Source organism: Diprion similis, chromosome 9 (assembly GCF_021155765.1).
Source record: "Diprion similis isolate iyDipSimi1 chromosome 9, iyDipSimi1.1, whole genome shotgun sequence".
Lineage (NCBI taxonomy): Eukaryota > Metazoa > Arthropoda > Insecta > Hymenoptera > Diprionidae > Diprion > Diprion similis.
Window position 1 is genome coordinate 7999725 of NC_060113.1, and position 273290 is coordinate 8273014.

Below are 273290 nucleotides of genomic sequence, written 5' to 3' on the forward strand. Positions count from 1 at the left end.
GTATTTGTTTCTTTCCAGAGAAACCTACGCTTTGTTAGTCGTTCTGTCTCTTCCCTTCGTCCCTTCCCTGCTTGGATTGTCATGGTTCGTCATCAAAGATCGGTGATCTGCAAGAAATTAGTACTTATGTTAAAGTTATCTACCGACAATGAGTGTATTCTATGATTCTGGCCTCCACCATAAGTTTGTGACGATAAAAGCTAATTTGAATTGTGCGCGCCATAATATCATGTGATTTCGGTATTACAAATTATGAATTCGACTCGCTATGTCAGAGCAGCCTTAACTCAGGTGCTGAGTAGAAACGAATATGGAGATCACTTTATCCAAAAACGCCATACCTACCGAGTTTCCATTCCTCATAGTTGTCACATAATTTTTACCTTTTACCCAGTTTACGGCATGTAAAACATTCAATTTACAGTAATAATTCATCAGTAAACAATAACGTTTTATCGAATAATAAAAGAAAGTGACGCGATCGACTAAAATTGTGAATCCTACAACCAGTGTCATTGTTAAACAACCCTGTGCACGACACCGAACAACGTGGCTGACCTTCAATCCAGAATCTTCGACAATGATTTCAAAAGCGATCGAATTCATTGCAACGCCAATAACACCTGATTACTGAAATTATAGAACTGCTGCCATATTCCAAACACACGGATCAGTTATTTTTAATTCATTTCCGACCCTTCAATTTTTCCCGATGTCATAATCAACATGTAATATTCCAAAACGTTTACCCATATTCTGAATTTGATTTCCGATTATGTGATATGAGATAAACCTCACTGACATCCTGGCGTATTTTAATGTGTGTATGATTATGTGAAGTATGAACGTATGAATGTATAATTTTTACTATTATTCAAGACTACCGAACGAATTGATGCAATAGTCTATCGTAATATAATGTAATTTTTACCGAATATTCCTAATCGATATTGTCAACCAAGAAGTAATGAAAGAAATATCCCGATAATATTTAAATGACTCATAAAAATAAAAAATGGATATTCAATTGTCTATCAATTGTCTAAGTAGGTTTTTTTTTCCTTCGATGTTTAATTCACTCAATTAATTCCTTGCATTGAACTCATGTATTCATAACTATTTGTGTCTTTTCTAATTCCGCCAACTTCTTTTTTTTAATAACAGGCTCAAATTCGTAATGTTTTCCCTTAAATATTTATAAAGGTTAAATGACAAATAAATATTCACAAGTTCAACGTGTCAAGCAATTAAAGTTACAGAATACTCACGGTATTCGAATCAAAATATTACACATTCCATAGACCACAGCGCAAAGAAATACAAAATGGAAAGATGTTGGGATATACACCTATTTTTTAGTATCTCGAACGACGGAATAAGAAGGATCGAACACTGCAAAACGATGTGTTTTGAAGTGCTCTGGCATCTCGAACTTACGTTCATCATACAATTTTGTATTCATTACAAACATACAACATACATTTCTGCTGTGTGGAACACAAGAAATGATAGTATCAATAAATACTGCGAACCTGACATCTTTTGATCAACAGAATCTCCGTGAGTGGCCGGTATATGCAGACTGTATTTATTGGGTTCAATTGTCTTTTTTAAAAGAAACCCATAAGAATCAGGAAAATTAAATGGAAATAAGCTTGCCTGGATCAGTAGAAACATATGATTCACTTCAGTTCTTTTATCATCAATCTAATCATACATACTCTGCAACTGATATTTTAATAGAGTGTCGATAAAAAAGATTCTATACGTCTTGACAACGGAATCTAATTGACCGATCGAAGATACGTTGTTACCCCATCGAGTTAAGTTGTGACGACTTGTAATTATTATTTTTTACAAATATTAAAAATGTACCAGAGTTTTGTAAACTCTGTATGAATAGATCCTGAAGTATTTTCAATTTTTACTAGTTAATAAGTTATTAGAAATCGTTATGCGGAGACTTATCCTCGGCTGGTACAGAAACGCATTCCACTTACCACATGGCATTATCGTTCAGTCGGTATTTCTTATCGTTCGGAAGAATAACTGCAAACCTTAGCAAAGGACGATCATGTACCAGCTCCTAATGCAGTGCACGATGTAAAATACATAGATGGTTCCACCATTTGCGATGAGTTGTAACAATTTTAATACAATTTCAGAAAAAACAACCAACTAGAGAAAATGTCATCAACAAAGGCGTAGCCTGATTTATCTGCTATTTTGACTTTGTTCATCACAGGAAACGTAATCAGAACTAAGTTTTTGTATCTAGACAATTTTTCGGTAATTCAATTAAGCGAGCGATACTTTCTGGTTTTTGGTGATTGAATTTTCGGACCTAGCAGTTGAACCATCTAGTAATGCTGAAAAAAGGACCAAAATGAAAAAAATAATCACCTGGAAGTGGAGAGAGAATAATGGCGAAGTAAAAGAATTCAATGGTGGCTTCCACGTTATTGTTCCACTTCCAGAAACCTTGGTTCATGTGGTGGGCAGTGGAGGTTCAAATAGGTGAAAAGATTGTCATCTTTCGGGACACTGAACATCAATATATACTTCATCGCAATACTGGTTCTCACTATCACAATTTCCTGCACAGCAAGTTCTTGCCATTTTTAAGCCAGAAAATTAGTAATCAGTTAATCAAATGTGTGGGCAGCACGGTTGGCAGAGACATTACACCCTTGACTAGACGTCATCTAGTGGATGTTCTTAATATTGTCAAATCACATTGGAAAAAACATCCCCTTCACTGAGTTTGGGCTGGATAAAATCATCTTATATTTTATATTGCGATGGAGTGTAGGCTCTTGAGTAAGGAAATAAAGTCAATCAAGTGTATCTGTTCCTCTTGATATCTAGTAATCTAACTTGGGAAAAATGAAAATCTTACGTGGCATGGAATTAATAAATGTTCTGTTTCAACGTAGCAGAGAGTTTTCATCGTAACTTATAACTCTAACGATTTGAACAAAGAAGAGTTTGAGAAACTTCAGACATTCAAAGGAAACAGATGAAAAAAAGGTCTGTTGGATGACAAACAAGTTTTTACCGAACGCATTGAAACTCATAAAGTTCCATTAGCCTTTTACGACGGCCTTAGCAGTCTTAGAGGTGGATTAAAATTGTAAAACGAACCCGCGTGTTTCAATTAGATTGCAAGTTTTTTCAGTTCAAAAAAATTTTTCTTTGCATCAAGGAAAACTTGCTCGAGATACAGAGTCCGAGGTACTTACACAATATCTTCTAACAAAACTTAGTAGAAAGTCTGGCCAAAGAATTTTCACTCTCACGCGGGTCCACTCATATCCTTTTCTGCCTGGAAAGTCCACGGTAATTATACCAAGACCGGAGGATGCTGGACGAAAGTCGGCTTTCCTACAGCACCGCCTTGGCTTATTTATAAGAAGACCTTTAGAAGGAGTAACGAAGAAGCTTTAGAGTCTATAAGTAATTGACATCCGGTTCGTTCCTGAAGATATTACATCTTACGTAAGCTGGCGTACGATCATTGGCTCGTCGCCGAGTCAAGTTCGTCCTGCTCACCTGAACATCGAAGTATTTTTGTAAGTCGTTTGATGCAGTAATTAATGGCAAAGAACAGATGAACTAAGGACAGGTGTTTGAGCACAAACCTAACAGGAAGCCATTTCTTTTGCTAGAAATTAAGGTCTAAGAATTAGTTTCTAGGCAGAATGCCTCGTACGTTTGCCTTTACCAAAAACGTCAGATTGAAAAGAAATTCTACGCTCACTTAAAAATCACTTTTTAGTTTTCAAAAGCTTGTAAGCATTTTTAGAAGTGGAGGTATGTGAGCACGGATTTTTTGTGAACAGAATTTTGGTTGAACTGATTCAAATGAAATTTGCTGACCCATTTTTTATCGTGAAGATGTGCCAGTAAAGTTCTGGACCCAATTATACTTTCCGTTTCGAAACTGCAGTCGCTAACTCTGTCGTTTTTCAAGATGTTCAAAGAATCTTCGGGACACGGTCTTTCGACATCAATAAAATATGTTGAGAATTTTTTGGGATTTCTGCATCTCATGAATCTGGGTGTGGATTTCTTGTGTGTAGGATCCACTGGAAGTATAAGACCGTTTTTAATGAATTTCACACAAGATATTATTATTATCTGCACGAAAATGAGTCTATAAAGTTTTCAATCCAATTACTCTACCGGTTTCAAAAGGGTCGTTGCTAAGTCCATCATTTTTCGAGGTATCTCAATGAAGACACATTTCTTTCCATTATTTCACAAATAAAAAAAATCTCAAATAAACCCATGCAGTGCGAACATGTCTGATGCAAAAAAGCGAAATTTAAAAACAAACTGATTTCAATTTCAACGCAAAATGTTTCGCAATGGATAGAATCCTGTAATAACTATTTATGTGGCATGCCCGTAAACCGCCTGTTTTTTTGGCAAGAATAAAGATTTCAGGACGAGCTGAAGGCGAGCCGGAAGCGACCCGGAAGCGAGTACTGAAATTATCCGAGCCAAAAAACGGTTTACGGGCATGCCACATACAAAATTTTTTACGGTATGGGCATTGAAAAGCAAAACGAAGAGTGAGGTTATGTCGCAATCTGTTCGACGAAGCTACTTTGTTCGGCAGTTTGGGATGCGCACTTCGAACTGCGCATCAAAACTGCGGAATAAAGACTTTATTCCGCAACTTTGTTCGCTGCCGTATAAAGCGTCACTTTACAGAACGAAAACTGCCACAAAAAGTGAACTTTTCAATGCCCATGCCGTAAAAATAATTTTATCATCTTTAAAAATGGTAACAGATTTATTACGTCGGAGCAACCAGTAACCAGATATCAGAAAAATCACAACTTTTTGTACCTTTTGTTCGGAATGGTAGATTGAATCCAAATTTCTAAGGTCGATGAAACTAACATGCCGTCATTCGTATAAAAATCAAGCCAATCCAACGGTCAATGACTACTACGCGAATATTCAGAAAAAATCCGCGAACAAATTGGAATAAGTATATTTTATCACATGCAAAATATTGAAATGGAAAAGAGTTGCAGAGTATGAGGTGCCTCCTGGACTTACGTTGAAAAACTTACATGTTGAGAGGATTTTTATTCCAGAGAATTAATATTTAAATCTCGTTTCAGACAAAATAAAATGTTGCCCTGATCTTCAACAATCTGATACTTATGAAACAGACTTATCTTGATTTTCGGTGGCAGAATCTGAGTATAAAAGATTCGGTGAATAGGTATTTTATCCGAGAAGGAAATGATTACAATATGGAAACAAAAATGGCAATGTATAATTGCCCCGCATGTATGCGTTTCATCGTTTCTTCGAGGAGGAATGGGTGACGAGGTGCTCCGCTAGGCGGGATTATAATATTTCGCTTCACTGCATTCAATTTCAATATACCTACTTCTGTCAGAGGTTCGATATACCAGATGTTGGTAGCCCCACCGAGGCGCTAATACCATGCACAGATCATCTCTTTCAAATCGTGAATTCCAGATAAAAAAGTGTGTGGATCTTTTTATGGCTGTTTAAGGGGGCAAATCCGGGTAAAATATTTTAATAATCGATTTTCTTTTTATTTGCGTTTCTGAAAATTTTAAGTATGAAGAATATTATGTGTAAATTGCATGATGAAATTTGAAGAATTGCAGAAATTTCGGTCTATTCGCCGAGTTTTGAACTCAATTATCTCGAAACTACGTTTCTGACTCCGTATCTAGGATGTTTCGAAAACGACACGACCAGTTTTTATCAAATTTGGACACAATGTTTTTGTACACTTTGTCTCGTTTGCTGCGTATGGGTTCTTTTTGAGTCAATTGTTTTTTTTTTATTGTCCAAAAAGTCGAAATGTTTACCGTTTCATTAAAACAAAAACTTACGCAGTGAACGCCTCAATATATCATATTTCAAGATCCAGTTGAAATTTTTTGTTTTTGATCAACCGACTGTCCAAAATCCTCGACACCGCAAACCGTGTCAGTACGGAACATATTTTACGCCGTCCACTGTAAAAAAGTCACGAGTAGATAAATTTTGATAAAAAATAAAATGTACCTTGATGTATATAATTTGAAATTTTAAAATAACCAAAAACAGATAGAATCGAACAAATAGTTTCTTGGAGAAATATTCTCAAGATTCGCCTACTTTTCTAGCCATCTACTCGGAAGTTTGAAATTGTATTCATTCAGAGAGATGGGGGAGGATAAGGATAACACACGAGCCAAGGGTGTCAAAAGATTGATATTAAAAACAGTAACTTTTGATGATTACCTAAAGTGTGCTTTGCGGCATGAAAATTTGGTCAAACATCAGAGTCTTATTCTGAGTCAAAAGCATTAGGTCTGTACCGTAGAACAGAGGAAGGTGGCACTGAGCTGGAACGAGGATAAGCGGATCGTATTTCCAAACACTACCGATACGCTTCCGTGGGGCTTCAAGATCTGCAGATAAACTGAGCCTTACGGTAATTACAGTGTGAAATAGGATTGTACGTCTATACGTAGGGTATAAAAGAAAGACACATACTTGAAAAATAATTTCGTTTATTCGATGTTATATATTACCAGTTTCATTCATCCAACTGTTGTGTGTATTCACAAACTTTAGTGAAAATTTTTCAGAAGTTGAAAAAAGTTCCACAAAGATTCACGAAAGTCCTACAAAAGTTTTGAAAAAAGTTTTAAATGTTTCAAACTGTTTTCAAGTGGTTAAAAACGCTTCAAAAAGGTTTACGAAAGGTTTAAAAAGTTTTCAGAAGCTCAGAAAAAGTTCCAAAAACATTTCCGAAAGGCATGCAAAAAGCTATGAAAATTTTTCAAAAGTTTCAAACAGTTTCCAGAAGGTTTACGAATGGTGTAACAAGTTTTCAGTAGTTTACGAAAGTTCCAAAAAGATTTGCGAAAGGTTTGCAAAACCTATAAAAAGTTTTTGAAAGTCCACAAAAGTACCAAAAAGGCTTACGAAAGGCTGACAAAAGTTCCAAGAGGGTTAACAAAACGTATAAGAAGTTTGAGGAAGTTTACCAAAGTTCCAAGAAGGTTTACGAAATGCTTACAAAAAGTTTTAAAAAAAGTTTTCAGATTTCAAACTGTTTTCAAGAGGTCGAAAAAGCTTCAAAAAGGCTTACAGAAGGTTTAGAAAAGTTTTCAGAAGCTTACAAAAGTTCCACAAACGTTTCCGAAATGTTTACAAAAGGTATAATAGGTTTCCAAAAGGCTGACAAAAGTTCTAAGTGGCTTACCAAAAGGTATGAAAAGTTTTCATAAGTTTACGAAAGTTACGAAAAGGTTTACAAAAGTTTTCAAAACCTGTCAAACCAAATATCAAAAAACCTAATATTACGTGAAAACGCATTTGGTCTTTACGTTACGGTAAAAGGAAATCTGAATCAAAAACATCTGAAATGAAAAAAAAACCACCAAGTACCATAATTACATGATAATGAAAACCTTATCGTCAATCTTTGCCCTCAAATCAAAAAAAATGTGAAACACCTCCCCGCACGTACACGTCGTGAAGTCGAACCTCGCTGTTTCGTGTAGTGATATCGAAACATTATTTCAAGAGCTACGTACTGGGCGGAAACATTTTTTCTTTTTCACCCATACTCATCCTGTGTGTCCTTGTGCCTTTAACCAAATTACACAAGCAATGATGATATTATTAACTTTGAATTATATGATTAAAATAACGATAAAAATTTGATTTATATATAGTAATGCAATGTTTTCTGTATTTTATAATTACTGCTTACGCAAACAACTTAAATCAATTTTTAAAGGTTTATTCATGAGGTGAGAATTAAATATCAAACTAACACAATTTAGCACAACTTTATTTTAATCAGATAAAATAAAAATTCTTCGTCACCTTCTTAGTGCAGTCTGTAGTGGGTAAATTCACGAACTGCCTGGAAATTGCTGTGTCATCACAAGGATTTGACAATAGCCACAATTAAGAAAGGCTCATCTTCAAATTGAGAATCTTTCCTTTAAAAAAATATTTTTGCGTATTTAGTAGGATATAAGACAAACTACTGATATTGTGACTTTTATTATTTAGGTATACTTTCGGTCAACAGCTGTTTTAAACAGGAAAAATCGCTGCTTTTCCGATTTTCAAGTAACAGGTAGATATTATTCATTGATATTACGTCGCAAATATTAAAGCAAGAAAAATTGACAATCACCTCTGTAATTACATTTGTATATACGCGATTAAGGTTTTTTTTTATAGACAGTGAAGTATTATTCTTGATAGTAGCACAAAACTTTGAGAAAAAAATTATTTGGCCCGTAGTATTTTAGTGACACTGCAGATTAAAAATTAAAACTTATTATCTCCAGAGCGGCAATATTAAAAGGTGTATTTACTGTGTATGAGTATAAGAAATATTACACAATAATATCCAGTCAGTTCTCGAATTTGTCCGATATAGGTTACACTAAGAAGCTACAAAGGATTTTTAATTTCTCTGACTGAACTAAAGTTATGCTAGATTGTGTTACTTCAATATTTAATTTTCACCTCATGAATAAGCCCTCAAACATTGATTTAAGGTGTTCGCATGAGCAGTCATTAGTGGAAGAATAGTCAGATGCCTCAAATCAGACGGTATGTTACATACGTTGATTCTTATAAGTTACGTATATTCACATAACATGTAGACGATAAATAGAACAGCCTAAACCTTTTCATTTCCACCAAATGCATGAATCATTCGTTTATTGATTTGTAGGTTTTCTACCATCATCTAGAACATGTCTCAATTACCAATCCGATAGACTAGACGAACATGGTGGTGCAAATTAATAACAAACGACGCAATCAAAAACGAAGTCTGATTACTGCTTCGAATTACACAGTCGACATTGATGCACTATCTTATTCCATATCTTCTACATTAGCTTGCTTCACGTGAAACACACTTGAAAAATGAGAATATCCTTACATCATATGATACGTACGAACGAAGTGATGAGTCGTCTTCGCATGTTTGTTTCATCCAACTACATACATAATAACGCCATGATTGGCTTTTATTTCATATGTTTCACAGTCACCTGGACTATCCCCATTTGATTATCAATCCGTTGGAACAGACACAGATTACACTTCAACATGATAATGTTCCGACAGAAAAGACGGTCCGCAGCAACTCCGAAGTTGGGACTCTATGTATCTCTCATTGTCCTGAACCAACATTCACTGGCCTACCAACCACTAACTTTATCTGTCTATCTATCAGCACCACTGACTGTGCAACGGCATGGCTGATATAGTATTAGTATTAGTATTAATGTATATTGTTTGCCCTTGGGCCTCTACTCTAGATATGAATGTGCGGAGATGTGGTCAAGAGGTGAGACCTGAAGACGACAAAAGTGAAAATTAAGGTTCATGTTCTAGAGAGTAAGGATTAACTCGTGAATTTGATGGCTGAAGTTATTGGCGTTCGTGGATAATATCGATTCAATTTTCTTTTCAAACGTTCTCTGTGTACGTAAATATATTTGAAGTGATGAACTTAAGGTGCTTATAAAGAAGCGTTGTACACCTCGAAAACGCGGGGAAGCAAAACTCCTATACCACTCAAGCGATCAGAGTGAAACTTGGGCAATTAATGCCTTATTTTGGCAAAAAGTGGAGCGTCTTTTTACTTTTTCAAAATTTTGAAAAAAATTTTACAGATTGGTTAACACCCACAGAAATTTGCCAAATTTTCACAATTGCACTGAATGGATCGAACTATCCGGTATGATGCCACTCGGCGGTGATGAAACACACATTTTGAGCCTAGTCCCATGAGATTTGATGGTGAGATGGCGAAATGGCAGCTGATCTGGTTTTCGATTCCGAAGTACACCGAAATCTCATTTTGGCGACATTTGTTACCGACATTACGTGCATGCCGGTAATGTATGCGTGTAATGTCGGTAAGAAATTACCGGCATGCATGAAAGGTCGGTAACAAATGTCGCCAAAATGAGATTTTGGTGTTCTTCGTAATCGAAAACCAGATCAGCTGCCATTTCGTCATTTCACCATCAAATCTCATGGGACTGGGCTCAAAATGTGTGTTTTATCACCGCCGAGTGGCATCATACCGGATAGGTCGATCCATTCAGTGCAACCGTGAAAATTTGGCCAATTTCTAAAAGTGGTAACCAATCTGTAAAATTTCTTTCCAAATTTTTGAAAAGTCAAAAAACGCTCCACTTTTTGCCAAAATAAGGCATTAACCGCCCAAGTTTCACTCTGATCGCTTGAGCGGTATAGGAGTTTTGCATCCCCGCGTTTTCGAGGTGTACAACGGGTCTTTATAAGCACCTTAATTGTGCTGATTGGCACGGAGGACGGTCAGAATCTTGTCTGCGATAACTCCTAGGGATTAAACGTTCTTGAAACTTCACCTTCGCACACATACCTATAGGAGGACAAACTTGGAAGCCTCTCTAGACTCCTCCTTATCTACTGACGGTCGATTCTCGCTTTACGCTTACAAATTTCGAATCAGGTGGATCACCCTGCAAAATCAAATACCATCAAACCTCATCACAACCTGATTACATCAAACTTAACCGCCGCCCACGCGATCTCATCCGCGCTTTTTCCACTCTCAATGCATACTTTCACCTCGAAAATCCATATTCGGAGATTATGGGGTTGTTTTTCTCATGCCGATCTTATCGGATAATACTGACTAAATAAATCGGGGAGGGCAGGTCTCCTAATATGGTTAATAGGTGGAGAATCAATGATTGAATGCAATTGATCGATCACATAATTGGTAGACATTACAATGTACAATAATTGATGCTCGTGTCCCAGGCCAATTGTCTCAAGATGACAATCGCAGCTGCTGAGTATAGAACTTGAATAACTAGTATGAAACGGTGCCGTTGTCAAACATAATTCGTCACATTTTTTAAAAATGTCTCATGGAAAGATGAAGTTGAGAAAACTGTGGTTCATACTGATCATGCTCTTCGTAGTGATTATTTATTTAGAATAAAGAATTTAAAAAAAAACGAGAATTTGAAAACTAACCTAATATTTTCTGGAAAAAAACACTTAAAATTACGGACAGGTTTGTCTTTAGAAATAACTTTAAAAAACAGTTTTCTTTGATCGTATTGAATAAGGAAACGTCAATTGCATTTTATATTTGTTTCATGGTTAAACATATAAAAACGTCACATAATATTATATATATCAAAAAAACCTTGATTGATCCATTCGATTTTCCGAAAGTATAAAACGTGCGAATCGTAAAGTGTAAATTGTCTTTCCGTTCGTTTTTTTTGTTATTAAAACTTGATTCTCTGTATATCTTTCACATTTTATTAAATTTAAACTTGACTCTTTTGTTTCTCCTGTTTGAATGAACTTTTCTAATCGAGAACTTCAATTCCGAAATTACGTTGTGGAGATCTTTGGCTGATTGTATTGAAATAATGGCGACACTTGTTCGTTTCGAGTCCACGTTACTTTATTCTCGAAAATAAGTCAATCGATTTTCGTCGTAATTTAACGTTCTTTTGTCACACTGATTATTGACTTATAGAATCCTCCCAAGTGCCTATTATTTTCAAATTTATACATCATTATAGGTTGCTGTAATTACTATCAAGAGTTTTAGGAATACATTTTGAATAAAAGAAAATTGGGACGTCGTATTCCGTAGATAATTTGGCCGAGAGAGAGATAGAGAGAGAGAGACTGTCTCTCCGTCCTAGATACGTCGGAAGGACGTCAATACACCTGACCTACCGCAAAGGTCAAATTTTATAAATTATGTTTTGTTTCAACTTTTACTACTTAGTGGGGATATTAAAATCGTTACATTTTCATCATTTTTCCATTCTTGGTGACACATATGATTTAATTATTTTAACTACCAATTCCGTACACCAGACTACCACAGTGACACATCGAGGGATAAAAATAACAGAAAGAGGTGCGTTGGAAGCTGCTAATGGTTGTAAATTTGCATCGTATTCACTTAATTTTCACATATGTTACGAGAAGGAACATAAGGCAACGTGACACTCATGTGCCTATTGGAACTTGCCGCCATGATGTACACTAGCATGAAAGGATCGAAGGGCAGTAGATATGTATGTATATATATGTATATATATATATATATATATATATAGATATATAGGGTTCGAGTTTCCATCTCCTTGTCAGGTAATTACGTTACATGTTGACTTAGTTAGAAGCCACTAGGGGTCGAGGCTTGGGCTGCATATTAATTATCTCGAGTAATTTATAGTTTAATGGTCATATGAGCCCGTCTGCCATTCTCTTACCTTGTCCAAAACTTTTCTGCCTTAAATTTCTAGAAACTAATATGTTATACAGTTGACGTCCGCTCGTTTAAAAATTTTGAGTCATTTTTTTTTTTTGTAGTCATTTAAATTATAATACTGTGAGTAATAATGACAACAATGATGATAATAATAACGATAACGATAATGGCAACGATAAAAATATTAACACCATCCTTGCCACATGTTTTCGGGTACGTCTCTATAAGCGAATAGTTTTTTCATGGTAAGGGAGGTATGGGCAGGTGATGATCATTACGAGTCGTCTGCAACCATCTCAAGATGTTCAATAAAAAGAACAGCATTCGCATACGGGACGATGAAAACTGCAGAAAACCTCGTCTACGTGTGTCCGAATCGAGTTCAAACCTCGGCGAACCGATTTTTGCGAATTGCCACTCAGCTCCTCATTAACACGTTGGGAATTCGAACTTGAGTACTTTTACGAAAATAAAACCGTAATTAACATCAAAAATCAATACACCATTTGAGGGTCAATACTGGAATAGTGTGACTCCATTCCAGTTTAAACGTTTGATTCGAGACCCAATGGAGACTCAACTAAATACTGGTATGGTATAACTTGCAAAAAGACTCTCGGAAAAACGCGCAAAAATATATGTTCGTGTTACATAAAGTATATTTCTGCAATTGTTTATTTAAATAACAGCATTGATTATATAGAATTTATGATTATCGTCGTTTGATCGGCACAGTTATCTTATAGCTCGAACATTTAGTGTTGATAACTCACTTTTGATGGACTCTCACATACCATAAACGCCATCGATTCGGTGGTCGATCGACACTTGCCATTTATGTCTGAATACTAACTGAACGAGCCTGACGACGACACCAAGATTTTTGGGATTCCGAAGCGTGAGAATCGATGTCAATATTATTGTTTAAGTGTTGACGCTGAAAAATTGATGTCGACAGCAAAACTTTTAGGGTCAAACGCAGAGAGCCGTGTTGACACCATCAATTTTGGTTATCGAAATACTTTTATAATATCATTTTATAGAGGTGCTGCACTGCTTCATTATTGAATTCCTCGTTATGAACATCAAAACATGATTTACAAAAATTCATTAGACGTATTAAACGGTTTGCCGGATCGATTTAGTCTTTATGACCTAGATCGATTATTTCTAGGAATAAAATTTAAAAAAAAAAGCGAGAACAATAAGAAAGTTTTGCTTTCGGTATTAAATTCGGAACATAACGCGTCGGCCATTTCTCATCGGCAGAAGGGAATTATTCTGACACTCACGTAATACACAACGTAAATCGCTGTTGCGTTGTATGTATTGGAAAACAAAGTGAGACCACCAAAGCAGTCACTAAGTGCGACCGTTCATTTCCGGAAATCTGTTATGAGTTTTGTTGTCTTCTCTAGACCAAAGTTTCTCCATGGAACTTACCGCTGGTTGACTTTTACCAAAACAATGATACTGAAGCCGGAACTACGTGCCGCTTAAACGTTCCAATGAATGGAACCAGTATCGGATGACCAATCTGACGAAATCGAATTGGCTGTTTGATTTTCTTTTCTTCGAATTCATCTTTTTACTCTCTATTTCAGAGTAGAATTCCATTCGTGTGGCTCTAGAGAGAACTTGACAGCTTTCGGACACCGAAGGAACAGCGTTGACGTTTGCACATGCAACAGTTTGCAGTTCTTCCGGTAATAAACATTTTATCTACATCGGGCATTCTATGTTAAATTGATCTGAGTATAACCCCTGACCTCTTCGATTTAGCTGGTGATTTTTTATACGATTTTTGTAACTCTCGGAAATACCATTGTTTTCGAAATTTTCGAATCGGTTAGAATTAGCTACAACTATTGAAAACGACCATATTGTTCGACTTAATTTCAAAATTGGTAATAATTTTGAATAATCATGTGTTCGATATTACAATACTTGAGTCCTGAACTGGAGTGAGTCAGCATTCCCGTAATATTTTTTAGAATTTTGTTCGAAGGAATCTTTTTAGAAAAATCAAAGGAAGTTTCAACTTACTATGGACGGTTGTTCGAACACTTTTACATTTAATATCGAATTTTGCAGAATTTTTTAAACTGATTAATTGTTTGTCATTTTTAAAACCGTGTTACGAGGTAGATTGTGAAGACTTTAATTACCGACTACCAGAAGCTACTCTACGCTCACAATCAGCCAAGGTATTATTTGGCTATTTTAGGATTCGTACATGTCGATTTTGCACCTACTTGCCACTTATACTAATAAAGGAAATGATAGACGAAGGAAGGGGTCAGTTTTAAGGGAGGGAGACGGTTTAAATGGTACAGTTGCTTTATTATTGAAGATCAAGTAATTGAATAATAACAGTGGTCAATATAATGGAGTCGCCTTGGAAAAGGGCTTGGATTGGCATAGAGAGATATAATTAGAAGTGATTCGTGTGAACGTGAGGATGGAAGTGATGAGTTCGGAAAATGTGCTGACTCAGTACGGGAACCCAAGCAGCTAGGTAAAGATAAGAGAGGATGCAGGTTGTAACGTGAATAAGGATATGAGACTGTAAGAAAGGATCGTGAGGTCTGGAGGACGTAACAAACGAATACATCTATCGAAATAGTTTTGAGATCTGAAAACATCTTGATAATCTGGTGTTACATATAGAAATATTCAAGTAACAGTCCATAGTGAACCGAAACTTCCTTCTGATTGGATATTTGTTATTTTTCTTCAATTTTGAAATCATTAGAAGGAAGAGCTAGTCCGCTATACGTTTTTATTCGAACATTTTTTATGTGCAACATCGAATTTGCACGAATTTTTTTCATATTTTTCTGTGGAAATTACAGATATAAATGTTACTGGATAGAAAGGAGGTATTGACGAGCGGCTGGCAATTAGCAATATGTCTCTACACCCATCTGACAGTGAGATGTTGTTTCGGGGACCTACCTTTAGGTCCGATCTCATCACTGCGCTCAAGTCAAGGAATGGAGTAAGGAGTAAGAATTGATATCAGGAAGGTTTATGATTGAATGTATAAATGGAATAGGAATTTAAATGAGTAGTCGAACGAAATGGATTGTTTGAATATTGGAGTGCGAGTCGATCCTTTGTTATTTGAAGGATGAAACGAAAGCTGATTTGTTGGAAATGGATTACAAGTATTCTTGATTAGAAATGGATTAGACGTGTATTTGATGGAAGATGGAGTAGAAGTTTACTTGATGATTGTTGGAATAAAAGTAGTCTTGGGACAAAAAGTATATGAGTGCACGGAAAGACGCGAGAATTCCTAATAATGGGGAACAGAATTACCAATGTAAGGACGATAACGAGTGGCGTGAGGCTGCATGGAAATAAGAGGACTGGAAGAAAACCATAACGTTACCCTATGGAATGTGGAAGAGTCAGCAAGTAGAGTCAATAGGTGGTCGAAAAAGATGGGGAAGACGTGTGGCAGTACATGGGAAACATGGGAAAATTTTTGAGTAACCAATTATAGTGAACGGACTCTTTTTTCTAATTACTCGAAATGTTTGTTTCTAGAAAGACTCAAAAAAAAAAAAAAAAAATAAAGGGAACACCATCCCCCTTCGACGCAAGAAACAACAATTTTTGTATTTGACACATGATTTTTCAGAATCATTTCAGATTTTTAAATTGCGTTGACGAGTGTAGTCATTTTCGAAAACTTTAACCGATTCATGTGAGTTAGGAAAATTTCGAAAAAAGTAAGTATCTTCGAGACTCAAAACATTTGGACGTGAAATGTCCCATAAATTATTAGTGTATGCACTTGCAGAAATTAAATAGTTCATTTTGATAGTGAAATTTCAGGAAGAATCAAGTACCTACCTACTTTGAATATTACAATCAGTCATAGTTAGAGTTAAAGAAATTGACATCTGCAGAGACCGAACTGTGTTTGTTGATTGTAAATGTTTTGGCACATGATGCTGTTTTTGGGTAAAGTTTGAATTGACGTCAAACGAAAATTATTTTGCTTTTCTCCGTGTCTGAATCCATGAGGTACAAACTTAGACAATTTGAATTATAGATACACGGTTTTACTTTAAAAGACTTGTAAAATACTGTAATAAACGTAAATAATTAGAAAATGCCTTCGAGAAAGGGTTTAAAAATTGTACCTTTTCCAGGTATATAAAACAGACTCTTAAAACTTGGCCAATCTTACCAGGAATTTCTCGAAGCTCTTTGCAACTTATCACTTGAGCTTCCGTGGCTTACTAAGTTCGCCTCCTTACAGGTTACAGCACTGTACTATTCCAGATGAAAATGTGTTAATTCGCTTAATAGATCAATCGCGATGGTATGACTGAAAACCTTCAAAAAATAAAACCTTAATACATGTTACAGTCAGTTATTTCTGTTTTTTTTTACTGTCCAAAAAGCGACGTTTTCCACAAAAAACGTTCGAGACTAAAATAGCACGAATTTGAGTGAATTATTCGTTACATTATCCATGATAAAACAATGTGAGCTAACAGAGCAAAGCATCTGTTGCAGACTCTTCGACACTGGGATAAAACTATTTGTCTATATAATCTTCCACATAATGTGTTCTCTCGGAAACTGCTAGCAATAGAATTATATTATTTTTTACCATCATTAGTCGCTGTTTTACCGACGATAAGATATAGCCTTTCTTTTTTATTTTCAAATTTCTCTGACTTCGGTCTGATTTACTTCGCTTTTTCAGTAGATTCACTTTTATGCGGGAAAAAAGGACGACAAGAAAAACAGCAAAGATGGGGGAATTTTTCTTTCATCCACTTCTGGCACACCCTAATACATGTATCCATCATATAGAACCTACGCTGCGTCTGCAGTGTCACCTAGTTCAGCATAAATCAAACAAGTCGTTGTAATAAATCGTCGCCAACAATGCCGATGAGAATATTACTTTCTATATAATACTTTTATTACATATTTTTATTTTTATGTTACACACTGTATATTCGGACCACTTATTTGGGGTAATAAAAAATCCATGATGGAGCCGCTTTAATCGGTTCAAAATTATGCAAAAATAACTCCTTAATTTTTTCAGATTTTTATTTTCATTCCCTTCGTCTCCCTATTTTAGGGTGAAGTTTTAAATTATTCAAAAACATACGTATATTTACTTTGTTCCAGATAAAATGGTATTTGAACGCTAAAAATGTACAATTTCAAGTATTCCGAAATCGAACATCAGGTACTATAAAAGTTCGTATTTTTCAACAGAAAAAATTATTAGATTTTAGAAAAATTAACTCGGTTTTTGCACTTCGATGATTGATGCTACGTAGCACTGTCATGTGAGTTATTCAATCATGGTGCGAAATAAATCAATGCCAATATTATATTTAAAAAAAAGTTTGGTTTAAACATTTCAATGAAAACTCGAGTATTTTTTCGTCAAAAGTTGAAGTATCTTGGTTTACTTAATATTACTTATTTCTTGGATATTCGTTTTTCCAAACCTGTTGAATTATTTCATTTATTTTTCTTCTAACCTAGTTTCAATTTTTGACGTCAATACAGTGCCGGAGTAATGATATGTTGGGCCCGGCCTTCTTAATTGCCTCCAAGCACACTTTACCGACAATCGAGAATAGTGAACCTGACGTCGAAAATGTACTAAAATCTAACAATTTCTTGTGTTGAAAAATACGAATTATTATACTATATGATATTCGATTTCGGAATACTCGAAATTACAGATTTTTTGCTTAAGCTTGACCTTCAAATACCATTTAATCTGGAATAAAGTAAATATACTCATATTTTTGAATAATTTGAAACTTCACCTTAAAATAGGAAGACGAAGTGAATCATATAAAAATCTGAAAAATTTAGGGAGTTATTTTTTCGTTATTTTGAACCGATTTCGAGGGCTCCAGCATGGATTTTTTTTTTCTTCTAATATGTTTGCAATTTGAATATTTATTTTCGTTCGTCTCTTTAAACCAAAGTAAATCATCCAAATTTTCACTTTGTACATTCATCGATAAATACTGAGAAAATATATTATTCCGCATGTACCTCTGATGAATTAATTCCTGATGTTAGCGATCGAAACGTGCAGTTCGCCACTAGAAAGTAATAAAACAAAGTATTTTGACGCGAGTTTGCATTTACAATTTCTCTGTTAAGTGTACATTTCTACACCGACTGTATACTTCCGTTCTAGAAACAATATCGTGCCTGCTGTATTTCTACGTCAATCTCAATGGTAAGCCTGCAATCCTATTACCACTAAAGCGTCTTGAGCTTGCCATCTGTATCCACCAAGAAAGGGGTATTAATTCCGTTCCTTAGTCCATGTCACATCAAGTAGTACGAGGCATCCATTTAGATTTCTTGATCTTCAAAGAATTCTAGATCGATAGAATAACGCTGTTACGTAATTGTTCGACGGAAATTCCACGGAACAAGATTCAAAAAAGCGGCCCTGAATTCGGCAAAGGAATTTCTATAAATAGTACAATGGACGGAAAAGCAACGCTGAATTTTATCAGACAAAGTGCAGGTCGCAATGCTCGAAATACTTTACCTTAGTTAACGAAATTGTATCGCGGCATTATGTCGATTGTGTGTTGCTGTTTCGGAAGTGTCCTAACTTATTCTAACGTTTAAGGTGCTACAAATCACTGGAAGCAGTTTCCGGACGAGTAATTCTGAAGGTATTCGAATGATATTTCAATATAAAAGCGATATCTGCAGAAATGAACTCCGCAGAAACGATCTCAGTAGAAACGGTCTTCCCCCTTGCGAGTCGTCAGTCAGTTAAAAATGAAAGTTTGCTGAGCCTTCCTGAATCACTGCATTAACTATTCGGGTCTGCTCAACACAAAAAACTCACATCATCTACATAACCTCTATCAGCCGCGTTTGATAGATGAAGCTTGAGGTGCTTATAAAGACGCGTTGTACACCTCGAAAACGCGGAGATGTAAAACTCCTTTACCGCTCAAGTGATCAGAGTGAAACTTAGGCAGTTAATGTCTTATTTTGGCATGAAGTGGAGCGTCTTTTTACTTTTTCAAAATTTCGAAAAAAATTTCACAGATTGGTTACCACGCACAGAAATTGGTCAAGTTTTCACAGTTGCGCTGAATGGATCGAACTATCCGGTATGATGCCACTCGGCGGTGATGAAACACACATTTTGAGCCCAGTTCCATGAGATTTGATGGTAAAATGACGAAATGGCAGCTGATCTGGTTTTCGATTATGAAGAACACCGAAATCTCATTTTGGCGACATTTGTTACCGACCTTTCACGCATGACGGTAATTTTTTACCGACATTACACGCATACATTACCGACATGCACGTAATGTCGGTAACAAGTGTCGCTAAAACGAGATTTCGGTGTACTTCGTAATCGAAAACCAGATCAGCTGCCATTTCGTCATTTCACCATCAAAATGTGTGTTTCATCACCGCCGAGTGGCATCATACGGGAGAGTTTGATCCATTCAGTGCAACTGTGAAAATTCGGCCAATTTCTGTGGGTGGTAGCCAATCTACAAAATTTTTTACCAAATTTCGAAAAAATAAAAAGCCGCTTCACCTTTTGCTAAAATAAGGCATCAACTGCCCAAGTTTCACTCTGATCGCTGAAGCGGTATAGAAGTTTTGCATCCCCGCGTTTTCGTGGTGTACAAAACGTGTTTATAAGCACCTTAAGGTGGCCAGCCTGCACGAAACGATATCAAGGTTGGCGCATTAGCAGTCGAATGCCTAACTTCCTAAGTCTCATCGTTTCCATTCGGTATCTAACTGGAGACTTACGCATCATTACCCCAAGCAGCAAAGTATGCTGTGCTGGTATCAGAAAACTGAACACCGAAGTGCACATGCGCAAAGTTTAAGGCCCCGCTGACCTGGCATGTCATATATATATTTTGTGACGTAAGAAGCGGGGAAATTGGGTGAAAACGCCTATACGAATCCTGCGATAACGAGAGTATGAATCTTACTCGGAAATATTTTAAATCGTAGCTTGAATAATAGTGTACGTGTGAATCTCAGTCACTGCTCAGGCAAATCGCTGATAATGTTTATAATAAAGAATGATGAAGTGAATAAAATCACGCGACAACAAACATGGCCGATCGGAGCTACCGCATGTTGAATATTCACTGATTGCACTGTTCCACAATTTCTTTCACCCTCGCCAGGGAGATTCACACGTACAAAAGCACACACGTTATCCGGGAAAACTTGTACTATCAGTTATTTTTTTGTAAACATGGCTCGATTCGTATAGGCGTTTTTCATGTGACAGCAGCCCGTTTATGGTCCACAAGAAGTATGTTCCGATCTGTAACTGACATCATTGGTTGGATCTAACAGAACAAGCCAATGAAATCAGCGGCCTTAGTTCACCGTTCAACGTTCAGAGGCACTGCACGTATTTATGACGTCAGGATTTGATATTTTCAAGTCACTTCAGCGGCACCTTAACATCCGTAAGACAGGCTGGCCAACTCTGATTGAGCTCTAACGCGAGCTATTAATATGCGCTAGGATTTCAAGAGTGTGGAGTAGACTTAAATAAAGACCCCTCGTATTTTTGCTCTTCCAGATTTTCGACGCAACACAACCCGAAGATGCCTGCGAATATTGAGTTCTCAGTTTCCTGATATTGTAATGATCTTTTTATATGCACTGAAATTTATAATATAAGGGACAAAATATTCCGCCGGGGTAGGATTCCACGTTTGAGGTGGTTCTGGGCTGAGGCTGGATCCCCTCAAAGGGTGAGGGAAGCTACAGGAGCAGTAGCTACGTTCAAGCTATCGCATTATCATAGCCAAGAGGATGGTTGGAGGATTTCACCGTCGCTCGGCTGACTTGGAATATGCTGCAGACGTTTGTTGTTCCAGACTTCCTCCAGCTAACCCGGGGATAAAGGAGGGAATCTGAAATGATCCAATTAATTTTTTGCGCTCGAATTAAGACTCGAATACCTCCTTGGAATATCCGACGCGGCTAAGAGCGACCCGACGGCGCAGGGATGCTATGTAGACAATGACTAGCGCCCCACCAATTCATAAAATAAACGCGTCAGAGCGATTCTCTACAAGAATTCTGAAATGGTCCGACATTACTTGATTTATTTAAGCTTTTCTATCGGGTCTTTATAAAATAAAATGTAGTTATGACCAGAATTTTTTTAGTCACTTTGAGGTATTGCTCAGATAATTTTACACTCTAAGACGTGAATTCAAATACGCGATATTACATTTTGAATACTTTTTGAATACTTCACTTTCCTCAAGGGGTTACATCGGTTTTGAAGGGCCAAAAAACATATTTTTTCTATATATTAAAAATTATTTTATTTAAACGTGAAGCATATAAGAGATCAATATTCGAATAATATTTTATGGAATATTTATATATAAAAATTTTGAAAATTGAACCGTCAAACCATTTCTCAACGATTTGATTTTCGAAATTTTTTTTATGAATATTTCATGAAACATTGTTTAAATATTGTTCTTTTATATGCTTAAAGCTTGAGTAAAATAATTCTGTTATTATGTAAAAAAAAATTAGATGAAATATGTTTTTTTTTTCATCTTCAAGCCCCATTTAACTCCTTAAAGCTACTTAATAGTTGGAAAATTATTTCAAATGTATTTATGTAACTTGCGAATTGCTTTGGAGACCTCAAGTCACGACGTTAAGTACCTTTACAGCACAGTGCCCACTTCAAGTGACACTGCTACCTTCACAAAGTTGCAATAAAATTCACACCTCTTTCGAAGGAGCTTCAAGGACTTGGATTGATTTCAAATGACTCTCGTGACCTTCCTTATCTACGTCTGTATCTGTAGATATTCCATATAGTAATAAGAGAAACCAACGGACCTTTCACCAATTTGAAATTGAATTCAAGTATGTTTAAAATCTTCTAAAAGGTCGATTTGTCTTCCAACTTTGTCTTCGGAAAATTGTACCAACAGTTTATTTCTATTCGGGAAATGTAAATTTGAGTAAATGAATTTATCTCAAAGAATCTTGATGAGGAAAAATTCTGTCCTCACAAGTTCTTTTTTCGATGGATTGTTATCTTAACAGAATAATGATCAAAAAATGAGTTTTCTATAAGTTGAACAAAATTCATAAGAATTACATAATGAATATTCGATTGATCAATTTAATAAAATTTGTATAATGAATTTACGATAAAATACGTCTATACTTCTTTGACACGCCTTCTTGTCGCATCACAATTTTCAAAAACAGCAACAGAAATATTCAAATAATAGCAGTAAGTTCTCGGTCCTTTTAGAAATATGTTGTCACATTAAATTAATCGCAAAATCTGTCGATTCAGTCTATAAATAAAATGTAGAAAAAGAAGTTGTAAATGAATTGTCACACTTCTAACCACAAATAAATTTTTACGTTCGCAAATTAACATCTGTCCGAGAGATATAGACAAGAAACTGATAAGAATAAAATCAAGAACCAGTAGGAAATGGAAAGTAATAAAACTAAAATTCATAAAATTACTCTTTCCCTGCAAAATAATAATCCGTTAACCGCATTTTTAATTTCTTATTACTCCTCTACTTACTAACGATGGTAGCCGTTCATCGGTATTAGCGATATCTGCAAGCAGAATGCATTTGATTCCCACCCATCAGGGTTCCAAAGGCATACTACTGACAATGAAAATATATTCTACTATTTTCGTGTGTATAATACCAAAAAATATCTAGCTTCCTTTCGCACTAGTGCGGGGAAGAGGACAGAAATGAGAAGCTTCCTGCGTGGCGTGCTTGTACAAGCTAAACCTCGACAAAGTTTAACGCCTCACAGTTTCGAAAAGAACAACTCCTGCGTGGTGAAGGATCATGTATCACACAGTGTCTGGACTCCGGAGTCTAGGAGCGTGATTTGAGGCCAAGTCATAGAATGGTCTATGCAAATTCCCGAGCCGCGGTCACAGGCTTGCGCCTTTGTGTGGTAGTTTCGTTTTTAGTTAAATACCTACCCGCACCTCCGTCCCCGGCTGCAGTGTGGATGTACGTACACGTACACTCGGTTTATATCAGAGCAATTCGCACTGCAGAGGTTAGGTCGCCCGCGTCGCGGGAAACGCGACGGTGGCGTGGCAGCGTGTGCCGGGGCTTCCAGGCTCAACTCCGTATAGCAAATGGTGTCGACGTACGTACGGCGCGCGAGAGGAGGGAAAACTGTGAAGCGAGACTAGCATCGTAATTTACTCTTTATGGCCGGACTTTGCTAAATCCCTTCCACGATCCCATCCGCACACACCGGTAGATACGGCGGTGGTGGGTACCGACGCTGCGGTACAGCCGCCGCCGAAACTTCCCGCCGTTATTTACCCGGCGTAACGGTGTCCCACGTCTCAGGGGAAATGATTGCATGCGAGATGCGCATGCGCAGACTTTACTCGGCCAGTGACGCGGAGACGATGCGCTCCGTAAGAGTGCCGACAATTTTGTGAAATATTGATGTCGCCGATTTTTTCATCCGCCTGTACGTCACCGCTTCGTGTTACTCGAATTCACCCACCTTTTGTTAGAAGAAGGAGAGAAAGAGGAAGAGGAAGAGTAAGAGGAAGAGGAGGATACGATACCGCACGGCATAGAGCGGCGTTGGCTTATCGGCAGCGTGACGCCATCCCCGTGTGTGTATGTGCTATGGAGCTCGGATTTTTAGAACGCACCGGAATATGATTGGGTAATGACGCCAGGAGGGTAACGAAATCTCACTATATCGTTTAACTCAAAGTGTAGCTCGAATGTGGGCGAGGGAGAAATCGCTACTTTGAAATTCCGCTCCTATAATGTTTACCTACCGAGTTAGGTGTCTATTAGCTGTGACTAACACATGTGAATAAGCTTGCTCCGGAACTGTGAAGTGAGTTTTTCCGTACGCCTTTTTGACGATTTTTTTATATATAGGTTTCCATACGTCATGCTCCTTTAATTACACGATAAGGGTGAATCGACATCACAGCATGAATCAGAATTTAGAAATAGAGAAGAAATCGTTCAGAATGTTTTTAGCATTGGTATTTGCGACAATAGTGGTGAACATGAATGCAACAACGTCTCATCCATAGAATATGAATCTGAGCAAAATAAAATAACGCAAGCCAAGACACCAAGAATTCAAGAATGAGTTTTAGAATTGGAACATTCAAAATGCCAGAACTCCGGTGTTTTAAATCCAATTCTAAAGTTTTTACACTTATTTTGTTCAGCGTAGAGATCTCTAAAACAATGACGCAAAAAATTACTCAAATTATCTCATCTCTCAGAGTAGATAAAAATAAATTTGTGTAAGCGCGAACAACCTCACGAATCCGTTTAATTTGATCTGTAACGCCTAGATCGTTACAATATCTTAGCTTAAGTTTTCCGAATTTACTTGGATTCGTATCTCATACAAAGTAGGGATATTGTTACATTCATTGTTACTATCATAAACAAAAATAACATTGCTAGAGATTTTTTAACCAGTTTTCTCTTTTTTCCTAGCTCTCGATTCAGACCATACAGCCATCTACTGAGAAACTAATTTTCTGCAAAATACTCTCAAAAAGTGAGTCTGTATCCTCAAATATGTCGAATTCGTAGCAGTAGAATAGTATGTCAAGATACAAGTGCGCAAAGTAGTCCGACCCTGGAATAAGCGCTTCCGAAATAAGTGTTTTTCCTCCGTTTCTTGGTGAATTGCAAGAACAGTATGTCCCCACTCCGACTGAGACTTCGGCTCGAGTTGAACTTCACATAACGACCACTAGAGCAGCCGAGCTTATTGAGAGATCGCGCATCAAAATAAAGAGAGACAAACTGAGCAGCTCGATGTGGGGAATAGGGCGTGGTGGGGGTATAGAAATACTTGTGAAATTTTTTTGCCTTGTTACGTGATACTTGCACGAGTGTAGAGATTGCGAGGGTCATATACGCGCACGCGTATCGTATTATATTTTTTGTAACACCTGGGAAGATCAACCCCGCGCACCAAACAGGGTGAGAGGATTCCCAAACTGTTAGGTAATGTCGTGAAATTGTTAGGTAGAGTCCTTACAAAATATGGTTCGGTCAATCGCCTCCATCTTGGCTAACATATTCCGATTGAAATTATCACTCTTCGACGTGCGAAGTCGAACTTCAAATGTAGGTGTCACAAAATTCTACATTACGCAACGAGTGCGCGAAACAGGTGATTCGAAACTAAAGCATTCACGCTCTTCGCGCAACCTTCCGATCATTTATGATTTTTTATCACGGAAATTATCTTCGTCTTTGTAAATACTGACTTCTTTATTCTTTATCGTGTGCAACACTTTCTAAATATCTCATAACGTGCCTCTCAGCGCGATGTTTTCTGATTATTGTTCTGCCTTTACATAATTATCTACAATCCACTGTTGAAATAATCAGTACCCTAATACAAATAGGTTAAACGGAATTTTACGAGCAGATAATCTGATATTTATGTACGCAAATCTGCTTACGGGTTTCGTAGTTGTGTAGCAGTGATCTTTCTAGCAGCACGAAGGAAATTAGAATGCCAACCTCTGTTTTCGTATGGATGAAATTATGGACGAAGCCACGGTGCCACGTCTGGATCTATCGAAATTATGTTTTGTAACAATTTAGAATTCTATTCTCAATAGTTACATACAGTTCTGGAATTTCTTCATTTGCTGGATTAAAAAAAATACCTACAACTTCATTACATTACAACTTGGAGAGTTGAAATAACTTGAAGTGATATGTTGTTGATCGTTTCTATACCGATTCTGGATTATTCCACAAGCTATGATCCAAGGTTTCTTTGTTTGTCTATGACAAAAGATAACCGTGACTTGGGTTCTCGTTGTCAACTGGATGTAATGGTATATTTATTTAATAATACATCTGCCGCTGTATTTTAAAACAATACCGGCCAAGTCGTTTTCCTCACAAGTTTACTGAATCAGCATTAAAGGCGTGAAAGATAAGGGTTTATTGTATTATTTAATACGTTGGAAAAATCATGGGATTTGGAATGTTTACTACTAACGTGCACGCTCTTACAAATCACTAGACTACGCACTCTGACATGGTTGTCAGATTTATTCGACATAGAGGAACTGTCGCCATCTGTATTGAAATGCGGGAAAATGCAAGTTCACAGAACTGCAAAATATTTTAGCGAAACACAGTCAACTTCGAAAACTTACCTGAAACGTCTGTTTCTCGTTTTCGTCCAAAGAGATTTCACGAGCGGGTTTCAACATTCGTTGTGACAGCCAGGGACTGAGGTTAGGATCAAAATCATGACTGTCTTCAGACAATTGACTAATTCGTACTCCTATAACCTGCGCACTCTTAAGCCGGAATCACGATACACTCAACGGAACGGAACCGAACGGAACGTAATTTGACGTAACGAAATTGAACGTAAGTAGAAACACTAGTAGGGATCGCCCATACGTGGTCGTTCAAGAAAATTGTGCCCGACTCTATACTGGATTGTCTTCTTAAAAATATGACGAATTCTGACAGACCTCAAAATTCTTTTTTTTTTCATTTTTATGTGCAGATACCCACCAAGCAGCAAATTTAATAATAAATTATTATCTCGTACCACCGGCATTTTGATATGACGAGTAAAACAAAACACGACCACTGTCATTTTAAAACACCCGCGTCATCGCTACTTATTGAAAATCCTGCTGTACTACGGCCACACACATGCATTACCGGCATGCGCGAAATGTCGGTAACAAATGTCGCCAAAATGAAATTTTGGTGTTGTTCGTAATCGAAAACCACATCGGCTGCCATTTCGTCATTTCACTATCAAATCTCATAGGACTGGGCTCAAAATGTGTGTTTCATCACCGTCGAGTGGCATCATACGGGAGATATCGATCCATTCAGTGCAACTGTGAAAGTTTGGCCAATTTCTTTGGGTGGTAACTAATCTGTAAATTTTTTTTCCGAATTTTAGAAAATTAAAAAGACACTCCACTTTTTGCCAGAATAAGGCATTAACTGCCCAAGTTTCACTCTAATCGCTTGAGCGGTATAGGAGTTTTGCATTCCCGCGTTTTCGAGGTGTACAACGCGTCTTTATAAGCACCTTAAGGTGCACTAGAGCACTATACCTGTGCAGTACCGACAACCAAGACTTATGGCTTCTAGGTGACAACGAAATCGTCGAGATGGATGATTTTGACCTGAGTTTGTGGTGGCAGTCAAGTCGGAAAAGTTGCTAGCATCCAGGTGGCATCAATAAAGCAGCCTGATATTGCAAACAAGTCGCTTCACAGAAACGTAATAAATATCAGATATTTCTGCTACCTAGCTGCCACCTTAAAACCATGAAGCTTGGCAAGATGGACACCATATAAAAGCTGCGAGTGTTAGCTGTCGTTTCCGAGTACATGCCAGGTTAAAACCGTCGATTAACCACATAACGACTATGTTGGTAGTTGGGTTTGGCCATGTGGTGGCCATATGTTGTTCCTTGATATTGTTATTCGGGAATATATCGAAACTTGTGAGTGGGCAGCGTTAAATGAACAAAAAAATTGGAATCGAAATTTCTGTACTGCCAAGGCATTTGAATACAGTGAACCATCCAAAACCCTGGATGATGAATATATGCTGACGCGTCTTATATTTTGCCGATGGGAGATTCATGTAAAACAGTCGAATTTACTTGTAAAAATCACAATAAAATTCATCCCACGCGAAATTCCAGTTTGAATTTTACAATTATTCAAACGACTTCACGTGCAGAGAAATATGAAAGTGAAACCACTTTCACTGTTTTACGACATTTTTTCTCCTCGACCTTGTTATTTCTTATGTAACTTGTATGACCCAGCGCCAATCATGAGATGAAACTTTCTACTCCGTAAAAAGCAAAGTTTGACGGCTTTGGTACTCTTGTAAATTTACTCGAAAATTATTAGAACTTGTGCTCACTTTTTTCAGTAATCTTACAGTATACCTTTAAAAAAGAATACCATAATGATTCAGTTCGTTTGTACTCGTACGTTTTATTGGGAATTTTGCATTTTGCATGGGCATTTATAAAATTTCAACCACCCTTACATCCCCTGCATAATAAGTCATGTCGTGAGGGCGCAAAATCTTGTATTACACGTTTTCTAGCACGCTAATGAAATCTATATTCAAAATTGAATGGGCTCTGTGAACTAATTACATAATTCAAGTACGTTCGCGTATATTTTGAGGTGTTCGCAAATTGCGCAAACATTTCGAAGAAATTTTCATTTAAATATCACAAATTTCCGTGAACACATTCAAGCAAATTATTGCAATGATATCAAATGCTCAATAAGTTAGGAAAGTTAAGGGGTCCCGAAGTTGAAGTTTTGCTCCTGCTAGAAACAAACAGCCACTTTATACCTGGTGCAGGTCGACTGCGTTCACGTCGGAGAAATAAATATCTTTCACGTGAACGCAAACCAGCAAATATGCATTATACGGAAACACATCTGTACACGTGGATGCTTACATAACATTTAAGCAAACGTTGTATCAAAAGCGGAAATAGGTGTAGCGTGTATGACTTGCATGCTCTGCTGGTGTACAAACTTAACCAGGTGGTCTCTAATTTGTATTGCTAGAAGGGTGGTCGGACTCCGGAGCTTCCATCGCCCAATGATACTCTCGATGGAGTTGAGAGCCTCGTTATTGCTCGGAAGTTGGAAGGCTGGAAGGTTCTACGAGTCGGGTTTAATGCTTGACGGCTTTATACTTGACCTGGGATAACCGAATTAGTGAAATTAAATTATACGCATGTATATGAGAGCCCCGCGTATATACATTTAATTTGGAGACAAAGAGATGTGTTTTTAGTTTGAGAAGTCTCGTAATCAGTTAGTAATTCGCTGTCATTATAATTAGGAATGATCAAATTTCACCAATCACTTGAAATTCGATTCATCATAGTCACTGAAAAATTCTGACCAAATGTAGAATATTGTTACCGTCACGGTTCGCATGTTGTTGGATTTCCAAAAAATGTGGCAATTTATCTATTCAGTGTGATTGTAATTGGGAATATAACCAAAAGTGATCATAAGGGCATTTCATGCACATGAAACGGATGACAAAAAAATGTTAGATTCTGAAATTCGTTTATATTTGGCCTAATTGTATTTCTAGAAGGTATGAATGTGATCAGCCATTTTTTTAACGTTTATTTCTTAAGTTTTAGGCTTCTAAAGGGTTGACGTAATTGAAATACAGACTTTTTCGAAGCAGTTTTTAACATGGTGATTTCCATAGAAAATTTACTGTACTTTTCAATTATGAAATCAAATTCAAAATTTGATTTCTTTTTTTTTTTTTTGAATGAAGCCGTGCAACTTTCTAGCTCCTGGAATGGTGATTGCGGAATCAAACCATATGATGGTTTTGGAGAAAACCTCAAACGTTTAGTGCCATGTGCAAGCTTACGGGTACTTGCAAGTAGAGTAATCATTACACCTATGCGATTGTACGAATGGGCGAAATCAACTTTAACACAAGCAGCCATCTGTTGTTTCTCTAAAAACGGAATTCAACGTCAGAGGATTTTTCTCTAAAGTCTAAGTGAAAAGTTGTACACCTTTATTCCATCGACCGAAGGCCTTCTTGTAAAAAGAACTAAATTGCCTATGAAAACCACCATGTTTAATATTTTGTTGTAAATTTGTTCAGTTCGAAAAATTGCTTTCAAAAAATCTGCCAATTACGTCAATTCTTTAGAAGCCCTTGACTTGACAGACTAAACGTCAAAAAAAAAAAAACAAAAATAAAAAAGGTTGATCACATTCATACCTTCAAGAACAGGGGTCACCAAATGGCGGACCGCCGACCTATTTTATGCGGACCTTAAGTGAACAGTACAATATAATTGAATTGTGTTACTCATCCCGCGTTTTGTCTTCTGCAGGGCGAGGAAGCGTCATTTTTCACATTAATATTTGAAAAAAAACTTTGGTACTTACTTTTGTTGATTCCATTTGTTTACTATTGAATTGAATAATATTCAGGTAATATCCTTTCATTTTGTTTCTTCATTGATATTGTATCTATATTTACATATTTAAGTTTATTATTTCAAATTAAACAAAGTATTATAAATACACGAGACAAGGTGTTAGGGGGGGGGGGGGGGGGGGGGTAGGTGGCTTTAAACCTTACGGCCCGCGACGATCATATTATTTTCATAAACGGACCCCAAATGAAAGTAATTGGTGACCCCTGTTCTAGAAGTACAATTAGGCCGAATATGAACGGATTTCAGAAACTCACATTTTTTGCAGACTGCTTCACGTGAAATGCCCCCATAATCAAAACGCATAGACACACGTACTAAATTTTCTGGTTACTGATACAAAAGTTGTCATCACTTTCTACCTTGAACTATATGTTTCGGTTAATATGAGGAATGAAAAGAGGCTAGAAACGTATAGTAACCACAACTTAAAATTATGATTTACGTACAGAGAAAATTCGTGAAAACGTTTAATGGAAAATTCGAAATCGGGTAAATCCGCCTGCATTAATGCGGGTCAGGGTATGATTTACCGATCGACATTTGTTTCATGGTAAATGATTGAAGAAATTGACAAATCGAACAATCATAAAAAATAAACAAATTCGATTGGTAGAATATTGTACCCAGAATTGCGTAAATGCAGGAGAATTCATCCTATGTTGAATTGTTCATCAAACGTTTCTTCGAATTCTCTCGCGTGTAGACAACTGACATCTGTCACCTCTTTTATAGATCCTTCTTTGATTACAAATTCTGTGCTTAAATTCAACAACTATTCAATTCTTCTGAAACTTTTGAATTGTACGAAAGACGGCACCGGGTGCCTCATGTCCCTGGTTTTGTTTCTCACGAACTTCATACAGTGGTTTTAAAAATTAGCATCTTGCTCTATTTTTATGTTCTCAAGCTCTGTTTCCACCATGGCAAAATACGAAATTTCTACCATGCCGTACATAATAATGTCGTGCGGATATTAATTTGGAATGATGTACACATATAGAATTCAGCTGGGAACCAGCTACTAATGCAAATTAAAATTCAAGACCGAAAATCACTTTCTCCAGGGTCGTCCTAAACTCAAATTCCTGTAATTTGAATAGATTTTCTTGCATAATCTATTTCCTTGATTTTCGACGAGTAACATTCCAATTTTCATTACACGAAAGTTTTTCTTGTTTGAAAAAGTTTCAAGACAGATATACGATTCTTTTAAAAATTTGACAGGCTTCTTCTCCTGTGTAAGTACTTATATTTATATTATTCAATCATTTATTTATTTTTTATTACACGAATATGTGTTCTATACACGAAACATTACGTCCTAGAAATTGAATAACCGCACCGAATCAAGCTTTACGTTTCATGATGTAGACTATTATACGTAAATGTAAGATAACTGAAAGGAATACAATAAAGGACGTAGAGCCTTCGCATGAGATGTAGAATAGGTATTTATGCGGCATGCCCGTAAACCACCTGTTTTTTTGGCAAGGATAAAGATTTCAGGACGAGCTGAAGGCGAGCCGGAAGCGAGTACTGAAATTATCCGAGCCAAAAAACGGCTTACGGGCATGCCACATACAATATTTTTCACGGTACGGGCACTGAAAAGCAAAACGAAGAGTGAGGTTATGTCGCGATCTGTTCGACGAAGCTACTTTATTCGGCAGTTTGGGATGCGCACTTCGAACTGCGCATTAAAACTGCGGCATAAAGACTATATTCCGCAACTTCGTTTGCTGCCGTATAAAGCGTCACTTTACGGAACGAAAACTGCCACAAAAAGTGGACTTTTTCCATGCCCATGCCGTAAAAAACAATTATTTGGACCTGTTGCCGGATAATTATAAAAAGGGTAGAAAGTACCTACCCCAGCAAAAAGGATCAATACCAAATTGCAAACTGATAATCTTACTCCAATCAGGATTTTGGCAATTAAGTTAAATTAATTGTTATTAAAAGGTGAAGCGCGGCCTAAGAAGGAAATGCCTGATTCAGAAAGAGGAGTTGAGAGTGAGGGAGTTGGTAGGGAAGACAGAAATTAAAGTGGTCGATACGAATCAGACCTTCAAATGCGATTTATCTGACAATGAAGTTTGATAGGGCAACGAGAGAAAGTTAAAATATTTCACCGTGAAATGTTAGCTCTGGTAATATCAGGTGACATTTATCACTAAATGTAATCCTGCCTTACTATCTCTCTCTCTCTCTCTCTCTCACACTCATTGCCTTATCTGAATTCATCTCTATTTATCCGCAAGTATAATATCTAGCTGTCTCCCGGGGCCAGGGATTATTCTCTTTCTCTTTCCACAGCTCCGAGTTCCTCCTTTCCGGCCGCAACTTATAAACTTTTCGCTAACTTTTAGATTCGGGTTATTTAAAATAACTCTACCCAACGAAATTTCAACCTGAAATTTACAGCGGTAAAATAGCTGGGATGCGCGGAGAATTTCAGGCAATGGTAGAAACGGGACGCCGCGCGCCGCGACATTAGCTACACAGATCTAAAGAACTATAACGCGCGGAGCGTGGCAATTCTAATTCTAATCTCCTCAGTTAAAGTCCAATTTCCCAAGATCAGAGAATATCACTTGCAGGCGTATAATCTTTCGAAGAATTCACGTAATTGAGTTTATTTTGTATGAATTTTACCAAGAGTGGGTTTTCCCACCCCATAGAATTCAACTCTTCCCGCACAGGATACAGACACTGAATTCCCAGCGTTTAATCCGGAGAAGGATTATTTCCAGAAAATAACAAACGAGAAGAATGTTTATGTTCACCATAAGATTTTTCATATAGGAAGAAGTCTCTTTCTTTCAGAAATCGTATATGTATGACGTGACAAAAATTTGCAATTATTTTTCTGCGTCTTGCTGGCTGCGGACTGACTTTGAATTCACGATGAACATCTACATATACGTGTACACTAGGGTGCGCGTTAAATAGTTTTTTCAGAATTTCAATTTTGGATGGTCATAGATCGGCTCCAAATTTAGAAAAAAAATTTCTCCAACTTTTTCAGAGTTTTATTTGAAGTCCCTACCGTTGTAATTTTTTGTTAACGCGCCCTACTCGCTAAACGCTTGCGTGCCCTCAGTGATCCTATGGTTGCATTTTATTTTTTATTTAAGGATATAGGTTGGACATGTATGAGCTGAAAATTGTATTCCCTCCATCTAAAAAACATTTGCAAATAACGTATGTGAATGAATCTGGTATTATGAAGGAAATTTTTTTTGAATGCTTGATTGTTTATTCTAACCTGCAAAAGAAGTCACGTGTTCGAAAGCCTCAGTAAGGGGACAGAGTTCACTCATAAAACCCTGTAATAAGAATGATTCTGTTTTAATATATCTAGCATTTACTATTTTTTACAACTATTATAAATTTTATTTCCAGTCTTAACCCATAATTACACTATTATTCTATTGTGCAATGGTTACTTCGTTCGCTCATTCACCGTTGATTTTTTTTCATATAGTTCAATGCCAATTTCATAAAATACATATTCACCTTTATTTCCTGTTTCATTTGTATCATCTCTGAAGGATCGTCAGCTGACTTGTTGCTTGACTCAAATACCTCATGCTTTCTCTTTCGCTCTCCTACTGAGTGATATAACAAGTCGTGCTTTCTATTGAGGTGTTGCGTGACAAGTTAATTGCAAATAAAGCATCAAGCTCGTGTTTCAGTCTCTCTTTTATCAGTCAATCATTTGAAAGTAAATCTTGTGACGTCTCTGATGTATAATATAATAATGTATTATTACAATTGACATGAGAAAACTGTTGCGGAATTACGTTTGTTGAATTAGGTTTCGTGGCGAAAAACCACGACAAATTAGGTTTTTGTCTCCTCAAGTTCTTGGACTCTTACGGATAAGAACGTATGTGAATTCAGCACTCTAATTAAACAAAAAATGTAGTAGAATTGATTATACCTTACCTTCACTCTTAGCATTATCCACGATATTTGAATTTTGAACACTTATTCTTTTCTTAGCAATTGTCGCTGTTTCGGTGGAGTTGGAGAAATGGCGACTTGTCCTCTTCGATGTTTTTCGTTGATGCTTGACAAAAAACATCGAACATCGATTAATTAGACCTCAAAAAAATCGACTGAAAATAATCGAATATTAAAAAAAAAGATAATTGATACTTTCGATTAGTCGGCCGACATCGCCTATATTAAAATGTCAGTCTTTGTAAAACTGTTGCACTTTGTCCCTTAGCTCCTCGACTGACAGTCCTTATCCCGAATTGACTCTTGTTTATAATTGAGAATAAATCATTCAATATCCTGAAACAAACGACGACCGTATCATTCAATTATTACCCTTAAGAACATACCAAAATATAACCACCCCTCCGACGTATCTGATTAGGAAAGAACCCAACTGAGATCGATACTCCATAAGGGACGTAACACGAGTTTGTCGTTTGATCGAGATTCAAGATATATGCTCGTACTCGACTAATAGACGTTCCAAAAGTCTTGTGACACGTCTCTACCGAATGCTTGATATGCCACTGAAGTTTCGTGCAAATCGGTCCTGTTGTTCCCCTGTAATTAGGAATATACGAAATATTGATTGAAAAATTAAAGATTTCGCTATGCGTTAGCTGAAAGCGATCCAAGCTCGGAAAGTTTCATGGATCGTGTGCACGCAATACTTTATTAGTTATTCAACTTTCATTCGAATCGACAAAGCCGTTTTCCACATTTTCTGCCTAAGCAGACGCAGCCGCGCACGCATACGCATGGCATGGTGGGAAATATTAGAATCCGGTTGGGTGACGGGTGAGTAATGAAACATATTTCCAAATAAAACGGAATTTTCGTTCCCTACTGGAGTGATGTTTTTCGCGATGAAAAACAGAATAATGGATACTCCGCTTTACCATCGTGCCCAAATCTAACCTAAAGCATCTCTGCTTAACCCTTTCACCCACACATTTTTCCTTAAATGCGATTCACTTGAAATTTTGCATACATGGGCTTTTAGAGTCGCTGATTACGAATCTAAACTCGAAATTTAAAAATTCAAAATGATGGTTCTAATATGGTGGACACTGGACATAAAAAATCACAAAATTATTTCATTTTGATAAAACTTTATTTTGCATAATTTTTGGGGTCATTGATTACGAATTTAAACTCAAAATTCAAAAATTCAAACTCATGCATTCAATATGGCGGACAAATAAATATAACAAGAATAAAAAAAATTTCAGCGTCCCAGCGTCAATTGAAGAACCCAGATACTGCGAGTACGTATAAAATTTCAATCTTCAAACTGAAATTGAAAGAGAAACAGCGTGGTTGAATCTCTGTAGTCGTTGAGGCGTCGAGGGTGCTGCACCTAGTTATGATGTACGCAGGTAGAAATCAACCCTCGTGGCCTCGGTGAGCCGCAGCGATTGCGTAGAAACAGGCTCCCCGGTTCACCGACACTCGCCGATCAGACGTCCTTGTTTACTGTGCCAAACCACACAATAGTGCCGTCCGCCGCAGTCGCTCGTACCGAGGGAAACACACGACCCGACGATAATACTGCATGACAACCGCCTGCCTCGCCGCCTCCGCAGCTCCCACCCGCCGCAATATGCAGCTGGAATTAATCGCACTAATTAAATGATTAATCGAATTTCGGAACCAGGGATGTTGGAGTTCCCGCTCAATCCACTCTCGGACTTCCCTTCTACGAGTACTGATTACGTCATGAATTATGTCCACTCGATCGTCGAGAACGAAATGTAAGATAGTAAATACCGGAAGCACGATCGTTATTATCTGTTCTAGCTCGCTTGTATTTTGTTAAAATTAATTGGACACAATTCTTTGTATATTAGATTTATTTACTTTCAATGTTTACATACATTTCACACTGAACAATAACTAACTGACTTCTTTTGTTTACTTTTTTGTGTATGTACCTTTTCTCTCTCTAGAACATTCTCCTTTCAGAGCTTCCTATCTAGATTATTCTTGCTCCTTTACACCTCTTACCAACCGTCGCTCTACTCTATTCCTACTTTACCCACCGATACAATTGCCTTAGAAAACCATTGCTTTCATTTCAACATATTTTTCTATTTTATTCCCTGTACTCAGAAGAGTGAAAAGTTATTAGATTATCTGGAGCATTTTCTTACCTTTTGACCGATGTCATCTCATCACGTGTACGTACTGCGATATTCTGATTAGATGGCGATACCCAAGACAAATTGAAAAAATTGACTCTGTTTTGACGTAAATTTTTCCAGAATAAGATGTATTTATGAAATCGAAGTTCGTGACGTTAATTTAACGATGCGTTTATTTTTCTCCGGGAAATTTATTATTTCGGAGTTTCCAGATTTTCTGAAGTTCGGAAAACCGTAACGGAGCGAAACCTACTTATTTAGTTACTAACTTTATCGGTACATCATGTGACATATAATAATCAACAGTGTTTTGCATAGAATGTAACTATTATTTTAATTTGCGAAGTGTGAAGTTAAGAAGAGAACGAAAACTGCTATAATTTTAGATTTAGGTTTCGGTAAGGAAATTAGATACACTATTTGATTATCTCTGGCTTGAGCTATTCTATTTGACCTGCTTTCTTTCAACAATAATCTTCAAATGCAGGACTTTGGTTTATTATAATTAACCCTCCACTCGTAATATGAGATTTTGGTACAACGACCGTAATTTGGGTCCTAAAATATCCTGCTAACATTTATTCTTAGACAAAAAAAAACATCAAAAAAATCTGAACAAATTCTGAAATACTTTTACAATATCTTTCTTTACGATTCAATAATTTATTTAGCCATTCGTGGTAAAACAAAAATTCTACAACAATTAATGTAAAAGAAAATGGAGAAAAACTTCATTTTCATTTAAAAAAATCATAATTCCAATAAATTTTTATGTGAAAATAAAATTCTTGCGGGCTTGCATGGCTAAGTATGTGTACTTTTAGGAAAAAAATATTCTATATATTTTTAATATTATTCTAATCGGTATAAGAAATTCCACTCGTAACTGTCGCATCTGCATCATCGCAATCGATTTTGAAAGCAAATGCGATCTCTGTAATATCGATTTTTGATTGGTTCTTCGTATACTCAGGACTGAAATAACTAAATTTTCGTTATATTTCAGTTTTTTTTTTCTTGTAACTCTACTCCGCAGTCCTTTAGTTAGCCTTATCAGGAAATCCTTGCATCTATTTTTAATCAGCTTTAAAGATTCTGGGTCAAAGTTGCGAGCCGATTCATTAAAATTATATCCAAAATTTATACAATCCAACGGCTTGGTTTAATTCTGAAATTCATAATCCAAGAGATCTGAATTCTTTTTCTCTAATTGATTAGGTACAACAATACATAGTAAAGTAAAGAACATGAGGTAATTAAAATCTTTAAAAAGTTTCAGAGATTTGACTGCGTTTTACTGAAATATTTTATTTAAATTTATATCTTTAAGGCGTCACGTAAGAACACTAAGTAGAGTTTATTTTCATTACTTATATACAAAGTGTATACTTAGCTCTTCAGCTATGTAACCAGCACTACATCTGTCTGTTTTTCTTGCCAAATCAAAATGTAATTTCAGTTCGTCCCATTGATCAATAATAGTTGCTATTGTTTCTATATGAGCTAGCCACCGAGTGTCTGATATTTGAGCAATTTTTTTCGGTACACTTTGCGAAATAATTTGGAATAGCTTATTGTATTCAATGTTTCTTTTTGTACTTTTCGAAAATCACGAATAACTCTCTTTGACCAAATAGGCTAAATTTCTTGACAAAATGTCAAAAGATCTTCATACTTTTAAATGTAACGAATGACATAGACATTTGACGACTACACGATGTGGGAGAATTTCTTTCAATGTGGAGCGAACAGAATTTCGTTCACCAACCATACTTTTCGCACCAACGACTCCTATACCAATCAGTTATTCTAATTTAAGGACTTACATACGTCCGAAATTTAAAAAAAATCAATTTTTTCAAACAGATTGTTGTTCTTTATAGTTTTAGGCTTATTTCTGTGAAAGTCGATTGCAAAAATTTCCCGTAGATCCAAAGTTATGGTAGAAAATGTGAACCGGCTAAAACACGCACGAATCAATGCTGCTATAGCAACAAAAGAGGCCAAAACAGCTCGTCGACTGGAAAAAAATCAACAAAAACAATTAACTATTGTCAAGGAAGGCATACAATACGAAGCATTCGTTACTTTACAAAACAGATTAAAAAATTCATAAAGTTCTTGTCTTAGTTGCGTGCGACTTCGAGCAAAACGCAGTTAAAACTTTAAACGCTTTTTTCTCGAAACTACTTTTTCCGACACGGTCGGCATGATAACTCATACAGTTTTTATTATTTTTTAATGAGATTTTCTTTAAATATTCGAAATAGTTTTCTCTATAGTATGTCAAGCCAGATTTTTGATATTTTGATTTAAAAATTTTACAAAAATAATTAAAGTGTAAAATTTATGACGTAAAACTCATACTTTTTTTTAAACTGCCATAAATTGCTCAATTTTTCGAAATTCAAAATTCCGGCTCGACATACTATAACTACAACTTTATTTCAAAAGAATTTTTCTAAATTTTGCAGATCGATCAACATTTACTGGAGATATGATGGCGACCGTGGAGCAACTTTTTTTTCTTAGTGTTGTGGATCACGTGATTTTTTATATAGTAATTTTTGTAAAAATAAAGTAAAATAAATTTTTTTATAAAGTTTAAATACCAACAAACAATGTGTACAATTTATTTTTAATAATTTGTATTGTTATCCTTACTGAAAAAAATTTTTCTTGTCGCGCATTTTTGGCGCATTTTGTGCCAAAAGATCGATTTTGCAATATGTCTTTGAAATCAGCTTCGTTTTCCCAGCCCTTCACACATTTTTCCAAATATTGTTTGAACCCTGTAGATGGCACATTACTTCGTATTCTTTTTACAAAGTACAAGATGAATAAGTCGCTAATACACCGAGATCTCGAGCTATAAGTGACTGAAATCGTAACACATAAAGTATGCAACTTGCTTTAATCACACCTTCGTAATAACTATAGATTTGACCGACACAATACTTTTTGAGTTGAATCAATAAGTCAACTAATTTTTTTTTTCCAATTAATTTATTAATTCGAATTTTCTTTATTATAACTTGAATCATTTCAAGTAATGATTTTTTTCTCGATAATTTTCGATAATTCACTATAATTTAAGTGATTTAAAAAAAAATTCGATTTATTCTTTTGTACTTTTTATTAATTAAACTTAAATTTTTATTATTTTTAATTTTATTTTATTTTCACTACGAAGAAATAATTCTGGCACAAATGAAAATTAATTCAAATTAATTTGACTTGATTTTCGATAATTTACTTATTTATCAGTTAATTCTCATAATTCAAATCGATTTTCAATGCTAAAACAAATACCTGAAAATACCGGGAAGATTGGACAATCCGGTGCACACATTCAGGGTAATAAAACCATTCATAAAGGTGGTACGTAGGATATCACAATAATAGAATAGATTAGGTAGTAAGTATAAACAAGGGACGCGGGGTTCTTACCTGCACCCGTGGGTAGAGCGTTAGTGGGCATAACTGTCCCACTACCCTGGGCCCGGGGCACGCAAAATGTTAACAAATTAGAATTCACTAAACATTTTTTTTCTCCCTGATTGGTCCCACCTTCCGAAAATCGTGGAGAACCAATCAGGGGGTTCTTACGATTAGTTTTAAAATTCTAAGGGAGAATTCAATAGTTCTTCACTTCACTTTAGTTCTTCAATTTGACAAGACTTCACTTCAGTTCTTACCTTCGATAAGACAACAACTTCAGTTCTTTCATCTAACGAAACAACACTTATTTAGTTTTACTCGACTGGTTCACTTTTATAAAATCTCTCGTCCTTGTTTAAATCCTGATTCATACATTATGAAATTCTTACGTTTAACCAAATTCATAAATGTACCTTTTGTCACTTTGCATATATTTATAAAACTTACATTTAACTAAATTCTTCAAACTTATTTTTTGTTATTGTTCATATAATCTAATCATGTACGTTCAATAGTAGGGTGGGTCAAAAAAACCGACTATTTTTTTTCACTTTATACTCTGAAAAATCGGTTGCTATACACCTCCAAAAAATACTCACCAAATATAAGCTCTTAATTTTGATAGGAAGGTTCTCCGCTTTATAGTTTTCCATTTATTCCTCAGTATTAGAAACGAAAATTTATGTTTCTCTATCAAATGTTCGTTAAAAAATATCTCTTTTCATATTCTTGTAGGAAATTGAACGTTCTACAAAAAAGGTCTCTTATAATTTTTTCGTAAACCTCACCATTTAAAAGATATCAATGGTTTAAGTTGTATTTTTTTAAGACAAATTTCTGTTTTGCTTATGAATTTTATAACTCGTTAAAAAAAAAATTTTACGAAATGCGCAGTCCATATTCTTGTAGAAAATTAACTGTTCTACAAAAATGGTCTGCTATGATTTGTCGATTAAATTAAGCGTTTCAAAGATATTCATCGTCAAACTACAAAGGTTGCAAATTTTAACAGTGTCGCCAAAATGAGATTTTGGTGTTCTTCATAATCTAAAAATAGATCAGCTGCCATTTCGTCATTTCACCATCAAATCTCATGAAACTGGGCTCAAAATGTGCGTTTCATCCCCACCGAGTGGCATCATACCGGATAGTTCGATCCATTCCGTGCAACTGTGAAAATTTGGTCAATTTCTGTGGGTGGTAACGAATCTGTAAAATTTTTTTCCAAATTTTGAAAAAGTCGAAAGACGTTCCACTTTTTGCCAAAATAAGGCATTAATTGCCCAAGTTTCATTCTGATCGCTTAAGCGGTATAGAAGTTTTGCATTCCCACGTTTTCGAGGTGTACAACACGTCTTTATAAGCACTTTAAATGTTAATACTTATTGTCTTCTCTTCAATTTTCGAAGAAAGGTTCTCATAGATTCAAGTCTATAAACTGCGAATTTTTGACAACTTGAACTATTCTAAATATAGTGAAGGAGGACTTAATGGATGATACACTACACGTCAGAATTAGCTTCATATGTTTAGCCATGTAGTCATGCCTAAGTGTTCTAGTAGAATTTCGGATCTGGTGGTCTGATACTCTCCTTGGCAGTTGAACCCTGTTTTAGTAAAGAAACGATTTCCTTAATCAGATTATTTCAAATCAGGATAATCAAAATGAATAACAGCCGGAAACTGTAGGTTACTTGGGGAATCACCTTAAAAATATTACATTTTTAAAATGAACCCGAAGTAACTTATATCACAAACTGAAACGTATCTTATGTGTATAATTAATCTTACCCTCGTGAGCATAAAGAATTAAACCGCTATTGCAAATGAAAGTATTGTTTCGTGATGAATTTGAAATACACTATTTCAAGTGCAATCGTGAAGAACGCAAATATTCTACGTACAGTATTCACAAATTACTTCTGCTACAGCTGATCCGACAATCAGTCGCGATGTGGCTGCACATTGAAACGGTCTGGTAATCAACACCCGTGTAAAACCGGGAAAATTGTTTTCTGAGCATCATAAATACGGCCATTTGTAAAAGCGTGAATGGACCGCATTTAATTACAATGAAAATTTTGTTAAAATTCTGTACAGAGTTTTTGCACGACCAAAATTGACGATATCTATTTATGAGTTCAGAATGACCTAATTTTTGGTACATAAATAACTGTTTTTACCCACCATTTCCTTCATACTTTGAGAAATTCAGTGAAATGCACTAGCTTGTATAATTACGTTAATAATCAATCGACTTTAGAAGTCGATCGTCGCAGTGATTTGACTTTTCACTATTTCCAAGATTAACTTATCGCAAGTTGAATTTAAATTTCAAAGTCGATGAATGTACAAATCTTACAACCTTACCTGCGATATTTCAAGGCTCGTCAAGCAGTCTTTTTTAACACTTGAGAAATCTTATTTCTCAATGTTCAATCAAATAGCAGGCACTCCAAAATTAATGTTCGTACGCGATCCCTCAAAGCACCTTATATAGTTTACAATTGAATCATGTAGGAAAAGAAACCAGGTACAATGACAGGAAAAAATGAATCTTCATCAAGAGAAAAGAACTGCCCCAACTATATCATATTTCTTGTCTCATACGTTTGCATTCGTCTTTTGACAAGTTACACGCTCCGAAAGCAGGGGTTCTGAATGAGGAATATCACACTGGTGAAAATCCATTACTATGGAGAGGAGCACTTAAGTCTTAAGACTTATTGTTCGTCTTTTTCTGAAGCTACTGAAAAAGTCGTCCAGCCTTGGATTCTATCCTAAGTTTCTTAAATTTATTATCTGTTAGCTAATGTTAGGTTTTTTTATATCACGACACACTATGATTTGTAGGTGAAGTAAAAATAACAAAAAGGAAAAAAAGAAAGGTTATAGTGCTTGGTCAATGGTTTCTCCGCTCTCGAGGTTTTGCAGGTTCACTGATATCGGATATTCTACCAATATAGTTGACCACTATTTTTGAAATGATATTTTAATCAATTTGTCAGAATTCCTTCCAACCAGATGCTGTGAAGAATAACTATCATAAAAAAGAAGAGATCAGATCATATTGTTACGAATTTTTATTGAACAAATTCGTAATCGAATATTCTAATACTCTTTGGTGACTCTTCCAGAATTAAAATACAATTATTGACAATTCAAAGGAAATTCCAATATTAAAACTACTTTGTCTTTTCAGAAAAATGTTGTAACACTAGATTAGTGATAGATTCCAAAGGATTATTATAGACTACTGAAAACTACTATTATTTACTGAAGATTTAACCTATTAAGTCGGTAAAGAAGAAGACTGCGTGGTGACTATTTAGCAAACTACTATTATCGACCGAAGACTTATCCTATTAAGTCGGTAAAGAAGACAACTACGTGGTGACTGTTTAACCTGCAAAGCATTTCCCTAAGAGATTACTGATAAATAAACGTACAAACAAATCATAAAAATTAAGAAAATTATACTTAAAAATCAAACTGTGAACATCTCAACCCCATACAAGGTAATTGCCAGTTCTGGAAAATCATAACCTCCGTAGATTGTGGTACAGGGTATACGAGGGTCGGCCCTGTCAAATTCAAGACGTAACACAATTTGAGAAAATTTTTGTGTCTGGGGAAACCCATCGAAGTTCTGGAGTGGAGACGGGGAAAAACAGCAGTAAATGACATTGGCCCTAACGACTCTAGCTAAAAACAGTACATTCCGATCCAACAAGTGAGCGAAACCACCGAGTGATTAATGCGGCACTCGAGAAATCCTGGCGTTCTGACCTCCCAAAAGAAGCCTGAGATACGAGCGGTGCTCCACACGTCAATCGGTATACAAATAAGAACTCGACTCTCCCGATTCGGCAGGGAAGCTTCGGTGAAAAAAAAGAAATTGGCGCCAGATCGACGACAACAAAGAATTCTTCACCTTACCACGTGCAGGATGGGTAAGGTTAGGGTCCTTTGGTCATGGGACAAAGGTCTCTAAGCTCGGAAACCACTCACCATAATTCGTCTTCCTTCTGTTGCGTGATATAAAATCCTATAACGTGAGTCCGTAGAGGAGATAGGAAACTTGACTATTATTTTTTTCTTGGTAAAAATATGGTCAAGAATTTTCTGTGAGATTATAAGGATAGGGTGAGAAATGTATTTTTTTTTAAATTTTTTTTCCTAACTTTGGCTGACTTTTTTGAAGCAATAAATATAATGGAAACATTTTTGTAGTTTCGACGGGTTGAAAATGCTGAAAAAATTTTTAGAGGTTTAATTTTTCGTGTCGATTCTTGTATCATGATCTGTCTTAGAATGGAGCATTTTCTCTCTTTTTTTAAATACTTTGAAACTTTAGAATTAACAAAAATTAACTCCTAAGCTTTCAAAAACTTTTGAATTAGTTTCAGATTCTGTTCACTCCACAATGAACTGTATGTCAAAATTAGGTAAAATTCGGAATTAATTTTTTCATTAGTTTTTATAGTAGTTCATAACATTTTTTTAAGAGTCAATTACATTCTTCGCCTAAATGAAATATACTTGAAGTGGAACGGATTCGAGGATTATGTTAATATCACAAGCTTCCATTATTCCATTTCGTTTATCCAAAACTGACGAAGGGCTGACAAAGAATGAAAAAATATGGTGCGTTTATAGGATTAATTTTGAAATGATCGAAACAAGACATTTTTCCTGTAAACTACGAATTAAAAAAAAATGACTGGTTTTAGGTTAACTACTATCACCTGAAAGAGTTTCGACCACATTCAAAATGGCAAGGACAACATCTAGTTAAGTTGCAGGTGTGAAATGCCCGTTTAACACCTTTAGCTCTGGGATGATTCATTTGGTTTTCAAGCAAATCATTATATCAACGATGAAAGTATGCTGGTTTTTTTCTCAAGGATTCAGTTGCTTAACGACTTTTTTCATACACTTACAATTATTTTTGCATTTTGACTGCGAATACTTTTGATCAAGTATTATAAAAACTAATAAAATTATGCAATACGTTGTACCTAATTATAAGATGTGTGAATCAACGTACTTTTTACTACAAAGCTGATCATAAGTCTTGTGAAATTTCACTAATGAAAGTAATTTGAAAACATAAGAAGAAAAAAAAATACAACAGATTTTTGCACTACTTTTCATCTAGAAAAAAATAGCCGTTGTGAGGCTAGTTCAACTAGGAGTTGAATTGATTAGGGTGAATAACTGTGCACTGTTTTTTGAAAATAGTTAATTTTCAGTGCAATTTATCAACGCTCAACGTTATTGAAACAGATCAATTCAGAAATGAAAAATGAACGGAATCATGATAGCTTAGATTGTTCAGATTCTACTTATTAGGTACGCCTGATCGTCAGTTGTAATTGGAAATGTTAAGGTTTAGGAGTTAAATTTCTTGTGTTTCAACCTTCCAAAATTTGCGATATGACTAATTAAAATTATTGAAAACTTCAAGTTGTAGATGTGGGAGTGTGTAAATAGAAAGGTAACGGCCGCTAGAACTTTCAATAGATGAAGCTGTAGTTAAATAAGTGAACAAACTTTGGACGAATAATGGTGACAACTTCTTCAATTCATCGAGTTGCGATTAAACTGCTACACTATTCAAGCGTCCGCAAGTTTCATTGATTAATTAACTTTTTTCAAAAAGTAATTACAAATATTTGAATTACAGCGTCAAAGACAAAAAAAAGGGTAATTTGGCTGCGGTTATAGGATGCTTGAAGACCATAGTTAATAACGCATTAAACTTCGTGGCAGTGTAATCACATTAATCATGTTTTATATAATTAAGGTTAGCTACTGTATGGTGGGAAATAGATAATACAATCTAATTACATTCTGCCAAGCTTAAGTCGTTCTTACGGTCTTCGTGATGTTTTGATATAGAAAAAATAATGTGGAATTGGAAACTTTGAATTACAGATATATGAAGGTGAATCCAAAAGTCGGAGCTTTCGCTCTGGTGGCGTCTTGAAGAAAAAACAAACTCCAAACGTCATCTTAGGAACGTTTATTATTTGATCTATTTTATCAGGAGGTAGAAATTCGCCTGCAGCCCTACCGGTAACATAACAGTAAATATTTCATCGACTTCAGAATAAACTGCTAGGCGAACATTATTCTTTGCACGGATCGTAAAGCCCGAAATTTTTAGTACATGTTTTCATGCTAATCAGCGAGGGATTTGGATTTACGTTAGTCTCTTCTCACTTTATTTTTTTTTTCAGAAAGTTGTCCAATTCGTGGCTGGTTTTCAATCCCCACTACCTATAGAAGTAAGGAATTATTACTTAACTTGTAGTATAAAAATATGTAAACATTATATTGATGTACAAATCACACCAAAATTAGACACCTTATTCAGTATTTAGCTTTCTTTTGATTATTCCGCTTCTGAGATGTCTTTGCTTTGAAAAATTCAATCTCATTCTATGAATCGTATTTGCTGAATCTTTTTGTTATAAAATATAGCGTACCGCAAATAAAAATAAATTTTGCAAGTCATAGCTATAGCTTTTTTAAATCTGTTGTGAGTCTATGAGTATCTCGATTACGTCCTGCCGATACAGACGAAATCCAGCCCATTTCATTATATTATCATGATTTAAAATGAAAATAAGAGAATGGGTAATACTGGTGAAATTGCGAATCGATATCTTGATTCATTCTAAAGTGTTGCGCCGCACGTGCGGCTCACGACGCTGGCTGTGCCGCTTTGCTTTTCTCGACGAGCAAGCTTCAACTGTGCGAACGCGTGTGTCTACAGTTCTGAAAGTAAGTCGATAATGGTCGATTGCTCACTAAAGCGTTTCTACTGTGCGCGGCGATACTTCCTTTGATCACGTCTGCGGTAGAGCGAAACTTCGACCTTTGTTGACCCAGGATCAGTAGACGACTTTGTCCACAACTCTGTTTACTTCTTGACTAAGTGTGCGTGCGGCTTATCCGCGTCGTTTGTTTCATCGTTTGACGTCTCAACTACTGTGCGGGAATCGGTTCGCGGTGTGGATTCAAGCCGGAGTTCAAATAAATCGCACGTTCCTCCATCAGACAATCTGCACTCCACCGAACTGACTTACTGTTTCAAAAAACCTCTTTCGAATTATCGAACCAGCGATTAATTATAATCGTTTTCATGAATATTGAGACTCGGAATACGATGCTGATCTGATTTTGTCACAAGCAAATATTCATTTACAATCAAAACACAATTAGTGAAATGAAAGCTTTTGAATAACTTTAACAAGATTTGATTATTAATTACTTTTCAGGATTTGCAAAACTCGATAATCGCGAAAATTTTCAATTTTTTCACTATAATTTATGACTACGGGCTACTTAATTATCCTCTGAACTTACGAAATTTTAAGCAAAGTGAAATAATTATTCCTCTTCGACAGTACAAACAGAAGCTTGTTTTGCCAAATCAAGCTCGTCGTCTAATTTGATAATTGAATTATATTGACTTCGGATAAAAACATTTATATAATATTGTCTTGCCAGAGATTTTGAAACTATTTGTCGCCTGATCCAAGGCAACTTCATACACTGCATGATTATTGTGTTTCATGCCTTGAAAAATTAAGTTAACAATACTACAAACTAATAATGCGCTTTACTTGTATATACTCCAAATTTGATTATATCTGTACCATGAGGAGAAAAATTTATTTTAATCAGAGATTAAACTGAAAAGTTGAAACACACTGCAGAGAATCGATTAATTGTATTACATTATTTTGTCATGCCAACAACACATGAGTCCACATTGTGACGATACTTATTTTTCTAAAATTTTCGGGTGAATGTGAAAAATAAAATTTGTCCCAGTGCAGCTGGGCCATAGAGCTGTAGTGAGCCACGTCGTCGTGGGTGCACAGAACGTGGAACGTGAGAAATGCTAACGGTCGACCGAAATTTTAAGCTCCTGCAGCGGAAGTAAACTTTTCCCGGCATCCACTTTGGCAATAATTTGTTAAACTTTTCCACCCGGCTGAAGTCCGTCCACGTTTTCTAAGAATTCTCGCAGTGGTCGAGCCACCCGGGTTACCTTTGTCCAGGGCAGTTGAGATCCAAAATGTGTCTATAGATATGGTTTGAAGGAATTTAGCTTTTTTAAATACTTCGAAAATTCTTATTAAGTACAAATTTGGTGTGAATTGAAGGCCGCTTATACGTACCTATTAATCATCGAGGATTTTGATAGTAGGTTAGAACAAATATTGAGCCTCAATTACTGACTTTCCGATATAATCACAGAATGATGGAATACATTTTTGCAGATGATGAAATTTGCAGAAATCAGTTCTGCGGTAGAAAATTCTAGGTTTGTAACGAAAATAATCTTATGTGATGTATTTTACAGGAGAATGTTCACGAGTGTTGTACACAGCAAAGACAATAACACGCGAACCCCTCAGTTTTACGTTTTACTCAAAGGTGAGTAAACATGGCAAAAAAAATTTTTCACCTGATAATAAAATAGGTGTTGAACTCACATGTCAGACTATCTTCCTAACGAGATCGTGGACATGATAATGATCCAAAGTGCATCTGACGGCAACGCAAGAATGGCAGCTCGTTAGTATTTCGAAAAACGAAAATCGAATGTCGTTGATATATAATTATCGGCGCAGGCATGAAATAGCTATTTATGTGGCATGCCCGTAAACCGCCTGTTTTTTTGGCAAGGATAAAGATTTCAGGACGAGCTGAAGGCAAGCCGGAAGCGAGTCGGAAGCGAGTACTGAAATTATCCGAGCCAAAAAACGGTTTACGGACATGCCACATATAATATTTTTGACGGTATGGGCATTGAAAAGCAAAACGAAGAGTAAGGTTATGTCACGATTTGTTCGACGAAGCTACTTTATTGGGCAGTTTGGGATGCGCACTTCAAACTGCGCATCAAAACTGCGGAACAAAGACTTTATTCCGCAACTTTGTTCGCTGCCGTATAAAGCGTCACTTTACGAAACAAAAACTGCCACAAGAAGTGAACTTTTCAATGCCCATGCCGTAAAAAAGTTACATTTTGACGCCTGTTAGCGATCTGTCAACTCGCATTTTTCACCGCTAATCTCAGAACTGCCGTGCAAAGTCTTTACGATGCAGTTTTGATGCACAGTTGGGAATTGCGGATCTTTAACTGTCGAACGTATATCACTCCTTCATAAACTACCCCTGTTTTTACCACCCACAGACTTTGAGTATAGAAAATTGCAAAAATAATGATCTTTAAATCCCGTTCTTGTACTGAGTAATCTCACTTCTGGTAGTGCATAGTGGTTCCATATCCATGGAGTCGAAAAAAAAAACTTTTCAGAGACTTTTAACCGTTGGAATAGTTGTAGTAGTGTATCTAGTATGTATCATGACTGTTCAGGAAGGCCAAGGGCCCTACCTGGCTTAGAAATTCATTTCGTTCGTGAGTGTCGAGCATGTCTTATTGTTAACTTGTAATCAACCGAAAAAATTCATGGATATCAATCCGCATACAATAGTAAAAAGTTGAACGATTTGAATCCTATAAAATGAATTTCGTCGCTAGATAGTAGGTGCAATGCGAATGTGTTACTCGCTTTCATTACTAAAAATATATAGAATAGTAAATTAATAATGAAGGTAGTATGTTTCTTGGTAACGTCCTAAAAAAGTAATGCAATAAAAGCAATATAACAAAAGTTCTATCAAATCCCACTCTGAGACCAAATAGAAGTTATTGATTAAACATTTCTTCAGAACATATTAGAAAACTAGCCGCAAATAGCTGCAGATTTGGTTAATGTTATAATTTTTATGCTGTGTGTGTGGCTATCCTTACCGCGTACAAGCCAAAAAGGTTTCTAGGTACATAGCCTATCGAGCATGGCGGATATTGGCAGTAATTATTATTATCTTCATTATTATTAATTAGTAAAAATAATTCTTTCAAACAAAAATTCACAACATTCATCGGCGAGCGATGAAAATTTTCACAGTCCTGCCTTCAACCAATCGGCATCAACTGAAATTACATAATGTCTGGGGTAAAAAAAAAGAAATCTTGTCCTGAATTCCGGAAGCAAAACTTGCAAAAGAAGCTGCAACATCAAAGCACATAGATCATTGCATGCCTTCCTCAGTCAACCTGGCTGTTCAGCTTTTGATTCAACCATTATAATCGACAAAACTAGTACCATAAATCTTCCTTGAAATACTACACCATTGCCAATATTACCAGCTACTCCTGAATCGAACATTTTGCCAAGTGCCACGACTTCATCCACCACTACCACGATGTTGTTGACTTCAATGTCGAAGATGGTGTCAAATACGAACCATTGGCGAAAAAGTTACGTAATGAATCTGAAACGCTGGAGTCTGAGGGCGCAATAAATCCGCGGGCCATTGAAATGGAAGCTGCAAAGTCTAAATTATCATTCAATTCTTCAGATTCCGCGACTTGGAATAATATCACAGACAAAATGAGACCAATTCTGATCGAACAAAGACCGGCCCAGGTATGTGATTTCAGATTCCCATGTGACACCAAAGGCAGACATTGGGCTGATGTATTCAGTATTGAAAGACTCAGAACTGCAGACTAGCTAAAAGTGGTGTAAGTGGGCTGACCTTTGTGGCTGATGCAGTGGAATGTCGTCTAATCTCTGTCTCTCTCTCTACTTCTAGGTGAACCGATGTTCGGCTCTGCTTTGCGGATTTGGGGTTTATCGTGGCGTGCAAATGGCGATTTAGCTGTTTCACCCACAAGAACATGATATTTTTTAACTAATCCAAGTGAAATAGTTTTCTTATAACCAGAAATGAAAAATGTAATTTTCTCAATTGAAAAAAAAAAACTGGTAAATTTTCGCAATCCGTTCAAAATCGAACTCGAATAAAAGTTTAAAACTAAACTACTTGAGAAAATGTTCTTTTTATTTATTCATTTAAAAATAATACTATTATTCATTGAATCTCATTAAAAGTGTGTGTGTGAGATATTCACAGTACCTTACTGTGATGAATTCCTTTTCAAAATAAGTATAGGCCTTATACTTTGGGCCTATAGTGTAAGGGACATTGAATTGTCATGCAGGTATACCAACTTGGAAGCGTTTTAGGGAGATCGTGTCACGTATGGCAGCTATTCTGGATTCGCTCATACTCGACGAAGCCAGTCCTATTCCGAGAACCACACGGCCTATTTATATCAAAAATGCTGCAAAGTACAAGTAATGTTAATTGAATGATAATTCAATATTTTAGATTAATTTAATGAACCAACAACCAGTCCCAGAGAATATCCTTAAAACAATTTTTTTTGTCGAAACTATCTTTTTGCAACTGTCAAAAAAATATGGCTGAGGTTGTGGTTGTAGGAAAAGTGGGCTGCACTGCACTGGAATTCGTGGTGTGTGCAATGAAAGCCGTTGCCTGAATTCATCACCGATTATTTAAACAAAAGATTTGGATACCGAAGGTGAAATTGATGATAACATTTGCGACTGAAATTTTAATAATAAACTGTAAGTACCGTATAAATTACTTCCTATTCTTTATTTCCTTCACTACTGTCGCACCCAAGTATCCTTTAGCATTTTTCCGCGTTTTATCGCGCTTGTTTTCCGGACTTTAATTGGTCGTTTATACGACGGTCGAAGGAAATCAGTGGTGGGGGGTGTGACGGGTGAAACTGCACAATAATGAGTCCAAGTACAATAAATTTCCTGAAAACGTACCCTGTCTCTAGTACTCTAAACGTGTGATGTGTTGTACTTCCCGTATTAGCGTCCCTTGCTCCAGACGATTTGCGAATTAACAGAGCGAATGACAAAACTGCGCATGACACTAAAGAAGGAAAAACTTCACGTAGATAAGCACAAAAAGATACTTGAGACATTCTAGATCACAGCTCTGTACTTTATGGACCTGACATTGACGACATGGACGACGAATGTAAGTATAAAAGAATTATCGAGTTTCAATTTTGTTTTCAAGTCTACAAAACTTTAAAGCGATTCTCTGAAACTTGTTATTTTTGAAGTCGGTGACCACTGTAACTCAAAATCTAATGCACCGATTCTTTCAAATTTTGTACACTATTTCCGTAGAGTTATTTTTTGTTTATTAATTTTTTTAAATTATTTTTCATTCTACAACAATAAATTCGTCAGTTTTTCAGCAAAAATCGTGTTTTTGATTTCCATGTGCTACCAAAAATGGAAAAAACAATTAAAGAAAATCCAAACTTGACGGTGTCACCTCGACAAACATTTCACCTGATAAATGCGTTTTGATTTTTTTGTTTCAGATGATCCAGTGACGAGCTGTAATGTTCACCGCAAAACAACTTTTTTTCGAGGCGCTTGCAGAGATTTGCTGCCACCGGTTTATTTATCAATATTTCGCAACGAAAATTTAGGAAAATATAGTTTAGATGTTTTATTATTTTATGGGAATTAATTAAATAAATCAGCATTACCTGTATCGTCTAAAACAATTCTTGAAAATATGCTTTTATTTCACCGAATCAATGTCACCCCGCCCCTTAAGAAACTTTCCTTACTTTAAGATCCTTTTGGGATCTGCGTACTCCAAGATGTCAACGATGTATCGTCTATATGCCCATACTAAAATCGCCCCGCACCATGCTTTACTTTGGAGGGTGGTTTCACCCCCTTTAAGCGTTTAATGGCAGATAAAAAAAATACATGTCACTTAGTTTTTAATCTACTACGACATATTATAAAAGTAATCAAATCAGAGAGATCGACCTGGGATACCTTCCTTGGGAGTCCATCATCATCTGTACGGTAACCGTAGAACAGCGTATCAAAATTTTCGCCTCAGCAACGCCTTTTCACGATTACAGGCTTACACGTTTCACTTTCTCTTGATGAACTTCACCTGTTTCTACTGCCCCATGGAAACGGAAACAAGGTATAAACCCAATAATAGCCCAAGCTCATACAAACTAGTAGAGATCGCCTGCATCGGTCGAGGCGTTGGAAAATAAAATTCAGATAAGAGCTGAGCAACATAATGATCCGATGATCGAGGAAGTTAGAGAAGGATGATAACCAACACTTGGATATTCTAGAAGAAGGTTTGTGTCAGTAAACTGTTGGTATAGGAATCTGTATCCAGAACCGGCACTGCTATTCTACTGGTGGTGCTGTGAGCACTGAGGTATTTGATTACTTGCATCCTCTCCTTAAAATCCTAGGAAAACGGAATCGTAGATGGTAAATTTCGAATTGCGTCACCAGAAGCTGAATGGGAATTAAACGGTGTACATTTGCAGAAGAAGAAAACCAATTTGGATAATTTGACATTGCTTATTGTCATTTAATATTCATACTAAATATAATAATTCTGTTTCATGCTATTATCTTTCTATAATGGGAATGCTCCTCAAAGTCCCACACTTCGAAAATCCCAAATAAACTAGCGTCCCGAAAACATCGTTCTGCCCGAATTACGAAAGTAACGACTCTATGCGTTGTCCCGAAAATGTCCCGAAAATGAAAATGTGTTGGTGCATTTTTGTTTAGAATTGCGTATAAAATGGGATGGTTAGGACCTTTCTCGTGTTTAAGATACATGGACTTCGATATTTGGATATGTATACGTTAACGTCGAAATCGACTAGGGCACCCCCCTGAGTACACCAGTCATTCGGGAACAGCTCAAAGTGCGTGTTGCATCTACTCTTCAAAAGTAAATAAAAATCACAGCTTCATTACGAGATAAAGTTGACAATACCTTAATTGTGACACATAAAAAAACCACATAAAATGGCTCATACTCAATTGACGTGAGCGGCGTTAATAAGTGGAGTATCATGAAAGCGCCGGATTGGTCTGATAATAATAATAATATAAGTAATAATAACCACTACCAACACTTGTCATACATGACAGGGGATCTTCTCATGAGCCATTATCTAGGCTTGGGTGGGCCAAGTGGGTGCATTGATGAGTGATCATCATCGTATGTACATCTGCAGCCACCTTGATGTTCAATATAAACATCGCACAAGGGACAAGGAAAACTACAAGAAACCTCAGTCTGGCCATTCACCGCCTGACTGAAGTGACCCGTCTTATAATTTTTGCGAGTTGCCACTCAGGTCCGCATTGATACTCTAGAGATTTGGAGTCAGGTCTCCCATTCTGCAAGTCTCACGCTCGCATAATAAACCTAAGAGTTTCAGTAAGTTTTATAAAAACCAATTAGCAATAATGGAAGTTTTGCAAATGCAATAATAAAAAGTAATTTATGAGTTTTTACTGTCGTTATGGTAACTGACATAAAAAAAGTAATAAACAAAAAGTTCAGTTGAGGAAGTACTTGGAACTCAATTCATGTTGTTTTTATTCCTCGAAAATTATGATTCTCGCACGTAATCAAATCGGTCAAATCATATTCAGCTTTCTAAGTCTCCAATTATGATCTAGAGGACGAGACGACTCAAGAAAATTCAACTATCAGTCGAATTTACCCACAGCAAAGTTTGACTGATTGGAATTATATTAGTCGTCTCGTCCAAATAGCTAAAAATCTTCCTAAGTCTTGAGGCAATCAAAAGTAGAAAGCATCGGATATATTTTCATGTTTAATTTGAAGGGTGCGGTTAAATGATGACGAGCAACATAATCCCAATAGATCGTCACAATCATTATATAATATTATCTAAGCATTTCGAATTCGTCTTTTATTAATACCTAGTTAAAAATTACCCAGAGAAAAACTACAGATCCACCTATCTACTTAAAAACCAAAAAATTCAGTCATACTCGTCTTGATTTACGTTATATTTTCAAGCCTGAGGAACTCGGTAATTGGCCCAAGCTATTCAAAGCTGTAACAATTAATCATGCTCGTTGAATAAACACGATGAAATGACGTAATTAACTACAACTTCCATTAAAAAGTGATCTTTATACGATTATATATTTTTTGAACACGTGCAGCACCTAATGAGTGTACTTTGCAATACTCACCGGTGTACCGTCTTTTGAACGTGATCGTTGAACCGTTCGGAACTTTATACGTCGTCTCTGTGGAAAATAAATCGAAAGGCTTGGTAACTGGTACTCTTTCATTGATCGGGCCAATTATACGTCTCGCGTATTTAAGGTGATGAATCATTGCAAACTCATTGCCAAACGTGCCATAACTTAATCCCGTTCGCGTAATTTACCAACTATATTAACGGACGTTTTCACGTTTTTCCGTCTTCTATCACACTGAGCAAGCGTTGAGATAGAATATTCTTCGCAATCCTCACATTAAAACGTTCCTGCAGACCACGTATTCCCATAATCATGAGATACTCTGTACCGACTGAGCTTTTATGATGAAGCTGCTTAACAAGTACTTCCACACAGATGCACAGAATAAAAAATAATTGGTACACGTATTCGAATACGAGTATGAGCTACAAAATGTATAAAAAATTGATTTGCCAATCAGACGCGATTACGTTTTAACATCTGCTGAGAGCTTTCCAACGCCAACGGTATTCGATTAACCGTTCTCTATAGCAACTGTACAACGAGGCGCAAAGCGAACTGCCAACCATATATCAATTTATCCGTACGTTATACCAAATAATTGGCGACAGAACTTCGGTCGGAGGCTGCAGATTTACGCAAACCAATCCTGTTGTGCTCTCATCCAAATATTGAGAGCACTTTATCTTGCATCCTGATGCTGCGTTTGAGTTTCTGCAGGCTTCGTTTCCATCGAGAGCTTGTCGAGGGGACGCAATGTTCCGCTCTTCGCTTCTCTCCTCGCTGCAGAGATGCCACACAGCCAGACCCTCTCGACTCGAAAGGGTCATTGACCCGAGGATCCATAGATCCAGTGGCTCAGGTCGACGGATAATATATAATATCTGCTGTAATCTCTACGGTATAACTTCTGATGTTACGGTTGAGAAATCGTATTTCGCGTTGAATGATTCCGGAAATACAAAATGCTATGTCAACGTATCCAGCTTGAACCTCAACCATATAACTGTATACCTACACTTGGGGAGATAAATATATATCGATAATTTATCAAAAACATATATATCAAATGAAAGCGACAAGAACCACCTTTCCGATTATCTAATTACGAAACATCCCAAGAAAATGAGAAAAACATGTTTAAACGATCGAAGATAAATACTTAACAGATCCAATTTCAGTTTTTCAAACACTGCGAGGCCGCACCTGATGCAATATTCTCTAATTAACAACATTCATTTGTTTCAGACATTAAACTAGAACTTCAGTCTATAGCGTCGTTCGTTCTGACTGCTAACGGTGGACATATTAGTCTTGTGACAACTAGTACTTGTGACAACGAGGACACCTTTCCCATATTTGCACAGAAGTGCCAGGTACTGTTTGAGGTGTCATGACTATGTGAAAATTATATAACACTTACACGAGACACGATTACATATTAGTAAAATGCTCTCATGTATTGTATTCAATATCTCTTGGTATCAACTTACATTGATGAAGACGTTGGGTTCGTCACTTTCTTCTCTATCAAAAGCACAGATATTCTCTCTTTGACAGAGCGTGTAAGTTAAATCCTGTACGCGTTTATCAATGATCAATAGTACAGAATAGAATTCTGTGAAACGTGTGCCAGTATAGTCCGAAATTTCATCAACACACTAGTTTCGTCTGATGTAACCGCTCTCATTGCACAGAGCCGGAAGTGGTATTGTAGGCAATGGTCAACGGTTGGCAATGACATTTTGTTGATAATATCCAGAAATTTATGACAAAAATTGTCGGCTGTGAGTTCCTGTTAAAAGTGTACCAACTTCCAAAAATGAAAGAAAATTGGGTATTTCAACTGGGCTACAATCGATCGATATGTTTACCGTTACGCAGCCCAAAAGAGAATCCAACTCAGAGCTTGATGATATTACATGGTAATAAAAGCCATCAAGTGAAACTTCTGCAGTTTAAAGCGCCAGGTAAGGCGCCGTGCATCTCACTAACTGATTCCAGCTTTCAAATTACACCAAATCTAATGTAATATGCAGAATGCCTCTAAACAAAGATTATTTAACATTATACAGCCATATAAATGAATCCATCAAACCTTTGTTAATGGTAAACAATCAAACACTTTAAGCATTCGTGAAAAAATTTGTCCAAAAATCACATTCAATAATGTCGTTATTTCAAAGTCACTGTCATCATTACAAGAAACCTTTACATTACTAGATCTACGTTAATATGGAGAGAAAAAAGTTGATTTTTAAAAGCAGTATTTCCTGGACGCTGAGAAAGTGTATTATGAAATCCTAAAGCCCGACTCGAAAGAATTTTTTTTAAAGGACCACATCCTCAGGTTCCTAAATCATCGTTTACTTTTTAGATTTGATGACAATTCCAGCCGTTTATATTGTTTATGAAAGGTTGTATCCAAGAAATATTATACCAGTTACGAATGTGAAAGTTCCTTCTTTCTTTTCACTCTATCCTAATGTACCTACGTATTTTGAATACGAGAATAATTCGAAGAGAGAACGTCTACCTATCCTGACGACAAAAAGCGGTGCGTGATTCGATGACCGATAAGCTAATACTAAAGAGCCCTACTTGCAGGGCTAATGTTCTAAAAGGGGTTCAGGATTCATAGATGATCATGTTTGCGTTGTCAGCTTGTGTTTTTAACCCTAGTTGCGCGACTTGACAGTAAAATCAACCAAAATTGCTAGACCTCTTAAAGGATACTAATAGTGTTAGTTACCGTTCTGCTAGTTGCTTATTCGTCACTGGAATGCGAGTCATTTCTACACTAGGGCGTTCAGTCTCTTTTACAATTACATTATATTTCTTGCTCAATACAGAGGAACTTTTTCGACAGTGTTGAAATAAATTTTGTAATTCTTGATATTGAAATTAGATTCCAGCATTTGTCAGGAATTGTGGAGTCCTTTTCACGTTACAGAGGATAAGTATGCTAGACTGACTATTGTACAATTGCTGTGTAATGTTGTATAAAATGATGGTATCCAAAATCTTATAACTTGATGAAATTGACGTAAGAAATTCAAGGAATAAATATGTGGATATGAAACTCGAGAATCCTATATAGTCATGAAGGTAAAAAAAAAGCTCACTCAGAATCAGTCAAGAATCGGTTTGATAATTGAAAGACTAAACAGCTACTGTGGAGATTTTGTGATGAAGTTCGTTATGTTGATGCATAATTGTGTTCAAATTAATAAAATGTTGCAGAATATTTTTCTTCTTTTCAAGTTTACATGTTTTTTTTCAGGAGATTCACATTTTGTTATCAGAAACGACTGTTCCTATAATGTATCTAACTATAAGAAGAAGCAGTTTCTTTTCATTTAGTTATTTCAAAGATATGTAATCTATCTAGTTTTTATAATTGCAAATAGAGGTTTGAATAGATCCTTTGTGTAGAAAATGAATCGAACAGTCTAGTACTTTTAATATCTTTATTTTACATGACGTTTACTTTTACAATTTTCGCTGAATACTCACTGACTCTTCTCTCCTCTCTTTATATCCTTTGTTTTATTCCAGAACTTTCTTCTTCTGGAGTTTCCTATCTCTTGATTTTTCCTGCTCCTTCTTTCCTTCGTTACCTACTGTTTACTTCTTTATCAACTATACGCTATTCTGTCCTTACTTCTATAGAAAACAGTTGTATCGCTGTACTTTCAACACTTTGCTATCCAGGCATATATATGCGTTGTACAGGATTCGAATGATTATCGAATTTACAATGTATTCATTCAGCTTGGCTGCCAAGTAGGATAGAATCACAGTCATATCAATTGTTTATCTTTGAGAGAAAACATTTTTGCTGTGTGGATCTATCAATTTATATGCTTTATACAATATACGGAAATCCAGCGTTTACGAAATAAAGGAAGACAATAAAATTTTTTGGCAATAAAACTCCCCTCACTGGTGAAATCCAAATATGGTCGACTATCGATCATTCTTATTCCTCGAGACACCGGAAACCGTCACCCGATTCAGCGATTCATCCTGTGGAACAAATTTGCGAGCGTTTGAAGACGAAACTCGAGCATTTCAATTTCATTCTCGTTAATATAAGACCACTGCGAAGCGTGACAGAGGGTTGGGGTAATCCCCCTGGTTTCCTGTGTCTCTTGCGAATATATTCTTACGCGCACATTTACAAATGCCTATACGTTGTGTGGTTCATGGCTACCGAATGGTATATTTGCCGTATATGTGGATCCAATATAAAGGATGCCAGGCGATCAACCGTGCCTGATTCGTCATTGGATTCCGTTGGCGCCCCAATCAGAGATGCAGTCGATCGCAATGTCGGATTGAACCCAGATCGCTGAGCACACCGAGGCAACCCAAAGCTCCAGCTATTGTCACGGGGTCAGGAGTCTCCGTTACGCTGAGATTCACGCAGAACTCTCTGGGGAATCCTGGAGCTCACTGCGATCACGGCATGCGACCGATATTAAAAAAATCCGTACCGACGCTGATGAAACTGACAGCAAAAAAATCTGCATTGGCGAAACTGAGCACAGACGACTTGACCTTCGAAGAGATTGTGAAATGTAATTGGAATCTAATTATTAGAATATTTAGAATAAATGACTTGGAAGTCAATTAATTATATATCAATAGGAAATCTGTTGAATTAATGTAAATCAGTTTTGATTACTGACGGTTCTCGATATATTCTCAAATAAATGGCCTCTCGTCTATAGATTTCTGTTTGTGACTTACGTCATGGACTCATTTGATTCTTCACGATATTACCGCAGTAATTATTCGGTCAACAGTAATTAACAAATTCGTCAATAAACAACCCTGCAAGCCGAAACCACCACGAAAAAAGTTGTCGGCACTGTTGTACCGACCGCCGGTACAGCAGACGCTCGACAAAGACTTACGATGTATACGTTGATCTCTGAAACTGCTCAACCGATTTTGATGAAACTTTGTAAATGTGCATTGCTTGGTCCAACTTGACGGATAGGATAGTTTTTGTCCCGATAAGTAACTCTCAATATTTTTTATTACAAATTTAAGGAGTTTTTATAGGACAAAGGTTTGGAATTCGTTTAAAAGTTTCATAAGTTTTTAATATATGGCGGCGTGAGTTAATCCATTGACATCTGTGTTAGGTATCTAGCTAACTAACTATCTTGTCGAGGTTGTGTAGGTATTAAAAAATGAGGCCGTATTTCAATTCAAACGTTGCATACCGGAGGCTAGATTATGTTCGGCTAAAGGTTAGGTCATTAAATTTGGATGCAGGCGAAGTCGTGAAGAGGCAGCTAGTTTTTGTATATGTATGAATAAAATTAATTCAAATTATAATCAAATTAAAACACAAGAGTTTGCCTTTCAATAAATAAATATTGCAAAAACTATACATATGAATGAATACATAAGTCTCAGAAGTTTTTTTACTTTAAGTGAGTCATATTTTGGAAATAAACTGTCATAAGTTGTCGAGCAGTAATCCTTAGAATTTTTAAATAACTGAATAATCAAAATTGCTGATGACAAAAAACGAAAAAATTAAATAAGCCTTAGTACGAAGTTTATGTTGAAGAAACTAGATCGAAAAAACTTTAAGTTCAATATGATAGTAACAATTATAAAGGATTTCGAAATTACCAGAAATTACTCATATAACAGGCCAACTATTCTAGCAGCTTTTTTTTCTCTTAAACTCCTCAATTTTTTCAAAGCCAAACACTCAGCTCGTTCTCCTCGCCACAAAGATGGTGGGTGAGAAGCACGCTTATATACATCGAAATTATAAAAGTTGTACTACCCCCAGAATAAAGCAGCTAGATTGTTCTGGATCGTTGAAGACTTTGTATTTTTCTTGGTTAAATTGATGGAGGACGCAAGGTTGTTAGCAAAGTGTAATTAATTTTTTTACACCCTCTGAATTCGAATAGGGTCACCAAGAACGCAGATCCTTTCAGGCACGAGTCACTGCAGTCAATGGTTTTCTGCTGATATACCTTTGCTGTATATACCATATATATGTATATATATGTATATAATACGCCATTCGGGAATATAATAAGTAAGAACCGAGCGACGAGGCGACTATTGAAATTACTCACTCTATAAACATGGGGAAGCCCAGCTGGCGCCCTCCCTCTCAGTCACGATCCTGCAACGCCGTTCCCCGCTGTGTAATTAGCTTTCCGTTATCGTAGCAAAGACTCCCTAATTATCGTTTAATAATTCCACCAGCGCAGCACGACAACGAGCAAACGATTCGATAACCGTAGCATGTACATTCTGCGCTACGGCAATTGTCTGCACTTGCGCTAAACTTCTCTGCCAGACCACTTCATATGCTGTTTCGTTGGTCAAAGGTGATCGCTTGTGTAATTGGATTAACAGGTGAAATAGTGCTCGAAATTATTATAACGAAGTAAAGTCTATCAATTAACCAGTATTTAATAAAATATGCTCTTTTTTTGTGATGGGACAACTATGTGAGATCAATTTAGTATCCAACACTTCTTGTCAACAAGTTTTATTAATTTTATGCAATACTTGTTTCAAGAGAAATTGGATAAAAATTTTCCATTAATTGTTACGCGTCATTTTTTCCGAAATATTTACTGTTTCAAATCACTGCCAATTGTTTGACCTTCTTTTTACAGTTTACATTTTCGTACACAGGTACTCAGTTATGAGAAAATTTCATATTCATTGCATGGGCATATATAATATATGTCTTCCAAATGAATAGTCTCTGTAATATACATATACATAGATAGCAATAGTAAATAGCTTTGCCATTAGGATATACAATTTGTGAGTTCACGTAAACAAAGATAGTGTAATGCTTTCCTAAAAGTGAACACATTTAAATTATCTGAGACAGCATTTCTCTATCGGATGTTCCAGTTGGTGGTCAAGTATTCCAAATGCGTTAAGATCATGTAGTATTCCTGCCTTTACCAGCCGAGCAAAGTCATCCTTTTTCCGCCTATAATAAATGAACAACTGAACGGAAAAGGTTCACATTTCGACGGTGAATCGCTCTTTTGTATCGAAATTCAGCAAGTTACTCATACCCTGAAAATTATCGAAAAATGTTTGGTTTTTTGACACATGTCACTATTCCCACATTTCCCGCATTTCAGGAGCTAAAAAGTGCATGGCTGAGATACTTTGCACGATTTCGAAAAGAATGAAGAGTAAAATGAGCCATCGTAAGATTGTTTTCATGCAATATTGAGATCGCTAGACGAGAACTAGAAATTACAATAATTTCGTAAAATAAAGATAATCTCACGATCCTGAAATTTTCGAATTTGGGAATAGTAACATGAGTCAAAAAAGCACTCACTTTTTCGGTGATTTTCGGGATATGAGTAACTTTCAAAAATTCCGCTACAAAACAACGATTTATCGTCGAAATTTGAACCCTTTCCGTTCGTTTGTTTAATTAATATACGAAGAAGAAGGTTGCGTTCACTCGGTTGGTAAGGGTAGGAGTACTACATAAGCTTAAGCACTGCGCGTTGCGCACCTATTTTCAGTCCTCAGAATCTCTCCTAGCGCCTCGAAAATGAGACAGTATACAGCGCTATCTCTTCCTCGCTTACTCCCTTGCTCTCTCGTGCAGGATTTAATATTAGCTCGTCCGTGTTTTCTGAACCGTCCATGTGTGTGGTTCTTCACATATAGCTCAAGCCTATGTGTAAGGCACGCGTTTTATTCTGGCAAAAAGCTGGTTCAGTGGGCCATTTTACATACTCTACGAAGCAGACGCGTGCACTAACCCAAGTGCACAATTTTTACGCAGGGCATGCGGCCTTTTCGTCGCACGTTTTAATCTCTAGGAATACCTCGACGTTCAAGAACCGTTTTAGTTTTTTTTTTTTTTTGTTTGTTTTTATTCTTGATACCGACAGGAACGTTAATTCGGAGACTCGTCAGTTGTATGTACAAAAATTTTACGGTATAATTATTCTTTCGATGTACGGATAAATCTACGCTAGATGCGTGGCAGTTGGTTTCTCAAAATGTGCAAATTATTTATTATTCTGCTTTCATTTTTTGTTCCTAGCCATTTCTTTAATTCTACATGACTTTCGTCTCCATTGACTGAACTTTTATGCTGTTCTTTCTTTTGAAGTATGTAACGGTTCATAGTTCTTCACCTGAAATTATGGTGTTTCTAAATTTAATTTTTTTGTTTAAAGATCGAAAAAAAGGATTTAACTTTTTTGAATCTTGATAATTTGATTTGCTGCTTGGCGATATTAGATATTACGAGGGGGGGAACTCATCCTGAAGTCGGTTCTACACCCGGCTTCGGGACTTCAAAGCTTCGAAAAACTTCAAGTGATTTCAAGTTACTTTATGATTTACACCTGACTTTAAGAGTGATTATTCCCCAGCAAATAGTTGTGTTTTCCACTGCAATGGACCGAGTATTGGACTGTCTTAAAAATGGAGTGAACGAGATTCACAGTCAGTACTAATCAAATACGATATCAGAATTACAATGTGTACTTGGATAGAGGTTGGAGCACTTTTAAAGCTAAAGTGAAGATATATCGATTCTAGTTTTCGTAGCTGTCGAAATAGCTGATATGTTCAGGATGACAATCAAAACACTATTTTTGCACATCGCAGGCAAGAGAGAATCGGATGCCAGGTCACCGCGTGCACTTAGTGGTGGTTGTTTTTTTTTTTTTTTGTCTCAGTGATGGAATTGGATTTATGATAAAAACCGAACCATGAATGAAAAGCTTTTAGCCTTTCATTTGAGTAGAAAAGCATCGGCAGCATTGCATGTCAGTTCTTCGATAAATATATGTAACCGAGCGATGGACCGCAGCTACTGAGCTAGGCTTATGTGGAAAGCGCTTCGACCTGCACGTTGCACTTTTGACCTTCGATAAACTCTGGTTCGAAGCATATGGAACTGTGAAAAGCTGATAGTAATTGATAGTCACACCATGCATTGGAAGTTACCTCGACGAATTTTCTGCCTCTCTTGTACGTAGACTGGATATGGGATGCAGGTGAATATCCTGATATAAAAAATTGAAGACCTTATGGACACATGCATTTGGGGCAGTCCATCTGCGATTTTTTGTATGATTTTTCTCACATTAAAAGCCTCTAACTTTTTGTTTTAGATTTTTCCGACGTGGTTTGAATTTTCTAAAATTTTTTGATGACATGAGACAATTCTGATAAATCGGGCATCACATATAAAAATTTTTAAGCCCAGAAACTAAGTGGGGAGATTTTTCCATTTTACTGTATTCAAGCTTTTTCCCAAAAAAAAAAAAACGTTAAAAAAGTTAGAAGCGGAAGTCATTTTATTATTCGGAAGTTTGGGATGCGCACTTCGAACTGCGCATCAAAACTGCGGAATAAAGACATTATTCCGCAACTTTGTTCGCTGCCGTATAAAGCGTCACTTTACGGAACGAAAACTGCCACAAAAAGTGAACTTTTCAATGCCCATGCCGTAAAAAAGTATTTATTCGGATAGATAGAACTGAATCCTATTTAAAATTGCAATAAGGTACTATTCTTAACGAATAAGCAGCGAAAGGCTGCATTAATACGGATCGGAAATGATAGATAGAAGCGAATAAAAACGAATACATGGATTAAACTAAATAGGTTCTAATTAGAAACACCTATACTCATCTCGATAATCAATTCCCTTCCATTCTTTTTCGTTCGTTGGGATAGACAATCGCAGCACTGCTAATTATCGGTAATCAAATTGTCGCTACTCGCAGCTGGAGTTGTGGACGGCTTACACCTCCACCAAGCTTCTACTAATGTAAAAGGTACAGCAGCGCAGAGTAAGCGTAACAACCTTATTTTAATTAAATAATCTCCATTCGCAAAGAACTTCGTGGACCAGCAAAAAGCTTCGCAAGCTACTTGGTGAAACCTTCAAAAGTCAAGATGTAAGCTTCATACTACAAAGGTTGATCTTCCTTCGCCCAGAAGATATGCTGTGATGTAATAACCTACAAAGAGAAACTACGCTTAACTAAAAAGCATGTGTTACATAAATGAAAAAGATATACCTACCAGAATCAATAAATCAGCGCCATGCTAATTAACCAGTACACCAAAAATCAAGCAGATCCAACTAGATGCTCTAAACACTGCATGTACTTACTTCAAGTAAAGTTCCTGGAAATTTTCCAGTCGTGATGCCTGTTGTACAGGCGGAGTTCACCCATTCAACCATCTCGTCATGATGCAGTAGTAGAAGGGTGCAGACGTATATAGTCGACAGATCTGCCAATACACGAAACGTAATCCACCTTGACGTGAAAACTTCAACATTAGCGTACGTCACTCAGACTTATTAGTTCTTTTCGCAGAAGGTGCGAGTTTATTGGGTGATCCACACCACACTTATCAGGATATTGACCATTATATTAACTGTTCAAAGACGAAATATGGCTGACAAAGCTCTGGTACAGAATTTTGTTTGAATCGGAGAAAAAGGCGTTTAATGTACCCGATCAATTTCATGTTACGTCTACCGCATAACCGTCATCTACTGCTGGCAGTCACGTGATGTCCCTGATGGATATTGTTGACGTACTCATAGAACACGATATACTATTGATAAATTTAACTTCGTGTAAACGTAAGTCAACAACGAATTATGGTATGATCTCTGGAAATTCTCCATTTCTTTTTTGTACCCAAAACAACCTTTTCCTGATTTGATATCGTGTGCATTGAGATACGAGATACGATGCAGGAAGATGTTACTCCCGTCGAAATCCGTTCAGTACTCTTACAGTTAAAAATATCTGCGTGGATTTGAAGGAAAAACGATTTGCCATCTCCAGCTTTGTAAGAGCTTGTTTGAAAATTTTGTACAACAAAACTTGTTCGTAAAGAGTCTTTGAACTTGGGGAATCCCTTTCACGGAGAAGTTAGACTTCAGAAGGATCCCGGAAATGTAAGGAAGAATGACTGTAAGCCAGCTTCTGGTTCTGTGGTTGCATCCGTACTTTCCTTCCATTAAAGTGAAATTCAAAGTAGATAAAAATGTTTATTTTCGTCACGAGATTATCATACATAGACTTTTACGAAACAAGCAATGTAGCGCGCTGCGTCATACAGAAAGTATCTTGACATTTGACTAAAAGTATAATGATATTTTCCATGAATTTCAGCGCTCTACACGTAAAATACTAATTACCACGAATATAAAATACAAATTGACGAGGAAAATATTTATGGGTGACATTAACAACAGGTGTTTCCAATATGGCCTGTAATTACCTTGTACGGTCTTTTGGGAAAATGGCTGCTGCTACTGATGATAGGAAACTGCAGCAGTACTTTATATCCGTCGTATGGTGGGTCCTTTTCCGAGGGCAATTATTGAGTTCGTGATCAACTCTCATTATTGGAGCTTGGAAATTCAATAAGGCTTAGCGTCAGACAGGCCATATGGAGCGCAATTATTTCGAATATGTATATTTGTACATACATATATTGTATTTGTATATAGGTATCTGGTATATATACTGCCAGTTATATTGTCTGATCAGTAACATTTCTTCCCCACTCGCATGAGTTTTTGACAGTAAATGTTTTTCTCCCGTCTTCTCCACTACCAGTGTGTTTGAAAACACTTGTGTTGCACAGATTGTTGGAAAGTATTAAAGTCTGACTCAAAGAGTGTACAACAAATTTTGTAAATGTGTAATACTATAATAAATTGTCCTATTTCCAACCTGAACATAAGCACTTAGTAAAGCTGAAAAATTTCACACCTGAACGTAGTCAATCCCAAGTACTGCAAATTGTCCAAAATACACGTACCTGAAGTGCTCGTAGTTTGGTGATTAATGTATTTCACACTTGTCAGCGTAAGAGGTGAATAAATTTTTGAAGCAATGTAATAAAGTGACTAGTTCGAATCTCGTCATTTGAAAAATTTGTTCAAAACGTTAAGCCTCCATTGTCAACCTTAGAAGAAATACAAAACTTCGTCTAAATCATCTCGGTTATAATAATTGGTAAACTCGATTTCTGATAAACTTAGAATAATGGTGGAGACAAAACTGAAAAATAATGCATTATACACGGTTGTGTATGGAGGAAAGTTTTAATCGATTTTGAATTCAAATTGCAACTCTCCATACAGTTTCAGAAATGCAGAAATGTCTTAAGGGAGGCCCTGTTCGATTTTGACGTTGACATACACATCTCCAAATATCAAAGTCACTGTACACAATTCCGAACAAAAGCACTTCCATTCATTATCTTTTCCAAAAAATAAATTTAAAAAAAAATGTAAGAAAAAAAACCCGCAAAAACGGACAAAACTAGAAGAGTGATAATTTCCGGTAAATAATTGGCAGTCGTTAATAAGCGAACACTGACATACATTGTCGTTTTCAAAACGTCCTGTAGAGCAATTGTATAATCTTAATAACCTTTCATCTGCGAATTAATTCTTGCTACCGGTCTAATCACGGATTTAAGCGTCGGAGATTAAGCAGCAGAAACCTTACCCGTCTGCGATGAACTTGCACTATAGATACTCACACGCTGTCGTGACGCCACCTAAAATCATCCACGTGCGAGACTCCTGCACGTTTCCATGACTACGCAGCAAGTTGACTGCGGTCGACGCCGCGACGGTCCGCGTCGGTCGCTGCCCGTCGACGGACGCCCGACAGAAGTCAGTGCACGCGGTGACGCCTCCACGAGAAGACCTTTGTCGCAATTCGATCCTTGGTCTCCGTCGAGTTTGACCGCCTCTAGGAACGCGATAATACAGTAAAGTAACGAGAGAAAAAATCTTGGTCTCTCAAGTGCCATTTATACTTACAGTCACTTCCGTGAGAAGGATGAAGTAGCGGACAGGGAAGATATCGAGTAACTAGGAAACTGGTCAAAAGGGTTGAAAAAGGTAAGTGTCACGGTGCGTTTATGTGTGTGTTCAGTGCCGGTAGGAACGACCGGTTTTCCACTGATTCGAATTTCCCGCACTTTTTGGAGAGAGTGTTAACGTTTGGGCGGTTTTTTTTCTGTGTCGGAGTGGTGGAATCGTATTTCGGAAACCTGACTCTAGTTGTAGACTTTGAAGTTTTCGAAAAGTGGAAAGAAGGGCGTGGAATCCCGCCTAGTTAGAGAGGGATGAACGCAGGCTTATCCCCCAGGAAAAAGGCTTCCGAACTGCCCTCGCTGAGCGGAAGAAGGGTAAAAAAAAAACGTCCACAGACGCCGGGTCGTCGCGATGAACTCGATTTCGAACGCTAGTAAACTGATACCCGAAACATGAGTATTGATGTCTCCTTCTGTCACATATACGATGTGTATAAGCAGTCCTGTTGGCTTTGTTCGCCGAGTTAAGGTCGTAGCCTCGACCAGTGGTGAAAGTAGCTGCTAAAAAATGTGTAGGCAACCCGTGTACAATACGCGAAAAGTTGATATTGCATGAAATTTTCCTGTAGCTTCGTTTTTTCAACGTTTTCTATATGTACACAAGTCTGATTTTTATGTTGGACTATCAATATAACATTTGAATCGAGAGATTTATATCCTGATTCGTCGACGAACGTCTTCCTCCGGAGATACCGGATCTGTACTCGCGAACAGACATGAGTCTGGATATTTCTTTTTCTTCTTCCTCTTCTTTTTGCTACCGTTTTTCCTCCGTTCACTACATAAATTACTTCTTTCCGGCCAACCGAGTCCGGCTTGCACCCCCAGGTTCAACCCCCGCGTACATTCGTCATATGATATTTCGAACGGAGTATCCTTTATATTAACGTCTTAGGGGTTGGTGGGTATAATAAGTCTCACATTCTCATGATTGTTGGGTTGGGAAAGCTTCAGGCAGCCACTTTCTGAAGGGGGCAAAAAAGTTGGTCTGGTGGGGTTTCCGCAAGAATGACGAGTGTGGAAGGGAGAAGTAAATAAGGAAGAAGCGGACTCCTTCTTTGTACCTGATTTGACTGACAGAAAATCCCGCAACAGATTTTCATGAAATCAGAATCTTATTGTAATTAAGAATTAGGGATTAACGGAGTGCCAATCGACTTCTGAATATGTGCATAAGTATGTCATCGTGACGCCTTCAGTCGGATTCCTCTCTTTTTGGCCGAAAGAACCATTGGCAACGCATAATGGGGAGCAGCGTAATATCGATACCAAAAAAACAAGAATGAAGGATAAGAAAAAGCATCATAAAGTCAAATGGAAAAAAGTAGGAGGAGGAAACAACAAAAAAGGCTTCTGACCGAACAGAAAGTCTTGATAAATGCGACAGTGGCTCGTCGTTGTCGTTAATTATTCGGACTTGGCACCCACATTTACATTGTACGTGTGCAGTGTCCATTAGGATAAATCAGAACCTCTAACGAGGCAGTGTTCTTTGGTACTATAACCCCTAAGCTCAACAATAACTTATGGATGCCATAATATTATGTTCCCGCAGTGATTTACTTGGCAGTCTAGATGTCACACGTGAAAGATGACTCAATCATTCTTCAAAAGATCCTATAACCTATAATTATTGGCACTTGAGAGCTTTATGTAAAGTGTTATATTAAACAAACGCTAGGAAATAAGCAACGCGTGCCAACATCTGGTCTTGCTACGGAATTCACTGTTCTATTTTTTGAGCAAGAAATTTTTTTATTCAGTGGAATAGAATAGCTTGAAGTCGTGTGTGATTAATAAATCACACAGGGTGGTTCATCTAACTCTGCCACCCTGGATAAGTTGGTCATTATTGATTGTACCCAAAAGTATCATACGGAAAAGTTATTGCATTTGAAAGGAGAAAATGAGTTTTGGAAATGAAAGTCATGCGAAGGTCATATGTTATGAGATTTCAGTGGTCACAATGTTTTTTTTTTAATGGGACTATCTATCTTCTTGCTCAATACAAGGAAGCTGACATCGAAACACGTCCAACCATGTATAACAATATGACCTTCGGCTCCAAAATTCATGATTATCGAGTGTTCAAAATGTTCTCCATTAACTTGAATGTACTTGTCAATACGCATAGGGTATCGCGTAGTTTATTCATGGATATCAAGGAACGTATCATCAATGCGTGCGGAAGGATTACTCCGGAAATGATAAGCAGAGCTACGGAATCCTTCATTATGCGTATTGACAAGTGCATTCAGGTTGATGAACAATATTTTGAGCACTTGATAAAATAAATTACGTGAAAAAAATATTGAATGTGCCGATACAATTCATTCTCCTTGAATTCCCGCCTCCATTACTTAATCATAAATTTTGGAACTGAAGGTCATGTTGTTACACATGGTTGAACGCGTTTCGATGTCAGCTTCCTTGTAGTGATCCAAGAAAATAGGTAGTCCATTTAAGAAAACACCGCGACCACCTAAATCTCATAAGATATGACCTTCAGATGACATTCACTTCCAAGACTCATTTTTGCCCCTCAAATACAATGAATTTACCATATGACACTTTTTGGTACTATTAGATGGATAATTAAATGGATCACCTTGTACAGTATTGTTCTAACATCTGTACTAATCTACTGACCTCCTTCTCATCTTCTTTTTTCCTGTGTACGGTCTTTCTGAACTCACTCATTTCGTCTTACTCCAACAATTCCTCAGGATTTTTCCGAAATTTTTCCGAATTCGCAATACATCATAATTCATTTTAACGAAGTAGTATTTTGAACAAGATAAAACAATTTCTAGCCTAGTCTGTGACAGTAATATTTTTTTTATCTATTTTCACTCTCGTTTTACTCAACATTGTAGAAAATCATCCCTTGACTTCCGAAAAGAGTAGATAACATGCTGCTCAACATGGGCAGCTCAATACATTAAGATTTTCATCGATATCGAAGAAAAACGGTTTTCCGGAAGGTGGGCAGCAGGTGCCGTTCTTCAACTGCCAAGCGGTTCTATTTTTGAGAAAAAACTATACCCTTGTCGGCATATCTCGTTTTCACACACTGCAATCTATATATAAAACATCGGTTGTTTTTGCTGGATATGCTTGAGGTCTGTATAATTTATTTTGGGTCGACCCGTCCGACCCACTAATCAAATCTCGGCAGGGATAGTATAATCACAATATGAATCATTAAGATGTAGAACATGGCAACAAGAATAGCTCGCAAATTTGGATGATTTAATTTTGTAAGCAAAGAATATCTTTTTCTCTCACGCTCTTTCGCATATCTTTTAATCTTTTTCTGTTTTCTATTTGCACACTTTGGTTCACCAAAGTTTCGACACCGTACGCTGAACCCTGTTGGCTCCGTATACGTTTTATATCTTATCGTTGATGGTATTAGTATCAATATATACCCGGGCTTAACCAAGTCCCGTTCCTGCTCGCTGCATAGCAAAGAAAAAAAAATGAAAATAGAACGCACCATTTTTTCCCCCGAACCAGGGGTTCGCACATTGTACATATTGCGTAGGGAGGTAGATTCGTATGCATGTTGCGTACGACATGTGTACTTTGTGCCCACGTAGAATGCTTTGAGGATGGGAAGACGTGAAGAACAGTGCAGGGCTCATTGTTAGTCGGCAGAACCCACTTAATTTTTCTCACTCACAAGGTGACAGGCTAAAAAAGTCTCAAATATTACACGTACCATAAAAAAAGAAAAAGAAAAAGAAAAAGAAAAAAAAAACACGAGGGTATAGATGATGGCCTGAGGTATTATTATCACCGTAACGTTCTCGCATTCACTAATCATTAAAGAGAATGATAATTTACCGCCTTAGCTGTATGTGCAGATCTGGCTAGAAAGATTTGTTCACCTCTCGTTAAACCGAATCATGGTTTTAGTCACGATTACATGCCATTTTAGTTTCCAAAATCTTACAAAATCGAGTATTGTCACATCAAAAAGGCAACCCACTGAAACGAATGGCTATTCAACAACTTCAGGATGTATTTGAAAGAGGTGCATGCGGAAAATATGACAATATTTTGTTTTGTAGTGATTGAGTGCAATTCAGACAGTTCTATGAAGTTGCAAAATAATGACTTTTCTGAAAAATTCATGTCTACGATGACGTTATGGACTTAAACTCAACATAAGTTTAAAGAATTTATTATGTGGAAATTCAGATCTGAGACACTGAAAAATCATTGGACTTTACTGAAACATCGAAAAAACAGAAACATTAGTCGATTAGTCGACGTTGGAAGGTTACCATAATATTCATCACGACTCATTGAGCCATTCTATTGTGCTCACAGAAACACTCTAATCTTTGTTAAAAAAAAATTAACGTTCTCGTTTGGAACACCAGTTCTGCAAGAAATTAGCAACTCTTGGATGGATCGATAAAATCAAATTTGAAATGCCTCCTTATGTTAGAATTTTATTCGATCGCATGACTATGAAACTGAATTACTTGAACTATCGAATCGACAAAGAAACGTGAAGAAAATCAATGAAGTTGAATAATAATATATTCAGATGGTTGAGTTTAAATTTTCCAACTATGTATAAAATGAATAATTGAGCGACAATAAAACATGATAATCCCTTGACTGGCAGTGTAAATTTTGTACGAAATCGTTACTTTTTTTTTAAACGTGTTCAAAAATCTGTTATCTGTGCGTAGACAGAGCAATAACTGAATTCTGACTACAGACAAAGCAAACTTCAGATCTGTCTTTCTGGGTGGCTCCGCTTCTATGTGCTGTAATAATAATGGGATTCAATTGAAGACATTCACCCGAATGATGTACGCTAAAGCGACTAACCAGTAGTATTAAATTTGGCAATTAACCCCTTGTAACGAAAACTATAGATAGGTCTTGAGATCAAATTACGAACGAAATAACCGGCTGGCTACAATCAACTGTTGAAAATAGTTCAGGTGGATGCCAAATTTTTGTCATATTGAAATTAATACGTTTTCATTATTTATGCTTACCGTGTTTCGCAATTCTGCTGATACTCGAGAATATGTCTAACGATAAAGTTAACCAAGTGTTAAAAATTTTATTCGTATTTATAGATTGGAAGATGTTCAGTGAACGTATTCAGAACTCCACAAAACAAGCATCGCCAACTCAACACTTCAAAATTACTCAGATTTTCATCTCGCATCTGTTTCTATTTTTTTCTTCAGTGTTAGATCACCAACTACACATGAGTCTTTTTCAACAGATATTTATTTATGTTGAAGGGGAAATGGAAAATCACTTGCGTAAACAAAATTAAGTCAACAAATAGCAGCATCAACGCCTGGGTTGACTGCGTTACAGCTAAAAACATCGCTCGCTTCTTTATCTGAGGCATTAAGTCTTCATGCTAATTATTGCAGCATTACGATCTACATCCACGAATCGGCTCAATGAATCAAAAAAACCCATCACCATATCAACAATATCATAGCTCAGTTATACACGGTGCTCAATGAGTTGAATATACCGTTCTCATCAAAGTTAGAGAGAAGGATGCACGTGCGGCTAATTTAGAATATAATAGATGACCACATCAGTTGACGCATGAAAAAAATAAGGAGATCCAGGGTTTGCCCTATTCGAAAAGCGTCCATGCGTTGCTCTACTCCCAAAGATTTCCATGCAGGGAAATTGTTTGATGCACGATTTGTTTGGAAATTTTACAATTAGTACAGCAATTATTGTCCTATATACTTATTAATGGTAAAAAAGTTAAAATCATGCACGATCGGTCAACCATTGACTTTTGTCAGCTATAAAACCGGTCTTCGAACAGAGAAGAACTGAAATAATACCAACAAGACCAGATCAATCTTCCAAAAACCATCAGTTTGAAAAGACTATTAGGATTCAATGTTATAGAACACGGACTTGACCTGTCTAGTGAATGTAGCGGAAAGTCTTAATATTGAAAAGATAATCGAGGGATCCAAAGACATGGAGCGTGGAAAGAGACGGAAACACACGAGGCCAATATCTGTTTCTTTCTAACCCAAAACGTAACTCATATTAAATACCCTTGGTGTGGGAATTTCTTTCGAAAATAGATGGAAAAAAGACATTAAGTGTCGACTACAGGAAATATATTTTTCTTATTATATTTATCTTATGAAACAACCGTTTCTTTCCTCTGTTCATTATGTTAATTAGTTATTAATTTTGACGTGTTTGAATACGAGAACCTAACCTCACGTCGTGAGGATCTTCGAGGTTTTTCATATCATCGTAAGAAATTCTTATATAAACTTTACAAACTCTGGCGAAATACATTGCATTGATTCTGAAATAATCATCGTCGTATTCACTGAATTCAATTGTCGTGTACGACTACCTACGATCTACAATATCACCGATCGCAGTGGGTTCACCTGACCGTGAAAAATTACTGTTTGTGTGAGCCATTGTCTAACGACCAATCAAATGCTTGAAAAATGACAGCCATTGTCTGCGCGTGTTTTCTTCTCTTTCACTTTTGGCGCAATCGCAGGCAGATATTTACACCACCAATATTTCAATCTGATTAGACTGCAAAAATTTATATTTTTCATTCATTACAAGATCTCTGCATGTGGCTTTTTCCAGCACTTGTTGGCTGGGTAGAAAGCTCCATTCAGGGTCGGTCGCAGGCAGTGATTGCTCTGGTGGGTTGTCCCCCTGGGCCTCTCTTCATAGGGGGGTCCATAGGGCTCCGTTTGGGTCCTCTGCTATGTGTTATCTTTATTAGCGATCTCTGTCACGTACTATCTCACACACAACACTTGCTTTACGTGGACGGCTTTCAGATGTAAATATTGAGTGTGCTGTTAGTGAGGTTTCAGAGACCATTAGGCGGTTGAATATAGATGTTGCGGGGGTGCACGATTAGTCGCGTAACACATCACTCAGCCTGTGACAGACATATAGAGACACCTGTCAGCAATTACAGTGCCAGTATCACAATAAGGAACACCACAGACTGACGAGGTCAGGTAGATTCACAGTTAGCATTAAAATGAATCAAATATAGAATATAACTGTTTCCGAGAGTCAAGCGACTCAGCCTACTTGGGAGTCGCGACCTGGCTAGTGCTATTGTCATGTATCGTTTAAAAATCTTTCAATTATCTCTAAGTGAACTCAGCTTACTTCAATTCAATTAGGGTCAATGAATTGAAAAGATAAAGTCACTTATACGTCCAGATCTGCTTACTCTATATAATGCATATCTCTGAAGTTACGCGATTGGAATAGCTGATCTTTGATTTCATTGATCCGATTACGATCTCGCTATTTTCTTGAACACTTTTAAACAAAGATTTATCAACATGACCCAACTAAACGAGAGGTAAAAAAGGAAGAGAAAGAAATCAACCTAAAAATCCAACTCACGATCAGCCACTTGCTAATCGTACATTAATCATTTATTGTAATTATTAAATAAATAACAGAAAAAAAAACATCTTACGAATGACTTGATCCATAATAAATTGATTGCAAGTCAAACCAGACATTATTTAATAAATCTTATCGATTGGTTGACTTGAATCATCTTTCTTACCTGGTCCAATTTTCTCGCACCTCCACTTATTCGCGAGATTAACTTGTTTTTTTTTCAAACAAAGCATCTAACTTCGAAATTACACTGATTTTCCGTAAATATTTGTAGAACAATTTCTGCACACGAGCAACCGGAGCAACCTAATTTATTGTACTGTTCTTTCCGTTTAACGAAATGCTTCCCACAATCAAATTCTACACGAGCTGTGCTCGATTTTACGTACACTTTTCTTGAGTTCAAACAGAATAAAGCTAGTTTGAACAGGGTGTGGCTGAACATAACCTCACTCGAACGCGCGAGTTTTGGGTTGGTATCCCTAGCGTTTACCATCCACGAAAAGTCACGGTATTTTTTTTCCTTATTGTAAACTGCATCCCAGACATTCTTGAAATTGCGAAACAACGATTCTATTCAAACATGCATGAGTATGATAACGTTACCAACTTGAGCTTCATGCAGGAGCAGCAGCTCAGGGCTGACCTCCCTTGGGATGTTACATTAGGGACGAAACGTTTAGTAATTATTATAATCAATTTTAACCAATTCATTTGTAATCTACTTGATTATTATTTGCAACGATTAGGTACATTGACAATTACATATATTCTCGTCTCTACTTTTATTTCACTCATTTAATTGAATTTTAGTATTTGTTCGTACCTTCGTAAAAGAGAAATTAGAATCAGTTTATAAAAACGACGATCAATTATTGAGAAAAAGCTGTGCACGGGTAAAGGTCAACAAATTTGTTTGACAAATAAAACTTACCACTTGAGCTCTGCATACACGCTGGGTATATGCTCACACCACCTACGAACAACTTTATTTCAATGTGAATTACTGATTTTATTATCTTGAATGATGGTGATAGTGATCATATTGACTAACGATAAGATATGTGGTCACTCCAGGAAAACAATATTGTTAGGAACATAAGAGAAATATTCCTTATATCCTTAATATAAAAGCATGAAGGAAACACATTAGGAACAGCCTTTTTAATCAGAAAATAAAAAAATTAGATCATAGCCAAGAGTAGTGAAAGGTATGAGGGCAATAGAAGTAACACAACCATACTTAGATATAAAACTCTTATACTAGAAACATGAGCGCAACGCCGAAAATGATCTCACAATAAAATGTTGCAAAAAAGGACTCTGTCTGTAAATGTTGAAGTTAATACTCAACACCCGAAGACAGCACAAATATTGATTTTAAGTTTTGCTTCTGTTGTATTAAAATTTTTTTACATTGGTAGTATGCCTTGAAAAGGTAGTTGAATTGTTGTCGCCGATGAGCTGTTTTTTTGGCGAGGCCATGTGACCGACCGGCAACAAGTATTGTTTTTGTTGGTTAACCGTCGATTGACTCTCATTGACAGAAGCGGAAGCTGAAGTCTGAAGACCCCCCTTTCTTTGCCTACGTCACTTCACACTCGTTTTGGATCGCAGTACGACACGATTGACAGTGAATTCGTACTTAAATCTCGAACATATATCACCTTCTTCAACAGGCATTTGTTTGTCTTCCGGTACCAAATTCTTCCGCTTTCATCTTCTCTGTTTTCGTGGATACTATAACTTGGATGTCTGACGTTCTCATATCCCTGAATAATTTCCTGTCATTCGCCATGATATGTATACGACGAGGAACCCAAGTTCAGAATACATTAATTTGTTTTACTATGCCAACAAAAACTTACACTCGCTCTATTTTTCAGCTTTGTTACATGCTATGTTTTTATGACAATAGAAGTCTGCGTCAACGTGATTTTTTTCTCGCAGATGCTGCATCCTGTTGTGTTTTCAGTATTGTCGTCGCCCTTGCAGGATCTCGTAATGTGTTCTTGGCTGTTACATTTGAAACAGCGTACAGCTGACTTATTAGTTTTATTCGCAGTTTTACAATCCTTCGCTACATGCCCGCTAGCGTTGCACTTGTAGTATCTCCTTTTCGTTGCTTTAAAGGCAACTGCTTCTTCCTTGGAATTCGACTTCGTTAGCCTACTTTCCTCAGGGATTAATCTTATAGCACTCTAATTCATTTGCATTTTCTTATCTAAAATTTTTGAGTACCATGCACTTGCAAAGTGGTTGTATTTTGGAAGTAATTCAGCCAGTGTTTCAGAAATAGGAGAGCGTAGGGTAATGAGAAACTGCGGCTAATGAGAGCGGTGTCAAAATGGACTTTTGTAATGCTCGTATTTATGCAAACGGCTCTTGGGTGTCTTGTTGAAAATTCGACAACCAACTATATATACACCGTCTATATCACCATATCTGTCTAATTTAAGATGCCTTTCTTGAAACTGCAATAAAAAATGGGATGAAATTGTTATTTTTCATTTTTCAATTCGATGTAATGTGGGCAATGGGAGCTATACAATTTTGGATCCAATTATTTCTTTCTACTATGCGTTTTGAGACAGATTGAAGCCTGAAATTAGACTTTTGTCAGACTGACTAAAACTAATGGCTCCCATTTAGCATATGGGACACTTAACGATTCCAGTTTCCAGCTGCGTCCAGAAAAATTTGAACGTCGCTAGAGAAGTTAACAATAATGAAACATGGAAAACAATAACACAGAGAACAACTGTGAGTAAATGGTCGAGGAAAATCCTATTATGCCGCCCGAAATTCGGGAAATAAAGTGGTGAGCGTCAAATAATATAAAAATCACGTCGGAAAATATTGTCAAGGCTTATTTCGAGCAATTATCAGAGAAATATAAGCCCCTCTCCTTATGGTTACCCTAGTCACTGCTAAAGAGCACCATAGGACAAAACGAAGGAACTGATTAATTTGATTACCCTAAAACGTCGTCGACGAGACTTTGGAAGAGTAGCACAGCTTCTGAAGGGTATACATATATACAGGATTCAGTCGATAGTAAATAAGAGATAGGACATATGATAATGCCGTCAATATCAATGGCACCATCAACCACAATGGCACCGTCAACATCAACAACGTTGTTAACCTCAAAAGTATCGTCATCAGTAACAGTGTTGACAACCTCAACAACATCGTCAATAGTAACAGAGCCAGAGACACCGTCAATGCAAAAATCAAACAACTAAATGTCACGGCAACAACAACGGATACTATTGACAATATTTTAGATTCAACTGTCAATATTGATAATCAGAGTCCAAACCCTGTTTTTTAATTTCATGACTGGGACGTAAACACACATTATAATAAATAAAATTTGATAAAAAAAACACACCAAAACGTGAAGTCTATCTTACGTCTCTTATAATGAAGATGTTTAGCTTGCTACAATAAAAGCAACTTTTACTCCGAAGAATGTCAAATACTTATTGTGCAATCAGACAATATGCCTAGAATGTATGAAATAAGGCTTGAATAACTGTATTAAGAAATATGTTGTTTGTGATATCAGATAATACTTTTAAAATGTATGAAATAAGAATCAAATGATCGTCCTAATAAATGTATTTCATAAAACGTTTAACCATAGATTTACTGCTTCGTTTTTTCCGTGTATAGCTAAATAACTCAGTTGCACGGATATTTTTTTTCAGTATTTCGCGTTTTGAAAGGAGCCGGACACAAATTATCGTTTGCACCATGGGCGGAATGCGATTTTGACTCGTGTAAAGGCCATCCTTGCGAATATACTACTCAAAACTACCTTAGTTTTCTGGTAGCCGGATAAGTAAAGCTTACATTCGTAATTAATAAAAAAGAAAAATTATATAAATTATGAGTTTTATTAATAGTTTTCCTTAGTAGGTTCCCAGTCCACCATGCTTCCTTGATTAACATGGTATCGTCAATATCTTCACCAAAGGTTTTGAATCTATACACTAGATTTTCTAGTCTGCTTACACGTGTAGCCATAGTTCTCCGTTTTTCGTGCGAAAAATTGAAACCCTCGGAAGTAGGTTTCATTTTTGTTGTCCTGTATATATCTTTCGTACTTAGAGAACACTGTGTCAAATATTTCTCTCGCCGTTTCACATACCCGTATGGATGTAAGTCGTTGGCTGTCGATCGATGTTGTAATTACTTTCTGAGCACGTGCATCTCTACGTTTCCAATCCACTTCTTTTGTTCTAAATCTTGGTCTTCTAAGGCCGAAGTTCCCGTTACACTTTTATCCAACCCGAGGACTTTGAATAGGATCATAATTTTAAATTTCCACATCAAGATATTTTTACTGTCTCTTAGTATTTCCATGTTTTTTCTGTCTTCCTGGTTATTCTGCCACATTTTTACTTGTTTTCATATTATTGTTGTTACTGTTGTTGTTGTTGTCATTATGATTTTCAATTTTCACTGCTCAAATTAGTCAACCGCATATTTCGGCGTCTAGAGTGATGCGTCTCTGCTTACATGAGCACATTTCATCACCACACATCGGCGACAGTTGTTATTCTGTGTTTTTTATTGTTTTGATTTGAGTTTCTGGGCCAGCCATGGCCTGCGGGATTTTACTTTCATTGTCAGGTGAAAAAGAAATTGTAACTAATGGTGCAGCTTTATTTGGTTTCTTTTTGTTGATGTGTACGTTTATTGGGTAACTGTTTATATCCGTTCATACAAGTTATTCCGCCATCGAATCTTCTTTTTTTCTGTTTGCTAGACTCTCTCAGATAAATACGCTTAGGTTTCGTAGAATACGCGCATTCGCTTTAGAAACTTATGTTATTAGTTCGCACTCGAATTCGTGTGAACGAAGTACTTGCATTTGCGGCTCACGCTGCAAACTTCACCGCGCTTGTCGAAGTTGTTTATATTCCGCATTTGTGAAACAATATACTATTCCAATCGCGGACATTTATATGTCACATTCTCAAGTGTACATAACGAATTCATTTAAGTGTACGATCTGATGACAATATTATGTAATATCAAATAAAAATCATGCATCCAGAGAATTACACGTAGATAATAAATTGAAATGAATGAAACGAAAAATTTTGAGGTTCTAAATTCCAAATGGTGTACAAAATTAAAAGCAAAAAATTACAAGTTGCAAATTTTTTCAAGATTATTGGCACTCTTACGCATAAAAATTAAGGGTGATTTTTCGAAGTGTTGAAGATCAATAGAGTTGAAGAGCTAATATTTCATCAATCATTAGCTGCGGTTATGTAAAGTAAGACACGAGAACAGTCGATGAATCAATTTTTATATGCCGAAAACACTTCATACACCTGAATTGATTTTAAATTCGATACCTGTATTTCAAACTTATGTTTGTATGCGCTGTTTTTTGAGTAAAATTGAAAAGTAAAAAATCAGAAGTGCATCGCACACATTGTTGGTAGTGCATGTGAAAATTAGATAGAATGTAAAATCTTGCAGGTTTATAGGATTTTCCTCTTATTGCCGTGATAAGATACTCAAATAAGATCCCTAACATCACCGCATGTGAATTTAATGAAACCAAACTTTCGCCTTAGCCTTGTGAGAAATTTAAAGAAATCAGTTTCTGAAATCAAAAGATTTATTCTGAAAATCTTGGGCATCGCCTATTTAACATATCGAGACACAGTACGGGGTCATATTACGACGTTTCTAAGGAGTTGATACTTTTTAAGATCCGCACTCTTTTCGCTTGGATGGTATGACATTCGAGACTATCCAGGTGTACCCTCTTAACTGAGCTTATTGTTATACCTATTGGACCGATCCATTCTCGATCGTATTACCTTATCCCGACAGAGTGAATGAAGTATGTCTCACCGAACCAAAGTTCTTCTTATGAAAACTATATATCGTGACATCACGAAACCGGTGAAGTTGTCACTTACATCATTATATCCAAACGCAAGGCTGCCATTAACGATCAGATTTGATGCTTTCGAAAATTACCATTTATTTCATATGTATAAGGTGAGTAAGATTACTGTAGTATAAACTATACCTGCAAATTATTATTCTTAAACGTGAACAAAAAAAATCTTCTTGCATATTTCGAGTCATTTTTTTTTTTCTCTTCCAACGCACAGGAATAATATACCTTAAATTACTCAACGTTCTCTCGGGTAGATTCATGATAACAGTTGTGTAATGAGAAGACTTTCTGGGAGAGGGCTTCGTTCTTGCGGACATCGTTTCTTCTGAAGACATCGTTCCTAGAATCCGTTCCTACAAAGTTTATTTCTGTAGAAAGTGAAGCCCAACTTATTCCAGCCTTCGTGGTTTAATAGTCACCTTCCACTTCCTTATCACGGGGTTTTATGTCTGATTTCGGATATAGCCGGCAGATGATCGTTTCTTCAGAGTTTGTTTCTACAGAAAAATTATCCGAAGACGTTTGGAATCATGCATCAGGAAACTATATATATACGTGATTTATGGTTCATTTAAAGTTAGAATATAAGTTGGGTCATATTCAAAACCTCAACACACGATCCCCTGATAAAACCGCAGAACGTGACTGTATAACTCCAAAAGCTTAGCTTAGATAAGTTAGGTTCCATTTTCTGTCAAAACGAATTCTGTGGATACAATTTTTGTAGAAACGGTCATCTCCAGCCAAATTCACATCTGCAGAAATAGATTTTGTAGAATCTGTCTTGACACCCTTTTACTCTCTAGGACTGGTGATTTGTAGAATTATGTTTCTGTAGAAAAGAGCCTGTGAAATATTTTTTGTGAAACACTTACTCTGTGGAACTGGTTTCTGTAGTATTAGACCCCTCTCTTACAGAGTGTATTTCATTGGTCTAATTGCGGTCAGCTTGGTATCCGGACAGAAGTTTTGTGCTGAAATGGTGCCGCGATAGCTGAGTGTCTGTGTGTAAGAGATGAATGCTGAGGGACATCGTATATCCGCTTTTCTATCCCTCCAGCTTCCTTGATGACAAGGGGGAAAGCCGGATGTTCAATTGAAAGGACTGTCGCACGAGGTTACGTTTGACGTATCCTACTTTTACGTCGGATCAAAGCACCACGGTACTGTGTGTACCTATTGTACACGCCAATTCATCACCTAACTCATAACTAGCCAATCGTGGGAGAAAGTTGATTCCGTTCAACAACAGTATTTATATTATCCTGCTTTCGTAACTTTTACTGTTAAGGTGCTTATTAAGACGCGTTGTACAGCTCGAAAACGCGGGGATGCAAAACTCCTATACCGCTCAAGCGATCAGAGTGAGACTTGGGCAGTTAATGCCTTATTTTGGCAAAAAGTGGAGCGTCTTTTTAATTTTTCAAAATTTGGAAAAAAATTCTACAGATCGGTCACCACCCACAGAAATTGGCCAAATTTTCATAGTTGCACTGAATGGATCGAACTTTTCCGTATGATGCCACTCAGCGGTGATGAAACACACATTTTCAGCCCAGTCCCATGAGATTTGATGGTGAAATGACGAAATGGCAGCTGATCTGGTTTTCGATTACGAACAACACGAAAATCTCATTGTGGTGACATTTGTTGCCCCCATTTTACGCATGCCGGTAATTTTTTTACCGACATTACACGCATGCATTACCGGCATGTGCAAAATGTCGGTAATAAATGTCGCCAAAATGAGATTTTGGTGTTGTTCGTAATCGAAAACCAGATCAGCTACCATTTCGTCATTTCACCATCAAATCTTATGGGACTGGGCTCAAAGTGTGTGTTTCATCACCACCGAGTGGCATCATACGGAAAAGTTCGATCCATGCAGTGCAACTGTGAAAATTTGGCCAATTTCTGTGGGTGGTAACCAATCTGTAGAATTTTTTTCCAAATTTTGATAAATTAAAAATACGCTCCACTTTTTGCCAAAATAAGGCATTAACTGCCCAAGTTTTACTCTGATTGCTCAATTGGTATAGGATTTTTGCATCCCCGCGTTTTCGAAGTGTACAACGCGTTTTTATAAGCACCTTAAGATCAATGTGGTGAACAGGTACAATAACTACTGTTACACGAAAGATTATTCAAATTACACATATTAAAAGTTTATAATTATAATTGATCGAGAATTGCTTTATTTTCCAAAATCTATAGCGTACCCATACGTATTCTTGGAATCTAAATTCTGTAAATGTCCATACAGTTGGAAAAATAGTTAATATTATAGTAACATTTCAGATGTCCTTTCCTTCTGAAATAAATGACGCGTTTGTCCTCTTGGTTAGTGACAGGCAATGAAGTAAACACGTTGACTTGTGTTCACAGAATGAACTTGGAATGCTTCCTAAATGTAAAATAACTTTTGTATCTTATTTACTGAAATCTTCTTCTCCGAAACGCTCCAATAAGTTCCTGCCGTTACTTGTTGGTACGAAGATCCCAGCCCCGAAACGATTGCTTGCAGCCAAAGTTCTTAATCTACTCGTTTTTAGTTTCTAGTGGTATGATAATAAAATGTTGAAATTATCGAAATTTAGCACAATGGTGAAATTTGATCTCCTGAATGTTGTTCTGAAGTTTCACAGCGATTCAAAACTTCAGAGCCAAGGAATTGAAAACTAAATTTTCCACTTTATGGATTGGATTAACATGGCTTCTTATGCAGATTTGGTGGCGTTCCAAAGGCTTTTCTCTTCTAACGAGATGATAACAAGTTAGACTCAAGTAAAACTCACTACAGTCCTTGAAAGGTTTAAATTAACAATATGTGTCAAAATTTGGAATAGAGGTACTTATTAAATGGCGTTTGATAATTTTAAATTGAACAAGGCGGAATTTTACGGCCTCAACCAGCAGCTGAGAAATTTGGCGATGTTGGATGGTTTGGCTGATCACGTCGTTTACAAACTTTCGGTTTCTGTTTCTTCAGATAATCCGTACGGCGTTGCCAAATTTCAAGAGATAATATGTGACTCAAGTTAGTCGATCATTGAAATTGTATTCCAGTTGATTCAGCTACCGCACTTCCTGGAAAACCTCCTTAAAAATTATCTGCTGAAGAATGACATGGTTACGTTGAGAGGTAAAGGCATCTTTAATAAATCTATATATCATTTCAGATATATTGCAAACTAAAATAAAGTTCACCTATATAACTTCACAGCTGTGTATTATACTATAATTACTTATGGTGTATCTTGATTCTTATAAAAAAATATTTACCAGTTAGTTGGTACCATTTTTGTGTAAAACGAACCTTATTATAAGTAAATTTTTTTTTATCAGAACGGAAACTTTACGCACAACCGGGATGCGGCTGTTTACCAGTGCGACCAACCGCCGTAGATGTCGGTTCGTTACATACATCGTGGTAAACTATCGTCCATGAAGGTTGGTCGCCTTAGCAAACAGCCACTCTCGTCTTGCAGCGCGCACGCATTATATTTGAGCAGACGACAAAACGTGCAGTCATTGGGAAACCGCTCTGTATACTTTACCGTCAACCGTGGGAATTATAACACAAGACATGCAGTTTTTTGGTTTTGCGCTTCGCCGAATATCAAAACTTGAACCTTAACTTTTTTCAAACGTTTAGGGGTGCTGTAAACTTTCTGCTGTAGGTGTTTGGTAAGTTTTATCGAGACCAAATTTTTTTGGGAGAGTTATGTAGCTCTAAGGGCGTCGCCGAGGGGCGGGAAGGGGGGAAATTTAATCAAATGCCAACTCATTTATTGTCCGATTTATAATTCCTGCGCGATGTGATCTGAAACGTATACCTATGCGTGTGCATGTCGGATGTGAATGTGATTCTATGCATTCCACGCTATTTAAGTAGCGAGTGTTTGTGCTCGTAGGTTTACTCTAGCGCCGTCTAGTGGGGCGAGCGGCTAATGGCGAATCGTCAGGTGATCTAACATTTTTTATTCAACGCATGTCTGATTGTCACATTTTATCACATCCGTGAATATAATATAAATCGCGTGAGTCACCATTGTCATTTTGAATACAAATGGCATGCGTCACTACCGTCAGTTTAAATACAAATCGCATTTGCTACTGCCATCATCTTCGATACAAATCGCATTCATCACCACCGCCATCTTAAATAAAAATCACATGCGTGATCTCCACCATCTTGAATTTTATGATTTGTGCCTCATTAATATACCATAACTTTTCGTGACCAATGGATGTCACCAATTTCTCAGAGTAATGTCATGTAATGCTCACCATAATGTCACGTACTAATTAAACACAGTCTTTAACATCTTCACAGATATGGTCGAAAATGTGCTACTTCGACGAAACTCACAAATATAACTAATCAAAATAGACATTGTTGAAGTAGGGGGAAGAAATATTTAGTTAAGATCAGGAAAAGAAAGATGTTTTTTGTTGTAACTATGAATAGAAGATGTTTTTTTCTATACCAATGATTAGAGATTTGAATTGAATTACGTAGAAGGTATGTGAGAGTAATGGATCCCTTATGGTCAATTGAAGGTTTCCTATATTGGTAACTGGAGTCGGGCCCTACAATCAGGTGGAAATAAAGGTGATATCAGTTTCCAAGCAAAATCGGTACGAGAGAGGATTCCATCAATTTAAAGTTGAATACAAATAGGTGCAGATACACATCACAAGCACCTGGTTCTCTGCGGTGTGGACTTCGAGGTGTTCATGTAACCGCGTAGGGATCCCGGTGCCGACTATGAGAATTTGTATGTTGAAAGAAAAAATTGACTGCTCCTGTGTCTTAAACTTGAGCTTTTTTTATTGAGGCAGGTGTACACGTGTGTGCTGGAGCCCCTGGCGCCAAGATTGATAAGTAAGTGGCAGTGGCGTGGGCTTAAAAATGTCCAAGTGACCGCGTTTGGACTCCGGTGTTGGAGGGCACACTATGTACATGCGTTATATTTTAATTTGTGACTCTTTGATCAAGAATCAAGGCATTTCGATGCATTGCCGTGTATTATGACGACGGTGTGTGACATGTGTGTACACCAGGCTGTTCAGAATTATGAACTACAGAATAAAAGAGTATTCGAACAAGATTGAAAATTGTCTGTGATTGTAACCGCGACTCTCTATACTATGAATCCCTCGAGTCGGTGACGTGATAGGTCCTTGGCGACCTGACTCCGAGTGAAGGTGTCATCGACTGTCGTGTCTCGGCCATAGACTTATTAAGATAGACTGCGTGGTCCGTGCACCGAGCTGAAGCCCTAATTAAAAAGAGAAAGCAACAGCGGGAGTCCGACCTCTCTGTTGCACGGTCGAAGGAGTGGGGAGCAGCCATGGCGGGTGGGAGACATACTCGTATAAGCTAGGTGTTTCCCCCACTAAGTCACCGATTAGAGTGAGAGTACGGACTCCCGCTGCTGCTTTCTCCTTCTAATTACAGCTTCAGCTCGGTGCACGGATCGTGCAGTCTATTTCTATAAGTCTATGGTCCCGATAGTGCCTGGGACACATAACCTTTCGTGACCGGAGACGTCACCGAATTCACCGACTACCTCCGCCTAGACATTTCCAATGTAAAATATCAATTCAGATAAGAAAGTTGAAAAGGTTGAAGTGTCATTTTTTGGAGGTTACATTACCCGTCACAGATTAAATAGATATATATTTGCCACTTCCCGGCATAAAAATGAGAGTGATCTACAAAAATTTGGGTGAACAACACTCGTGTAATAGTGAATAGCAACAATTGGTTTTGAACAATAATTTTGTAAAGTATTAATTTCAATTTTGTTCCAATATAGTCTCTGGGAATTCTGGCCTTATAGTTTTTTGAATTTTATTTAGAAATTACTGAACAAAAGCTTGGGCTTCGCCACGAGTGAATTGTTCACACTTATCATAAACAATTTTTCTTCGAGATTCGTCTCAAGAAGTTACAAGTCAAATTTTTAGCGACATTATCCAACTTCGTGGTCACTTCTACTCGACCCTGATAATTTCTACCGTCGTTTTGACGACATATTTCCACTGGACCGTTTATGCTTTCTATTAGTGACACGTCACGCTACATTTAGGCCAGACGCCAAATGCAAACACGATAACACTCCGATTCAAGAAATCAAAAACATGCGTGTTCCATAATAGCCCCAGGAGGATTCTGATTATCCTAGTCGACGCTAATGGACTAGCGATCGTACGTAAGCGATCTTTCCGAGTGAATCGACGCGTTTTGATGGATACAGTTCACTGAGTTATGGGACCCTCGATGTTCCTGTTCCGCAGGCATGCGTACAATTTAATCCTCCAGCCACGCCGGCCGCGTTGTCGAATTACCAAAATTCATATTCCAGCTCGTGCATGGAAGGGAGGCCAATTTCTTCAAACAACTTTTTCCAGTCCCTCGGCATTTTCCCGGCCGGCACTACAGCCCAACGCACTAGTCCCCGAGGAGGAGGCTGCCGGGTGCCAAAAAAAAAGGACCATTTCGCCAGGCACACTGTGCCGCCGTTTTCTCATTCGCGTTACGCGGCCGAGAGCGGCTGCAGGCGTGAATCGCTATTATTTATGGAGAAACGCCCTTTTTCTTTGCCCTAAGGCGTTTTCCCTGCGGCGAGTGACTCTGGAGGGGTGAGATGTAGAGACTAGGAAGATACGGCGTCGCCCCTAGGAAGACTTAGTTATCCCCAAGGCGACGGAGGCAGCGGGATTCGACGTCGACCTCTCTGAACCTCGATCCTCGTATAGTCGACCTTCCTGACCTTCCGTCCTCTGTTGTTCGTATTCTTTCAGTCCTCGAGGCTTATGCAGCACGTGAAATCTTCTGCGCCCGTTTCCTTCACGGATTGGATTTTCAACTTTTCTCCTTACTCAAATCTCGATCAAAAAGAAATTGTGTGATAAAGCAAAGGAATTAATCTGTAAATATTCAGTCGATTTTACCATTTCCTACTGTAAAATAGTTACTACCAGCTTTTACTTACTCTTCAAAAATTTATCAGTTAAATTCAACATTCGTCACAATCTGAAATTTTAATTAACAATAAGTTTGATTTATCAGGTACATCAAATAAATAACTAAAAACGATTTTGCAATCTAAAATAGTTTTACTTGAAATATAATATCATCTATATACTATACTACACGATGTTTTCAACGCAATATTGATTCAAGCTTAAAGATAAATCTGGAATAAATTTTAATCCCAGTTTAGCTTCTGGATAAACTCGCGATTCTATTACATGTTCTCTAACAGATATAATCTGTGTAATGGTAACATTGATTTGCATTAAAGTTGACCCTTCAAAATTGATTTTCCATTTCGTTTTTCTTTTTTTACAGTTTTCCGAAGTAACTGAACGATGATTCGCAAATTTTAACGTGATTATACTATCATTGAATACTATCAAGCATTGAGTGAGATATTCTATTTTATTAGACGAGACAATACAAAATACTTGTTAAACTACTGATACAACTTACAAACAGTCGTCACCAGATGTTACTGGGCGCTGAATGATCTAAAACAGGTAATATGGAATAAATGGTGCCTGATAAGCCCTAATTAAGTTCATAGTTCAACCCGTATATCAATCAACCAAGTATAAATTGAATTCATAATTATGCACGCTCTTTGATATACTAACAGCTGGATTAACAGTTGATTCTGTTCGAGCAAACTTGAATTCTATTATTAGTATACTAAAGCAAATACTTGAAAAATATGTATTATTACGGTTTTCGCGAACTTTTTCTGTGATTTGAAAAACTGATATTTTACTTGCGCATTTTCTCCAGAAGTGCCCCTTAATAGATTTTATTTATATAAAATGCATACATATCTGAATGTAGCAAATTGGTCTACTGCATCGGTTAGAACGTGATTGTCAATAATTGAATGGATGCAAATGCTTCGTTTAACCGCTGCTCATGAATATTTATCACTGCGAAGTAAGTCTATCCCCCGAATATCTTGGCCTAGCTGTTTCGAAATCGATTTAAGAAACAACTACATGACCACGTAGATGTACTGTACTCATCGCCAGTTCGACAATTCAGGTTCAGTGTTTCGTAGTATATTATATTATATCAGGAAGTTCATACAAGAGACAAAATTTTTTGTTCTTCTCATCAAAAAGTGTTTCTCTCTACAACTTATGAAGTGTTAGAAATCAAATGATGACATAAATGTATATTTCGACACGAATCCAGTGTCAAACATTCGTTAATTTAACTTTGAAACTTAACTTTTTCATTTAACTGAGTTGACGATCTAGAATAAACTATAAAGATTATTTAATGAAATAAATCTTGAAGTCATTTTAGCTGGATGCTATGTTAAAATTATGAATTAACAATGCTGGATCTTGTTTTTATCCAGAGTTAAGTTGGTGGACTGATAACACTTGTCGAAACTGAATAGAATGCCACAAACAAAATTTTATTCTTATAAAACGCTCCTGGATTATCCAATGCTTATTAATTAACAAAATAAGACGTTACTTACGCGGATAAACAGACAAAAAACCACATTATTTATGTCAAGTACATGTTGTATCGAGAAGCCTGATTTCACTCGAAGTTTCAAAAGATTTAAACTGATGGCAAGAGATCGGTTACAAAATTTCTTACGGATTTGTTATAAAAGATTGTGAGAAGTATAGAGGGTTTGAAACTTCAAGGTAACTTAGGAAAAGTTTCTCGGCAAACCTTCACCAAACAAACTATTTATCACCCAATTTTCGTTCGAATAGGTCTCGATCTCTTTCCCTAGAATCCAGGATACAAAATTGTTTCTAAAGTACACACGCAAGACAATTCTTTCAATTACCACGGCTCCAGGAGTCTCGACCAAGGGAATATGAAAGCCGTTTTCCTCGTCCTTACCAACCCCAATTCCACCCTTCATGCTCTCTCAATCTTCCGCCCAACAGTTTTCAGGCCAGCGAAACTCGAGAAGCAGAGAAGAAAAAGAGAAGGGTGGATTAGGATGGAAACATCGACATGGATGAGTCCAAAGTAGCGTCACATTGCGTCTATCAAGAGTTCGTGAAAATTTTATTTAATACTAGGGTAGGACGTCTTGTGAGCACCACTATGCGACACGCACACACACACATACGCATGACCTACAAGGGAGAGACTTATTGTCAGGCAAGTCGTAGGCAAGCGGGATCTATCCATAAACTCAGCTAAGAATTATAAAAATTCGAAAAGAAAAAAAACAATTGAACGAATTGAAACATTGAATTTATAAGAAATAATTTCTGCACAGAATATGACGAACTCTTCCTTCTTCCTTCCTGCCTTTGGTATTTTCTTTCCCCTTCCTTTCTTCTTTCCTTAAGAATTTATTTCAGAGTTCACTTCTTTGGAACCAATTAAGACCTCTCAGTTGATAAATAATTAAAAGCGGTTAAATATTATCTTCCTGTGACTTTTATCGGAACTCTTACAATTCGAAGGATTATCTATAAATGTATTTATTTTGTAGGTATTCGAACAAGTCTTTAGCCGACCAGAATGCGAGGCGAAGTTAATTTGTCACGAACAAAAGCATCCACTGCATGCATTACTGCCGTTCAAGGAATTGCTTCTTAAACTCCGAGTATATAGCTCCGACCCAAGTTATCACGAATTTACAAAGTGGAAACCAGGCGAAAGTGAGTCAGCTATTTGGTTTAGGGTTGATTAATTATTATGACTGAGCAGCCATTTTAAAAATGCTGTTAATATAAATTTTACGAACTCTTCACGACTATGCTGCAACGGTTCTACATGTGAGCGGACCTCCGTAAGGCCCTCGCCTCGGGCCCAATACTATACTAGAGGAGCGAAACAAAATGAAAAATAACGAAGCTCCACTAACAATGAGCAAAACTCATAAAAAATTACTGTAAGGTTGAATTTTCCAACATCGGTGTAACAATGCATTTTCAACAAAACCCATTCTTTCAGTGAACAGTCGTTCACCATCGAACAGTATTTTCAAAATTCAATTCTTCCAGAGTTATGCTGAACTTGAAAAATAATAATTATCTTTTCGCTGTTGCACTACGTCGCCGTAATTAGCATCAGCCAAATAAATTGTAGTATTTCGTGTTTTTGGGAACAGTAAAAATCAAACTGATAGGTAGTCCAAAATCTAAGACCCGGTGAAAGATTTTTTTGTACACTCGACACCATACTTAAAAATAAATGAAGTCGCTGACGGTGAGTGATGGTTTGATATAGAATGCCTCATACATATCACAAGAATATCTTTTCTTTTACATCTTTGCACGCCATGATATATCATTGTAGCATTGTAGCCACCCGATATATTTTTGTTCGTCTCATGCTCGATTAACCGTTTCATGTGTATAGTTTCCCTTACGTGCGATTCACTTGAAATTTTGCATTCGTGGGTTTTTAGGGTCGCTGATTACAAATCTGAACTTGAAACTCGAATATTCAATATGGCGGATCGAATATCGTAGACGAAAGTTCAAAAAAGCTTGAGAATCAGCTAAAAAACTGTAGTTTTCGAGGTCTTTGATCACGAAATCGACGTGAGATTTCCAAAATTAGAAAGTTTAACCCAAGATGGCAGTAAAATATTCGAAAATCGTTGGATTTCGTCAAAGCAAAGCTGGCGTCAAAGTAATTTCTCTCAAAATGGCCTCGACAACAAACTTAAAAGTGGAGGAAAGTATTACAAAACAAACGCGTCGAATTCTAAAATATTCTTTTTTTGACTTTGTTTGTTTAGTACTTTCACAGGGTTAGAAAAAAATGTCGCAGCAGGTCCACTAAAGTTTTTGAGTCGATTCAAGCAATTTTTAATGTATTACTATGTGAAAAAAGTAAGAATTACAAATGAAATATTGATGTGACAACGTTAATGCTAAGATTACAAAAATTCCTATCATATTCATGCTGAGATATTATGTTTAGTTAAATTTTTTCAACAGTAGTGTTTAATCACAGAGATCCATTTTTTCCAAGCTCGTTTTGTCCCCCTTACATTTCTTATATTTTTAGTCAAGACTATATCCTCATCGATGTTCATTTATACCGAATAAATTAGCCTGAGACGTGGTGATTCAGAAATTGAAATTCTCCGCGTACGTGAATTATGCGGTGTAAATTAATCCCCTTAGAAAAGGGAATTCGGACCGGAAATAAAAAAAACGAAGGAAAAAAAATATCGCATCGGCGCATGATGAAATCTGAAGTAATTAACCAACCTGCGGTGAACCAGCCGACTTCGACAAAAGTTAGGTTAGGTTAGCATTCAGGCTCACAAACAGAGAATAAAGGGAACATATTTTTGAAGCCGAATGATATACCAGCTTTGAGCTGTCTCTCATATACTAATTGAAACAGAATCCTGAATTACACCCACAATCGGGCGGTTTAACTTGACAAAATTCAATCCTCAATGAATCACGGGAGCTAATAATATTCGTCACCTGCGCTGCGCAACAAAATCAATCAAACCAACATTGCGCGGCACTCGGGAGAGAACCGTGCACGCTCGTATTAGATCAGAGAAATCTAACCCAATTTATTTGGCGCGGTTCAAAGGTCTCATTTTATCAATCCCACTCTGCAGGTGGCTCATACCGATCGCTCGGTTACCAAAACCTGTGAGATCACCGATTTCGTCGAATTTTACACGCGACATCTGGTAGATTTAAAAATTCAGAGTATTTCAGATACGAGACGTCTTGAATTCTTTGTTGGCCATTTTCCGAATAAGCCCATGATGTTTTATTTAATGATACATATTTTTTCATCGAATCAAATTTCCTCTCCTAGAATAGTTTGGTAACTTTCACACCGATTAAGAGTTCTTGGCTATTTTTTTTCTCTGGTGCAATTCAGCTTCTGAGGTAGTGGACTATGAAGAAATCAAGCTTACAAAACTTTGGACTCGCTGCGGTTCATTCATTTCCCATAATTCACTGAAAAAAATTTTACCTGTCATAGAAAAGACAAGAAAATTTACTAGAAAAGTTACTAGAAAATTCTAGTGTAATGTTGAATGAATATCTTCACAATGATGGCCTGAATATATTCAGAAGTATAAAAAAATATGATACAAGTAATTATACAGTATAATCATAATTGTCAATACTACATATTTTGGTAATTACAAAATTAAATTTGTTTTCTAGTCAATTTCATTTTTACAGTTGAACAATATTTAACCATTAGTTCATTATAGCACCAGCATCAAATTGTTGGAAAATTTAGAAAAAAAACATAGTACGGTGACCATAATAAAAAACTGCCCTTGAACTTCCCGTTCTTCATACTGCAGATTCCAAGTTCACAAAAAAAAAAAATGATCAATATCCATTTCGAAATTCGAACTGCAAATTCAGATTCGTGATTGACGATTTAAAAGCCTTCAGGTATCATATTACATGAAAATATGACGTTTTTTTTACCATGAACCACTATAATCGATTCATCACTACAAGTTTTGAAAGTCTGACCTTGGATTTGTTATCGGTGACACTAATTTCGATCAGAATCCGAGTATTTTTAGATTTTTATACCACCATACTGGATTTGCCATTTTGCATTTCGTAAGTCTGACCTCAGATTCGCGATCAGCCACCCAAAAAAACTCCCAGTACCAATTTTCATAAAAATCCAAACGTTATTTTTTTATAGCTTATTGAATATGACAAACTTAAATCTTGCAGATACGACTTGAGATTCGTGATCAGCAGCCCAAAGACTTTCTGGTAACTGTTGCAAAACTGATTATTAGTTTGTACCCGCAACTGTATTTTTAAAATATGATAATAAATAAAAACAGTCAATTAAGCACAAACACAAATTTGTCAAGGTAACGTTCTCAGTAAATCATCTTTCATTCCCTACCATAACTGGAAAATATGGTTCTGGATACGACAAAAAAAAAACTTCTGTACCTGTAATCGGACAGTCTAGTGTTGCAATTTTTTTTGATACTGGCCACTCATATTATACTTTCTTATCACTATTGTGATAATTTTATGTTCAAAATCAATTGTTGTCATGGCTTCATTTAACTAAAAGAATTCGTTAAAGTGAGAAACAGCCTTAACGTCGTGGTAATAACCTCAAAATGTTGTTTCCACAAATATAATCACACCTGAAATAATAACCTGTACTAGACATTTCCTTGTAATTCTAACAGAGTATTTCAACCATTATTGTAACAATCATAGTCATTCTACGAATATTTTCTGATAATTAAAACAAATGCAATTGTTTTCAGTGTTTCAATTCCACAAAATCAGTGACACAACTCGTTATAGGATCAATGCGCAAAACCAACTGATCAATATCTCTTCATTCTTCTATAATCTTTTCATATCTCACACGACAAGTCTTCGATCCACGAGGAATTTCAACAGAGCTGATATTTGACGAGTGTTTCGTTACTTTTAGAACCCCCACCCTCCCCTGCCCAAAACTCGAGGGAGCGAATTGGTTATAAAAACTTGTCAAATAACGGTGAAGCCAATAAAGTTCTCTATTAAGGTCCTCCAGGGTTGTTACCCTCCTCAAGACAGCCAGTAACCAACCCTCGATCGCCTCACCCGTCCCTTCGACATATCCCACCACCATGGTATCGTTTCTAACCAATTCCTGTCTCTCCACTTTCTCTTTCCGGCTGTTTTTTCTCTTCGTTTTTATTATTATTATTCTTCTTTTTTTTTTCTTTTTTTTTTTATTATTTTTTTACTTTCCTCCCTTTCATTTTCCTCTCCCTCATTCCCTCCGCATCCCTCGCTACACGGGCCAAATCAAAGCCTGATCTCTCTACAGACTCGAACCCGACAACTCCATTATTAAGCTTCAGGCCACGTATATACCTGTAGACCTAACATCGTTACGCGTCACGGAGTTATACGGATGCCTTTATACACAGATAAATACACGCGATGCGAACATTATCCGGTGAAAATATCGCGGAGTTTGGATGCTCTTCTCCATTGATTTGTTTTATTTTATCAGATATACCGTCTCTATATATATGGGCGCTTTACACCTCAATACGACACACCTCCAGACCTCACCGTCTCCGATTTGATCCATTTTTTTAAATATGTTGTTGGATTTTCCCGACCAACCCTTTGTGATCGAATGAAAAAATTCAAGATTTCAACTGATTCATCACTTGAAAATTAATTTTGATGGAAGAATTACTTTTTTCATTTTTTTACCATAAAAACCATTTGATTTGTACAAACTTTTTTCACTGTTATCAACAGCTCATTCTGACAACCTGATAAGTGTAAATCACGAATACATATATGTGTAAAGAAAAAATAGAAATATAAAATAGTTTCTAGTTTCTAGTCACACGGGCGTGTGTATTAGATATTTACTCTTTTTTTTTTGCATGTTTGTATTCGTGATATGTATTGAGTATGCTGTCTAAACGATTCATCGATAACAGTGAAAAAAGTTTATACAAATCAAACAATTTCTGTAGTAGAAGGTGAGAAAAGTGATTCTTTCGTCAAAATAAATTCCCAAGCGATCAACCAGCTGAAATCTTGCAATTTTTCATTCTTTCTTTTCTAAAATATCATCAACCAATAATTGATCCACATTCGCATTCGGTTTATCGAATAAAATTATAGAATAATTAGAAAAAAAAAAAATATATAAGAAAGTTTCAGCCACGTTTTTGGAAGTGAAAGGTTGTTTTCCATCATGGAGAGAATTTTCGTGAAACTTTTCCCAATTTAAAAAATGGTGCGAATGTTCAGCCAGAAAAAAATCATTACTCAGAAAGGATTGGCTCAAAAAATTCGAAAAAATTGAGAAAAATATTTCAGAGCTATAACGTCAACATATCACAAAATGGATAAAATCGATGAAGAAAATGTCTGTCGGTTAGTTATTCATTATTTAAGCACATCGTGCGTCACGAAAGTCAAGTTCTTCATTTTTGCCGTAACCCAAAAACAGTAATAGATTTATTTTTATATGAAAAATGAGACGTGAACTTTGCTTTAGATAACCAATCTTCCGGACCGCCTGGTGCTGATATTCTTAGAAAAACCGCGTGCGTAAAAGCTACGTGCTTCCCACGCCAAACATGTAGATGGCATCTTCGCCTTTCCTGTATGCCCACGCATGAATATCGACCAGTACTAAAGCATGGGTAATTTTTGCCCACTCTCTTTCTCTTATGCTCTATTTGTTGTATCGAAACTCTTCTACCTCACGGAGTTTTCTTCTAGTCAGATAAATCCTTGCCTTATCAGTTTCTAACAACTACCGACAATAATGTGACACCCAAGAAAATGAAAGTTCAACTATATTTTTTAAATAGTGTCCAAAAAATTTGAAAATTTTTAAGACATTTTTTTATACTGGTTCAATATAGTGGTTAGGATAACAAAATACCTACAAATAGGAGTTTTTGATTTTGAGATTTATTTAACATCAACTGTACAAGTTTCTATTGCTTGAAACTGAAATTTACTGTAGAATAAATTTTAGAAAGTTGCATTTTGCACACGGGTACCATTTTTGCACAAAGTATGAAGATAAATCTCAAAAGATAATGATTTCTACATGAGAGTAGGTATATTTTATGCTTTGTTCACAGTCTCACGTGCACGAGAATGAAGAATTTGATCCACCTTCTGTGGTCTGAGGAAACAATATTTTTTTAAACGAGGTTACAGAGGTTTGAATCGAGATTCAAAGTCGTTCCTCGAAAGGTAGGGAAATGGGGATGTTCGTATAAAAGAAGCAAAATTGAATTTTATGAAAATTTAAAAGATGACTGGTTATGAGGTCTACTGAAACAACGTGAAAGAGGTTGAAAAAATCACCTCTGGTTTCAGGGGTAAAAACGGATAAAAGCATATTATAGTAAATAAATGTGTGTGGGAAGCCAAAATGAAATACAAGTGCGTTTACATCAAATTGAAAGTCAAAAAATAGGGAATTAGGGGAAGGTGAGGCACGACGGCCCCCCTTAAAAATTTTGTCAAAACAAATTTTACTTCCCATATTTTAGCGGGATCGTTGTGCTCAGAAAAAAATTTGTTTCTAGAGATATGGCAAAGTTTCGGTGAATTTGTTCAAAGTAAAACAAAAATAAATTATTTCATGGGGTGCGGCTAAACCTTCGCCATAGATCTTTCGTGCAAAACGTTTGCTAAAGTTTTTGTCAAGTTCGAAGCGTATCTCATTTTCAGAAGCGGACCGGGGCTGGACTTGTCGATACTAGTTGGTACGACAGCTTTACCCTCTTGCCGTCCTCTCGTGATTTCCTGTAACTTTCCTCATTGGTTTGAATCGTCTGGAGGAAAGAGAAAGGTGGAAGCAGAAGAGGGATACAAGACGTCACATTGTTAGACCGACCTGCTCGGTGATATGCAAATCTTGATATCTCTTACACCCTCGTGGGGAGCCAACCCACTACCAATTGCTCAACCTATTTTCCCGCCTCAGTCTTATATGAGACTGTAGGGTGATCCCTCCGGTAACCGTTTCACCTCCCGAGGCCATGGGCGTGATAACTTTTATCTACTCTGCTATTTTAAGCAGCTCATTGAATCTGGAAAATATTGTTTACCCTATGCATAACTGAGCTTGGAATCAATTCGAGTATAACCGTTATTTCAAACCCTCCTCGTTTTTATATTCCGACGGTTCGTCGTTCCGTCCTACTGGTATTACATATCAATTTTTGTTCAAAAATTTGTTCAATCAGTTCCGAATTATTTTTAATAATTTTCGGTGCCAAGTATCTGTGTTGTATCAGGAAGCATTTGGCAGCAGATGAATGAATCATCAATCCAAATGAACTATTATAATAAACCGTGAGAATTTATTGAGAGTTTTTATATTTATGAAGTGGAGATACTACTTTCTGTGAATTGCTCAAGTCAACATCAGCTGCTTTCGTTTTACAGCAATTTTTTATGGTCTAAATCGATATTAACCAACGCTACAGTATAGGTTGTACCTCACACTTAACGAACTTGAGCCAAAACATAAGAATTGGCACGTGAAAAAGATCACTGCTCTGAAAATTTTGATCACATAAATTGTTGCGATAACGATGACTATATTTTTACTCTTTTCAAAGTTCATTAAGAAAATATTGAAAATCAAAATATTTACAACTATCTGAAAAATAACTGCCTCTGAAAGTTATGGAGCTGTTCAAAGTCAAGAACCAGATAGATCTCTTACAGAAAATAGTCGAGGTAAAAAAATGTCAACGAATCCAATGGGAACAAGAAATGCTCTTTGAAGCAAAAAAATAAAAGAAAGAGTTAACATTTTCGAAATAGTGGCCTCATACTGTTGCTAAATTTCCATGTTTCAACAGCACCGCCTGATTCAGCAAGGAGTGACTTGATTGTTGTAGTGAAACGTCCAAACACAAAAACTTTCGACAGCTTTTTGCCACGAGGAAATTCTGTCTGTAATGTAAAGCACAACTGAATCTGCAAATGTGGAGTACGGAAAAGTTAAAGAGCTTAAGTTGTGTATGAGATCCAAAATTTAATGTAAACAGGAAAGTAAACATTGTGCAAATAAAATGTGAGGCCGAGTTTACAGAGTTAACAAAAAAAAGTGCAATAAGGTTCTGAAAAGAAAATATATTTCCCAAGTTAGTGGAGTCTGTTGCAAGGTAATGAACACAAGTGAAGTTTCTTATTTTAATCTGATTTAATGAAATTTTATATTCGTTATTTTTCAATATAGAAACAGTGTTGAATTATCATACAAGTTTAGTGCAACTAAACTGTCTTGAACCGTCGCAAGTTCAATGCGTATACGCATAGTCGCTATTCATTTGGCCAGCATAGAATTCTCTTTTGTTAGTTTCTCGTCATAGATACACTAGGTGGTTAAGGTTCTGATAAAGACGCGTTGTACACCTCAAAAACGCGGGGATGCAAAACTCCTATACCGCTCAAGCGATCAGTGTGAAACTTGGGCAATTAATGCCTTATTTTGGCAAAAAGTGGAGCGTCTTTTTAATTTTTCAAAATTTGGAAAAAAATTTTACAGATTGGTTACCATCCACAGACATTCGCCAAATTTTCACAGTTGCACTGAATGGATCGATCTGTCCCGTATGATGCCACTCGGCGGCGATGAAACACACATTTTGAGCCCTGTCCCATGAGATTTGATGGTGAAATGACGAAATGGCAGCTGATCTGGTTTTCGATTACGAAGAACACCAAAATCTCATTTTTGCGATATTTGTTACCGACATTTCGCGCATGCCGGTAATGCATGCGTGTAATGTCGGTAAAAAATTTTTGCGCATACATCATTAAAGTTGACATCCTCTCTTGTAGAATTTCGTAAATTTTCTGGTTTCTAGAAAAAAATACAAAATACTTGTTTGATTTCGTAGGTCTCGCATAACGAGACAAGGTGAGTTAAAAAATGTTGAATGTAATCCTAAAATTCACCTAGATCATATATTCAAAAGATCAAAAACGTCGTCGAATGCAGACCCATCTGCCAAGTACGTAACTTATTTTCGGTGAGTTTTTCTTAAGAGAGAGATGTAACATCTACCGGCAGTTCAAGAATAGTCTTTTATATTTTTTCGTCAATATTCGTAATCTCGCGGAAAATCATTCCTGTAAATTGATATTTTCGTGCGGGATTCGACGAAAAACAATATAATGCTTTTTGAGTTTCAAATTTCCTGAACACTTCTCAGAACTTGCTCTGGTTTTACAATCATCCACATGAAACTATAGCTGTTTATATTCAATTATCGATTTTCGTAGAAATTCAATCAATTCTAGGACAATTTACTGAATTTTATTATCATTTTCATGGGTAAAGGATTTTTTTGGTTTGGTCGAAGTCACTGTTAACCATCGTAGGATTTCATAGTCGTTTGTACAACCGAGAACCCTTGATTCTCCCTTCCTTGATAATCCCTCTAAGTTTAGTTGAACAGAAATTAGGTTTGCATCAGTAGCGTCTAACTATTCGCTTCACGGCGATGACGTTATTTTCTCAATTTCAGAATATCTCCAGTTAATCTTTCCGACTCATTCGAGGTAAAGTTGGTCTAAAAGCCGCGAGTTGAGGCTCGCTTAAACGCCATTTTCAGCTCGGCGCACTATTTTCCCTGCCCCTCTTAATAGTTAGACGCTACTTTTGCTAATCTAATTTCTGATGAACTAAATTTACGAATGTCAGAATCGAGATTACCTGGCTGCATTTTCTCAGGAAAATTAATGGAGTTTTATGTAAATATTTCTGAGCAACTGATTCTTAACCTCGTATTATATTTTAGATATAGTCGTAGGTGTAATTCCAATTTTTCGTAATATTAAATCGTTTTCCACGAACAGTATGTTTGAAAAAACTCGATTTTCCATGACTTTTCATTTTTACGCGTTTCCGTAAAATATTGTGGAAATAATTTTCACCGGGATATTTTTATAATTCTTTTCATTGAAAGGTACGACGTAGATAGAAATCGAGCGCGAGAAGTGCAGAGCAGGTTCTGTGTCGAAGCATTTTATCAGGAATCAGCCGTGTGTGACCCAGTTTTTATATTTTGCAAAAGTCAAGAACCACTGAGCTATTAGGATGCCGGTGACCACGGGGTCTGTCGAGTCATGATACTGCGTATTTCCCCGACGCCCTCTCTCATCATCCTCCGGGTACTCTCAGGCACATTCTCCTTCGCTCCCTTGCTCCCTCGAAGCCAAGCCAACGACCCTTCGTCACCAGTTTCTCCCCTCCAATATAACCGTGTCCCCGTTCCTCTCTAATTTTCTCTGAAAATGTCTACAGTAGAACTACACAGAGAGATCTTTGAATTCCGGACCTTTTTGTTATGGGGCTCGTGACGTCACACCTGGGTCACGTCAACCTACGGAATCCCCAAACCATCTGCTCTGCGTTTCATTAGGCACTGGAACTGTTTACCATTCCATGTCTCCGAAAATTATTGGCACACGTCGTAAAGCGAAACGGGCGCCACCAAGTCTCCACTTATTCATCTTAACTGTTTCTTCTCACTGTCCAGACTCACTGAAAAATTCGAGACGTTAGAGCTACCGTGGAAAAGCTCTGACGTAAAGCTCTTGGGACGATTCATGAATTCTTTTTCATCGTACCAATTTCAAAAATTACGTTATACTTTCTACGCTCAGTGCCATCATACATCGTTGACGTGTAACTTATCTGCGCAAGTGCAGAGTATTCTGTAAATATGATCCAGCGTAGTATTTTCTCTGTAAATCAGGGAGAATATTTCGTGGAATTTTATTTTGCTCACCAAATTCACCGTCATGAAAATCTGAACCGAAAGTGTGTGAACAGGAATATCGAGAATCTTATAGTATCCAAATCACAGCTACTCAGAGTTCAGACCAATTACGATTCTCGGATAACTAGAACGGAGAGTAGCGATCGCGTTCGCTGCCAATCGGTGACGCGCTTGCTCCACTCCGAACGACAAGCTCGTGTCGTAATTGGTTAGCTTGAGGTCTCTCTAACTTGCGAATTAAGTGAGCATCAATATTATTGCGTGATACGTTTCATGCTATAGATTATAATTCGCGTCTTTGCCGCTAAGCGAGAGATTAGTGAACAATAGAGTAACAATAATACTAAAGTGAAAGAGGATGAAATTGTCTTAGAATTTGAATGATAAATAATCTGATTCTGTGAGGGTGAGCTATTCGGAGAAAGCCGAAGCTGCGTGCGTGTAAAATCTCTGCCAAGATGATAAACAATGAAGATGAATACGAGTGGATCAGCGCGTTTCGTCGTCATAATACCTATTTGAAATTTTTACCGATGTGCTTATTACGTATGGAGATTGGGTGGGCATATATGTACGACTGTATGCGCGTAATAAGCCCTCCCTTAAAACGGAAAATTTTACTCGATCGTCGCTACTGTTTATTGACCCGCCCGATTCGCCCGGGTCTTTCACAGAAGCGAAATGCTTTTCAAATTATTAACCATTCACGCAGTCTCCCTGTAGACTGCTGTAACCCACTATGGCTTTTTCTGTACAATATTTTTCTGATGAAATTGATAAATTTTAAAAGCCAGAGTGGATGCCTGCGCGACACTCGTATCAATGTAGAAGCTGATCGATTCCCCTCTCTTGCAAGGTCTTGGTAGATTTTTCCCCCAGCTATTTTCATTTAAAAGTAAATAAAAGTACGATATAACTCAAAAATAAGATAAAAAATCATTGATCATGTTTCAAACCCAATTGTCTTAATGAATCTGCATAAAATAGTATATGGTATTACAAGTATGGAAAATGGGCGATTTCCGATGAATGCGAAGTTTCTAGCGGGTGCTTTAATTAAACGAGTCAGATATCGCTCGGCCGCGTGTGTGGCACACACTATTTTTTCTAGCATTTGTGAAGAAAAGTTTTATTTTAGAGGCAACGAAGGCGCCAATGACAGCATAATAAATATTCTTGATCGTCCGACATTGTTTTAAGTAGGCATCTATCATAAATTCTCATTTGTTTGCATATTAATAAAATATTGCGTGATATTAATAATAATAATAATCACAACCGGTCCCGCCATGCCCATTCGGGTGGACTAGTCTTATAATTTATTCGAGTTGTCGCTGAGGTTCTTATCACATTGGACGCAGGTCCTCCCGTTCCGTAGTCCCGCACGCTATGCGGGAGGCTACTACGGTCAGTAAAAGTAAATTGATGAAACTAAATACAATAACCCACGATTTGTTTTCTCCGCATATACGTGTCAGCAAGGATTAAAATTTTTCCCGATTTCGAACGCAAAACGAAAGGTTCATTCCTGTAATTTCGAGCGAAAAAAAAGTTTTTATGCACGTTTTTAATTGGTTCGGTTTGTTTTGGCCCACCCTGTAGGATTATATCGTTTCAATGTACTATAACGAATGTGATTCGCATTATTGTCTAATTCCATAATAGCCTATGCAAGTAATAAGTTCTATTCGTAATTTAATCACTTTTCTGTCCTATATAACGTCATGTATCACTAAAAATAGACGAACGAATTGATATGTAAACACAACTCATCGTTGGTTGTAACTTTAGCTCAAGCATGGCTATTGAAAACTGACCAATCAAGATGAACGGTTAGTACTTACGTTGAGAAATTTCTAAATATACTGCATTGAAACCATTTCTAACGATTGCACAATATTAGAACCAGTTCCGAACAATTCACGCACTTTTCAACATATTTCGAATACTTGTCATTGAGTATGCCTGTGTAATCGTGAACGTAATAAATTCCATTACTCTGAGCACCAAGAAAAGAAATCCACAAGATCAGAATTTTTTTACTCTATAATTGTTCGAAAGAAATGAATTATTCAGGAATTATGAATTATATCACGAACTTGTGAAGACGTTTGAAAAATGAAGATTCGCACGTTAAATTTGGCTCATTGTATATTCATTCACGCGAATTTTATTTAAAAATTTGTTAGCCAATTCTTGAGTTCAGAAAATTTCACGTTTCATGAAATATTGTACGCACTGCAGATCTAAATAACAGTCGTTACCGTTTTAAAAAAGTAAATTGGGATTGGAAATGTAACTTCATCGTACGAAATACGGATTTTCAAAGTTATTCTTAACCATTGACAACGAAGGTCAAGCTAATCAATGATCCATGCAGCCGCTTTGTCGTGAGCCAATTTCTTTCTGTTTTTTTAATTTCGCTTGGTAGAAAATTTGAAACCGCGTTAGGTTAAAGGTTCAACAATTACGAATCGATTCACTCGTCATTTAAAACTGGCATAACCTCTTGACGAAGACGACGGTCTACACACAGATCTTGCAGCTGTGGGTTTCGACGTGGGCCTCGTAACGTGCCAAGCCGCTGGCGTCGTTGCGATCGAGTGATACCCGGTGCGACAAAGATAACGATAGTCGCGTTTCGCCATTTTTTGAGTCGCTTGCTATTCGATGATACTTAAAAAACCGAACGCTCAACTTTAAGACAACACAGGGCTTCGTCATGTCTCAAATAATAATCACTTTACGGCTTAAATCCATGTAAATTATCCGACACAACTTACAAATAACATTTCATTATCGAAAATGTAAACAAAACCAACATGCTGCAGTACATGAGTTATACGCACGATGTAGGTTATGTTTATGTATCAATCGCAGCGCCACCTGGATTTTTTTTCAACAGTGGAGTCACTGTCTTCTATTCAAATTCTACCTGATTTTCAAGACCTGTGTCTACGACCGTGAAGAAGACACATCTAATTAATGTATACCCACGTCAGTCGGGTACATGCAAGTCAAGTCGGTGCATTAATTCCAACGGAGTCAATAATAAGATGACAAGAAAAAGCTGCACTGCCGAGGCCCTGGCGAAGAGCTGATACAGAGGACAAATAAATTATTGATTGTTGAGACACAAATTGCAATGGTGGCCCCCTTCTGACAGGCTTATCATTCGACTAATTTGATAGGATAACAAGCGGTGCAGAGAGATAAACCCACGGGAAAACGATTCAGCAGTTGCCCAACATGCCGTTATCGTTATACACTGCTGTATCGACAAATCATACAAATCGCTACAACTGCAATTCGTACAGGGCATAACCTAAAAGTCGCAAACAGATAGAGAACGGCCAGTGAGAGATAAAAAGTAGCGTGAACGGAGAGAGAGAGAAGAGGAAATCTCTCCCTGACTCGGAGATGAAGCTGAAGAATTTGCTTAAAATTGTTTCGCCCTAAGTTGAGGACGGTGGGGCAATCGATTGAAAAAAGGGAGGGGAGAAGGTTGGATGATAACTCCAGACAACGAAGGTGAATTTTTATCGACGTGATGTAAGCTTTATTTAATTTGATATAAAAATTTATTCATTCCCCTACTTCCAGTAGCTCGTGATATTTAGCGAAAGTTTCTTCTTCTTTCGTTTCATTTTCCTAATGAGTTTTTCATTTGTTTTTCTTATTTTCAATATCAAAGAGTCTTTTCTTTATTTCTCTGTGGCAGGTACCTTGTACGTTCCTGTCAAAAGTTTTACCGGGAAGTTTTTGAATCCTAATTCTCGATCGTGGAAAATTGATCGAAGTTTCCATTTTTTGCCCTGTAGCAGGTCGCTCGCTTATTCGGCACCACTGCAGTTTCACTTTTTACACACTCGTGCGCCCTCGTCGGATACCATATCATAATTAATTGTGCCTCTAATTCTCTTAATTGACTGTTCGTTACATATTCAACCCACAAGAGCCTCTGAGTCTCGACTGCTTTATCATTTCTACTAGCCCTTCTGAGTGCCCGTCAAATTCAGTCTCTCGCAAACCGTAACCACGTTTATGTAAAAGACACGCGTATACCTTTGTATATTTGCCACATTTCATAAATTCTCGTCAATTACAGGTTTTGCAAATCTCTTGCCGTTGCTGTTGTATTGATTAAAAGAGGTTCGTTGGCCAAGAACTGATACGTGCTATTAATGTTATTATAAAAGGGTCGTACATTAAATACTCATGAAATTACTTTATTCTTAAGCTAAGAAATTTCTTTAAAAATACAAAAATAAGAAGCACTAGAATTATAAACAAAAATGTAGATATCGATGCTTCGTTTCAAAATTGTTAGAAATCTGTATAGATTCATTCGATTTTACTTGACGATGGCTATCGCTTCACTGAAACACCTTTTTTCCCGTTGGTACGGTCAAATATTTAAATTCACAACATTACCACCAATATCAATTGTGATCAAATAACGGAAAATTAAATTGACTGCTGAAAAAAATTCTATGTTAGCAAATTTGCAGAAAATGGTATTTCAAATAAAAATAACAGCCGAAGAAGAAGTACCGAAATCAAAGCTTTTACTTGAAATTCGCACATACTCGTACGTTGTATTTTTATCTGTTTAAAAAGACTCCCGTAGCTCAGGAACATGATAATTTGCTGAATGCTTATTATACAACTATCTGGTGATAAAATTAATAAAAAGTATTGGTTTTTGGCTGACTAGCCTCTGTGAAACGATATTTTTGATCTCCGATATTCAGTTCGTTCGATAGAATTTAAGTTAATACTATTTTCACAACTTCCCGGTCCTCTGATTTCAGAGAAAAAAAGAGTTATTGTAATCACCCTGGAAATGAAAAGTGTAGTTTTCACTAGATCTCAACGTTCAAGATCTAGAGAATCACCTTCGTCCATTTTCGGCTGAACGCCTGTGTACGTATATATGTATGTATATATGTATCAATTGTAACGTGGCATTTCTTCTGCAATTTACAACCGGCTTCCAAACCCTAGGAACCCAAAATTACAGAAATTGCGATTACAACTGTCAGTATGTAGAAAAAGACCGCCAGAATGAGGGTCACACATCCGAGACTCCGATAGAGAATCCTTTACAAGCTAGTGAATAGCTCATATTTCAGGCTTCATGTTTATTTTTGTTTTTGAATTTATGCGAGACCAAACGGGGAATCGGCAACGAATTTAGCGCCATTCATCTCCTTATGGACGCCCACGACGGTGTCTGGAAAGATTCAAAGCGTGAAGCCATCATCGCAAGCGGTGAATGTCATCACGTGGCTATGAAGGGAGCACAAGTGTAGAGCTCTACTTGAGTGAAACCGAGGCAGACGAGACTCCTGTGATTGGCCAGCGAGCTGTACCCCCCCCCCCCCCCCCCCACACTCGCCACACCGCCACCGCGCGCATTGTGAAGTCATCATCACGCCACCGGCGAACTGTAGAGCACCAACGAATTATGCAGCCAATCAGCATTCCGCGCCAACGGAAATCGATGTAGCGATAAGCTAGAGTTGACAATTTCGTAATCTGAAGCCACTAAGAACTGAGTAATCTTGCGAATGATAAAGAAAGATGTTTCGAATTTCCTGCTCCGCGTAGCGTTGTAGATTAATTTTTGGTTGATAGCGATTAGCTCATTGGTTTAAGGTGATTACACAATGGCAGGTAGCGCGTTGTAGATATTTTGTTTCTGGTTAGGTTAGAGCGTTCAAGTATTATTCTTTTGATTCGATTGTCTTTTTCTCTTTATAAATATGCGACTACCGCAAATAGATTGAAGATTTATTTGATATTTTTTCTTTTTTTTGTTTTGTTTCTGAGCTCGTAAAGAGCAAATTGAGTATAATTAAGCAATCACTGTTATTGTAGAATATATTACGTTTGTCTGATTTTGTTAAATTGCGAAGCGTTACGAGTGTCCCTTTTTTCTCTCTGCAAAATGATCCTTCCTCTCTCTTCCTCTGCGGTACTGAGTTACCTGGTGCAGAAGAAAATAGCCGAGGATTAGCGAAGCTGATGTTAATTGAGTTGATCACGCCAGGCTCCCAACAAAATCTCACGATATGTTTTGGAAGGCTTGTTTCAGCTTTATCGTGGGGTGCCAATTCGTTGTAAACACGTTAAGTCCTCGGTCATTTCTCCGGGTGGCTGAGTGCAGTAAAAATCTGGCATCACAGTACGTATGTATAGTATGAATGTATGTATGTGTGTGTGTAATCAGTTGTTTGGTCCGACGAAATTCGGGAACGAGTGACCGAATTTTAGTGATTATCATCTCAATCGAGACGGTTTTTCCAAATTTAGAACTGATTAAATTTTGGATTCGATTGGTTTAGTACTTTTTGAATTACTTAAATAACAAAATTCTGAAAAATTTAACGAAAACGACATCGTAAGAGTGGATGAATGGATTCGAATGAAAATTGGTACTGTGAGATCTTTTGGGTCGCTGATCACAAATATAAAGTCAAATTTGCAAAATTTAAATTTGATGTATTCAATAGACTGAAAAAAATTAACAATATTCAGATTTTGATTAAATTGGCACTCAAAGATTTGTTGGGTGGCTGATCACGAATCTGAGGTGAGATTTGTAAAATCCGAAATAGCGAATTCAGTATGTGTAGAAAAAAAATCTAAACAGATTCGGATTTCAGTAGAAATCAGAAATCAGATAGAGGTTTTTTGGGTCACTGATAACGATTCCAATGCCAGAATTATAACATTTGTAATGGTGAATGCATTATAGTGGTTCAAAATATAAAAATGGTCATATTTTCATGTAATGTAGTACCTGAGGGCTTTGAAGTCGTAAATCACGAATCTGAATTTGTACTTCGAAATCCAAATTGGAGTGTGTGAGGCAGAAGAAGGAGAGAAAGAGGAAGGGAGGAAATCGAAAGTGAGAGAGAGGAGAAAAGAGGAATACGAAGGGATTAGCACGAATGCAGCAAAGCCACCCAACCCAACGCTCACCACTAGTGGTCCAGTCCAATCAAACAGCCGTGAAATTTGTGAAATGAAATATCCATTATGGCTACCCTCCACACCTGATGGATTTGAGGTGAAAACAAGATCTGTGGTGGTGGTGTTACCAGAGAATCAACTACGACTCCTAAGAATACTCTCTCTCTCTCCTCTTTCACCAGCATTCAAGACTCAAATCTTCAGCAAATAAAAGGTGCAGAAGTGTAAATAACCGGTGCAATCGTGTACGAGAAAATTGACAACCTACAATCGGTCAACCAACAATCATATCCGAATTTCATCGTGTCATTAATCTTTATTTTAAATATTTCTATAGACCTTAAATTGAATGACTAATCGTGTAGATGTAAGGTAATAAACTTCATTTGAGTAGTAATAATCTCCAACACTTCGTTCCCCTTCTTTCCGATTAGTTGTAATTGATTTTCATTTCTTTTTCCAGTAGATTTGCGATACAATACTAAATAAAAAATATCCTCAAAGGATATTACTATTTTATTGTTTCTGTAAACTTGGGACCTGCAATATGCAAACGGCTAGTTCGAGAGCTGGCTCATGGCCAGCCTAAAGCCACTTGTTTTCAATTAACTGCCACGCTTCTGTTATACATAATTAAAATTTGAATTTCAAACTTTTTGTCCGGCACTAGCATTTTGTTGTTATTAACAAGTTTCCTTCAGCACAGGCTCAGGTTTTAGGTAATGCGCGTATTTCATCGAAGCTTCATATTTCACCGCCATCAACGCTGACTGGAATTAAATGCGTGGCCACTGAGCTCAAATAATTTTTAAGCGACAGCCAAATCTGTTTTTTCTTATTCACATTTGTCCTGAAATTATCACAGGTCGTATCCCGCTGTACCGTTATCATAATTTCCAACTGCGCTTAATTGCGTGACAAATAAACATATATGTTGTGCAAAACGGCTGCAAGTGTAAGTCAGACCATTTTTTTTTATACCATAAATATGACTTATTTCGAAAATCGTCACTTCCAAACCGAAGGCAATGTGGATATTATGTGTTACGTAATTTTCCGCTCACCATCTGTCGCTTCTCTGAGTATGGAACACCTGCGACAGCCTCAGCATAGAATAATAAATAAATATTTAATAATATCACCTATAGAGCAAAATTTTCGTGTGCAAAATATTAATTTCAGCAAATTAACACTTTCTTTGCTATGAATTTTATTTTTTAACGAACCACAGAGGCAGAGGTTCCATTTAGTAATCGACTAACCTTCTTCCAACAAAACATTTTCCTCCAGAATTAGATTCTGTTAAGTACTTTCGTACGGAATACTTTATCCTAAAGATGTAAAAACTTTTTTGGTAGTAGGACGAATAGCAAATTATTCAGTTTGTTCGGAGCAAAGTATCGGAAAAGAAGAGAAGGATTTTACGTTTTTTTTTGTTTTTTCTAACTCACTTGCCTAATTTATTCTCCAGAAAAATATCGCTCAGATTTCAGAATTTGCAGGCTAGAATCTGTTGTGCTTAGTGAACTATATGAACCTAGTTTATCAGTTAGCTAGGTAATACGAATGAAGAATCCTCACGCTTATTAATATCACGTACACTATTTTTCAGTTTCAGTATAAGTATTGCACAGAATATAAATTCCATGCCTGGAACATTTAAAAAATACATTTATGTTTGTTAACAACATTATATAAATTGGAATACAGTATTAGAAGTGATATTAATTTTACACATAATAAAATTATTGTTGTTTATAGACAGCATTTTATATGAAGCATTTTGAATAATCTGCAGAAACGATTTGATCCCCCGCGAATGAGATTAAATCAAATCTGCCGGAAAGTTAATAATCACAGTGGCATTTCCGTTATTAGAAATGACTTGCTCCGTGTCGAATGCAGTAACGGGCCCTCTATTTTATTTATTTTTTTTTTACAAGAAAGCAAAACTCACCCACCGAATGTAAATTCCAATATCTTGGTCTTGTGTTTCGACAGTCTTCGTATCTTTAATGCATAACGCTTCTATCGCTGAATGCTGGGCGTTGTTGAGTGCCAGGTTCTTATTTTCAGTTCCCCAGTTTGTTGGTCTTTTCACCAGATGCCGGATGTAATTTAAAAATGTAAGCCACTGAATGAATTCCTGCCTCTCTCCGCTGCCTTTATCAGATTCAATAGAGCTGCAGCACCTAATCCCGGATTCCCATTTATGCCGTGTGCAATTATGCAATTATTGCTCTGCCATTTTTCATCCATCGCCCAGTATCAATTATTGATTAGTCTCAATTATTGCTGACACTGAATTCGGGATATAAAATTAAAGACACGGAATTCGGAGAGAAGAATGAAAGGATGTAACCAATTAAAAGAACCCTCCAAAGGTGGATAAAATTATGAAAGTTTATAAAAACAATATGCTAAATGAGCGAATCGGGTATACAATTAGAATTTTAATGGTTGAGATAGTAAGGTTGCTTGTTTTTTAAACACAAGTGTGAATAAGCATATTGGAAAAACGCTACATTTTTGCAAAATACGAATCGAAAAAGCAAAAATACACAGGATGGCACGTTTTTATATTCAGCAGCTCGGTTTTTGCAAAAACCTCGAAGATCCATTTGATTTTCCACATCAATTTTGGGTACATTGACGTCGTTGAAAAAGGACGCTAAATTTCTCTATCCAATAAAAGATGTAAAAGGAAGAGATTACACGTTTCATAAAATTTTTTTCACTTGATTCAGTTTTTTAGCAGCCGTTTGTCTCGCCCATCGCTTTAATCCTCTCAAACTTGTTAGAATCGTGTAACAACTAACAACGAGATCCTTTCTACGTACGACGTACCCAAAAATTAACCGTATTCTTTCGCATCAACTTGAAAATCATGTTATCATCCAGGTCATAAGTATCGCTGATTTGACTTGTCTATGTATCAGTGAACTTGTTCAGCCAAGTACTTGCACAATTGTAAACATAGTTATACTGCGATATCGTGGTTTTGCAGGCATTCAATATCCTATATACGTCATTCACCGTACGCCAGTAGGTGTACAGCCATCGAGAGAGAAATAGGTTCAGTTCTACACGGACTCTACATAGCATGTGTTAATTTGACTCGTATCGAACAATTAAATTCTCATTTACACGAACTGTAGTTCGGTACTGCAGGCACGTGTAGTTTCTATGAGAATCAAATTCCGTGTCAATTAGAAACTTTTAGAGGGATGGCGCACTGTACGCACATTTTCACGTTCACATGGTTATGGTACGATCCAGCGGTTTCCCAGGAGTGGCAAATTCATTTTTACCTCTAAATTTTTACGTACTGTTATTTGACTAACCAGCAATTTTTTTCCTCGTCGTAATTTACTCCAAATTTTTTTCTTATCATCATGAAAAGAAATCGAAACTAGCAGATTCAGTCGAAAGAAGTTTGGGTACTTTTACATTATAAACGGGAAAATTATTGCTGTGCCATTTTTCTAATCCCAAAACTATATTGTTTGTCCAATTTTTATGAATGAGGACTAGTTTTGTTCGTGAATAGATTTTATACGAATTTCAAAATCTGAAAGGTCTTTTTGGTAACGTTGATTTGCTTTTCGAAAAGATCAATTTCAGATTATTTATATAGTATCTATTCATGGTCCGAATAAGCAACGATTCAGCAAAACAGGGCTAAAGGTATGATTTTTGTTTAAAATAAAAAACGTCAAAACAATATGACCGTTTGAAGTTATTAAGGACTAGTCCTCCTCTATTAGATCTCATGATTTCAAATTTATTTCAGTGATGAGACGATATTTTTTTGATGAAATTTGAGTCAAACTGTATTTTCACTCTTGGTCGCAAGATTTAAACATTTTTTTACTGTCAAATTTTTCCAGTAAACTACCGAGACATCCATACATTCCAAAAACCCACAGAGTCGTTCATTGGAAAGATAATTTCAAAAGTTTTCTAAATTCGTAGAATCCGATAATGCTTATATTCTTTCGATATTGAAAATTTTATTTTCTTCGACCCAACAAGTCATTTGCATCCTGATAGAAAATTAGCGATAAAAATTTATGAAAGATCAGTTCAATTTCGAGATTACATGTACGTTATATGAAATGAAATTCATGATTACACTTTCCTCTCTGTTCAAAGGGTGCCGTTTCAGAAAAAAAACACATCAATCGCCATTCACGTAATTAGTTTTTTCAAAGCTTGTATTTACCATTTTCCTCTGGTGTCGAAACTTTTTTCACCATTGCAGCACATCTTATTGCTTAGCCACTGGGTTGGAAAATACTAAATTTGATTCTGATCCCACTACAAAATTTTGCTTAATGTAAAATGCAGAACGATGTTTTTCGGTGGACATCGAGCCGCGCATGCAACGCGTAACTGCATCAATACTGCACGCCTGGCACGATACATGGTTCCAATAAATCCATCCAGTGCTGCAGAATTTTAATGAAAGAAAACAGATTATGTGAGGTGATCCACCAATTTTTGCCCAGCTTTTACTGGCCAAAAGTATTTATCTCGCTGCCTTTAATTGGATATGTTATAATGTACACCAAGATATAAAAGAATCTTCAATCCTTGAAGCCTCACTGTTGACGAGAAGCATGTTGATGGATGTTATCACGTTATCGAATCAAACATCCGTCTTAGAATTTTCAGCACCTCGTTTTTCCGCAATCTTCAATCCTGAATATGCAAAGGGGATAGAAATAAATTGTTTTTTACGGCATGAGCATTGAAAAGTCCACTTTTTGCGGCAGTTTTCGTTGCGTAAAGTGTCGCTTTATACGGCAGCGAACAAACTTGCGAAATAAAGTCTTTATTCCGCAGTTTTGATGCGCAGTTCGAAGTGCGCATCCCAAACTGCCGAATAAAGTAGCTTCGTCGAACAGATGGCGACATAACCGCACTCTTCGTTTTGCTTTTCAATGCCCATACCGTAAAAAATATTGTATGTGATATGCCCGTAAGCCGTTTTTTGGCTCGGATAATTTCAGTACTCACTTCCGGCTCGCTTCCGGCTCGCCTTCAGCTCATCCTGAAATCTTTATCCTTGCCAAAAAAACAGGCGGCTTACGGGCATGCCACATAAGTAGCTATTTATCCCTGTGAGTGGAAAAATAGGCACTATAGAGTGTGGCTTGATATTTGTGAAGTGGGGTGAAAATGAGATCATAATTGAATCGGTGTAAATATTCAAGGAGGGGTCTTTAATTTTCTAAAGTGTTTATACCGATTTTTATCCGACTTTCAAAATTTGGGTCTCTTTAGCATACACAAGACTGAAAACACAAAAAACGTATGTCTCTTTATTTTCTGAATATCTGACATCCTGAAAACGAATGTAATATTCGAAGATATCGGATTTTTTATTCGGATATTTTATTTTTTAATATATAAGATAATATTTTTCCGATGAAAGGAAAGAAAATTGGAAGACGAAAGTGAAATTTGTAAACGTAATAAACTTGGTCAGCGTGCTTTGCGTAAATGGCACGGCGTCAGGGTCCAAAAATTAAAGCATTTTCATACCTCAGCGTAGAGTATAACATAGTAGGTATTGAAGTTGCAACAAAATGGAATCTTGACCCTAAAAAGCTAGCTGACAGTGATGGATCGGCCCATCTTCAGCCATCGATAACCAAAAAGACAAGACGTGAAGGTCGCTTGGGCTGATAATAGAATCAACTAATGTGGACGCTAATCAGTCTATCAGAATATTCGAGCTCTTGAAAATGCAATACAATCAGTTGTCGCACGCACGCCTACGTAGAGTGTTTATTTATTTCTTTTTTTCAACACTTCAGAAGTTATTTTGTGAATGGAAATGGAAGTCGAAATATCAACGACATGAAACTGCTGTTCGTTGCGCCGTTAAATCTGCGAAACCAGGAGCATGAAAATGACGAACCTCGAAAGTACTGCAGGTATTGTTCTTTGTACATTATATTCATCGTCGATAGACGGATGTTTGTACATCGAAAATCAAAATATAAGCAATCCAAAGATTTGAATGTTTAACTCTGTAATGATTGAAATATTACCGCCTCAATAAGCGAGTCAAGTGTCGCAAGGATCAAGTGGCTTAAGGTGTCCGTCACGTGATCTCCGTTTTCGTCTACGGATACCTTTCTTCTTGGAGATTAGCTCTCTCGTTTCACCTTTCTTCTGAGCAAGACGTGCCTAATTTATGTCTCCTTCAGTATCATTTATATTTTGAATAATTTTGAAAGTGATAAAAAGTTTATTGGATTTTTTCTCACAGAAACATTTAAACGAAGAAAGTGATCAATTCCTCGATAGATCAGTCTGAAGCTTTACATTAATAAATTGTGATACATTTTCGAAAAGGAAATATTGTCGCCATTTATATCATCGAATTATCTACGTTGCCGGTAACAAAAGTTGAGTGGTTATTGGTAAAAACATTTAAACATATAAAATGACAAATCTTTATTGAAATTTATTAAATCTAAAAGGAGAGAGCATTCAAAAATTTTCAATTAAAGAGAGATAATGGTTAAAACAATTTAAATTGAACACGACGACTCATACCGATCATTTAACTGCACGTGTCTGAGACAACTTTTAATTATTCTTATACAAATATTCAAACGTAGACAATTTCTAATCACAATTTTACATATACACCGTTTTGTTGATAATAATTTATATTGAATGAAAAAATGAATGGATGGATGAATGAAATATATAACCTGATTTATGGTACATGGCTATGATGTTAATGCAATGAGATAAATGAAGAAATAACATCCAATTACCGAATTTCAAGCCATAAAACATTTGCTTCGTTCTCTAAAATTTATTTTACAAATTTTTTTATTTATATTACAACTCGAACGCTTCGTATTACATAAATTAAAAAAGAGGAAACGTCTGCATCGAGTATCAGTTATCTCTTGATACCGACAATATTCATTCGAGTTGGCTTTCCTTATCTTTTTGTAAATAAGATTCCTGCTTCATACAAACTCAACGATAATTGCGATATTTATCGAAATTATTAAGACTTACGAAATTTTTAGCAGAATTTTCATTTCGATTACACAGTTGAGAATTTCAAAAGAAACCCATCAGGGACATTTTCTATTTTCGTACAGAAAGAACCTCCACAGTACCTTTATAATGAATTGGAATTGCATTCTTGTGAAAATTATGAAATATTTGGCGATAGCTCTGTGCTACTCTTCAACGTGGCCAATAACGAAACTACACTCTGTTAAAACTTTTTGCCAGAAACTCAATTGTAAAATTGTACTTTAACCATAGTAACGTGACCCTGTCTTTTATTTTTTTTTAACTGTTTCTTCCGAAAAAGAACTCGAAAATCATAAGAATCGAAAGCTGGACCATTTTGGGACTGGGATTAAAAATTTTTATTCTTGTCCCAAGATTTTAAAGAATTTTTTCAGATTTTTAAATTGAGACCAAAGACATGTTGGTTTTCAAAATCCATCATTTTAGACCCCACCTAAATATTAACCTATTTTTCATTGATATGCTGCAAACAAGAAATGAAAATTGAATAGGAGGATTTGGCATGTAAAATACAGAGATCTTCATGATGGAATTAAGTTATCTTTATTCTATTCTAAAAATTTTTATTTAAAAAACAGCGTATATCTGTGTTGTTTTAGTTGAAGAATTCTGTGAATACGCCGTTAAACATGCTTGGTTTACATAAAAATTGATGATTAGAAAGAATTTCAATATTCAAAATTTACAAATGTGAGATCGATATTTATAGATAAAGAGTTGCGGGATGATCTAGAATCAACATACGGTGTATTGGGAAAGAAATGAATCGGGTCACTCTATTCGGTGCGTGTCTAAAATAAGAAAAAAACCCATCGATTCAAAGTAGAGTAGAAGAAGAGTGGATGGAAATAAATATTACTATACAGTTAGGTGGAGTGGATCCGACTATTTTAATTAGCTAATTAATTAATTCAAATAAACAACGAGAGAACTCGGGGAGCAATGTTGTTTGTTAATACAAATAAATATCTTTGAATGAACTTTTGTGCATTTGTATAATGTATATAACATTAATTGGGATAGTTCAGACTATTTTTTCCAACAAGTTTGTGCATAAATATCTAAAGGAAGTACATGTGCCTCTCATCGCCGTGCACTGTTTTCACCTTGCGTTGTACCATTATATCATATTATATTATACAGACATCGTGCTGCATAAGGATACAATTATTAAATGTCTTCGGGGCGTGAAGCCAAAACAGACTTTCTTAGAATCCAGGAATCCTCGCTTATTTGAAAAGCTAAGAGAGCAGAATGGAGAAACCGGTCTCAAAAGATATTTATACATTAAAAGAAGGCAAAACAACTAACCGCGATGAAAGATTTCGTCTACAAGACATAAACAATCCGTCTAATATAGTATAAACACTTGGGCAACTAACGCAGAGCAATGATTCAAACTGATGATAATATTTTTCTGTCAACGACATAAACATCGCATGCCACTGGGCAAACGTGTGTAATAAACGTGAAATAATTTGGTCGTATCGTTGAGGATGAAGTAATTTGATATCGTGACAGCCGTGCAGGTAAAGCCCGCAGGTGAAGGAACAGGCAGGACGACGGAAGGGAAAAAAACTGGGGTTTTGTGTAAGTCAAGTTCATGAATGATTGCGAGCGCACGGACTGTACCCTACAAAATAAATTGGCAACATGAAAGACTCGGTTCAGACCCTCAGAAGTAAATTTGAGGGGCACGCTGACGAGGCGACTTCCTGTGAAAACGTCCTGCAAGCGGCGACTCAGACTTCCACTGTAACATAAAAGTAGATGTAATCTGTGAACAAGGCAGGTCAGTCACTCTGTACCGATCGTCAACGTCGAATAGCCAACTCTGTGATTTCGTAACTTTGTAAAAGGACTTCGTAAAGTCAAAACACTTTGTGGGAACATTTCACGGAAGTTCGAGTGATCTCTGTTTGCTTCGAATAAACTGTCGAAAATTTCTACCCGATGGCTTCGGGTCACTTGATCCTACTCAAAATGTAATTAACGACATCATCACGCACTTTAATTTAGGCTTTGAAACCTTTTTGACATAGAGTAAGAGCTGTCTATCACAGTTCACACGATTTCAGCAGATTTCGATCAATTGTCTTATTGACTTAGGATTGGCCTGACGACACTTGAAATGCCGTCTAATCGTGTTAGCAACGTGAATTAACCCGAGTGTTACTGCAGATTTTCATTTTAAGGTGCTTATAAAGACCCGTTGTACACCTCGAAAACGCGGGGATGCAAAACTCCTATACCGCTCAAGCGATCAGAGTGAAACTTGGGCAATTGATGCTTTATTTTGGCAAAAAGGGGAGCAACTTCTTACTTTTTTAAAATTTAGAAAAAATTTTTACAGATTTGTTACCACCCACAGAAATTGGCCAAATTTTCACAGTTGCACTGAATGGATCGAACTATCCGGTATGATGCCACTCGGCGGTGATGAAACACACATTTTGAGCCCAGTCCCATGAGATTTGATAGTGAAGTGACGAATTGGCAGCTGATCTGGTTTTCGATTACGAAGAACACCGAAATCTCATTTTGGGGATATTTGTCGGTAATTTCTTACCGACATTACACGTATACATTACCGGCATGGGCGTAATGTCGGTAAGAAATGTCGCCAAAATGAGATTTCGGTGTACTTCATAAACGAAAACCAGATCAGCTGCCATTTCGTCATTTCACTATCAAATCTCATGGGACTAGGCTCAAAATGTGTATTAAATGGTTGTTACATAGAACAGTAACTTGACATGATATCGCATCACTCCAATTGATCTTACATAACTGTTTTGTGTATGTGTAGACTTCAAGTAAGTCGTGCATATCGAAAATGCTCAGTAGACGTCGTTAATAATTGACTTCTAGTCTGCTTATAGCAGCGCATGTGTATCCGTATCTGTGTGTATCTCTTCCGTCCATATAGTAAGAGCAAACCGGAAAGGGACGTCCAGTATTTGTGTGATGAATACACACGTAGATCTAATTCAGTTGGTATTCATTACCGACAGCTTCGCATTCACCGTCCAACCGTACAGCAAACCAAATTACCAAATGGCAGAATCAACCTCCCCTGATGTAAAGCGATTACGATGAATCACTTTGTACGCATGCAAACTCTCTGTACTTAGATGTCAACGGCACAGATCGTGCTACTTCAAGCTTAACAGTACGCAAACCGCTGTATTGTTTCATACAACATGATATCGATTATCAGAAAAAAGTATAAAAAACAGGCATCAGTACAATGAGCAAAGGAAAAGGCGGTACAGATTGAAATCGCAAGTACGATTGAGGGGTGAATTTTTCGAGCATAAGGGAAGAGTGGCACGTCGATCAAGCGATAAGTTCAACTTTACCAAAGATAAGTGTAGGATTTTACAATTAGTTGCTTTTGCCGAAAATTGCAAACATCAGATAAAATTCCAATTTTCGATATGAAAGAATGTTCAACTGCTTTCATCAGATAGCTGTAAGATATCGCTGAGCTCTTTTCGCTCCAACGATAGACAAAATCCGATGCCATAGTAAGCTTCTCTCAAGGTACCAAATCAAGATCCGTCTAAATTTCATCCTTCATTTTTCTGCCAACAATTTTATAACGATTTTTTCTGAACACCGAAAAACACTCAAATGCACATGCGCCATATGGTGATTCAGCGGACTCGGATAGCTTCAATTTTCTAAGAATGTCAGGGTCTATTTTTGTCCCAAATGAACAAAAATTTTAAAGCCTTTTTGCTCATCGCAGAAAACGATCAGGCACTGCCTTGTCTGATATACAATAAAAGAAAAAGCGAATCGCAGATAACAAACACGTAACGTCGACGAGTGTTTCCTTTGTTTCGACTTTGCGATCTTTCCATTCTCCTTCCTGGACCTCATTGTCTTTTTCCTAACCCCCAGTCACCCCTAAATAACAACGGAAATAACAAGAATGGAAAAATCCTCCATTGTGTCCTCCAAGATCAGGCGGTCCTACCTTCTGCTCCGAAAACATCCAGCCGTCTTGAAACAGTATATAAAGAAGGAAGATACAATATGAACCGTTGGCCAAAGATATAACCCTCATGTTATTCAAATTTGAAGATAAATCATTCCTGCAGTGGTAACGGCAAGCGTTCATCCTCGTTGGGTGGAACCGCCGTTACAATCGCAAAAGTGTGTGCGTTGGATATTTCCACTCGCGTTTGATGCCTGCGCCCTTTTACGTTTCTCCATACGCAATTGCCTCCACATGTGTCTGCGCAGGTATTCGTCGAGCAGACAGCTCTGCATGCCCACTTACGTACCTGGTCCGTAGTGCGGAAACCCTTTTATGCTCTATATGCGAGCTGGAATTGATCGGCGGGGCGAGGCGTAGCACCGCACCTCCTTTTTTTATGCTGATTATTCAATAACAATAAAGTCTCGACCGAGTTCCTCGCGACTATACTGGCGTGCGTTGGCGGAAAAAGCGAATTCCGTCTCGTTTTTTATTGAGAGGGAACGATCGTTCCGAGCCGTATATGCTGACTCCATTTCGGATCTCGTGGTAACGGTGTCACATACACTTACGCAGATCAAGATCCCCAATCCAGAAACTTGCTTTATTCCTCGAATACTTTCGATGAATGTTCGGTGTGATTGTATCATTGCTCAAATTCTATTGCAGTTGATAAATATGTGAGAATTGAGATCTAGGAGATTTCAGTAAATTTCAGTGGGCTATCAGGGATTTCCCAATTTTTTAAGGTTATTAGAAATTGTCACGCTTGCTTCATAAAATCAATTTTCATTTTCAGTGTTGAAAAAAGTTTGATAGTTTGAAATGAAAAAAAATGTATGTCGAATCGCGGGTACTTCTAGACAAGCAGAAATTTACAAAACGAAAAAAATGAGGAATACCTACTATGAAATTCATCATGTAAAGAACAATACGAATAGTGAAATATGCAGTCATATATGGTGTATTCCACGCCAACTCGACCAGTGTTAAACCCCGACAATCTCAAAATCATTTCATGTTTTTTTTTAACATTCTACTCGGTAAAAAATGTGACTTGAATTTTTTTCAAATTTTTTTATCAACTGTTTATTTTTTATGCATATTTGAAATCAACTGCGAATGCCCATTTTAAGCAATCTGAAAAAATTCTCAGAAATCCAGTGAATGACACAAAATACCCCCCGTTGAGGAAAACGTGAGCCGATGTTTTTTTCTATTTTTTTATCACCTAATTCGGGATTTGAAAATTTTTTAACCAAAAATTAACACAGGATTAAATCGTAAGCGTCAAATAAGGGTCAACTTACTTACACCAATTAAAATACTGGGTTAATTTTGGGTTTGAAAATTAAAAAATTCCAAACTAATATCAAAATATTAATCACGTTTTCATATCCCCATATTTCCACGCATCTAGCGTGCGTTTGAGTTTTGACGTGTGGATAGTATTCATTGGATAGCACGATAATCTGCACGCCGTGAAACATCTACACGATGCTCTTTCAAAACACGAGACTAAAGAAATAACTTTTCATACAGAAATTCTCGAGCCGCAGCATGTTATAACGACAAGCGTGCCAGTAGCTGGAGTTGGCAAGCGACGCGAGCTCAACTACACGTCATTAAATCACATGCATTCGGAAAGAATATCCGTCAGACATCAACGCTGCCAGAAGGAACACGTTCTTTGCTTTGCTAGAGTATGGCGACCCTTATATTTAGCCCATAGCCTCCTCCATCCAGCATACCTACATCCATATAAAATGTTCTGTGTTCCCGTTTCCATTTACTTGTAACCCTGACTTCTGCCGCCACATTTTGTCAACTTAGAAAATTTCCATTCATCGGGGTACCAGAGACTGTTCACGTATGAGAAAGTGTTTTACGGTTTCGCCAGTTCAACGGAACGTTCATCGGAGCCACAGTCGACTAGCTCAACTTTTGACACATCTCGACATCGGGGCAAAACTGCGTCAAAAGCCAGGTGCTCACACTGCAGGTCAATGCTTGTGCCAGAAACGTTTGCGTGGCAAAGTGTGGCTGGAGGTACTCGAGCAGTGCACAAGCTCTTATGCAAACGGGAAAAGTTATGTGCAGCTCGACCGAGATTGCCGTTTTTTAGTATTTCCGGGCAACGTGCTGCACCCACAGGCAAAGCTGCTGCATCAAAGCTCGACTCTGACAATCAGCTTAAATATTAACCACCCGATTTCGTAATGCTGTAAATATGTAATGCCCATAGTGAAGTGAATGGGTTTTTTCATGAAAATCGTGCAAGCATCGTCTCATGTGCAAGGAGCCACAAAGCTCTATAAGTAGTTACCTACATCCAATTAGCTAAACAACGCGATGCTCTTTACTCAAGATGAACTGTCACGGCTAGTATTAGGTCTACAGATCAGACTCTATACTTCAAGTCAAGGAAATAAGCGCGGAAGTTTACACGGAATCCATAATCCAGAGGCCTTACATCCTCATTGTGAGTGAGGTTCTAATCTCACGCAGCTTTTCGAGATTTGCGGTCTTAGAAAAATACAATTGAATTCCTTACAATATTATAAAGGTGAAAGTGTATTTGTTGGTTTGTTGGTTTGTGCTTCTTTCACGCAGCAAAAGAGCAACGGATCAACGTAATTTTTTGCATAGACATAGTTTATAGGCCGAAGAGTAACATAAGCTGTACAAGTTATGAAAAATGGGTTTTATTAGTTTAAGAAATTATAAAAATATGATGAACATACTGACTTTTGACACGGAATGTACACTATGCGCTTGGAAACTCTGACCGTCACCGCGACATGGCGGGTGTAACCTTGTCTACCTTACCGTCCGAGCTAAACAGCCAGCTGGTGCTGCCTCGCCTACTTTACCATCTTAGTCGTTTCAGCCTAACTCAGCCAGATGGCGGTGTCAGAGTGGCAACGCAAAAATTTCACCTCCATATAGTTAGCCCCCCATGTGTGTGGATTGGATTAATTCTTTTTGCAATCGTTTGTCGGTCGTTTGTCGGTCAATGATGGACTAATCCGAACGTTTGTCGGTTATTCCTCGATTAGAAAATAATTTTTCAAAATTAGCATAAAAAATTTCTCTAGTTGGCCCCTTGACGGAACTGTTTCCGATTAATTTTGATGGTAATCGATCTAGAATCGTTTGTCGGTGATTGATGGATCATTCTCGCATAGTCAATTTGGACAGTTTCTGTAAAATCGTAGAAACAAAAATCTAATCTGGTTATCTATTGCTAATCGCTGCGTGGAAACCTACCATTATGGCGGCGAACAGAATCAATTTCTTAACGTCGCTCTACGGCCATGCTCTACGGTATCTCTACGGTATTCAAAATGATTCATAAGTGTGAGCTCGGAAAAAAATGTGACTCAAAAATTGAGGTTAAATAACCAACTAGTGGATAATCAACGCTCCGGTGAGATTACGACGGTAGGGTGGGTCAAATAAAATGACTATTTTTTTTCCCCTCGATATAATGAAAAATTGATTGTATGGCATCTCAAAAAGGCTGTAACCGTCGAGGTTAGGAGAGTCTTTCTAGTACATTTCTGTAGAACTTTTGATGCTCTACAAAAAAGCTCTCTTGTATCTAATCGATAGAAGTAACCGTTCAAAAAATAATCGCTTTAAAGTTCTTCAATTATTTATACCATGAATACTAGTTTAAACACTAGATGAAACTCAAACTCTAAGAAACTCAAGTTTTAACAGCGATTATCTTTTGAACGGTTACTTCTATCGATTAGATACAAGAGAGCTTTTTTGTAGAGCATCAAAAGTTCTACAGAAATGTACTAAAAAGACTCTCCTAACCTCGACGGTTACAGCCTTTTTGAGATGCCATACAATCAATTTTTCATTATATCGAGGAGAAAAAATAGTCATTTTATTTGACTCACCCTACCGTCGTAATCTCACCGGAGCGTTGATTATCCACTAGCTGGTTATTTAACCTCAATTTTTGAGTCACATTTTTTTCCGAGCTCACACTTATGAATCATTTTGAATACCGTAGAGATACCGTAGAGCATGGCCGTAGAGCGACGTTAAGAAATTGATTCTGTTCGCCGCCATAATGGTAGGTTTCCACGCAGCGATTAGCAATAGACAACCCAGATTAGATTTTTGTTTCTACGATTTTACAGAAACTATCCAAATTGACTATGCGAGAATGATCCATCAATCACCGACAAACGATTCTAGATCGATTACCATCAAAATTAATCGGAAACAGTTCCGTCAAGGGGCCAACTAGAGAAATTTTTTATGCTAATTTTGAAAAATTATTTTCTAATCGAGGAATAACCGACAAACGTTCGGATTAGTCCATCATTGACCGACAAACGACCGACAAACGATTGCAAAAAGAATTAATCCAATCCACACACATGGGGGGCTAACTATATGGAGGTAAAAATTTCATCTACTTTGCTTTGCAGAACACATTTTTTACATGGGACATTTATTCTACGAGAGCAAATCAATTCTAGCACTAGTCGTTCATCTGGTAAAGAAAAAATTTGTTTCTGTAAAACCGACGTGAATGGTACACGCAAACATATACAAAACAGAAGATTCATCTTATGTAACTTGAAGGGATCCTTTGAAGAATTTAAGCGCTTACATCCAGGCAAAAAAGCTGGATTCTCAAAATTTCGTCAACTACGTTCAAAAATGTGTTCTTGCCGAGGACAGTGGCACATATACCGTTTGTGTCTATATTTATAACCAGAATGAAGACTTTATGATTGATGATACGCTGCGGGCAACGCGAAAGAAGTTACAGCCGAAAAACTGCAGATTTTCCTGCATGGCGTCCAATTAGTGTAAAACGCGTCATACGAATCAATTCCCAGACAAAAGACTTTTCAGCCATAAAAAATCCAAGGCTAACCCCTTTGTATTTTTGGTGTAAATTTCGACGACTTTGAAAAGTGCTGCAATTAATTCTTTAGGGCACTATTCCGACGTGATTTTGCGAGAGAAATCGATCAAATGCAGTCCCAATATTGTATTTATGTTATTATAAGATCGATGACGAAACGTGCCATGAAAGCTTTGCTGGAATCTTAAATGATTTGAATCACAATACCCACGCAGTTCAAGCTTTTCGAAAATTCATAATTCGGCAAATGAAAGAGAAGAATATTAAACTGAAAAAATGATCTGTTTTACAAATAGAGCCAGTCAGCAATTGAAAAACAAATATAACTTTCTCAATCCTCTACGTCACTATAAAGATTCAGACATTCCAGCTGAGTGGTAATTCTTTTCCATGGTACACAGTAAAGGGCCTTGCGTATCAAACGACCAGCAGCACGAGCTATATAGTCTTCAATGTGATCCAGCTCATCGAATATTAATACCCGAAGACTTATACGCATGGACAAAAGGAACTTTGAGAAATACGAAAATTTTGTACAGTTCCAAAGAAAATCGCGAACGCCTGAAAACTTTCCTGAAATCTAGATTTCGATCTGCTACGACCATCCCTGGAACCTCAGGTTATCATTCGTTTCTGCCCGTTAACGGTACGCAACTTTGACTAAAACAGTTCAGTTGGGATACGGAGGAAAGTCTTTTTCCCCCAAAAATATGTCATCTAAGAAAAACAGACATCAGGTTCGGACAGTTTAGGGAAAGTGAAAAAGAAAAGAATTGAAGATTGATTTGAAAGAAAAATTAATATAAATACTGGTATTTGGAGAGCAACGATGAGATTAAATGTTTCTTGAGAAATGCTGGAAAATAAATGCACGCACCGTTGAAGATGAAAATAAATATCATTTTCTGTAATTTTAGAAAAGTACTTGGAGTCTTACACATAATTGAGTAGCAATCACGATAAGATTTCGGAAAATGCCAAACTAGAAACCAGATTTTGTCGTACAACCCATTGGCTACCCAAATGTCCTTTGGAGTGGATAAAATCACGGGTTTAGAGTGATTTTTGAGATTATTTTGGAATTTTTAAGCGCGGCCCAAGTTTGGAAAAAATGTAGTTAAAGACTAGAAAGTGTATTTTACTTAAGGAAACGTGCAGTCCATACGTTTTGTACTTTCGGTATTGTACAGGAAAATTGAGGTAAAATGAACATTGTACAAAAACGTTAAAAATGCAACATGGCTTTAGCTTCGTAAAAATTTTGGCCTTTATCCTTATAAATGTACGAAACTCCTTTATTCTTCCTTAGAACTACGAGAGCAGAACCATGAATAAAAGCTGGTTTACCATATTTTAATAATAGAACAGAGTGCTAGAGGTGACTAGTATATTATATTGTTACAAATAGCTGTAGTATTATAGTACGGATTACCATCATATTATTGTTCAAAGCTACTATATGCGTATAGTAGAAGCAACTGTGTACACCAACCGAAGTGGATTCTACCCGATTTAAGGCCACCCGTGTTTGAGTCAAACGAAAATTTGCAGATAACTACAACATGTAATTATGTTAATATGAACAGAATAGAAAATAGTTCTACAGATAATTGTGACGTGTAGTAGTACTTCATATACGATGTACTGCAGATACACTTGAGTTCATAATGACTTATTCGCAGTAACCAATTGATGGAAAACGCATTTCTTAGTTACATGAAAATGGGACATGAATCGAGGCCACTCACATTACTAGCTGGAGATGCGTTCCAACCACTAGACTAATCCAATTCTTTGAAAATATGATAATTTTGAACGACTTATACGAAGCTTTTCCATCATGTCAGTAATATTACTTACTATTATTTTAAATCAGTGCAGTGTGATGTTATATATGAATAATTGTGAGTACTTGCAATGAATTTATAGTGCAACCATCAAAATATGGTTAATGGAATTGCGTTTATAGTTTCACATACCATGATGGTACAGCTAACTCGACGAAGATAGTTTCGTGTGCAACAATATTAATGATAATATTGATTTTTTTTTAGCGACGATCATCGTAAAAATATCGTAGCGTTAACAATATCGTGATTTAAACAAATATGAATAAGAATAAATTGAATATAAAGTTTCAACGATGCAGAAATCAACCACATGCTATATTGTTTTCTGAGAGTGCGGAATTACACTCAGATCTTTTGCATGCTGTATAAATATCAGTTTTAATGATAAGCCGTTTAGGAATAGCGTTTTACAGAATATGTTCTGTCAACTCGTTATCCTTAACGTTATATTACACGCAGGTACAGAATGGAAATATACTACTTTGGAGTATTACATCCCAACTCCAAAAGATCACAGTATCTGTTCTTATATAGTAAAATTATTCATATAATTATAAAATAATATATATATTGGTGAAAATCATCGAACTTCAAGATAATACAATAATAATACTCTTGAGTATTTTGGAAAATGTCGCGATGAAATTGAATTAAGCACGTTCGTTCACGCACATAATTTCAACGAAAACAAATCAGTTTACCTGAGAATCGTCTCAGACTTGACTCAATAATTCTATACTTCGACAGAATTTTTAATACGGCAACAACTAATATTTATATCTATCTTGAGCAGAAAAGAAAATATTGTCCCAATTTGAGAGGAGCTTGCATACATCTTTCCCAACCCATGTCATTTCAAGCTTGATAAAAAACTTGAAGCTGATCGTGATGTAGTTATGCAAAAAGTTGGAGCATGATGAATCGAATAGCCACTTCACCAGTGGAGGTGACGAAACTTTTTGATGTATCTTCGTTTGCCTCCGCCTCTCAGGATTGGCTTTTTCCGATTCGAAGAGAAAGACTTTTTTCTTAGTATTCGGTCAGGGATTTGAATCGTACATTTTTTCATATGCCAATAGAACATCCCTACTGCGAAGTCGTCTATCTGCATATTGGGATATCGATGCTGTTTTTTATATTCCCAATAATTTAACGGCTCGTTTCAGAATCAGACATAAGTCAGTTTCAGGTCAACCCAAGAAGAGTAAAAAAGCAAGCCAACAAGGGTGAAAACTACGCTACGTTCGCTTTTCATAACAGGATATTGACAGTGATATATAATATGATTGTGTCTTGTTTTCAGAAAAAATCGTAATATTGGTCGATCCCTTTCGAAAATAAAATTCAAATCCACTTTTTGTTGATATTTACTTAATTATAGGAACGTTTTGTATCAAGGATGAATTAAAGAATCTATTCAAAAAAGTATCGAAACCAAAACATTATTAAACTATAAACCTTCAGCGCAACAAAAATATCAACAATCGCAAATGCAAATGACAAAAGTTTAATTATTGACTACTGTGGAGGAGAGATTACTAGTCCAGTCATTATGTCTGACAATGAAATAAATGCAAATAAATGCAAATGAACCTATAAGGCTGATTTGTATGTATTATATAGGGGGGGGCTTAGAAAAGCTTAACTTGAGATTGTTGACCTAGATTTCCCGTGAGCTTTCGCCGCCATCTTGAAAAAGGGGGTCACTTTTGTTTTTTTTTGCAATAACTCGATTCTACGTCATGGTACGAAATGTGATACTGCGATTACATACTTTTTTGTAGCTTATTTTACGTTCTAAAATTTAGGTTATGTGAATTGTTCACTTATCGTTGATCATTGTTGAGATATCGAACAAGGAAGTAAAGAATTAAGAGATTGAAAATAATGTCTATTATCAAATTTGTAAAGTATGCTAATACCTGCAATAACGTTTTTTGTCTCTTTAGATAAAAATTTAGATACAAAAAAATACGTGAACGAGGAAGTAAAAAATTAACCCTTTGGATCACAGACTATTGTGCTAGGTCAATTTTTATAAAAAGATAGTATTCTATGGTTTTTGGAGTCGCTGATTACAAACCTGAAATCAGATTTTGAAAATTCAAGTTGCTGGATCCAATCGGAGACCCCGAAAGTTACGGCATAAAGTTCTTTGACCGTATTCGATCAAATTTGAAATTTTCGTCGACCATATTAGATCCACTATCTCGAATTTTCAAAATCTGATTTAAGATTTTTAATCAGCGATCCCAAAAACCACCAACAGCAAAAATCAAGTTTCAATCTCTTAATTTTTTACTTCCCCGTTCGATAACTCAACAACGATTAACGATAGGTGAAAAATTCATATAACCTAAATTATAGAACGTAACAATAGCACCAAAAAAGTGTATAATCACAATTTTCGTATCATGACGGAGAGCCGAGGTATCGAAGAGAACAAAATTTACCACTTTTCTCGAGATGGCGGGGAAAACTCATAGAAAATCTCGGTCAACAATTTCAAGATAAGCTTTTCAAATGTATATAATGACTAGACTATACATCATTGCACTTTTTTGGATACTCCAAGTGCATCGTTCACCAATTTGATAATTTATTATCAATAATCCTACTCCTAAACAAATATTCTCCACAATTTAACGACGGATCCAGGAATCGAATTCTGCATCTAAGGATGCTTTACCAGATATATACACCATTTCTTATTTCGTGTGATTTGACAATTATTCTAACCTCTTCCGGCCCGAATTTTGCCCATGTCCGTTCCAAATATGATTTTGTCGCTTATATAATAGCACATAAAGACCATGCTATTTGTAGGCAGAGACATTATTGTATTTATAGGTAGAGTACAGCTACAGTACACTACCTTACCTACAGAGCGTGCCCGAACGTCCATGTGACAATGGCATACTTTTGGGTATTTGGATGGATTGAAAACGCTTTCGCTACAACTAAATTTTCATGTCTGTTTAATATTATGTCTTTCGATAGAACAAAAGGTCCCTGTCGTGGCATTAACATGCTGCGCCACCTGCTTGTTTGGACGCCCTATATGTATGTATGCCCATTAGAAGTAGATACCAGAGTAAATACCAGTATGGGAATATATTCATAATGAGGTAGGGCATTATTATACTCCCACGATGTGAATAATACGCTATAACAGCAGTGCTAATGTAGTGTTATGCATCCGTTGCCTGTTGGTATAAGGCTTTAATAGCACTTTAGCGATATCGTGGCATCGTAACGATGTATCGTTACAGGTTATTACAAATGTGTTCGTCTGGTACTGAACAATCCCCGTAAGCAGGTACATGCCACGTATAATATATATAACGACACTATTGCTGTGGCCCTGAAGCTAAGGTAGATTGATGTGTTGTTAAAACATTACACCCCATAAGATCATTTCCATATTTTTGCCAATACTCGGTAGTGTTCATGTCATCGTCATGCTTGCTTGAACATTTTAAAGGTGTGTAGTTTTTGAATCGTTATCGCTTCTCTCTTTCTCTCTGTTTCTGTTCCTCTGCTAGAACAAGGAACGCCTGAACAGTCTCTATACAAGCAAATATCTGGGGGAAACATTAATCGAAGTCCGCGACACAGCAATTCAAATTATCTGGGATTTGAGAAGCTCGAGAAATGGAAGTACGGTGATTTCTCTCATTAGTCTGCAAACTGACTTTACAGTTGTCCTCCCTTTACTGTATACTGTTAACTTTTTACCTCGTTTATGGGTTGCTTTTTATCGTTACCGAGCGGACTTGTTCCAAGGCTATTAAGAATTTATGATCTATCTATCTCTCAACACCCAACTTTGAGGAGAAGTCGAGAAACGTACACTTCCTCACTTAATTTTCAGATGAATGAACTTTCACTCGGAGAAAACTACCTGTAAAATGATGAACGAATAAACTTATTGGAAAATAAAACCGAAAAAATTTTTACATTTCTAAGCCACATGAATAATTTTCAAGCAAGATTATAATTGAAAGACAATCAGTTGGCGCTTTCGAGCTCGAACGCGAAAAAAAGACGAAATACAGATACGTAAATCATATTAGGAGGCATTTTTCGCTAGATTCAGTCCCTGAAAATTTTAAGTAAAACTCCAAAAAAATAATTGGATCGATATATCATTTCCCAATTCAAATAAAATACGGGGAACGATCATGCTTATTTTTATTTATTCCCCATTTCACGCTCAACTTTGCGTTGGCGAATCGGGAGTTGAAAGAAAAAAAATAAGGTCCGTAGGAAAGTAAAGACGAGGGTTGGAATTATCTCTTCAAAATTCATCTTTTTTTTGCTTTCTCTTTCAACACGTTATCAAAATTTCTTTAAAAAAGTCCTCGAGTAAAAGAATCGTTTCACATCAGTATCGTGCAAATTTGACTATAAATTTATTCGAAACATTTAATTCTGCTTTTTATGTCAAACGAATTTCAATGCGAAATATTAAACTTCTGAGTGCAGAGTTCCGTTTAACTTTACCGTACGATTTTTTGCAACAAAGTTACACAGAGTGGAAGAAGGCTCATCGCCTTTCCTTTCACCATCTTTTAAATCAAAAACTAACAACGAGTCTGAAACGACTCTAGAAAATTTTTCGCTGGGGTGCTCAAAACTTGAGTAATTCAATCGTTATAGACTATGTAGAATAAAACCCTGCAAGCTAGGAGTTTCAAGAAGAAAATAAGATGAAACATCGTTTTCTTTCGAGCCCTCGAATATTTGCACTTTCTTCGTATTACATTTCCACCCTTCTCCTAAGAAATATTAGGCTCAACTACCGCCGGATAAAAAAGTGTTGAATAGAGAAACAATTTAAAGTTGCGATGGTTGGAAGATGAATTTATCTTCTACAAAGTCTTGTAGGTTCATTGATTCTCAAAAGTTCCACCAGTAGTCAACTTTTATTTGCGAATTCTGAATTTAAGCAATCGAGAATATCTTGAAGAGACTTAACGAGAAAAGTCCTCAAAAAATATTTTTTCCACGCTTTAATATATCAGTGATTCGGAGATCATCTTATATTGTACTACTCTTATGATGCCGGTTGAATATCGCCATCTAATTTAATCAAATTAAAACTGATTCAATTTGCGGATTCGTAACGATAAATTGTTTTTTTTTTTTTTTCTTTTTTCACCATTGGTTTCTAACCTGGGATAACAATCATGTCAGAGTTAACTTCATATTCGAAATGAACCTTTGTAAAAACTTCAGACGATTTTTCGCACTGTTAGGCTTTCTATATTCAACCCACCATCTTGAATTTTACATTTTGATCTCCGGTTTAGAATAAAAGTTTGATGGATATCGTTAGAAGAAAAACCGTGTACATGAAGAAATACAATATTCTTGTAAAAACTAAGGATATATTTGTAACATGCAATTGAATTTCGTCTGACCTCGGTTGCGAAATAATTTGAGTCTCTATTCCACTTTCTTTACTTTTCTATGGAATTTCCGGTGTTTGCAGACTGTTTTTGAGATGAGATACTGAAAATCCTCGAAATACCCCGCGTCTCCTGCTTGTTCTCGTAGCTGCAACCTACTCGAAACGATACACTGCGATAAATTTTCTCTGCCTTGCCTTTTTCCAGGCAGCACAATGGATGCCGAGGCAGCCCTTCTCGAGGGTTCCCCGACGCTGTCCGTCATCTCGTCGCCGAACTTGACGGAATCTAAATATCCGGATGGTGGGCCGCCCTTTTCGCCGGATGAACGAGAGAGCCTCACTTCCACGAGAGGGTACACAAAAGTCCAGGATGAGAATCTGACCCCTGCACTGAGCCCGAGGCACTCGACACCCCCGAATAAGCCAAAGCTCCGAATACGGTTGCCTTATCTGATGATCTGCGTCAGCATAATCGAGGTAAGATGAAGAGCCTTGGAGAGTAGCATAGGAAATCCCCTGAAAGAATTTCTTGTGCAAAAATTTTGCGCCAAGTATATTAGAGTGGAAACTACCATCTTTTCGATGTGAAAATAGATTGCATAAAAAAAAAAAGTTAAAACATTGTACGTTTTCAATATTTTCTCATCAAAGTTATAACTCGAAAAGTATATCAACCACGAATGTTGTTAATATCATCGTTCACCAAACTTATGGCTTGCATTGTGTAACACAAAAATTTTCAACTCGTATAGTGATAAACCAACGAACAGGAAGTGTAGGAATAACTTCGTTAAGTGTGAAACTTTCTGGTTCCCTAACAGTGAAATGACTCTAAACTTAAACTGACCACAGCATTTTTCCAATGTCAAACCGAAACTATGATTTTATGATCTTGTGGTGATTTTGGTGCTCCAACTCCTCCTGAGATACTCGTATGTGTGGTCAACCTAGGTTTAGGAAAAACTGGACTGACCACGACAATTTTATGGCGAAAGAATTTGGGTATCGCAATGAAACAAATACCGAAATTTGGGGCTAATTTGGTTCTATTTTTGTACTCTAACAGCAATTTTGGTGCTCGAACTTCCGTGGTCTTTTCAACGTAAAATAAACACACTTCGTACCGGTTGAAGCAATAGAAAAAAATGTTGCTGCCGATGCAAGCTTTGTACAATATGTTCGAACAAGAAAATTTAATCAACTCTAAATGAAAAAATCCACCCCTTAGATAGATAAACGACTTTTAGGGTAATGTTTGTCAGCAAAGGGGTAGAACACTCTTAAAAAGAGATCAATGAAAATGTTCACATTATCCTGGCACAAAGCTTGAAAATTTTTACCGTTAGGGTTGGGGGTAGTTTTTTGGGGAAAAGAGTTCCCTAATCTTCTGAAGAATAAATTAGTATGGATTCTCGGATTTCTGTACTTTTAAGATACTTGTGTATCAATTATTAACTGAAAACCTGCGAGGGATGTCCTTGGTCACAAGTGAAGAATCCCTAGGTTTCGAGCAATCCGATTCAAATGATTTTGTGCCATTTCGGTAATTTTTGTGCCCTTACAAAATACCGAATCAATAATTTCTATTCTTAATCCCTCGGAGCTAAGACTCGAGAGAAATGGTTTAGCTAAATAAATCTTTATACTCGATCCAATGTCCGGAAGCTCTGCCAAAGTTGTTTCGCTTTCCTTCACGTTTCGATCCTTGAAGATTTTCAAACTTTTCGTCGTCAATCATGTATTTTACAATTCCGAACAATTTCAAATCTTGGGTGCTTACGAGACTTCTTATAAGTTTCGGAATATGATTCAACTTGGTTTGGCAACCTTTATTTCGATCATTCCATGCTTCAATTGTATCAGAATGACCTTGAAATAATAACCAACATGCTATTGAGATGGCGTGCTGTGTCTCTTCGATAACATTTGGGTGACCGGAAATTGGCTTTTCGTACAATGCATTACCGCTTGGTACAAAAAAATATGCTGCGATTTTGTTTGTTTTAATCTGTCAATTTTTCTTATCATACCTCCCGTCGCATCAATTGAGATCATCGTGTTTTCTTTTCGAACATTGGATGTCCATGAACAATGGATACGTGGAGTTAGCAGTTGGTACAAAGGTACAGAAAGATGGGATGGTAAGCACTTGTGTGAATGATATTTTTATGAATGTGTTGCATCGTTAAATTTAGAGCAATGATAGGATCTTTATGGTATAATTGAGAAACTGCGTATCGTTTTTTGACAACGTTCAATACCGATCGTTTGAATAAAATTGCTGGATCAGGGTTCTCGATGCTTATCAACACACCTGCTTCTTCCGCTCGATGCGCCATGGCTGATTTACAAGGTACATAACGTTTCTGCAATCGTTTGGTGGATGGAACATCCTAAATTCCTATCGTTTCCCACAATCCCTGGTACCATCGTAAAAATTGGAGCAAACTTTGACAAGTTTCTCGTCGTCCAGTACCAAAGTCTCACAAATAATCCAAAAGCTGCATTTACGAGTCACGAGTTATTTCCAGGGACTTGAAATTTAAAGCGCAATTTAGTTTTTTCTGAAACGACAGTGTCTTTGTCAAAGTTCTTTGCCGTAATCCCGGTTTTGATGTCATCTTATAAATTTTTATTTTTTTTTATTTTAACAAGTGCCAAATTTCGTGAGACAATGTTTCAACATTTCAACTGCTTATGACAATTCGCATTTTTTACTCCTTAGTAACTTACATATTTTTAAATGAAACTCACTTCGCTCCACTCCAAAATGTGCGTTCGTTCATTGCAGTACGATGGATGAAACCGGACATATTAATTTGCGAGTCAAATGGTACGCTCACTTTTCGAAAAAATCGATTATTCTATAATTTAAAGATAAAAATCATTAGTTTCTTTCATGTCAAAGAGCATACGAAACAAAAGATTTCTTGCCTGGAAATTTTTTTCTCATATTTTTATTCTAACCGCCAAATGGATAATGATTTTTTGAAGAGAATTTTTGTTTTTCGTGTATCTAATGTAACTTCAGTGGATGATGCAGTCAGTCTTTTCTGGACACGTTAAATTGTAATTATTTCAACTATTATTTTATTACTTTTACATCAGGATTTTTTTAACTGCAAGTAATCTTAAACTAAATTTGAAGATCAGTGATCTTGATAATATATAATCGACAATACGTGCGTAATATGTGAATCGTTGTCACGTACAGAAATCTGATAGATCAAATTGAATATTCCAGTTCCAAATCAGTCTTATTCTACCGTCCGATTACAAATCCCCAAAAAATTTCTGCAAATTTATTTCGGCGACCGCGTATTTCGAGATCACAAGAATTATCGAAGCGCTAACTCCTTTGTATTCAATCGTTGGAAAGCAAGGGGTACTTTATTCATCAGCCAAACCATGCCTTCCGAGTTTCAGCATCGAGGGGTTGAAATTGGAAATCAAAGAATCGAGGATTTGAAAGCACAAACATTGCCGAGGAATTTAAGATATCAAATTATCTTAAATCGATCGTTCAAAGATTAGGGGTGACTTCACTTGTGAGCCAAAACACCCCCGTCAGGTTTTCGCTGTGAGGGAGTGCGGGTGAAACATTTATGATCAAGTATCCTCAAAATACAGAGATCTGTGAATTCGTACTGATTTATTCAGTATTTAGTTTTCGGAAAATGGGGAACTTTTATTACAAACAAACCACCCCTAACGGCATCAAATTTCAAGGTTTGTAACAGGACGATGTGAATGTATTCAGTACTAAGTTATTGGGATTTGATTTGTTAATACGAAAAAAATATTCGGACGCGGTGGATTCCCACGGTGTGGATCGAATCTTAAAATCTATTTTCCCGATTGACTTGAAATTTGAACAGGTCCTTGATTATAACATTTTTTTTATGGAATGACCGAATGATTTTTAGAACGGATTATTCTTTTTTTTGATAACCAACGGATAAAGTTGAACTTTTTTTTATCGGGTCACGAATTCTCCAATTTGAATTTTTTTAACAAGGTATTAGGTCTTTCCATAGAAAATCTTATAATCAAGGACCTGTTCAAAGTTTACGTCAATCGGACGAATAGATTTTGAGATTCTATCAACAATATGGGAACACATCGGAGCTGAATATCTTTTTTTAAATTAACAATAAATCCGTAGTCGATTGATATTGTTTGATAAAAGAAAACTGAACGTCTATGAAACCTGATCTGACTGTGAGTAAAAAATCTGACTTAGCCTTCTAATAACCGCCTTAAAAAAATGTTGAAAGTCGACGTGTTTTTTGGACTAAATCCGAACGTCATTTTTTTTATTTATGTACCTCATTACCATGTTACTATAGCTATATCGATTTACCTCCTTATTTTTGCCTCCATGTAATTGATTTCGTAAGGGTCGAGTGACTTTCTATGTATCTTCATTCACATGCATTTTTCAAGCGAAAGTGGTCTGAAGACTAAGAAAAAAGTGGGTTAATTTTATACGGAGATGAAAATTCTTGAGCAAACTGACCATTTCATTCAACGAGGTTAGAATACAACAAATTATACATCTCAATTTATCGATTGCAATAAAGTCGATCTTAAATTCAAGCCCTTCAAACGCTTATTCTACATAAAATCTCCGAATGTCACGCCTGATCGTGAAAAGTGAGAATTGTGGGTAATATTATGACCGCACATTAGCTTTGCGGTAAAGAGACTGTACCTACGTGGCACAAGACTCTTCTGATTTTCACTTCACGAGATTTTCGTTGTTAAGTAAGGTTTCTACTGTGTTGAGCCAAAAAAAAAGTTTTTGTTTTTTCTGTATGAAAATTTCATACTTGGACCCCAAGCAAAATTAGTGGCCGACAAAAGGGATACTGTGCGCATCAAAAAATCTGCGGCCATAGATACCACTGCATAAAAAAGGCAAGATTGGCCTGGAGACTGGAGCGAGGACGGCGAAAAAAGAACTTTTTGACGAAGAGGAAGGCGTACTCTATAGTCCCGGCATAGCAGATTAGTTATAAGTGTAAAACTTTTCATTTTATTCGCACATAAACTTCAGATTAACTTTAAACACGTTTTTCTCGAAACCGCGTTTTCTCAGTTTGCAGAAGTGCTCCTACATGCTCAAGATGAGCAATCGTCATGAAATTTGGTAAGTACGTGTACAACAAGCGTCTTCATTAGTCGAACTAGAATTTTCCAAAAATATTCAAACGTTTTTATTTTGTTAACAAAAAATTGCAAAAATTTCCGATCACTATTTTATTAATTTTTAATTTTTCTTCTAGATTCTAGTTCATCTTGTACATAATATTGCACAAAGTAAAAATATGTTTGATTTATTGGCTTCAGGTCATTTATCCAGGATTTGGAACTTTCGCAGGGGAAGAATATCATTACAAAATGTCACGTTCAATAAAAACGACTTAATAAATATATCAGGCATCAACATTCTGTATTTAATATTTTTCACGTGAAAAATTTGTGAAAAATCGAACATTTTTTGGCCCAACAAAGTAGAAACCTCCATTGAGTTATCGAATAACTCAACGTTGTTCCTCAGGTCAAATAAATTTTTTGGCGGAGGTGAAACTGAGCAGTACGAGCGTACGTGACTCAGCTGGTCCCCAAATATCAGATATTTTGTGTAAAATGAACCGAAAATTGACAAAACATTGAATTGAATTAAATTAAACTAAAATAAATGAAAATCGTAATTAAAAAAGTAAATTAAATTAAATTTCATTAAATTTCGAATGTGATACTAAGAATCTGTCAAAACTATAATAATCATTAATATTTCAGTTCATTAAATCATTGTCGAATATCGTTATATATTATTGCGCGATTATTTTATTCTAGTACCATTCTTTGTCATCTGTTTACATATTTTGTTAAATATTGTCAATTCATACAAACGTTAATGGTATGATATCAATTAATCAGAACGTTAAATATCATTAAGTCGTCTGATAAAATAGTTTTTTTACATGATATTTCCCATAATTTATGATAAAATTCATGTTTTGCTGTGGAAAAATATTGAAAATTAATAATAAAATCAATGCTTGTGATATTGTTGAAGTCATTTTGTCGCAAGTTCACCTGAAGTATTAACAATAATTTTTGGTCATGGGTTTTATTTGTTACGAGTTTAGGTCTTTGTTACGGTTAATACCAAACTTGGGCGAAAGGATAAACATCTTTTCTCTTTTTCCACGTTTTGCATAATGATCTATGAAAAAATGTATGTGGCCATGAATATTATTGTACATGACTATTCATGACAAACTGCCGCCATCTTCCCACAGATGTTACTACACCCCGAAATAGGCATCGTATGTCAAGGTACACTACGGCCACGTTACAACAGCATCCCATAACCTGTGAGAGGGAAAAGGTAGTCACAACAATAATAATCGTGGGGCCAAGAGTCGTGCAGAAGACATTCGACGATAACAATTAAGACTAGGCGGTAAAAAAGTACGGAGTGGATAAGCCAGGGCTCCACTTAACGGCAGGTTTAACCGTCATTTGCAAGTTAGATTCACCGCCAACCATGAATAACAAGTGAACAACGCCGCGAAAGTACTAAGCGCAAAACGACTACGCCGTCTTTTGTCTCTGGGTATCCCGCGTACTTTGTTGGTTTGTTTCTTCCACTGTTTGTTTTTCTACCCTCGCCTGCCATCGTCGCGTTGGCATGCTTTTGTCTTTTTTGGAAAAAAGTCCACGTATTCTGTAAACAGAAAACTGGGGAAACGAAATTCGTCATGATTAGAGCTGCACGGAAGCTACGATAGAATGTCTCGTAGTTTTTTGATTCTAAATCACCTGTGCATGATCGAATTGGCCACATTTCATATTCATTTTTGCTGCAGGAACATTTCACATGTTTAAAAAATGTACACGAATAATAAGAACAATAAAAAATCAACTTTTTTTTATACCTATGCACGAGGTGTTCATTCACAGGCTCGAATCTATAATTTTGGCGACCCCAGGCTGTGAAAAATTTACCGCCATACGTGACTAAGAATCTTGATCACCGTATAGCCTAGTCGAATTAGAATTTGACCTGGAAAAAATTGTAACGATTTTCATTCGTAAATCATTGGGGGGGGGGGGGGGGGGGTACTAGCCGTCTAAATTTCGTTTTTCGGGATTCGCACCCCATTACTTCAGCTGCCATCTTGAATTTACTGAATAACTCGTTCATTTTCAATTTCACACGAAAAATGATAAATTAAATTTTCTACAATTTTGATCCTCATCAATTTTTCTCTAGGGTCGATATTTTTCGATTAAGGTCCAAAATGAGGAGGTGAAATATCACGTTTATTTTCTATTTTACATGAAAAATGGTCATTATCGAAGTGGTTTGGAATATAAAAATTCATTTGGAAAAAAAAAATTCACCCTTCCTTTATGGGTCTTCATCGAAAAATGTCGATGGGTGAACAGATTCTTCTTCGAAATCTCTGTTCGGGTTTTAAAATCGTCGAATGAAAAAACGCCACTTCTAACTATGCTTTAAAATTCTATTGTAATTTTTTATTCTTTATGGACTCGCAGTATACTTTATTCAGCTAATTCTTATCCCATACGAATCTAGAAACGTGCTGCGCTAATTTTAACCGTGACTTCAGAAGAAGCATCACCATTTTTGACGGAGTACACACCAGTAGACGTTTGAGGAAGTAGATGAATTTTGAAAATTCACATTTCGACAGCCAATGATGAAATTTTATTTGGGTTTATTTTATTCAAAAGTATGTAGATCTGGCTTCATGAATTTTTTTTTTTTGCTATCTAAACTGTCCTAATTCAAATATAATTGGAGAAGCATTTGATATAGATACTTCATGCGTTATCGTTTGTTTTAATTTCTAACTGATTATTATTCCGACTCAACTCCGGCGATATTACTGACTTGAAAGAAACAGAAAAGAAAATTTAAAAAACGCATACAAAAAGTGCATCCTCCCCCATCTCAAAAATGTACTTCTTAAAAATGAAATTAGATTTAAGAAATGCCCGAAAGTACAATACAAATGCTTGTCTGGAATTTATTCCATATTAGCAACATCAACAATTCATATGATAATCAATTGGTATTAATTTTCTTACTGTAACGAAACAGATCACAAAGTGGTTTGCATTTTTTGTATATACGCTTCACAATGATGGATCTTAAGAGACTTGGTGGGTGAAAATCTTATATGGTAGCCGAAGGTTACATCGAAGATTCCATCCACCAAAGAGCAGAACGCTTCGCTCGGACAGTAAACCAACGTTTTATTCCTGTGTTACATATGAGATTTTATTCCCGACTTAGCTCGGGCCAAATTATTGATGCAGAAGTTTTTTCCTTTTATGTATAAGTGTGATCTATAAGTCTGAAAATTATAATATTATTGAAATGTTATAATAACACAGAGAGGTGTAGTTCAAAATGGAAAAGAAAGAGAGAAAAGCAGGAAAACTGAAAAATTAATTTGCGGTAAATATGAATTCACATTTTTCCCTACAGATGAAGGAAAAAAGCAGAGAGGAAATAATATTCCAATTTTGTTCCACTTTTCGGGTCAAAAAAGTCAACATTATGATTAAGCTAATGAAATATAGAAATTATTTTTAGCTCTAATTCTATTTAATTTTATTTGGAACTGGGATAATTTTTCAGCTTTTTGAACCACGCGCAGAATCCAGATGATTCGAATAATCACTATAACTCAACTATAAAGTACAAAATAAAATTCTATTAACTATCTTCTGCAGCATTTCTTCTCTATCTTAGACAAAATAAACGGAAAAATTTTGAGTTTTAACAAGATTCGATTTAGGATTTATTTTTATTGTAGGTAAATTCAAGAAAAATCAGTTATATCTAATCTTCTATTTTCATACGAATAAAATATTATCTGCAGAAATTTATAAATAATTTTTAAGAAGAAACTACCCTTTCGATACAAGTTGCACAAGTACAAATCTCATTAGCCAACTGCATACGTCATATAATATTTAAAAAAAAAAAATTACCTTCGCTCCAGATGTAATGCGGGGAAGCCGCAGGTTAACTAAATACAAATCGGCGATGCGAGGAATTGGAGACGAAAGAATTTCGATACGGTCTGCGGTGATGAAAGAAGCTTTGAGAAAGTTCTCGGGGGAGTTTGGAACAGTGATATTCTCATAATGCGAGATGATCTGTGCGCGATATTATAATGTAATTTGGAGTCGTTCGGAAAGACCGCAGCGCAGGCGGAAAGCTCAGCGAGTTAGCGAAGCAGTTGGCAGTCCTGGAGTCGGACAGTCAAGGGCATAAACTTAAAACTAGGGGACTAAATGCGCTCCTAATTCCCAAATGCACAAACTAGTTGTTCCGCTCGGTGGCTGGCGGGGTTATCTGCTGCCAACCGATGTTTACCAGAACTGGGATACGCTAAAAATAGATACGTTTACCTTATCTTCCATGCAACTACCCCGCGGGCATCCAACCTAATAACACCGAAGCAAACTCAGGAGCCAAGGCAATCCAGAAATCGCGAAACCACTCCAAGATATCTTTCGTTCCAGACGTCCCTCTGGATCCGTATATTTTTCAATCTTTGGCGGCTCAATTCCTACGGGATGGTTGCCCTATCGGTTATAGATTTTCAGAGTGCTATCCTCCTCGCTGTTTAGTTTTATTTACATTTTCTTCTATTTCTTTTATACAGATTCAGGAAGTCTCAGCGATTTTCGATTTCAAAATCAAATGACATTTATTACGTCCTCGCTGAATTAGGAATGGACGAGACGTACAGTCAGTTCAGAAAATTTGCAGACACAAAAACGTGATGAAACAAACGTTCGGATAGTTTCGTTGGAGCTATTTAATGTTACATATGATTAACGAGTCTTCGTAATGCCGCGAAAAAAATTTAAAACGTCGATTTTTAAATCTGACCACGACTCATTTTGTTCACAACTTCATGGAAATAACAATTATTCTGTTAGTTTTCACTTAAAAAATCATGCGGTTTGTCCGAATCCGATGAACACTCGATTATTTCTTATGCGAATGAATTTTCCATAGATCCTCTGAATTATATTTATGGGCATTTATTGCTAGATCATAAGTTTACGTCACCTATAAATTATAACGATTGTACGTATCAGATTCCTTTCATCAAACGACAAGCTCAAAAAAAATCTATCTTATGATTTATAGTAGTGTATTCATTTATAGACAAAAACAAGCTATTGACCATAAAAATCGGACAAACATTTTTCTAACACTGATAAAAATATAGTATTTATAGTTAATAGTGAGTGATTAAAAACATTTTTCTTATAATTAGACCACAGGGACTTTTGTAAATTATATTCTACTTGCTAAAATTCATAATTAGTTACACTTGATCAGTCATGATTTCGTTCCGACACATTTTTGAGCTGAATGTACATCTTATATATCCTTAACTGGCCTTTGCTGTTTAAATTCTTTTCAATTGAGGTAAAATTTCATGTATCAGCACAATTTCATGAAAAAGTATATTCCTTATTAACTAAAAATTGATTTGCTTGAACAAAGTTCCTTGCATTATGCTTTTCTCATTTTTTTTTTTTTTTTTTTATATTTCCACAGCTTTCCTGGGAGCTCGAAGAACAAAAGTTAGCATCCAATTTGCAATCTAATGATTCACCATGCAACTATGCCACTTATACGCAATCGACGTTATCTAGACGTCTGTAAAAATAGAAATCTGTTTCTTGAGATAGATTTGCAACGTCTTCCTCGCTCGATCATGACATTGAATTAATAAAATCAGGGAAATATTACTGTAGGTGTAAAGTACCGTAAGTAATAACCACGATAAATATTTTCGCGTTCTGCTGAAACTCCACTGGAAAATCAATTTCGATTTAAAAACACCAGCTGATATAGATGTTACACATAATATATTTTACCTTATTCGGGTTTATTAGGCTTGAGTCTAGATTCAATTGCCACGGCGCCTCAAGCTCTTCATAAGAGAAGTGTTTCAAAAAAATACATATCTACAGATGAACGATAAACGATCGCCCGAAGTCCTTACTGAAGTCCTTGAAAAATTACCAAAATCTAATAATTCTGCTGGAAAATGGTATTTTTTTTCTTTCTGAACAATCATAATCCAGTTAAATTGAAACAAGTGACAACATGTCTAAACATGAAGTCATGCATGGCACGGATTGTCTTTGACGGTCTAAGAAATAAGCGATGTTTTTAGAAAATAAATGTTCCTACACGAGGAAACTATACTACACACGTCTTGGTTCTTTCATACAATCATGGTTTAACGTTTATGACATGCGCAAAAGAAGCTCCGATATGTGATCAGAAGATTTTTGATCTTTTTGAGACATCGGCGATGTTAAATTTTTCAATGCTCAAGAATATCTGTAATTCATGTGAACATTCAAGAACCTGGTTCTAAACAAATTCACAGTTTTCCTTAATCTGTATAGACCATCCGAAGACTCCAGTGCAAGAAGTAATGTGAAAAAAGAATTCGTCAATATCAAACGTTTCATAAACTAAAATTTGAAAGCACATTAGAAACCACGGATCTCGATACGAATATGTTTCACCGGAAGGTAAGTAACTGGAGTTACATATCAGGTACCTACTGCGTGTTAGACGTAACTTCGGACGCCAATCTACCAGTGAAACATCATTCGAATCGGTTCCCTTCAGCCGAAACTCTCAGCCTGTGATGTGATTTACACAAGAGGAGATATCAGCTCGAGTCAAAAGCATGTCTACTTCAAAATGCTAGCGGGATTTCGAACGCGATTCTGAGCTGTTTGAGTTTCGTATTTGTTGGTTTGAGCATTGATAGTTAAATACCACACACCGATATACCATCAATGGGTAAAATTTTTATTCCCAATAACTGGATGGTAGCCGCAGTTGGCGGGGATCGGATTTATAGGATCCATTTCATCGTGGAGACTGAAGGCAGGAACGGGAAGCTAATATAAGCTCACTTGGACAGTAGAGTGAATCAGACTGATGAGTTTTCTGGGGTGAAACTCACTTGGCATGAGTGACATCCGGTGGCTCTGGCAAATTCAACTTTTGTGGGCGTCATCCGTCACAAAATTCGCTCGAACTGGCTCTTTCGGTGCTTTCACCCGAGAGCTGTCCGCTCTCTAATGCCTCACAGAAAATAGCTTCAAGACAAACAATTGGACCAGTAGAGAACGTTATTTAGTTAGGATAAATTTCGCCCACATCCCACGCACGTTTTACAAATTTCTTTAAGGAATCCAGAAACGAATTTCAGTGTGGCTTTCCCAAAACTCTTATGTAGTAGCATCATTTTTACCTTGGATTCTTCTAGAGGCCATTTTTCTGAATCAGTTGTCAATATAGTCACGAAGAAACTATTGCATCTATTACACTCGATACGAACAGGAACTGACTTTTTCCACACTCTTACATCTTTCGGTAAACTGATTTACAATTTTTAAACATAAAAAAAGGGTCAATAATGCTAATTTCATTCCTTATTTTAGAAAACACATGTATAAGTTGCCACAAACCTTGGACCTCTTTATATATTCATGAATATTGAGCACGAAATACGAGTCAACATAACCTCACTTATTGGCTTCGAAATTCAATCCTTTTTATTACCATTCAGTGTCCTGACATCTTTCTGTACAATTCACTTTTGCACATGGACCGAGATGATCGTCAGTTTCAATATATTTGATTTTCAATACGTTCGATTATTAATGGTTTTGTGACTACGTATTGTCGACCCCTTGCACCGGCAAATTTAACCAGCGCTTTCCACCCGCAGCTCCAAGTAATCGATGCTTTGTTTCCTAACGCTTCAGATATCCGTACACTGCTTGGGAGACGAAGCCACCTTGCGAACATGGCTGGTCTACGACCCTCAACAACGCATTCAGGCCTGGAGGTTCGCCTCCTACATGCTTCTACACTCGAATGCCCTTCATCTGTCTCTCAACGTCGTCATACAGCTGGTGCTCGCCGTCCCGCTGGAGGTAATAACCAAGCAATCTATGAACTACCGCGTCGTTCAAATCCTCGGGGGTAGAAGGCGAGGGAAAAGTGAAAGAGCCTTTCTTCTCGCAGTTCGTTTTTCTCGCCTTCGTTCTTTGATATGCCATTAAACTTCAGCATTAAGAATCTCTCTTATCGGGTTTTTATACCGTTCTTTCTTCAACGAGTTGAAAACGGCTACACTAAACGGACACCGTAATATTATCAGGAAACTGATCCATCCAACTGCTCATGCGCAAGTTCTTCCGGCGATTTCATTTGTAGCTTCAACTAATTTGAACCAAGTTTTTCGAATGCTTTTCTTTTCAGGTTGACCAGCTTCAATTGTGCCGAGACACTATAAGATAGCAATATTCGTCGCGTATCGAGGTCGTATGTTGCAAAGAGAATTTGTGGCAGTTCCGCATTTCAGTCTGTAACGTAATTTCGAAATGCTTTGCGGATTCACAGCTTTCGCTGGGACCCCGCCAAAAGAAATTAGGCAGCACTGTAGCGTGTCAAACAGACGGGCGGGGTAAGAAAATGCAAAAGAACAAAAAGTCGACGGGACAAGATCCCGAAAGTCAAATTACAGAGAGTTAAAAATGTAGAAAGACCATAAATACGAAAAGTTTCCTTGTAAAAAAATAAAAATTTGGAACGTAAAAATGTATAAATAAATATATATCGATTTTTTTTTTCTTTGAAAATGGGCAAGATTACGCAGGGCAAAATGTTGAAATGCGAAAATACTGCACAGTCAAAAAAACCGACGACTTTTCACATTTCAGACACGTACCGTTACGAAAAATTTACGAATCCAAATTCATGAATAACGATTGACCAAATACTCGATAGACTGAATCCCGGAAGCCATTAATTGTAAGACAAAATGGACAAAATGCCGAAAGTGCTAAAACAAACTTGTAGGATCGCCACTTGTAGAAACGATACCGATAATCGATAACAAGCAGTGACGAGATCGGACCCAAAGGTGCTCAAAACAACATCTCGGATGGGTATAGAGACGTATTGACAGCCGCTTTATCAATACCTAACCTCTATCCCATAACGAACCCATTCCAAAAATAATTGGAAAGTCATTTTTTGTCACTTCTTATCACCTCTGAAGCTATTAGAAAAGCATTGGTTTCAGTCCAAAATCACATTTTGTGATTTTAACGAATCTAAATTTTCGAATCTTTAGAATGAAAAAAAAAGGTTTTCAGAAAAATGTCCGTCTGTCGGTCCGACAAACTCCCGCGATAATCTCGGAAACGACTCGCCAAAAAAATCTGAAACTTACAGAATTTCACAATCAAATTATGGCCATGAAAAATTTCATGTCCCGTTTAATTTGAACTTCCGGTTCTATCGGAAACAAATCAATTTCCAATTTTTTTTTGACAAACCTATTTTATCCTCCTTATTACTTTTTTTCAAATAAATGATTTATTTTTCCTAGCGTATATATTCATTTTTTTTTAAATGAATAAATTTTTACATTTTCAAAAATTTTTTCTTCTAATTTTTCTTTCAGAACTTTTTTATTTGGCTGCTAAGTCCTAATATCAGTTGCAGATTTTTTACACCGCCGTTTTCGAGATTATGGATGAAAAGTATCTTCCAAAAACTGTCTTTCCGGTATGTTAACTACGTATTAAACAAGTAATAAGTAATCAGAGTTATTCTGATCACAATTTTCACCGCATCGTATGGAACACGAACATTTTGCATCAGAACGGAAGTGAGAAATAAGTTGCAGATATAAAAGAGAGGCTTCTTTACTTTGCCTAATATAAAAAAATGAATGACATCCAGCTCACTAAAAAAGTTATCGGAACAACAATTCATAATGCTATCGAGTAAAACTATATTTGCACATACCGCCGATGTACGGCTTCAAAGAAAATCGATTTGATATTTCCGGTCTCTGTTAAAGGTGGATGGAGCTCTGTGATCGAGTTTTTAACCAGTCTCCATGATGGCAGGGCAAGAATCTCAATAAAAATGCGTTTTTCTGTCGTCGGCTACGATAGAAATTCGGCTTTTTCGATTTGGACTATAGTGTTGCAAAAAAACTGACTATTTCGAATGATTGTGTGTTGAACATCGGTTGGAATTGACTATAAAGCAAATAGTTTTTAAAATTTTATAAAGTTTTCACGTGAAGAGTCGTTTGCACCTTCATATAGACATACAACAATTTCATCTACCTTGCAGAATCATACGGAGAATCGCAAATCAAAGATGAGAGATTGAGCCTAATTGAAAGTTGCTCAAAGAGACTTTGTGACATTTAGTGGTGGCGTTAGATTCAATAGAACTCAATCTCGGGATCAGATTATCGCGTGGCTGATTGTGAGGGATCAATTCAAGCTGCATAGGTACTGCGAATATATTTCGCGAGAACAACTCGGGCCGCCGGGAATAATCCGGATAATGACACGCGAAGCTGCAATCAAACTTTCGAGCTTTGATTAATCTCAATCAGTATGGATCGTCCTCTGTGGAGTTAAAAAATGATTCTTGACGAGATATGACGTTGTTTCACTTCACGGAAGCGTAGAATCCAATTCTCTTGTCACATTCAGCGGACTTCAGCATTTGGCGTAAAGTTAAAGATCTAAGAATATGCAACGGTTAAATATTTGTACAAAAATTTTCTCTACTGCATCAAAAATTTTGACTAACGATTTTTTAATGCCAAGAGTCCAATTTCAGTGAATAATCGCTCATTTTATTTCCAAATGAGTTCTTCGTAACTAATCTGAAACGAATGTTTTTACAGCAATAACCGTATTCTTAATAAAATATCGGTTTATGGTTTATTTAACCCACAACGAGTAAGGAAAGTGTGAAAACCGTCGTCAAGCGATTCTTAGAAAATATATTTGAAAACGAAGCGATCCGCTCACAGCGGATAAAAAAAAAATGTTACTTTAATAACAATATTAATTTGCCACGACCTCGTAAAGAAAACGCCGCAACTCGACATCCACCCGCCGAGTTTCCCGTAATTTTCAACAGAGTAATATTTTCCAAGATCAAGGGGGGCAATGCGGTGAAAATTTTGACGAAATCCGTGTTTCCAGGTAGAACAAGGCTGGCTTGGGGTGGCAGCCGTGTATCTGGGTGGAGGCATTTGTGGCGCTCTTGGGGCATCGCTTCTTCAGCCAACTCTCTATCTGGTTGGAGCTTCCGCTGGAGTTTACGCGCTTCTTACGAGTCACCTGGCTCACTTATACTTGGTAAGTCTTATTATCCCGCCTTTATTTTCCGATAATTTGTGGCTCCTTTTTCTCGTTACCCCAAATTTAGGCCACATCAAAAGTTAGCAGCCCATGATGACTTAATTGACAGGAAAAACTGTAATCACGCTGTCTGTTCACCTTGAAACAAAGTCACTACACAATATACCTGTATTAGAAATTTCATTTTCTGGAATAATCAGAGTTGAAAATGAATTTTATCGTGAGTCTAATTTAATTTGATTAATTAAATGAAGGCTCCTGATATACGAAAAGTAGTTACAGTTTCATACTCAAATAAAATTGCCTTATTTGAAGCCATGGCGAATGGATAGATTTCTGAATGTTTTCATTGAAATACACAGATTGTGTTTAAAGGGTATTTTTATGGAGCTTTGCGGTCCGAGCCGTATGAAACGACTTTGAAATTTGCCGACGTTTGAACGCTTGAGCTAGAAGAACAAATATGAACGGAAGATAGTGTAAACATGAAATCGTTTGCAGTTTCAACTAATTGCTTTTGCGTTCTGAGAAAGCTTCCAATTTTTGAGGTACCTAGGATTTACTGCCCTTGAGATACACTGCCCAAGGATTTCGCTCACATTCGGAATGCTTTTAGGCGATTGAATTCTATACATCTGTATTCGATATATCTACTCTACGTTCGTGTTTTCGTATCACTTGAATTGTAGTGCTTGAGGAGAAAGAGAGGTAGATGGATGAATAGATAGATAGATGCTTAATGTTATTTCCATGAAAATACTTGAAACAAAGAAAGAGAAAGGGAATAGCGTAACTAATAATAAATAATAATAAAAAAAGAACTAATTGCGTGGATAGCAAGTAAGGTACAAAGGTCAGAGCAGCAAATTAAAGAATGCAGAAAGCGGTCAAAAAGCAAACAAAAACCCATAAAAGACGTAGGAAAGTATAATAACCAGTGAGAAACGGTGAAAAGTAAGAAAATCAAGCTGTCTGAGCCCTCATTAAGAGTGAAGCTGCAGCTGGAGTCAGTCCAGCAGCAAATGGTTGAGGTCTGCAGACGTGCGAATTCATTTCTTCCGTGAGCCTTGAGCCTTCCTGACAAGAATTCCGCTGCCCTGTGCCACACGTATCAAATACAAGCAGTCTGCTGCTGCCTTTGTAGCTAAAAACACCTTGTGCAAGTCTGAAGGTAAATTCGCATTAGGATTAATAATTCAAACAGGAGGTATTGCAGGTGAAGTGAGATTCGTCGAGACTAGCTGCAAGAATACAGATTGAAACGACTCGAGAACTGAGCTTGATTCTTTTCCGTGAGACCAAGAAACGAGAGTCCTCGAGGCCTCCATCAGCCAGATCTCACAATCAGCCTGAGACCAACAAAACCTTACCGAAGAGCAGGGGGCACCAGAGAAGATGACTTCAACCTCACAGCTCACTTTGTTATGATCACTGCAGTTTTCACAACTCAGAAATATCAGACTGAAGACTAAAGAGCAGTTTTTCCATCGCTTTCGTGCGAACCGAGCTTGCATCGATTGAATAGAACCCGTATGGTAGGCCAGCAATCAAGGCGGCTGTCAAAAGCATGAAATCTCAGATTGAGGAGCCGAAGCAACTCTTCGACAGAGACCTCGTCAATAGTCGAGGGTTGAGATGCAAAGTGGCTGAGAGGGCTGAAGAACAGGCATTTCTTTCTGTTGAAAGGATTTAAGCGCCACATCAAGACAGCAGCTACAAGAGCCAGCCTGCGATGCCTTTTCTTAAGGCAACCAAAGTGAAAGTAAGACTTGCTAAGCAGAAAACCGCATTCGTGTCGATCGCTTTGTGGCATATGGAGCAGATACGTGGTGGAATGGTATATTGTGCAACCAAGGGTGGAAAATGAGTTATTTCTACCGAGATAGTAATTGAACTCCTGCTCGACACCGTGTTTTTCCAACAACTGCATATGTGGACCCTTTGTCGTGCATGTAAGGTGAAATAAAATAATTACGTTTTACATTGGATTTCACTTATGTAAATTAACTAAGGGCTCCGTCCCTGCGTGCTTCACGCATCGCGAATGCTTCATTTCAGTGATTATTCAATTTGCTCAAAATTTGTTCCACTGATTTCTATTCTTTTTCATTTTTAGTTAGTTTTTAGTGAGCCTTTGATATGGGTAATAGAGTGAACCAAAGTATAGTTAGACACGAAGTACTGTTTGGCACACTTTGGCCAGTACATTAGAGGCTCGTTCACCCATTTGCATCCCCTTAGGAGCCGAATTTCAAAAAGTGCTTGAAGCCGATTTTGAATATTCAAATGAGTACCCGTTATAAGCAAGAACCAAATCGATATTTCGTCGGGCCAAAGAGATATCGAGAAATCCGCTCAAGGCACGTATCGCCCCTTTTAATCCCCTTAGGAGCGGAATATCTAAAAATCCCTCCTTAGCATTTGCCCCGATGACGAAAGTAAGATATTCACCAAATTTCACGTTCCTAGGTTCAGGTGTTTGGCCTGTGTGTTGATGAATCACTTAGGATTTCTACTTTTATATATTTAGATCATGAGAATGATTATTAATAAACAAAATCATTCAGTTTTATTTTATAGGGAGGTAATGTAGTCCACGTTCGAAATGAGCAATTCTCTATCCATGTCACATGCGAAAAAAATGGCCCATTTCATACACGTAAAAATTGATTACAACTTGACCGACAGCGTCACCAAACACCAGAATATGTAACCATAATCGACTGGCAGGGCAGCTAGCATGCGAATGAGCAGAGGTGCGGGTGCGATAAGTTGAGGTTATGGTTTCTAAGCTGGGTGATTCAAATATCCAGATAAAATACCAAGCCAGAATGCAGTGAAGATGAAGAGAGGAAAAGCGCAAAATAAAAAAAATAAAATTACGGGAAAATTTTCGATCATGAATGTTTTTCAGTCTGAGTAAGTGCTGATGCTTCTGAGTGAAATATGTTTGTTTGACCAGCATCCAAGCAAGCCCGTCTCAAAAGAAAACAATTTCTTCATAAGCAACGTTTCATTAGAAAACTGCAATAAGAATAGTGACAAGGCTTCTCTTTCATGCCTTGGACAATTTCATTGTAAACCATAAAACCACCTCATATCTGAAAGATTTGAACAATCGCAATAACATTCAAAACGAAGGCTGTAGTGAAACTCATATTTGAAATAGTCATGGCAAGTTTCTTTCTCGATTGACCTTATTATTCACTACAAAACGTGAATTTAATCAAAGATTTGTTTCAGTCGAGATGATGAGAACAGAAAATATACATTGAGAAAAAAAATGACTTGACATTCATTAAAATTAAACTGACAATTTTGTATACATTTACGGTAGGACCTTAAAATATTCAGAAACCCACCAAGATGTGTATATGGATTCTCCATAAAACGATATTGATGATAATTTTCGTTATTGTTATTCTGTTGGTATTGTTGATACATGCTTTTATCAAATTCTACTTCAATAACATGAGTAACGTATTTGAAACTTCTGTTCCGGAATACTCATATCTTATTTGTATGAAACAAAGCGATCGATTTTTCAGGCATGAATCATCTAAAAGTACATATATTTTTATGCCAACAATTAGAATGGATCTGCAAAATTGAATTTTAGCAAGCTGTAGCTTCAGGACGGTTGGTCCAAGGGCAAAGTTTTGCAGGACTTTTATTGTTCATCGTTCGATTATCTAGTAGAAATGCATGTATGTGTGTTTTCTTCTTTTGTCAGCTTCTAATGTCGATGCATAAGCTGAAAAACAAATTTTGAGAATGAAGAACGCACAAAAAACTCCAGGAAAACGTGATCCTCAGAATGATTGTTTCGAAGCTTCAACTTGCTACAGATCACTTTTGCAGATACAGAAATCTTGGGGGTCATTTTTTCAGCATTAAATAACCACTTGTTGTGGACCTTTGTAAACGCTCTACAAAGTACCCGCGCGTAAGCCGGAAAGAATTACTCACAGGCCGGAGCTCGCGACACTCTTTTCAATTATATTATTTATGTATTATTCTCTCTTCTCGCACGATGAGAACGCGAGCAATTTAAATTTCATATTAATCATATTCACTGTTTCATATGCAGAATGAATTTCTAACGACCAAATGCTTCAACGCGCATGCGCTCGAGATGCATTCGAGAGCAATAACAATCGTTTTGTCAGGGTGACCAGCATTTATAAATTCAAATGACAGGTCGTCGCGATTTATGTAACCTCAAAAATGTTGGTCACTCTGACAACATGACTGCTCTTGCTCTCGAATTTTATTACTATTTGATTTTGTCAATAAGGAAGTAACTACAAATAATTCAAACTCAGGCATGTTTGTAAAGTGATCATTTTAGTTTAAAATTACAAACTTCGCCTTTGAACTGAGAGTTCATGTTGCAATATGCTACTTATTATTCAGCGGTAGTAGATTCGTTAGATTATACTCTACTATAGCTCCCTATTATCCCGAAATCGATATTCCACAAAGCGGCTGAAACAGATGTTTGACTTAACTAATGTAGCAAATTTGTAAAACTGAGTTACCGTAAATTTTAACCGATTTCAAGCGGTTTTAAAGAAGTACCGATATCCAAGCTTTCGTTTATATGTGTATACTTTCAATATCTTTTCCCAACACCTGCTTGAAAAATTTGATTTTTGAAGTTTGTGGAGCGTGTGTAAAGTGCCACATTTTCAAACAGTGCGGTAAAACGATGTTGGCGCATGCGCACAACTGAAATGCTCCGTTTAACATACTAGAGCTTTCTTTGACGCATGAATAATTCGATTTTATGCATTGTTTAATCGATTGTAAGTTACCCAACGAAAATTTCACATGATCTAAAGTGCCTTCGTTGCTTCTATTGAACTTTTTTTCACAAGTGTTTAGAAAATAGTGTGTGACATTCACAGCTTTGCCCTTGTACTCATGTGAACGCAGCACTCTTGCGTTGCTCATGCTGTAAGCTTCACACTCATTGAAATTCGCCCACTTTCCGCACTCGTAACACAGCATGCTATCAAAATTATATTTTTAAATAGATCCTAGTTACCAAACATAACAAAAATTCGATAAATACTGATTATACAACCATCTCGTGATTAAACTAAAAAGATGTATCCATTTTATCCAACCAACCTCCTTGATGTTCTCATCCCTTGACGGAAGGTATTTTTCAGGAATTCATCTAGACGTCACGTAAATCTTTTGTGAGGTATAATACGCAAAAGTTGGTTATAAAAAGTTGACAAATGCAAAAAACTGTTTGTGCGGCAATTTCTTGTTTTTTGTACCCTACTTTTAATTTATTTTCATACTTTTTTCTTCTGTTTTTATTTTCACTCGCCTTTATTTTGCTCCTCTTTTCGAGTAGCCGGCAACTCTTGCCGCCGCGCCACCACCGCCACTGCTGCTGTTGCAGCGAATAATTAATCACCAATTCACAGTTCGGTGTCCCAGCCCGGCCGTTAACTTGCTTCAAGGGGAGAGACATTTTTCTGACTTTTATGTCACACACTCTGCTCATTGTACCCACGCGAAATGTGGTTGGATGTAAAATAATCCGTTATCCTCGCACAGTTCCTAGCTGAATAACTTATCGTTCGTTTATAAATTAATACTTCTTTCCACTTGCAATTAGTTTATTTCAGTATAATTTTCCCGGTGAGACCTGAGCCCGTTGGAGGACTGAATTCAAGAAAATAAATAAGCTGAGTCTGTATCAGATTCGAGATTGCGTTGCGCCCCGAATTTTTCGCGTTTATAAAAATTATGAAACTTTGTTGAAAATTAGGGTAAACAATCCACGGCCCAGCTAATGGGTTGACATTTGTTCCACGTTATGATAGCGGAAAGAAATTTCACCCTCAACATTAATTCCTCTTCCCGACCCCTTTCCTCGAGATAAACCTTTCATATCGTTTGTTGCGCGCTAATTACGAAGTTTTTCTATAGAAAATGGATAGAAATGAAAGAAAAATGAATCAACAATTCTGATGTCTCATTAATTCTGAAATATCATTACAACACGCGAGGGGAAGAAATTCTGATTAGCAATTCAAATATGTCGACCTTATTCATATGTCCATGACTTTATCGCAAATGCAATGCTCAACGATGGCGAGATTGCGGATGGAATTGCAGTTCTGCAGAGACTCCTCCCTGTATGGTGAAATAACATGATTGGCTAGAATTACCAATCGAATCCATTATTCGCTTCAGCTACGTGTGCACCATGTATGTAATGAAAGATAGACATGGGGGTAGGTATATACATATATTTGGTAACGTTGTAACTGACAACGAGCTAAAAAATATGTTACATGCAGAACTGATAAATGTATGCAATTTACTTACAAATCACAGCACGCTATGGAAATCTGGACAAGCGGGCAATCCAGTGAAATTGTTTAATAATATATGAGGCAGTCCACCCCAAATCGACCAACGTCTGACCCTGACAGCTTCTGATTCGAGTCATCATTTTTTATGTTGTTCCACCTTAAAGAAACACTCTGGATTTTTAAAGACTTTTCGGAAATCATCTAATTTACCTACAATTTTTGAAAATTAGTAAATCGATAGCCCTAATTGAAAAATTTGAATAAATTCTGAAAAATTCTGTTTTATTTATCAACATTTTTAAGCCTTTAGCCAAAGTGGGCGGACGTTTGCTTTTAATATTATTCAACGTTGGTCTCGAAAAAAATTGAAAAAGAATAGAAGCACTTTGGCTAAGTGCTTAAAAATTTTGATAAATGAAGCAGGATTTTTCAGATTTTTCAATTGGGGCAATCGATTTGCTCATTTTCAATAATCGTAAGTAAATAAAATGATTTTCAAAAGATCTGAACAAAATCCGGTGTTTTTTTTTTTTTTTTTTTTAAGGCAGAACAACATAAAAAATCATGAGTTGGTATTTCACACGTTTGTGTATAGTGACGTTTTTGTTTCGTTTATTTTATGAAAACTAAACAAAATTAATATGTAATTTCATCAAAGAGGAAATAACACAAACGCCAAATTATTGAGAAGGTTGTCGACTTGTTCACAAAGAAATACTGATTATCCAATATTTTTCAACAGTATAGGTTATGTATACCTTATTATTTTTAAATAATTCTACCGATATCTATGCGGCCTCTAAAAATTGCAGATGGGTTGAGTTATACGCAATTTGCTCTGTGAATGTGTAGTTTCCCCGATTTCGATTATATCTTCACAATGTCATTCATAAGTATTAATCTCATGGAGAAATTCTGTGTTTGTCGAACTGATCATTTTTAATCATTTACCGACTGAAGGTAAAAAGTTCTCAGTCGATAACACTGTCAACTAAAATTCACTTTTGGTGTGTAACATGAAAACTTTCATTCCGATTATGGATTGGATTATCGATTTCAAAGATCAATCAAGGAGGAACTGGCCACGCCGGCAAAAGAAGTTCTTCATAATCAACAAATATCGCATGCAAAATGTTCGTAACAAACCGTCGGCATTGTGAAGTTGAAAAGTTTAGAAAATTTCGCACAAGAAATATAGGTATACGCCAAAATTATACAATGGCAAAATATATTTCAATCAAATAGATGAACGTGCATCGTTAATATTTATCTGAATATATCAAATCTTGCATAGGCGATAGTAGCATCTCTGTAATGCTCAATTTATTTTTTCAAAGTTCTTATAAAGTCAACTTAGTCAGCTGCTAATATATTGGAAAAAGTTTGAATTACTTCATTTTACAATCGTTTCAAAAATGTTCTTAGGTAGAATTTTTTTTTTCTTGATATGTTGAGCACTTTTTGAATTATGAAATGAAAAATTAAATGTCAACTTTTGAAAATACCCGAAAAAAATGGAAATACTTTTCTCTCTGCTAGAAGCAGGTTGAAGAAATGTAAAAGGCTGAACCTATTTTCTGATTTTTCCCAAAATGTGGAAGCAAGAATTGGGTCATAATTGAGAAAAATTACGCAAGTGCTTCAATAAATATAAAAATGCATAATTCAAATAAATCTACGCAGTTAGTTACGAATTAACTGGAATGGAGAATAAAAAGCTTGTGAATTTATTTTACAAAATGTAAATAATGTACGATGTAATGCAGAACGAAGTACTTATTAAGTAATAATAATGTATTGAAATCTTAATAAATTAATTTTTTTATTCGCTATAATAATATTTTTTATTAATTTAATTTTTCGTTTAATTTTTGGAAAGTCTTCCTTGCTAACAGATAATGTTATTTAGTTAAAAATATGGAATAATCATTTATATAACAGAAAAAATGATACGAGGCAAGAAAATGAATCGTGCAATGAAACCGGCGCGCTGATGTGACGTGCCGCGCTAGATAAATTAATTTTTTTCCAACAGTAATAATAATTTCTTCATCAATTAAAAATGCGTTTTCGATATGACATTTGTTAGTTACACAAAGAACTTGCTACGAGGTGGAGGCAATCGTTACAAATCGATTTGAACATTTTAATTGCTTATAACAAAATAAATTTGTTAATCATTTCCGATGAAACTATTTTTTTTTTTATCAAAATTCACTCCTTTAGCTTGAAAATGAAAAAAGAACCTTCTAGCTCAAATAGAACCGGAGTTATGAATTTTTGAACATGAGTCTACAAAACGAAAATCACCAGATTCACAAATTTTCAATCCCCTCCAAAATATGTGAAAGAAAAAAAAATCTTCAAATACGTGTTTTTTTTCGATATAAAACCCTTAAAAAAATTCAGCCGAATGAAAAATGTGTCGGTCAGAAAGGTGTTCGTTCTATAAAAGAAAGTCCCATACGCCGAATATCTTTAAATGTTCAGGAACAAATTAAAGACTAGTGGAATTCAAACTATTTCTTATTATTCAAAATCACTTGTAAATCGTTGATGATTTCAATGCGAGTGCCCCTTCGACCATCACCGTAGAATCCGTCCATAGATTTCTTTGTACAATTTTAAGCTGTATCAAAAGACCTTTTATAATACTGCTTTAGGAAGTCTTGAAACTTTCACACATTCAGAAATTGATGTTGGGTCTTTCGTCCAATTTAACAACAAGTTTCGTTTGTATTGATTTCCATGTAATTAAACGTTGGTCACTGCGAAGTAAAACTTCACAAGTTTGAAGGTGTTTCTTACATGTTTACTCTTAGTGTAGTGTAACTTTCCACGATCAAGTCTTGCGCTATGTAATGTTTGTCAACCAAATTTTCTATTTCATAGTGCCTGATTCAGAAATGAGATTTACTTGGAGTTCTGATCGATAAACTTTAATCGAAAACTCAATTAGTTGTTGATATCGAGATTCCATGACAAAATGAATCTTAGGTAGCTTGAAACTCTGAAACTGAGCTCAATCGATCATAATTTCAAGTATATAAAGCGATGTACGTAGCACTGTATAAATAATAAATCGAACTAAGAAAGTATATATTGCCGATTGTAATTGGTATTATTTAACCACAAATGATAATTAAGTATGAATAAAAAACAAAATAACTCATACATTGATGAGAACACAGACAAAAAATGAATTAGTAAGTGGTACTTAGTCAAAAATTTAGATGAAAATGTTTTCTGTTCAGTTTTAAGCTCTCAAATTATCATGATTTTTTCATGGAGTTCGATTTGAAAGGAGCAAATATCAGTTTAAAAATTGAAAGACCATTTTTTCTTGATAACTTGTATGACAGCTGCGAATGGAACCTGTTATTTAGACTGAATTAGTGTTTCAGTATGAAGCAACTACACTTGGAATCATCCCTCGTCACGTTTCTTCTGGAAATTTAGACAAAACATAACACAGAGACAGAGGAACTCTGAGAAACTATTTCAAATATAATTTCTTGAATGGTAATTAACTGTAGGTATGGAACATCCGAAATCAACGAACTCTTAAAACTTGCAGACAAAGCACTTACCAATCACCACAAAATTATTACTAGTCTAAAAAAATCCTATATTTTTTAATGAAAATTATTAGGATATTTCAGAAATATTTGGAAAATATTTAATATTTAGTTTTTCATGGATAGTTGTAGAATGAATTGCTTTTTAATCTGAATCGTTGAAATCGATATAGATTTTGATAGGACATCAGAGAATTCTTGGTTTGAAGAAACAACTCGTGATTTTTTTTTTTTTTTTTTTTTTTGCTATGAAATTCGCCTACTCAGTCAAAGTGAGTTCAAAACGATACGACGGATTCTTTAAATCCGCCGAGATCTTACTCAAATATTCAGAAAAGTCTTTGAGTGCAGACAAACCATCTGCTGGCACCGAACGTGCCTTCAGTACCTTTAACCTTTTGAGAGAGGTGCGACATGTAGCGGTGTTCCAAGAATAAGATTTCACAGTTTCTCGTAGATATTGTTTCTTGTAATGAATTATTCAAATTCTTTATATTTCTCTAATTTATACACACAGTGTTATAGCTTCAGGAAACTAAACACTCAAACGCGCATTCGCCAAGTCAAGTGACTCCACTGGTATATTGAACTTGGGGCCGGGTTTAACGTGTAAGAGGCCCAGGGGTACACATATTTTTGGGGCCCTGCATGGGAAAATGTCTTTGCAAATAGAGGAAAATTATTCGGAAACATTTAACAAGCATAGGAATTAAACATAGTATAATAAAAATTCATTTATTGCACATTCTTTATATTATATAATATTATTTACGTGACTAGACATCCGAGATCGGAGATCATAAATAGAATGATAAAATTATCCATCAGTATTAGAACAACGTAAAATTCGCAGCCTAAAAAGTTTTCCTCCGAATTTTGACGCTGACGAAATCTTCAACGATTTGAAAGTGATCAATACTGTCTAGGACAGCACTTTCAATAAAGCAAATAGATAGTTTCTACAGCCTATCATTCTGCACACAAGCTCGGTATTTATTTTTTATACAAGCAAGTTTCAAACAAAAATTTTCCCATTTACAATTTGCAATCGGAAATGACAAATATAATCTTAAACTGATACAAGTATTTGGAAAAAGAGACATCAAATCCTTATTGATTATCAATTTAAACAAATTTTCTTTTTTTTTCAAAGTGCAAGTAGCACTTTTGGGGACCCTTGAGCGTGCGGGGCCCAAGGCTATAGCCCCTGTAGCCCCCCCCCCCCTCCCCTCCCCAAATCTAGGCCTGTTTAAACTAGTCCATGCCGAATTTGACGTCCGTTGATCAAACCAATCAACTCAGTTGCGACCAGACACGAACTGTTCAAAATTCACAGGCGCCGGGAGGTTACTTTGCGTTAAGAAATTGGAACAGCCAAAATGCGACGGGTTTATATACAAGTCAACATAACCTCGAAACACTTCACGTACCGACAATCCGCACGAGGCTCAACCCCAAGCTGACGAAAAACTTGGCGCATGCACACTTGAGTGTTCAATTTCCTAGGACTGTTACGGAATAAGAAAATGAATTTTCCTCTCAAATGCGAAGACCCCATCATTCGTGTTCGACTCACTTCTTCCATAACTTGGTAAATTTTTCTGACGCAGTGCCACGGCGAGCTGCCGTACCCCAGCTGGCGGCTGGGCGCCATTCTTCTCTTGGCTGGTGCTGACATAGTCTCACTTCCGGTTCCGGCATTGCTAGGCTGTGGGCGAGTGGGATGGGCGGCCCACGTTGCAGGGGCCATAGCCGGTCCTCTGCTGGGCCTTGCGCTGTTCCCGCGTCAGAGCAAGAAGGATTCGCGGGGCCGGAAGTTCGTCCGATTCGTCCGTTTCCTGGCGGGACTCGGTGTGCTGCTCTTGGTCTTCGGGGCGATCCTTGGCAACATCTACCTGATCGCTCTTCCCCAGAAGCGGAGGGCCTCCTGACAAAAAACCGAGCTTTTCGTACGGTTCTGCAAACGGTCCTTTCTCATCGTCAAGATCAAGGAGGCTGCGGAAGTGATCTACGAATGAAGCGTCGATCTTCGTGGATACGAATATCCGCTCGAAACAGTTCACCGAAGTAGGGAATTTCGACGATTGAAAAAAATTTAACGACGGTATGTAAGCGGCTGTGTGTACTTTGCGTCGCACTCGAGGTGGACTCAGCGCTGGTTTTAAGGACTCTACCTTTATATAAACCCTCCCTAAATCGCAATGTACCCGTTCTATATACTTATATATATGTCTGCCACATACATTGCTTCTATACAGGGTGTAAATTTAACTCTGGACACACTTATAGGATGTGTATTGAGGTATGTCACCCATGGTCGGAAACTCATCCCAATGGCTGTGGAGCACTTTGAATGATATTTGAATGAATCATTTTGATCAAACGTTTTATTCAGTCGTACAGAACACTACAAAGTTGACGTAAAACTATTACGAATGTTTTGTTGTTATTTTACACACGACAACTTTGTATTGTTGGGTACGACTGAATAAAACTTTGCATCAAAAGTGCAGATCACATCTGATTCATTCAAGTATCGTTCAAAGTCCTCCACAGCCATTGGAATGAGGTTCCGACCATGGGTGCCAACCTCAAAATGCTCGTTTAGGCATCCCCTGGACACCCTATAAGTATGTTCAGAATTAAAATTTACACCGTGTATGTACTTCACCGTGGACTCGGGTTTAATAATTTAATTAAAATCTGATGGTGTGTGGGTAATGTATAAAACAACTAGGTTTTGATTCTTTCATTTTCAATTTCACCGCCGCTGACGAGTTTCACTTTATTATATGCTTATATTATACGTAGTGAAGCTCGACGAATACACTGCCCCACGGTTTCAGAAACCGCGTTTCATTTAACGGGATTACAAAACACCCGCAAGCATCACAAACGCGATAGATATATAACATATAGAATTCAACTTTTTTAATAATCAATGTAATCACACAAATGTATTTCGATTAACGCGATTCCAGTATTACCGTGACAATTAATAGACTCAGATAATTTCTGATACAATTCGTACTTTTGAATCAACGTGCCAACTTCTCGTTACAATTTTGATTATTGTGATTATTATGAATCGCGTTGACGACCATTTGCCATAACCAGTAAGAGGAATCAATCCATGAATTATTTATATGACCATCTATGGATTTCAGACAATTCAGAGTAATCTATTTATTTCACAGATCACTACAGATTTTATTGGTTTTTCAAATATTTGTTTGCTTTTTAAAGATTATTCATGAAATTATATTGATATTATAATACGAAAAATAAATTGCAAGAAATATAAACAATTCAATGAAACGTTGAGCGTCTTAATATAGCATTTCATGAATTTTTCAAAATTTTGCTACATTACGAGAGTTTTATAGAATTTCCGTTGTTGCTTCCTTTACAATTTGATTTTCCCTATGCTGAGGATTTCACGAAATTTCATAAAATTTTCCGGGTACCATAACCCGCTGCCTGAGTTCAAAAGTAAAAAGAAGAAACCTCAAAGAATGCTGTAAGAACTTCAAGATCCAATGAGATTGACGCACACGATTTAACGTAACTTCTTAATTCTGCCATTAAAAATGTGAAACAGGTGTTATTGGTTTGAGAAATTTCCAATTGACAAATTTCACGATATGCCTGAAAACCTATAGAATCGATTACGTTTCCTTAGATTTTACGATTTTCCAATAATTCTCGTCATAGTTTCATTAGAGTTTCTGGATTTTTCGCAAGTTTTCAAGTCTCTGAAAATCCCAAGGTAACGTAAAAAATTCAGTGCCATTTTCATACCGCAATTCACGATTTGACTCCACTATTTAAAAAGCGAATCAAACATTAGGTATCTAGTAAAAATTTGACGAAACTCTCTCGGTCTGAAATTTGAAGAGCTTTGCAAATATGTACATATTATATACATATATACACGTATTAGGTATGTATATGATATATGTATGCATAATATAATTCTAGAGAATGAATGCTAGGTATCAGAATAAGGCTATTGCAATGGTGGGTATCACTAAATTCAGAATCGTCCATTGTTGTATCGTACGTTAAACTCACAAACCAAACCGAAACACGTAATTAATTAGGAAGAACTGGCGTAGAACCTTCGTTAGCGAATTAACCTGCGGAAAATGATCCTTTTCTCATGTATAATAAACCAAGCGCGTGTTTCTTGCGTGCAAACTAACATTATGCTGAAGTTAGTAACGTTATTGTGATGATTCACGTTTCGAAAAAATCGTTATTTCGCAATTTTATGAATGTTTAATATGCAGTAAACAAGGTAAAACATAATCATGTTTTAATAAACTCGACGACCTTAAACTCACTATACAATTTCTGATTGTGTGTGAACTTTACCACGAATGTTTCATTGCGTTAATGTTACTAACTTCAGACTCATAAACTAACGGTGTGCGTCTTATGTATGTTACATCATATACTTATTCACAATATACATACTAAACATAGTTATTAAAATCACCTACATTATAAATAATTATCAAATAAACTGGCTGTGATTATTTAAGTGTTATCTTCAACATATTATACATATTATACATCTTAATATAATCATTGTATATATAATTAATTAACAACTAATTTGCGTATCGTACACGCTACAGCGTTATACAAGCGTGATGATATTATACCTTGTTCATGTGTCAAAACAATCAAAGTCAAAATAGAAATCCAAACCATGTAAATACGTTACAATAGAAGTATTATCCAAATTTGTCAATGGATGACTAAAAAAATAAAGTCAAAAAACAAGAAACCTTTTAGGCTCCCATTGGATTGGTAAGATAAAAAAGTATAAATAAAATATATATGAATTCTTCAAAATAAATACCAAATAACACGAGAAATCAAAAATTTGATGCAACACACCGAATATTTTCACTTTTATCTACAACAAGGCGAAAGACATATTTCTCGTCAAAATTCATTTAGAAGCGGTGAAAAATTTATTCGGATGGAAATATCGCTTTGCACAAGAAGTTGCTTTTTTATCTAAATTAATGTAAAAGATAAATGTCGTTGGCGATGAAATGCTTGATCGAATAATCGAGCCTGAGAGATTGAAAGAGAGATTTTATTCAGTTTTACATATTGTAAAAAAATTCGTCTCATCTATATTTAGTAGCACCGTATTTGTTGAATCCACTTGAAACTAAGATTACATTAATTTTTTACTTTACGGTATTTTCGAAAATGTTGATGGGCTAACGGCTCTGATATCAGTACAAATTACTTCTGTAAAAAGATTATAATAACAGGTATTGTTTCGAAAAATTTGATGATCAGAAAAATATGTGATTCCTTCAAAATTTTTTAATACAGAGATTTGAAGATTTTTGAATGTCAACTTTCGAAGCAATTGTAATTTGATTTTGCCTTCAGAAATATTTAGAGTACAACAATGATATCATCGAACAGAATCTGTCAAGGACTCATTATTTCGAAAGACTGTGCAATCACTAATTATTATGAAACCAACAAGAACTATATTCGACGAATAATTTCACAGTTTTTGTAATCAGCGTTATAAGTATCATCGGTCATCAATATTGGAATAACGTTTTGTATTTTCAATTGAAATATAAACACCAAGGTAAGTGTATGCTTATGTCACGTGGAGGCGTTTTGTAAACAAGGTAAGGTAAAGCTGAAGTCACAGATTTTTCTACGTAAAATCTCAATCACAGTTGATAGCTTATCTATGCAGTAATACTATGTTGAATTGAAAAAGAGAAAAATATACATACATCTAGTATTAAGTATCTTTTTCTAATCAATTAACTGTAATTGGAACATAGAATTGCATTAATTATTTTATGGTAATCACTAACATGGACTTATAAATGCTTAATTTTGATGGAAAAGTAGAAAAACATATCGTGAAATGATGTAGCGAAAGTTGGGTGAAGTTTATGAAGCCTCCCGCAGTAAGGCTTTGTCAGATCTTGTGACCCCCGCCCCAGCCCTTCTCTTCCCTGCCCCTTTCACCGTTTAACAATCCTTACATAATTTGTGGACACCCCCCAACATGACCTTTTGACGAATTTCTCGTTTGACAACCCGCAACTTAATTATTTACTTGTCAATGAACCAATCCACCAACTTACCCAACCAGTTTTTTAAGTAGGAGCAATAAAGTGTGATTGTTGTGATTTTTTTCCACAATAATGAAACGTCCGAAGGCCTGAAAATTCGAGAACTTTCGTATTTTATTGCACACAATACAACGTGTCTAAATAGCGGCGAACTCGAAATTTATTCCCAAGAGAACTTTATCTTTCTAATTTCAAAGTTCCTAGGATGTAAACGGATTTTTGGATCTATTCTGTCAACTTTTTACGGCAAGACAAACTGAAACGTTATGTTTTTTTACCAATAATTTTCAATACTTGTTTAGTCCCCTAGTAAAATATCTTACAAGCTGATGTCGATTCGTCACTTTTTTCTTCACAAAAACGATTTCCGAAACCCCTAAATCTCGTGACACAGCACTCAGTTTTCCTGAGGCTTTTGGCAAAATCTAACATCCAAGCCATATGCCTGAAGGAAATTTGAAATTTTTTCAAAATTTGGAACACTCTAATGTTTCATAGTAGTTATCGGATTATTGAGATTCATACGATTCATTTCTTGTTACTTTATAATTGAAAAAGAATTTTGTAGTATTTTATTTACGCTGACCCTTGAAGTAATTCGCTTGCCGTAAACTTGGTAGTAAAAATCTGCGCATCGAACTGATAAATATGAAAGAACAAGTCAAAAGCTACTTAGTTAGACGTAGTTCTCAAGTGAAAAACATCCTGCATCTCATTGATTTCCCACAGTGATGAGCATAGTTTCCTTGGTTTCATTTTCTTAATTAAGTGCGCGAAGTTACTGTCAAGTGTTCAGTCTTTCATTCAGTGACGAGAAGCGAATTTCTTCGGGATAGCTAGCTTTTTGCTCAATCTCTAATCCCTCAATCGCGATAGCACTTTTGTAGATTTATTTTAACGAAAATAGTTGTCTGGCTAAGAATCGATACATTTTATTCATTTATTATGAAGTAGTCATACATTGAGCATTCATCAAATTATTATTTTTATGAACCGCAAAGGCCTGTTTAAAACTACAAAAACAGACGATCTTGGAAACACAAACAGCTTGGATATCGATTCTTTGTTCCAAATCGTTTCAGAATAATTCAAAGTATAGGAAATTTCTTCCATGTTACTCTACAGTGGCTCATTTCATTTGGAAAACAATTTTCTATAAACTCTTTTACAAAGCTTATTTCTCACATTTGGGCGTCTTTGAACATTAAATTTTGCAACGCTGCAGGTGTATTGATTATGATCAGCAAATTGCAATATTAAATTGTCTAATAAAAAATGAATCTGTTCTAGGGAATTCGAAGAAAATAGTCTGCTGCAAAAAACGAACCATAGTAGGTATAGTAATACTGAATGGACCTACTAATTTTTTTTTTTGTAATATTTTGAAGCGGTTTGAAATAAGACATCAATATCTAAACTATTGTTTAAAATGTTGCTATTTCTTATTTTTTTTTATTTTCAAACAAACTTCCTAATAATACACTTGATACAGAATCGAGGTTGGTGGAATGAGTTCTAAGAGATTCAACGGTAGGCTGTAACATAAAGGAAACTAAGGGTTGAATTTGTGGATAAACCAATGAACAACATTATTTATTTCGAAATGATACTTGTTACATGGAGGACGGGTGACAAAGGTAGTTGGAGGATAGTCGTAAACGTGGGTTGTTAGGAGTTGGGAAGTAACTGCCTAATTCTAGACGATCCAAGGGTCCCATGGAGCTCCTTAACTGTGGTGGAAAAGGCGCCTTACAGTTTATCTAGGAGGTGTGCGTCTTGGGGGGGATTGCTTGGCGCCGCTGTCACGAATTTAGCTTGGTAGTTTGGTCGGGCCATCGGAGGATTGCAAAATTTAGAATCCTGAGTCCCTAAAGTCCGGTCGCTTTCCAGACCACTTGAAAAGCGTTCATCAGGCCCTTAGTTTCGATTTAGTCTATTTGTTTTGAGAAGGGATCTCAGTGAAATTTTGGTCAAAATACGGTTTTCGAATTCTTGACTGATTGCAAAAAGTCGTATGAAAAAATCCTTCCACCAATTTTCAGATTACAGTAGTACAGGCTTTAAGTAGCTATTTATGTGGCATGCCCGTAAACGGCCTGTTTTTTTGGCAAGGATGAAGATTTCAGGACGAGCTGAAGGCGAGTCGGAAGCGAGCCGGAAGTGAGTACTGAAATTATCCGAGCCAAAAAACGGTTTACGGGCATGCCACATACAATATTTTTTACGGTATGGGCATTGAAAAGCAAAACGAAGAGTGAGGTTATGTCGCGATCTGTTCGACGAAGCTACTTTATTCGGCAGTTTGGGATGTGCACTTCGAACTGCGCATCAAAACTGCGGAATAAAGACTTTATTCCGCAACTTTGTTCGTTGCCGCATAAAGCATCACTTTACCGAACGAAAACTGCCACAAAAAGTGGACTTTTCAATGCCTATGCCGTAGAAAAAATTTAACTTCTTCTGATACAAATTTATGCGCAAAAAACCTTTCGAAGGAGATTCTACCACCGCTGCGATAAATTTCTTGTACAGAGTTTCATTACAGGAGGCTGACATTTTTTTCAAAGCCTATACTGTCATAATCTGAAATTTGGTAGAAGGATCATTTTACGCAACAAATTTCAACCAATCGTTGAAATTTCAGTCCATAAAAGCTTCTAGTAAAAATATGTGAATGTACTGTCCTTCTCGACCCTGCACAGATTTTATTAAAAAAATATCAGGTCAAAGGAGTCTGTAAAAGGAATTCGTGCAAATATTCGTGTGTTTATACTACTCTGGTTGTTCATCTTCTCCCCCACACCAACGAAATTAAGGGATAGAATAAAGGATGCCGCTGAGTGGTTAATAAGATCACCCTTTGGCCCACCAATATATATATAGATATGTATGTATATAAGAATAAACAAAAATGCAAGCAAAGGTGCAGCGACTCCCGCGGGGACAAAGATAGGGATGGGAGGATGCGAGAAATATGAGAAAGAAGGCATAACGGAGTAAAGTATAAGCAAGGGTAGGTATACGTACCCATGCGGGAGATATTACAAACGTTTATTGTCGATCGTATATTAGGGCTCTTTTATTCCTTAGCACACCACCAAAAACTCCAGGCTTTTATCCCTTTTCCATTTTAGGTTAGGTACTTTCCTTAAGGTGCTTATAAAGACGCGTTGTACACCTCGAAAACGCGGGGATGCAAAACTCTTATACCGCTTGAGCGATCAGAGTAAAACTTGGGCAGTTAATGCCTTATTTTGGTAAAAACTGGAGCGACTTTTTACTTTTTCAAAATTTGGAAAAAAAATTTACAGATTAGTTACCACACACAGAAATTGGCCAAATTTTTACATTTTTTACCGACTGTACACGCATACATTACCGGCATGCGCGTAATGTCGGTAACAAATGTTGCCAAAATGAGATTTCGGTGTTCTTCATAATCGAAAACCAGATCAGCTGCTATTTCGTCATTTCACAATCAAATCTCATGGGACTGGGCTCAAAATGTGTGTTTCATCACCGCCGAGTGGCATCATACGGGATATTTCAATCCACTCAGTGCAAATGTAAAAATTTGGCCAATTTCTGTGTGTGGTAACTAATCTGTACATTTTTTTTCCGAATTTTGAAAAAGTAAAAAGACGCTCCACTTTTTGCCAAAATAAGGCATTAACTGCCCAAGTTTCATTCTGATCTCTTAAGCGGTATAGGAGTTTTGCATGCCCGCATTTTCGAAGTGTACAACGCGTCTTTATAAGCACCTTGAAGCTCCGGCGTGGCGTTCGCGAGGACTGGATGAACGAAGAATGTGCAGAACGAGTATCAGGAAAATATAACCCTCTATAAAGTTCTTTGTTCTCGGTGTCGGAATCTTTTAAATTTCTCACAAATTTTCATTTTTACAAACAATTTGACGGATGGATTCATAACCGCTCAATGTGCTGTTTCGAAAAATAATACTAACGACGCTGCGACTTCAAACAAGGTTTTAAAAGTTTTATTGGCGAGAAGATTTTCTTTTTGCTGCATGAAAAAATTTTTTCAAACGTTTTTACATTTTTCAATATAAAATGTATGCCCAAAAAATTGTAACTTTCGAAGTTGAAAACAGATATTAAAGTTTGATTCCCATATTTTTTATCTAATTATCGAGTGAATCTCAACATTTCACGATGCAAAAAGAATGTTTAAAAACACAGAGTGTGAAGGGAATCACAGTTATTTTGAAAAAGTCGTAAGCTTGCTGTTTACTCGTTGAAATTCTATGAATGTTTTCGAAAAATCGTATTAGCGGATGCTATGATTTGAGATTCAAAAATTAATTTTAAAAAGATATTTATAAGGTTTTAGTGTTACAATATTATTAATACTGTCAATAATCGTGATAATAGTATTGTATTTTGAAGTAGAACGAACACTATCGAGCTGAACGGATCCCCAGAAGCTTAATGAAAGCAACACTTTACCAAATAATGATTCAGGCAGATCGTTTTAACTGTGAATAACCTCCAAAGAAATTTTTTTATTTCAAGTTCTCGAGTACTTACGACTATCGAAAATCCCTACGAATTTCCCAAAGTTACCGATAGCAGTGAGCAGTCGGGGAAAACCTTATTGCAGTTGGCTTAAAGTTGGGGAAGGAAATTAGGGGGGTCTTCAAACTTGTCTAGCGTCATTGGAAGTCCTTCCGAGTCCGGGAAAGTCACTGGAAGTTGTGGACGGCAATCCAGCTCGTCTCAAGAAGCATTAACCTGTTCGAACGAGTCAAAAATTTGTCGAAAATCAGGGGCAAATGGTTCGTTCTGGGAAAATTTGAAGGCTAAGTACTTCGGTCATGTAAAATAATTGATTTTTTGAATTTACCTCATATTGAAATTCACTTGTGAGACGAAAAACAGTCACTTTAACTAATCAAATTTACAACGACCCTGTTGAAAATGTTCATTCGGGATTTGTTCAAGGACTTAAACATTCTATATGAATATCTTTAAGTGACTCTTGAATTCATTTGGAAACTTTCTAGTGGCAGTATTGCTTACAAAGACTTTGGATATAAACTGGTCAGTCGCGTTTTCTTTCACGAGCTAGCGATTGTTTAAATAAAAGATTGAAATCCTCTGTTTCCATTTCTATAAACTTGCTATCCGTGAGAGACGAACTTCAGGATCAAGGACTTGAGCAAATAGTACATTGTGTTAGAAGTGTGAAAAATGGACGATTTCCAACACGTGTGAAGTTTGCCACGCAATTAGTCCAACTCATAATTAGTGACCATCTAGTTGCACTATTAATAGCTACTGATTCGACTGAATTACATTCCGAAATACTTATAATGAGGTGAAACAGCTACTTTTATCGGTTTGTGAAAAGCTTACCCCTATTTTGTATGAGATTTGACTGAATTTAATATAAAATATTCCAAAGTGAAGCTGAAATTTTCTGAAATAGTCAAGTACAACCTGGAATCCTTGAATATAACGCTTCATTCTATTTTACGTGAAACGTGTAGACTTTACAATAGGTTTCCTGAAACTCGCGAAATAGTTATTCATCTTTATTGTCTAAAATCTAAATCCGTTTAGATAAAGTTTTCGGAACACTTCAGCGAAACTTTCAGGGAATCGCTTGAATCGTTTATAACTCTGGAAGGCATCGTCCAAATTGAGAAAAACTTGGATTAATTGAGAATTATTACAAGCCCGGAATCACCCGAATATGCGAAATTCGAACGGCAAATAGTCCTACAATAGTAGATTAAAAAATTTATTGTTTGAATACATTTTTTTTCTTAAACTAGTACGGAAGCATATCGGATTGTACTTATTGTTAGCTTAATAGAATTCGTTCGTCTTTCACACGAAGCTGATTTGCCTCATTTCACTACATTGAATACTTAACCTTAAATTCATCTTAGATTCAATATTTCTAATGCATATACATAGTGTTAAGAACAATTTCATGCATGAGTTACACGTCACTACATCAAAGACGCGCAAGAACGTCCACACATTTTGTGGATGTCATTTCGGTTTTCCATCTTTCAATCATATTTTTTTAAAGGATACAACAATCACTCGGGGATACTTGTTTTTTGCGTACACGTAAATCGAAACAAATCTCGTTTACATGTCATCTACGTATCGAATTTTTGTGATTAATGCTCCCAGATCACTTGGAGTCAATACGAAGCCACTCTCAACTTTGAGGCCAAATGAGTGTAAGTTGATGTAATTGAGCGACGAGAAAAACAAAGAACTTCCACGATTATCCATTTTTACTTTCCTCCAAAATAGACCTTCTTCAGATCTCATGTCAGAATAAATCGCTATTAGATCCCTCACTATCAAGCTATTCTTTCCTTAAGACTATCACATTTTAAGAGTACCTATCATAAATTTTATCAAGAAATATTTAAAAAATGCGAAAGTTATGAATTTTCCCTGTAAAGAAAGGCATTTCTTACACTTATACGCCTTCCAGATTATTTGCACCTATTTTGAGAAAACGCGCTGAATCCAAAATAACATCTACCTCGTACTGTGGTGTATGAGTGTTACGGTATCTAGGAACCGATAGATGGCGATGGCGTCGGATTGGGTCCAAGGCACGGTTTTTTATACACAGGTCTAGCAACTGTGGGTTTCGACGTCGGCCTTTTAACGTGCCAAGCCGTTAGCGTCGCTGTGATCGAGGGATACATTACATTATCGAAAATGTAAACAAAACCAACATGGAGTATATCAGTCACACGCACGATGTAGGTTATGTTGATGTGTGCCTCGATCGCAGCGCCACCTAGATATTTCTTTAATAGTGGAGTCACTGCCTTCTATTAAGGTGCTTATAAAGACGCGTTGTACATCTCGAAAACGCGGGAGTGCAAAACTCTTATACCGCTCAAGCGATCAGAGTGAAACTTGGGCAGTTGATGCCTTATTTTGGCAAAAAGTGGAGCGTCTTTTTGATTTTTCGAAATTTGGAGAAAAATTTTACAGATTTATTACCACCCACGAAAATTATCGGCATGCGCAAAATGTCGGTAAAAAATGTCGCCAAAATGAGATTTTGGTGTTCTTCGTAATCGAAAACCAGATCAGCTGCCATTTCGTCATTTCACCATCAAATCTCATGGGACTGGACTCAAAAGGTGTGTTTCATCACCGCCGAGTGGCATCATACGGGAGATTTCGATCCATCCAGTGCAACTGTGAAAATTTGGCTAATTTCCGTGGATGGCAACCAATCTGTAAATTTTTTTCCAAATTTTGAAAAATTCAAAAGACGCTCCACTTTTTGCCAAAATAAGGCATTAACTGCCCAAGTTTCACTCTGATCGCTTGCGCGGTATAGGAGTTTTGCATCCCCGCGTTTTCGTGGTGTACAACGTGTCTTTATAAGCACCTTAAAATTCTGCCTGAGTTGCAAGACCTTTGTGTAAGACCGCGGTCTGAGGAGACATGTGCGTTGTGTATGGACATGTTGGGAGAGACACAGGTAAATAAATGTTCAAGAGATAGTTGCGAGACTGAAGACATCGTGTTTTATTTCACATCGCAACCCCACAGGTGCCGGCTGTGATAGTTTTGGAGTAAGAGTATGGAAACTGAAAACAATTAACTATAAAGCTACAAATATATTTTCATTGCTGATGTGCATACAGATCATCTTTTTACTCCAAATCTATACTGGAGCTGTCAATATATATATTTTTCTGTGTGTTTTACAGGGTTTTTCGAAGATTTAGCTGGGTAGAAAAAACGACCAGTGATGCAAACAAAACTGAATAAAGAAGAAATACTTTCCAAGTATATTCATGATCAGAAACAGATAACCAAAATCCCATATACTAATTATATATATATATATATATATTACAGAGTACCCATTCACTCGACACTGCAATTGGTACGTGTAGATGTATACTATCCGTTACACGAATCTAGAACAATTGAAAACTAGTTCTATAATTAAAGTATAGAATTTCCTTGGACGGCAATCATTCGTTACATATATCACATATAACCATATTTGCGCCTTTACATTGCAGAATCTTTGAGAATATAGCACCGATGTTTTAAATTGTGGTTAAAATTCTAGCGAGACGAACAGAACAAGAAGAAGGAAAAATAACTCAGTGCTGGCTACTACAGTTTAAATCACATGTTACAAATGTCTTCCTTGGCACTGAATACTACTGTTTTTTTGTTTTGTTTTATTTCTGCATATCTATAATAGCTAAACAAAGTCATCTCGTGCTATAAGACTGGTCGCTGGACCACGAGGAGATAACACTTCAAAAGATGTGGGATTACACTGCTATACCTAAGGTTGACGACTGTCTTAGTAAAACTCAAGTCAGTCTATGATTGAGATGATTTATATGAAGAAAACCTACAATGAGGTTAACGTAGGATAATTAGCTAGAAGATTTATAACGCGACACAGCTTTACCCAAACTGAAACGCATCATACACATACATCATAAAAAAACACGGTGTCCCAAATAAATAGCATCCTATGGCAAGTCAGCTGGCGATCGAGAAATGAAAGTTTTCAAAGAATTGGCAGGTTGCTTGGATGTGAGATAACTATCGACTCGAGAGTTTCTTGCACTGGACTCCAACCTCCGTGCATCTGCACTGGAGGCAAGGTCCCGACAGTTCCGTAATGATCTTTCCAACGCGATACATTCGTCCGTAAATATTGCAGCCGGCTAATTTAAGCAGACTGCCAACCATTGTAGACAACTCTTCACCATGGACTTGGGCGCTGTTTGATGAATTCAATGCCATTATTGTGGCATGTTTGACAGCAGAAGATTTGGTGGTCTGGACTGGTGACGGTGAAGATGTCGTTGATGGCACAGTCAGCGTTGAAGAAGCCTTGGTAACTGTCTGACTCGTAGTGGTTTTTCCGGTAGAAAACATCGCTTGTTGAACAAGAACCTGCGCCACAGGCTTTTCCGTTGTTGAGTCAGAAAATAACAAGTCAAAAACGCTGCCGAAGGAATACATCGAGTCCTCTTCACCGTCTGCGTCTCCTTGAGATAACTCGGTCAAAGTATCCTTGGTCAGATGAGACTTGAGTGGAATGGATTCCGTGACTACTGGGTTTGAGTTGAATCCTAGATCTTGCACAGAGCCGTTGATATTCAAACTGAAATCCTTGTCACCATGTTTGGAATAGTTGAAACCCGAAGTGCTCTGAGTTACGAATTTATCATTATGTTCCTCATGATGCTTGGCGTCATTGCTCACTTCCTGAAGAGGCTGATTCAAATGCTGAACAAAAGAATTATGGTCTGTTTCATTGGTTGCTGAGATTGGTGAGTCCGAAACTAGAACCTCGTCATCCTTGCGTCGGTTGATCTGGTCACCACGATTGTAAATCGGAGGTTGCATCAGCGAGAGATTTTGGTTGATTCCACCCTTCTCCATGGTAGAACTTAACTTTACGCCATTTGACATCGGTGTCGTCGGTCTCGGGGTGGAGATCCGATGCTCGGCAAAGTACGGTATCATATCTTCGATCAAGGAAGGTAAGTCAGGAGCTGGTTCTGTCTTAATGACGTCTCGAAAAGGGTCTGGTGTGGCCATTCCATCCCCCGACTGAATCGGCTCTCGTTGTGACGGCATCGTCGCATCTGCACGGTCCAACACCAGCGTTGGAGACTCGGGTGTGTCAACTAGTAACAAATCAAACGGATTAAGACCAGGTTAAATAAAGAGAATGGAAATAGGCAACTCAATTGGTGCAACCACTGAGCAAGTAACTCAATCATTGACTGTCGAATTTTATTGCGTTTCGAATTTACGCATGGCATTGCCTGATATATAGCACTACTATAGTCCAAGTTACTAATTTTAAGGTCCTATTTGTCTCGAAAGGTAATTTCAAATAAGTACATCCGTAATTCGTGTCCTGCTACAAACGTATAAACTTGTGAATATTTGTAATAACAAGTTCAGACTTCATTTCAGGGTTTTCAAAGGCGATAATAATTATAAAGAGTTGTGACTACGTCATCGAGATATGGTCATCGTATTAAGGAAGTGATGTTTTCCCTGGGAAGGGAATGCCCTGGGACGAAAATTACCAGCTCCAGATTCTTTCCCCAATATCTCACACTTGGTTTTGGGTTTATGTGTTTGGAATTGCATGTAAAATGACGTTTTTATTATTGTATTACTTCATGCTCTTTTTGGATAAAAAATACCTCGGCTCAGATTTTAACCGACACAAATGACATGAACACATTTTAGTATTCAAACGACGTAAAATTTGGTTAATTGCGATTGATTTTATAATTCCATTGGAAACTATTCTTCGAGAAACATCTAAGGCCGCGCGGGTGAACGATTTGAATGTACTGTTTCGGAGATATTCGAAAAGTCCGCGGAGGGGGGGGGGGGGGGGTAATATTTTACCAGGACACCCCTTAATGACAATTTTGAGTCACCAGCTAAGCCACGCTGAGTGTGTGCAATGTGGATTTACAAAAGCCTCGTCTTTTCTCTACCTTAATCGTTGTCCGATGGGTGTGAAATTTTCCATGCAAGTGAACACGTTGGATTTTTTCGACTAAGCAGAATGTAAATGTTCAATTTTTGTTCATCAATTACAGGTACCAAGATGGTGATGCGTTCTTCCTTTAAACTGATAATCAATTTTCTGCATTTTGTATTCACATTAGTGATACCTAAAGAAGACTATGAGACAGAATTTTTAAACTGTTTTCTGTCGATGTGTGGTCGCAAGAAAAGTAACCCATCAGTAATTGTATTTTCCACAGAACCATGCCTCAAACAACGTCGTAAGGTCGAAGTTTCATAGAAGTCTCCATTCAAAGAGATCAAGAGACATAGCAGCCAGATAGATGGAGCAACGAAAAATTCCTGAGACAAATTCCTGGTCAAAGGAATGTGAGAATATATCGCAGTAGCGACGTACAAAAGTGAAAGAAACATAGGTTAAAGTTTTTAATTTTCCGTTCAATCGTTTTGTAGAAGAATGGACCAGCAAAATACATTTTTACAATAATATTTCGTTTAAGATGCGTTTAGCTCCAATGTGCTTAGACGTCGATGCACGTATGATTATTCGAAGAGAATTGAGTGACATTTTGATTATTTTTAATTCCAGATACATTTGAATTATTGTATCTTGTACAGAGGAAACAAATGTCAACAAGTATTTGGCCATGTCTACGAAGGCAACAGGCAGTATTTAGATCATTCCTGAAAATAGAGAACACACAACAAATGTCGGTTAAAGAAGTTGGATTTGACTCACTGCAAATGATTTCCCCACAGCATCCAAGGTCATTATTGACTCGCCTGCATCCAATTTTCAATGGTGGACATTTTTCGTCAGAGCATACGACCTCACCGTAGTAGCAGATGCATATCACGCACAAACCGCTGTCAGGAATGAATTCTCCGTGTCGATACTGTCTCGTCTCAAAGTGGCAGCTGGACATTGACAGGCCTTCAGAGAGATTGGAAGGGTGAGGCATTAGTTTCGTACATAAAAGCAGGAATTGCAAGTTAGGATCGGTTATGAGCAATCGAAGAGAAGTGGGTAGGCTGATCAAGTATCGGGAGCTTTCTTACCGTCTTCTTTTCTATTCGGATTTGTGATGTCTGCGGGAACTACGGTTACGCCGGTGCCAATTTCCAAGCTCAGATCGGTCGAGTGATAGGATGCTTCGAAATAGGGTGGATCTTTGGGGACGAATCCGCCTGTGAAATGCTTAACGTTAGACCTGGCATTGGATTACCCCATCAAGCTGGAGCTATCGTTTCGGCTTGATCCCGTAACCCTATCTCCCTCCACCCAATTTATACCGACGTATAAACGTTTAATACAGGTATACGTTGGTACTGGTAATGCTGCCTTAGTGTCAGTATCGCGACGCCGAATTGTCAGGTGAATTAAATAGCATTGGATAATTTATCTGATACGGAAAGTATCCGAATTGTGCTTCAGCGATTTCCTTTATTCTGTGACGTTGTGGAGCATGAAAAAACATGAGACATTTTTTATACATTCCGATTCGGCTCTTTGGAGGGTAAGAACCACCTGTAAACTTTGTTTCCAGAAATTGTTTTTTAGGATTTCTTGACAATTACGTCAAATTTTTTAATGAAGCCAATTGGACAATATCCACTATCAACAGACGATAGTACGCCTAGTATTATGGATTCCTTGTGTGTGGGGAATAAACTTGGAAGCTAGTTTTCACCCCTTAAACGGTCGAATTAGCACTTGAAAAAATGCGTGTCAATTTTTTAAATTTATTACAAAATTACGGAATGACGAATATCGATGAGCTTCACCTCGAAAACTTTGCCTTTGGCTAATTCACAACACCTGTGACTAATTTTTAAACTAACCTTATGTCTTTAAACTTTACTTTTCTATGTAAAAAACGTCCTTAATTTCGTTCTTCTACATACATTTTTTACCTTTTCTGCGGACTTTACTCACTGTTTTTTATTTTATTACGCAAAAAAGAACAGATGAATTGTGTTCAGGGGTTTACCCAATTGACCAGCAAACAAAAGGGGTTTTTCAATAAGTTTCGACTGTAAATATTGATACAGCCTTTGTTAGGTTTAATAAATATACTCTTGAACGACATGAAAAAATTTTTTTTATTCATTTTAATCACGTTTTATACACGAAAAACGTAGTTGAAAATCAGTTTGAAAAAAGTAGGTCTGCGGTGTTGATGATTTCTCGAAGATGGTTAACCTGAAACCAAAAAATCGAACGGTTTTAGATTCAGCATGTTAATGGCCTTGGAATGAATCATACGATTTTTGATATTTGCAAGATTAGCAAGATGACTGCCATTTTTCGAAAAAGTTAAAAAAGACCGCGTTTTTTGCCGTTTTTGCAAAAAAATATAGTTAAAAGTAAAATTTAAAAAAACGTATGATTTATTCCAACACTATTAACATGCTGAATCTAAAACCATTAGAATTTTTGGTTTCAGGTTAACCATCTCCGAGAAATCATCAACATTGCAGAATCGGTTATTTTTTTTTTTATGATTTTCAACTACGATTTTCGTATATAAAAAATGATTGAAATAAATAAATAAAAATTTTTTATGTAATTTGAGACTGTATTTATTAAGCCTAACGAAGCCTATATCAATATTTACAGTTAAAACTTATTGAAAAAATTCTTGAGAAAACCCTTTTTTTTTGCTCGTCAGTTGGGTAGACCCCTTAACAACTACTTGAAATTAATAAAAAAAAGTAATGAACATAACGAAATAAAACGTTGTGATTTAAATCAGTCGATCAAAATTTCAAAAGCAAAATACAGACGGGTAAGCATAATTTTTTCTAGCTAATGCTCAAAGGAAATTATGGTTTTTTATGGTTAATTACGGTTCATATAACAATTCTAAGTAACAAAGTGACTGACGAGTGTAGTACTTTTATACTCTACAGTTGGAGACTTGGCTTTTCCTATTCTGCATGAAACATGTAGTTGAGTTTCACCAACTATTTGCTGAAGTGATTCTGAACAAAGAAGGTGATTAACGTTGGTACAACTTTCCTCTATAATAACAAAGTCGTCAATACAATGCACGTAATCGGAGTCACAATGCACAGGGTCGAAAATTATGACTGTTGCGGTACATTTTCCCGTAAAAATAGTAGAAATAACTGCTATTTGATGATTGTTATTGAAACCGCAACATTTCTTTCGTCTCTTTTGAAAGTTTTTAATAAGAGATCAAGCGATGTTATCGATTAATTTCTTCAATCTACGCAGTAAAGTATGTACTCAAACTTCAAAGTTGAACCGGATGAACTTTGAGATTTATGTGACTTAATGTAACTGTTCATTATAAGGAAAAAGAAAATTTATGGAAATGAATTACAGACTATACGTTGTTTATCATAATTTTTCGAAACTTGCAAATAAATTTTTACACTTGGGTACGTAATTTCGCGCAATCCAATTTTGATATTTTGAAATATGTATGACGGTGCCATATTTTCGAGAGAAAAACAAATTTTTCACAAAAAAAAATTGCAATTCTCCTGACAAAGTTTCGAATCCAATATTTAACAGTTAAATAATTGAAATTACAATATCTGAACTATACTTGTCCTGAGCTTCATAAATTTCTAACAAAGACTCACGTTCACTTCTACTAGAAATTTAGTTACGGTAAGGTCAAAATTAACTTTCATTAAAAAAGTAGTTTCGGCCGTATCTAGCGAGTCATCTCAGGCTACAATAAGTACATTATTCCTTATCATTTGCTATTACGTATTATTATTACTAATAATCAACATTTATTACATTATTTTTAATAAATGTTAAATTTCGTCACACACCGACTCAATTCCTTGATTAATAGCCAATAGAACCGAAAATTTGGATTCAGCTATGATTAATTAGCACGGTAGAAAGTCATACAAATCTCAAATTTTCGTCAACTCTACACAGGAACACCAACAATCTGTTTTAGCTAAGGAAATGAAGTCACTAAAATATTAGATTACGAGACATCAGCCCTCGTAAGAAATTTTTTTTTAAAGTAGAACCCCTCGGGCAACTAAGCAGCTTCGAGTAATCGAGCTCTTTGCTTGAAAAGAAAACTTCGAAACAATAATTAATAACAAAACTCCCCGCATAACAAATGAGCTTAGTTTCTGTTACCCTTCTCCGTCCTCTTCATGTCATTTTTTTACACCCATAATTGTTCTGCAATGCATTAAGGAAGCCCAATATTTAGTGAACAAAAACAAATAGTATACCTTCTGTTTCGACAGGTGGACTGAACCTGTTTTCTCTGGTTACAATATCGTAAAAATTGGAGCTCTCTGTGGTGCGTTGGAGTTCACGTATTGCACCAGCCGATCCTAACGGATAAGCGGTGACACCGGAGGTCGTGTCCTTTTCGTTTTTCACCAGAGCGTCAGCAGCCACGAAGGGAATTATCCTGAATAAAAAAATGACTCGTCATTAGATATTCGCGATGGCTTGCGAGAGAGAAAGTAAAAAATTTAATTAAGCACAACGTCGGGACCGCGCAGACCGTCGCCGTTCTCCATTGATTCACCTGACGTTTGGAAGGGACGGAGGCAGCGTTGGTTCGTTGTAATAATCGTAGTCCTCTATCTTTTCCCTCTGAGTTATATTCAAAATGGCCTCAACATCAGGAGCTATTGATCGGACAGGAGTGATGGTCACCCCCTCAGCCTGACCGACGGAAACGTTCGTTTTCAGCGTGACGTTCATCATGAAAATATCGTCACGCATCAGGATCGTCGTGGGAAAAGTTGTGACCGATTCTTCCTGCGTCGAGGTAATCAGCTTCTCCTCGATGGTTTCGGCGTCTCTGTGTCGCTCCCGCGTTCCGAGGATCAACTCGTCCGTCGGTCCCGACGAATTGGATGCCGTTGCAGTGCTGAGAACCATCGCTTCCGTCGTTTTCGCCTCATCGTCAAGTCCCTGCTCCAAGGCATCACTCTCTGGTGCCCCGGACGTGCTCATTTCATCGCTAAGACTCCAACCTTCGGCTGAAGTAGTTTGTTCCGGTGTTGATACGGTGCTAACTGGAGTCTTGATCTCGTACATCGTGGTCTCCTGCACGGTGGTTGACTCTTTTGACAAGGTTGAAGACTCGGAGCTGGTGATCGCCTACATAAAGGTGCGGATAATTGATCCACGTTATTTTAAATAAATTAAGGTTCAAACTCTGTCCTAGCATCAAAAAAAAAAAAAAAAAATCCGCACTAGTTTGAAACAGTTTAAACAAAAGTGTAAATCGAAAAAATTGTAGAGCAAAGAGCAAGAATTTTTCACTTCAGTCAATTAGCTAGCAACTATTATAATTACACAAGTCCACCAAAATAAAAAAGCTGTGTGTGCTTGGGGTCGGATTCTATTTTTCTTGCGAAGTTTTCCCCGCTGAACACGAATCTGAAGTCAGAATTGGGGGTCGATGTAAAAAATCTTGAAAAAAAACCCATAAAAACCATGTTTTAGCAATTTTTATCTATATGATTGTTATATTTTTATAATGAATGTCGTTTCCGGACACGTTTGTCTTCGAATGACCTATATAGTGGATTTGTACCTCGCTTTTTTCCTTTTGTGTTTGTGGACCTGTGTTACCATTTCTTCAGACTAGACAGCTAATATTATCCCAATCAAACTTCACTTCAGGGGAGTTTGTTTAATTGTTGAATTCTGGTAAAAATACGTCACTGTGTTGTTTTTTCATCAATCGAATCTCAATCAATTGTTGCTTATGTCAGTTATGACCAAATCCGCTACTATTCACCGGATATAAATTCTATTTTTACAAAATCCTCGTTAAAATCATTATATGTCGTATTTTACAAACTTATGCTGTATTGAAGAATGATTCGTTATTAAAAATACAAATCAGGTGTCGTACGAAAAAAAACTATTAATACACGAAATGAGCCGCGATGTATGAAATTCAGATGAAAAATACAATTTTGGTAATTGAAAGCACGTATAAACAATTAAGTATGACCTTTCTCAAATTATCGACTCCTGAACTTTTCTCACATGAATTTTATCGCTTTTCCCATTTTATACTTTTATACTTATTTCCATGTATCAAGAAAAAAATTCTTATCGATGTAATTGGACCTATTGAACTTCAATTTTCCTTCATGAACCTTGATTCTGTGATTTTTCGCTACTTTGATCGATTTTTCTGTTCGGTCGTACGTCCAACACATCTTTAGCCGGAAGTAGTTACACTTGCCTCATCGGAAAAAGGAGTCGAAAAAGTGTTGGACATCTGCAACGTCGTAGGTATTTCCGGCTCTCCGGTCGTATGAGGAAATATCTCGTTTCCCATGCTGTCTGTCTCGAAGGTTGGCGTCGTGGAGGATTCACCGTTCGTGTAGGCAGACGACGTAGAATCCTCGGCCTCCACCTCCTCGGAATCAGTCGTGTAAGAGTCCCCCTCGATTATCCTGTGACCTCGACCCTCCACAATTGCATTTGATAGTATAGGACTCATCTGATTATCGACAGGCTGAAATACCCCCGTTTATAATCTCTCTCGAGTATCTATTTCAACTTGTTTCTGCCTGTCTCTCATCTTTTCCATGATCTTTCGGATCTTCCTGCAATTCACCACGTGGTACTCTCCGTCAAATTTAAAAGATATTCTTCGTTATAATTATGCACGCGACATAAAATATCGAGGAGTTACCTGTATAGATACAAGATTTTCTTCCGCAACAATTCATTCAATTGTTAGTTTGAGTTTCAATTTTCATCGTCTCGGCAATCAACAAATTGTTAATAATAGATTAGGTGTTTTTTTTTTACGAAACAAGATCATCACTTTCCGCTTCAGACTCTTTTCTGTACATTACTTGATTATTCTTCGATTTTTACTTTTGATTGTTTGATTTTTGCTAATTCTTCTTAACCATGCCGACGTTTGATTAATCGTTTTTTTTTATTTTTACTTCATTAAAATACGGGAATTGTTTGATCAACCAATTACGTCTAGAATCGCGGATATTATTGGCTGATGAGCGTTTTTAAGTGCGTATTGCTCATCATTATAGACAAAATCTAAAATTCTAGATAATCAAATTATACTCAGGTGCTCAGCATTATTACTGCAGCTTTACCAGCAATCTCATAGAATAATCTAAACTAATATTATAAAAAGGTAAAGTTTGTTTGTGTGTTTCAATGCAGGGTGTAATCCCTGGAACTACTGAACCGATTTTCAAAATTCTGTCACTTGTAAAAAGCTAAACTATGCCTGAGTAACGTAGGCTATAAGCCATTTTCATAAGATTAAGTTTTTAGTTTGAATTCTCAATAATTGTAAATTATATAAAAAAAAAAAAAGTATATCATGTATCTAGAGCGTAAAAGACGGCTTAAAATTATATTTTGACGCACAGTGTTGAAAAAAGTCGTATTTCACAACCCGAATATCGAGGTGCAAAATTGAATTTTACGCACAGTTGTCAAAAAGCACTGCTTCACTGCTTTATCGGCGTGCGTAAACCAAATGGTTGGATATATGTGAAAATAATGTACTAGAAAAGTACTCATCATCGGTAGATCTAAAAAAAGTCATCCGTGCGATGCTCGAACGGGTCGGCTAGTTGAATATACGAGCACAAACACGTATATACACACATACACAGCAAACCTGATTACGACCGGCTATCACTCTACTCTGTTTCGTATTTAAAATGGATGACATCGTCCGATCGCATCACGACAGTCGATAAACAAATCATACTTGGATGCTCCGTATCACCACTGCGACTTCACCAGCGATTTTCAGGGGCTTGAGACCAAGCTATTACATACGCAAATACTCAAAACAATGACCAGCTATCCCATTGCTGTAAATGAGTGGCAATTGATATTGATCGGTCAGGTTTCGTGATCCAAATTTTGTTTAAAATTTCTTACGTACAGGATAATCATATCGTCATTTAAATCACGACTTTTCTCAAAATGTGACTTTTTGAATTTTAACCTTGATTTTTTATGCGATCGAAATGAGAAGCGCCGATTTTCTCAAAAAATATTGAGCCATTCTCAAAGAGGAAATAGATTTTTCTCCATTTTTTTTTGTCTTAATGTAGTCCCTAAGTTCTAGGTTGCAATCTTTACGTTCCATCGTAGAAACTCACATGGTAATAAAGTTTTCCCTTTGAATGATCATTCCGATATACAGTAATATTCGATAATGTCTTGGCCTTTCGGCTAACTTGGTTGCAATCCGAAACAAAATGCGAGTTCGATTTTATACGAATTATGTGACAATGATTTCCAATCTCTCAAGTCGACTGCATCGTCAGTCGTTGTTGTCACATAATTCCTATAGAATCAAATTTCGCATTTTGTTTCGAGCTGAGAAAAAATTAGCCGGAAGGGCAAGGCATTAAAGGATATTACTGTGCGTGGACATTTTTTTTCTTCAATAATTGCTATGTACTTTTTTACGAAATAAGTGTGAAAGTGCATTTTACCTCAGTACCACACCTTTGATTTTGGAAAAACTTGAACCGAATATTCCGAGACTAAAAATAAGAATTTTAAGACCTTGTCGAAATGGCGATTTTAAATGAACCCGAGATATGAGCATTGACACAACGACATACACCGGCGCAGATAAATCATTCTTCGAACAATTTGATAAGGCGATGTCTGTCCTAGGCACCCAAGATTCTCATGGCATCATGTCAGCTGAACTTGGCAAAGTTATCACCACGAAATACTCCACTCCAATGGAGTTGTGAGACATTTCCGGTACTATTAAAATCACCGCATCTAACAAAGCTTCAACATTCGAATCATCAGTTGTAGAATATTCGCTAATTTTTTAAAGCAAAATTGAAGGTAAGCTACTGGAAGTAAACTGTAATTCTATAATTATTATATTTCGTTAACAAAGTGTATTTGCAGCGACTGAAAATTTTTTTTCAGTGTGATGTGAGTTTCTACGATACGATTTAGATTCCAATCTAGAACCCAGAAACAATGAAAGTCGTAAAACTCGTAAAAACGTTTCCACTCAAAAATGGCGTGAAAAATTCTAAAAAAATGCTACTTATTTTTACTGTTTAGTTACAACATAAAAAATTAAGACTGAAAAGCTGAAAGTAACATGATTCCTTGAATAATTTTTCAACTTTACAATCAGAACAATTGAAAGCTCCGAATTACTACAGCAAAAATTCATCTTTACGTCTATGAAGAGAGATGAAAATTGTTTCTGGGGGCATAATTTCACGGTCTCGTTCTAATCGTAAGTACAGTACTACGTCATTATAACAGAACGCAAGGGGGTTAGGGACTTAGGGTTTGAAAAAATTCATCGTCGGTGCATTCCCTCATTACTTTCTGGAGAACTCGGGTGTCGCATGTGTGTGAATGCGTCCATAACCATCACGACTCCTCGATATAAGAGAATCACGGTGATGTATATATGCCTTCGACGTCTAAACACGCATGATTCGACGCAATCGCTCGTTCGCTTATACCGAGAAGTCCGCACCAAAGTTGGGAGACCTCGGTTACACAGGCCCGCCAAGTACCACTTGTTTGATTTTTTTCTGGATTTTCAATTCCATTACGAGTTGCTAATCCTTCACTTGCAATCACGTAATGGTAGCCAAGGTTCGGTAGCATACTCATAGTTGTTAGGCGTCAAAAGCACAGAGAGTGTGCACTGCTTATATCTCGCATGGAAAATGATATTGAATTTCAATCATGCTTTCAACGTAAATTAATAGACATCTACTTGGCAGTAGTATGTGATTTGAATTGTTTTTTTTTTTTTTTTTGTACAGGGAATGAGGATATTTATTTTTGTACAGTGTTCTCGTGAAATGAATTTTCTGTATAAAGTGATTGAATGAAAGAAGGCATTTTTGTAAATAATGACCACATTCAATGTACTTGGTGAAAGGCTTTTACACCAGAGATGCTTTTTGGGTGGATAATACTACTTTTCGTACAAATTTTATGGTATGGTACTCGTTCTTTGGTATAAGCTACTTTTTGTAGACATTGATAAGTTTGAAATGCAGAGAATTGTTTTAGAAGAAAATCATTGTTATTTTAAGATGGTCTTATCGCACATCTAGTTATTTCAAAGATGTTATTGATTGTCAGACCAAGTTTACCCGATCACATGTGCATACATTTAGGTTTCGCAAGACTGATAGCTTTGCGTCTAACCTTATCAAGTGCTCGGCAGTTCATTAAACCAATTCGAACTAGTCGAATAATTATGACTAATTTGTAGATTTACACTTCATTATGAACTTATGACTATGAAACACATGAATATTATTTCCATTAATTATGTTGGACAAATTGAATCAGTGTCCAAAACTGGTTTTGGCACTGTGACTAGACAGTTATGTTGTTAATATTGTGTCGAAACAATTCTTTTACGTCATTTATAAATTTTTGCCAAAAATCGTTTAACTAACTTCACTCGTTCCAAGCTTGATGTGCCTTGTACAGGCCCGGTGGAAGTTGTGTGGACTATGTGGAGCATTCCACACGCCGAGTTTTGGTGAGTATGAAATTCCACATCCTGAATTTGGTTATTTCTTTAGTAATTTAGTTATTCTGCAAACTTCATGTCAAATGTAAATAGGACACTTTTCCGACTTAGTAGTGTTGATAACATGGCGACTAGCCTGCTACGTCGGTAATGTATCAATTTACCACAGCTAGATGGCGTATGCGTTTTAGGTCAACTGTTGTAAGCTGTGGTGTTCTAATGTGTGTATAACCGCACTGTTAGTTACATACACAATTGCACACGTCAATGTAGTTGAACAATCTAGAAAACGTCCACGAACCGATTGTGTACAGAATTCCTCACAAAATTTAGATGCAGATATAAGATAAACTGAGCAGGGTCGTCGAACACGTAACTTCTTCAAACGCAGGCTTAACGCGATATAGCAGTCCTACCTTTACCGACCGAGCGAATACATTCGTTTTCTTCATATATTAAATGAACAAACGATCGGAATGAGTTGAAATTTCGAGGGTGCATAGCTTTTTTGTAGCGGAATCGAAGAAGGTTACTCATATTCCGTAAATCATCAAAAAAATGTGTGGTTTTTTGACGCGTGTCGCTATTCCCACATTTCCCGCACTTCAGGTGCAAAAAAGTGCATATTTGAGGGACCTTCCGCCATTCTCGGAAGAATTAGGAGTAAAATGATCCATCGTGAGACTTTTCATGCAATATTGAGGCCACTAAAAGAAAACTAGTGATTTCAATAATGTCCCTTTAGCGGCCTCAATATTGCATGAAAACAGTTAATTGACTCAATTTTGAATTATAAGGTTCAGTCGAATTATGCTTTACTCGATCGCGATATGAAAGGCTTTTGTTGAATCAAGGAATTCGCTTGACTAATTCATTTTGACCAACTAACTAAATCGAAATTTCGCAATTGAAGTCATCGTATGTGGAACAAATACGGAATGCTAGATTGAACTAAATGGACCCGAACAAAATCTATTTTGTTGGTTCAAGAATTCCTTTCCCTCCGTGCAATGTTGAGGATATCCTGGGCTTGTATTTGCTCTGAAAACCATGCTGACATGGGATTCTGCTATGACTAACGAATTTCGGTATCGACTCATTATTTCAATGTAATCCGTTATAGCCTTCAGGTATTACTTGACGGAAAAATCAATCACGTAAAACAAAGCGTTACACATCTCACGCATGTTTCCACCGAGAGTTATGAATCGAAGAATACAACAAACCATAAATAGTGTAAAAGCAATTATTAGCAGTTTGCATCATGTGGCATAAAAATTTCTAAATCACATGGTCATGAATGAATGAACAGAAATTGTAGGAATAATAGAGCTAGATTTGACACTTGCTTGCCAATCAGTGAGCCAGATCAAAGTACATGTGCATCTGAAAGCTGATTGAAATATTATAAACGATTATACGATCTCTCGTCTACATTAGATAGTGACTTCCACCAAGCAACGCTCTCATGATTAGGTTAGATTTCACACCATGATATACATATTTGATTACGTTATCATGAATATCGTACAAGAGTAGTCATATTCTGAATATTTAAAGGGGTTAGGTACCCTTGAGTGCCATAAAACAGGCCTTTTCTCAAATATTATTTTTGAAGTTATGCATAACGATAGACGCCTGATTTTTTTTAGATGAATCAACATGAATTGCCTATTCATCAGATTCATTCACACTCGAAAAAAAGTCATTTAGCTTCAGTAATCAAAAAGTTATTAGCAATAACGTGCAGAGTTGAACGCGGTGTACCATTGAACGGTGAACATGATTTCGGGTAATCAACTCATCTAAAACAAAATAAAAAAAAAATGATTCTACAATCTAGAAGATGTTCACTACAGCTTGTTGGGAGCAGATTTTGAAAAAACGAACTTAAAATCTATTTTTTCTTGCAGTATTCAATTTGCTCCTCTTGTTCGGGGTAAGATTTTTTTTATTTTTTTTTTCACGCATTTTCTCCGTTTTGCTCCTAATATGCTGTAAGGACTGTAACTATCTACCTTAGTTTAAACTTTCATCTAAATCATTCGAGCGGTTTTCGAAATTTCATGTTCACCGTTCAATGGTGCACCGCGCGCAATGCTGCACGTTATTGTTAATAACATTTTGATTATTGAAGCTGAATGGCTTTTTCTCAAGTGTGAATAAGGAAAACAAATGGATGACTGAATTTAAAACAAATCGAGAGTGTAGAGCTATTCGTGACTTTAGACATAATGTTTGCAAAAGGCCTGTTTTACGGGTCTTTAAGGTACCTAATTCTCTCATTTCTTAAACTTACCTCAATGAGGTTGAACACTTCATCAAAACTACAGTACGAAGAAGCTGTCGAATTTTCCACACTCAACTTGGGTAATTAGAATATTTTTATCACCGGTACCCAAATGTATTTCCAATTAGACATCGAGATTAGGTTTGATGTGATAAGACTCCGTTTAGAATTAGATGGAAACAACTATGCTACACCAAAAGGCTCTGCAGCTTTTATTCTGTTGCGTGTGTCATTACAGCTTTTGTTCGAGTCGTTCATATGTGGAGTAATAATAATTGGTATCTTGATAATCTCTAATCTTGCGTCTCATTTCCGCTGCATTGCATATTGAGTCGTAACTGATGAATAAAAACGTATCTAGCTAAAAATAATCGCCAGGCTGTTGGACTCATTAATAGAATTATTTATTGATGATTACCTGACAAATATCTCTTCTTTTGTGTAAAATATACTTCATAAATTTTTCACCCGTACGTTTCAGAGTATGTTCAAATGCTTTCTTATTCATTCTCCCGATTATTTTAACAACTTGGTTTTCATAACCCTAAAAGTGAGGGCATCATTGTTTGAGAATACGAAGCCATATTGGCTGCGTTTTTACGGCGCAATATTATTATAGATGAAAAAATCGATCTAAATGATATCTACTGATTTATTTCTTATGTTTACAAACTTTTCAACATTGGTTCTGACATTATTTCCGTCCGTTCATTCGCATCATGTGTAACGTAGTCGACTGATTGTTTACGAAATACGTTGTTCAATGAGAGCCAAGCTTTCTGTATATTTCAACCCTTGCTTTTCGATTTTTGTTACTATCAAATGACTTCTGTAGGTGCCAGGTCTGCGCTTCTTCGATGAACCCACATGAGAGAAGCAATAGATGCTTGCATCCACCTTCAAACAATGTACTAAAATGATGGTACTGCACCATATTTCACGTCAAAATGTATTGCTTTGTTCGTACCAGGTCCCACCCGATTGACGTACATTGGGACGTTCAATTAAATATGTGGGGCATTTCACGTCAAATTAGCAGCCCATGTACTTCACTTTCTTCGATTCCGATCATTTTTTAGTTTTTTGTCCTTATCGATCTAAAAGGGTCTCGCGAATTGTTTCAGATTTTCCTTAGTAATTGGTGAAATTTATACAAAATCATAAAACCAATTACGAAGACGCCGTTTTTTGAAATCTTAAAAAATCCAAACTGTTTCTATGATTCATAATGTAATTTTTGAGCACCACACGATAACAGGATCTCAATATTTGTTTTTTGTTTCTTGCAAGTTTCTAGCTTTTTCGTGTCAGAATTATTATTGTTATTTTTTTATTCGTTTCTTTTATATGCCTCGATTTAAATAGATCGCAGCATCACATTATTTTCATGATTTCGTGATCTATTTAGACCGGGGAATAGAAAAATAATAAGAAAACTTCAACTCCGACGAAAAAAATAGTATATGTTGAGATCCAATTATCGTGTAGTACTTAAAAATCACATTTCAAATCATAGAATCTATATGATTCTTATCCGATTACAACGGTATATAAAAAATCGGAAAAAAATTCCAAGACCTTTTTGAGTTGGTATAAACGTCATAATAAAAGTGATGGAAATCGCAGAGGCTGAGGTACATGGGCTACTAATTTGACGTGGAATACCCCATATATACATACCAAATCTTATAAATGATATAAAACATGACTTACTTTACATGACTTACAAACGTGACTCATTTTACGGAAAAACTCTACCATCATACTTACATCAACTTTCAGCAAGCTGTTTCAGGTTGCCTTTTGGGAGTAAATGTCGGTCATAATTTCGCACAAACATTATTTACACAAAGAAAAAATTGGATCGTGGTAAACACCATGGACGATGCGTCTGTATGTCTAGCCTTGGATTATGGATGATTTTCAACCATGAATGGTCGCAGTCGGTCGCTACTGCCAAGCATATGCGATTGGTCGCCTTGTTTTGTAGACTGATTTAGGTTAGGTACAACTGATATATTTCGGCTCTCCGTTCACCGATTGCATTGATGTAAAGCTTAAATGAAAGCTCTTCAAAACTATGTTCTCAATAAAATTGTCAGCAGTCACGGCTGATCTCGAAAGGGGAGAAATATGTTATAATATTTTCGCTGTATAGGCTCATCACCACAGTAAAAAGACCGCGTCTCGCGCGTAATTTTTTTTTTTTCCTATACTTAGCGCGAGACATTTTCGTGTCTCTTGATTTGTTTACCGTTTTGATTATTCAGTAAGCCTGAAATATATATCAGAAAATTACAGATGATTAGCGGTCCAATATACAGGCAACGGTAATAATGGTGATCGTGATGATCTAAATACATTTTCGGGAACCGTTTTTGATTTATATCGTCGAAATTACATGGCAATTGCATTCTATTTGTACATGAAGCATAACGCCTGTTGAAATAGAATTAGATATACCGTTAATTATGAAGCGAAAACATATTTTCACGGAAAAAGCACTAGAAGAGGACAGATAAGCAAAAGATTAAGCGCGTAACATGTAATTTGCATGTAAAAAATCAGGCTTCGACGTCTCTAATACTTTTTCAAATATTCTTGAAAGAATATTAAACAAACTTTTCTATTATCTTCAGATTACGAAAAAAGACTAAGAAAATGAAATGAACAAACCATGAAAAGTGAGGCTTGAAGCACGCAGAGTCGGATCCTCTAGTAAACATATTCTAAGACTTTAGAACATACCCATATTAAGACATTAAAATTGGGTATAAGCTCCACTCCTGAAGTTGAGTGCACGTTCGAATTCAGGACGTCAAGGTTTCAAAAAATTTCACACGATATCAGGTAAGCCTACATAACTTTACGCGACTTCGGGTGATTTGAAGTAACTACACATGATGCCAAGGAACTTCCAGTAACTCTTGATGTAACTTCAAAGGACTCTATCACCTCACGAAACCTCAAGTGACTTCAAATAATTTCAAAAAACCTAACGATGTACACCTGACTTCAAGAGTGATTATTTGCTCGACATGAAATTTTTTTTAAGGCACAAAAAATTAGTTTATTCCTGACTCAACCGAAATGTTCACTTTTTTTTACCTGAAAAGTGGAACGGAGTAGCATATGATTCCCTCTTAAACTTTTTTTAGTAGGGATGACAATAGAAATTAATAAAAATAAATAGTACACATTGTTTATTTGTATTTAAACTTTATAAAAAATCTCATTTCACTTTATTTTTACAAAAATTACTAGATAATGAATCACGTGATTCACAACACTAAGAAAAAAAGTTGCTCCACGGTCGGCATCGTATCTCCAGTAAATGTTGATCGATCTACAAAATTTAAAAAAATACTTGCCAAATAAAGTTGTAGTTATAGTATGTTCAACCGGATTTTTGATATTTGGATTTAAAAATTTTATAAAAATTATTGAAGTGTAAAATTTATGATGTCAAACGAATACTTTTTTTAAACTGCCATAAATTGCTAAATTTTTCGAAATTCAAAGTTCCGGCTCGACATACTACAACTATATTTTATTTCATAAGAATTTTTTTTAATTTTGCAGACCGATCGACATTTATTGGAGATACGATGCCGACCGTGGAGCAGCTTTTTTTCTTAGTGTTGTGGATCATGTGATTTTTAATATAGTAATTTTTGTAAAAATAAAGTGGATAAATTTTTCACAAAGTTTAAGTACTAATAAACAACATGTACATGTTTTATTAATTTCTTTTGTTATCCCTAGTAAAAAGATCATTTTTTTAAGCGCATTTTTGACGCTACTAGACGTATGTGAGGCCTTAACTCTTTTGCAGCTTCCAAGTAATTGAATTGACATTTTTCAACTAGATTTACGTTCAATACCTCCCTGAATAATTTTCAAGTGATGTGACAAGAAAATGTAAACCCAATAAAGTAAAAACAAACAAAAAACCAACTGTGTTCAATACTCCTCAAAAATTTGTGTCACGGCAGTGAGTCATTTTTATATCGGACAGAGTACTGGAATACCGGGTAAAGTGCACGAAAAACCAAGATATCAGAGGAAAATCTGAGAACGTCTCCGTGTCGCTGGACACGTAAATTTCCTCAAGGGTAAGAATAATAATCATTTCACATGCATTAGTAACGTCCTTCACTGAATGCAGTGTATTAAAATTATATCGCGACAGTATCAGAAAACTGAATAACCAAATGTGCATTTGCCAAATTATGTTATTCCATTGGTCAATTCAATTAATTCACGCCAAGCTTACTTGCCAGGTTGACCAACTAGTTGCGTGCAGACACTAGCTAGCAAAATTTGCGAGCACCTCGAGGCTATGTTGCGTTGAGAATTTGAGACAGCCAAAATATGGTGGATCTGCTTTTAAGGGAAAACTTCTGTGAAATTTTGAACAAAGGGAAGTTTTTTCCATTCTTACATGGTTAAAAATAGTATAAAAAAAATTATTCCTTCCATTTTTAGGTTAGAGTATTACGTACATTGGAAAAAACATGGATGAAAATGTTGGCGCAAAAAACCTCTCGAAGAAGATTCTGCCCCCCGCTGCAAAAAATTCTTTGCATATGCACTTTCATTACAGAAGATTGAAACTTCGATTCAAAGCCTATATTAGCATAGCCTAAAAATTGGTGGAACGCCCTGAAGTCAACATAACCTAGAAATGCTTGCACGTATTGACAGATCACCTCGGGAACTAACCAGGGACAGTTAACCACCGTGCCTGAGTGAATGAAAATCTTTCCAAATGCGTACTTGGATCTTCAGTTTTCTGAGACTCTTAGGGTATATATAATCGCCGAGGTATCCGTAAAAAGAACTTACATGAAAGTGCGTTTCCTTTCGAAAGTTGGCGTAATCTTTGCTGACGAACGCGTACGAGGCGTAGTTCTGAGTAGCCTTCACCTCGATGCTTCCACCTGTGGCATTACAAAAATCAGGGTTCGAATCAACAAATCCCACCTTCGCGTTGCGCCCCGATTACGTTTCGCAACACACGCTATCCACATGTCTGACGGTACTCACTGCAATTGTAGGTCGATGGACAACATTGACCTTCTCTAACAATTGGGCTACAGCCCTGGAGCGGTGGAGCGCAAGCCAGTGGCACACAACGCACGACTCCCATGGCACAGAAGCAGTTGTCGCAGGGTGCCTTCCCCGCAATATCCCTCACCATCTCACCTTCGTTATAGACTCGATTTCCCACGCGACAACCTGATAGAGTATAATAACCTCAGTAAAAGCACAAGATCATGCAGCCCTCGAGGCTCCTGAGTTACATTTTCCTCAGCCACGGGACGCTAATTAATCAGACATCACTGAGAAAAATTTCATATCGTTACGGTTGCCAGGAAATTATGGTCCAATTAGTATCGTTACGGTAACTCTTAAACATCGTTGCAATTACACGAATATGTTTCAGAAGTAAATATGTATTTTCGTTTTTCATTCTCTGATAGTTGCAATCGTCAATCTGTTTGCCAAGTTTATTGCATTTTTCAGAACAAGGCTTGAACATCACTTCATTATTTTACTAACATAAAATATAGTGGAAGTGACCATGCACAAACAAAAAAAAAAAATAATAAGACATACTAAATTCTCAGGTAAAGACAACTGTATAGTGTAACGACAAATTACAATTTTTCTTCGTGTAGTTAATTCAGAACTCCATATTCTAGGACTCACCATTCAAGGACAGCGATTGGGTCGTTGTCGAAGTCTCTTCACCTAAAACACGAACCATATAGTGTCGACAGTTGAGTAATATTAGCGGTATAGTTATCAGTTATTACTGAAAAGCCTCAATCTACATTGTACCGTTTCATATTCTTCAAAGAAACTTTGAAGAAACTAAGCTTCTTTTGAAGCGTTTACATTTGCTTCGTGTTAAAAGTGAATTCAAGCTCGGAAGTTTCAGAAGACATTCCAAGAGATATTGTCTCTTCCTCAATTGACTTGCTTCATCAATCGAACAATGGCTATTTATGTGGCATGCCCGTAAACCGTCGGTTTTTTTGGCAAGGATAAAGATTTCAGGACGAGCTGAAGGCGAGCCGGAAGCGAGCCAGAAGCGAGTACTGAAATTATCCGAGCCGAAATACGGTTTACGGGCATGCCACATACAATATTTTTTACAGTATGGGCATTGAAAAGCAAAACGAAGAGTGAGGTTATGTCGCGATCTGTTCGACGAAGCTACTTTATTCGGCAGTTTGGGATGCGCACTTCGAACTGCGCATCAAAACTGCAGAATAAAGATTTTATTCCGCAACTTTGTTCGCTGCCGTATAAAGCGTCGCTTTACAGAACGAAAACTGCCACAATAAGTGGACTTTTCAATGCCTATGCCGTAAAAATACTGTTAATTTTACCATACCGAAGACAAAACCATCTTTGTCTTACCCTGATCGTGGGTGCAATTATAGGCGACTGGACAGCAAGAGTGTGGAGCATAGAGGGGAGTGCACCCTGGTAATGGCAAGAGGCATTTCGGCCGGACACAACGCCGTGAACCTAGTATACAGTAGCAATACTCGCAACGTCTTGTTGCCATCATTGCGGAACCAGCGCCGTATCGAACTCCTTCAAAGAGGCACCCTGAACCTGCAAAATTTCAGTTTCACAGGAGAAATAAAACCCATATTGCAAGTTACAGTTATACGTACGATTGAACGTGCACGTTCGATATTAGGAATCTATTGTAAAAATGTTTACGTGACGAAACTTATTTAGAAAACAAGAATGTTTTTGGAGGATTTTGTGACAGTACAGTTTCATTTTAGTGATTTTGAAAGCATGATTCGACTCGCAAATGATTTAGTCAATCGTAAAGAAATTATCTTTTTCTTGAGTAAGAGTATCTCACGGTATAAGACTTATTCCAATTTTGTTTTTATTCATAAAGCTGGACTGCTTTATTATCGATTTGTTATAACTTATAGGCTGAAATGCCTAACATTTTCAGAAAATATTTCTTGAAGGCATTATTGCCAAACAACCCTGAACAAATATTAATCAAATTTGAGTGTATCTAGATACTGTCACTGTAGGAAGTGTCAAGTTTTGTATAGAAATATTATTAACGATCATACCATCTTCCTCTGTGACGTCATCTGGTTCGATATCTATGCGTCTTAGAGCATTTTCATTGTCATCTGAAAAAAGCTCAAAACAGTTCAACTTATTCTGTAACATATTGATTGGGTGTGTCACTATTAGGGATGTGAATGCAAGAACGGTTGTAATTAACGCCTGAATCCAAAACCTCATGTTTCTTCGGGACTTTTATAAAATGATAACAATTTCATCCAAATTCATGAAGAACCAAATCAAAAACATTTTCTGCTACAGACGTAACATTGTTTCGGTAAAGATCTGAGCAAAACTTTTCGGTTCCATAACCTTTAGTGCAGAATTTTTATCAGTATGCAAACACAATTGAAAAAGAAAAACGTTAACCTTTATAAAATGATTTATGTTGAATAAATCGAATAGTCTGCGGTAGGCGTAATCCAAAAAATTACGGCAACGAAAACTGAACTTCTCTCAGCCACAACTCGAGTTTGAAAATTTTGACAGTTACAGAAAATAATTTTTGAATTTAAAATAAAATGTCGCAACTATGCACAGTTGCTGAAAAATAGAAGCTTTTCGAGACGAGCAATATTCAATTACTACCATAATTGTCACCAACATCAACTCTTACAACAGAAATTCAGAAACTTTTCAGTGACTAAGCTAATAGGTGTGTCATTTCGATACCATAATAATATGTTGTAGTAGCAAAAGGTTTGAAGAATTGGATGTAAAACAAAATCTGGAATGCAAAATGTAGTATAAGAGCCTCAATTCCGCTTTCGTCATAAAATTCCTAATTTTTCTGGGTTATTCAATTTTCTAAGTTGACAATAAACGAATAATGTTCAATTCGCAACGAATTTCGGAATTGGAGTTGACTCTGATTTTCTTTTAGTTTTCATATATTTCAGTGTGTAAAAAACAGATTGTCATCGCTTCACCAGACTTTCCAGCCGGGGATATGAAATGACCACGCGAAGCTCACATTGACTCTGACATTCTGGTTCAAGAACAGATCCAGAGTTTCTGTCAAAGTAGTTTTCGACAAAGGCGCAAATGTTTCTCAGCTATAATTGAAAGTATCAACAATTTCTACATTTTCATCATATCGACGTTTTTTTTTTTTAACTCGTGAGATATTTCTTTGAAAGATTGCAAACTCATGATTAATTTTTTGATACGTTTGTTCTTTTTAGCGATTAGAATTTTTCAATTCCATAAAACATGTTCGTTCCCTGGTGAAAAAAATTCTTATGACACTTTATAAAAATTTCTAAGATTTTTGAAGGAATTTGAAAAACAATCGTAGTTCTTTAATCATGTTTTCTGTAGAATTTCGTGATTATTTTTAGATAATTATACAACCACCTGCTTCACCACGATTGTTTGCAGACGTTGATCGCTAGGATAAATACCATTTTCTGTAAATTATCGCAGGAATCTTCATTCACAGGAACTAGTTTCACATTTGATATTTCCATAAAATTAATCTATTGAGACAAGGTTAATCAAAATCATACGGCATCATCTTTTATTCCATCGCGGTCATACTCAAAAGCTGAAGAAAGTCTTTGATTACAAAAACCTGTCTGCTAAGTACTTAATTTGTACGTATTCATACCTAAGTACTTCGGTAAGTTTTCCTTGTGAAAGAGATGCGACATCTAGCGGTAGTTCACCAATAGTAACTAGTACGTTCTCGTAGATATTAGTAATCTTATTATAAAGAATCGTGCGTCGCAATTGATTGTCTTTTCTGGTGCGAAATTCTTTGGAAATTTCGTGATTTATAATTTCAAGTTATGAATTTAGTCGACACTTATAAGAACTCCCAGTTTTTACAATTATCCACGTAAACCTCTTAGTGTTCCTGTTCAATTTTATATTTTCGTACTTATTGGTAGAATTCCACTAAAGTTCGCACTTTTTATGAAGATTTACGAAGTTTTATCTACAGTTTTTAGATAATTGTGTTCCTTTTATTTTGATACTAGTTGTAGACAATTGCAACTTTCCGTAATATTTTATCGTGTGCTACGCGAAAAATTTACATGAAAACGATGATATTTTACGATTTCCAATGTTTGCCGTTTTTTCATAGAATATGGTAGAAATTATTTTCACCAGTGTGTGATTTAACCCTAAACGACAGAGTCATTAAGGTCGATTTTGCGAGACGATAGGCGGGAGTGACTTTTTCTAGAGTCCCTAGAAAAGAGAGTCAAGACAAGACAATCATGGATTTGAGTGCTTTTTCGGTATTTGTCGATACTAGTCGGATACGAACGAATGATTGATTGACAAAAATGTTCAATTTACAATAAATAAAAATTTTCGCAGTACTAAATCAACGTTATCTAAATAATGCGACTGCAAGATACATTTTCCGATAGTCAGATGGTAACGGAATTAGTTTGAAACATGTATCGTCATAATTCACATGTATTTAAAGACAAATACAAACATGACTTACAATATGATAGCTTTTTCTTGGAATCCAAGGTCAATGATAAAAAGCATCCACACAACTCAGCGTTTTAGCCCTTTATGGGTGCCCGTCTCGGAACTCTAAAAATTTTATTGAACACAACTTATGTCATACATGATCCATTTGACAAACAGCCTAAAACAGCCTAAAAGACCAAAATAAAAAACAAACCATGCAACGAGGAACCACTTTGGCCATCTGGTGCAACAATTCTCAAGAACCACTAGGCGTTACAGATGAAATGAGTAGATCGGTGTACTGAACCCAGATTGGCAACTCTCAAGAATAGATGTCATGCGAAATCTGAAGGTAAGGACATGGAATCCAATCTCAAATCAATAATGATGTTTCCATATGTGAATGGGCTGTCACGAGCATTGTGTCTGGCCAATAGCAGATTCCGGATCAGATGTATTTTTAAGAAGACGAACGATTCGTCAAGTTTGTTTGTTTTACCGAAAGATCAGGTTCGGAAAGCACAATGTTAAAATCTGATCTACAAAAGACCTTTCAATGAGTGCAACAACTGTTACATCGGCCAGACTAGCAGATTTCTTAAGATAAGAATCAATGAACACAAAGGCATATGTTCGTTGTTCCGAAAAAGCAAGGAACCTTGCCAAAACATAGGGTAGATTGCAACCGTATTGTTAACTCTTTTGAGGTTAGTATGCTCGGCCGAGATAAGAATTACAGGCAGATATTGATTGTAGTAATACACCAGGTGATAACGATGCTGTGAAATTGAGATCGGACACAGAGAATTTAAGTAATATCTTTTACAACCCGATCTCTAATAAGTAGACCTGTTATCCTTTCCTTAGTCGATGATCTGACTTGGTAACTTCGGCAGTTAGTCACCATCACGATATTCGACATCTGACACTATGCGGTCCTTTGTTTTGGCAGAGTCCGTCAGTCGCTCTAACCGCATTGGGCACATTTACACCTCCATAACAGTTTTGGTCTTAATTCATTGGAAAAATAATGTCTCCAAAAGAGCCGGATAAATAAATCATCTCTCGGTTTTCTTATGTTAAGGCTTTTTAATAATAGTAATAGTTTAGAGGAGAGAGTGGAATATCGGAAAGATTTATACCTAGCTCTGACCTTTTTACAGACGACGACTTAGGCTTATAAACAGCATATGATGTTGCTCAAGACACTTTGGTTTTGTTTACATGTAAAACTGCAAGAGTAGGTTCAGCGATTGACCTTAGGTGGTCCTTTTGTGTCAGAATTAGTAAGTATACCATTGGGTTTTTAATTTCTTATCTTATCTGTAACGTCTATTGGTTCTTGAGAATGGTTGTGTCTGATGGCCAAAGTGGTTCCTCGTATTCTTTGTTTTTTTGTTTTTGGTTGTCGTCGAAAGGATCATACATAACGTAAGTTGTGTTCAATCAAATTTTTATAGTTCTGAGGAGTGCCCCCAGCAAAGGGTTGGAAGGTTAACCTGTATAAATGTTTTTCATCATTGACCCAGGATACCAAGAAAAATCTATCATATAAATCAAAAAGAACGGTTAATTCGTCTACATAACCTAGAATACTATTGTCGCAGCTAACAGCATCGAAGAGTATCGTGTAAAACTGACTTGGTTCAGATGTTCGAAAGATGATTACTTCATTATTTCTTCGGGACATATCTGTTATTTTTCTAAATAGAACGAACACTTATCCCATGCTCGTATGCAGTATTTAATTTCACATACAACAAGTGGTTTCAAATTTAATTCCAGTAAATTCGATACACTTGAAGATCGTTTAGAAATCTGGCATACTTGATACCTTTGTCAATAGTATCTTCTGACTTTCCAACTCTAATATATGATCCTTACTTGAGGTAACTGAATAAATAAAAATCTCGCACAACGTATGTACTACGTAATGCGATGCGTATTGATTACCACCTTATTAGGTACGATTCAAACTTTCCGCAATACTATGCAGTTTAATAACGGCAATTGACTGGAAACTCCATTCTCTAGAGATTCCAGCCTTTACCAATTTTGAGCTGGCAAACTGCGTGGGAAAGCGGTGATACCTATAAGTTTGTTTAGATGTGTGACCAAAGGACGTGGATATACTGACGCCTCGATTCCCCGCAGACGATCTCCGAGCAGCATTCTTGGTCCGCAGAAATGCGGAGGCGACACTCGGCCGGTGTAGGAATTGGGGTTCGCGGACAGACGCGAAGACGACATCTCAGCGAGGCCTCGACGCAACGGCACTGCAGACACGGTTCTGAAGTGGAAACGACAGCGCCCTCCTCGTATCTGCGGCCTTCGTATCTACACCCTGAAAACAAAAAGGAGATATTGCAGTAGGATTAATTAATTTGTCGCCCTTAGGTCCTGAAGTTATGGCCGTCTTACAATAGATGTTTTTTTATGTATTTTATCAATCTAATAAATGGAAATGCATATTAAACAAAAAAAAAACAGGTGGAATGATTTCTCCTATGACAAGAATGTCACATGACATTACATTGCTCTATATCGACTTTTTTAGCGGTAAATTTTTTTTTCGAATTTTTATGCTCACGTAGACGAGTAAACACAGTCTTTGTATCACGATTTCTACTCGTCACTGGGCTGGATTGCCTTCGAAATTAGCAGTATGAGACACACAACACTGCTCCTCAGCTCTTCTTAGCTATAAAATATACAAGATATTTTTGTGGCTTTAATTCACCGTCTGAATTTTGTCGTGTAAAAACATTTTTGGCGAGTACGCAGAGGTTTATCAGCATTTTGTTGCTTGGAACGAGTAAAATCATAATCGCTATTCTGTTCGATACAGCGCGTTAGTAAATACTCGATACTTCGATCATGAAATATCAATTTTGCGGGATATTTACTAATGCAATTCTCATCCACAACATCGTCAGAGAGAATTTGATGCTAACAAAATATTGTCGCGTGTATTAAACAATTACAAAAGAACTGTACAAATATTCGGAGCATTAAAATATATGTCAATGGATCATCGTAGTGTAACGGGTTGAAAAACCACATTTTTCGGTTTTTTACCATATTAAATCCTCTAGGTCTTTCTTGGTAACTTACTCGATACTCTGAATGCCATGCCTAACTTTATTCTATACTACCAAGACGCTAAAACTTGTCTTATGGCGCACTTAGTCGGCCTCAGAGGTAAATTTGTCCGCTATAGCATAGGCTATAAATATTCGAATTTTGTACCAAAGTATTTTTCAATTTTCTTAATTTCACAATGATTTTGAAAGAATTGAGATTTTAAAATATGAATGTGTTTTGTTTTATCACGGTTCACTGAATTTCAGGCAATTCCAAAATAGCGAAACAACGGTTTTTCCTCGGCATGAATCGTTACGATAACGTTGCTAACTTCGATATGATTGCCAGAAATCTTTTTCGACTGGATGCAATATATTGTACACTGAAGAGTAAGAAACAGGCCACGTGACTTCAGCTTCCACGGATCAGCGGAAAATTTTCTTCGACGACTGAAAATGTGATGCTCAAAGTAATTCCCAATATCAAAAAACTCAGTCGTAACCTCATCTTGAAAATATTTAAATGTTCGTTATAATTGCCTGGTGCTTAATGGTTGGTTGTTGACTGAATCAATTTGGATCACGTTCTCGATATCATTTACTGCAGTCTTTTTTAATTGTGGACTCTTTCGATAATGTCTTCCGAAAACAGAATTTTAGCCTTGAAGCGCGCATTTCGATTTCAATTTTTCGAGAAACATTTGGTGTTGTGTGGATAAAATCTCGGAGATTTTCCAAAATGCCAGAATTAGTCTTCGAATTACAATTTCAGAAGAAAATTGAGTTGAACATTTTTAAACGTTAATTTTTTTCAGTCACTCAACGACTTTTTCAAAAGCAATATTCCAGAAGCGTATATCTCAACAACGAATAAACATTATCCAGATTTTTGAACGCGGAATGGAAGATTAGTTCTTCCACTTCCAAGAAAAATAAAGTTTTGGAAAATCGGTTAAGACGTTTGAATTTTACTCATGTTTCAAATAAGTCCCCTTTTTTCGCCCACCCTGTGTATTGAACATAAAGGCGAAATTCCGATATGCTCGTAACAATCGAGGTGAATAATTAAGAATTCAAAATGCAGATCACGAAGTAATTTTCCAAGCTATGAGAAGTTGAGCTGAGCATACATATATAATATATTCCTGTGTTTATTCAGTCAGGAATATTGGAAAGATTTCTTGAATCTTGAATGCGTAGTCATCTCTCATTCAAGCGTGCTGTTGAGCAGTTTCATCGTGACACCAACTAAATATACAAGTACGGCGGCATTTGCGTGCTAATAAATGTTACAATTAGAAATGCAGATTCTGAAGTATGAATAAAAAAATATGAAAATTTTGCAGCTACCTTCCGTTCGATCTGATTTTACGGTACGTTACTGCAGCTAAATCAAATTTTTTTTGTCATACATCAATTTGAAAGAATAGCTATTTATGTGGCATGCCCGTAAACCACCCGTTTTTTTGGCAAGAATAAAGATTTCAGGACGAGCTGAAGGCGAGCCGGAAACGAGCCGGAAGCGAGTACTGAAATTATCCGAGCCAAAAAACGGTTTACGGGCATGCCACATACAATATTTTTTACGGTATAGACATCGAAAAGCAAAACGAAGAGTGAGGTTATGTCGCGATCTGTTCGACGAAGCTACTTTATTCGGCAGTTTGGGATGCGCAGTTCAAACTGCGCATCAAAACTGCGGAATAAAGACTTTATTCCGCAACTTTGTTCGCTGCCGTATAAAGCGTCACTTTACAGAACGAAAACTGCCACAAAAAGTGGACTTTTCAATGCCCATGCCGTAAAAAGGATATATTTTCAATCGAAGTGTTCCTGTTAGTCTGAAGACTGTCTGATTTCTACATTATGTCGATGTTTAAACAATATTTCCATGATACAGTACGACAAATTCATGCAACGTGTAGGCAATGGTGTCCAACTGATTGGCTGAATGCTGACAGAGTGTTTTTGTCCGTAAAGTTTCCTTCGAGTTTCCTCAAGTTGGTCTCGTTCAATACTTCTTTTTTGGGTGAACTTTTCAGTTTACACCAAAAAATCGGAGGACACTCTTCAAACAGCTGTAAGTCTCAAACTGTCAACTTTTTTTCAATAAATGGTAAGTACAGAAGATGTGTGGAAAGACTTGGCCATAAAAGAATTGCATTTTTTCAAAATTGTTTCTATTCAAACATTTCATAATTTTTTCATACCATTTAAAAAGTACGAGATCAAATTTTTTTCAATTTTCGCACCTCCGATTTCAGCCACTATCTATTCTGAATCTACAATTTATTTCAAATTACACTGAGGACTTCGCCCGAACAAAACGATGAAGTCGCTATTAATTGCAAATTAACTGCCGTACACAAAAATCCACTACCAAGAAATTTACAAAAATGCGTCTCTGCATTCTGAAACAGTATAAAAACACTTTTCGATCAATATTCAATTACAGATATAGCATATTATTGCAAAATTTCATACCAACCTAAACAATAAATTTTTAACCCCCTGAGTGTCAGGCGAAAATGAGATTTTCGTGCCACTTTTGTGTTGGAAAAAAATTTTCCTGGATTTATCCTGCGATTTCAGTATAGCGGTTTTTGGGGTCGCTGAATCAAAATCTGAACTCTGATTTTGAAAATTCAAAATGTCGGATCCAGTATGGTGGACCACCACTTTTTCAATTGAATTCGATCAGATTTGAGCTTTTTGTCCGCTAAATGGATTCGTCATCTTGAATTTTTTAAATCTGATTTCAGATTCGTAATCAGCGATCCCGAAAACCTCTGGATAAGATTTTTTGATCGGATTTGATCAAATTTGAACTTCTCATCCGCCATATTGGATCCGCTATTTTAAATTTCACAAATCCGATTCCAGATTCAGATTCAGCAACCTCAAGAACTTCGAGGTATTTACATTCGTTAAAAGAAAACTAGTTTTCGAATTGGCCTCCGCCATATTGGATCCGCCATTTTGAATTCCGGAAATCCGATTTCACATTTAGATTCTCAGATTCTAAGACCTTTGTCAAAATCAACCTATTTTTTCGAATTTGCGTCTGCCATAATAGATCTGATGCTTTTGCAACTTTAAGTAATGTCACTCATGGTAGCATATAATGTACTTTAAATTATTGACAACCTTATATTTTCTCTTCTACAAATTTCAGGTTTTTCAAAAATATCGATAAACGGAAAATTTAATTTTGACACACACTATCCTGTCGCCTATTTTTATTCATCAAGTGCGACGACACCTTTTTACAGACATTCCGTGAACGATGCGTATTTGACTGGGGCTACGTTTAATGGAGAACATTTGCTTCATAAGCAAAAATAATATATTGTGTTTCAAGTGCGGAAAGTGGTTGATTTCTGACAAGTATGAAGTTCGCAGCGTGAGCTGCAAACAGTAGTGCCCTAATTGCATGAGTTAGTACTAGTGCAACTGCAACATGTGCCAATAAGCTCTATAATCACACGAGTCAAATATTCCCTACGTGCGCAGAACCAAGTGACGCTACGCCAGTGCAATATCGCAATTTTTACGGACGAAATATCATATACGCATTGCCGAAATATTACGACGATTTTTTTTTTTATCCCAGAAATTATATATTCATAATAAAATAGTTTTGTCAAGGTAAATTGAACTACAGCAGTGCAATACAAAAAAATTGTGCTACACTGTTAGAAAAATTTAATTAAACATAATGTCCCAGCAGTTCCACTTTATCTTTGTGTTATTTATTATATTTCCGTTAGTTAATATAACACAAATTATTCTAATTTTAACATTTAAATTGGCATATTAACATTTAATTTATATTTTATCATTTTTTTTTCACTTAGAATACATTAAAAAATGGTTAAATCGACCCAAAAATTTTAGTGACCTGCTGGGACATTTTTTTTCTAACCGTGTACAGTACCAAACATTTAAAATAGGTATTTCGCTACTTTGCATCCTGAATTGGGGGTATTATTGTCTGTTGCTAACAATTTAAACGTGGCGCGCAAACTTGGCCCTCTTCCATGGCCAACGTGGTAACCCGCGGACTTCCCCAAAAATTCATATCCTGCGCCTAAAGTCCTACTTTCTGCTCTGTCCATAAATCCATAAGTTCACCAATGAGTTAACCTTTAAGCCCAGTTATTGCGAATTTATTCAGGGAACATTTAGAATAAATTGCTACTAAAAAATTCGATATCCAGCTCCCAAAATATAAAATACATGTCGATGATACTTGTATCCTGGTATGAGGGGACAAAATTGACAGCCTACTTGAGACTGTCAACAGTTTTCATCCACAGCTACGTTTGACTTTTCAACTAGAAAAAAAAATAGTTTGAGCTTCTAAGATATATTAATAATTAATAATTCGGGGATTATCGAATTTGACTGGTACCATAAACAGATTACTTCGTCAGAGAGATATTTTAGCTAACGCCGCGCGTTCTGTTCATCCAAAAACCTAGAAACTTAGCTCTGATTGATAGACGTCTAAGCATTTCCGAGCAAAGTTAAGAAGGAAAAATTTTTAATTTATAAAACATACTTCGATCATTAATGGGTTCTCAAAAAAGTTGGTTTGGGATGTCATAAGAAACAGGGTAGATCCGCTCTTTTATACACTAAGTGATGAACTTTCAATTGTAACGCTGGTCCCGTACGGGCTCCATTCCACATGTAAAAGGATAGTATAAAAAAATATAAAAACACTTTTGGAGAAAGAGGACACAGGCATGTTACACAAAGTTCAACACACCTACTCTAGGTTGTTTGACAAACAAAAAGATCCGGTTGAAAAGATGAACCGTAATGCAATGTTGGACAATCATTACAACATTAAAAAAGTACCTTCACCAACACAAGTATGATTTAAGGTGAACAGATATGAAAAAATCTTTTCTGACAGCACATGTTTTATTGTGAATTTCATAACTTTGATTTTCAAAATGCCAGTGTACGCATAATTGAGCGAAACCCAAATACGAGATGGTTTAAGGGGGCACATCCAAATAGAATATTTGAAAACCCGATTTTCTTTTTGTTCGCGTTTCTGAAAGTTTCAAGGTTGAAGAATATTGTGTGAAAATTGCATGATGAAATTCGAAGAATTGTCGAAGTTGCCGTGGATTCGCGGAGCTTCAAACTCGATTATCTCGAAACTATGTTTGCGAGTCCGTGCCTAGGAAATCTCGGAAACCACACGATCAATTTTTACCAAATTTGGACCCAATGTTTTTCTGCATTTTGTCTCGTTCACTGCGTATGGTTTTTTTTTTTTTTAATTCAATTATTTATTTTTTATGGCGCAAAAAAGGTGTTAAATTTATGCCCAAAAATAAACGTTGAAGTCGAAAGATTCACCGTTTCATCAATTAAGAAAAAAAAAACCAAATACCATTTGAGGCTGAATTTTAATCTTGAATAACTTTGAAACGAATCGACTCAGTGAAAAATCGCAACAGACCTTTTTTGCAGAACGTTCAATTTCCTACAAGAATATGTATTGATTTTTACAACTGGTTCATCCGTTCGAACGCAATAAAATTCTAAACATGAAAAAAAAAATTTCCGGTGTTATTTAAATGGGAAATCAAAAATCGCGATGAGGCACCTCTTAATATTAATTATTAAGATCTCAAACTTTCACAGAATTTGTTTTTCATCATCTTGAACGATATTTTCATGGTAGAAAAAAAAAAATAACTGTACCAAGATGCTTAGCTCATTCTAAATCCAATACCGACTTTAATGTAATCATAGACGCTTGCCTTAAATTTATCTTTCGAAAGCTTGTATTACCAGCTAAGAATTTCTACCTGTTTACTGTGACTTTCACTCTTGTTATTCCGTCACAAAGCGTGCCGCTGAAACCATCTCATACGCGAAGGGAGCAGATAATTGGTAAGTAAAAACAGTCAAGGCTGTAAGATCCTATCAAATTTCTCAATAATTGATATCTCAAGATAACTTTTATGTTATAATGTTACCTAGCTGTAGAATGGTTGTAACACGTTTAGCCAAATTTAGCACATTATTCCTACCATGTCAATGTCATTTACAAAATGCATTATACCATTTTCAAATGGTTTTGACTACATTATTTTCATTTGCACATTGAATTATCCAGCTATGGAACATCGATTGCTTTCACCATATTATTTTACGTTTTATGTTGTATTAGCCTGATGATGACCAATGGGTACCGACCGAAACATTGCGATAAATGAATAAATATTTTAATTGACCTTCACACCAACGAGCTGCGTTTTCCATGTCTACACAAAGTAGTTACGAAATTTTTTCCATATAAAAATAATTACGGAGATTTTATGAGTATAACAAAACTTCACGATTAAGAATTCACCTTTATGTACTCTGAAAGCTTGGACCATTGAGGGTGAAAAATCCTGAAGCTATTTGTAAAATTGGGATTTCACACAACCTTCAAAAAGAAGATCAATTTTGAAGCAAAATTTGTACAATTATACATAAACTCATAAAAACGAAATGTTTACTCATTACAGGATTGGTAATTTAAAAATAAAGGAACCGATCGAAACTGAATTTCTTCTGAAGTATTGATTATACTCGTATCTATATGGATCCTGGATCAAAAGTGATTAATAACACCGTTTGTTACACTATTTCACAATGTTAATAATCGAACTCTTCAACATATTTTGTTTCCAATATCAAACAGCATCTCTAACCGTAGTCCAATCGAATTTAATCTAGATGTCGCTCGAAACATCTAAAAACAAGCCACAAAAATGGTATTTTTGGCGACACTTTTCTTCAATTCATAAACCAATTCATCTATCGAAAGTACCATCAAATATGACTAAAAGATTTTGTTGTTATTCCTTTTTTTTCATAAAACTGTTTTCTGGAGTCATTCATTTTATAGTAATTGGTCTAATACTGTTATCAACATTATATAAACTGTGTCAGAGTGTTTCGAATTTGAAAAAATTTCATTTCTTTATTTTTTTGGGTGTAAGCATAGGTGGAAAAAGATTGAACATGGCAACTTTGAATTCCCATCATTTGAATGTAGAGTTCTATAAATTCCAGACCTTTTCAACGAATCGTTTCCGAGATCATCGCGAGAGTTTGTCCGGACAAACCGATCTTTTCCTAAGAACCTGATTTACGAATAATAGAGACCCAAAAACGGAAAGGTTCTTTAAAATTATGAAAAGTCATTTCGGGCCCACGCTAACATTTTTTCTATAATACCATAAGCGACTACAAGTAATTATAGCTGAATACCCGTTTCAAATTTAAAAATCTGCTTCATTAAAAAGTTAAGTCTTCTCCACCGTGCCTAGCATACGTCGTAATTGGATTGAAATAAATAAATCATTGGTAAGATTATTATTTCCCTGAACTGCATAGTTGAGGTAACAGTTTTCTCTTGAGACACATTACAACCCAATTCAGACACTCGTGGTTCTAAGTCTGTCGGTATCTCAATTTTGTTACTGTGACATTTGGTTAACTAGACTGCATATCCTTAACAATTTTAGAAAAATATCGCAGAATCAATACTTCACACGTATTACCAGAGAGTACAAAATGAAGATTAAACCTCATTAACGTCAGTACAAGGATGCAGTCCTTCTTACTCCTCCTTCAACCCATAAAATCGTTTCTACTCTTTTTTGATACTAGCCTAACCTAAGTTAATCTAGCTTGGTATACCTAATGATACCGCTAGTGGTACTGTTACGATGACTCAGTTGCAGCGAAAGGAAGACGTTAGTATACATAATGAGCGGAATAAGTAGTAGCCATAACCATAAATTTTCGGGGGTGTAGAAGAGACAGAACCGACCAATCGCCACATGACTCGTAGCGAGAGAGAGAGAGAGAGAGAGAGAGAGAGAGATGCCGCAAGGAATTAAACCACAACCGGTGATGATAAATGCTAAAAGACTCGATAATGGCATCTCCGATTGGCTCTAATACCTTGCGGTTACACCTGGTTGTGGGTAACTGATAGGAATCAAGAAGCGAAGACATGTGTAAGGTTTGGATAAACGTTGTTTAATAGTCTCGACGGGAATGGACAAGCGTAGGGCAATGTGGACGGTGCAATATCAGCCTGGTGGATGTACCCTGAAGTATATCGCGTGCGACCAGCTGATTAATAACTCGGCCCGCGAGTTGTTCGTGCAGCAGCATCTTTTAAATTAGTTCTTTGAAACGGTGCCATGTTTTAATTACCACGAACTCGTCTCACCGCGTGTCCTGCAGCTTCCTCTGATGCAACTCCTCATACCGTATGACACGCGGATTACACGCTTACCCCGAATTTGTAAGGTTATACCAGCCCTGAAGGTGTGTGTGCGTGACGTGCATGCAGGCCTCTCAGGACGTCGGACGATCCTTGGGTCCAGATAAGAGACCCGGTTCCTGGTTTGTTACGAGTTGAATTTCATCGGTTCGAACTACGGGTCCCGGGGAGTCGGTAATTCGTAAGTAAATGGCGCACCCGAGATCTCATCCGTGAAAGACATCCACCAGGAAATAAGAAGGCGACAGATGTCTCGTGGCGTATAATGAATCGCGACGAAGCAGACGCCGCCGCTATATTTCCCCACCGCCTCGCTAATATATTCAACTTTGTGCTTCAATCTTTGATCCATTACCGCAAGTTCTGACCATTATTATTTTACTACCATCGTCGTTGAAAGGAATTACATTCAATATTAAATCCAGCCGTTCTATGAATTAATTTATCTCAAGTTTCGATAGATACAATTTTATCGAAAGCTCTAAATGTCACTGCTACTTAGTTTTAATTGTTAGTTCTTGACGGATCACTGACACTTGGTGGGTTTGAAAAGGTGAACTTCTGCATAACGACTTGTTCCGTCGTTATTGAAACTCGGTATAATTGGAGACAGTTTAGATCCTCGATTAACCCTTTCAGTCACAGTTGGATGCTCAGTGTCCCACCTCAAAAATTTCCATCTCATAGCTAGCCTTATCACAGTTGATATTCAACTTCAAGTCGTCGGTTGGAAGGAAGAAGGTATTGTTTCGGCTTCGATTTGAAGAAGTTGCTGTTTCACGAGCGAATTTTTTTCTACACAATCTGAAGTTGGCAACACGCGCGGAATGTACGAATTATTACTATAATTTACGTGAAAAAATCACTCTCAAATAACTATTAATTTTTATTTTGTGTAACGATTAGATTCCTATTCTTCGACTGATTCATACGACGAAATTAATTAAATTTTCGTACGATATCATATACGATTTAGGATATTGTAGTAAATTAGGTAACTGATTCGTTTATATTATTTAATTTGATTCGTATAATTTTTTTTTTTCATTTATATTATTTGTATTATATTTTATTTTTATATTATTTAATTTGATAATATAAACGAATCGAGTCAACTAATTTGCTATAATATCATACATCGTATATGATATCATTACGAAAATTTAATTGATCTTGTCGTATGAATTAGTCGAAGAATAAGAATCTAATTAATACACAAAATAAAAATTACCGGTTATTTGAAAGCGGTTTTTTCATCTAATTAAAGTGATAATTCATACTTTCCGCGCGTGTCACCAACTTCAAATTATGAAGAAAAAAAAATCGCTCATGAAACGTCACCTTCTTCAAACCGAAGCTGAAACAATACCCTTTTCACAACGAAGTTGAAACAATACCTTCTTCCTCCCAGCGGACGAAATGATCTTCGTGACTTCGTATAACCCCAAAAACCCCCGAGTAACAAGTTTCGGTCAGTATCATAAAATTTTGATAGTTGTTTCGATTTCACATCCACCATATTGGATTCGCCAACTTTGATTTAGAAAATACCAAATTCTGACGTCAGATTCGTGATCAGCGACCCCAAAAACCTCCGAGTAATAAAATTCAGGCCGAAATATTGAGTTGAAAAATCTGCAACTGAAAGGGTTAAGTTTCATCACTGAACTCGGTAATAGGAAGACTAGAACTCGCAGGGCGGCAGTGACGTCAATGAGAAAGAGATAGTTGCAGCTGGGGTTGGTTCGCACTTGTACGTGTTTCACGTTGGTTCTAGCGTTAAAGGTTTCACGCAAGAGAGTCACTCTATATTACTGTTTCTCATCGGCTGAGTGCTAGCAAAGCGTAAGTCAGCGCGCATTCTAGTGCACTTTTTTAGATAAAAAAAAAATTACATTTTAGATAAAGGTCATTTGCTCCGGAATATAACTTATAACTGTCATACCTATTGATAGATAATCAAAGAATTATTCAATAGAGGTGAAATTAAAGAGTGCAGAGTAGTGTAGAGAAGATGAAAGCCTCAGATTTTTCGTAAGTGGCCTCGCGAAGGTCAGATTAAGATCTTCTTGGATCTTTCTAATGACGTAGTATATTTTTTTTACCGGCATCTGAACGGCCTCAAATTTTGCATGGAAAATACTTGCATACTTACTACCTAAACTCGACCTCGATGAGATACGAGCTGGTCAAGTTGCTACATTTCCAAAAACTATACTGTTTCATTTAGAAAAAGCCAAGTTCACCTCCATCTAACCTTGGCAGAGCCACTTACGTAAAATCTGATCCTCTGATTTTCTTTCCCCCTTCGAACCTTACGACTTTTGTCTGAAACATTTTTCACTCACAATTTTGGTTTTCGAGATATTTGATTGGATTGAACCGACATCCTTACTGTGCGATAGAGGTGATTACGAAAAAATTCAAATAACAAAAGCTAAGGCATCAACAAATTTGAAAAGGTTTTATTATTATTCGAACTCGAGTGTTTCTGATCCGATTGTCATGTATTTGGGTTCTTTTTACTCACTGGTTATATCCCCTCAAACGTTCTAACGAATATTCAAAGAATCTTACATCACAGTTCCTCGATAACAGTTATTGTACGTTACTTACATAAATCTATTTTTGTTTATTCTGAAAATAACTATTGGCAAAATTTTTTTGCAGCATTTTTCAAATTCTAAATTTCTAATCATAAATTCATCTTTTCGCAAATTCAGTGTCTTCATTTGTAATCACCATCATTGGTTCCATCATGCCTCGGTCTCCCCTACATTAAATAAGTCTAATATTAATCAGGTATGGTGTAATTGATTTCAACAAGTGGGATGACAATACGATAGGTTTTCACCACCATCTGTTTCATTCTACACTTCTAACGTATTTCATTGATATTCAGACCGCAGGTTGGCAAAACGTTCAAGCAATTCCTAAGCATCGGGCTGTAAATGCCTGTGGATATGGGCAATAAATGAGAAATGAGTAGAACGACGACTGTTATAAACTCGACAGCGAGAGTCTATCTACATTCCCAGAAGTATTATGTTATGTATACACGCGCGGTTCGTTAACCGCGTAATTATTGGGTCTCAGGCATCGATCTATGCCTAATCAGAAAGAACTCACGCCCACTCAACACTCGTACCGTAAAGAGTTAGATTCGCCAAAAAAAAAAAAAAAATCGCCAAACTTTTATAGATGTATGAACTTTGTGAATTCGTCACAGAGATTTGAGAAATCAATGAATCACGGAAATCCTTCGCGACAAAGTTTTGAATTTTGTGAAAAGATAAGAAGCTGAAAGGTGGTGACCAAAAATATTATATTTCTTCGTTTGGCCTGATATGGAATGCCCTATACACATTTTCAAACGAAATAGAATTATACAGGATCAGCGACGATGTCGAGGACGTGAACTCTGGGCAAGTCATCACCTGGGATATTCTGCGATGATTATCAGGTTCGTTGACACTACGTCTTAGGTAGTTGGCAATTCGAAATGAGCACCATTTCGTAACGTATAATTACCATTGGAGACGTGCACACCTGTTGAACTACGACGGCGGTACTTTGAGGAATTGAACGTTGATATATTCTCGTCATGTGTTCGTTCAAATTTTTCCGACTTTTTATAGTCACCGTGATAAATTGATCCTTTCCTCTATTTTGGACTTGGACCGAATAGGGCCGAAATGGCATTGAAGGCACTGAACGTTGGCAACTTGGAACAGGAATATGAACCACGTGATTATAGTAATTTCCTCGACTTTCGCAGATGTGCTTGAATTTGATATGAAATCGTTTGATGCGTACGTAAAAATCGATACAATATTAAAATCGTGAAAAAGTGACATATTGTGTACCAAATATATGACAAAAGTCTTTCTACTTGCATAAATAATTCGCAAAATAGATTTTCCTTATCATTTGCCACTTGGCTGGCAACGATTCGATTCCTGCATCCACTTTCTCCCACATTCGTATGCGGGCGCACAGCTATCATATTGATGGTTGAATGATATTCGAACAAGTACATCGCGAAAGTTACAGCACATTGAATATTCATCGAATTATACTGTATTTCCCTGATAGTGGAAATAAGCTAAAGCTCGGATATAGTCGATTTTTTATTTGAATCCGCTTCAAAATACTAACAAGTCTTGGTGGGCACTTTTATTTCACTCTGAAATAAAGTGGTTTGTTGTGAATCCGGTTTCTAACAAATCGACTATAACAGATTTCTTTTATTACAGTTAATTTGTTATCTGATTATTAAACTCAATATAGTCGCACGACCTTGAAAAATGAAATATTCGAGTACACCAGTGTGATGAAGACAAGAGCTTCTCACAATGAGTACCATGGGACTGTAGTGAACGGTCTTCTGAATAAAATGAGTCATCTCAGGATAAAATCTAACAAACACAGTAGATTTTTCAACATTTTAAAACGATTTGAAATACAAAGCCGAATAATTAATCTCTTGTTTACAATTCTTGTATTTTTTTCTTCTTATCGTTTAAAGAAAATCATTACGGCTTACGAATATACATAAATTAAACTTCATCGATATTGAATATGCGAGTATCTTGTAATGATACTAAAAAAAGTCTTCATTTTTGAATCACATCTTCGTCAACGTCGAGTCTACGTTGTGAAGTTTCATGTTTGTTAATGGCACGTCGTAATGATTTTCTCGATTATCTCGATCAGATATCAGTGAATTTTTCAGCCATATTATCAGTCGAAACCCCACACAGAATAATGTTCGAGTTTAAGGTCATGCAGTTACGAAGACTATTGAACAAAGAATTCGACTGCTTCTATCGTAGATCTTCTATGGCTGATCTCTTTACTCTCAGAAATTTCTTTACCGACACAGGAAATATGCAATTAAGATGTGGACATATTGCAATAATTTATAGTACCTTTGTACGCAATAATTCAAATTGAGTAATCCCACCCCGTAAGATCTTATTCATCCGGCATGCAATTTTTTCACTAAACAAATCAATGGCTGGCAGAACTGCATCCTATCTCAAGTCAAGATTTCATTCACAAACTTCTTTAAGGATGCGTTACCTCGGAGTAAATCATCTTTCGAAAGATATTGGGGGTCCATCGTACCCTAGGCATCTCGTATCGCTTTGAAACTTCGTAAATGTATCAAACTTATGGAAAGGACATAGCCGAATAAGCATGCGAAAAGTGGCCTTTCACCAAACGGATTTTGCCAATGACTCACTATTTTCTGTTGGTGAATAATTGACTCATACCACATTTTAGCCTTCTAATTCCGTTTTGCTCGAAGTTGTCGCAGAAAACGTGATTTCCATTTTTTTCGCCATAACTGCGCTACTTCTACTCAAAAAATTCCGAAAAAAGTCACGTATGTACACATATCCAGGATTTGTTTCAGATTTATTTAGGTAGCAGCCTGTACCTTCTGAAATTTTTTGAATATTTAGATCGCTGATTGCTGATGGATTTTGAAGAAGTCCTGCCTTTTTTGTTACAGTATGAACATCTGTATTCGTGTGATTTTTCGTGATTTTTTTCAGATTTTTACAATTGGTGCATCATTGACGAAAAAAACAAAAACAGACATGTCAAAAGTGCCCTTTCAAAATGATTCGCGGGCGACATTTTGTTCCGAGCAAGTGATACGTACATATTTTTGCTTGTATTTCGATCACCTGCTCCTTTAAGAATTTTTTTGAGCCCATAGCTCATTCGTTAATATGGAAAAATTGTATCAAATTTTTTTCTTCTCGTCAAACTCCTTTGACTAATTGTAAGATAAGAAAAAAAATTGGCATATTTTTCAGGGGGTCCGTTGTGCCTCACGTCTCTCTACAACAATGAGTTTTCGGGTTTTACCCATTAAATATCGGATGCAGTCCAAAAAATTTCGAGGCGACGGAATTGTAAATAACATGATGAAATTTCTTTACTTGTTTCAACCAGTGAACTTTTAACTCAAAAAAACGAATTAAAACAACCTCAACTTGTTTCGGTAGAAAAATTTTATATTTTTGAAGCAAAACGATTACGGTGCGTTTGATCAAATTTTTAGTCATTCGAATAACACATTTTCTCTGTTAAAAATTCACATTATGGCAAAAAACTCACGCCATCTTAATTGGATAAATTGATAGTCAGCATGATCATTCAAAGTCTTGATTCATTTCTATATTAAGTTGCGACGAGTATTTTGTCCGACAAAAGTATTTTTTTGAATGAGGTAAGTATCGCGTTCGCCGCATGTGACTGAAGCATTTAGTTGAGTAAATCGAATATCACTTGACTGAAATAATCCTTTCCCTCCGTGACTAATGACCGAATCTTGATCTCATTTTGAAAGTCGAGTATTTCGAAAATCTCGTAGAACCATCAGTACATACACAACCTCATAAAATGTTGTGAGCATACTTGAGATTGGACCAAATTTGATTTGAAATTTGTCTGATGAGAAAGTTAGAAACTCGAGGCTCCAACTCTAATCCGAAAACAATCGCCGGATCGAGTCATCGCCGATGAGCTCGATGAAAAGTAACATCGGTTTCTCATAGATATTCCCGCTTGTGCAAACAAACTAAAATAGCAATCGTTGCTAAAACGGTCTCCACGTGTACGCTCGCTCAAAATTAGCCAGCTGCCGACACGGATCTTTCGGATCGTGTCTCCCGCACATCCGACCCACGCAATGACTGTATAATAATTCGATCCGCGTCACCCGAGGCGATAGTTGGCTAATCGTAAACGATCGACGAACGGCCCACGACGAGACCTGCTAAGTAACGTAGTAATTCGAGAGACGCGAAACGACGCGTAGGTATTACAGACGCAATACATCGACATCGCTGGTCAATCGAGGACCTCGAATTCGCGGCTAGTTTCGCGGGGCCCAGCTGACCCCCCAGGTTCCCGGGAGTCTTCAGACGTCCGGAACATCTTTGGGACCGGGGACCCCAACCGGCTTCACAGCGCGTGGCTGTGACCTCTAACCTCTCGGGCAAACCCACGTAAGTCCCCACCATTTGCCCCTGCGAAAAGACGTCTAGGTACCGCTACCCACGGTCAAGAAACGATCTCCGTTGTCTGCTCGGCTCGCCGATCAACTGCGATCGGATATCTTTTATTTCTATAAAATACACACGGAACTCCTGCGGCGGGGGTTACTTGAGGAAAATTTTATTTGTTATTTTTGTTAGCAGATAATGTTTAGCAAATGGGTATTAGGATATTATTTTAATTACAAGGAAATGTGGGACATGTTAATATTTAGTGTATAATCCTAGTTATTAATATTACATTTCCTGATTATATCAACGTCAACTTTGCTCATTCAGTTTCTTGACGTTAATTTGTATAGTTTTGTAGCAGAATCAAATAGTCGTAATAGTTACAAGAAAATGTAGTACATGTGACCAATACCAAAAAGGATAGTAAAGTGCACTAGATTTTTTGGTAACAACAACTAAATTCATTTTTATTTTCTATTCGAAAGTATAAATTTATTAGTTATGGTGAAGAATAGAAATCGTTGAGGATTTTCGTATGGTAACCAAAACTAGATAGTAATCTCGGTACATTTGCATTGTGAAACAGAATTCGGTATTTTGAGATAAGGCAGATGAAAAATATTTTTTGCCGCCTGGCAGGAAAAGATTTTTGGAGGAGTTCACTGTCGGGATCGGCCGATTTATTGCTCAACTTATTTCTGAGTTTCAGATTTGATCTGATGGCATGATTTGATTCAATGGGCCAGCATAACTCCTTAGACAGCCCCAAACGCAAAGGCGTCAAAAAGATATTTAGAAGATGTCGTATGACCCGTTTCTTCGCCTCAACAAAATATACCTACATTTCCATAAGATATGTTTTTAACATGCATTAAAAACGTTAAAAACGGGTTACAAGACGTCATTTAGATATTATTTTTACGACTTTGAGTTTTATCCTATCAGGATCTGTGCTCAAAAAGATCAGGTTTGGTCGCATCGTACCGGTAAAAAACTGGTGGCATTGAATAATTTTGGGCGTACCGATTTAGAAACGTTTACTGATTATAAAATGTCCGATCACGATTAAATTTTAATTGTTAAAATGAATTCAATATCACTGTAATTAGTACAAATTCCTAAGTTTCTTGTTCAACTTGTGTTTCTTGTTCATTTTTCAATGTTGTTGAAAAAACTTATATGGTTGGTATAGGTTGCTTGAATTTACACTTAAATGAACTTTCGGAACTTCAAACACATTTCTGCGTGTATATAATTTTTTTAAAGAAGTATCATTTTTCGGAATCTTTCAACTCCGTACAAATTGGCATGTAGTGACCAATAAACTAAATGATACAATGAAAAAAATTCCTAACCACTGATTAAATTTTACGCTAACGTACATAAGGAATTTTTGGGTTCTCAAATTCTGTCTTTTCTTTTTCTTTTTGTTCATCATTTTGTGTGGAGACATCACTGTATAAATAAGTCTGTGTTTCATAGATTCCCCGAGATGAAGTTGAAAAAATATTCTCAATAATTTATACAATTTTATGAAACAAAACTTAATTCAATTAGATGGTTGATATGTTTTCGATTGACTGGAAACAATGCGAATACATTAGTATTTATCATGCATCTTCCAAAATTACTTTCGGAGTGCACTCGAATGGTTCTCGACTGCAAATAGACGGACGAACTGTGACACAAGAATGAACTTGGAACAAAAATATTAAAAAATTCTCAATTTGTGTCAATCGCTTACTTATTATCCGCGTCTAATGTCGTTAACACGAGACATAATGCAAGCGTGTTTAATGGGCATAAATTTTTGATCAAACAGATACTGTATTTTATGAAGGTAAAAGTGAACAAACGCACACCTACATCAGTTCTCTCAGAGCGTTTAAGCGCGAATTTTGGGCCTATTCTAAACCCTACGTAGGGTTTAAAGGTAGTAAAGTAGGGTTTGTTTCAATGCAACATTGGACCCTACTTTGACGCTAAAAATGTACGAAATTTCCCGATTTACCAAGTTCAGGCTCAAAGTAGGGTCTGTTTAGAACCTCCTTCAAACCTCCAGAGGTAGGGTTAAGGTGCTTATAAAGACGCGTTGTACACCTCGAAAACGCGGGGATGCAAAACTTCTATACCACTCAAGCGATCAGAGTGAAACTTGGGCAATTAATGCCTTATTTTGGCAAAAACTGGAGCGTCTTTTTATTTTTGCAAAATTTGGAAAAAATTTTTAGAGATTCGTTACCACCCACAGAAATTGGCCAAATTTTCACAGTTGCACTGAATGGCTCGAACTATCCGGTATGATGCCACTCGGTGGTGATGAAACACACATTTTGAGCCCAGTTCCATGAGATTTGATAGTGAAATGACGAAATGGCAGCTGATCTAGTTTTCGATTACGAAGTACACCAAAATCTCATTTTGGCGACATTTGTTACTGACATTCCGCGCATGCCGATAATGTATGCGTGTAGTGTCGGTAAAAAATTTAAAACTACACGCATACATTACCGGCATGCGCGGAATGTCGGTAAAAAATTACCGGCATGCGTGAAAGGTCGGTAACAAATGTCACCAAAATGAGATTTCGGTGTACTTCGTAATCGAAAACCAGATCAGCTGCCATTTCATCATTTCACCATCAAATCTCATGGAACTGGCCTAAAATGTGTACTTCATCACCACCGAGTGGCATCATACCGAATAGTTCGATGCATTCAGTGCAACTGTGAAAATTTGGCCAATTTCTGTGAGTGGTAACCAATCTGTAAAATTTTTTTCCAAATTTTGAAAAAGTGAAAAGACGCTCTACTTATGCCAAAATAAGACGTTAACTGCTCAAGTTTCACTCTGATCGCTTGAGCGGTATAGGAGTTTTGCATCCCCGCGTTTTCGAGGTGTACAACGCGTCTTTATAAGCACCTTATACTTGCTTGTTTGGAACCCTCCATTAATGCTCGAAATCCTAGCCTGCTGATAAAGGTGCATCGATTCGTATTGATTATGAAATAAAAGTGAAATCCTAATGAATAAGAATTGGCTCACACATGCGTTTAATCGTATTTTCTGTACATTGAATCAGTTAAAAGAGTTTTTGTATTCGTGAAAACGTTGTATGTACAGTTGAACTACAATACCTAATGTTCCGATGTTATTGAAACTTATTGGAATTATGTCGAAATTTCCCTTGGATTATTCATTGTGAACACTTGAATATCTCTGGAATAATATATCTATAGAGAAAGGGTTACAGGTCTAATGGAGGAGTTGTAGAGTAAATAGCATCAAAATAGGTTCAATCGTCTACTGAGAGCGTTGAAGTAGGGTTGCTACTTTCAGTTTTCGGAGTTGGAAGTTCAATGTAGGGTTTGTTCTTAAATTTTTAGGACTTACAAGGAACATCAGTTTGGTGTGCGCCTCTGATTTCGATGAGACTCATGTATGTTGTAGAACATTGAAAACTAAGAGACACGTGTTTTTTTTCATCTACGGAAAAGCGGTTTAAAGGGGTGGAAACGACCCTCAAAGATGGGTACTCAACGAGTTGATTTCTTGACGCACTTCATGTATTTGAATGAAACCAACGCTGAACTGTTTTGTTAATGAATAGGAAAACTTCAGCGTGAATTTCATTCAAACCCATCAAGTGCATCAAAAAATCACCCCTTGAGTGAGCCGCCTGAATCGACCCCCACCTTTGGAGTCGTTTTCACCCCTTTCAACCGTTTTTCCGCAGATAAAAAGAAATGAGTGTCTTTTAGTTTTAAATGTTCTACAACATACCTAAGTCTCAACGAAATCAGAGGGCGACACCAAACTGATATTCCGTAATAGAGGGTCAATGTAGGATTTCTAGGTTCAGTTCCCTTTAAAGTAAGCTTATATGAACCTCGGTAGGATCAAATGTAGGCGCTAAATTTCGACTCGGGGAGGTAGCGTGATGTAAAACGCGGCATTTAGGCAGATGCAGCTTTCGTTCCTTGGCAAGACAACTTTGATAAAATGAATGGACACGCACACAAGCTAATTATACTGAGCCGCCGCGTAGCTGTATGGGAAATAAACGATTCGATGAGAAGTGCGGCCAACGTGAGGCCCGGCCATAAATCACGAATACAATGTTGGGCCTCTTGTGTATTTCAACGCGCCGAGGAACCCCGTGTGAGTTTCTTGTTCGTGTAACTGTTGCAAGAACTTGAATTCTCAATGAATCACGCGATTCGCAGGCCTCCGAAATTCTCGCGAACTTGATACTTCCTATTCCAAGGATTAAGAAACTATCGTCTGTCTAATTAATAATTACTTTCATGAGAACCCGCCTGTCGGACCGAATCCGGGAAAACCGTTCGAACTGTTCGGGAGTTGCTCTATATCCGGTATAAAGAAACAATTCTCACAGTATTAATTAGCAGACGCTCCCGCCTTGATCTCATATGCCAACGGCTTGTATATATGGGGCATTCCACGCCAATTCAACCTCGGTTTTTTCCCTTGACGTCTCAGATTTGGCGCGTGATTTTTTCTATGATTGTTCTCACTTTGAAAGGTACTCGGTTGTTTTTTTTTTGGCTTAATTTCAATTTTCTACAATTTTTAGAAACGGTTTTATCGACCGACCAAAATTGAAAATGATTAAAAATTTTGAAAAATCCTGCGTTGGATATCAAAAACTTTGACTGAGAGTGAGTCTATTTCCCTTCTTACTGTTTTCGAGCTTTTTCCGAAAACAGCGTTTAAAAAATTAGAAACGAAAGTCATTTTACTGCGGATAGTTGCTGAAACATTTTTATATATCACGTCGGTTTTTGAAAATATTTCAGATTTTTCGGAACCATTTTCCGATCTGCAACGTTTTTATCAGCAAAATGAGACGAAACGAAATGTTTAGCGAAAAATCTGGAAAAATTCTCAAAAATCCAATGTGACACATCAAAATATTTCAGCGCCCATTCGTAGTAAAATGACTTTCGCTTCTAATTTTTAAACCCTTTTTTTCGGAAAAAGCTTGAAAACAGTAAGAAAGAAAAATCGGCCCACTCCAAGTCCAAGTTTGAAAATTTTTATTTCTGACAGAGAATTTGTCAAAATGTTTTCAAATTTTTAATTTTTGTTTTGAAATTTTTTGAAATCACGTCTTGATTATATGTAACTTTAATTTTAAGATTGTTTTTACGTAGGTACTTCAGGTACCGACTTTTTGGTGAAAAGACAAATTAGAAATTATAATAGGACGATAATCAAAAGTTGATTTATTTAATTTTGTAAGAAAAATGTAAGAAATGAATTCAAACAAGACTGAATAAATAATAACTGTTGATGATTGTTAACGATTTTATGATTTTTTATAGTTTTGGTAATTTTAAGAAAATTCGAGAATTTCCGCGGAATTCGTAGTCGAGAATTCTTGAATCCTAGGAAAATAATTATGTTGAGAGATAGAAAACTCTATCAAATTGTTGGGTAATTTATACTTTACTCTGGCTCTGAAATAATAATATATCCCTTTACACATCCTTCTATGAGAATCTGTGAATGAAACTTCAAAAGAAGAGAATGAAAATTAATATTCCAGCTAAAAATACACAACCAGTTTTGTTCATTATGGCGTCCCACTCATTAAACTGCCAATATAATGAATTTCAACCGGAGTGAAGAACGGCCCGTTGGATGAAACTACACTCCAGAAGCTCCATGTTAGAATGTGTGATCCGGAGGTCTGATACTCTCCTTGTTAGTGAAAAATTTTATATACATATATTGTGTGGAACGAGTGTGACGAAACTTTCAAACTGCAAAGAACTTGGACCTCTAATTAATCTTTTCGAGCTTTTTTTTCACAGAAAGTATAAAAACAGCGTTGAGAACTGTTCATTCTTTGATTAGCGGTTTGAATCGTGATCTGATATACTTTCCATCAACCTTCAATGCTGTCTTATACACACTGAAAGGAATAAGAAAAAATAAAATAGTTATAGTAAAATCAGTAACACATCAGTAAACTTTTTGAAAAAGGTAAAATCTACTTCGCGCTACTATCACATCCGTATTAGCGTATAGATAAGCTTGATCATTCTAATAAGTCGAGAGTAAGTCTTCAAATTTGATGAGTAGATGACTGAATAAACCTTTGCTATCTGTACAAGCGAAGAGTAATCTTGCCTACAATATTAAATTTTTGTTTCGCCCGTTCCATGCGTGTCGGTCATTAATTCGTGCCACCGAGACTCTCTCCGCAATTTACAAGTATGGATTTCCTGTAGCTCATTGTCGCTTCCCTTTCAAAATGTAAATCCAAATTAATGATTCTCCATTCTGCGAGTAAAAAGTCCGCTTGAAATTATAAGGTACCGTGTTACTACCAGCTTATCAACTCCGGTAAAGATGAATGAAATATCGAAGGTACCTAATTTTATTCCACAGCTGGTATAACTAATTTTTTAGCTCATGCTTCAATTTAACGATCATCTATTCTACTGCATGTTAATTATTGGGAAACATTTAGTTGGAATACAACCAAATATTTTTCGCTTTGCGATTATCTAGTAAGTCAGCAGTAACAAAGAGGTCGATTGAAAAGTTGACCAATCGAAAAAAAATTATCAATTTGAAAGCAAAAAGTTTTTTCAGGGCGGATTTTGATTGATTATTTTATCGGTGAAACAGAACATTTAGATAATATGATGAGACATTTATTCACGTCCTAATAAAGACAAAGAAAAAAAAATTGATCGAACGAAATTCTGCCAACTTCACGAAAATACTTTAAAACAGTAACAACATTATCATCGGATTTCTATGGTAATGGTTAAAATGAAAGTAAGATTTTGTAGCTGAAATTCCAATAAACAGATAACAAGTTTTCAGTCTTATAATGAATGCCACGAGCCTTCGAAATGCCCTGAACCAACAAGACATACTTTCGTATAAGATTTGAAATTCGATTTGCTCTCTATTTATTTATTCTTCTGCTATCTCATTACTTTGTCCTTTGTCAAAAATTACACTATAATCGTATTATCATTGAAATACATTTTTTTTCGTTGTGAAAATTGACAATTTGAAAGAGAAATTCGTTAAAAATGACTTAAATTTCTGCTTACGCTTTCGAGATTTCAATCGTTTTACGTTGAAAAGATTTTTCATATTTCTCAACCGCAATTTGTTTGTAGTTACCTTTTTCTAGGATTCTCATGGAGAAAGAATGACGATTTCGATATTTTTCGATTGAATCTCAAATGTTGATTTTTCCTCTCTTTTTATCATTACTTTCTGTCCTATAGTAATGTAAACGACAATAATTCTCACGGGCTTCAGGCGGCGTCGTTCGCTCGTCTGTATCCCAGTCAGACGGTGTTTACTTACGGATGCGTGTTTGCTTACACGGTTAATAAACTAAGGCCTACGGCTTTGATTTTCTTGGAAATCCACCAGGCCTAACGAGTATATCCCAAACGCGACTGACACAGCACGTGTACCTTTATATTCACGTATTCGATTTAACTTCGCATGAATATAACGAATCGGCACACCGCAACAAGTCCCAGCCACACTGAATCATAGGTATCCAACAATATTTGAATAGTCGTTCAGGTAAACTTGACGATTATTAATTTTGATAGAAATTAGAACACGGATAAAAATGAAAAAAGAAAAAAAAAAAAAAACCGAAGGTCTAAGCAGTCGTGAGTAAAGTTTATGCATTAATAATGATAAAATAACACGCCTAGAACTTTTAAAAAATCGCAGACGAATGAATATTCACCTTCTGAAAGGTTCAATGTGACGATAAAGTCCGCGATGGTAAATCCTTCAAATTTTCTTTCTCTATTTTTCACTTCTAATTCACAAAGCTAATCCAGAGTCTAGTCTAGACAAATTCACAGACATCTCACGTAATCGTGGCCCGACCGTATCATAGATCAGTAGATCTACCCTCCCAGAAGACATAGAATCCTAGGTAGATCCGAACCGCTTACTATTAGTTCCAAGGTGCACACGATGCATTAATTGAATTGCCACTTATTGCAGGAATAAATTTACAGGAGTTATTTTGCCATGAAACTCAAAAGTTTCTGCATGTGTTCATGGGGCATTAAATGGAGAATTTCACCGGTGGCAACATTTTCGCATCAGTGCTGCGTAGACTTTGATAATAGTGAAAATAAATGACATTTTACTCAGTCGGTAAGGACTGACTATAGCGTCATCTTAATTATACACGCCGCTTACGTACCACGTAGCGCAGTCCAATGAGTCCAGCAAGCCGTTAATCGGCAGCCATTCAACGCTGCACCTGCTCAGCTTACTGATAACAAACCACATGGTTCAACGACGTCTATTATCTGTACCGCCATGTTGCGTAATTAAGTATGGGGGCGATTTATAGAATCTTTAAAACAGCATTGTCAATTCCATCATGTCAATTTGTGAGAAAATTGAAGTCGATTTCGTTCAGAATCAACCATTCGGCAAAAACTATTAAACTTAGTCACATACACCTGTAGGAACTTCCATATTATTTAACGGGGTCACTCAGACCCCAGCCAACTTTGGAACGTTATTACACTACACAAGATTATGTTATGCACAGTTACGACTTGAACAAAATTCTGAGATGAAGTTTAACAATTCAAAAACAGATTCCAATGTTAGTTTTCGCAAAAAACGACGGATGAAGTAGGAAAAATTCTTGGAGTAAAAAATAAATGAAAAAATACGTAATACACACATTGGATCGCAGACGTCATAATTCTTTTAATCATTTTTTATTTTACTTGCACAAACAACCGTAATTCAACCGCCCTGATTGTGAAATGCTACTGTAAGTCGGTTTAGTGATCAACTAGACCCCATTCAAGTGACTAGGGCTAAAGAAAAACATTTGATGAACATTTTTATTTTGAATCGCGAAATTCTGTGCTAAGTTTGAAGCTCTTTGCGGAGGTTTGATGAGCCAAAACTCGTTATTCCTTACCTATTTTATTACTAATTGGTCATATATGAATCACATTTATAAAATTACCTTATTAGTGATATACGATGATTTCTTCAAAAACGCAAAAATCGAAAGATCTAAGATTATTTGAACAAACAGTCAGATATCGATCATTCATTTGAAAAAGCTTTGAAATTATGAAAAATGCAGTGGTAGATTCATTCAATTTCACCTAAAGAAGGCTCATTCTATTCGGAAGATTATTTTCTACACATTTACTGAGGCGGACTCTTTGTCAATAGCAGATACAATATTGTCATTTCCTGATCATGATTAACACCGATGAAATTTTGTGAAAACGAACATTTAACGGTGTCAGCATAATAAGAATAGTATTTTAATGAGATTTTAGGAAAAAATCCCCTGCGTAAAATGAGGCATCGTAAAAGATTATAATCGTACGATTGAATTCGATTTTTGATCATTTTGATGCGATTTCACATAAAACATGGACATTACGATTTTGCTAATAATTTCTGCACTATCGAAAAACATCTGCGTTAAAACAATTATACAAATAAAATGTAGGAAGCATTTGCGCGGATACTGTTTATGAAATTTCACAGACAATATGGAAATTAAAAAGCGTGGTATTTTGGAAATAAAAGTGTCGACTAGCAATATAACGTATGCCTCATGCACTTTCAAAACTTGAATACGTCAATGAACTCTCAACTTAAAGTACAGTTGAGTTTACAGTGCATAGGATCTCGGGTTACGGAGGAGGATAAGGTGAGTATGAATGACTTGGAATCTAGAAAAGTTGAAGCATAGCGGTAGATACATGATCGTGCCCAGGTGGTGGGAGGAAGAAATTGGCGAAGATGGACGGAAGAAGAGAAAGGAATAAGAAAAGTGGAGCCTGCACGAGTAGGCAAAAAGCTCACTATTAGCAACAGGTGTATATCAGGTGGCCTACGGGAGGAGGGCGAAGAGGGCGGCATGCCGGTTAAGAAGGCGGCATCTCCCTCGTTAGACGCACTATAATGCATGGCTCGGGATTTTTCAAACGAGCGAATCTTCAGCGTCCTTTAGCAAACGGTCTGCGAATAACCGAGAGCAGCGCAGCGTGGTCTGGAAAAACGCGGACATTAGTCACCATAGGCATTTAGTTAGATGCGCGCCCCGCGATAAGAAAACCATTCAAGATCTTGGAGGACGTCTGTCGTCAGGTCGAGCCCGATGTCTCAGCCTCCAGAACTGGGAACGATGGTTTATACTAGTTTTTACCCAGCAATGAGAGGATTATTATATGTTCTCGGTAGGAGTAATTAGGGATGGACGAAGTGCGCATACCAGTCGCGGGTTTACCGACGTCAATGCCAGCGGAACTCGTGTCGCAACTAATGTTGGATAATCTCGCGCGCACTGGAAACTTCCACTTTTTACCTCCGTCGCGAGCCGCCTTCGCCCATTACACCTCTGCTGCACGCCTCTCGTCTTTTCCGCATTTATACTTCAGTCTATAGAGACCGTGCGCGAAATTGACGACAGCGCCAAATCTACGGTATTCGTCCCAACCGACGAGCGTTTTCCTCTGTCTACGCCAATGACTCAGCCAATCATAAGCTTCCGTGGCTACGCCATGAAACCAAATGGGGATCCGTTTTGCCAAACTCAGTCATTCGCTTGGGAACAGCAGATTAGCAAGTTTTTTCAAGCGCCAATTTTCGAATGTTGCTTTTTAAAAATTTGTACCTTTTTGTAGAGGTAATTCAAATTTTATGTCCTTGAAATCTTTGAGGTTACGTTGAGGTTACGTTCGAGCCAATTTGCAAAGGATGTAATCGTTGAAACAAAGAAAATTATTACACAAATAAATATATAGCTGAGTTATCCTTTTTCGTTCAATGATTGTAAAAAGCAAATAAAATCGTTTATTTATTTTTATCCATGTTTTTCGATAACACAAGTATTATTTCTAATATTGAATATTTGCGTTATCTCGAATGATCTATGATGCTGCCCGCTGGGCAGAATTTTACAAAAACGGATCCCCGTTAACTAATCGTTTTGAAACGCCCTGTCGCATAGGGACAGTAAATAACGGTCGACTCGCTATTACTCAAACTATTATAACAACTAATAGCGCAAGAATTAACCTTCACTTTTCTTTCACCGATATTTTTTGGGCACAAATTTTTTTTTTCCGAAAAAAAAAATGACAAATAACCGCCAGACCACTTGTCAACGCGTTAGTTGATCCTGTATGGTATGAATCCAGGCACGCTTTTGAGGAAACACGTCAGTGAAACCTGAAAATTTTTTGGTTGACATGAATACTTTCAACAGTCAACTGAGTTTCATTACTTAGAAACTTAAGGGAGCCACCACCAATCACCCAAATCGCACCATAGATGAAGGACGCAGTTTCACCGCTACACAAAAAGTACGAAAATTCGTTATTTTTCTTGTAATGTTCCCACTAAATAGTTTATGTGACATTGATATAATATTGTGATGTAATAATTCGAAAACAGGTGTTAATGTCAGCAGAAATTAGTGATTTTTCAATCACCGCTTGTATTCCTGTCACAATTTTTGTTCTTGTTTTAAATTAGCTACTGGGGCAAGACGGGACAATGCTATAAATGGTACCCCACATTGCCCCATACCGGAGACCAGATACAGAGACACCGTGAATTTGTACCCATTTGTCTGAATGTCACTGTACGAAAATTGAATACCTCTTGTTTTGGAATGGTGAGAAACTATTCCCATCTGAGTCCACAAGCCCCACCGGTGAAGCAAGATGGTAAATATGCCCTTTCTTCTATTTTTTAATTTTTATCATGAAAATTGACCAAAAAGTGAATGGCAATTGTAGGCCTGAGTGCCAAAGATCACACATCTAATTAATATTGTACTTAAATTGTAAAAATATTCAGTTTTATTTATGCTCAAAGCTCAATGTCCCCGTCATGCCCCACCCTCCCCTACTAATTACAGTTAATCAATACAGTAAGTCCAATGTAATTAGCGTTGAAACGCCACGTTTAGTCTCCTGTCGTTGTAACAACGTTCATATTGTCTTCACCATTTGTTTCTCGAGTCACTACTCAATTTATGCTCATATACCAAACCGAATGCGAAGTTTCACGATGCAACATATCTACAATGCAATATGGCAAGTGATGGATTAAGTTCCAAAAAAACGTTCACCATGTACAATATTTTTGAAAAAGATGCTTATAAATAATATCGGTTCGGAGCACCCTAAGTAAGTGATACATAAAATATGGTGCAAAATCATTCGAATGAAACTGAACTTATCACGCCTAGAACCCAGTGATAAATGATCTCACGTGGATAAGCGACTCCGGAAATGATCAGTACCGAAACAAACAGGTAGCGCGTAAATGCGTTGAGAAGTGGGTGAAACCTTATATTATAGACTCTCGTAAAATTTGGTCTCCCACTTGGACAATTTATGGCATTCTATACACGTCAACTTTCAATCTTTTTTTCAGAAAACAAGGTCCTGCAGTATAAAATATAGCATTTCAATTACACGCGTGCGTCAATATCGTTTTACCACACTAGACAGAAATGCGGCAGACTTCAGACTTTCTATTATAGGTGTTGGAAAATATATTGTTTCTTCTTTTCTTTGAAGTTGATGTTTCTGGCTATCACTGTAGTTACGGATGAAATTTAATTATAAAATGTCTATCATTAAATAAATTGAAAAACTCGATAAAACATAAGTTATAACTCAAACTTTTATATACATTGGATTTCTACGATAGTTCATTCACTTATAGACAACTAAAGAAAATACGGGAAAGTCCTCCAACAGCCAAAGAGCCGTTTAACCCATTGTACCTCCAGACAAACCGGTACTTTACTCAACGAAGCTCCGCTTGGCACGAGAGTCCGTATTACACACTCGGGTCGAGGGAGCGAGAAAAAGGGAAAGGAGGAACTGAATGCGTCCTGTAAAGATGTCTAGTACGGCAAGTCCGTTGAGAACACATACATATAGAACTAAAAAAAAATACTTACAATCTGCAAACCGTAAGATTGTAGTTAAAATACTACAGTTACAATTATAGTTAATTTATATAGTTAAACTGTGAGCCGTTTCAACTTCCACTTGGAAGTTTACAAACGATTTCAAGCCACTTAAAATGAATTTTCATACTATTTCAAAAGATTGACGCCGGTTTCCATTGATTTCCATGAGTGATCGGCTGTGGTTTTCTTATGATTCTGTCTAGCAAACTGGAAGTCAGTGAAATTGTCCTAAAGTGTTCGGTGGTCGTGGTAAAAAGAGTGAGATTAGAAATCAAAGAAAATCACTTGGTACACTGGAAATCAAAGCTGATAGGTTGAAATCATTCGTCGAATCCAAATCGACTCGGGTAGCTACATAAATCCCCGTTAAATAACGAGCAGGCAAGCCTCGTCGAACAGAACCTCAAAGGAAGAAGTGAAGGAAAGAATATAATAATAATAATAATGATATGGGAGGACCAACTGTTATAGCTGTATGTATTATACAGTATTTTCACTGTCGAAAAAGTAAGCATGCGTGGTTTGAGTATTCGACGAGAAGCCCCTCCTATGCCAGAGAAAAAGAAATGAATGTAGGTGAGTGAAGAAATTAGAAAGCAAGCAAAAAAATGAAAGGACAAATAAAAATAGGCGTACAAACGAACGAAAGAAATTGGAAGCGGAGTGGAGGAGAATTGATGTAGACGGTATCCACGAACATGTATTAACCGTCGATGGCATTGAACTTGGCCGTGTAACTTAGGTACACTGTTGTACATCACGAACTCGAGTGTGTGCCGCGGAGCCATCGTCCCGTTGTTATGTTAATCCCACGCGTTTGGATAGGGCTAAGATAGCGTGCAACCGCCGAATATACACCTACAACATTATGCATGTTATTATACACAAGGTAGGATACTCTCTGTGTACCGGAAGTTGTTACGAAATACAAATACAGAAGTGACGACAAAAGGAGAGGGAAAAAGGATCATTGACAAATGAAGTGGAAATCAATGAGAAAGAAGAATCGACAAATGGTGTAGAGAAATTCTCTTTCCTTTTATCTCATAATTCAGTAGGATCCGCCGGAGAAGTCAATTTTGTGGAACGTATCAAATATTGTCTGAAATAATTCAAATAAGTCCTTTTCAATTCACTGAATCATGGTCCGAATTTTCAGGAAAAAATAATCCGATTGTCTTGGCTGCAGAATTGTTGAAACGAAATTCTATTGAAATTTAGGTTCAAAAAGTGCAACTGAAGCTAATATAGTTACATCTAAATGCAAAAGTTCTCACAGTACAGGAAAAGGTGTTAAAACACATGAATGTTGACTGTAAGCACCTCGTTATGTTGCTAACAGCAGAGAAATCACCTTGTTCTACAATTTTTGTACAACACAAACTTCTTTTCTTGCCCGATTATGATGAAAAAATAATCATTTTCTTCGTGAATGAATTTCCCACGAATCATTTCAGTGAGATTTTGCTATTTTCCTCACCAAATGAAATGCTAAAAAAGTATGACTTGTTTCAGACGATTTATTTCGAATTCATCAATGAATTAAATGAGTTATTTTTCATTGTGATCGCACAAACTGTAAGGCTTCATCAGTGAAAAATAGTAGAATAATCTGATTTCTCTGATGTTGTTAACTAACAAAATGATCGTAGTTGAAATTAAATGAGTACAAAGTTTATTTCTGAATCACGGTAACTTGTTGAATACCTAACATTTACGATGAATAGCATCAGTCGCACCTTGAAAATCTCAATTTTGCCATATTTTTCTTTGTTTTCGCGCAGCTAAAATCCAATCCGCTCAATCTCATGACCATGATTTTGGCAGATCAATGTGAAAAGAGTACAAATTCGGTGTTATAAAATTATATGGCAGAAACTCCCATATCTTTGATTGATTGTTATTTTTCATGATTCTTCATCCGAAAAATATCTTCTAAGTAAGTAATAAATTTTGTAAAAATTTCCTGAAATAAGAACAAACAAGATCATGTTAAACCAGAACCTTGAAACTCAAATCACGTTGCTGATAGAATGGCGACTTGTGATGCCGATTGAATCACTTTACTTGCTTGAATTCAGTGATTGTTTGACAAGTATATGAATAATTTTCGTCCTCGGGAAAAAGCGGCGAGTTCCACTTCCAGGTCAAGACTGAAAGAAACTGCCTTTTCGTTGCCCTTCGCGTATAGCAGATCTTTGAGGGTGAAGAGCCCGGAGGTCGGCGTCGAAGGAACTTCACTTTTCTGCTTTTTCCTCGCACGCGCCTCCGGGCGAGAAAATTCAATTTTAACGGCGCAACTGAATTTCATTGAAACGTATCGACGAGGGCACTCTGTGCCCCAGGATCAAGAGAAATAAATTGGTGAATAATAGATGCGGTACCGGTATTGGGATCGGGTGAAGGTATTCAGCCTGCAGCCTGTATACGTAACACGAAAGACACTAATGAAAGCAATAACAAAATTACCAAGTTTATAGGAAAAGAAACTTTTACAGCCACAGATTCGTATATTTATATTCATTATATGGATTATTATAGTCTCGAACAAAAAAATGGGACCGATATGAATTGATTTTGATAAATTAGTCGAATAAAAACTTTATCAGATAATAATTATTATTTAAAAAATCTAATTTTCCTATCTACCGAAATGATCAGTGAATCAACAGGTTTATATTTTCTCAAATTTATGTTACAATTAGTCGGTAGATCATATAAACGACTGAACTTTCACAAGTGTCCACGTAATCGTTGATCTAATTTCAATTGTTATAGAAAAATCGCGCGTTGTAAACAAGGAAAATCCCAATAAAAGTATTGCTTTTCAGCATACTTATTTTTATAAAAATGTCAATATCTGTGCCATGCGAAGTTTTATCCGAATTTCCTACCTTCATACCGATTGGGACTTCTATTCAACGAAATTTTTTTTTTTATTACTGGAAAAATAACTTATACCAATATTCGAACAAAGCATTGGATTTTTTGCTCTTGTTTCCCTTCGTTTTACGAGTGAAATGATCAAGCGCCTAATTCAAGAGTGTTTTCCTAGTGCAATCCTAGATCGAAATTGCTGCATACAAGCAAATATGATTTATCACAATATATTGCGAAATCGTGAAAAACATGTATTTAAGCGAAGCCCGTAAATTTTCGATTTATTCGTGAAAAAGAAAATTGTTCTACAGTTGTGAGAAGATTTTCAACATGATTGTATTCTAGAACTGATTTCTCCTGATAGCTTACAGAATAATGCGTGCTTTACGTACATGACAGTCTCAGAAAATTGAACACCGCAGTACACATGCGTCAAATCACGTGATTCCATTGGTAGAGTCAATTCATTCGCGCTGAGTTATTTGTCTGCCTGCCAGGTTGACCAACTGAGTTTTGGCAGGTCACTAGCTATCAAGATTCGTAGGAATCTCGAAGTAATATTGCATAGAAAATTTGAGATAATCAGAATGTGGCAGGTCTGCATGTGAGTAAACATAATCTTGAAATATTTCGTTTGTCGACAGTTTTTATTTGAGCTGAACCACACAGAATTGTCCAGCCCGCGTAAATATGCAAAAAATTAGTAATTGATTGTAGAGATTTCTGAAACCGTGGTCACGGGGGGGCTTGACAAAATGAGGGGATGATTTGGAAGCCCTACCGCGGCGCTGTCCACATATGACAGGTGAGACACGGAACGTCGGTGAGAGTATAATTAGAATGACGCGTGTAACTCACCCGGTTTCACCTGCAGGGGTTTTCCCTGAGTGAAGGTAAGCAGGGGGCCGCTCCACGCGGCGGCGAGGATGGCGCAAAGGACGTAGCCCACGTAGCCGAGCGGCGGTGGCGGCGGTGGCATCTCTGTATCCAGGATCTGAAAAAGGGCTTCCCTCAATGACGCTCCTCCTCCTCCTCCTCCTCCGCCTCCTCCGCCTCGTTCTCCACCACCTCCTCCTTCCCCTCCCCCCCGCCTCCTCCTCCTCCTCCTCCTCGTCCTCCACCTCCTCCTTCGCCCCCGTCGGAAGGAAATAGACAAGCGGGTAGCGAAACGCGCACCGCAACCGGCTGCGGAATAACGATGGGCCCGGGGTACCGAGAGGCGACGATGCAACGTCGGTTCCGAGCCGAAACACGGCGTATGTCGCGTAACGTACGGACGTGCGAACGTCGGTCGGGAACTAACGCGGGTACGAACTTACGGGCGTACGCGAGTCAATGAGTGAATGAGTTACTCCGTGCGTTGCGAGGCTCGACGCCGCCCGTACCCCCCGACGACGCGACGCCCTTCCCCGGCTCGTCAACAGGACCTCTGACTCTCCACGCTACACGGCAACCCGTGCATACACAATACCACGTGAGCGCACTCACTCCTCCACGCACGTACCGACGGGCCCATGTCGTCTAACCCCCCCCCCCCCCCCGCCCCCCCCCCACGCGACAACTCGCTGAAATCCGTCTGTTTGTAGAAGCGCCGTTCAAATATTACGCTACGCTGTTTTTGGCCAGTTTACCTTCCCCCTCCTTTCTGCCTCCCCGTGTGTTACGTCACATTACTACTGAAGCTTTTTTTCGAATTTACTCTGAGGAAGGTTTTTATTTATTATATAGGGTGATCTATGCCGCCGTTTGGATATCATTTTAGGGTTCAAATTTTCGGTCTGGGTTTGGATTCAATATTTCGGTAGGCTATGATGTAAACCATCTTATTTAAGTATGTAGTACAAAAATCCTGTGTCACGATACTCGCCCACGCTAATCTCCGAAACCGGTCAACAGATTTTAATGAAATTTTGTAAATGTACATTGATTGGTCTAACTTTAGAGATAAAATAGTTTTCATTGCGATAAGTGACCCTTAATATTTTTTATTAAAAATTTAAGGAGTTTCTATGGGACAAGGGGTCGTAATTCATTTATAAGTTCCGTGAGTTTGATAGATGACGGTGTGAGTTAATCGATTGAGTTCCATGGATTTTTAATAGATAGCGGTGTGAGTTAGTCTATCGACATCTGAATTAAGCATCCAGCGCCACATTCAAACATCTTTTGTTATTTAGATTGTGTAAGTATTCAATATATGGGGCCGTGTTTCAATTTCAAACGTTTCAATGATGCTACAATTTATTCCACACCACGTGTACCACATGTATACCTACGACATATACAACGGGTGTGTTTAATTTTTGCATATCAATATTTTGAGATGAGCTACAGCAGCGCGTAGCTGGAATTGCTAGTTAATGTATAAGGATGCCCCGATTCTTAGACCTCTGGGCCTTATAGTTTACGAGAAACAGGTTAGTCGATTTTTTTACGTTTTCTAATTCATAACTTGAACCTAGGTTGTCTGAAATCTCCTATATCAGACGGATGCTTCAAAAATCGTCCCGCACTTATTGCGAAAGATGCGTCACTGCGTTACCGGACAGCAGTTATGCGCAATATTTTTCAGTCATGGGAATTGTTATGACCCTTTTCATGACAAAAATAAAGAGGCAATGTAAATTGGCTCTCATTATAACAATACGTATAAGGCTGTTCAGATCTATGTAAACTGTTAACATCAAAATCCCAGTAGTCAAAAGTATCTCACTTGTAAATTGAATTATTCTTATTTGACTGTCAGCTTGAGCATGTGTAATATAAGTGACTCTTTAAGCTCCAGTACTTTCTTTCGTCGACTCCCCAAATTCACGAAGGACCAGGATTGTGACGGGTTATGAGCCCGCATCAAATGTGCGATAGGGAAGAGCGGAGAAGAGACTATCTATTTAGCTTAGATATGCGTGTGTGCGTGTGTACTGTGTAGGTGAGTGGTGGTAAGGAAAAAAGCGGAGGCGTGCGGGGTGCGATTTTGGCAGATGCAAGTGGTTGGAGGGAGCACGTGTGCTGACCTTGTTCTGTGTGTGGACTTGCTCTTGGTTTCTCCTTCTCTTCCTGTGTCGTGTGTGTCGAAATCATGTGTTCTGCGTGGTGTCTGGTAACTGACTGACTGCTAGTGACGCGTAATTATTCGACGATTCTTGAAAAATTGTTCTTTATGGCGTAGGATTAGTCGATTATTATTCGATTTTTCAAAGTTTAGATTATCACCGAATAGATTTTTTTTCAATATGAATCGATTAATTATGACTTAACGAGTCGTTAAGAACAACTTCCTATAAAAATGTAACGTTATATCTAGTTTATATTTTGTATTGAGATGAAATATACTAACAAATAACAACTGTCTCTCATAATTCATAAAACAAAGTCATTCACTATTCCTGTTATCTGATTACGTGGAAAATGTGATAGAAAATTTCAAAATACTGCTTATTTGCTGCCTCCACTCCGCGGGTTTATTGTGACGTGCATATGGTGGTCATAAACGTCACAATATGTTTTTACTCTATAGGAATGAAGTTACACGGAAAGAAATCTGTTGCAAAGATCCCATGGGAAGGTACCATGCAAAACAAGCAACTGGTGTGCCATACTAAAATCTTATTGATTCATGCTACTTTAGCATAAATTGATGAGATTTTAGTTTGAAAGTGTCCAATGCGAGAAAAGCTTGGACCGATGCGATTATCGCACGAAAGAAAAAATGTCTTACGCGCGCATTAAACTAATTTCAAAGGGTGTTGATTGTCAACAAAGTGTCGTATTATACAAAATTATTCGAAAAAACATTGAGTATCCTGTATAGGCATTGACAATTTTTCGAAAATTTACGTATCCCTTATTTTATAATACAAAGACGCAGAATTTCAATAAGGTTTGAGTGACACATTTCCGTTGGGGGGTTGAATTTTCATAAAAATTTCAATAGATTTTCTGCGATTCAGAGCACAAGATTTTTCGCAAACATGCGTCTTGGAAAAAATTGAAAAACGAATGCAGGAGTGAAGAAAAATGCTCCCAACTATAGGTTTGCGAGATATTTTTTGAACAGTTCAACATTTTTCGTGATGACAAACCGAAACATGATACATGATACAAATATGCAGTTCTTTTAAAATGATTGGCGATATTCAGCCGACTTGAGTTAGGGTTCAGAGGATTGGGTATATTCTACTTTATTATTTGTTTTTTGTGGGAAGACGGTAGTGTTTAAATTAATTCAATTCACACAGGTTTTGCACTCGAAGCATTCATTCGAACCTACCTGTTACTTGAAAAGTGGAAAAACGGCCGCGTGCAAGCGCACGGACGCATGCGTGCAGACGCCATGCCCAGTTTTTCATTATGATGTAATTAATTACTTTACTGTACAGTACATAAGTTATTATCCAAAAATTATTAATATTGTATCTGCAGTTTTTCTGAAATTAATTTCGGGAAATTCTCGGTTTCGACGTTCATCCCAGTAGGGTAACTCCTTGATATGTTTAACTGTCGTGATCATCGACATGAACAGGTCCTTACATGATACTCAGATTGTTAATTGCATACACATAAAATTTGAATAATCGCTGGATGATGAAAGTTTCAAGTGAGCGGCCAGGTGTCATAGTGAATTACAAAATTTAAGTTAACACATTGAACTGTGTTGTTGTAACATGTGGATCTATATCTACAAGACAATTAATCCATGGTATTATACGAAAACATAATAAATCATCTGTAGAACATTATGCCAGTTTATTTGTCTTACTTACATAAGTCCTGCGGTTGCGGGTCATTAAAATTAGGTCCACGTTTTCACAGAGTAAAAGAGCTGTACTTCTCCAAAACTGGATGTCTCGCAGACTCTCATTGTTCCATGTCGACTGCAGCATATAATCTTAGCAGCAGTTGCATATCTCTACATATATATGAACCGTGCTGTAGATAAATATGTAAAGTGCGCTGCTTCGGCAACTATTTTCAGAAACGCAGATTTTCCATATCCTGTACAAGATACAATGTGAAATGTAAATCCATAATACTAGTATTATATATCGACTTAAAAGATAATTCGGTCGACTGAATTGAAACTCCAAAGCGAAGGACTTGGATGCTTCAATCTATGGAGCGCAGGACCTGGATACCAGAAACCATGGAGCGGGCGACCCGGATGCTAGACGCTGAAAATCTCGAAGCGGACGACCCGGATGCGTCGATCCACGGAACACAGGATCACGTTAGGTTACGCAATGATCGATAGTGGCGCTACGTCCGTGTTCGTGGGCGGTCATTTTCATGCAGTTTGTCAATTTTTCTTTTAACAATACTGTCCGATTACACGTCCTGATGTACTGATGTCCCAAGTAGCGTTCTGTGCTTCAAGATTTTAATAATTTTTTCTGTTCGAGTGCATGTTCGGATTCTCTTGAAAATCAATAGGGAGTGAGATTTCGATGGCAGTGATCCCTCTTTTAAATTCGCACTCAATGCGTGTAGCCATTCGTCACTCATTGTCGTTTCAAGCGTAGGGGCAGAGAAGAAGAAGAAGAAGAAGAAGAAGTTTTTTCATTTTATTTCAGATGTGAATAACTCTAAAACCGGTGGACAGATTTCAATCCGCTTTATAGAGCAAGGTTAAATGGACAAGATCTTCCGATCCTATGAGATTGGTTCGAAAATATTCACTGGTTCCGGAATAGGACACCCTTTTGATATTAAGTTAGGTTATTTCTACGAATTATAATATTTCACAACAGCAGAAATGTTACAGAAGTCAAACGTACGCATTCGTCAACAGGTAACAGGTTAGTGAAAGAATTTGTTTGAATCAGACTGTCATGAGGTTCGGTTTATAACGAAATGATGACATGGAACTTGTCAGAAAGTTACATAATAGGTTATATGATAGGGTGAAATCATAGACTTCATGAAATTTATTACTACATCCGATTATATGTATATAAGTTGGTTAGTTTTTTTTTTTACGGCCTTCTGGAGTAAGAACCGAACAAACCTATTTATCAATCACAAACAGGGTGGAATATATCGTCAGCTGAGAACATCGAAATCCCATCGTTCAACGAAATTCCGAGATCCGGTTTTGTAGAACCAAAATTTGAGTTAAGGTTCTGTTGAACCATATAGTCCAGTCGTTATACACGAAAAAACGGCCGAGAAATGCAAATGAACCGAGAAAGCTAAATTTTGGATATGTTGTGGGGAGTGCTTAGAAAAGCTTGACTTCAAGTTGTCGACCTCGATTTCCTATGTGTATTTTCCGCCATCTTGAAAAAAAGGTTTAATTTCATTTTTTTCGATAACTCGGCTGTGCGTCGTCACACGTGAATTGTTGTAATATACTTTTTTGCTTTTTTTTACGTTCTACAATTCAGGTCTTATGCATTTTTAACCTATCGTTGATGGTTGTTAAGATATCGAGCGCGAAAGTTAAAAATAAAGTCTCTCCCCACACATATCCAAAATTCAGTTTTCTCGGTTCATTTGCATTTCCAAATGTATATAATGACTGGACTAATATTCTGAGTTAGGATGTTGTTGATCTCAATCGACGATTTATAATAACTTTTGCAAGTTTTGAATATCTTGCATACGGCGATGCAGCTTTATTCAAGTGGCAAGATACTTAGAAGTGTCCGGAATGCATTTCGAATTGACCAAGTTTTAAAATGCGATTATCCAATATTCGAATATTGAAATGAAATTCTACCTGGACGTGTATTATTCCATTTACCAAAAGCATGTAAGATCTGATTTTGTAAGTTGCATAAAAGACACTGTATGTGTATACTTACGTCTCCCTTTTTAAGATGGCCAATGATTGACATGGATTCATATTGGCAGGAATGCTTGCTTTTCGTAATTATCAACCTGTATACGCAATTCATACTGGTCATGATGGTTAAAATTTCACAAAAGTGAAACAAAGTGAATAATTTGGATGTGACAAAAAATATTTACTCAAAATCGTTCGATTCGTCAACGAGCAAGGATTGCTCCAGAAAGTTTGGGTGATTACCGAATATGTCTTACTGATACTCTTTATAGAAAAATAACATAAAAAATACAGTATCAGAAATCAATTCAAAGTATCAACAAGATTGATTTGTGAAATTTTCATTTTGTGGAAAGTACTTACAGTAAATTATATTGACTCATGATTTATTGCTTGAATTCCAAGAACACTTCTTCCACACGTTACATTGCCATAAAATTACAGCAAAATTATTCTGCCAGATTGGTAAGATTACAGTTACTTTGCAGCAATGTTATGACAATATTGCTATGTCCTTCCCCGGAGGGGGTTCCGGCAGGATGGCAACAATGTTATCACGGAGGGACATTGTAACGACATATCGTGGGCTGGGAGGAAAATGTTGTTTCGGCTTCGCCATGAAAAACTTGTTGTTTCAATTTCGATTTGAAAAAGGTGATGTATCACGAACGATTTATTTCATCATTTTCAGTTGGCAACACATGCGGGAAGTATAAATTATTAGTTTAATTGCGTAAAAAAATCACTTTCTAATAACCATTTATTTTTGTTATGTGTATTAATTAAATTCTTATTCTTCGACGAATTCATACGATGAAATCATTGAAATGTTCGAAAAAACTCGAACCTGAATACTAAGTCGTTTGATGGTAAAAATTATTCATCGTCCAACCAGATGGAAAACTTGCAGAAATGACAATGTATAAATTCACTGATCAAATAGACTTTCTCAGATGTTCGATAAGCAGCCAACTTTTGTATTTGATAGCTCCAAAGGCAGGACGGACTCCCTAAGCTGCTAATTATTTTTTGCAACCTTACGGCACCGAGTACAAGTTGCTTTGATCTATCTCGAACAAATTCATCATTATATTGCCATACTTTCGCGAAAAAAAGTATTCTGGGGCACGATGGACCCCCTCCAAAAATGGTAAAAAAAATGTTGCATTTTGTTTCAATGACCTTGCAACAGTTAATTCTACTGAATGAATCATTAATTATCTTTCGATATGTATGATCAAAAACATTTATATTCCGAAGAAAGTGGCCTTTTTTATAAAATATAATTTTTTTTAGATCATGAAAAAGAAATTTTTGCTAATTTTTCAGGGGGTCCGTCGTGCCCCAGCGGGGCTGTTGTGTTTCACGTTCCCCAATTTGACAATGATATGTGATTTGAATGTTTTGTGATAATTGTTTATGATATTTATTTGTGTGTAGTGTTTTCGTGAAATGAATGTTTTGCATAAAGTGATTGAATGCATATATTTTTGATCGAAGAAAGTATTTTTGTAGGTAATGACCACATTTGATGTACTTGGCGAAAGGTTTTTACACCAGAGGTGTTTTTTGGGGGGATATCGATAATATTGTTGTGTCATATTGCAGTACACCACATTTTATCAATATTGCATATATGATGCAAGATTACAAGCCCCGTACTATATCGCAGTAACATAAAACGCTGTATGAGTTGGCTTTAGTACCGTTAATTCTTTCAGAAATTGTGAAACACAAACTGCTAATCATCCTGGTAAATGTATATGAATGCGTCTATTTAGTAAAAGCAAACCAGTAACCATACAATCTATTTGCAGAAATACTATGTGTGTATATATATATATGTATATCTATATTACTGTACAATGGTGATGATTATTCAATAACTGCCGATCTTAACTGTAAAAGACATGAGTCAAATGTGTCAAATGATTGAAAATTATAAAAATTACCATACATGGAATAAAGTATTTCAAAATTGGCTCATTGTGAATCTTCCACCCTTAAAACTGTTTGATATAAACTTATTTATGGCTTGGGGGGCAGAATCACTTAATCTATCCATCACCAAGAAAAAAATGCTGTTTTGTGATGTTAAAAATAAAATGATATCAGACATATTGATGTGATTTAATTTCATAACAAAACGTGAACAGAATATCTTAAATAATTATGTTCAAAATATACATAGCAAATAAACTTATTTTGTTAACGTGAAAAAAGTATATAGCTGATAAAAATAGTACACCAACATCAGAAAAATAAGTCAATGGAAAAATTATTTTTGCTTCGAAAAGGATTCAATTCATTGCTCGAAACAAATAAGTGATAATAACAGTCTTGAATAATTAATTCAAAGGCCTAGGCCAGAATGAGTGAGCGGTCCCCGTGTAGTTTGGTCTGATATGGGTTGTAAGTTATTTATGATCATGATTACCTTAAAAAAATAACTACCAACGACCCTCATGTTATCGATATGGTCGGTCATGGTTTTATCATTGAAATCGAAAGAGGATTATAGAATATGTTTAAAAGGTCACAAAGCGAAAGAATCAACTCTCAGAAAAAGCATGAAGAAATGCATAGACACGCATCCGTCTATTATTTATCATTAATCAAAATAAACTGCATCAGCGCCAGCGGCTGGTTCTAGATGGTAATGCTAGTGGTCAGGAGCTATCCATCTCCGATATATCAGGAAATACATTCGGCATATATTGTACATAAATGTAATACTTTTCTCTCATTAACAATAGAATAGCGGTGTCAATTGGCAAAGACAGTCGCCTTGTGTGAAAACCGTCTCGGCAAAGATCACTCACCTAAGGATTACAAAGGAGATACTTGCCGGATGTACAGTCAGAAACATCATACGTTCGTTCCTTCATCTAGACTCAGTACTTGCCGCGATAGCTAAATCTAGCTGACCACACTCGGGACTCATCAAATCGTTGTCTCTCGATACTCTTACTGACGATATTATTCCCACCGCTATACTCTACATACAAAGTAGAAGCAAATCCAAAGTTCCCTGTTGTGCGATTATCGACACGGGTTCTACAGAAAACTCATCACCGAAACACGTCCAATAGTATCAGGGCTGCCAAGAACGGATTGCCATATCCCAATCAAGGCTCTGAACGAACTTACAACGATCCGATCTATACCTACGACAGACCCTCACTGGTTGGGTAATCGGCAAAAACCGTATCTCCATAAAAAAAAAGAATATGAAATGTCATCTCACAGGTCTGATTAACAAAATTCGCACATTCTGGAAGATTGAAGACGCTACTATTACAAGACACATATCCAACGAGGAGGCTGCGTGCAAACATCATTTTAAGAAACACGTAAACTGAAACTTGGACGGAACATACATAGTTGCACTGCCACCCAACGAAAAAAGGATCAACTTGGCGCATTACGTGCTATAGCCCTCAAACGACACCTGGGCCTCGAGAGATGGTTAAACAAGGATCCTGATCTATATCAACAATACAACTCAGTCATCAACAAGCACATTGAATTCGGCCATATGTCCAAGGTCGACGGAGTACCGAATAACGCCTTCTATTTACCTCATCACGCCGTTATAAAAGACTCTAGTCTCACCACCGAGGTACGAGTAGCATTACATCACAGGTATTTTACTCAACAGTGCATTCATGGTTGGACCCTCGCATTATGCTTCCGAATGCCAAACGACTTAATTACGGGAAACATCCAGAAGATGTTCAGAAGGATACTAATACAATAGAAGGACCGTAAGTATCTCCAAATCCTATCGAGAGAAGAAGACGTATCAACTTCTACCTATGAGTTGACGACAGACACACGCGGACTAGGTCCAACGTCATTCTTAGCAATTCGACAATGTACATCAATTCGCCGGTGACGAATGAGAACGATATCTGCAAGTGGCAAGAAGCCTGAAAAAATGACTATTTCGACGACCTATTGGATGGTGCACAGACAATTCAATTGAAGGATGAAATCATCAATTTTATAAAAGCTGGTGGATCCAATTTACGTCAATGCGCATTTGACTGCAGCATCAACCGACAATTATGCAATAAACAATGCACCAATAAAAATACCACTACGGTCTCTTTCGACTGCGCTGTCCAGGAAAGACTGCAACTCACATTTGGTGACCAACAGCATAGCATAAATGCGTAAAAACCTGCATCAGCGTTCGGGGGGTTATACTTAGACGATTGTATTATTGCAAGAAATCTTGGTTATTATCTACGGGTATTTACATCGTCCTTACACGCGGTACTTGGCTTCCCAACAAGACTATAAAACAAAATATTCGGTCATACCGGACCAAACATTCCGCACGCATTGAAGGATCTTGCCTTCGACAAATTAATTCAGCCTTATAATCATCAGCCTTAAGTCTAACTTCATCTGACAATGTTCTTATTTTCTAAACGAATTATTGTACATTCTACACATCGCTTCACTTTATCACACTCAATGCCTAGCACTTGTAGATATTTTCCATATGCTTATCTTTAAGTATTGATATACATATCATTTATTTATCTTTTTCAAGCGGAAGCACATAAACCTGAAACGTTCGTCTTTCCTGTGCAGGTGTCTATAACTCTGTCCATGCGCCATTGCATAGAATAGACGTTGTCATCCGTGAGAATTGCTAAGGCTCCGTGCAATAGAGGACCCGCATGAAACTGCACCCATTTGGATTGGTGATTCAAGTAGCACAAATATTTGCGGCTCCAACGTGACCAGAAATGTTGCTTTAAATGAGCTGGGTGTTGATATCGAGTCGAACGATTCGACGATATGTCTTGGAGGTGTGGTTCAAGGATCGTGGTCAATGGTTTACCTGTTAGAGAGTGTCCCGGCGTGAATAGCATTAGGTCACGGAGGTCGTTCGACATTGGTGATAGCGTTCGCGAGTGCAAACAAGATTCGATTGAGGTTTTCGCGGATTTGACGCCTGCTTCCATCAGCCCACCGACGTGAGGTGACTAGAAGGGTGTGGCAACTATTCGCCATCAGCTAGCTCGCGAAGAGAATTCTGTGAATATTATTTTCTTTCAGTTTCTGTTTCTGCACAACGTCTTTTTACAATCAGCTTTCAAGTATCCAGGCCTCGCTTTGCTGGTGTCATAGCCAAGGGTTCGATGTGCCTGGAATTACCTCACATGTTGCTTTGTCGTACGACGCGACCCTTCGCCTCAGCTCAAGGGCAAGCCTGCACTTTTTCACATTTTGTACACAGTCTTCGCCACACTCTCATAACAATAATTTCAATATTTTACCTTTTACACCTTTATTAATCTATCACGAAATTTTGATGTTGAATGGGTCTGCGTAGCTACTCCGCATTTTACAAATGGACGTGCTGGAGTGACCCGATTTTTGAAGCATGCTATGCAATGAAGCCAGACGCGTCATATTGTATTCCAACCTGATAGCGGCCAGTAACGATATCGTAATGATGCGAGAAGTGCTTGTGGTCCAGCATGTAGCAGTTGATAGTACTCATTGCATATTATTAGCCGCGTACGACTATCTTTTGCTGGTAAAATTATTGTGTATTTTGTGCATAAGGCAATTCGGAATTTTCCAACCTGCATACTACTCGGATAATTCCTTCTTTGTCTAAAAATGGATGCAATGGCAATAATTTGCTATTAAAATTTACACTGTGATTCTACTTGAGGTCTTTGACTTTGGTGGAAAATTCTTGTTCCTGCCTTAGGATGATTAAACAATTAAGAACTACAGCAAGTTCCTAGATATCCAAGGGTCCAGATTTACTGTTTCCTCGACCTAATGGATTATATTTGAAACACAAACAATACGCTGTAACGCGAATTAGTCTACTCATTGACAAGATTAGTTCAAAGATTTTAAAATCACGTCTTATGCTCAGAAATACTACACTTATAGTCCACACTTATTGTCCATATACCACACTTATATCCGGAACGTCTGCGGTGTGGGATGATTCCTCTTGCAGCCAGGATTCTGGTCCAAGGGAAAGCCAGGTAGGCCCTTGCCACCATATTGCCGTTGTCTCCAAGAGTTGAGGTTTGATGCCCCGGGAAATGATATCCGGCGGGTTATCCTCTGGGGTACCTTCGTCGGGTACGGTCGGTGATTTCCTGAATTTCTGCCACATGGTTTGGGGCAAACGTTTTCCACTGGCAAGTTTCGACTCTAATCAAAGCAAGACCGATTATCGAGTCAGTCCACTACCCTACATCATCAACGGGCATAGTCAAAGCTCGAACTACTCTTCTCCTAAATTGTCCCCGTAGATGGGCACCGCGTAATTCCAATCATGGTATTGATACTCTCTTTAGAGGTGCAACTTTGAATTTTGCACGAAATAGTCACATCAAGGATCCAAGTTTCCAAGGATCGTATGTAGAAGCATGTTTCATAAGCTGTTTCGGAAGCGTCACAGAACCCGTGAAGCTCTATTCGCTTTGGCTACCTGGTTCGGACCAGGATTCGAATCTCTTGATTGTTATGCACGTATAGCATCCAGGATGAGCATATGTCCATTGTCCAACGGAATTTATTCTCCCCAGCAAAGTTTTAAGAGCCACAGGCATTGTAGAATGATCTTGGCCTTTATCGTAATAGGACCAATCAGACAGCGAGTTAAACATTTGCGAAATGGTGGACAGAATGATTCATTTTGTCACCTTCTAAGGAGTATCTGGAAGCTGGACGGGGTATTGCAACTCATCGTGTTGCGGATGGTATAAGAAACCCAACGTCTTCACCTTTTCACAAATATTGCGTACAGCTGCCGTAGTGTCGGTTGTCATTCCGTCGAGTAGGGATTACTCATTGGATGTCCATATTGGTAGTTGAAATTCTGTTTGTCGAAGGATCGCCAAAACATCCATCTGGATCCCAGTTGTTTGTTCCAAAGTATCTACTCTTGATAATAGGTTATCGACGTAGAAGTCCTCTTCAACTATGCGACTAGATTCGGGAAATTATTCATTACTCTCATCTGCTTTGGTGCATACACCAAATGACTATAAATGGTGAGCATACGGGTCCGTATGTTGCGGTGTTCAGGCGAAATATACGAAAAGGCTCATCCAGGGAACGGCTCCCCAGGCGATCGCTGGAAATCCCGTTTATTTTCAATCTCCTTGAATTGGAGATATATTTTTTCGACGTCGGCGGTTATTACGTATATGTGTGCTGTCGAAAACGCATGACGATAGAGAAGAGGTCCAACTAATAATATATCGTTAAATAAAAGTTCGCCTAAGTCTTGCATGAACCGTCGAATACTATCCATAGCTTTGTCGTGGTACTGGATTCCTATTATACTAGGGCGATGTGCGGTATACATATAGTAATTTTGCGCATTGCTGAACTCGGTCACGTGGTTTAAGGCCTCATATTCCACTATGAATTCCGCGTATTGAATTTGAAGTTCAGGCTGTCGGAGGAATTTCCTTTTCACAGATTAAAATCGCTTTGTGGCCATTTGCTGAAAATTTCTAGGTTATTGACATCATCCTTTAGGTGTAACTATACGCCGAATCGTCTTCCAGCTTCGCGTTGATGATCCGTGCGAAATGCTCTTCACACACTCGTTCTTCTTGAGTGAGTCGCTACTTCTTACCGCATTCTTCGAGTTTTCAGAATTGCTTTAATTGCTTCTAGATTTGGTAATTGGCAGTAGTGACAATCAATAAAACTGTTGAGACTGCCTGCATGTTCTCTGGCGACCACCCAAACAAACGCCGTTTTTTGAAATGTCAGTTGCCCCTTCGCTAATTTAATTTGACCAGCACAGACAAGATCCCAACATTTGTTGGCCTCTATTATCATGTTGATCCTTCTGAACGATCGCAAGTTGGATCAGCCAATATTACCTTTTGTGGAATCCGCATACCGGTGGTATTGGGGCGCATTGTTGAATACCGCTCTATTATGACGTAGATTACGAGAAACGGTAACATAGTCCAAAACGCGTTGAATTTTGTCACGCACATTAGTCAGGGTGTTATTGATACCGCTAATTGGCATCGTAATTCGCTTCATGGATAACGATAAACGGTCACTGAGGTCCTTTGTCACGAGATTTGACTGTAACCCCGAATGTAACACCGTTCGGCACTGATGCTCGTTTCCGTCCTCGTCGAGAACTAGAATTGGAGCTGTCGAAAGTAGAATTTTCACCTGGCTGATTTCCGCATATCGCGTAAGCATAACAGAGTTCAATACCGTGGTACTGACGCTGCTGGCGTTTGGTGGGTCGCGATTACTTGCTCTACTCGTATATTTGGGCGTTGTGACGTATACGTTCAAATTAAAATATCTTAAGCCTAGGATTAATTTAATCATGAAAATATCGTAAGTATTTATAACTAGATCTTTCATAAGCCCGAGGACTAGTATAGTCATGAAAACCTTCCACTTTCGCATCGTAGAAGCGAACATTTGGTGACCACCTAGCTTATCATAAACTCAAACTTTCCTAATCACCTTATTACACTCCGTCAGTTACTTTGGTATATTTTTCTATCTATTGTTTCTATCAAGTGCAACCGCCGTAAAACCTACTCTCTACCTACCTCTTCTCCGAATCCAAAAAGTACAATAAAATAACCACTGACTAATCCAACTTACTAAATAACTCTCCCACTTTCTATTCTCAACCGATTCTAATACATTAACAAACCCCTACCCTTGAAAAAATCCTTTCCGCTCCTCATTCCCTCCTTGTCTTTCATGGAAGTATTCCACTCACGTGTCGACCACGCGTGCATTTTTATGGTGGTTAGATGGATTAGCATCGGGTTCCAAGCGTCTGCTAGAAGAACATTTAGTGATTGAGTACGTGCGTGTAAGCTATCATGCAGTTGTCACAGGTCAACGTCAGAATTCCTTTACATCACGGGAATATTGTAGATGGCTTGTAAACGAATCTCGATCATATATTATTTATTGTCAAAACGCTTCGCTAACAATTTCCACGCAACTATGTAATTTTCATCGAAGGATATCACAGATTGAGTTCCCTCAGCAGTGCCATCCTTAAGTGATGAGCGTAGATAGTAAAACTTCTGAACGGCCGTTAACACTGAATTCTCGTGTATCAGAGTTTTAAACGCATCATGGACATTTGACCATTGATCACAATTACCGCTGAACGTTGGCAAATTCATTGTTGGCAATTTGATGGCTGGCACCACATTGTCACTACTCATTGAACCTGGAGTGCTGGTTGCAGTTCTGCGTTTGGTGTGGATTGTTGCGGTTGCCTCTGAATGTTCTGAGGAAAATTTCGAAGTCAGTTAATTTCGCTTCAATATTTATAAATGTGACGACATACGTCCTCGATTAGGTGATGGCACTGATTGCACTTCAATGAATTGTTTATTAATTCAGATTGTCACTAGTTCACTAAAAACGATTGTCAGTAGTTCACTAGGCACGATTATCACTGGATAACTATTAAGCGTTGATTTTGGATCCACATCCGGCTCGGAGAACCTAATAATGTTCATACCTTAGAACAAGTGTCCCAGAGGCGTATCATTTTTTAGACGTGTGTAGTGTGTAATAAATTAAGTTAAAAAATAAACAAGTAACTCACTCAGTAATGCAATTTACATATATGGCCATCGTATTTAGTAAGACCAGGTGAAAATTTCTGTCAAGTTGCAGTTATAATTACTGAATATTAACAAAGCTGATTCTAACTGATTATTCCTAAAATGTACAACAGACTGAAGTGCGTCTGAGGAAACTGTGACGAAAGAACCAGAATAGAAGTGCACTCCATAATGGTTCTCTGGCAACTGGTTTTTGCGCATAATCAGAAAATATGGGGGACGCACATACCGCGAGGGGAAGGGAAGATCAGGTATGTCCGAAATAAACAATGAAACAATAAAGAGACCCTTACTGTCTCCTTCGACCATGCTGTCCAGGAAAGGTTACGACTCACATTTTGCGATCAACGGCATATCGTAAATGCGTAAACACCCGCATTGGCATTGGTGGGGTACTCGTCGACGATTGTATTGTTGTTAGAAATCGTAATTATTGTCTACGGGTATATGCTGTCCGGAAACGTGGATCTTGTATTGCCAAATGTGCTGCGACTGCCTGTCCAAGAAAGCAGAGTCAGACTCATCTAGCCTGGGCCTTTCCTCCCTTCCAGATGTATAGAAATTCCCATTCGTCAGCCTCACCGTTTCTTTGGAAATTATTTTAAACTGTACAATAAAACTATAAATCAGAATATTCGAGCATGCAGAACTGAACAGCATCTCTAAGTCTTACTCATGTATGAACTAGGATAAAACAAATTTCTCTCTTCCCTAGTTGCTCACACATCTCTCAACCGGGGAAGTATGTTGAGTATCAACGCAATTTCATTGATATAATCCAGTACTATAATTAATCTTATTTTTAATTTATGCAATTTTTTATGATTGGGACTTTCATGAAAGGTACATCCCAAACCAGGTGAAGCTGTCTAGAAGAGACAAGAGTCCCATATCTGGCAAGATAATATCGCGCTGAAGGAACTACGACTCTAAACAATAAAATAATATCAAACAATAACTAAATATTCGAAAGGTCGTACGTGACATCCAATGGAAATTTTTTCTGTCTTCATTATCCATGTGTTTTACCCATTTACAACACTCAGCTGGCTGCTAGATGTGGACTGTAAGTACGTGCAGGTACGTTTTCTGCTGTTTTGATATAGGTAGAATTGCTAAAACACTTCATGTATAACTTTTTTTTGTGGGAGGGGGGGGGGATATCCCGTTGAATCGTAACTGATCTGACATTATATGCCTACACGTATATAAATAAATGTACGGGTATATGTGTATGAGTATATACGATTATTTACATAGATGTACTCATAAGAATGAATGAAAATTCATGGCCGGTACTAGTCCAGTTATTTGGTAGTTTCAGCAGTAAAGTTTGGGGAGTTTTGAAAATTGGTAGTCGTATATGTAGATTTTGAGGTTTTCTTCCCGAATTTTCAATTTGCGCCATCGTACTGGCATGGGAAATGGCAGCATTTTTGAGAAATGGGTTCCAAAGACTTGTTTTTCGCTCCTGATCGGTTGATCTTTCAATAGAAATTCATCAACCTTATCAACTTTCTTCTACAGAAAATTTACAACAATTTGTGTCTGGTTGATTTTCCCGTCAAACGAGTAATTTCGATGTACGAGCGCCGTGAGCTTAACTGCATCACGTGCGTTAATAAAAAAAACTTTCTTCCACTCCGCCTTGAGATAGAGCAATGGCAGGTTTTTCTTCTTTTTTTATGGCATCCACAGCAGGCCTAATCCACGTGATGCGCTAGAGTGAACCTTATTTGAGATTGGAATCAATTTCAACTTGCCTGTGCCTCAGATTGGCGCCAAATATATTTTTTCTAAATCTGTGTAAAGAATCAACTCTTTATTTCAAGATTTCGTAAAGCGAAGTAATTTGTTAGAAAAAGTTCCTGTATTTACCATTTCAAACTTTCGAAGCTTTGGGGAACGTTCTAATCTTGTAATCTTGAAAAGCCACCTGAGCTGTTGGAAACTCAATCGTTCTCACGAATTTTGATGAATGTAGATAAAATGTGATTTGCGAAATGCATTTAGGTTGATTGAAATCATAATTTATTTTCTCTTACCACAGATAAGACTGCAAGGAATTCAGATGACAGACCATATTTTGCACGAATTATAAAACTGGTGGAGTCCTTTGAGTCCTTCATTACCGTCAATTTAAAAAAAAAAACATGCTTAAAAAAAAATCTTGGTGCAATTGTATCTCCTGTAACAAAAAAATCAATAGTAATGTTGTCACCTCGCTCGTTTTTCGCGATACTTGTAATTTATTGTCAAGTTATTGGGTACTTGACTTCTAGCGAAGGAAGAGCGTGGCACCAGCTTAAAAGCGTAGACCAAGCCGGCGACAAGGAGCAAGAAGTTGCTACTTTCCCAGATTTGTTAAGGAGTCGATAGACGGATAGGTTCCTTAGCGACAGACCCATTTTTCCTTCTTCCTGTCCTTTTTCCATCCTTATGTCTCACCTTATCCCCACGGCGACTAGCTCCACCCCGTTATTATCGTTTCCCTGCAGATTTGATTTGCCACTGAAACAAGCGACGACGAGCGTTTCGTTCCGTCCCAAAGGACCTGTTCCGAAGAGGGATGATCTCGGCTCTATGGTCTGGAGTTTTTGGTAATAAGGCAAGGAAGTGTATCACGTGACCGCAAGGGGTAGCAAAGATGCCGACCAGGACTCGCATAATCGTACCCTGAGGTTCAGCTCGAAGCGGACAACGACGAGCCGTGAATAGAACTGTGCTGCGAGTATCTTTCTTCATTTTTATTTTTATCTTTCCCTCACTTTCGTTTTCATTCATATGCTCTTCATATTCCCTCTGCTCTTATTCTACCTTCTTCCTCGTTTTTCGTTTTCTAGTATTTCCTACGTCGCTCTAAAGTCAGGCACACGATATGGCTTTATGCTGCATGACATCCGCATGATAGTCATCTGACAACCAGATACACAGAAGCCTGAATACGGCTGACAACGGGGAAAAATTTAATATCGCATCGATTTTGTGAAGAATATGATCTAGATCCATTTTTTTTATTAGCTACCGCAGTTGCACGGTTTTATACTAAACTCATTTATTGCAGCAGCCTCGAAATCTTTAGAAAAAATTTATTACGATAATGCGTCAAAATAAAATGAGTACTGTATGTGAAAATTAAGGTTAAAAAGTTGGAACTGAAGTCAATTAATTTGAATCTGACTCTAAAAAATGGGAATGCCCGCAGGGAATTTTGTCGATACAAGAACGAAAAATGTTCGTTATTCCTGGGAGGACTTCGTCCAAAAGCTGATACGCTGTTTGTCTTTACGATCGTCGACTTCTGTGTAACTTTGAGATGTATTAAATTTATAGATTTATTCCGTGTGTAATTCTAAGAGCGTATCAAACTTCTAAAAATGGCTTGGAAAAGAATTCACTTCGACCAATGGAGGTAGAAGAGAAATTTTTTGCTTGTGTGGCAAATCTATTAGCCCAAAGAGTAAAAAGAAAAAATTATAATTGTAATAGTTAATTATTTACAGTTGATTTCGCGTACACAAAAGTGCGTAAAAATGTTAATGATCGCAAGAAATTAATTTTTTCGCCCGAGCTCATGAAAACATAATTTAAAGGGTTATATACAGCCAGGAGGCCCAAAAAAAAACAATTTTTCAAGAATTTTTCCTGAGAAGGCCTTTTAATTTATCAAAGTAAAAATGTGTACATATGTTATGGTAGCATTTAACTGTATTTTGACATTTTTATTTGTAAAAATAATTATTTTGAAAGTTGCTATAGCTGTTCTTCAGGAGCACGATATCTCTGGACTGGATAATGTGAATTAAAAAACCAAAAACATTTCATTAATATTATGCATTATCTTGTAATTTGTTGAAGAAACAAGTATAATAATAATTTCGGACAAACTGGCGGCTTCCCGAAAAAAAAATCTATTTTCGACAAAAATTTAGGACTTAAACTATTATTAAAATGGAAAATATTTATCAGAGAGTGAAAAATTTCGATCAAGTACTAACAAATATACTTTAAAAGCTTGTGTTAAAGTTTGAGACTGATCGGTTCAGCCGTTTCCGAGAAATCCTGCTCACCGACTTTAAAAACATAGTTTTGAGAAAAACGCACTTAAGATGGTATTCTGGTCTAGAAATTTGAAAAAATCGATTTTTTCTCTATATTTTCAAAGTTTAGACCTTTAAGAATAAGTCTCCAAGAGGATTTGTGCAAATTCGAATTTTTTCTGACTTACAATTATTCTTGTGATGCTCCAACTAAACCGGTCCGGCCGGAACGAATCAATAGTAGGCGGTAGAAGACTTCTAAAGAAGTTAAAACTGCTCGTATGGCTGAAATAGCTTCAGAAAATGTCGCATTTGAAGCGGAAGGAACATTGTATGAGGCAGGGATCGCTGATTAAAAAAATGTAAGTACACCATACCATGAATTAACTCAAACTGCCCGAAACGAGACTTCCAACTTTAAACGTGTGTTTCTCGAAACTACTTTGTATATCTCTCTATGGTTGGGAGCACGGATCGAAAAAAAATATTGACTATTTTTTTAAAATTCGGAAAGGCCAAAAAACAGGGGTAAAAAGAAATTGTTGCGAATCGTCGTCATTCTGTGAAAAAAAATTTTTCTACTCATTTCGTGCTTTGGACTATTGAGACGTCTTTATTAATAAAGAATTTCTTTAGATTTCGTGTTTCAGAACACTACAAGAGTCAAAAACATGTCAAACAGGACGCGTCTTTTTTTGCGGCCTCCACTCTATTCCCTTGTAACTTTTTGTATTTTTGATTTTTTTGTTTGATGAATTTCTCTTCCTATTCTTGAAACGTCAATAAAGGTCTTGTAAGAAAATAGATCGTCAAAATATTTCTTTTGACTTGAAAGCAATGAAATAAAATGGGTTGTATTCATCATTTCCAAAACGTAGCTTAAAAATTTATTCTATTATACATTATTGTTATTGTTTTCTTAATTACTTTAACATAATTTAATTCAAGCAATTTTATTTCAAATCAGCAATAATATCTTTGATAGTTCGACTCTGAGCTAAACTTAGCAATGACAATTGAAAGGCGACGCGTGAGAGAGTGCCATCTTGAAGAATCGTGCATATGTAACAACAAGCTACCAGCGAAGTGAAACGAAATTCTCCTCCCTTGGGGTTAAAACGTGTGAGATCAAGCTGACGTCAGATTTTGAGCCTAAGTTTCGGTACAGTATTCCCGAGTGTATTTTCACAAGCACATTTTCAAAACTTAAAACATTTATAAAAACTAAAATAAAAAACAGCAGCCATAGGAACATTTCTAAGAATCGATTTTCTTTCATAATATTCGATGAATTCTGGTACGCCGTCCTTCTTTGTGGATTTAAATTCTTTTTTTTTCTGAATTAGTAAAGCACTTTAACCAAAATTCATGATCCCATATTATCTATGTTCGCTCACATTGAAAAACTGACATTTAGATGTTTAAAACAGAACTGCAATGCGTCACTTACCACATTTCTTTTCTATCTGTGTTCCTTTATTAGTACACATTTCAGTTTCAGCTAGAGTCGGGTTAAACAAGAATTCAATACGTAAAAAGACTGACGTATACACTTTTTAAATTCTACGAACATTCCTGAGCTGACAGCAATTCAGATTTGTAAGTCTAATTTGTCAAAAAAGCAAAACTTCGTGGTCGGATGCTTCCAATCAATACCTTGAAAGTCTTTTGGGCAGTCCAAATTCCACAGATGTGATTTTTGATTACCTCATATTGATATGCCAATAGACACGTGGAATCCCCATTTGGATAAGAGGAGAGAGACACCTGAAGGGAAGCAACGCGAGTGTCAGTGACTGCAAAACAACGAAACAATCCGAACAACCGGAAGTGAAATACGGTATTGTCTTTGCCTCTGTCCATTCTTGGCTAGTGTTGTACCTTGTGACCTAGAGAAACAAGGAAGGTTCATATCGCACGAAAAAAAGAATCACGGAGGAAAAGGATTATTTGAGTCAAGTGATATTCGTTTGATTCAACTGAATACCATAATCAAATGCGGCGAACACAATATTTATTTAATTCAACAAAATAATTTTTTGGACGAAATACTTGTGACAAGTTACTTAATACAGAATTGAACCAAATCTTTGGACAATCATGCTGCCTATCAATTTTTTCGAGATGACACATTTGTATCAAGAAAACGTGTGATTGAAATGACTAAAAATTTTATTGAACGTATCTCAATCGTTTTGTTTTGAAAATATGAAATTGTTGTATCAAAAAAATGGAACTTGTTTTAATTCGTGCTTCTTAGTGAAAAGTTAGATGGTTTCAAATAGGTAACAAATTTTGTTGTTAGAATAATCTTCTGCGTTGACTAAAAATTAGAGATATTCTTACGCATAAAACGCATTTTTCGAATGATATTATTTATACTTGGATTGACTCAAAATTTTGTCGGATTTACCCAATATTTAACGGGTAAAAGCCAAAAACTTATTATTGTTTGTGTAAGTGTAATGTCATGTAAGTCATTGAACGACTGCTCGGAGAGATGATGTACGCGATTTATGTGAAATTGATTCAAAATTTTATAAACATGGGTATCCATGTGAGCCCATATAAATTTAATACGTATCACCTGGAAGCTTTGTCCTGATCGCATGACAGAGATAATATATCGTAAGCACCGCGGAACGAGACCTCAGATTTTATTACGACATCACCGAATTTCAATATATTTTAAATACTTTTTCAATATTTTCAAACTACTAATCTGCTGCTTGTGTAGCTGCCAACTGAGAAAATGAGTCCAACCAAACCCATCGTGCAGATCGTATACGCTACCTGGACTCGGGTGAAGTTGGCGCGGGTTAATTTTGGCGGATATTCTTATTCCACCTGTTCCACCAAATGGGGTCGAATTTTGGATAAGAGATTCGAATTTTTATAATTATTTCTCGGTGATCCCTTCGATGGATCTGAGAAAACGTTTGATATCTGCATTCAGGGAATTGCGTATTTTCAGAAAAAAATCAAAACTTATTTGATTGGACGGGGGTGGCCACCTTATCGTCGTCACCCGGTATGTATACAGAAGTGTTCTTGCGTGTGTGTGTATCCCTTACTGCACGCAAAATTTAAAATTTGAAAAATCTAACAAAATCATAGTCAATAGCATTCTTTGTAAAAATATTTATAAATATGATACGAATATTAAAATATTCCCTGAAATTTTGCATTGGGACGATATTGAACTCGCCTTCACTTTACTTTCCTGCAAATTTCAATTTTATATTTTTAATAACATATGATTCATCGTTTTATTTGTAATCGCAATCATAGCACAAGTATATAATATAAAAATGTGTCTAGAATAAAAATATATTGCATAAATGATCCACCTGAAACTAATATTTTAGTAACAGTTCTGCCAATTCTATGCTTTAGGATATTGTTCGATTCCTGTGTCACTATCCATTGCGACAACAGCTCGATTACGATCGCAGCTATTTTTGTGGCACTGTTCCAGTTCGTTGGACACTGGTAAAAATAATTAGTTAAAATTTAGAAGTTTGCAAAATTTTCAAACTTGTTATTAAACGATTTCTCAGTTTCACGAACAGGTAAAGAATAAAACGTTTCCCACGAACGTTACAAAGTATTATACTCCGGTGTTTTTAATTCGATGGTAACGTCTCTGAAGTTATTTTTGTTACCAGAGAGATCTCTAGAGACCGTCTGAAAGTTTGTTAAGAATAGATATCTGAAAATTCGTTCAACAATTAAAAAGCTTTCTACTATAGCATAATCTAAGGTTTCTTGAATGTTTTTTAGAAAATTTGTGAGGCTCAGGTTAACTACCACATTAATCGTAAGTAAATAACACAAGCGCTTAGCAGTCTTGTATATTTTATGATAATAAAACCTTTTCTAAAGTTGTTGAAATCCTAGCTTGTGTTATTTGAATTTGCTTAGATTCATTTCTGCTGCACAGTAGGAACGTCGTTTCATTCGTGTTCACTGTTAGTGGTTTAAATAACTTTACTGGAGATTTTTAGAGCACTTTTTTTTCTTTCCCAAGTTTTGATTCAGACGGTTAAATCGATTGATCTCAAACTTTACAAGCATTTTCATTCTAATGACTTGGTAACAGCCTGACAGCTTGCAGAAGAGTATTTATGGCTTGATATTTGTCGATTTTGGCTAAAACAATTAACTTTTTACTGTTCCATCAACACCACATTGCTTAGCTACGCATATTTGTCGGATCCCAATACCGAGATCGGAAATTAGTACTGAAAAATCTCATTCCGTATTTGAAATGGTCGGAACTCACTACATCTCTGGTTCCAGATTGGTACCCAACTTCTTTTTTTCATTAAAATGTTTCACCTGTTACAGAATGCTTGTATCATCTTCAGCAAACTTATTAAGTCGTTATGCAGCCACCAGCATTTTGTGGAGGTCTGTTGGCCTCCCATGGCTGTACAGAATTACACAGCGAAATCGCTATCGCAATAAAATGAAATTCGAAAATGGTTATGGAGCACTAGAAAAAAACTCCACAGCAAATAGTGCAGTATTTAAAAAATTTGGTAAGCTGTTTTGTAATTTTTTACTGCTATACTAGTTGTAGTCAATGTGATGTGATTTGGCAGATTTGATTAGTGTTTAATAAATTGAATTAATTTTTGCTGACTGAAAGAAGTTTAATTTTTTGTCGCTGATACATTTTGATACAACTTTTACCTTTCAACCGTATAAATCAAATCAAGCTCCAAGTAAACCTCCGAAAACTGCGGTCACAACCAGGCTACTGAAACGGTCTCAAAAAAGTCGAAAAATCAATCGACCCCGTGCCAAAGCGGTTTTGCGACATCCACTTTGAGTGGAAATTAATGCGTCCATCTTTCACATAAAGAATCTGTAGGGTGCAGGAGACGTCGAGACAGGCGGCGACACACTATAGTGACTATAGTCAGTCACTCAATCGAGTAACGGCCTCTCGATGTTAAAACATATTCGCACGGTGTTCAGTAGTTGATTCTGGAAGAGAGGGGCATAAAATTGCCTGCGTCTGGATGCTAGCAGACTACAGGAGTAAGTGAAGACTCCAGAACTATGCTGCAACAATGTAGCCTGGAGTTGCTGGGCAATGCACCCTGACGTCTCTTGCTTCGACGATGCCTCAGCTCTAATTCCCGTGAATTCCGTGCCAGGAAACGCTTTTTGCCGCATGTCAGTTCAGGGACAACGACTAGCGAGCGAGAAAGAGACGCGCCGCGCGGCAGCATACAGTCGTTGTAATGGGATGACGATCCATGTGGAAAAAAATCAATCCATCATGAAAACAAATCGAATACCGGTTGGACATACAATTTTTTTCATACAGTTGTAAGAACCACGACACTACTTCCGGTCTACCCGGTACCACTATCGTATAATTAACAATAAAAGTCAGGACCAGCTATCTGAAAATTACGCTGTTTTATTTTTTTAAACAAATAAGGGATGCATAAACAAATAATGAAAGAATAAGACTCGTTATCTTCCGGCACACAAAATAAATCAAATATTATAAATCATAGATAGATTTATACGATTTCATTCAAAAAATTCAAGTTTTATAGTCAAAAAACATTGTCTCAGTGCGGCACGCTTAAAGGTGCTTATAAAGACGCGTTGTACACCTCAAAAACGCGGGGATGTAAAACTTCTATACCACTCAAGCGATCAGAGTGAAACTTGGGCAGTTATTGACTTATTTTGGCAAAAAGTGGAGCGTCTTTTTAATTTTCCAAAATTTGAAAAAAAATTTTACAGATTGATTACCACACACAGAAATTGGCCAAATTTTCACAGTTGTACTGAATGGATCAAAATCTCCCGTATGATGCCACTCGGCGGTGATGAAACACACATTTTGATCCCAGTCCCATGAGATTTAATGGTGAAATGACGAAATGGCAGCTGATCTGATTTTCGATTACGAAGAACACCAAAATCTCATTTTGGCAACATTTGTTACCGACCTTTCACTAAGAAGAACGTCTTAGAGATGCCACTATCGCCTATAAAAAAAAGATTTCATATTTTCAGGTAAATATAAACGATACTCATTCATGTATTTGGTTAACTTTCATTTTTCCGTTGCCTAATTTTGACGTACATATTTTTGTACGGGATTTTCTCAACTTTTCAATTTCACGACGACGACGGTATATTACCATCGTTTTGCACAGGATAGGTTGTTGGTTATGAAGAATTTATCTTACCGGCCTAACACAACTTTATGAGGTGGCCTTCGGGCGCGTAACGCGCGTATGCTCGAGATCGCCGCTTCCTAGGGTTGAATCCGTGTGAGCTTTACCTACATCATTATATTGGTTTTGATTTTATACAATGTCGGCGTTCTCGAGTGTACGGGGCGTTATATTACAAGCGTACTTTTATTTCTAGAATGTTCTAGTATGCTAGGGAATATAATGAAGGGTTATATAGAAGATAATTGATTAATTTGCTTGCTTAATGTTTAGCTGCGATACAAGAGCGTTCTCTAATATAATATTTGATATATTTTATAGAAGATAATTAATCCTGGAACACTATTATACTTCGTCTCCAAAAATAATGTGGATGTTTTGATTTTGATGATTTAATAATAGTCTATTCATTATTATTTTCCTGAGTTACCTTTTGATTGCCTCGCCCTACAGAATCATCCCGTGAGTTAGTTTACCTTCGGTGATTTTGTTATTATGTTACTGATACACTCTCCAGGTGGCGTTCTGTACGGTTCTGCAATACAGGTCTCCGTTACCTCCGAAGTTTGGGCGCGTTGCCTACAATACGGCGTTTTGGAAGGGAATGTTGAATAATTTGTATTTACGTATTTGGAGGTATCGCAGTCCCTGGCCTTTACAGGTTATTTCTCTAATGTTATTAATTTTATGTTATATTGATTATATATCTTCATGTTATAGTCTTATCTATCTCGTGGGCTGTAGGCTGTAGCATAGGTTGCCTATAATGCGGCTCTAAACTCCGTGTTTGCAACTAGGTATTGTATAATATTTCGATATAATGGTGTTAGTAAATTGTGATAATAAAATAATAATATCATAGTCTCCTGTAATGTGAGGATCCTGTAATATGGTTTCTGGACTCTTGATTAATGATAATGGTTGTTATGCCTCATCCAGAGGCTTTCAGATGGTTAAGCAGTTTCCTTGAATGACTTTCTTACAGAGTTCTCACATTTAGAGTTTTGGTTAGTTGGTAACTAATGTTAGGGAATAATCATAAACAATAAAACATACGGACGTTCCGGTCGGATGTTACAGGGGAGCCAAGTTGTGACTATGAAACGAGGACGCCTCTGAGATTCAATAAAATGCACGGATTGCACGGCGACGATCGGCAGCGGAACGCGCCGAACCGCTGCGACAATTTGTTCACGCACTCTGATCGCACCTTGCCGCGGCGAACGGCTTCGAACGAACGGCGGCAAACCTCTGTGAGAATCAAAAATTTTCAACATTTTGTATTTCATGGATTTATTTTTAAATATATCTCTTATATATACCACAAAATTCGTCTTTAAAAAATATAAATAGTTGATTTGCTGTCGTTTCAGAAAAAGTTGTTAATCAACTAATGCATAACTAATGGAAAAATGGGGATAAAAATTTTTTGCCGGCGGATCATTGTTTATTTATGTATCCCAATAGTGCTCCAATTTTTTTATTCTTTAATATTTATATTTAATATGATAAAATGATTTTTTTTGTTACCGTGTCCGAGTGACGAATCGCACGCGGAAGCCAGACTACCCGCTTTTAGCGCTATTTTCAGGGCTCTGTAAAAACTATAAATATTAAAGATACAGTTCCGAGAGGTACGACTTTCTTTTAGGAAATTTCCTCTTCTTTTTAGACCTTTTTTCAAATTTCTTATATCTTTGACAGTTTTCGAGATATTAAAAAAAAAACCAAACCCCTACTTTTTTTTTTTGAAAATGTAGCAATATTTTTCGATATGTACTCTAAGATCGCGAGGGCACGAATAACCTCTTTCACAAAGTGCATAAGCCGTCATTTTAAGTATAAACATTTAATTGTATCATATTTATATATTCGTCGAGTCTTAAACTGACGGCTTATGCACTTTGTAAAAGGTACTACCTATACAAAAAATAAAATTAAATTAGTGGAGGTGAGGTACGAGGGTGTTTCAGGAATTCGGAAAATAACTCATATGAAGCTGTTGAAGTTGAGGAGTATAATCATTTCATAAAAGATATGTTTCGTAATTTTATTTAAATATACATTGGTAGAAATATATATTATACACATTGAATTAACGTTATTATAATTTTATATACATATATTATACATAAACAAAAGATTTCAATAGACTATACGTTTGCTTGATTTATACAATAATAACAGACGTTTCTCAAGCAGTTTCTACATTTTGTGCGGAAATCGATGATTTTTTGTAATCGGAATGGAATGTTTCCTCCTGCTCCTTATAATGAAACATGTGCACAAGTCATGAAATACATGAAGCAATTTCAAGCTCAAGTTTTTCAAAAATTTTATGATAGTGATTGATGACGCTATATTTAGCGATGAGAACGAGTTCTATCAAAAAACTAGCCGGCTCTTCATTTTTTTGCATAAGGCACGATCGCAGTGCTTCTTTGAAAGATATTTGATTTTGGATATCTCCAAAAATGAGGAAGTTTGCAACTGCCATTTCGAAACCAGAAACGTGATAGGCTTTATTAGCACATCTTCTCTATAAGAACAGAGTCCTATGCAAATTTTATATTTTATAGAGTATTTTTCGAGGATCATCGGTGCATCCACCGAATAAGTAAATATAAACAACTATCGTTAAAACTTCTATTGTTTAATGACGTGCCAAATAGGACAAAGATCGTATTTCGCAATCACGATTTCAAAAAAACGCGAATTTTGTTCTTATATTTCTTACTAGTAGTTTTCTTCTTTTTACTGCAATCCGATAGGGAATTCGTCGAACCAAGCGATGCAACGTCGAGAGCGGGCAGACTTCTGGACTTATCGGCTTCTTCGGATGGACATTTTACTTTACTCTGTTTGGAAAGTAAGAATTTTTTAAACGTGAAAAGCCCCAGCGGTCCTTTCGATTTCGTTGCAACTGTTTCAGGTATCACATCAGGGTCCACCTCAACATTTTCCCCATTACACGGTCGTTTCGGCTCATATGATTTGCAAGGAGTTCCTTTCTCCTCATTAACTTTTTCAACCATGGAACATCCGTTCCTTTCTGTATCTTGCAGGAATTTACAAGGCTTTGAATTCTCAACGGCAGGTGGAGTTGCTCTAAAATAATCAAAGCATACAAATTCAGGATATTGGGGTAGTCGTGATACATTCAATACCCACATAACGAGTGAGTCAAACTTTTAATCCTAAACGACATATTCTAAAATGACCATTCACCTTGTTTCGCCACACCGAACTTCTGGGGTTTTTATCGATCTGCTTAATTTTTCCCAAAAGTTGAAATTCTTGCTTTGTATTTTGAAATCTAGTATGTGGTAATATCTCAATTGGACTGGTACCTCGCATCTCTCGTAAAAGCAAGGGATAATTTTTCGCGCCCTTGTCTCTAAAATATAAATTTAAACAATTGGATCAGTAATTAGGAGAACGACAATAATTTTGTTATTACATAAATCTAAAGCAGAATCTTACCTATTGCTTGTGCTTGAGTGAAATTGATAAAAAATTCGGTGACTGAACTTCTTACAAAATTGGGAGATAATATTGCAATTAATCTGTTACATCGTTCAGATATCAATTTCATTATTGCATTATGTTCGAATGGAAGTCCTACTATAAAGTCTCGATCTTTTCTGCAAAGCTGAAAAAATGTTTAACAGTACATTTACTATAAGGCTGCAGTTCTAATTACGTACGAAAACAATATCAAATTGCCATCGTTATACTATACCTTGAGATTAAATTCATCTTCTAACTTTTCACAAACTTCATTGACAAAATTGATGTCCTCCTCAACGAATAAAAGAAATGCATCATATTTCTGTTTGCCTAAGCCTTGCGGAACTCGCCACAAATCATCTGAAATAAGCAACCAACATGTTAAGTAATAAAGACACTTCATAAAAAATTATATAACTTGGTTGCAGTTTATCTATATCGGTTTAGGTTAGAGTAACGTTGAACAGAGTGACATAATACAACAGCAGAACAATGCAGTAGTAATATTCAACTTGATATTAAAAATTAAAATTACTCGTTAACCATTTTCCAAATTTTCAACAAAAAGTGTGCAGACTGTGTCTGGACCAAATAGACAAGCTGTAAGTGTGTGAAAATTATTGAAACTCACCGTATGTTATGATCTGTTCCTCAACTCGATTGTCAATAGCATTTGCCGATGTTGACGTTCTTTGCGAATGTTGTTTATAGATCTCAGCATCTTTCTCTGTATAGATGATTAGAAAAAATGGGCCAAATTAAATTAATTTCAAATCTTATTTTTATGGTTTTTGAGGACCTTCCATTTCTCGATATTCTCGTCTCTACGTATTCAAAATATTGCACAGTCTTCAGAATCAGAATGTTTTTTCTTTATAAAGAAGTGTTTAATTTCCATGGTTTTAAATATGTTTAAGCCCATTATGTAAACTATAGTCTTTTAAATTCAAATCTATGTTCTTGAAATTCCATAAAAAAGTACGGTCAAGTTTCAATACCTGTAATTATATATAGTCGGATCATGTGTTTATTTCCTCATTTTGTATTATTACTAGAAAATATATGACATTTGATAATCTTTTCAAGCTCTCCAAATGGAAAATGTATGTTTTTCAAGCAATTTTAGGGTCTCGATTTTATTAGACTGGATATTGAGTTATATTTTCTGTAGAACTTTTGAAAAAATGAGAGAACAATACATGGAATATAGTTTCTTCATTTCAATAATATACGATGTCCAATTATATGAGTTCGATAAATGATGTAATTCAATTGGCATGTACTAAAATTTGACCGACTTCTACTTAAGTATGATGTAAAACTAGCAATTTCTTAACGGTTGCAATTGACAATTTCTTTGTCGACGTGTTTTTCAAATATAATAAACGTCAGAAATTTTAAACCTGTCTGGTAATCTTAGAAATTCAAAGCGATAAAATTTATTGTTCGCATTGATTCCTAAAAGAATAACTATTCACAACCTGGAATAAGCATTCTTTCTTGAGTAAAATTGATTTTCAAGGAGTTAAGAATAATAACTGCCATCTGGCTTGGTATTTTGATGAGGTAGAAGATAATCGACAAAATAATGTTACACCAACAAAAGACAAATAAAGTACATGCCTCAGTACATGTGCTGTAAAATAGTTGAGATAAAGCTGAAGCTAGCAGCCAACTGTATTAAACTTTTTCAATATAAGAAAATGTAGTTCAGTTTTGTCCTCTTAATTCTATAAATGTATAAGGAGTTTAAGATATTTGATAAAATTTTGTTATTCGTACGTCACTACCTTATTGGAATGAACATTAAAACGTTTGGCTACTAATTCTGGCTCCTAGCTTCAGCCTTGTATAGTTGAGCAGTTATTTGTCAGGTTTATAACGACTCTGTTTCATATAAGTCTGTCACCGCGTTTTAGGAGAAAGCAGCCACTGCATTAAAATTAGCATATCATAAAGATATTACTGAAAAGCAACAACTCGATAGTCTTATATTTTCAGAAACTGATATTCTGACAATTCAAAAATTTGGGAATAGCAGGTGTTTTAACACTTTGATACGCCAATGGTGCGAACTTCAACCTGGTGAATGAAATACAGCTTTGACGAGTTTTAATATATCGATTTGAATTTTCAATACAGATTCTGTGTAGCTCACTTATCCAGGATGGGGATAATTTTACTCGAATAAAATTCCGACGTATCCAATCAAAAAATTCAGAATTCCCCGATCTTTTACCACAAAACTTAGGTCATGTTGGGTAGCTTTTATGACCAAAAGCTCTAGAAATTGTTCACTTTCAATATTCAATATTTTCCCGTAATATTAGAATTAAAAAGTACATAGTATTGCTTCGTTTCATGCAAATAATTAGAAATTGAAGAACATCATTTCCAAAAGGTAACTTAACTGAATTTACAAAACATAGTCGAAGTTTGAAAACAATTTATAAAAAAAGCAAATCTGCACCTGTGGTCCATTGTAATTCCCTGACTATTCCTGGCTTTCCTGGCCTGTCGTCACCCTGTTATTGATGGCATTTCAATATGCACACATTTCACACACATACCTTATCTACATTGATATTTGGTTCATAAATTATTATAACCCCATACAAACTTCACAAGCAACACAACATCACAAAGCAATTAAACTATGGAATGCTGTACTTGAATAGCTGTTTGCAGACTAAATAAGTAGTCCAAACGAAAGGATTGAAGTTAACCATGCTTTATAGCACACAAAATATATATAAATGAACATTTTGAATTGCTACTTCAAATAAAACATACCCGACAAAAAATAGAATTTAGACAATAATAGACGCATAATGAAACGTTATCAATTTTAGATCCATAGATTTCAGTGATAACTGATTAACTCACACAGCCTCTGATAAGTTAAAAAAACGTTACAGGAAGTGTCAGCCTTTATGTCAGAAGTGAATTTACAGCTAGTAAGATTAATCTTAGGAATAGCAGTCAAATAACACGAACATCAAAACCAATGTCTTGAATATGTAGAAAATCCGAAACTACCCATGATTCTTTGTGATTTCAATGGCCACTCTTCGTATCAATCATTCAGACATACTGTAATTACAGTTTACTGACAAATTCTGGACTCACTGTGCCATCACCTTAAACAACATAAATATCAAATTGCCTGCAAATAACTATAGATATAGAAGATTCGAAAAATATCGGAGAAATAACTTATCCGCCTAATCTGAATCACCCACTTGAATCAAGGCACACATACATAAAAACCAGAAATTGACTGTACCAACCCATTAGAGCGACTGTATCGTCGATGACGTCCCATCTTTCCAATTTTTCCAACAATGCTTGAAACGCAGTGAGCATAAGACCCTCACTTTTTTCTTGCATTATGCTTAGAATATATCCACATGGATCTGGTTTGGATGACAGATTGGGTAGGTCCACGCCACCCAAACCTGCCAGTTCTGCTAATCCTCTCCAATCTCTAATAAAGAATGACGAAAAGTTAGCAATGGCTTTTCTATGCAAGTATGAGAATAATTCTGCAGCTCCTGTTGTTTATGAGTCAAGAAGGAGCCAAATAAAGCGATGGGGTTTCGGAAAAAAAATAATGAGCCAGGTAGGGAAAAGGAAAAGGACCAGATTAGGTTAGGTTGAGCTGGATTACGAATAACGTTACTGCTAGCTTACAAAAGTTGTGGGTCGCAATTCATTACCTTAGTAATCCGTTGTCTGCTGGCAAGCATTTTGTAGGATTTAGTAACGATGAAATTGATTGTTTGGTTGTATTCGAGAGAGCAACAATTGGCACGGTTGACAAGTCCGTCATAGCAGCATGAAATAACCTCGAAATGTGCTCGAAATATTGTGATTTCCGTGTTTTGAACCTATGATCGCAAACTGACTGACTGATAATTGTGCTCGTTGACTGAGGCAGGGTTGCCAGATTAGTCGCTGAGCTCGTCGCGCACAGACGGCGCTCAAATCGCCCAAAATCGCAATCACGAGATGGCGCTCGAAGTCGCCCAAAATCGCAAAAATCGACGCGTCAATGATACGAAAAAATAAGAGAAACTCATAACAAAGAACAACTAAGAACTGGGGCGCACACAAAAATGATAAATAAAAATCAAATACGCCTGGACGATATCAAACGATGATAACCTACCTCTAATGAAGTAAAAAATACGTCCGTGTCCATAGCAGATTAAGTCTGCACCAAACTCTTGTGTTTTTAAGATGGATACCTTAGTCTTTTTTTCTTAATCATAGGGGATACGATTGAATGTTATTTATCATGTGTTTGTTTAGTGTTAGATGCGCGAATAATTTTTTTTTTTCAAATAATTAAATTGTATCAACTCGCATATCTAACTATATGAAAAAAAATATCATAAAATCATTAATAATAATAATCAGTTAATATTAATCAAATGCTTTAATAATTTAGAAAATAGACATTCTCATATTATTATGAACACATATTTGTTACAGTAAAGAAATAATAATTAAAAAGAAAAGCACACGAAGGATGGATCGAACCCTCAACCATTGGGTTCTCTGACGACGATATCATTGTCACGAGCTAGCGACAGCCAATTGCAAAGAAGATCCAAGGGAAAAGTGCTACCCTCATTCGTTGTCGTTCACTAACGACAATGATAATCGTCGTTAGAGCGTTACGGAATCCCACGAATAACCTCAAATTCTGTTCACGAGGTAGCGCTCCGGGTCGCCCAAATATCGCTTAAAAAATATTTAAATCGCCCAAATTGCGACAATCGCAATACCTCCAAATTTGATCGCAAAGTGGCGCTCCAAGTCGCCCAAATCGCGATATATCGCCCAATCTGGCAACCCTGGACTGAGGATGAGGATATATAAAGACTTATAACCCTGGGTTATTTTTCGTAACAGTTCAGCGGGCCTGGGTGGGCCCGGGGGTATTAGCAGTTTCACGTATTATCGACCAAGTAACTGACCAGCAGGCCGGTCAAAGAAGTTCTTCATAATCAACAACTATCACGTGCAAAACGTTGGTAACATACCGTCGTCATCGTGAAATTGATAAGTTGAGAAAGTCCTGTACGAGAAATATGTACGCCGGAATTATACTACAGAGAAATAAAAGTCAATCTTGCACGAACGAGTATCGTTTATACCTATGTACCTGAATATATCAAATATTTTATATGCGACAGTGGCATCTCTGAGATGTTCAATTTACTTTTTCAAAGTTGTTTTAGGAAGTCAACTTTGAGACACAAACAATTTGGTAAAATTTAACACTACTTCATTTTTAATTCTAATCGTTTCAAAAATGTCCCTACGAAGAATTTTTTGGCTTTGTTGTGCATTTCTAAAATTGTGAATTGTACAAATTCAATGTTTAAAGTTTTGAAAACATCCAAAAAATTCTGAAAGACTGATCTCTTTGCCATAAGCTTTATGAAGATATCTCGAAGGCTGAACCTATTTCATGAGTTTTTTCCCAAAATTTAGAAGCGCTCATTAGGTTTTAATTGTGCAAAATTACGCAAGTTCTTCAACAAATATGAAAATGAATAATGAAAATGGATCTACGATGAGGTTCGTTGCAAATTAACTGAAATCTAGAACAAAAGTCTTGCGTATTTATTGAAAATTTTTATAAAATGTTGACACAGTCTTTCAGTAATACAACTTTTTGGAAATGAGACGAAAAATAGGTAAAAAAATTTATTTTACCTTCTGCATAGTATTGAAGTACTTATCAAACCATCTTCTTCTTCTCAAATGTTGAGATGCTAAATATTGATTATTATTAATTCATAAAGTACCAAAAAGAGACGCGAAAAAATCTTTTTCTCAGAGGGAAAATTTTGAAATGTTCAGAATTACATAAATAACATTACTGAAAAATCAACGGTTGTTTTTCATTAACTGATTTTCAAGGGGAGTAATCCGATAGCTCTCAAATCATTAAATTCTATTCCCAACGCAACATTATCCGTAAGGTCAATGTTTATCCTGTCCACTGTTTTAAAAAAAAAAAAAATTACTCATAGTTGAAATCTGCTATTCCGCATCAAAGGAAGTTAAAGAGAGTATATTTACACCTTGCACTGTTGCACATTTATTTAATTTCAAAAAGTGAAATTTGACTAAATCGTTACGTGTTCGAAAGGTGAAGTTGAAAAAGTTGAAGAGACTGTTCAAAAAGAAATACGACGTTTGTAGGTGCCTAGAATAAAAAGAGTACCGAAAACGGTAATCGAAAGTAGTATAGCAAAACGATAACCCAAGAATTTGTTTGTACGTATTCATAATTAAACATAAAGATCACTTTATCGCAGACCATAATCTTCCTTCTCATTTGAAAATATTTGTTCTTGAATATGAGGAGTTACAAGTGCGCGTGATAAGTTTTTATTATTGTTAAGTGAAAAGCACGTCAGCCCAAAAAGTACACACACGTGGCTTTGGAATTTGATTTACGAGTCGAAAAAAGTTGATGATTGGTTGCAAAGTCTTCCGAAAGCTTTCAGTCTTCTGCGTCCAATAATCCCTTGCTGATCTTTGAAAAAAATTATCAACGCTGGCTATTACCATCGATATGTTGGAGACGTGTTTTTGTTCGCAGAGCCAGAGCCGGATTTAATGTGTAAGGGGCCTGGGGCTACACACATTTTTCGGGGCCCTGCGTGGGGACAATGTCTTTGCAAACAGAAGAAAACTATATGAACACATCTAACAAGCATAAGAATAGAACATGGTATGATAGACATTGGAAAAACAGAGAGTATTTGTGAGATAGTACTATTTACGCATATTTATTTATAGCAGATTTTTCTATATTAAGTATATCATATAATATAGTATTTAAGTGACCAGAATATCAGAACACATTAATTATATTTTATAATATAGTATTTGACTTATTTGAGTGACCAGAACATCGGAGATTATAAAAATAACGATAAAATCATCCACCACTCTCGGAAAAATTTTAAATTCGTTGCCTACAAGGTTTTCCTCCGAATTTTTGCATTGACGAAATCTTCAATGATTTTAGTGTAACTGCCGCAATACGTTAGCTATCAGCGCGAACGGCAAAAAACTAAAACTAATTCCTACACAAAAACACCTAGCTTTTAGCGTTATCGTCAAATCAAGATTCGCGGCAGTGAATCGAGAAAAGAACTGTATCAATCAATAATAAAATTAATATTTTGATAATAATATTGATATCACATTTTTGACATTTTAAATTATTGGAATTGGTTTCTGGAGATGCAAAATAGAAAAAAAAATTCTAAAAAAAAATAACCGGAATTTAATTCAGTAATCCGTTTTAAAAGAGCCCTCAATTTTTTTTTTTAAGTTTCAGTTGCAAATTTGGGGGCCCTTGAGTGTGCGGGGCCCGGGGATACAGCCCCCCCCCCCCCCCCCCCCCCCCGCCCCCTAAATCCATGCCTGCGCAGAGCTATCCGAATGATCTGAGAAACATCAGAAACCTACACCCTAGATATTACTCAAACCTCGACTCCAACTAATGCAATTTAAAATTTTGATAAATCTCGAAAGACTCAACTTTCAGGAGTTCAGATGTGCAACTACAGGATTTCGGAAACGGGTGAAGCAAAGCAAAAACTAAAGCCCGAAATTTGCAATGAAATTGAAACTATGTAATTAGCCTCTGCACCCAGTAAAGTCGTGCCGGCGGGCGCATCAGCTGACACCACGGTATCGTCACATACAATGTATGCATTTACGCAATGGGTATAAATCCCTGACGGAAGATATATATCTTCATCGACGTTCTCTACAAGTATGTAGATCTATTCCACCTGTCAAAAATATGCTTTTATTCCATACTCCGACAATCCAATTTATAACTCCTTCTTCATCGAGTTCTACTCCTTTTATTCTCTGAGTTCTAATTACTCTGCTTGGTATCGATTCCAACATTTATCAATCTTTCAAATTAACTTTCTACGAATAAAAATTCCACACTCAACAGTGTTTGATGTCAATTTAAAGTAGTTTTGTCCGTTGATACTACTTATTTTTTTCACCGCTCATTTCCTGCGTAGAGAATTAGAGAGTAGAGACGTGTAATTAGTGAGGCGCATCTTGAGCGCGCGTGTATCAGATCGGGGAGAGCGGCCGAGTGTGCACAAAGTAAGTTATTATATCAGCCCGATTCAATTTCTTTTGAACGGAGGCCAAATACCTTATTTTTGGATCGATTTTCGCGATATTTGCACTCGAGCGCCCTTCCGTTATTCAATATGAACTTTTTTTCCGAAGGAGACAAGTATTTTACATGCGCAGTGTTTTTTAGTAAAATCGCTATGAACTAAATAGTGTTCATTTTTATTTTATTCTTTCAATTATTCAGCTTCGTCTGATGGCTTGATTCGATCGTAAAATCGTACCCTTTCATTATGAATATTATTTCAACAACGAGTGTTTTCTAGAGCAAGCCTCTGATTCTTATTTGGATTTCCATGTATACTTCAACGAGTGGCGACGAAACGAATTCTACTTACTGTAACGGTCTGCAAAATAAAATGAAAAAATTGAGAACCACAATTTCCAACCTATTGCTGGTGATATGCTAACGTCGGAATCTTATCTCAGACAAGGTCAATGATTTGTTGAAAGTGGAAGACTCTTGAGGCTTCCGGAAGGTCTTACGACATTTTCTGTATCCTTTTTTGACAGAGATATCGTACTTCAAAGACTGCACGTGTCCGAACTTTTTGCCTCGACCTTTGACGCATTCATTCGAGCGATAAACTGTTCAGCATGAAACCATCCATATATAATTGACGATAATTGATGAGAATTCGATTATAAATAATTCGGAAAAACCATCTCTAGGTAATATCAGTCTTTAGTTTTTTATGTCCAATTTAAAATTGTAATTAATTTATATGACGTTTCAAAAAAGTTTTATGAGTGAAAAGAGGGATTGACATACATTAAATTTCGTTCGATTGCTTTACTCTACTCCGACCCCCTTCGATTTGGCCGAATTTTGGTCAGGAGTTTTCTTTTATTCTATAACGAAGTTATATTTATAGATAAATATTAAATTATAAATAATAATTTTAAAATATTAAATTATATATAATAATTTTATTTAGTGGCCAATTATAAATAAATATAAACACATGTCATCAATGTTCTTATTGCTTATCAATATGCCACTAAATAAAATTTTAAATGTTCAAAATTATAAAATAATACGATTTATTGAACACATTTGAGATAGAAATGAAAAAAAAATTCTTTTCAGAAAATAATTTTTTGACATAAGATTCAAAAATTCATATTTTTAAAAAATCAAAAAACACAGTTTCGAAAATTTCAGGATCTCTTAAGATTGGTTCAAGGTAGTATACAGAAGAATTTGAGTCAAAAATTTATTGTCCATCGTCAATTTTGAGAACTTTGCAAAATTCAGAATTTTAGAAATTCGAGATTTTTCAAAATTTTTCTTTCGAAATTTTTTTTTTTCACAACCCCAAGTATCACCCTTGAAATTAACCATCTATAATTTCTTAAATTGCAATAGTTTTCAAGATGTTTAAAATATAAATTTAAGAAACAGGAAAAATTGTGAAATTTTGAGTTCTTCATAACTTTTGAAAAAAAAATTTTCTTCCGGCAGAACTTCGTTATAGGATGAAAGAAAACTCCTGACCAAAATTCGGCCAAATCAAAGGGGGTCGATTCCAACTATTGGTCGATTTGACATGGAATGACCCATTTATCATTGTCACCTTTTGTCTGTGCATACTTGGATTGCATGTTCCAGCAAATGGATTGATGCTGTAATTTCTTTCTCTCAGACTTTCAGCATGTGACTAGCAATTGTCTACCAAATTGGTCAATAAATGATTTTCATTCACTTTTATTCATAATAATTTATCAATTTCATGCGTTTTCCGCTGCAAATGAATTATATTTTTGAAAAACCATGTAAATCTAGCGTAAGTTAAAAAATTAGTTTTCTACGTCAGCTGTATCTTCGTTCGCAATGAAGTTATTAGCCTTGACTGAAGACTATATCTTCAGTCAACAGTATGGATTATGTAATAAACATATGTACACAAATTACATAAGGTATGTACATATAGGAACAACCATATATATTTATCCTTTGATTAACTTCATCGACTAATTCTCCCATTATTTGCATCAAGAAAAGGTTTCTAACTCTATTCCTATTAAACCAGGTGTATGTTTATTGTGCATCTACTCAGATAATATTATTTTTATCGTTCCGATGGAGTTGGATTATCATTGCTGAATTTGGCTGAAATGAATTTGCATAGATGAAAAGCATGCGGCGTCCATACGGGGTTATATTAAAATTTCAGTCCGTTCTCTTTCGTCATTCCATATAGGAAAAAGATAGCTAACCGAACTTTGGTGTTTTATTCACATCTTTTACTCTAGATTAGTACTAAATCTGTCAAGAAACTGCAAAAATTTAATCAAATAATTTTTAATTAAAAATATATGCGCAAGGACATGGGGTAGCAATCCTAGCACGTTTTGTTTATTCATATACCAAATTGTATAATATTTATTAAGCAACTCAATGAGGGAATATCGATTCAAGCCGGGACCTTCTACTAGTGAAACTACGTTATCCGGAAGTGTGTATGAACTCGGAAGCCACAGTGTGTAAAATTGAGAATCTCAGCCAAGCGCATGCGCGAACGTCATCTTACGGTATTGTCCAGAAATGGGGCACTTTACGCACGCATATTTTGGAAAAATGTGTTTTTCAAAATTGGCAACAGATAGTCTCCATTGAAGAAGAAATTCGAATACACGTGAGCTCATATGTATCACTAGCATAAACATTGATTCTAGTAATTAAATCTGTATTTAGCAATCAAGCAAACGAGTATTAAATCAATTAGAATCAGCGATTTTCTCTTTCTTACGTCATTGGTATATAAAACATGTAAAGTAAAATATCCACCAAGGGCGGGGGGGGGGGGGGGCAACAATTTTAAACCACCCGATGGCAGTTTATCCGCCGTTTCCGTTGCGAAACGCTTCAATACTTTCACGGAGATCAGTAAAATTATAAGTACGAAGTGAACAAATGCGTACTGCAGCAATAAAACTATAGAAAACAAGACGAAATATAAGCTTGGGAAAAATTTGGAAAAGGCGAATCAAATAATGCTTCAATCAATCGAGAAAACTCCCATTTTGTTAGAAGTTATCTGATATGATTGAAGTCATTGGGGATATAACCTACTAATTAGGCTTAGGACTCCGTTTTCTTAGTGATTTTCATGAATTTTTTTGGCAAGAAAGGAATGTATATATTTTATTGAAACTTCGAGAACATTTTTTACATATATTAAAATAAATTTCGTAATTTTTTTTAAGTGCTTCCACCAAAAATATTGAAGATATCGGGTGCCACCCATGGAGGTGACCATAAGACGTAGCTGTTTGTATACATTCCGAAGGCCACAGTTTTCAACTGAAATCAATAGGATTTCGTATTTACTTCAAGTATATGTCCTTCTTCTATATGAACCTAAATTTGCAGTAATATCATTGTTCAAAGTGTTTTTTATTGCAGAAAAATGTTTGAAAAAAATGGTAAAAAATTATGCTGTTTTGTTTAAACAGCTATAAAAAATTGAAACTTCGATTT

The 273290-nt window shown here is 36.6% G+C and overlaps 3 protein-coding genes and 1 long non-coding RNA gene across 6 annotated transcripts; 2 read left to right on the top strand and 2 right to left on the bottom strand.

The window, feature by feature from the left end:
• Positions 1-67746: 67746 nt before the first annotated feature.
• Positions 67747-160282, top strand: LOC124410382 (protein rhomboid-like). 2 transcript variants are annotated; one of them, XM_046888691.1, is made up of 5 exons: positions 67747-67974; positions 132036-132307; positions 144707-144877; positions 147971-148126; positions 159659-160282. In XM_046888691.1, the coding sequence occupies exons 2-5, from the start codon at positions 132044-132046 to the stop codon at positions 159977-159979; spliced, it is 912 nt and encodes a 303-aa protein (XP_046744647.1). In that variant the 5' UTR covers positions 67747-67974; positions 132036-132043; the 3' UTR covers positions 159980-160282. The 2 variants fall into 2 exon arrangements, with proteins under 2 accessions (XP_046744647.1, XP_046744646.1); XM_046888690.1 differs by lacking the exon at positions 67747-67974 and adding an exon at positions 114413-114544.
• Positions 160283-172104: 11822 nt separating this feature from the next.
• On the bottom strand, positions 172105-232441 carry LOC124410398. Its single transcript, XM_046888730.1, has 13 exons — positions 232282-232441; positions 199241-199447; positions 194673-194735; positions 193984-194178; positions 193267-193308; positions 192601-192792; positions 192400-192494; positions 180960-181235; positions 179277-179857; positions 178972-179156; positions 175795-175923; positions 175475-175669; positions 172105-173867 (listed from the first exon to the last, which is right to left on the bottom strand). Exons 1-13 carry the CDS (start codon positions 232400-232402, stop codon positions 172771-172773), a joined length of 3378 nt encoding a protein of 1125 aa, XP_046744686.1. The 5' UTR covers positions 232403-232441; the 3' UTR covers positions 172105-172770.
• Positions 184184-198225, top strand: LOC124410399. The gene is made up of 3 exons (XR_006929599.1): positions 184184-184259; positions 192040-192045; positions 198214-198225. It is a non-coding gene; the product is annotated as an uncharacterized LOC124410399 (long non-coding RNA).
• A 27919-nt stretch (positions 232442-260360) lies between the features above and the next one.
• LOC124410643 (myeloid differentiation primary response protein MyD88) lies at positions 260361-265521 on the bottom strand. Of its 2 annotated transcripts, none has more exons than XM_046889161.1 (7): positions 265327-265521; positions 264898-265094; positions 262239-262334; positions 261840-261967; positions 261581-261749; positions 261326-261494; positions 260361-261205 (listed from the first exon to the last, which is right to left on the bottom strand). In XM_046889161.1, the coding sequence occupies exons 1-7, from the start codon at positions 265437-265439 to the stop codon at positions 260791-260793; spliced, it is 1287 nt and encodes a 428-aa protein (XP_046745117.1). In that variant the 5' UTR covers positions 265440-265521; the 3' UTR covers positions 260361-260790. The 2 variants fall into 2 exon arrangements, with proteins under 2 accessions (XP_046745117.1, XP_046745118.1); XM_046889162.1 differs by having other exon boundaries at positions 260895-261237.
• Between the last annotated feature and the right edge of the window lie 7769 nt (positions 265522-273290).

Bases quoted from the DNA above. Each gene is read 5' to 3' on its own strand.
- LOC124410382 (XM_046888690.1), top strand. From the start codon at position 114,514: ATGAAAATGACGAACCTCGAAAGTACTGCAG. The intron at 114,545-132,035 runs GTATTGTTCTTT...GCCTTTTTCCAG, and splicing joins GAACCTCGAAAGTACTGCAG to GCAGCACAATGGATGCCGAG. The intron at 144,878-147,970 runs GTAATAACCAAG...CCGTGTTTCCAG, and splicing joins TGCTCGCCGTCCCGCTGGAG to GTAGAACAAGGCTGGCTTGG.
- LOC124410398 (XM_046888730.1), bottom strand. From the start codon at position 232,402: ATGCCACCGCCGCCACCGCCGCTCGGCTACGTGGGCTACGTCCTTTGC. The intron at 181,236-192,399 runs GTAAGTTCTTTT...GGGGTATTTCAG, and splicing joins GAAAGGAAACGCACTTTCAT to CCTGTCGATAATCAGATGAG. The intron at 179,858-180,959 runs GCAAGTGTAACT...ACCTTTATGTAG, and splicing joins CGACTCCTTTTTCCGATGAG to GCGATCACCAGCTCCGAGTC.
- LOC124410643 (XM_046889161.1), bottom strand. From the start codon at position 265,439: ATGACGGACTTGTCAACCGTGCCAATTGTTGCTCTCTCGAATACAACC. The intron at 262,335-264,897 runs GTTGGTACAGTC...TCATCTATACAG, and splicing joins CGATACAGTCGCTCTAATGG to AGAAAGATGCTGAGATCTAT. The intron at 261,968-262,238 runs GTGAGTTTCAAT...TGCTTATTTCAG, and splicing joins GGAACAGATCATAACATACG to ATGATTTGTGGCGAGTTCCG.